Raw genomic sequence first — 287,576 nt, forward strand, 5'->3', positions numbered from 1 at the left:
CCCCCCACAGGTGAAGCCCATTACCTCCGGACACGTCTCTCCGGAGGGATCAAAACCTTCTCCTCACAAGGTTACCACATCCGAATGGAATATTCAAACTTGGAAACTTTCCATGGGAATTAACAGGAATTAACGGGAATATACGGAAATATACGGGAATTAAAGGGAATAAACTGGTAATGTTGTAGGTAATTTTTACTAACTGTATTTACCTTGTCATATACAGACATAAATATAAACATTTTGTTTTGTCATAGGCTGATTTGAGCCCTGAGGAAACTTTGGGCACTTGACTATATGCTTCTGCATCGTTGTGTCATTCTTAACATAGGTCTTTGCACAGTATTTTCAAATGTACACAGCCTTTCCTTCTACATTGGATGGGGTGAAATGTCTCCACACATGAGATAGGTCACGTGGCTTTGTTCTGTAGAAGAAGATGAGAAAAAAATTTGTAAAAAAACACTAATGCAATGCCAGAGATATAAATAGTTAGCCAAACAATTGGAATCGTATGTAAACATATTTTACAATTGATGGATAAATGAATGGAAATAGGCTAGATGAACAGGTGAACAATCCTCAATCAGCATGCTAATATATTTTCCCCAGTAATATCATCGTAACTTACCTGACTAGTCCTGCACACTACAGCAGGCCTCAATAGCCCTGCTGTAGAGTGAAGGATGCTGGGAATTATCTGTGCATGTGATGGAAGAATGCACAGTGGAGGGTTGAAATTCAACCTGCAGCGTGTGCTGCATTTCATACATCTTTACAATAGAGTTTTGAATGATGTTTTTATTGCTCAGCGTTTAATTTGCCTATTTTATTATTTTTTTTTCAAAATTCCCAAAATTCCCGAGCTTAACTTCCCATGGAAAGTTTCCGGAAAGTTTCTGGAAATTTACCTGGAAACTTTCCGCCCCTTTGCAACCCTAAACGTCATTAATGGAAACATTAGAACAGATCTCTTAGTTTTCTCGAAAAGGGATTGAGTCTCCCTCTGCAACTACAGGTTATTTATGAATAATCTTGGTATATAAAGGTAACAGTTTTCTGCAGAGGTGTAAGCATCTGTAGAGATGTTACTAGGTCAGAGTAAAGGATGGAGCACAACATGAATTAATGATTCCAGGTCCGCCTACGATAAAATCACATGAAATCATGCAGCCGCTGCCCGAGAACCCTCGAGCAAACTATATCACATCAATATTTTCTGCACCACTGACAATAATTCTCCGGAATCCAACAGACAGTGGAATGAAATGGCTGCAGGACATGTAGAGATTTGCAGATTCAAGACAAATATGGAGAGATCTTTTATTATTATTTATTGGCCTTTTTCTTATCTTCAACCTTGATATACGTTCAGTCCAGTTATTAGAACCAGTGCATTTGCACATCACCACACTGGACCGGATGATGGCGCCTTGTGTTTTAATCATTATTATATTTATGGCTTTATGAGCCTGCAGTCTAATTGCACATGGTGTGAACGTTGGATATCATTTTATCTAACTTTATAAAGTATCTCTGCATTTAATATCTAACGTCGGTTACAACATGTGACATCCTCTTTCTTTGTTGTTAAATGGTTTTGGTTAAGATGTGATCTGTACTCTATAATGCCAGTAGAATAGAGATGGATAAATTCCCTAGGAAACACCTGATTATATTCAAGACCAAAGTTTGAGAAGTGAAGAATTGCTGGAAAATACTAACTTTTAACAAAGGAATTATCCGTCACGTCTTTTTACATGAAGCATCAATTAAGGACTACATTTTTGAAAACTTCTTGAAAATACAAACTTTTGAAATACCAGAGTTTGGACCTGGAAAGTCATATCACACATCACGACTCAACAACTGAATAGAAATGTCTTTATTTTAAACATCGTGTAAATATATGACGTAATCTCTTTAGTTTTAAGCCTCTTCAGTTGGTGAGAAAGTTCTTGTGTTTCGAACCCTGTGAGTTCCACCAGTGAGAGGTGAAGTCAGAGATGACCTTTTGTGGATGTGCAGTGACCCGATCACTGGCAACTTTCTACGTTCCAGGACTCAGAGTGAGCACTATAGGCTCCATGGTGCTGGGATTATCACTGTCAGTCAATTCAATGCACCAGGACAAACTGGACCACAGGCAGTTAAACAGGAACTGGTTTCAAATGTTCTCATGAAGGTTCCTTGGCTAAGAAACCTCAGATCACTATGGGTGAACCACAACTGGGTAGCACACACACACACACACGAACACACACACTTAAATAATGTTCACGCTCTGCAGAATCTGAAGCTGTGAATGACAGTTTGTTCCTTGTCTGCTTTCTAGTTAAATGAATCTCTCCTCTTGTACAGTTCAAGCTGTAAATCATGTGTTGCGTCATCCTGGTTCTCAGTGTTTCACATTAATTTGTATTCAGAAGCTGTGAGATGCTGTTTGATGGTTTCTGGCAATGGCATCGTGGATTTTGAATTTCTCTTAAATCTTCCCCTCTCTCTGATATCTCACCATCTAACTCACCCGCCATGTCTGCACTGATGCAAACATTCCAAACTAACTTTGTCCTCTGTGGTTGAGCCGCTCGTCTTCACACAAACTACGTCACTAAAGTGAAGATTTTTAACAAACTCCTGTTTCTGTGTATTTGTGTGTCAACGGGAAACAATGACATTACAACTTCGCGGTGAACAATGGCGTCTATGAACCTGGATTCGCCTACGTTTGGTTCCCACTGTCTAATTACTGGTTTGCAGCTTAATTTAGCATAACTGCAACATTTTACCGGTGACCACAGGCATCTGCTCTGCCCGACTTTGAATCGGACCACCACGCTCTTCTCCGATATTTGCCAGATTGTTGATGTGGACTTTATCACAAACCTACGCTTGTTGTTGTTTTTGTGTTCTCGTCTGGTTCGAGGATTATAAAAAAATCTGCATCACTAATAACAAGGCCTCATTCTCTCTCAACTTTCTCAAGCAGATCATTCTCTCTTGTGTTTCTCTTAGTTTTTGCGCTACCTTTCTATTTTTTCCTCCCCATCTTTCTCACGGTGGGATGTGATTCTTTGATTCCGGGTGATATTCCTGTGGCTTATGCTGCTGACACCTCCTACGCTCCTTATGTATGCACAGACACACACACACACACACACATACATACAGACATGGATGAATACACAAATGCACTCATTCCTCTCTCCCCTACGCTAGAAACATAAACACTCAGCGCTCCCTGACCCTGCTGCGACCTTTCTTGTCGGCCTTAGACGCGCCGAACCGGCACTAATGCTCTAATTTAGCCTCAGATGTGAGATATCACCTATTCTACAGTACACGATCAACATTGTTTGCCAAGCGCAGCCGTAACCGTAGGTGCAAAGCCGGGGTGGTGGTGTACTGTGGGCGCGTGGGGGTCTGATCAGCCCTGACAGCGGGTGTGGAGGTGGTTCTGGGATGCCAGGAACTGTTGTTGTCTCCTGGAGGTGTCGTCGGCCTAATTCTATAAAATGTCTGCGGAGGGAAAAAGTGCAAGAAAAATCCACCCCCCCCCGAACCTCAAACCACCGACTAACAATCAGCTACGGTGATTTATTTTGTCATTTTGTTGTTCGGGGATGTTTTTTTGGTTTTTGTTTTATCCCCTGGGTGGTCGGAGAATGAGAAGATGAGGTGAAGTCAGTTTGAGTTATTCCAAGATCAGCTATGGGGATTGTTAAAATTAGAAGTAAACTCAGAAGGAAGGTTTGAATAGAAGCAAAGGTTTGGAATGTATAAGATATACATGATGCAGAGGATTTATCATGAAACCAAAACTGCAAAACACATTATCTCCACATATCAAAGAGTGATAAACTCAAAAAGAGTTTTTTAGTTATTTATCCAAAACCCGACTATATTTCTCATTTTGAAACATAGATTTGAGTTGAATCTTGTGACTTTTTCTTTCATGCCTCACATATTTGTATCCACATAATGTCCTCTCCAGGCGATATCATTTTAATTATTATTACTTTATCTTCATGCAGAACAATTATTGGTGGGACTGGTGTTGAAGCTAAATGCAAAAAATGAAGCCAAATCATCTTGATCGCCCCCTGGTGACTGGCTGCAGAATATAGGTCATGAACACTGCTTCCTCCATGTTGGTGAGTGGCCCTGGACCGAACTAAAGAGTACAACTTGATTAAATCTTGTCATTTTAGCAACTGATGTTTTTTCAAGTGTTGATGTCTCTGATAAGTTTGGTTTGAATCAGTTATTTGATGCTATGAAAACAGGGTGAAACCTCATAAATAACGGCTGAGACAGTTTTCGGCCTCGATTCACCAGGATCACGACTGCACAACTTTTTCTAACCATCAATTTTTTTCTTTAAAGTAGCTAAAATTTTTCCATCCAAGCATATTCTTCAAATGCTTTTTAATATTTGTGTTACCATTATTTCACAGAAAATCTAAATATCAGAAAACAGTTGCTGTTTTGCAGAAAATAGGTGAGGAAAAGATATTTCTCAAGCATCTCTCTTCACCTCTGATTCCCTCTGACGGCTCAGACTGTCTCTGGGGAGGAACAGGCCTGAAGACATGCTTGAACCTCCGCCCCCTGCTCCACCCACACATGCTCACACTGAACCCCCATTCCCAAAAATAATCAGCTTTGGGGCTTTGACCAGCTGGCCTCTGGTGCAGGGAACTTTGGGATTTTGCAGAATGCCACAGCAATATGTGGTGAGACATCGCTACACATTAGGGCCTCCGGAGCAACATCTCCAGTAATCCCTGTGTTTTAGATGTGCAATATTTGTATATTTGATATATTTCCTCCGCTGTTATACCCCCAGCAACATAAGGGGTTTGTCAATTTGTTGGACGTGAACATTTCTCCTCATGAAATTGTAAATATATTTGAACATTTACATTTTAAACTCAACTGGAAACAAGTAGCTTTATAGCTTTGCACCCAAATCGCAGATGTTCTGGTGGCAAAGAAAAAGAAAACCTTAACAAACCTAATATCCGGTTATCTCCATATAATGATGGACCCTTAACAGACATTTCCTTTAAGCAGGAGAAGCATACGTCTAATTGCTGAGCTGAATGATGGCTTCATTCCATTTAGATGTCCCAGTTCCAGGGCCCTGCTATTGTGCATGCTGGCTCTCTGGCAGTGGCTCGCTGGAGCACTTGAATGAAATAAAAGAGCCGTAACTGATGTTGTTGGTTGCACCTGCTTTTTCTGACGAGTATAAATATCCATCCTTCCATTATCTATATTCTGCTTATTCTTCCAGGGCCGTTGGAGCAGCTGACAGTGGACGAGAGGCAGGTTGGACAGGTCACCACCACATCACAGGGCTGACACATGGAGACAAACACCCATTCATGCTCATGTTCACACCTACAGGCAGTTTCGAGTCATTAATCAACCCGAGGCATCATGTCTTTGGACTGTGGGAGGAAGCTGGAGGATCCGCAGACACACGGAGAACATGCAAATTTACGTAGAAGAGTCTCGAACTCAGAACCCTCTGGCGACAGTAGTTCCTTCAGCAACATCATTGACAGACATGAGGAAAAATATCTCCAGCAATATTGTTTCATTGCCGTGTTCTCAGACAGAAAATCAGAAAGAGACAATCTATAATAAATCTGTCTGACTGTCTGTAGCTTTTTTTATCTCGAGAAACATTCATCTTATCAGCTTCACACTTGGCGTTTGTGTTGTTATGGGTCCAGAGAAAACCTGTGACGAATAAATTGCGATCTAGAGACGTGATACATTCAATATGAATAATTTTGAATAAACAGGTGCTGTGTTGAAAAGACAATGAAGGCTGGGTTCAGGGTTCTGCGTATTGAGTCGGCAGCAGCGGTGGTGCAGCTTCAGGTTCTGTGGACTGAGTCCTGCAGCAGGTCTTTAGAAGGTTTAGAACATCCACTGCACTCGTCATCCACATGTGACCGACTGGGATCCCTCTTCACTGAGGAGACGAGAGACGATCAAGATGGTGTGAACCACATCATCTGTGAAACTCCTTCTTGTCAGTGTGCACCTCTGCAGACTGACTCAGCAGCTTGGAGAGGTGTCAGCAGCGGGACTCTGACAGAACCATTCCGTGAAAAACGACACATCTTGCGTGTTTCTGCTGTTACGTGACCACGGACCACCACAAGCAGATCCCATGCAGCGGGAAGAGACAGATTAAACACGTCAGTCTTCCTCTCCGCCGCCACCGCCGTGGTCTTGCTCCACTTAAACTAACCTGCTTCCTCTTAGACGGTTTGCTAACTACTTGACAAGTTATCAAACAAAGTTCTGCTCCTCACATTCGCTGGCCTTTTTTTGACCCCGAAACATGGAGCTCTTGTTTTGGGCTTATAAAGAAAGGAAGCACACATAGGAACACACTCACACACTCACACGCTCACACTGACACGCACACATGCACACAACCCCCTGGGCATCGTTAAGCCCTGCTTAGCAGCTCAGTGAGGCTGGCAGGCAGCGCTGCTGATATTCTCTCTCTATTTTGGCTGCTCCCCTCTGCACGCTGCTCCAAATCCTACTGCTCTCTTTTCACACGTTTTATCTCCCTACTCAGGACCTACAGAATATATATACTTTATATGAAAAAAACAAACAGCGTGTAGGGGCTGAGGGATGAGTTACCCCGAGTGCAATCCTTGGAGAAGACAATGCCAGAGGGTTTGAGAAGAGCACAGCAGAGATACCCTGAAAAACAAAGTGCTTTGACTTGGATCCCGTCTTTTTGCAGCCACAGAAACACTTACTCTTTTCTCATGGTTATTGTATTGTTCCAAAAACGTCATGGGAAAGAAGACACAGTATCCATTCACTGATTAAGAATTAAGAAAAGGGAATTCAGTATCTCCACCATCAGTCCACTTATGAAATAACATTTAAAATCATTAGATCCAGATTCTTTATTTTGGATTTGCACTAAATTTCACACACCTGTAAATATCAGTCCCCGAAACATGCATCAAGATCATTGAATTATTCCCTTAGAATATCCCACTGAGTAAAGGAAAAATAAATCCTGGATCTGCCCTCTTATCAAGATCTGCTTCAAAATGTAATGGACTCTTCCCTGAACCGAACCGCATGATTCCACCAAGTTTCGTAGTAATAGGTCTATTAGTTTTTGCTTGATCCTGTTCATAAGCACACAAACAAGCTACAGGGGCACTCCGCAGCTCATACCTACGTAAATGTAGGAAAGAGTAAATAACATGAGGTTAAAGTGTTTGATTATCAAACACTAAAATCACAGAACATTAAATAAAGGGATGTGAGTGCAGCTCAAGCTGAACAACCACCTCTCAAACTCAAACCTTTCATAAAAAATTCAAAAGATAAGACTAAATATTGTTATTTCACATAAAAAAACTACAAAAAATCAACACAAAAACAAATCTCCTGAGCCGGATTCAAAAATGTAAAATAATTCCCTTCATTCCCTGACAGACAAGTGGGATCAAACTGCTGCTCCTGACCCGTCACCGCTCCATGTTTACCGGGGAAGAATTCCCTCGGCGCACCAATGTTGAATCAGCGCCGTGTTATTTTTAGGACATTTGGAGAAGCACGATCGTGGATTCATCCTCCAGGTTCGTGCGTCTCCATTCACAGGACTCGGTGTCCGTGGTTCGATTTCACAGACGTCAGCTGCAGCGCCGGAGACGAGGCTGCCACAGAGTTAACCTGAGTTCAGAGCAGCCATGTTGGAGTTATATAACCCTCCTCCTCCTCCTTTACCCCCAACACTTTGGCATCTTTCTCTATCGATTGCATCCATTTCCCAGAGGCATGCCCCCTCCCACTCCATCTCCCCCCTTTTTTTTATCTGTTTCATCCCTTTTTTGTCTCCTCCAGATTCCCCCCCTTCCCCTTCCCACATTCATCCCTGCACTTTTCTGTCACTTTTTCGTTTTCACTCCCTCAGCTTTTTTCTTCCACTAACAGATACAGTACAGCCTCTTTTCTCTCGCTCTGGTGCGAGGAGCATACATTCGTCTGTTCTCTCTCTCTCCTCTCTTCTCGAGCTTGCAGCCTCTTATAAGGATTTGTAAGCACGTCTGAGGTCATGAAACAGTTCAGTAGACCTGGTTCAGGACGAGCCGAGTTCGGTCCTGATGGTTTGTTCTGCTCCAAGCATTCTGCTGCACAGCTTCCTCTGCTGCTGCTAAACATCCACGTCTCTGCAATTAAAGTGTTTAGTACAGATTTTAATCATAAATCATACAATCTACGCCTGAAGCTATTAAAACAAGACCAACAGAGTATATGAAATTCCATTGAAGCTGAATCCAGAATAAAAGTGTTGAAGTCACAGGAAACCGATAGGACACGACACACACACACACACACACACACACACACACACACACACACACACACACACACACACACACACACACACCCTGGGGGTTCAGGACAATTCAATCAATTGTTTATGTAGTTCAATGGCGTTGACCAAAAAACGTTCTCTCTCTTTTCATCCCTCAGTTTCAGAGTTAGACAGAAAACATCACAGAACAGCTGTAGTATGTAGTAAACATGAAGGGGTAAGCAGGACACGAGTGACACAAACCATTCAACCAGCAACCTAAACTGTGATGAAACAACACCAAATACTGACTTAAAATTATTTTGTTTTCACAAAGCTTTGGTTGAGCAGCTTCAATTATCACTCAAATTCAGCAGGAGTATGTACTTAGAGAAAACAAGGGAAATCCAAAGAACTGCAGGTGATGTTACCATAGAGATGTTTGTTAGTAGCCTTCAAGAGCCAGAATAAAAACAATCTTTATATAACAGCAGCTTGGAAACAAAATTCCAGTTAATAATCTAATAACCAAAAATTATGTTATAGTAATTACAGTCATAATTCTGTTTTCTGTGCTCAGGGCCTACGATGGCAGAGCAACTGCCTGGAGTATTTTTTCCCATATTGAAACAGAAATAAATATTCTGATGAAGTGTAATAAGCAAAATCAATATATTCCAGCATGAAGTAATTGCTCACCAGCCTAAAGACTCTATCCTCATACATACTGTTTCTGTATTTATCTCCTCATAACATTTCCTCCCGCTGAGATGCCCACGAGCCTCCTGCCCACACGTGCACATGCTGCTTCATTTGAGTGTTATGTGAAAATAAATGGGTCCCTATAGAGCAATAACAGACGGGATGCTGTGTGTTCGGAAAGGATATAAAAGAGGGAGAGTATGGATGGAAGTTTCCTGGGGAATTAACATATATAGCAACTCTCACATTAAACAGAAAACAGCTATAGTCTCATTTATATATGTTTAAGAATCATGTCTTGGTCTAATTGAGACCACACACTCAAACATTTCATTTTACATTTAATACGTAAACCCTGATTATTCTCAACGAAAAGCCCCGACTTCCATCCCAACACAAACCTCACAACTTCTCCTAAATCATTTCACACTTTCATAATGTTATGCTAATGTAGTTCTAACGTCTTGTTTACTGCGTCGGCTGATTTGCAAAAAAACACCCAAACAAAACAAAAACACCTACTGATTGAATTTGATTTACATCACTCACATTTAATATTCATTTCCCCTGTTTAAACCAATAAAACACTTCACTGTTATTCTTTTTGTACATTTTAAAGAAAATGTAAGGACATATATTCGGGACACAGCACATTGGTGCAGTGGTTTTGCAGCAAAAGGGTTCAAGGTTCAAATCCCAATTTGTCCAGGGTTCTCTATGTGTGGAGTTTGTACTTTCTCCTTGTGTTTGTGGGGTGACATTAATAAAGTATATAAATAAGTCTATAAATAAGTCCATCTATCTCTACAGCTTCTCCTCTGGGGGACAGAAGGTCACCAAATCAAACCCTCACATCCACAACAGCAACCATAAATGGTGATGAAACATGTTACAGTGGCCATATTGGATTTTCTACATAAATACTCAATTAAATTATGACATCACATCACCCGTTTGTCCTTTAAAAATCGTAATAAATCGCATTAGGCGTCACACCTCGTCTTACTGAAAAATTGAATCGTGAAAGCCATGAAATTTCCCTTCACTGGTTGGACGTGCCGCTGGTGTCGTGCTGTGAAACCACCTGAGCACCAGGGACTGGGATTTGCCACAGTCCGGGATTTAACTGCGCTCTTATTCCTGCGATTGTCTGACGTATCCACGAGGGAGCCATATTTTTCCGTACCTTGCAAAATCGATTCATCGCGCTATTGTGTGGTAGAAAAATGAGCCGGTAATTAAGGCCGGTATAGCCGGGGTCAGGGGCTATCTTCCTCAGCAGATTTCATTCTTACACAGCTTTTGATTCACTTTCTTCTTTCGTGTATTATGTGATTGAAATCTTTGTGCTTTAGAGCCTCACTATTTCTATCTACCGCACATTGCCAGAAATAGGAATAACAAAGACGTGCAGCTTAGCGCTTCACCGCCGAGGTTAAACATTTAATTTGCCGTGGAGATACAGATGTAGGCTAGCCGTCTCCTCCTTGGAACTGCACACGAAGAAGCTCGGGGGCTGTGGAGGAGGCAGCGGTACGATGCCAGTTTAGACCAGCACATATATTCGGTGCCGGTGTCGCTGCCGGATGCCCACAGACGCAGATGGTTCTGTGGCAGCGCGCCGCCTGCCAGGAGCGAGCTGGCACAGCTGGTAGACCCTGCAGAAGCTCTTTAATAACAGCTTGTGTATGGGCTCCGCTGGATGCTCGCAGCGCATCACTGAAAAATTAAGCCTGATGTGCTCAATAGGTCATTCATTACTTTGCCATTTGCATCTCTCGACATTCGAGTGCTCCGCGGTGAGGTGAGGAAAGTGTCACATGTGTCGGAAAAAGAAATCTGTTTCCCCTTAAAGGTGCGAATAAGCAGCGAGATCCACCGAACTCAACCACATTTACAGGAGAGTCTCCTCTGTGGAAAAACAATGACAACCGCAACTGACTGCTTTAGTGATAACACCAAGGATTCCTGAAGGTCAACACGGTAGTAATTTTCATGTTTCGAACGCTGTCCATTAACCATATGCCATAACACATTACATCGCCCGTATTCTGTGTCAAATGTGGCTACTTGGGATGCAAAATAAATTTTTACTTAAAAAGCTCTACGCAATCTCGTCTCATCAGGCCTCGTCATTCAGCCGCCAGGGGAGCGGTGGCACAGCTGGCGGCGCTGCAGCGGTGCCGGAGAACAGCTTGCAGACAGACATATAGGACAGCGATGAGCAGGGACATAAAAAGGCCTTATGGCTTTATGTTTCTTTTATGTGCTCGGAGACTCGCGGCCAAAAAATGTCCAAACCACTCATTTTTGAAGGAGACCTGGTAGTTCCTCAAGGCCCAAGGCTCCTTGATTGATATTAGACTAAACACTGATAATGTTTTAAAGTAATTATGGATCTTATTCATCTAAGAAGAATGAAAACAATGAACAATAAATTTAAGCTGATCGACCTAAATCTGCTTTGTGGAAAAGGAGCTGAGAGGTTTTCTTTCCCTTGATCAATGTGCAGTGATGCAGTGACTGTAAAAAATATGATAATTTTTACCGTTAATATAACAAATGATGGATTGAATGACACCTCTTGAGGGATCTGTGTTATCTGCTTGTCTTCAACCAGTAGCAACATTCGAGTGAATTCATGCAAGCACTGGGCAGATGACAAAAAAAACCTTCGGAGCATGTCAGCACTCCATTATAGATCTTCACTTGTATAGAAATATGGAATTGAATTCTGCACTAAGTCCTTTCATCGCCACAGAAAGAGAGAAAAACGAGGATTAAACGCCTCATCAACAAATCACAACAGCTTGGACCCGGCTGATGTCGTCCTTTGTGACAAATGTGATCATCAAACTGGTCAATTATGCAGAAACAAATCTTCTGCGTTGTCCCGGCAGCACAAAGAGCTGATGGACAGTGGTGGGACCTTTAATCAAGATCACAAACCATGACAACCAATGTGGTGATGACAACACTCCCTCACTATACATCTCAATTCAAATCAGCTGGCTACAAAAGAATTCTTGTTATTGTGTTCCCTAAAGAGTAAAAGATATTTAAAAGGTGAAACTCACATTGAATTGAATTGAAATAAAATAGTTTGAAAAGATTGTGGATGATGTCAGTGCAGCATCATTGTTATTTAGCATATTCATATTTATATATATTTATATATTTATCTTGCTCATAGTGTATTCATCGTTCTTATATCATACAATATCTCTTAATACTGTAATATTCCATATATATTTATTATTGTACAGATCTTATTTATTTACATATTAACTTTAAATATGCACATACTCTGCACTTTTACTGCCTTTTTTGCACTTCTGGTTAGATGCTAAACTGCGTTTCGTTGTATTACTTGTACAATGACAATAAAGGTGAATCTAATATAATCAAATCTAATTCTTCATGATGCAGAATTGTCAAATAAGAAACAGAACAAAACACATTCAGTTCCATTACGAGTCCAACGCTGACCGAACCGGGATTCAAACCAGGAACCTTCCTGCAGGAAGGAATCTACAGCTGCCCATGCACATTCCAGCCATCACTTCCATGCTGCTGTCAGAAACAATAAATACCACAACACATTTTACATTTCCATCCATCAGCCTGATGATAACACTCTGTTACTATACATCTCAATTCAAATTGGTTGGTTACAAAATAAAATGTGGACAGAAGAATTCTTGTTATTGTGATCCTTAGAGGATAAAATATAGTTAAAAGGTGAAACTCACATTAAATTGAATGGAAAAAAAGAAATTGGACAGATTTTGGTGTTGGTGGATGATACCAGTGCAGCATCATTCTTCATGTTGCAGAATTGTCAAAATAAGAAACAGGTTCAAAACACATTCAGTCCCATTAAGAGTTAAGAGTTCAAACCAGCAACCTTCCTGCAGGGAGGTATCTACATCTGCCCATGCACATTCCAGCCATCACTTCCATGCCGCTGTCAGAAACAATAAATACCAGAACACGTCCATCCAGCAATAATCGGTTCCACTTGGCTGGAGCTGGTCCCATCTGGACACTGGACGAAGGGCATCCCCCCGTTTTATTATCTTTATTATTACATAAAATATGAGTATATATATATGGGCTCCAAATGAATTCCGGCACATTTGTTCTCATGCATTGTCAGTCAACCCCCCCCCCTCTCGCTTTCCCTCTCCCACAAACAGCGCACACATGAGGAGAGGCAAATTAAAGCTTCAAAGCTGTAAACGCAGGGAGAGATTGAAAAGGAGAGAGAGAACCCCCCCCCCCCCCCCCCCTTCAGCGGTGTAATGACCCCCTGGTGGCTGTCACAGCTAGTTAGCTGCGCCACCATGACAGCTTTGTTAGGTGTTCCATCTGTTTATGTGCAGGAATTTTTTTTTCCATATTAAACCGACGCCTTTTCATGTCTATTTCAGTGACTATTTCACAGTCTAATGAGTTTGTGCATGTTTTTGACTCGTACCTGCGCATGCACATCAATTCTGCTGCTTATTGCCGCGCGTGTGTGTAGATACATTTGCAGCAGGATAATAGCAGGTATCATGGGTCTGTGTGTGTGTGTGACAGCCACATGCTGGTTATCCTGGTGAGGCAGCTCCCTCCAGTTGGGGCCACTGAGACGTTCTTCACAGCCGGGCTCCGTCCCGGACAATACCCATTCTCATCCTCCCGTAATCCCTCCATTTCTAAAGGGAGGAGAGGGAAAAGGGGAGAGAGGAGTCAGGCAAAGGGAAAGAAAAGGAGAAAGAGAAGAAGATGGGAGAGAGAGCAGGAGGGTATAGAGGACGCTGGAAGTGAGATGATGAGGGGAAGTGAGGAGGGAGATTAAACAAAAGTGAGGGAATGAGATTAAGAGGAACAAAGTGGGAAGAAAGAGGGATAAGCAAGAGGAAAAAGAGGAAACAGGAAGGATGGATGTAAAGTGGGGAGGTAAAGAAGTGGAACAGACCATTCTTATGAAGGGCGCATGAAGAGAAGGGAAAGAGGGAATACGTGGATTTTACTATTCTAAAGAGATAAAGGAGGGAAACAAGATGGAGATGGAGAGAGGAATATCTCACTGGTTGTGGTGACAGCTCTGGGGCTTTGTGAGCTTGCACTCATCACCCTGCACACACACACACACACACACACACACACACACACACACACACACACACACACACACACACACACACACACACACACACACACACACACACACACACACAGGATACACACTGCCACACAGGGAATACTGCTGCACAGGAAGTGTGATGTCAGTTGACCCCAATATAAACAAAGACTCACAAACACACACACACACTTCTACACATACACACACACACACACACACACACAGACACACAGACACCCTGAGGGCACTTGGCAGAGCCCGTGCTTCCAATTGCAAACAGACTGATACAGGAAACAACTAAGTACGATTAGTGTGCTCCGACACACATGCATCAACACACCCGGTGACACATGCACGGTGCCGCTGCAGCACACAGACGACTGAGTCATCACTGGAAATGAGACATGAAGCTTTTCTCTGAGGGGATGTCAGCGCACCTCCAACACAGGGAGGAAAGAAGAAGAAGAAGAAGTGGGAACACAGAGAGAAAGAGACGACAGAGGAAGGTAAAGCGAGCAGATGAAGCAGCGAGGAGGAACTCCCGTCACCATGAATCCTGAAGCATCGCTGAGTAGCAGGAGGCACAAAGGTGAAAAAAGTGATTATTCAACTGTCCGAAGACGTGAAGAAGTTTGTTTATTTTTAAAAAGCACGGACATCTCGACACATCTGTTAACATCACTAATAACAAAGAAGACAGTTAAAGAAATTAACTTACAAATATACACATTTACATACAAATTAAGAAAAGTAATGATGGTAATGATAAATAAGTGATTAATGCAGTCCTGCCCAGGCATCACAATTGCAGCATCATCATCACTCTACCCTTTTATGTATATTACAGTTACAGAATATTAATTTGAAGGAGATGAAAAGACCTTCAATGATCACGTTTCATCAAAGTACATTTTCCTAAGATGCATCTTTCTCTGGCTGTTTGACTTTTTAAGAGCGTCTCATGAATTCTCTGTGAGATTCACACGTCTTATATTTGTACTTTTCTCACATATCGACAGCACGTTACCAGATACACTGTTGTAATGTAGTAATTAATGCAACACGTCTCTATTAAAAGTGGATTGTTATCTTGTCTTAGCAGTTCCTTTCTTTCCAGGACTAAGTCATCCATGTGTCCAGTTGAATAACAGGCAATAAATGCAGATATAAATATATTATGAGGACTGTCGCTGACATTTCACAGAGAAATGCTGAGCGAAGCAAGAAGCGAGAAATTTACAGCACAGAAAATGCAGCAGCCTGATCTGAACGTGCCTGTTCGCTTGGTATGGTTGCAACTTTCTTTTTCTCAAACTGTAAAAGGTACCTGCAGTAATTGAGCTGTGGTAAATGAAGACCGGCTGCTGGACTCCACAGAAACTTAAAGCTGCATCACCAAATTGTCATTGGGCTCTTAACGATATAAAAGTGTGAAGCTGATAAGATGAACGCTTCTCAAGATATGTAGACAGAGATTTCTGTACTCTTAAGGTAGAGAATAGATTTTGGCAAGAATCATAAAAAACTAAACAGGAATTGAGATGTATTTCCTTTGAATTGTCTTTAATGATGAAACCTTATTGCACTGGTATTGACAGCACATCCTCTAACAACCACGTTCTCCCCAAAATAATATGAAAATGTGAAAAATGAAGGTTTCCATGGGAAATATGTTTAGTGGGAGGTGTAATTGCTGGATCAGATTCAGAGACACCTCCTGGTGAACAAAGCCCACGAGTGTCTCACTGGAAGTTTGGTGACAAATCCACTGTGTCTCGCCTTGGGGAACAAAAGTGCTTCGGTAAAGGTTCTGGAAAGATTGTGGCTTTCGGTTGAATAAAAATAAACATGTTGTTCCCAAAGTCACTGTGAACTTTGTTTTATTTTTGTTTTGAACAATACCACAGTCCACCCCTCCCCAACAAAACAAAACCATTAAAAAGATGAATAATGCTGGAGTTGGCTTTGTTCTGCAAGATCAGATAGTTCTGTAGACAACAAATTTTGTCTGGGAACATTTAGTATCAGCATATTTTACGATCTGCCAAATAGGAGAATTAGCAACATTTCCTCATTATCGTAAAAGACAATGAACTCTGGTCGTGTTTGCTGTTTAGCTGTATAAATTCATATAAATGCTGTTTCCCGGGAAGCGTGTTGCTGCTCAAGTGACCTTTGACAATGTAAAGAAAGCTTATTTCTCATCGTCTATTGGGTATATGACCAAGCAGCAGAGGCTGGAGGAAGGCAGATTCTATTTTACAACTTGTAATTGACTGAATATCACATTCACAGTTCCTTTATTATTGACTGTAAACGTCTGAAGAGGCACCTGATGGATACGTATCCTTGGAAAACAGTCTATGATTCAGGCACTAATCTCAGACCATGAGAATTCCTATAAATTTGACATGTTGTCGTAAATATGTCATCGATAGGTTTCTGTAATTTTTTACCAACTGAAAACTAAGTTGTTTTTTTTCCTCTATTCTCTGCACATCCTGAGATAAATAAAAAACCAGGGAGTGGACAGTCCAACTTAAGAGACCTCGCCCAAACCCTTCCATTAAGCGCCACTATTGATCCTCAAAGGGGCAGCGTCGCCTGCTATCGATTCCAAACGGCCGTGCAAGTAGCCAGAGGATCCTCTTCAGTTTCAGCTGAGTGCAAATCTGAGGGTTTTAAGTAAAAGGTGGGAAGAAGCCGTGCTTCTAAAATGACACGAGGGGACTGGAGCGAAGGTCGGAGTTTTTACTCGTGACCTCGGCTGCCCCCTGTTTCGTTACAAGAACAAGTCACGAGTTACGATGACCCTGTCTGCCTCCCAGATAAAATACTACACGGCAAAATCGCAGCTCGATGCAAGAAAATCCTTCACGCTGGACCTTTAATAAATCAAACCGAGAAGGTCCTCCCATAAAAAAAATTCAAAAAACCTGCGTGCAGCTTATTACGACCCATAATTACATTTCATTGTTAGTTGACATCTAGAGGTCGTGTTGGACGGCATCAGTCTTTACATTGAAGTGACACACCTCTTCACTGGCTGCAGCTGGAATGACTGGAGCAAAGGAGGAAGTAAGGTGACATTGGACATTAGGTTTCAGTTTCTATATTAACCACGACCGCAAAAGTTCAGCAAATACGACGACAACGATGACAAATTACTTATTTCAACCGAAACTCTGCATTATTATTCGTATCGGAAGACAGAGAGAAGTGACCTGTGTGGTTGTTAGTGGCTGGAATGATAATGAGATTCTGAATTTATTGACAATAACATTAATTCACCTGTGTTTACTTGTGGAAAATGTGCTTTTTAGTGACACACACCCTATGATGGAGACGTTTTAATATTCTGTGATATTGTCGAAATGGTAATTTGTAAATACTGACTGGAAGAATGACCTCATCACAAATTATTTTCTAAGATGACATTCATTTTCAAAATAAAATGCAAAATTCCGATTTTCTTTATGCATTAAAGTAAAATGTCTAAATGACAGGCAGGCGAATTAATCACAACAATTCCTGTTTTCAGAGCTATAATGACATTGTCAACTATACTGTGAGAACTGCTCTGCACTGTTACCTGCTGTAATATGAGCAATACAAACTGACATGTCTGTAAGATATATAAAATATGATGTTAAATCATATCATATTAAACAGTTAGAGTGAAGAGAATGTTCAAATAGAAGTAAACACAGAGTCAATAACAACTGTACACAGACACACGGTTATGCAAAATGAGAAAGAGATGAGGAGAAAGACGAGATGTAAACCGATCAATAAGGAAGCTTTTGCAAACCACAGAATGAGCTCATGAGATTTTCAATGCGGCGTTCGCTTAGTAAGCAAATCTGGGTGAGATGAAAAAATAAAATAGCAAGAGCAATGATGTAATGTGTCTGAGTGAGGGGAAAAAACTAAATACAGAAGCCTGATGTCATTACTGAGCATTTAATAGCTGCTAATCAGAAAATCGTTAAGTTCACTGTAACACAATCAAGAAGAAATAAGTACATTTACACAAGATCTAAAGTTTAACCTCTGTTTTTACTTTTCGATATTCTCATGTCACACATGTTGTATTGATAAGTGATTTTAACGCATAATTTACTCTAAAATTATTCACATGTTTATTTATATCATTTTGTAATGTGTTCTTGGCTGTCAAGAAAAGCAACGTGAAATTAAATGTATTATTTATTATTTTTATTTAATAACTTAGTTTGACAAACTTTGAAAGATTGTTCAATAACTTTGACATCAAACCATCCGGAAAAATACCTGTAGATGTTTTATATATAGTTACATTTAAATGCCTTTATAATTTATTATCTTTTAGTATTATAACATCTATTTTTATTCATTTTAGTTCATTTCAATTAATAAATGTATTTCTCTATTTTCAAGTAACAGCAATTGATATAAGACATGTGATGTTTAGTGCCGTATATTGTTCAGAAAGAGAGAAATTTGGAATATAATAATCTTTGCAGCAACAAAAAGTTGTTCTCTTAATCCAATAGTTTTCTAGCGTATATCTGTATTTTAGTATGAATTGCCATGTAGTTTAAACCTGAAACAGTGTCTGTGTTCAGCACAGTGTCGCTCACAACACATGGAGGTGAAGTGTCAGATGTGAAAACAGACATTGAAGGACGTCTCCATCGGTGAAGTGTCTTCCTCACTCCTTTCGTTTTCCTCTGAACTGTCGGGACTCAGCTGAAGCAGGTGCCGAGATGCTGAGCCTCGTTCACACTCTATTTGTGGTCACCTTGTCCCGTCCTCCCGTGGTGTACAGTGTGTTTGTGCGTGCGGCCGGGTTGTGTGTCTTTGTCACAATTCAGCATTCTACTTTTTCTGCTATCAGCTCCCGGAGGAATACTGTCCCCCTTACGCCGAGTCCCACCCGTCCTCTCTCTCTCTCTCTCTCTCTCTCTCTCTCTCTCTCTCTCTCTCTCTCTCTCCCTCTCCCTCACACAGACACACAACACACACACAAACACACACACACTCTCTTTCCGAATCAAAAAGTCATTGGAATTCAGACCATGCTCTGTACTTGGGGGTCGTGACTTTCTGCTGTGTACATGGCCCAGAGCTATATAGCAGGGGAGAGAGTGCACAATCTCTCTCTCTCTCTCTCTCTCTCTCTCTCTCTCTCTCTCTCTCTCTCTCTCTCTCTCTCTCTTGCTCTCAAACACACTCACACAAATAGACAGACAGACACACACAGCTGTTTGAAATCCGGTCCAAACTTTCTTCTCCGTGTTTCACCTCTTCAACCTGAGAACTGCACTTCACATCAATCCCTTCTTGTTCTTTTCTCGCTTTATTTCGGTGCATCGGCAGCGTTAGTCACAGGCGGAGGAGTGAACTGTTTCTCACTCAACACATATTTCAAACGAGCGATGTGAGATGTGAAGAAAAATCCAAACACAATTGCTCTGAGGAGAATTTCCCCATAAAAGTTAAGAAATATGGTGAGAAAATAAACTTTAATTGGTCACAAATGTGTTTTAAATGATGCAAACGTGAAAAAGTAAGATTTACAAATGCGTGCAAATATTTGTGTTGTGTTTCTGTCATTTCTCTCTTCTCACACAACTAGAACACATTGAGTCTGAATCTACTTCTTCTCTCCAGTCGCCAAACTGGTTGTTCTTTGTGGGAGCTTTTGATTTTATCTATAATGTCCTAAGTTATGACCTCACTGTGTTAAGTGCCTTGAGATTTGACTTTATACATAAAAATTTGAGTTGAATTTGAACACATATTTGTTTTATACACATCTTATATATATATATATATATACGTCTTCTTTTTGACTTGCAGATCATGTAAATAATAATTTGTGACCCTTTTCTCCCACATAAGGCCATTTGCTAAGTGAACGTGTTCATCGCTGCTACATTTATAAGACGGATTATCTTTGTTATAATTATAAATAAAGAAAAAAACACACAGCGTGAGACATGAAACCATTTGTCTGCTCAGCAGGCAGGGCAGCTAAGCCTGAACAGATGTATTCTCCTCATGCTTCGGAGAAACAAAGGAGCAATGACAAACTTCCCTCTTTACTGCAGATCCCCCCCGACCACCATAACCACTGCCTGATAGAGATGTCTGTCACACTGGCTAGACACGCCCCCTTCCTCTGATTCCTCCTTCCTCTCCTCCATCTTTCTTGCTCCTTGTTCCCAGCATCTCTCTCTCTCTCTCTCTCTCTCTTTCTCCATCACAAGTTCTCATGCCTCTAATCTCCAAATTTACATCTTTTTGAATTTAATCAGACCACTCTGCAGCCTGAACCCCCCCACCCCATTCTACTGCATTTCTCTAAAGCCGCACATCCTGTTGCCTCCTCTCCTCTCCTCCTCTCCTCCTCTCTCACCTCCTCATCCCGATGTCTCTCAGCCCTCACTCTTTTTGTCACCCTGTTTCTCACTTCAGCCCTCTCATCCTTCCTCCCCCCCCCCCCCCTCTCTCTGCCTGTATCTCACTCTGTCCTAGTTTCCACAGCCCGCGTTATGAATTATGTGCAACTCGCTCGCCTCATGAAAGAATCATCTTGGCCGATGAATAATAGATGCTGAGGAGAATAGAAGTGTAGGTTACAAACTGTGTTTACCCTCACTGCCTCATCCGCTGCCTTATTAATTTCATCAGAGTTAAACAAATGACTGACTGATCTTATCAAGCTGGTTTAAAAAACGGCTGCGGTCTCGAATCCAGGGAGTGTACTGGGTCGCCGACTTGTGCTGCTTTATTGATTTCATCATCCAAAAGACTGACTTCATGAAGTTCACTCACAGTATCCCCTAAAAAAATCTGCAGAATTGTGTTTCCCTGTCCTCCCTCGCTATAAAACTGTGTTTTTTTAGATTTACCAGTAAATGATAGATTAAAGTGCTCAGGATTTAGAAATGTGTTTTACTCGCTTTGCTGCTCTTTTAAAGGGTCGGCTAACTGACTGCATGAACAAGTTGTTATCGATGCATAGTTGATGGAAAACGCTGAGTGAACCACTGGTGGTGAGAAGTTTCTGAGCAAGATATCGAAACCAGTGTGTTCCTGACGTTATGGCACCGTCTTAAAATAGCAGCTTTCTGGCAATCAAGGTTGAATAAGAAAAGAGTGATATATAAATGCAGTGCACTTACATGTCATTAAGTGACTTGTATTCTTGGTTACCGGCTTTTAGTCCATAACTTCTCAGCACTAATCCCAGTTCCTGACAGTGTTTTCAACCTTATATGGAAACTAGAATGTCACTCAGAGAAGCCTGTATATGAAACCAGATTGAAGATCTAATAGATAGAATCAGATTCTTAGTTGGAATTCCAATATTAAAAAAAAACTAACAAACAAATTTCGCAGCTGAAATCATAACCTCCTTGGTGAAGATTTAAAAAAAGAAAGAGCCTGAATGTTTTTCTTAGGAACCAATTGTTGCCTTTTCTCTTTCTTTTGTGTGTAACCTGACAAAAGTGTTAGTTTCACAATATAGCTTTAATATTTGAACAATGGCAGTTGTATGGTTGTTGTAACAGTTGTAATCATAGCAACAAAAAAACAAAAAACATAACTTTACTATATAACAGAGAGAGAGACTAGCGCTGGATGTGGATTGTGTGAAGCAGGATCATCACATTTGTGCTGCACTTAGTGACGTGACTGTACTTTTATGATATTATTCATGTGTAACAAAGTTGTAAAACATGTACGTACAGATTATTAGGCTGCAAACTTCTTGCTCCTGGAGTATTACACAAACTCAATGTTCACTGTCCTGAAAGACATCTGGGCTATAGCTAAAATGTACGTTTTCATATACAATGTTCCCGTCTGATTGTCTGTGTTCTTCAATGCTTCCTTGAATCCCCTTGAATCCTGTCGAAGTCGTGCTGTTTGACATCGTATCCCCACCGTGTTCTGGCTTATCCAATATAGGTCATACCATCATGCATTTGTCATACCGTGTGTGTTCGACATCCACCATTGAATATCTCAGTGATTCTCAGCCTTTCTTCACACAAACAGGACAAGGCTGTTATTAGGGGGGGAAAAATGGATCTATCCTATGTACGTTCGGAGACCGGCTGGCAAAAAGAGAGGAGGAAAAGAGCCAGGGGTAGAGAGAGTTGTGTGGTAATTATAGATCAAGAGGATGGTAATTCTACTGAGTCTCTATCCCTATAGGGTGCAGGGGCGAGAGAGAGAGAGAGAGAGAGAGAGAGAGAGAGAGAGGGGGGGGGGAGAGAGAAAGAGAGAGAGAGAGAAAGAGAGAGATGAGTGGGCTAAGACGAGGGAAGGCGAGAGGAAGAGACGCAGGAAGAGGAAGTGAATGGAACGAAGAGATTGAACATTGAGAGAAAGAAAAATAGTCATTTAGTGACATCTTCATCTTATACTACTTATTGAGGCATTGGCAAATAGGTCAGACTTAGTTTATCCTTTACATTAATCAATTTGCTGGGTGTGTCAGGGGTCAGGGGTTTGATCCCAGTCTATTCTGCATTCCTAAGTGCCCTTGGGCAAGAGACCGAAGGCCATGTGAAATAGAGAAAGTGCTGCACATTGATCCACCCAGTGAATGAACAGGTGTCCTGTAAATACAGAACATTTACCATGTATTTGTACAGGATGTATTTGGTTATAATGAGGAGAAATGATAGAAAAGACATATTCTAACTCTCTTTCTGCATTTCTTTTCTCATCCGACCGGGACTGAACTGTTAAAAACCTGGCAGCAGAAACCTTATCTGTGTCAACATTTACTTTTAAGACCAACTGATAGTGGCTCCACCAGGTTTCCAGGATATGATTCGCGTTCCAAGCTATAAAGTCATAAAGACTTTTCGCACAAGAACAATCCCCCAATAAAAATGAACCATTAATGTGCCAGAGGATCATAAGCCCAGCTTGTTCACTTGCAGGCTCATTAGGTCAAACTCCTTTTAAAAGATCACTTTTCACTAAACCAGCTTGTTCCTTCTCGGGCTGGACTCTGAAGTCTGTGAAGTCATATGCACATAATGAGGATTAAAAGCCAAGTAGAAGAAAAGCACATTTCAAATCATTAGCAGCACAGAGCACGACAAAGGAACATGCTGTGCTCTTCATGGTCACAGTACAAGTGCTGATAATGCAGCTGTATAAAGATTACTGGAACTTTATTGAAGCTGAATAACAAGACTGTTCCGGCCTTATGTGACTGTTAACTGTGGCTCCGCCCCTCTTCTCCACATGAGCCTCCTAACGCATCTCATTAATTCAATCCCTGCATGGGGCCTAATGTGCTACTTCCCAAGAATAACCCGGTCCTTTTTCTTCTCCGTCTCTGGTTTGTTCACTTTGCAGAGAACACAGGAAAACTCCAGCTTATGCCAGGAGTGTTTTAAGGGACTTTGGGGGTCCCCGGGCGAGAAGGAACCAAGCCAACCCCCTAAAGAAACAAATCAAGCATCATGTTATCAAGATGTTCAAAATGATTCTCATAGTTTCAAAAGTTTTGTCTTAAACCAATTAGTTGAGGCTTCATTAGTGTCTTGGTGTCGCAGTAGATCATATAATTTAAATGGGTTCTCAAAGAAATTGCTTCTGTGGACAATCAGCCGTTCTCAGCTCAGGGGCCCAGACATCTGCCTGCTTCGCCTAACCTGTTAGCAACGCCCCTTCACTCCCACCAACGAATTTGCCGGCGGACCCAGACATTCCTGGGATCATGAACGTGACTGACTGTGGGGTCCACATTGTCTCAGAGCCCATCACTGCTTTGTCACAGCAGGTGAGAGAAGGTTAAATAAAAACGCCATCTCTCTGCGCGGGCGCTTTGAGGTGGGACGACATTGTGTAGTCTGACCCTCGAGAAGATGATTGATGAGCATTGAGGTCCCACTCCACCTCTCCTGTGATGATGTGTAATTTACATTTCTCAAATTCAGGTGACAAGAAATCGTTTTCACTCACGAATGCGAGACCAAAACATCTAGAACCTCAAGAGTAAAGTAATAGATCATGTTTATACTTTAGCACTTTTCTGTTGTCTGATTTTAAAATTTGTGATTTATATTGTGTTTTTCTGATCCTGACAACCACTCAAAGCGTTTTAGAGGAGAGATTTGGGACTTTGCCGTTCATTGGGGTTAGCTTGGTGTTAGTTTGCCCAAGGCGACTACGGCATTCAGAATGATAGAGAATCAAACCGGCGACCTTCTCGTTGATGGGCCGCATCAGTAACTTTTAGCCAGCAGTGAGTTTTCTAACAGTTGTTTCACAGCTTGTATCACTGCTTTGAGACGATAGATCCATTACATGTCCTCAGCTTCACTGTTTCCCTGTTTTTGGGGCAACAGGAGGTTCAGACACCTGGTTGTGTCCTGGCTCAGTCCGTCCGAGCCAGGAAGTCCTGGGATAAAACGTCTTATTTCAGGATTTACAATGGCATTCAACTTGTGCTTTCCCTTTGTACAGGATAAAGGGAAATAACATAAAGGAAAAAGAGAAAGAAATGGCCAAGGGAGCACAAAGGAAATGGGGTTGGGTGTCCATCACGACAGAATTGAACGAAACAACCCTTAAATCATGAAGGGAGAGAGAAGGACAATAAAAAAAGACAGAGGTCCGGGTTTAAGGGATGGAAGTGTGAGTCGAGGGTGACACTTGTGAGAGAGATGGGAAAAGCAATAAGAGGGAAAGCAGCGATACCGAAATAAAGAGAAAGAAGTAAAGAAGAAACAAAATGGGAACACAAGAAAAAAAGACAACAAAAGTAATAGAGAAGGAGCAGAACAAACAAACAGAAAGAGATTGGTCTCCATCCTCTCTTGTCAGCTCAAGATATTGAGAGATGTCTCAATATTGACTCGGTGAGCTGCACACAGCCCGGTCTCCCTGGCTGGAGTCAGTAAAGCACAGACTGCATCCACACTTAAAAGCTCCAACACCTCATTGATGTCTCCATCCCTCCAAGGATCGACATCAGGACAACGCTTGAAGTTCGGCTCTTCTTCAAACTGAATAGCAGAAGTTTTTTTTACCTCAGGGTCCTGGGTATGAAGAGCAGATCTGTACTTCACCTCTCCTCCTCAGAACCAACCAGAGACACAGTGTTTTCATGCTGACATTTGACTCTCTTCACTTTAATGTTGGATACTGAATAGTAGCTTGAATGAATATATTGGTGAGATAATGCATTAAGAAAGGAAGATGTGATTTCAAACAAACGTGTCACATGTCCAAATCCTAAACAAATTCTACACTGCATTTCTTTGTGCCCTGAGAAATAAGTGTGAAGACGATAAGATGAACAGTTCTCAAGATATTTGAGCCACAGATAGACACAGACAGAAGTCAGGAGTTATTGGATAGATATGCAATTGTATCTATGTGTTAAGAGTATTTCAGATATACTGCAATTTATAGAAGTTATACATTTTAAAGTGTTTTTGGAGAAGTCTTTGCAAAAGAAAGACATGGACATCATTTAATCATTGACGCCTAAAATAAGGTAAGAAGTCAATATAAAGTTATATAATGTATCTGATCAATAATGTGCAGCTGATGGTCTCATCTTTATCTCTGTGAGAGCTGAAATCACTCAGAGGATCTGCATCCTTTTCATTTCTTTTCCCAAAACTCAAAAAAGCACAAACTGTCTACTTCAAAATAGTGTTTTTTCATTTTTCAGGAATGTTTTCAAATTCAGCTGCCTTACAGTTACGCACTTTGATGAGATTTGTCGATGAAAATCCCCCAAAATATGTATTCAACCTTGTCTACATGGTGTTATTGAATAAATTATAGATTTATCTACAGTTTTATATAGATTTCTTTTTTTCCGGCCACTAGCAACTGATGTTTTTCACCTCCTCCCTGCTCCCAGCGCCTCTCCTTCCTCTCTTCTCCCCTTTGACTGGTCAGCGCCTCAACTCTAATCCAATGGCTTCATTAAATGATAAAGAATGGCTTTAATGAGCATCCCTGTCCATTCACAGAGAGGTGGGGACAAAAATACAGACAGGGACCTAAAAAAGAGACAGAGGAGAGAAATGGAAAGAATAGGATGAAGGTTCAGAGAGTTACAGCTGTTACGAGAACAGTTAACGGAAGCAGTTCAGCAGTTGAACCCATTAAAACATAATTTCTCCATACATCAGTAAGTTGCCTTGATGACATAACAACGTTCAATATCTAAACTCGGTCTGTGCTGAATCGCTGCAGGTTAATTTGCGTCTGAGCATCCAGGTCATAAAGGTTTGCAATCGTCAATGCACGCTTGATGTCCCCCCAGCCAGACCATGAAATACCCCAACAGTCTGGATCTCAAATGATAACACACTCATTATTATAAATCCAATTCTCATTGTCAATACTAATTAGCAAAGTTTGACAGAACTGTTACAGGGCACAGAGCTTTAAACTTGAGGGAGGTGAAAGGGTTCCTGTGGCTCGAAGGGTCTAAAGTTTGTAGAGTAGGTTGTGTTGCCGATGTAATTTTTAATATTTATGAGGATACAGTATATACTGCACATGGGGGTCGACAGAGTTCATTCTACTGCTCACAGCTACTGTAAAGTGGGAGTTGAGACATAAATAAATATGAAACTTCACAGTTGCACAGTGTGAAGCGCACGCGATTCATGTGACTCAGCAGAACTGAATAAGATTGAAGAAGGTTGGTGTAAATGTGTAAATGTTTAGCTGGAACATTTCTGGTGTAAACAGGGTGATAACTGACATGAATATGTGGACAAGTTTAAAAAAGAAAGCAACACAAATCTTGTGTGGAGGAAGAGACACAAACATCTTCAGCAGCAGCATCTCCGACTGTGTCATGAGTTCCAACCATCGATGGATAAAGTGACAGCTCCTGAAACGTGAAGCCAAAACACTTTGATCACCCCCCTGGTGGCTGGCTGCAGTATAGATCATTAACCCTGACGCCTCCATGTTTGTGGATGGGACAAGGGTCAAACTAAAAAGACAAATTACATGATAAATTGGTTGTAGTCATTTTAGGTCGTTTTTATCACACTATTTGTCCAAGTGATATTTTTTCAGGTAAGTTTGGGATTCATTTGTTTATCATGTGCTTTTAAAACAGGAGGTCATGATTGACAGCTGAGACTGACTCGCAATTAGTCGAGCACGTGTATCGTCCAATCTTTGGAAAAGTACAAAAGGAGATTGTGAATCGAAAGTCGAAAATATTTTTTTAAAGTACCAAAAACTAAAAGTCTCTCAAAAGTTCAACATATAACCTGAATCATGTAACATGGCGTGATCTGTTTTTGTTCAAGAATAGGTTTTTTATAGAACTATCTAGAGTACTACAGGTAAAATAAAGCTTAAATAGTTAATATTGTATTCACAGTTTTTCTTTTTTGGGTCCACTTTAACCAGTTGGTATAGTTGTGCAGCCAGCGTGGGGCATCCATCCTCTCCATGCCTTTGTCAGTATACACTGTACACGAACATGCACTGTGTGTGAGTGTGTATGTGTGTGTCTGTGTGTGTCTGTGTGCGTATGATCGCGTGAGCCGCCTCTGATCCTCCTCGGTGCTGCGCTGCCCACTTAAAGCCTCTCAGCTTGAAGAACTCTCACATGAAGTTTGTTTCTGTCACTCGATGCACCAACAGACAAGCTTGCTGTACCAACAGTTCCCACGCCAGGCCGGCACGCACACATTCCCATGTGGGGACCACTCTCCTGTTCTCGCTCCCTTACACGTGTCACTCTTCCTCAATCCTCTCCCTTCCCTTCCTTTGTTGGGCGGGGGGGGTAGGAGTGACGGAGGGGCCTTCAAAGATCAGCCCGAGATATAAAAGGACAAACGGTGCTCATCATTTAAACATAACAGTCAAATCAGCATCGGTGAGGATGGGCCGGGTGAACGGGGGTGCGCCCGATTCGCTGGATGACAGAGCAGCTGGCCTGAGGTAACTCCCGTGGCCGCCATGTTTGCGTGCAAACTTCCACTTAGTGTTGATGTTCACAGCAGTGTAAACGCACAAGCCCAGGCCTCAGTATGTGTGTGTGTGTGTGTGCAAGCGTGCCGGATGCTGCGAGTGTTTGTTGGGCTGTGCGTTCGCCCGGGCTCATATTTTATTGACGTGTATTCCTCGGAGGGCGGCTAAAGCTGGCACTGTGTGTGCCTTCAGAGAGCTGTGTGTTTTGGCTGAGGGGAACTGTAGCAATCACACACAGATAAAAACATCACAATACAGAGAACAAGGATACCTCAACATAGCAACAGAGGGAGGGAGGGAGAGGGCTGGGAGGATGTGGTGAGGGTGCACGCACACACAACCACACACACAACCACACACACACACATACACAGACACACACACAGACACACACATGCTGGATCAGCAGACTTGTGTGCGGATACAGGATTTTGCAGTTACAGGAAGATGTACATGTGCATACTGTACTCACGCACACACATTTACATGCGCACACAATCACAGAAGCCAACACACGTGCACTTAGAGGAAGGAGGTTTTATTCTTAAAGAGATGCAAGTGCACGGACACTTTTTATATATGTGCACCAACACAATAAATTACATTCATATACCCGTACTTACTGAATATGACCTGTCTAACGAAAATAAATCTTTTGGCTGCATGAATGTGACGTTTCATGCATCTCTCCTCTTTTCTCCTCTCCTCTCTTCTCCCTCTAAGTCTTTATCTCCATCTTAGCTACTTTGTCCTCTCCTCTCCTTCTTCTTCTTCTTCTCCAGCCCGGCTCCATCTCCGCTTCATCTCCTCTCCATCTTCTTCCTCTCCTCTCCATCTCCTCTCTTGTCTTCTCCTCTCCTTTTTCCTCTACCTCTTCCTCTCCATCTCCTCCTCATCTCCTTTACTTCTCCTTAGTCCTCTCCTCTCTTTCTCCCTCTCCATCACTACTTTCCTCTCCTTTTACCTCTCCATCTCCATCTTTCCTCCTCTCTCCAGCTCGCCTCTTTCCTCTCCATCTCCTCTTCATCTCCTTCTCCATCTCCCCTCATTGCCTCAGCTCTCGTCTCCTCTCCTCCTTCCTCTCCATCTCCTTCTCATCTCCTCTCCATCTCCCTTAGTCCTCTCCTCTCCTTCTTCCTCCCCATCTCTCCTTTCCTCTCCTTTTACCTTTCCATCTCCATCTTTCCTCCTCTCCCCAGCTCTCCTCCTTCCTCTCCATCTCCTCTTCATCTCCTTCTCCATCTCCCCTCATTGCCTCAGCTCTCGTCTCGTCTCCTCCTTCCTCTCCATCTCCTCCTCATCTCCTCTACTTCTCCTTAGTCCTCTCCTCTCTTTCTTCCTTTCCATCACTACTTTCCTCTCCTTTTACCTCTCCATCTCAATCTTTCCTCCTCTCCCCAGCTCTCCTCCTTCCTCTCCATCTCCTCATCATCTCCTTCTCCATCTCCCCTCATTGCCTCAGCTCTCGTCTCGTCTCCTATCGTCCTTCCTCTCCTTCTCCTCTTCATCTCCTTCTCCATCTCCCCTCATTTCCTCTCCATCTCCTCTCACATCTGTGATAGCAGCTTGGTGCAGACTCCTTCCTGAAGCCTCATATAATCACAGCTAATAGCCTTATTCTTCACAGTATTTACACGCTGGCTGAAGAAGGAACCTGCTCCCGTCCTGAGCTGAAAACCACTACACACTCTTGTGTTTGCTTTACCTCTTTTGTCTCTATCTATACCTTTCATCTCTGTCCATCCTCAGTCCTCTCCTCTTTTATTCATCACCACTTTCTTCCTCTCACTCTTTGTGCATCACCATTAATTGAACTGGCCAACAAAAAGAGAACACATGAATTAATTAGATTTGATCAGTCATTAATGGCCGCTGTCCCCTTGTCGGTTTAAGGACGAGACACGTGCACTCGGACGTGTGTGCACGCTTGTGAGAGTTGTGCGGCTCTCAGCGGTGCTTTATAAAGCTGTCATCAGCAAGACACAAGCAGCAGGTAACCGGGGTTACACAGGACGGGAGGTGAACGTGCACATCTGTGTGTGTCCACGTGTGCATTGGTGCGTGTACGTGTGCACATGTGTCCTTGTCATCCTAACCGAGCTGTTGTTGTTGTCTCCAAACGGAATACACGCACAGCGCCAGAGATCACTTCATAGCCAAACTCTTAGAGGGAAACAGGTAAAGTTTTTGATGCTTAAAAATTAAAAAATTCATAATTAAACTTTCCCAGGCTTTGATGGAGGAACACACATCTTCTAATGGCCTGACGCTCAGTATTGACGGAGCTTTGATATATTATTTGTGCTTCCTTTGTGAATTCCTGATGTTGAAAAAAGCCTTCATATTTAAACAATGAAGAAAATGAATCAAAGCAGTTCTGTGACTCAATTTTCGACGACAGTGTCCTCCTTTAATAAGGTGCATTCTCAGAGGGGACAGATAAATACTGCACTGAACGCCGGGACGAACCCACCCTGGGAACCTGTGGCGACGTTGCTATTAAATATTATCTCATAAGCAGCTTTGTTTAAATGTTTCCCTAAAGTTGAAAGTCATTGGGTTTGTGTATGAATTGAGTTTTGACCCCTTTAAACAGTAAAGCTCATTATACAATAGTCAAGACGGTAATTTCTCATAACAATACAAACCTATTTGCAGATATTGGAGATTGTGATTCTAGAGATGTGAAGTAAACTGAAGTAATTCCGCTGTTATTGAATTTGACATCCTTAAAAAATAATATTAAAACATATTGTAGATTTATGCTAAACTGTGACAAGCCAGTTCAGAGACCCAACTGGGATGCTGGTCATAACCATCAATGATGTCATGGATCAGACATTTTCCTCTGGTACCCTGACTTCCTCCCACAGTTGAAGGACAAGCCTCCATCCATCCACGCTTTACATTTGAGGGCTGCACTGGGAGGTGGGAGCCAATCACCAGGAGACACTGGACGGGAGGCGGGGATGAACCCTTTGACAGATCGCCAGCGTATCGCAGGACTAACAACCTTTCACACCAACATTCACACCTACTCCACAAGCAGGAGCACCCAGAGAACATCCATGCAAACATGGGGAGAACACAAAGCTAAAGGTTAATTGGAGGCTCTGACATTAATTGCCCATGGGTGTGAATGTGAGTGTGAACGGTTGTTTGTCTCTATGTGTCAGCCCTGTGATATAATGGTGACCTGCACGTTGGTGAGTAACCGACCTGCTGCCCAATGTCAACTGGGATTGGCTCCAGCCCCCCCGACAACCCATTAACAGTGTAGATAATTGATGGATGCATATTCAAGAGAGCTGGCTACTTTGTCCTTTGTCTTTAAAGCCACCATTTAGTAAAACTAGATGCTGAATAACCGAGCATCATTTAGCGTTTCCAAAACAACCTCCGAGTTTGGAAACTTTTCTCACCCGGGCGCGAGAGTGAGATAAATTATGAAAAACATAACAATGGCAGCCATTGTTGGCAAAGCAGCTAGAGCCATCCCGGGTGTCAAACTATTCGCTATGATGAATAATATCTTCATTAATCACAGTAATGGCCTCAACACCACCTGAGACAAACAGGGCAGCTGGTAGGCCAGGAGCATCCAGCCTGACCAATAGGAGCTGAGTATACTGAGGAGGCCAGGGAGCAGCCAATCCTCAACTGTGATTATTCTCAATAGAAGTCTCATCTCTCAGCACAATGACCTGACCTCCATCCCGTTTGGGTGTGTGTGTGTGTGTGTGTGTGTGTGTGTGTGTGTGTGTGTGTGTGTGTGTGTGTGTGTCTGTCTGTATGGGACAGGGAGAGAAAGAGCGAGCCACACAGGAGAGGTACAGCACAAGAGATGGATTTGGAAGATGACGTGAATGGATGAGGCTTGAATGGAGGTCCCAGGGTGGGAGAGAGACATGACACCTCATTATTCAGATCTGGGCATGTGTGTGTTTGTGTGTGTTTGTGTGTGTGTGGCGACGGAGGGCAGGGGGTTCAGGGATGCCAGATGTCTCATGAATTCAACAGAAAGACACAAGCACAGCCTCGAACCCCCTGGCCGACGTGTTTGTTCACATACTGTTCGTGATTCTTAAATGTTGCTGCACGGTTCACACGATGTTCACAGCTGCTGAGCTTGGCATCGCACTTCTCCAGCCTATGGAAACATCTTGAAGAACAGGTCTCTCACCTCGTGCCTCGTGCACAGCTTATCTTGTATCATCATGCAACGGCATGTGATCAACCGTATTTCGACTGTACCACTTCACACCAAAGACAACCCTTTTTGTTTTTCGCGCTTGTTTACTTTTGAGATTACGCAGATATTAGAATGTGTTGTTGATGCAAATCTGTGGCACTGCTGGATAATACAAGCGGCTCTGCTCGCGGGGACAGGTGTGATACCATCTGGATTTGTCAAAAAATATCAGCTTAACTTCCGACAGTAAACACAGCTGCTCGGAATCTCAATAGCATCTCAGTAACTTCTGAACCAATCTAATAGAGGAGGACAGAGGTGGAAATTGTGTGATTTTCCAATGTTTTTTCAGCATATTTCCAGTATTGAGGCTTCACTGTCTGGCTGATGTGCAATTACACCGAGTCAGCACAAGCAGCGGCTATAAAGACTCATAGTTAACACTGTGATTTGCATGATCCTCCATCTGGTGTGGAGTGTCGTTAAAAAAGGCAGAGAGAGAGAGAGAGAGAGAGAGAGAGAGAGAGAGAGAGAGAGAGAGAGAGAGAGAGAGAGAGAGAGAGAGAGAGGGAGAGAGACAGAGAGAGAGATAGAGAGATAATACGGACGTTTGTTCTCTGCACTGTTTCTAGATAAACTTTTAAATCCAAGATTCATTTAAGACTTCAAAGTACACATTGAAGATATAAAATCATGTAATAAAATAATGTAGATATTGACTAGACGAAAATAAACTGACAAACAATCCAATAAAATCCGACAGAAAAAATAAGTGACAGTGAACCGCTCCCTCTTCATTTATTTGTATACATCATGACATAAACCTGGCTCTCAGGTTATGTGCGTTTGTATCCATATCCATAATCAATAACTGACTTTATCTCCTGGGCTATTTGACGCCACTTGACCTTTCACCTCAGCAGTTTTTCCACTCACGGAGAATGAGAGGTGTCAGAGCAGCTCATGCAGGAACCCCAACGTCACCATAAGTTAAAGTGCAGTCACGTAACGTTGCAAAAGCAGAAGAACGTAAATCTGATGGACACACAAAAAGTTACATTTACATTCAGTGTCTGTCATCACAAATGCTTTGTGTGTATCGTTGTGGTTTCCTTAAACTGTTGAATGCAACCCTACCTTTGTAAACACGTTGACACACATTAAGATCAATACATTATTTCCCTAGATAAAAACATAAAAACAGGGTGCCTTTAATATGCAGGGACCCATCTTTTGTATGGTCCCACATGTTGCTTATTATCCATTTATATTCCAAGCGGTAGGAAGCTATGCTATCTATATACGTTGGGGAGTCTGGATCTGGATGTATCTTGACTAACTGAAGTTATAGTAATTGAAGTGGAGTGATGCAAGATCCCACGTTGTGAATATTAAAACAGTTCAGACGTATATTAGTAGAAGCTCTCCGCCCACACCTGACCCTAATTGATCCGGTGTCAGCCAGGTAAACACGGTGTCTCCACCCGACCCGGGGTCTCGGGATCCGTTTCCAAACGGGGGGGGGGGGCGAAGCGGAGCACCTCAGGGCAAAGCAGACGAGCCAAGAGCACATGCATTATTAATGAGGGCGGCAGTCAGTCAGTGTTGGATCGATGTGAGGTTCTGTTTTTACAGTGCAGCAGGCAGTCGGCCGGCGCTGGTAAATACACCCCAGAGAGAGATTAAGAAACGGGTTTGATGGATGAGGAGAAACAAGAGAGACGCTGACAACACAGAGGAGATTTCAATTGTTGGGAATAAAACTTTTATAAGTACATTGTTAATTTGAGTTATAGAACAAAAGTTACAGTTTGCATTCATCCTTAAACACGTGAACTGAGACTTGAATGCGTTTGCTTGTGTATTTTTACACACAGATAATTGCAAATAAAAACCATTTCGCAGATTCTTTCTCAACATAAGTAAGGGAATTTAATTTTGAGCTTAAATTAACTGTGTTTTAAGTGTAGTATTTCATTGCCCTCTACAGGCTAATAAAACCACACATAGACCTGTAATGCAAAGGTAAAAAAGAACAGGGTGTAATTGAATGTATACTATGGGGCAGGATTTAAAAGATTAATTCTCACATTGTGTTGTTGTAGCTGATTTTTCCCTTTTCAATGGAGATCTTCATTAGTGATTAGGTAATGGAGAGTGACGACTCTCTGAGGGACGATCCCAATCTTCAACACACACACACACACACACACACACACACACACACAGACACACACAGAGCCCTTTTTTTCCTCTCCAAGTCCTATCAGCTTGCCAGCGATGTCTGATACACATCTCACCGTATGCTTCGCCATCTGGGGACGCTTTCCTCCTCCTTTTGTTTCATCCCTCGATCTGCTTTTTCCCTTTCATCCCAACCCCTCCTAACTTCCTCTCGGTGTCTCCCCCCGTTTTTCCCTCATTTCCTGTCCTCTGAGGGGAGTGTGAACTCTGAATTTCCCCCACCGAGCGCTGTGCACGGGTCTCAGGTGAGCGCTGGCTCCTCATGCCGGCTCGGCGACTGCCAACAAGCTCTCGCTTTTCTCTTTGTGAGGCCCTCTGTCTTTTTTTTCTTTCTGGGAACATGTTAATTGCTTCTGGACTCCGATCAGTGTTCATTAGATAGGCATGTATTCACCACAACAGATGCTCATTCACAGCGTCCCAATTGTCGGCTGTTTGCTTTCCCTGGCTCTTTGCTGTTTTATTCAAAGAATTCTATCAGTGGACGTCCACTTGTCTAATTGCTTCTCATTTATCGCCTGGTTTCTCACATTTATGTCACCAGACAAGCTAGTTATGTGAAGATAATGAAGCAATCGAAACAGTTTTCTCGTGATTATGTTCCGATCTAAACAAAATGAGCTTGATATGTTTGAAATATATCGTAAAAGACTCTGATTTTTTTCTTTATATGCATCAAAACACGTGGCATCAGCTTTTTCCTTGTTTGTCGTTATACAGGAAATATATGAGAAGCTTGATGTATATTTTCCTTCCGCACATTTCCACGACCAATCACCAGACTGTTGTGTTACGTTTGATAGCATCGAATTAACAGTGTGCATAATTGATGTCATGCTTCATCGTTGGGCTTTTTGTCTGGCGTCATTCCGCGACGACCCGAGATGCATTTCCTAGACGACAGCAGAGACTTGGATAACGATGACTGATGGTGTCACACTGTGGTGCGGTTGTCGGGGCGATGAGCGAAACCTTCTAATGAGGTCTGATGAAAGTCTACGGATCAAAATCCGGCGGATGGAACCAAACATCGCGTGTGTGTAGATACTGACCGAGGATAAATATGTGTGATAAGAATCATTGGGCGGCTTTGCATGACATTACAATCACACATACTGATACTGGAATCACTGGAAGTGTCATTTGTGTCGCTCGGGTTTAGCGCTCGACAGTGGCGATGTTTCTGTTGGACTAGCACAAGCCATGTATGTGGTGTAGATGGAGCTGCAGCACCCCTAATTGCAAGAGGCTGTAATAGCAAGGCAAAAAAAGCTATCGCAACAAACCCATTATTATTTGATTTCATTTAGAACATCCAATTGTTTCTCTGTTGCTTATCTGATGCAAAGATGAAGAATGTGACAAACTAGACAGATTGGTTGTTCTAAACTTGAATGGGCTGTTGTCCTGTGGTGATGTTGGTTGCAGCTTCCTCTCTGAAACTGTAAAAGTGACCTGAATAAGACCAGCTGCTTGATTCAGTCTACAGGCGGCTGAAGTTGCACTGTCGCTGCTGCACAAAGAGCAGGAATCAGAAAGTAAAGAGCTCAAACGGGAAAATCAGTCGTTGTTGCTATTGACGTGATTAGCTGCTGTTGAGATCGACCACATCTCGTTCATTAGTATAAGCTGCCAATGCTGTTTGCCTCTTTATTAAGTTCATTAATATTGAATGTATAGCTTGTTCAAATTGCACCAAATTGATACTGTACTTCCTTGGGCCCTTCATGGCAAGTGTGAAGAGGGTTAGAGCCACAAACAGATAGATATTTCTGGATTAGTAGATATTATTTAGATAGATCACTGATTCAACAACGAACACGTTGAATATAAACTCACAAGCTTCATCCAAAGCTGCTGATTTAGAATGTATGAAATACTTACACTTAAGTCAGTGGCTACAGGATCTCACATGCTTTACAAATGCCAGAACGAACACGAGGACCACAAGTGTGAAACTAAACTCCACTCGAGAAAACTTTATCCGTCCGCTCTTAATCGTATCCTACAAAGATTTCTTCATTTCTGGGTCAACTCCATTAAGAGTTGGCACCGACGGGCTCATCAGCTCTTGATGGGACCCACGTCTGATAAGTGCAGAAGTGTCCAGGTAGAATACAGTGAATTACATTAGAGTGATATGTGGCTCTGAGTGACCACAGTCATTAATGTCCCGATACCCACAAGGATTGGATTTCTCTTTCTGTGCCTCCCTTCCCGCTCCATCATCCACTGTGCTCCCAATCACATTGTCCATCAGTAAAGGCGTAATTATCTTCTAACCCCCCCAGGATGGTCCGACGGAGGAACAGGTAGAAACATATCATATTCAAGGTGTATTAATAGTTGGATATTATAACAGGTTTCCTTCATTTATCATGCATCAGTGTCTCCAGAGCTCACCTGGGTCTCGGTCCCATATTCCATGTCTCCAGGCTCGTGACGGATGCCCCGCTTTCTCTTTCTCTTTCTCTTCTTTTTCGACATGGATGGTGAGATCAATAAAAAAAAGAAAAGAGAGACACTGAGATGAGACGAGAAAAAGATGTAGAGTCCCATGAATGTCTCTTTGTTATGTCAATGTGTTTAAGACACATAGACGAGTGGGTAATCACTGGGCTGTTTAATTACATGTATCACACACACACACACACACACACACACACACACACACACACACACACACACACACACACACACACACACGCACACACACACACACACAAAGGAAAGGACACACTGGCTCATTTGTTATTCATCCAGATGGAGCTCTTCACTCGGCCTTTTAACTGTCATATGAAACCACAAACACATGGACACACTCAACTAAACACACAAACACACACACACACACACACACACACACACTGACTATTATTTGCTAGGTGTGTACTGGTTAAGAGTAAAAGACAAGCAAGAGCAAAGAGGTCAAGGTCAATAATTTAACTCTTAAACCAGCAATAAAACTTTGTAAAGTTCGACTTCAGAAAATCGATAGACCCATTTACATAAAGGTTCGCCCTCCAGTCACAGATTGAGATTTAGTGGTGGTGGTTTTTACAGAAACCACAAAGTAAAAGAAAAAGTAAATTATTCAGAGAATTTGAAGTAAAAAAGTTAAATTAATTCGACAGATGGTTCAACGTACAGATTTGTTAAATATATCAGACTTTAAAGTCTTGAGAATGAGTATAAAAATCACAGGAGCTGCACCTTCTGGGTTATGGTCGTATGTATAATTCATGAGGAGTTCTTCTGAAATTGAAATGCTAAGATACCATTACCCATTAGAACAGATCTCTGGAGGACGTTTAACACAGCGCCGATCATTGTCCGTGTCAGTTGTTCAGGAGATCAGCCGCTGACCCGCTTTCAACCGTAAAATACTAATTAGGGCCATTAATTAGTCCAGTCCAGTGAGATTCATGGCAACGCTCCGTCTAGAGTGTTGGTTATATGTGTCATATATGTCTCCTTTTAATGCACTGTGCATTACACTGGGACTATTTCCTTATATTCAAGGCTAATTAGTATGAGGCATGAAAGACAAGTCCAATTAATTAGTGAGTGTAATGCAACATGATATCATTTAGTAAGTCTATTTAAAACGTCTGCACACGTTATCTTCACTGTGTCTGAATTTACACACGGACACATGTCCATGATGGGAGTGTGTTCATCTGAAAACACTTTTTCTCTTCCTTCTCTTATTCGACTACTTTCAACAAAACAAACAAAGCAGACAAACTTCTTATTTTTTTCTCCATGAATTGATCAACACTGATGTTGATTGTAACATCTTTGCTTCACCTTCGTTTGATTCTAAATTCAGAATTTCCAGTGTTCACCGTTTTCCAAAGATTCATTAGTGAATAATTTTTTTGGAGATGTAAACCTGTTCTACACTAAATAAGCCTCATCATAAATCTGCAGATGATGGTTCCTGTTTGGAGACTGGGCTACTACAGCACATGCAGATAGTGCCCCCTTCTGGTGAAATGGCACATTGTGAGTTGGTTGTATTGCTGTGTCTCATGACATTTTTATTTATATCTGTCTGAAATGCTGTAATAGAACCATTCACTTTTACCAAAGATCAAAGTTGCATAATGCATTTTTTTTTATCAGACTAATTGAAAGCTGATATTCTAGAAGCTCTACTTTCTATAACCTCCTTCGAGCTTACACAGATTCACGACGTAGGACAGATGCTCTTTTACAGATTATACATTTTTCATACATTTTTCAAACTACAATACATCGTGCAATAAGATCTCAGTTCATCCTATGGCTTAATAACTGTTTATCACATCATTAACAACTGTTGATGTGCAGATAACGAGATAAAATGTCTCTGATCTATTCAGTCTTATGTATCTTTTTCCGTTTAACTCTCAATTTCCCGTTTCTATCTCATTTACACTGAAGCTCCCGTCCATGCTTCACATGTAATCACCTACATGTGGTTACACTGCTCCTTCTCTGCTGAGTCTGCACAATTATGTAAATACAATCAAAATGTATAAAAAGCAGAACAGTCAACCAGAGAAGATAGGAAATAATGAGCATGTACCTGCAACATATTGCGTGTCAGCTTCAGCATGTGGCAAGCGTCCATCATAACAAAAACATTGTCATGGGTTACTGGATGTGGGAAATGGGTCTTCAAGGGCTTACAGGGGTCTGCTTTTAGATCGCACCCAAGTTGGGAGAACATACTGACATTTGATGCATGACCATCCATTGTCATGCACACCACCCTTATCTGACGATGATGCAGCTCTTCTAATGCATGTTCTACTAACACTTTCTGTGATTCTGGTGTGAGGGACTTGGTCAAATAATATGCAATTGGAGCGTTCCAATAACCTTGAAGCCCAACCACCATAAACACAAGAGCCTCGGAAGCTATGTCAGTCTCATTCAATCGATCCCCCATGTCCACATAACCAAACATTGTTTGTGTCTGAGGATCATGTTGAACGTGTTTTTTGATGGACATGGCATCCAGCATCAGAGTGACTCATCCATATTTGACCTCATCTTCCTGACGCCGTCTTTCCAGCATGTCTAACATCATTTTATTGAAACCAGGTCTGGCATCAAGAGAGCTCAGCCACCTTGCAAAATTAAAAAGTAGCCATTTAACCACTAACCCAAGCATCCCTATATTGTCTGTAGTGCTTAATGTAATTCAGTGTAAAATTAGACATCACGAAGAATAGTTTTGTAATGAACTGGGATGTGGCAGGTGAATATGCAGAGTATCTCTCAGGTAGTGATATGCCTTTGGACCATGCAGATGGAGCGTTAGGGCAAAATCTCTCTGGGCCTTGGTGTACTCTACGCCCTGCCTCGACAGGAGATGAACCGGATGATCTGAAATTAAATTAGCAACAGTGATTCAGTAGGTCTCCTTTTAATAGTAACTAGGAAGCCAACAAAGAACATAAAATACACAAAATATTTGTTTTATTATTTTACCTGAGTAGCATTCAAGCTTGTCTTTCAGCTCTTCGTTGATGAGATTTTTCTCCTTCAGTTACTCCAGAAGAGCCTGCATGTTGTTTTTGGCCGTATTTTCTCTCCTAAAGGCATTAGTCTTCTCCCGCTGCAGTTTCCTCACTCTCGCTGAGGCTTCTTCAAGTTTGGCCTTTATAGCCTTAGGGGAAGCAGGCCATGCATAGAAGTGGTCAGTGGCCTGCCGCTTGCGCTCCAATCTCCTCTCTCCAGTGGCTCCCTGTTGTTTTGGCAAAATATACAAATATATAAATTATAGTAATACGGAAATGAATAACTTACTTTTTCAACAATTCAATCTTCACTTTTCAATTCTGTGAGCCTAAATACATTTTTAGGTTCTCAAATTCTCCTACAGAAAACACAACAGCATACTTTTAAGAAATTTGTATAGGCTCCTCCACTTATAAGGCAAAAATATGTTTTGTGGCTCTGGACAAAAATGTAAAGGTTGCCTACCCCTGGGTGTAGTTTCAATGTTCACGTTTGTTTATTCATTCCAGTGTATGAGTGACAGGGAAAGTGAGATAGCCAGTGGTTTTCAAACTTTTTACAATGAGTACCACCTCAAATAATATTGGGCTCTTAGACTACTAACACCATCATAGACCTTTCTGGGTACCACCAAGATAAAGGATTGAATATAACAAGCCATATGATGCTATCATTAGTTTGTGACATTCCACAGGCAAATACTCACAGCATCAGGCATCAAGTCCATTGGCAGGTTGTCATCGGCACTTCTAGAAGTGGTTGTGGTTCTTGTTGCTACCAACTAAAATAAACAGTAAAGAAGTTTTGAATGTCTAAAATGTGCTGTAATAAACAACACATTATATAACTTGCAGAAACAAAAAACTAAAATGTGACATTTAATCACATATTTATATTGATACATCAATCTTATACACCTTAAATTATTGTTGGTCAATGATACACATACCCTTTGAAGATGAACAGGGGTCTCATTTATAAAAGAGTGCGTAGGATTCATACTAAAAGTGTACGTACGTACAAAAGCCGGAAATGGCGTACGCAAAAGATAATTCCGATTTATAAAACCGTGCGCACGTACACCTGAACGCAATGTTCGCTTTATAAATCACAGTCCACCTGGAAACGTTCGTACGTGGATCTGCCTCCAAATTCGCCCTCCACACGCCCACTTTCCACCATAAATGGTCAATGCAAAGCACGGCGTGAATATTAAATGATGCTGCTGACCAATGGGTTTCCACCGTGAGTCCTGACGGAGTCACCACATCAAGCGATGTGAAGAGGAAGTGAAACTTTCTGACACTGACATCGATGTGTCTGTTAGTGAGGTGGAGGTGAAGAGCGACGTTATGGGACAGCAGTGACCCTACCTCAGATACAACAGGTCCTTCCAGAAAGCTTACCCGAGGCAAGATGGCCGCCTGTGAGACGTTCAAGACTCCGCCGGAAGCCATCTAGCCATGTATATGTCTATGAGGACAACGGTAGGAGGAGAGGCTTAGAGGAAGCTGCTCACGTGTACTGGCTCCGCGACTCCCGAGTTTCCCGCCCCAACAGAGGGCGTTGTCCCTCTCTTGCAAAAAACTGGGGATGTGTGTGTGTGTGTGTGTGTGCGCGTGTGTGTGCCTGTGTATGTAAGACAATGAGAGAGTCAGACAGACGGACAGACAGACAGTGTCTCGCCGTGCTCGGGAGGGAGGCTGAGTACAGGGACCTGGTTGACCGCTTTGTGAAGTGGTGTGGGGAGAACTGCATGCAGCTCAACGTGGCGTGTCTGCATCGGTGGGACGGATGTGGAGGTGGTAGCTGCATACAAGTACCTGGGGGTCACAATGGACAATAAACTGGACTGGTCCACCAACACAGAGGCCGTCTACAAGAAGGGCCTGAGCCAGCTTTACTTCCTGAGGAGGCTCAGGTCCTTCAATGTCTGCAACAAGATGCTGCAGATGTTCTACAAGTCTGTTGTGGCGAGCACCATCTTCTTTGCTGTGGTGTCCTGGCGTGCGGGCATCAATGCAAAGGACGCCAACAGACTGAAAAAAACTCATCAGGAAGGCAGAGTCTGTGGTTGGCTCTGAGCTTGTCACCCTGGAGAAGGTGGTGGAGGACAGGATGCTGGCAAAACTGCTGGCAATCATGGACAATCCCTCTCACCCCCTCCACAAAACACTGGACAAGCTAAGGAGCAGCTTCAGCCACAGACTCATTCAACCCCGCTGCTCGAAGGAATGATACAGGAAATCAGTCCTCCTAACCACAATAAGACTGTACAACTCCTCTACCTCTGTCAGAGCCTCCATCACAGAACTGTACTAAATATACCTGTCTCCTGCACTGTGTACCCTGTACAACACTCCGCTCCATATACTGGAACACTTACTTCACATCATATGTGATATGTGTTAAAATAAACCATATTGATATTATATATCATTCTATACAATAATATTGTCTTTTGCACACTCTGTCTACACATTCTTATACTCATAGTATATTATATTATCTATTGTATAGTCAAATACTTATATTTATACCTCTACTATATATCATATCATATTATATCATACTCTTTGTATATTCTTTGTATATATAAGTCTATATACACATATTTATACATGTGTACATGTTATTATTATTAGTATTATATTTACTATTATTATTATATATACTGTTGCTGCCATTATTACTATATACTGCTATTATATTGGTATAATTACTATCATATATAAATATATGTTATGTTATATTATATACTCTATATACTGTACTATTTTTATATACTGTCTAACAATAACATTGCCATCATATCATCAGTACTATTACCATCATCTTGCCACTGCAACTTTTCTACCTATTTATCTTGTGTTTCTGTTTTTATTCTTTCTACCTCAATGTTTTTTATTTTATTGTATTGTATTTTATTGTATTCAAATATACCGGCTGCTATGACAACTTAATTTCCCTTCGGGGATGAATAAAGTAATCTATCTATCTATCTATCTATCTATCTATCTATCTATCTATCTATCTATCTATCTATCTATCTATCTATCTATCTATCTATCTATCTATCTATCTATCTATCTATCTATCTATCTATCTATCTATCTATCTATCTATCTATCTATCTATCTATCTATCTATCTATCTCACATTCATATATTATTACAACATTTCAGTCCTGTGTGTTTAATTGTCTTCTTTTGCTCATATTTCCTGTGAGTAACTGAGGGTTTGTATGTACAGCAGCCATTTATACCCATTAACAGTTTGAAAGTGTTTTGTTTTTTAATCGTAAACAAGCAAAGCTCAGCAGTCAACCCTACACATGTATGCACCAATTATATACAGAAAGAATTGCAATCACTATCAGTGCATGGTTTCCACCCTATTTACAAATTTACAAGGCCCTCCTCTCCTAGATCTACTTCTGTCTGGTTGCTGACTACGATGGTCTGTGAGATACAATAAATCAAATAGCTGAGCCTGGGTGAACACCTTCTTGATCATGGTATCTACACTGCCAGGTAAATATGAGTTGTGCAGCCCTATGCGTTAATTAGTTATTAGCAACAAACCAGAATTTCACAGCAGACCTGAACTGCTCAATATCACTGCTGTGACAGAGGATGAGAGATGATCCGGTTCGTGGCGTCATGACAGAGAGGGATCAGAGCTGCTGGTGAACAGGATGAGGAGACTCATCTGGAGGAAGAACTGAGAGAGAAAGAGTGGAGAGAGTGAAAGAGAGAGAAAGAGGAGGGAGGGAGAGAGAGAAAGACAAGGGGGAGGGCAAGAGGAGCGAGAGATAGCCAGAGAGAGAGAAAGTTGGGGGAGAGAGAAAGAGGAGTGAGAGAAACATAGGGGGAGGGGAAGGTGACAGAGAAAGAGGAGGAAAAGAGAAAGTGGAGGGGAGAGAGACAGAATAGGAAAAGGGATGGAGAGAAGCAGAGAAAAGTGGGAGCGTGGGTCAGGGTGAGTCTCAGTCCGAGGTTTTACAACTTGGAGCAGCAGGAGTGAGCCTGATCTCTGGTGAGTAACCACATGTTGAATGTGCTTGCAGCTGTGGCACATGACAGTGACACACCCTCTTCTTACCTTATCTCTGTCTGTGTCTCTGTCTGTTTTCTATCTTAATGTCCTTCTGCAGGTTATGAATGTTGTGTCGTTGGTGTAACTCTGTTAACCTGAGAACATTTTGTCCTATTTGCACTTAAACTAGTTTCAAACATTTGTAGCTTTACTTCTTTTTGTGGTTTTTCCCTTTTTTGGCAAGTGAAAGAAAAAAATTGGAAGTAATTATATATTCTTGAAAAAGTCAACTACGTTTTTTCACATTAACATTTTCCTGCAGTGTGGGTAGCTTTGGGTTTGGACCCCCACTCATTCAAACACACAGCCCTGTACAGCGATCCCTATTAGGACTTGGCATTGTCTTCCATTCTTTGTCCACACCGTGACTAAACATTATCGTGAGCATTAACCATGACCAGTTAATGCCTCAACCTAACCTTAACCTAACCTCAATTCATGTATCACTAACCTTAACCAGGGCCTCAGAAGTGAAGAGCTGCCTCAGTAGGACCAGGCTTTGGTTCCCATTAGCTCTACTGCTCCTGACAAATAACTCACTCTAGAAGTCCATGGTTTTCATTATGGGGAACTACTTTTTGTCCCCAGTGACAACAGATTCATGTGCCCACAAAACCAGTAATAAATCTACTCACTCCCACACACGCACGCAAAATAATTTTGCCAATGTCTAGGAACTGTTTTTCATGTGTTCCTCTACAGCTTGTTGTCACATAATAAAAAAAAATTCCTGCAGCCATATTACCCAATGATACTTTTTTATAAGTCTACATTCATATAAATTTTTTTGGAACATTTATACGAATGTAATAAAATAATGTGAGAGTTCCTTCTACAAAATGTGCAAAGCATTGACAATGTGACTATAGGGGCCATGAGATTCGTGGTCATGATAGATGTGAGACAGAAACAATGTTTGGCTTGAGTGAATCATCAGTTGTTGGAAAGCAGGCAGGGGACACTACGCTGGAGCATGTCGGGCCCCGTGGATCTGAAGCTAAGCAGTTCCAGATGTGGCCGGCTGCTCTAAACAGCCACAAACAAACCAAACTGTTGAAGCTCAGAGTGAGTCAGCATTTTTCGGAGGGATGGAGGAGGAAATCAGAGGAGGTTGTTTACAGTTGGAGCAGCTGGGATGTGCTTTTGTCATTTCATTGTGTAAGCATATTCTTGCAGTTACGTAAAAGTTTAAACAATCCCGCTGGCAGTTGGATTCCATCTTGAAAGCACTGGCATCAGGAAGTGGTGAAAGGCTTTGGACTAAATGCGGCCACGTGTGTTGTCCAGTGTCTCCTGGCTCGGGGCCTCAGTCAGTTAACTGCAGGTTGTGTTGTTCTGGGTTGGGGGGTGGGGTTATAATGCACCTTGAGCTGATTGAACGAGCCTAACTTTTACTGCAGACATGAGCCGTTGTCATACATGAGAATGTTCGCTCGATTGGGTCCGGACATTCTCCAGAGTTTGCCTTTCACACATGGACAAGGCAGCATGAGAATCTCTTCTCAGAGGGTACAACTCACTTAAAACCTCACTTGACATGTTCTTGTGTGGAAAACATGTTCATTATATTGACATTTTTGCCTCTGTCGTGTGTTAGAAATGCCTTCAACACTTGCTGAGTTTTTACAAGGGGGCGGATTCTCATATATATATATATATATATATATTCGGAGAATGTCTGGAGATTATCCGGAGTTCGGTGCCACTTCCTGAGGTGGCTGGGGATATTCAGCATGTCGCCAAAGATCCTCAGCAACTTCTACAGCTGCATCATTGAGATCATCTTGGTGGTAAAGGCTGCTAAGAAGATCACCAGAACATCACTACCCTCTCTGAAGGTCCTGTGCCATCTACCGCAGAGTCCACAGAAGAGCCTGCTCCATTGTAAAGGCCTTTACCACTCAATGATGCAGCTGTAGATTTTGCTGAGGATCTTTGGTGACATAAAGAATTTCCCCAGCCACCTCAGGAAGTACAGCCGCTGTTGTGATTTCTTGGCCAGCTGGGTAGTAACTACTGTCCAGAATAAGGTGTAAGGAATCATATCAGACCGTGTATTTAGTATTTATGTTGTCAGTCATGTGATCCTTTGAGAGTCGCTTTTACAATCTCTTGTATGGAGAAGCAACCTGGTTTGATTTATTAATGACGCTGAGCCAAGTGCTTCTTAACAGTTAAGTCTGTAGTTAAGTCTGTACTCCAGAGACTTTTATGTGTCCTTCTTAGAAGTCTGATGAATTATGAGACCTGTCATCTGTCACTTTCAGCTGTGTTGGCAGATTCATTCTCCACTGAGGCCAGATCCTTCATTCATCCCACCAGACATTTGTGTTACTGTAACGCCAAGAAATATTTAATCTCTTGTTTGTCAAGTTAACCTCTCTCCATTTTGTGTGTGTGTGTGTGTTTGCAGATGCTGTTGGTGGCAAACATGAAACATGGCTCTCCTGAGAAAACGTAAATATAAACTGATTTATACTTTCATCAGTTTACATGAGACAAAAAAAGTGTCATGTGTGTGTATCCTGTTTCTGTCCACGAGCAGAGGCACTAACGAGGTCAGTTAGTCGACTACGGGGTGAGCTTTGTTGAAGTGATGTTTAGTTGGTGAAGCAGTAAAGGAACCCCTGACTTCTTTCTTGGCATGGCAACAGGAAAGTATCCAGCTTGCATGCATGTGCACCAAATGTGCACGTGTGTGCTGGGGGAGGGGGCATGATGAGGTGGCCAGATGACAGGCTGTCGGGAGTTATAGAGTTCATGATTCCATTCAAGGTTGGAACAGCTGGATTGAATGCAAATCTCTTGTTTAGAGTTTGTTTCCAAAATTAAACAATAACAAAAAATGCATGTTTTAAATTAGTGATATTAAACAGTTGTTTTTTTATAAAATAAAACAAGGGTTAATTTAATAGGTGGATTTCACCCAAATCCATCTGGTGCAACATTCAAGTTCAGGTTATAAAAATCTTAAACAATGTAAAAAGATTCTAATGTGTCTCAGAAAGCACATCTGTGCAGGTCTTTGTTTGGGTCAAATATTTCAGAGTGAAACTTCTTCGCAGATAGGATATTGTCCTGGGTAAGTTATGACACCTGGATCAGCAGCCAGAAAGGGCTTTTAAATTGTTTTCAGGGGGATGTTTGATCTTCTTTCCCTCTTGTCTGTCTGGCAGCTGGTGGACACACTCAAACACTGGATTGAAACACAATGTGCATCTCTGTGGCTCTGTAAGAAAAATAATGACAGCAAACACAGCAATTCAGCAGGGATTCAGTGATGCTCTTATTCTATCAAAAAAAATGATTGACATTATGTTTTTAGCTTTAAGTTTTAGAAGATGGAGTCTCATGTCTGTTAGTTTAACATGGAGCCAGAGCTGGGAGGCAGTTGGCTTAACCTTTTACAAAGGCTGGAATCAGTAGAAAAAACTACAAATACATCTAAAGTTAATCAACAAATTATATTTCATTTGTTTAATCTGCACTCTGAAGTAAAATCAGCACTCTGGTTGAGCTGCAACATGTTAATAAGTCAGGATCAGAGTTCCCGGTAGTTGTTTTTAAATTTGGAAGGAACTAAGCATAATGTTGCCCCTGCTCCAAATGTTCATGTTACACTAAACTAATATCCTCGTGGCCATAGCTCCATATTTAACATGAGCCGCTTTCAGGCATAACCTCCGCAGATGGCTGCATAAATGTGTCTTGTGGATGCGACTTCCAGTATCAGGAAAGTCTTGAGGGATTTCCATTACATCTGGCTCAAACTTCCTCTTGGATTTAAATACCTGAATAGAATTTGGTTGTCAAAGTTCACTGTGACCTCATAATAGTCGTCTTTGGCTGTAACTCATTACTAAAAATTTGGACGCCAATTGTGTCTACTACCATGAAATTATGTCGTGATGCCTTCCCAAACCTCCAAAGGTCAACGTCACTTTAACATAACACTGTTACTCTGTAACATAACAGTTACTCTGGTTGCCGATCAAGTCAATCATTTAGTGGAAAATTATTTGACTTTTTTGGATTCAAAGAATTTAAAATGTGCGACATTTGTTGATAATGACAACAGTCATTATAGATTGACCCACTGATGCTAATATTTAAAGGGGAATTTCTTTGAAGATGGTCGGGAATAGATATGAGAAATCTCCCACTGCACACTGAGAGAAACCTTAGAATCTGCTGTCCCTGTGTTTCAGTTAATCACGTCCTCCTGGTGCTGGTCGTACTGATGTTGTGTCTGCTCCTGCACAACACACTGTTCAGAGCCTCCACTCCGCCCAAGCTCCGAGGTACATCCACACAGTTTGTTATCCCATAATTTATCCTTCATTTTATGTATCGTGTAGTTGTTAAAGAAGAATTAAACAGAGAAACACAATCAGAGTAAGCGGGGTCCAATAGCATTTACAGGCAGGAGTGGCGATGCATGACACAAACGTTGACTTCCAACCTACGCTGTCTGCTTCCTCTCAGATCACTGGAGGGGCCGTGGAAGCGCAGCGCGAGTTCCTGCACTGAAAGTACCGGAGGCAGATAATGTCGTCCCTGTAGTCATCTGTGCATCAGAGGAGCGGATGGGTGGAACCATGGCTACCATCAACAGCGTCTACAGCAACACAGACGCCAGCGTTTTCTTCTATATTGTTACTTTCCGGGATGGTGTGAAACTGTCAAGGTCTGTTTTTAAAGGTGCAATGATGATTTTATATTTCAGGTGATATGGGATTTTAAACTGTAAATGTATTGGTCAACTTTAACTGTTTCAAAACATGAAGGGGACCTGATATCCCAGTGTTATTGCTTATCCACTTTTCACTGTGATACTCAACACCAATCCTTAAACCAGGAAGCACTCAGAAACACAACTGACAGCAAAAATCTTCTGTGTCATTGAAAACAGTCCCAGAAATATATTATTGCCTAAGAATAACCTTTGCTAAAAATTGCACATCATTCACAAAGTGACACATGTTGATTATTTTTTCTTTAACATTGTGAGATGTTTTCAACATTTTCCTTGATTTCTCAGAGAGTAATTAGAAAAATTTGCGATTCTAAATGTGGTTTCACAAGGGGGCTGCTGGGCCTTGGTGGAGGGAGGCAGTCTTCTGAGTGCCATTCTGGTTTTGTTATTAGATAAATATTTCATTTTGGCCTGGCAAGGTATTCTCGTTCCATCTGTACTGTAATAGAGCAAACTCTACTTATCACGCTGACCTTCATGTTTATCTACCTCTTCTTTCTTTCTTTGCCTCTCCGCAGGCAGTACATTGAGAAGACTAAACTGAAAGGCATCAGGTATAAGATACTGGAATTCAACCCCATGGTTCTAAGAGGAAAAGTGAAGCCAGATTCCTCTCGACCTGAACTGTTACATCCAGTGAGTTGTGGATTTACTTTTGTTCATGCAGCAGAACAATCATTACACAGTGCACGCTCATGTAAGTCCTCGGGAGCATGAAATAGTGACTTTGCTTTTATTTTGCAGCTCAACTTTGTGCGCTTTTACTTACCCCTGCTGGACATCAACCACAAAAGAGTGATCTACTTGGATGATGATGTCATTGTGCAGGGTACGTAATGGGATGAGCGAGTACAGCGTTATCTGTATCTGTATCTGTTAACCATATGAATTATCCGTATCCGTATCCGTACTCGGAGTGGGCAAGGCCTAACCCGGAAGTGGGTGTGATTTAACCCGGAAGTGGGCTGGTTCAACATAACTTTCTTTTTTAACTTTGAAATTTTTTTATGATTTTTTTATTTTTATTTTTTTTAAATTTATTTCCACACCAGGTGTGTGTGTGTGTGTGTGGGTGTGTGTGTGTGTGTGTGTGTGTGTGTGTGTGTGTGAGTGAGATGCGAGGGACGTTCACTGTCTCCCGGAGAAATTAACACTCTGCGCCCCCAGCACAGAAAGACGTGAACCACATTCGTCCACAAGTCACACAGACTGGTCCTGCCATTTTCACTCTACACTAACACTTAAATTTTAGTGCAGTGTAATTGTTTGCCGTGATAATTAAATGCCAGTGTGATAATAAATGACAATTTCAAACCATACAAACTGTCATGTTGTACTGTATTTAATAGAGGTTTACTTTACTGTAAAGTAAGTGTAAATGTAAAGTGAAAACAACAAAACCAGTCACCATGACCTGCGAACAAATACAATTCACGTCCTTCCACACTAAAAACACAGAGTGTCCATCTCTCCGGGAGACAGTGAACGTCCCTCGCATCTCCAGCACTCCTCTACTGAGCCAATGCAGGTCTCGTGAAAATTTTTCCAAAGACTCGTACCCGAAGACCCAGTCGGGAAATGAACGAATCATTTCTGCTTCCTTGACTGAGCCTATGGAACAGTCCCGATGCGCAGTGAACCTGAGTGACTGAGAGACAGAGAGGTGTTCTGTGAGTGAGTGAGCAGAGCCGTGTGTGACGGGAGGAGCGCTGTGACGCTGCGTGAGGATTTTCATTCAGTCCGAGCACAGATAATGACTCCGATTACTCCTATAATAATCGTACTCGGCAAAAGTGCTTTATCCGTACCGGATACTCGTTTCAGCCGAGTATCCGGCTCATCTCTAGTACGTATGCGTCATCATGCCTGAAGGAAATTCTTTAAAGTTAATACAGAACGATAGATCCTACTTCATTGAAAAATTCTGGGTACACTGCTGGTTCCAAGATGGTCCATCACACTTGTGTCAGCATGTTGTTATTATATACCAAGAAAGTTAAAACCATAGGCCACCGGGATGACAATTCATATATTATTTCATACATTCATTCACATTTATTTATTTTAGAATAGGACAAAATGGTTAATATCCCTTACGTATGTTTGAAGAACTCCGGCACTAGATTGATGATAACTACTGGCAAATGTTAGGGACAATCATCAGATGTGTCCCTTTGGGTCTTTGGGTGTTTCTTGCTTTTTATTACAAGACATCCACAGGATCATCAGACCTGGGTGTGCTTTTTAATGCAGATCCAAAAGTCGGTCGACGGATTAACATATTTCGATATTGTCTAATGCCCAATGACTGAAGATTCAGACTGAGATTAACATCTCTTTTAAGTAACTTTGATGTGACAGGTAGAGTGTATTTTTGTATGATGTATTCTGCCACCTATTTGTTTCTTCTTGCTTTCAAGGAGACATCAAGGATCTGTTCAACATCAAACTGAAGCCCGGACATGCTGCTGCTTTCGCCACCGACTGCGACCTGCCCTCCACGCATGAGATGGTGCGCAGCATCGGCATGCAGGTGGATCGTTATTCTTTTCTATCCGATCTCTTTGTACCTTTAACTGTCAGTGTGAGAGTTATACCCGAAAATCAAACCAGACAAAAACAATGTTTCTTAAGACTCATCATCTGAAAATCCATCCTCTCCTCTGAGCTCGTCTCCTAGACAACCTACATGGGCTTCCTGGACTACAGGAAACAGGAAGTCAAAGACCTGGCCATCAACCCCAGAGACTGCTCTTTCAACCCTGGTGTGTTCGTCGCAGACATTAGCGAGTGGAAGAAGCAAAAGATCACCAAACAGCTGGAGAGATGGATGGAAGAGAATTTCAGGTCAGATCTGGTGTGAATAATGACATCATTAGTATAACTGTAGCAGGCATCCACTTGGCAAATAACCCTTCATTACAACTTGAAGATCAGCAAGGAAACAATGTCAATCAATCAATTCTTATTTGTAAGGCCCATATTCACCGATCACAATTTATCTCATAGGGCTTAAAAAGGTGTGACATCCTCTGCCCTTACACCTCAATAAGAAACCTGTTTGTGATGACAAGAATATAGGTCTCACTGTACAGATGTACAGATGTGTGATATATAATAATAGGACTGGCATATACTACAGATATTTGTTTGTCTTCAGGTGTGTTCTGACTTGAGTCTTTATCAAAACCACATCCTGAAGCAAAGTATGCTCCAATCTTGCACCAATCTAAATGTATTTTTTAACGTGTGTCAGATAATTTTGTCTTTTATTCTTTACTTGTTTTCCATATATCAAGGTTTTGTATTACCAGGTATTATATAGTCTATATAAAATCTGTCTGATCAGAAACTCTTCCCTTTCTCGCCACCAGGCAGAACATATACAGCAGTGCCATGGCAGGAGGTGTGGCGACCCCACCCATGCTGATCGTTTTCCATGACAAATTCACCACACTGGATCCTCTGTGGCACGTCAGGCACCTCGGTGAGATCATGTCTTTTTTTTCATACATAGAAGAATCTCAATGTGAGTTCCTAAGGAGAAAACGTATACATGAAATCATACTTCTGAAAATATAAATAAGAAAACAATTCATCCTCTTGTGGGCATACAATGAGTGATATTTTATTATAAGTGTATATATATATAGTCACTGTATCTCTAACTACCAAATAGAAAACGGAACAAAATCAGCAGTCCCTAAAATTGGAAACATGTAAGGAAATGCATAGACAGTTCTGGATGGCCCCCTGGTGGCAGATTGCAGTATATTTCATATACTTCCACCTCTTCCATGTTATCAGACATGGACCAAACTAAAAAGTGCTTGATTAGTACACTTTCCACATGTATTTCAGGTAGTTCTCATTACGCTGATATATGTTTCTGATGAATTTGGTTTAACTTAGTTATTTGATGCCATAAAAACGTGCTGCGTTGTCATGATTGACAGCACCAAAGGAATTCAATATATAATTATATATATATATATATATATACAGTGTAGTGATTTAAAAAAATAAACATGTGTTAAATTACAGCCATGTAGCTCTTAATCTTTAATAACTATCCGAATTGCTCATTGTGTCATGACATTTAAATGCATCATTAAAATTCCATCACAGCACAGACAACAAGGTAAAGCTTATTAACCTTCCAATGTTGTCCAGCAGAGGGCAGCGTAGACTTGTAAAAATGAAATACAAACTTATATTTTTTTGCAGCGGTGCAGGACACATTTTTCTTTTGTGACATGAAAAATGAATGTTCATGGCAACATGACGCGATTAAAAAAACTTTCCAATAACAGCTTTGGAGTGGGAAAAGGGGTAGAGGTTAATTCACATTGACATGTTCACATTTATAAGACACTTGAAGCTAAGTAAGTTAATAATATAGAACGTTAATGAGACACAATGAGATCAGGTGATGAAGTGCGCAGTAAGAGCTAGTTACACATGTTAAAGGCTCATTAATGCAGCATTTAATATTAAAAAAGAGATACTTCCATTTCTAACAATGTAACCATCACTGTCCACAAACTTCTATTTCCTTTACATTGCTCAGCTATTGAGAAAAACATTCCTCTAGAGAGCAGCACAGTCGAGAGTCTCTGATAACAACCAACATGGCAAAAGCTGGGGTGATGTGAAAATGCTCTTAAGAAAGAGGTCTGCAGTTTCCTATCAACTCTAAAAGTCCCTCCTCCAAAAAATTCCGCCATTGTTGAAAAGTCTTCCTCGTGTCTCATGGTCTTCTTTCTTCTACTCACCACTATGTTGATGGAGATGAGGGTGAGTCTACAAAACACTGTTAGAGTTTCAGAGGTAAATAGCGTTGCACCCAAATCCAAGTCAATTGGAATAACGGGGTGACCTTGTGTTCAAATGTAAAAAAAAAACAAGAGAAAGAAACACATAACATGCCTCCATACTGCTCCTGTGGTGTGACCCAAGTGTCTGTAAGCCCCAACATTCAAATTCGACTTGAAACTGCATAATTTACTCCATGTTTAAACCCTAAATGTCCTCTCATATCTTCCCCTGGAGCCGCGTTCACGTTCGCAACCATGCGTGAATTTTCCTTTTCGGTGAATTATCCCTTTGTTTGTATGATTGTGTTCAAGTAATGGATGCAGACCCAGAAGATGCTCTGTCGGCAAACACCCTTCACTTGAAAATGCTCTTGACATGGCTGTAGGGCTGCTGACACAAACTGATGATAGCCATGACGGTTATTCATTTAAAGAAACAATCACAATCTGATACCAAATCTTCTTCTGCTGAGCCATTAAACGTATGTGCTGAGCTTGTATAGGCCAACGTTGTCCTGAACTGAACGTACTGTATCAGACTGACTGACTGAAGAGTCTGTCTCAGCACAGGACATCACAGCTGCATTGAATGCTGATTTGTTCTCTCTTGCACGGACCAAGGTGCCTTTGAACGGTGATGCGTTCATCTGCTGTTGTACATAGAGAAGCTGCTGTGATGTGTACAGAGGTCTGTTTGAAGTAATAGGGTCAGGGTAGCTTAGCTTAGTACTTCACTTTATCCGTGACTACGAATCCAGGCACAGAACTGAAGGAGATGATTCTAATTGATAGAATCAATGGATAATCTCATTATTATTACGTTCGAGTAATAATGTCAAGGGGTGATGAGGAGACTCATTATTTCAGCTACATATAGACAGAGAGAAACTTATTATATCGTAGGACTTCCCTCAGGTTAATTTTTTATAAAACATTCCTGTCTGTCCAGGCTGGAGTCCAGATGCCCGCTATTCCGAGAGCTTCCTACAGGAGGCACATCTGCTGCACTGGAATGGCCCTTTCAAACCATGGAAGTATCCCGCTGTTCACTTGGACCTGTGGGAGAGGTGGTTCATCCCCGACCCCTCCGGAAGATTCACCTTGGTACGACCTGATAGTGAGAGCTGAGGTCTGTGGAACATACCTTGTCTGAGCCACAGGGGTGCGGTGAATGATGCGTGGGAAGTTGACGGCTTCACTGCAGGGAGGTGAAGCGGTAATAGGAAACAGACAGTGAATGTAATGCAGAGGAATGCTCTTGAAAATATATTTGCTTGGTTGAACATTGTATGAGAAACAGTGTTAATCAACTAGGTGCCCCCTGTATTGCTAAAGGCAATGTGACTACTCTGGCTTTAATGGATATCAGATGCAGGAACGTGTTCAAAGTGAAAAGATTTTTATCTGTGTCAAATTGAGCTGCAGAAAATGTGTTTCCTTGATAAATTGAAATAAAATCTCAGAATTCTTACTTTTTCACATTTTCTCTTCTTTTATAGGTCATTAATACTTAAAGGAGACATATTATGAAAATTCCACTTTTGTAGTGCTTCTACACGTTAATATGGGTATCTGGCATGTCTACAGTCCCCAAAACTCTGGGAAAAAACTACTCCCACGATTTGTTATGGTTCCTCTATGTCAGAAACGATACGTTTGAGTGCGTCCAATGGGATTACGACCGAAAAGTGTTACGGTTTGGTAAAGGTTTGGACCCCAAAGCAGACACGGAAAGTAGATGGTAGTATATTAACGGTGTTTATTGGCTGGATAGGTGGAAGTAGGCTGGAGCGGCAGGAAGCTGGCAGGTAGCCAGCAGGTAGCAGGCAAGTAGCAGGCAGGTAGCAGGCAGGCCGCAAGCAGGTAGCAGGTGGCAGATAGCAAGCAGGAAGCAGGTAAAAGAGCCGAGCGGCGAGGCACACCAGGGTTCTAGGTAGAGGAAGACACAATGGTTAGAGGATAATCCACGAGGCATGAAAATAGCGAGTTAAGCTACACACTGATACCATAGAAGACGGAAGAATCTGGCCCCGAAGTGGTGAGACGACCAGATACTTATGGAGGAGATGATCAGATGAGATTGGGTGCAGGTGTGCCTCGTCCGCATCAGCAGGAGCCAGCCACGCCCCCTACCACACAACACATACAGGGCGCAACACAGAAAGGAGGGAGGAGACACAACACCACAACACCACACAACACCACAACCACAACACAATCCTCACAGTACCCCCCCCTCAAGGGACGCCACCTGGCGGCCGGCCCGGCCTTTCTGGGAAAAGAGTGTAAAAATCGTCCAAAATCGATCTGTCCAAGATGAGGGAACGGGAAACCCACTGTCTCTCCTCCGGCCCATAACCCTCCCAGTCCACAAGATATTGGAATCCTCGGCCTCGCCGACGTACATCCAGCACTCTGTTTACCGTGTAAGCAGGGTGGTCATCAATGTTCAGGGTGGGCGGAGGAGGCTCGGCAGGAGGGCTTAAGGGACTGGTGGACACTGGCTTGAGGAGAGAGACGTGGAACGTGGGGTGAATCTTGAGTGACAGGGGAAGCTTCAGTCTTACCGCACATGGATTGATGATCCGATCTACCTCAAACGGACCAATAAACCTCTGGGTCAGTTTCCTGGATTCGGTCTGGAGAGGCAGATCCCAGGATGACAGCCAGACCTTCTGTCCAGGCTGGTAGTCGGGAGCCGGGGTGCGGTGGTGGTTGGCCACCCGCTGATTGCGAGCAGCTGTGCGGACGAGAGCTGCCCGGGCCTCGCTCCAGACCCGATGAATCCGTCAAAGATGTTCCTGAACGGAAGGCACTGCCACGTCAGCCTCCTGGGATGGGAAGAGCTGAGGTTGGAAACCATTAGTGGCCATGAAAGGAGACATACCTGTGGCGGAGCAGACCAGGGAGTTGTGAGCGTATTCAATCCAGGGAAGGTGTGTGGCCCAGGACGCCGGATGTTGAGCAGAAACACAGCGCAGAGCCGCCCCAGATCCTGGTTAGCCCGTTCTGTCTGGCCGTTGGTCTGCGGATGATATCCTTAAGAAAGACTGGCCGACGCTCCCAACGCCAGGCAGAACACCTTCCATGTCCTGGCAGAGAACTGTGGACCCCTGTCTGAGACGATGTCCACCGGGATCCCATGCAACCGGAAAACGTGCATGACCAGAAGGTTCGCTGTCTCCAGGGCGGATGGAAGCTTGGATAGAGGGATGAAGTGTGCCGCTTTAGAGAAGCGGTCAACGATTGTAAGGACCACTGTATTGCCTTCAGAGGAAGGAAGGGCTGTGATGAAGTCCACCGCAATATGCGACCAGGGGCGGTGAGGGATGGGTAGAGGGCGCAGCAGTCCCGCAGGGGCCTGATGTGAAGCCTTGCTTTGGGCACAGACAGAACAGGCAGCGATGAATTCCCTGGTATCCGCCGCCATGGAGGGCCACCAGAACCGTTGTTGCAGCAGAGCCAGGGTCCCCCGGACACCAGGATGGCAGGCAATCCGGGAGGAGTGTCCCCACTGCAGAACTGGAGACTGGTGAGACGACCAGATACTTATGGAGGAGATGATTAGATGAGATTGGGTGCAGGTGTGCCTCGTCCGCATCAGCAGGAGCCAGCCACGCCCCCTACCACACACCACATGCAACACAGAAAGGAGGGAGGAGACAAAACCACACAACACCACAACCACAACACAATCCCAACAGAAAAGTATGTCATGGTCCAACCATGCCCATGTAGGGAGTCTCGCTACATGGCCTTGGACCGCCCCCCACCATCATCTCACTGGCTCCGGGGAGAGACGGTGGAGCTAGCATTAGCATTAGCATTGGCGCTGACGGAGCTCCATGGCTCCATCTGCCGGGGAGACGGCGCTCCAGCGGAGATACATAATTTATCTTCAATTTGACAAAATATTTCCGCCAGTTTGTGGTAAATACATGTTTGGGAATGGGGTTCCTATACATATAGTTCCAGTGTGTGCCTGGAAGGAGTATAATGCAAATCTTACGGTCCTATGACCCTTAGCTTGTCTATAACGCACCTTTAGGTGAACTGTATATTATTAAGCCGGAACAAATTAGCTTTGAGCTGAGGTTGTGGATGTCATAGAGTTTAACAGATGAACTAAAATGTCGTTGGGGTTCCTCTTTCCATAGCTGACAATTTGAAAAATATAGCATAGAGTCAGCCTCATCCTTTAAATGCGATTATTATAGAGTGAAAAGGGGACTTCCACCAAAACAGCTCCACACACAAGCTTGATGTTCTTCCATACATTTCCCCATCTAGTTGGCTATACATTATCATGGCTGCTTATTATCTCTCATGTCATAAAAATAGTTTTGCGGCCCTGCATACGACCTTTGAATGCTGCGATCCCTGTGACCCGGAAAACCTGCGTAACCTACAAGAAGTCTACATGTACACCACACTATTACTGTCATTCACTGTCCAGCTGCAGCTATGTGCTGATCGTCGTTGTAATGGAGGATCCTTTGTCGCGTTGGCATCGGATGATGAGGGACCACGACCGAGGCGGCAGCTGATAATGGATTCTAACTGGCGGCGGTGGACAATGACTGTGGATTATAGTGGATCCCATCCTGATGCTGGATCGTGGTCTTGCTGCTGGCCAGAGACTGTGATTGCAGCGGGACTGCCTGACACATAGTATTGAAAAATGTTTAGCCTAATGGATGCTGCTAAAAATCCTGATGATGTTTTCTTACACCTGACATCTATTGCACTTCTGTCCGTCCTGAGAGAGGGATCCCTCACATGTGGCTCTCTCTGAGGTTTCTACATATTTTTACCTGTGAAAAGGGTTTTTAGTAGTTTTTCCTTACTCTTGTTGAGGGTTAAGGACAGAGGATGTCACACAATGTTAAAGCCCCATGAGACGAATTGTTATTTGTGAATGTGGGCTATACAAATAAAACTTGATTGATTGATTGATTGATTGATGTGGAGCAGACACTTCCCCCTCACCTCCTGCTGACTGTGTTTGAGAGGACATGTGATTTCAGAGTCATGTCCCTAACACAAGTTGTATCAAATGTTCTCCCGGTGGTGGATAAGTGATGTGCATTCCATGTTTGCTTCCAACCACACATCCCATTTGAAAACAATCTGTTCTCTGTCTGTAAATTCAACACAAATCAAAAACAACAAGAATCCTTGTGCGTTAGTAGTCTCTGCACTACTTATCTTAAGCACTTTAGATACTTTTAAATGTTCTGTCAGATTTTCTCTCCAGGTGCATGAGGCTTTGCACGGATCAGTATAATTGTACTGTGGATTACCAGGGACTCTAGACTCCTTCTCTTTTCAAATGCCTTGCCTCGGCTATGACGCAGAGTTGCACCTCTTTGCACGAGCCAATGACTCACCACCATATTCCTGTCTCAGTGAGAAGCACCTGACACCAGATAACTGCACAACGTGACTCCTGAAAGCAGAATCAGAATTAAAGTAGGTCAAAGGGCAAATAGTCTCCCCGTGGATGATAAAAATAAATTACACTGAGGAGAGTTATAATGGTGACATCATCATGTTGTGTTTTAATGATATGCCAAAAATTGGTTTGTTGGGGATACAGAAATAAGTTATATTCTCTTTAGCAATTACTTGTGCACAATTTGAAAAAGAGTGGGATGTGTTGTATGTACAATAATATTAAGATATTCTAAAAGAAAAGATGTAAAAGACGTTTACCACTCAATTCTATGTGCTAAATTCTCATGGTATTTCAGAAGATAAATGGTATAGTCCACAAAAAGCTACGTCCCTCTGGAATACCTTCCACACTGCAATAGAGTTTGTTTACAGACATTATGCAGAGTTTAACTGGAAACACTATCTACCACTTTGGTTTGACTTGTCTCCAACATTCAGACGTCCACTGCAGAAAAGCTCGACTTTTACACCCACAGTGCCTGAAATCAACCAGAATGCAAAGCAGCTACAAAATGGATTTACTAATGTGCCTGTGACATTAAGTGTAGTTGTCTTTTCCTGTTTTAATACTTGTCGTCAAAACAATAAGGACGGCGTGGCTCTCTTCTTTATTTTAATGAATTGAAGGTATGGCATAATGATGTGTTTTATGTTTGTTAATGTTTTCTTAAACATTTTGATAAACTTGTTTAATAATTGTGTGACCTAATACAACATGTTTGTTTTATAAGGCTGCCTTTAGGCAGAATATTTCAGGTCACTGTTTTTCCCCACATTTAGATTATTTGACCTTGTTTAGATTTAGTTTCTTTCTGATTAATTAGTTTGATTACTGGTTACTTTGTTTTATTTTGTTCTGATTTTTGGTCTTTGGGCAATGTGCAATATGGTTGACGGGTACTGTGCAATCCTGGTTTAATGGCTTGAATATTGGGGAGTTATTGGCTCCATGAACTAGAAACCCTCTTCTGTTATTTCATTGTATAATATCGCTTGCAGTGATAATCCACTGGTGCAATCACACCAGTGTTGGGATTCTTAAAGTGTGCTGTGCTTGTTTAATGCATTATATTTTAGCTTTGTTAAATTGGGTCTGGAGCCTTTAACTTCTCTCTTTTGAATCTGTTATTTATATCAAGTACAGGCCAGTACTCCATCCTTTGCACATTATCCTGTGCTGTTTTATCAGCCTTTTTAAATCATTTGTACGAATTGAATAAATTGTATATTTCTGGAATCCTCAGCCTCCCGTCCCGTTTATTCTGGATATATGTGGTGAACCCGATTGGCATTCAACTGTCACCCTAAACTTTTGACCACTACATATACTTCCAGAAAATCTATATGTCCTCGTGCAAGTACATTTCTTTACAGATATGTTTTCTGTCTGTAGTGACGGCTGTTTATTATGTATATCTAGTCTGTATTTGTATTAAATTGCCTATTCTATACTCTTACATGTGATCTTAGTGTGTCCTAAAGTTGCGAACAGAAAAAGGCAGTGGCTCAGTAAGATTCTATTAATATTCCCTTTGAACTTTCAATAAATTGATAATAAAATATTTGTAAAGCACTTCTTATACAAATAAAGTAGCGTTAAATGATCTGATATACCGACCTATGCCCAACAGCTAATACATGTCATGTAATGACTTGAAATAAATCATTGTGCATCCCTGTGGATCGTTGCTTAGTTTTCAACAGAATTAGGGGGGTGCACCGTTCCTGGAGGTACTGCAATACCAGGTCGATGCGTGGAGTGGACGGAGCAAGCCCCTATTCCATCTCCCAGTTCCAAAAATCAATTTAATATATGGTCCCCGGGTAGGGGACGTATCAGATATTAAACTGATAAGAACAGATACTACACTTGATCTTAGCCAAAAGGCCGAGAAGCGATACTGAACAATTGCCTGAGGAATCAAACCGGTTCTCCTCCCAGTCCCCTTCACTCAGAGGTCTGAAAACACGTTCTTAACACAGTCCGTCAAACTGGAACAAAATAAGTCACTGAATCACTGGGAATACAACGATCTGACAAGTGAAACAAATACAGAAATAAGTGTTTCATACAAAGGGTGACAAAGATTGTTCACATTATTTCTTGTTGTAGATTTTCCATCATGCAAATCTGCATTTACATATGAAAGGCTGAACTAAAATCGTTTTTTAACTAATTTAACTCCGGAAAAAACACACAGCAGCTCAACGGTCAGTTCATGTGACTCAAAGCTGAATCAGACTGAAATAAAAGTGGCTTAACCCACATCTGGAATTCAAAAAAAATAACTAAAACCTTCAAACTACATGTTTCAGCTGCTGCCTGAGTTCTCCTTTCGACAGCTTCCCCAAAACTTCCGCCACAAAACCTTCCCAAAAAAGTTTTAATGCTTTACCTTAAATGTCCAACACGTTTTCACAAAAGTAATGCACTAAAGTATGTTATTAGGAAATTATACCCATTGATATATATATATTTTTTATATATAAATAACAATTGCCATTTTACTACTAACATTTTTATTGTATACCTCATCTTCCAGTATACTTCCAGAATATCTAAATGCCCTTGTGCAACTATCCTGTACGCACTTCCCTCTAGTACATCTCTTTACAGATATGTTTTCTGTCTGTAGTGACGGCTGTTTATTATGTATATCTAGTCAGTATTTGTATTATAATGCCTATTCTATACTCTTACATGTGATCTTAGTGTGTCCTAAAGTTGCAAACAGAAAAAGGCAGTGGCTCAGTAAGATTCTATTAATATTCCCTTTGAACTTTCAATATATTGATAATAAAATATTTTTAAAGCACTTTTTATACAAATAAAGTAGCGTAAAATGATATGATATACCAACCTATGTCCAACAGCTAATACATGTCATGTAAGTAGAAACTTGAAATAAATCATTGTGCATCCCTGTGGATCGTTGCTTAGTTTTCAACAGAATTAGGGGGGTGCACCGTTCCTGGAGGTACTGCAATACCAGGTCGATGCGTGGAGTGGACGGAGCAAGCCCCTATTCCATCTCCCAGTTTCAAAAATCAATTTAATATATGGTCCCCGGGTAGGGGACGTATCAGATATTAAACTGATAAGAACAGATACTACACTTGATCTTAGCCAAAAGGCCGAGAAGCGATACTGAACAATTGCCTGAGGAATCACACCGGTTCTCCTCCCAGTCCCCTTCACTCAGAGGTCTGAAAACACGTTCTTAACACAGTCCGTCAAACTGGAACAAAATAAGTCACTGAATCACTGGGAATACAACGATCTGACAAGTGAAACAAATACATAAATAAGTGTTTCATACAAAGGGTGACAAAGATTGTTCACATTATTTCTTGTTGTAGATTTCCCATCATGCAAATCTGCATTTACATATGAAAGGCTGAACTAAAATCGTCTTTTAACTAATTTAACTCCGGAAAAAACACACAGCAGCTCAACGGTCAGTTCATGTGACTCAAAGCTGAATCAGACTGAAATAAAAGTGGCTTAACTCACATCTGGAATTCAAAAAAAATAACTAAAACCTTCAAACTACATGTTTCAGCTGCTGCCTGAGTTCTCCTTTCGACAGCTTCCCCAAAACTTCCGCCACAAAACCTTCCCAAAAAAGTATTAATGCTTTACCTTAAATGTCCAACACGTTTTCAAAAAAGTAATGCACTAAAGTATGTTATTAGGAAATTATACCCATTGATATATACATTTTTTTTTTTTTATATATATATATAAATAAAAATTGCCATTTTACTACTAACATTTTTATTGTATACCTCATCTTCCAGTATACTTCCAGAATATCTAAATGCCCTTGTGCAACTATCCTGTACGCACTTCCCTCAAGTACATCTCTTTACAGATATGTTTTCTGTCTGTAGTGACGGCTGTTTATTATGTATATCTAGTCAGTATTTGTGTTATATTGCCTATTCTATACTCTTACATGTGATCTTAGTGTGTCCTAAAGTTGCAAACAGAAAAAGGCAGTGGCTCAGTAAGATTCTATTAATATTCCCTTTGAACTTTCAATATATTGATAATAAAATATTTTTAAAGCACTTTTTATACAAATAAAGTAGCGTAAAATGATATGATATACCAACCTATGTCCAACAGCTAATACATGTCATGTAAGTAGAAACTTGAAATAAATCATTGTGCATCCCTGTGGATCGTTGCTTAGTTTTCAACAGAATTAGGGGGGTGCACCGTTCCTGGAGGTACTGCAATACCAGGTCGATGCGTGGAGTGGACGGAGCAAGCCCCTATTCCATCTCCCAGTTCCAAAAATCAATTTAATATATGGTCCCCGGGTAGGGGACGTATCAGATATTAAACTGATAAGAACAGATACTACACTTGATCTTAGCCAAAAGGCCGAGAAGCGATACTGAACAATTGCCTGAGGAATCACACCGGTTCTCCTCCCAGTCCCCTTCACTCAGAGGTCTGAAAACACGTTCTTAACACAGTCCGTCAAACTGGAACAAAATAAGTCACTGAATCACTGGGAATACAACGATCTGACAAGTGAAACAAATACAGAAATAAGTGTTTCATACAAAGGGTGACAAAGATTGTTCACATTATTTCTTGTTGTAGATTTCCCATCATGCAAATCTGCATTTACATATGAAAGGCTGAACTAAAATCGTTTTTTAACTAATTTAACTCCGGAAAAAACACACAGCAGCTCAACGGTCAGTTCATGTGACTCAAAGCTGAATCAGACTGAAATAAAAGTGGCTTAACTCACATCTGGAATTCAAAAAAAATAACTAAAACCTTCAAACTACATGTTTCAGCTGCTGCCTGAGTTCTCCTTTCGACAGCTTCCCCAAAACTTCCGCCACAAAACCTTCCCAAAAAAGTATTAATGCTTTACCTTAAATGTCCAACACGTTTTCAAAAAAGTAATGCACTAAAGTATGTTATTAGGAAATTATACCCATTGATATATACATTTTTTTTTTTTTATATATATATATAAATAAAAATTGCCATTTTACTACTAACATTTTTATTGTATACCTCATCTTCCAGTATACTTCCAGAATATCTAAATGCCCTTGTGCAACTATCCTGTACGCACTCCTGTACCTCAAGTACATCTCTTTACAGATATGTTTTCTGTCTGTAGTGACGGCTGTTTATTATGTATATCTAGTCAGTATTTGTGTTATATTGCCTATTCTATACTCTTACATGTGATCTTAGTGTGTCCTAAAGTTGCAAACAGAAAAAGGCAGTGGCTCAGTAAGATTCTATTAATATTCCCTTTGAACTTTCAATATATTGATAATAAAATATTTTTAAAGCACTTTTTATACAAATAAAGTAGCGTAAAATGATCTGATATACCAACCTATGTCCAACAGCTAATACATGTCATGTAATGACTTGAAATAAATCATTGTGCATCCCTGTGGATCGTTGCTTAGTTTTCAACAGAATTAGGGGGGTGCACCGTTCCTGGAGGTACTGCAATACCAGGTCGATGCGTGGAGTGGACGGAGCAAGCCCCTATTCCATCTCCCAGTTCCAAAAATCAATTTAATATATGGTCCCCGGGTAGGGGACGTATCAGATATTAAACTGATAAGAACAGATACTACACTTGATCTTAGCCAAAAGGCCGAGAAGCGATACTGAACAATTGCCTGAGGAATCACACCGGTTCTCCTCCCAGTCCCCTTCACTCAGAGGTCTGAAAACACGTTCTTAACACAGTCCGTCAAACTGGAACAAAATAAGTCACTGAATCACTGGGAATACAACGATCTGACAAGTGAAACAAATACAGAAATAAGTGTTTCATACAAAGGGTGACAAAGATTGTTCACATTATTTCTTGTTGTAGATTTCCCATCATGCAAATCTGCATTTACATATGAAAGGCTGAACTAAAATCGTTTTTTAACTAATTTAACTCCGGAAAAAACACACAGCAGCTCAACGGTCAGTTCATGTGACTCAAAGCTGAATCAGACTGAAATAAAAGTGGCTTAACTCACATCTGGAATTCAAAAAAAATAACTAAAACCTTCAAACTACATGTTTCAGCTGCTGCCTGAGTTCTCCTTTCGACAGCTTCCCCAAAACTTCCGCCACAAAACCTTCCCAAAAAAGTATTAATGCTTTACCTTAAATGTCTAACACGTTTTCACAAAAGTAATGCACTATAGTATGCTATTAGGAAATTATACCTATTGATATATACATATTTTTTTTTTTATATATATATATATAAATAAAAATTGCCATTTTACTACTAACATTTTTATTGTATACCTCATCTTCCAGTATACTTCCAGAATATCTAAATGCCCTTGTGCAACTATCCTGTACGCACTTCCCTCTAGTACATCTCTTTACAGATATGTTTTCTGTCTGTAGTGACGGCTGTTTATTATGTATATCTAGTCAGTATTTGTGTTATATTGCCTATTCTATACTCTTACATGTGATCTTAGTGTGTCCTAAAGTTGCAAACAGAAAAAGGCAGTGGCTCAGTAAGATTCTATTAATATTCCCTTTGAACTTTCAATATATTGATAATAAAATATTTTTAAAGCACTTTTTATACAAATAAAGTAGCGTAAAATGATCTGATATACCAACCTATGTCCAACAGCTAATACATGTCATGTAATGACTTGAAATAAATCATTGTGCATCCCTGTGGATCGTTGCTTAGTTTTCAACAGAATTAGGGGGGTGCACCGTTCCTGGAGGTACTGCAATACCAGGTCAATGCGTGGAGTGGACGGAGCAAGCCCCTATTCCATCTCCCAGTTCCAAAAATCAATTTAATATATGGTCCCCGGGTAGGGGACGTATCAGATATTAAACTGATAAGAACAGATACTACACTTGATCTTAGCCAAAAGGCCGAGAAGCGATACTGAACAATTGCCTGAGGAATCACACCGGTTCTCCTCCCAGTCCCCTTCACTCAGAGGTCTGAAAACACGTTCTTAACACAGTCCGTCAAACTGGAACAAAATAAGTCACTGAATCACTGGGAATACAACGATCTGACAAGTGAAACAAATACAGAAATAAGTGTTTCATACAAAGGGTGACAAAGATTGTTCACATTATTTCTTGTTGTAGATTTTCCATCATGCAAATCTGCATTTACATATGAAAGGCTGAACTAAAATCGTTTTTTAACTAATTTAACTCCGGAAAAAACACACAGCAGCTCAACGGTCAGGTCATGTGACTCAAAGCTGAATCAGACTGAAATAAAAGTGGCTTAACTCACATCTGGAATTCAAAAAAAATAACTGAAACCTTCAAACTACATGTTTCAACTGCTGCCTGAGTTCTCCTTTCGACAGCTTCCCCAAAACTTCCGCCACAAAACCTTCCCAAAAAAGTATTAATGCTTTACCTTAAATGTCTAACACGTTTTCACAAAAGTAATGCACTATAGTATGCTATTAGGAAATTATACCTATTGATATATACATATTTTTTTTTTTATATATATATATATAAATAAAAATTGCCATTTTACTACTAACATTTTTATTGTATACCTCCTCTTCCAGTATACTTCCAGAATATCTAAATACCCTTGTGCAACTATCCTGTACGCACTTCCCTCTAGTACATCTCTTTACAGATATGTTTTCTGTCTGTAGTGACGGCTGTTTATTATGTATATCTAGTCAGTATTTGTGTTATATTGCCTATTCTATACTCTTACATGTGATAAGAGTATAGATTCTATACTCTTACATGTGATATCTAGTCAGTATTTGTATTATAATGCCTATTCTATACTCTTACATGTGATCTTCGTGTGTCCTAAAGTTGCAAACAGAAAAAGGCAGTGGCTCAGTAAGATTCTATTAATATTCCCTTTGAACTTTCAATATATTGATAATAAAATATTTTTAAAGCACTTTTTATACAAATAAAGTAGCGTAAAATGATCTGATATACCAACCTATGTCCAACAGCTAATACATGTCATGTAATGACTTGAAATAAATCATTGTGCATCCCTGTGGATCGTTGCTTAGTTTTCAACAGAATTAGGGGGGTGCACCGTTCCTGGAGGTACTGCAATACCAGGTCGATGCGTGGAGTGGACGGAGCAAGCCCCTATTCCATCTCCCAGTTTCAAAAATCAATTTAATATATGGTCCCCGGGTAGGGGACGTATCAGATATTAAACTGATAAGAACAGATACTACACTTGATCTTAGCCAAAAGGCCGAGAAGCGATACTGAACAATTGCCTGAGGAATCACACCGGTTCTCCTCCCAGTCCCCTTCACTCAGAGGTCTGAAAACACGTTCTTAACACAGTCCGTCAAACTGGAACAAAATAAGTCACTGAATCACTGGGAATACAACGATCTGACAAGTGAAACAAATACATAAATAAGTGTTTCATACAAAGGGTGACAAAGATTGTTCACATTATTTCTTGTTGTAGATTTCCCATCATGCAAATCTGCATTTACATATGAAAGGCTGAACTAAAATCGTCTTTTAACTAATTTAACTCCGGAAAAAACACACAGCAGCTCAACGGTCAGTTCATGTGACTCAAAGCTGAATCAGACTGAAATAAAAGTGGCTTAACTCACATCTGGAATTCAAAAAAAATAACTAAAACCTTCAAACTACATGTTTCAGCTGCTGCCTGAGTTCTCCTTTCGACAGCTTCCCCAAAACTTCCGCCACAAAACCTTCCCAAAAAAGTATTAATGCTTTACCTTAAATGTCCAACACGTTTTCAAAAAAGTAATGCACTAAAGTATGTTATTAGGAAATTATACCCATTGATATATACATTTTTTTTTTTTTATATATATATATAAATAAAAATTGCCATTTTACTACTAACATTTTTATTGTATACCTCATCTTCCAGTATACTTCCAGAATATCTAAATGCCCTTGTGCAACTATCCTGTACGCACTTCCCTCAAGTACATCTCTTTACAGATATGTTTTCTGTCTGTAGTGACGGCTGTTTATTATGTATATCTAGTCAGTATTTGTGTTATATTGCCTATTCTATACTCTTACATGTGATCTTAGTGTGTCCTAAAGTTGCAAACAGAAAAAGGCAGTGGCTCAGTAAGATTCTATTAATATTCCCTTTGAACTTTCAATATATTGATAATAAAATATTTTTAAAGCACTTTTTATACAAATAAAGTAGCGTAAAATGATATGATATACCAACCTATGTCCAACAGCTAATACATGTCATGTAAGTAGAAACTTGAAATAAATCATTGTGCATCCCTGTGGATCGTTGCTTAGTTTTCAACAGAATTAGGGGGGTGCACCGTTCCTGGAGGTACTGCAATACCAGGTCGATGCGTGGAGTGGACGGAGCAAGCCCCTATTCCATCTCCCAGTTCCAAAAATCAATTTAATATATGGTCCCCGGGTAGGGGACGTATCAGATATTAAACTGATAAGAACAGATACTACACTTGATCTTAGCCAAAAGGCCGAGAAGCGATACTGAACAATTGCCTGAGGAATCACACCGGTTCTCCTCCCAGTCCCCTTCACTCAGAGGTCTGAAAACACGTTCTTAACACAGTCCGTCAAACTGGAACAAAATAAGTCACTGAATCACTGGGAATACAACGATCTGACAAGTGAAACAAATACAGAAATAAGTGTTTCATACAAAGGGTGACAAAGATTGTTCACATTATTTCTTGTTGTAGATTTCCCATCATGCAAATCTGCATTTACATATGAAAGGCTGAACTAAAATCGTTTTTTAACTAATTTAACTCCGGAAAAAACACACAGCAGCTCAACGGTCAGTTCATGTGACTCAAGCTGAATCAGACTGAAATAAAAGTGGCTTAACTCACATCTGGAATTCAAAAAAAATAACTAAAACCTTCAAACTACATGTTTCAGCTGCTGCCTGAGTTCTCCTTTCGACAGCTTCCCCAAAACTTCCGCCACAAAACCTTCCCAAAAAAGTATTAATGCTTTACCTTAAATGTCCAACACGTTTTCAAAAAAGTAATGCACTAAAGTATGTTATTAGGAAATTATACCCATTGATATATACATTTTTTTTTTTTTATATATATATATAAATAAAAATTGCCATTTTACTACTAACATTTTTATTGTATACCTCATCTTCCAGTATACTTCCAGAATATCTAAATGCCCTTGTGCAACTATCCTGTACGCACTTCCCTCTAGTACATCTCTTTACAGATATGTTTTCTGTCTGTAGTGACGGCTGTTTATTATGTATATCTAGTCAGTATTTGTATTATAATGCCTATTCTATACTCTTACATGTGATCTTAGTGTGTCCTAAAGTTGCAAACAGAAAAAGGCAGTGGCTCAGTAAGATTCTATTAATATTCCCTTTGAACTTTCAATATATTGATAATAAAATATTTTTAAAGCACTTTTTATACAAATAAAGTAGCGTAAAATGATCTGATATACCAACCTGTGTCCAACAGCTAATACATGTCATGTAAGTAGAAACTTGAAATAAATCATTGTGCATCCCTGTGGATCGTTGCTTAGTTTTCAACAGAATTAGGGGGGTGCACCGTTCCTGGAGGTACTGCAATACCAGGTCGATGCGTGGAGTGGACGGAGCAAGCCCCTATTCCATCTCCCAGTTCCAAAAATCAATTTAATATATGGTCCCCGGGTAGGGGACGTATCAGATATTAAACTGATAAGAACAGATACTACACTTGATCTTAGCCAAAAGGCCGAGAAGCGATACTGAACAATTGCCTGAGGAATCACACCGGTTCTCCTCCCAGTCCCCTTCACTCAGAGGTCTGAAAACACGTTCTTAACACAGTCCGTCAAACTGGAACAAAATAAGTCACTGAATCACTGGGAATACAACGATCTGACAAGTGAAACAAATACAGAAATAAGTGTTTCATACAAAGGGTGACAAAGATTGTTCACATTATTTCTTGTTGTAGATTTCCCATCATGCAAATCTGCATTTACATATGAAAGGCTGAACTAAAATCGTTTTTTAACTAATTTAACTCCGGAAAAAACACACAGCAGCTCAACGGTAAGTTCATGTGACTCAAAGCTGAATCAGACTGAAATAAAAGTGGCTTAACTCACATCTGGAATTCAAAAAAAATAACTAAAACCTTCAAACTACATGTTTCAGCTGCTGCCTGAGTTCTCCTTTCGACAGCTTCCCCAAAACTTCCGCCACAAAACCTTCCCAAAAAAGTATTAATGCTTTACCTTAAATGTCCAACACGTTTTCACAAAAGTAATGCACTATAGTATGCTATTAGGAAATTATACCTATTGATATATACATATTTTTTTTTTTATATATATATATATAAATAAAAATTGCCATTTTACTACTAACATTTTTATTGTATAACTCATCTTCCAGTATACTTCCAGAATATCTAAATGCCCTTGTGCAACTATCCTGTACGCACTTCCCTCTAGTACATCTCTTTACAGATATGTTTTCTGTCTGTAGTGACGGCTGTTTATTATGTATATCTAGTCAGTATTTGTGTTATATTGCCTATTCTATACTCTTACATGTGATCTTAGTGTGTCCTAAAGTTGCAAACAGAAAAAGGCAGTGGCTCAGTAAGATTCTATTAATATTCCCTTTGAACTTTCAATATATTGATAATAAAATATTTTTAAAGCACTTTTTATACAAATAAAGTAGCGTAAAATGATCTGATATACCAACCTATGTCCAACAGCTAATACATGTCATGTAATGACTTGAAATAAATCATTGTGCATCCCTGTGGATCGTTGCTTAGTTTTCAACAGAATTAGGGGGGTGCACCGTTCCTGGAGATACTGCAATACCAGGTCGATGCGTGGAGTGGACGGAGCAAGCCCCTATTCCATCTCCCAGTTCCAAAAATCAATTTAATATATGGTCCCCGGGTAGGGGACGTATCAGATATTAAACTGATAAGAACAGATACTACACTTGATCTTAGCCAAAAGGCCGAGAAGCGATACTGAACAATTGCCTGAGGAATCACACCGGTTCTCCTCCCAGTCCCCTTCACTCAGAGGTCTGAAAACACGTTCTTAACACAGTCCGTCAAACTGGAACAAAATAAGTCACTGAATCACTGGGAATACAACGATCTGACAAGTGAAACAAATACAGAAATAAGTGTTTCATACAAAGCGTGACAAAGATTGTTCACAGTATTTCTTGTTGCAGATTTCCCATCATGCAATTCTGTATTTACATATGAAAGGCTGAACTAAAATCGTCTTTTAACTAATTTAACTCCGGAAAAAACACACAGCAGCTCAACGGTCAGTTCATGTGACTCAAAGCTGAATAAGACCGAAACAAATGTGGTTTGATCCAAATGTGAAATTCAGGGAAAACGACAAAAAGCAATCCCCGCATCCGCATTGAACCACTTCCGGTTTCTTGTGCTGCTAGTTTGTGGGTGCTTTACATCCTGACTGCTGCCACCTACTGTCCTGGAGTGTGAAGTACACGTTGACAATAACTCCTCAGTTCATTTGTCATTGCTGCTCCCCTCATCGTGATTGATTGACACATTGTCTTAATTTTCCAGTATGTTGCTCAAAACAGTAGGAAATAAATCAGATACAAACAGGAATTTAAGAGTGGTTAGATTTCCCATCATGCAATGCTGTGTTTCCTAATGAAAGGCTGGACTAAATTTGTCTGTTTTATCTAACTCCAAAAAACAGCTCAACTGTCAGTTCAAGTGACTCAAAGATTAATCAAACTGAAAAAAGTGTGGCTTGATACACATCTTAAATTAAAAAAATAAACAACCTCAAAGAACATTTCCCCCGATGCATGGGACCCCTTCCTGTTTCTTTCTTTACCCACTTCCTGATGTGTGTACAACACTTGCATCAATCTGTTTCTCTTACAGTATATCTGTATTTTTTTTGATCGATGAGGAAAAAACAAGGTGAAAAACAGCAACAGTAGATAATATGCAGAGTGGATTTTCTATTGAGGGAAGCATGTCTGACAATGTGTTTTGCTGCAGTGATGTCAAAGAGTGGACATGTTGTTAGTGCACCAGAGGTAAACGGCTTGTAGCAGCAGCAGAAGTTCTCTCTAACCAACCACTTCAACACCAGGCTTCCTTCAGCCCATCAGAACTGACCCCTGCATCTTTGGCAGGACTTTACATGGTAATTTGCATGGGGACGAGGCGGTGGATAGTGAAAGGGTTTCTAAGGGGGTCTGACCGTGGGGCCTCTCCCTAAAAGGCCCTCCCGGGGGTCAGTGAGGAAGCTTCACAGAATGCTGTGTGTCTTGGCAGGAATAAAGTATAGATCCAAGCAGTGGATGCAATGAGAATGATCTGACGGTGAGACAACTGAGTGAGACAGACAGACATCCCTCACATTCATATTATTACATTTCAGTCCTGTATGTTTAATTGTCATTTTCAATTAAACTTGTTTTGTTCATATTTCTTGTGAGTAACTGAAAGCCTCTTTTCATTGAACTTTCACTGTTTCAGACTGCAAACTCTTGTAACTCACAGCGCACCGTACAGTTTGTGCATATTTTCTGTTAGTGTTTTTTAAACCCAAAAAATGCCAAGTGAGGCAGGAGATGAAATACACTACCAGATTATTTTAGGTAAACACTTAGCATCTCATGTCAACTTTTCTTTTAAAGCAATTTCTATACTCTATAATTGTTTTGTTTTCAATATGTAACTGATTCATGTCTTCCTCTGTGTTGTCACATTATAATTGTGTCATTACTCAGGACTTAGTGGTGGAGATTTAGGAACAGACAAAAAACCCTATTTGGAACAGATGGCCTTGTTTTATTGTAAACAAGCAAAGCCGAACACTATACATTTATACACAAATTATTAACAGAAAGCCTTGTGATAACCATACGTGGTCTCCACTCCATTAACAAATTTACATGGGTCTCTTCGGACCATTCTCCTAGATCTACTTCCGTCCCTGCCGGCTCTCTGTCTGCCTGGGGGACTGAGGAGCAGGCTGCAGGACAGGGTGTTGGGCACGCTGAGGGGTGGCAGAGGCGGAGGCAGGGGAAGTTATTGTGGAGGAGGAGGTTGCCTGGGTGGCAATGATGTACAAGGTTGGCCTTAGTGTGTGGCAGCCTGATCAGAGGCCTCCTCAGGGAGAGGGACAGTGAGAGGCGGCCGAGGCTGAGGGATAAGCGGTGCTGAGCGGAGCAGACTTTTTAAATTGGTCAAAAGTTTGACCCCATGCAGCTCCTCCATGCACCATCCGGCATCGGGCAGCTGCTGCCTTTCTTCACGCTCATCTTTCCACTCCTCTTCAAGACTCTCTGTCCCATTGGAGGCATCGGGATCCCGGCCCACGTCTTGCGGCAGCACGGCACCTCTCTGCGAGTACAGGTACTCCAACCCAATGGGCTCCCCTGAACAGAGAGTCAAAAAAGAATTGTGGTTTCTACATGTGGCCTGGGACAGCCTGTGTGTGCCTGTATGCAATATGAGTTCTTAGGTTACCTGTGTACTCGCTCAGCTGTATGTAATTCTTAAGCAGCGTCCGACCCCAGAGCCTTTGGCTGAGCTGGTTGACTTGGTTCTCCAGCTGGGTACTGTTGCCACACAGCATCTTCTTTGGGTTTTCCTCCAGTGCTGCTCTGGCGCAGTTTTCATTCCACCTCACCAGGCCCTCCAGCAGGTACACCTGGACGTTGAGGGCGTGGGCAAACCTGCCTGTCACAGGACAGAGAGACGGAGAACATTAGTCTCTCACACACACACACACACACACACACACACACACACACACACACACACACACACACACACACACACACACACACACACACACACACACACACACACACACACACACACACACACACACACACACACACACACACACACACACACACACACACACACACACACACACACACCCACACCCACCCACCCACCCACCCTCGGGTGTACGCATTTCACACTCACGTGGAAAGAACCTGCACATGTGGCGGTGGAATGACTCCAGGGAGGTGGAGCCGCGGGCACAGCGGAAGATAGGGAGCATGACCCCCCCCATGGTCACCTCCCCTGTCTTTGCATACAGCTCCACTCCTGGTGGGTCCTGGATGCAGTGGAGATGACGACGCTGTGCGCTCCACACCTCCTCCATCTTGACATGGTCGATGAAGGGGATGCCCATACCGTCAGTCGCCACCCAGAAGTAGTGAAGCACTTCCTGAATGAGCCGCTCTGTCTCCAGCACACCCCTTGTGTGGCGGCGGCAGTGGGAGGCGAGCTCCTTGGACGTCAGCTGGACGTAAGCGTCTCTCCCCTCCTCAGACTGCTTGGCCTCCTCCAGGCGGCTCAGGTCGCTGCTGTCCCACTCAAAGATGGCAGTGGACAGATGCGTCATGAAGAGGCTGCACAGCTGGTGGTTGTCGGCGTTGAAGCCCGTTCTGAAGCGCTGCATGAAGTGCCAAACATCCAGCCGCAGGACCAGCTGCTCCCACTCGCCGAACAGGGCTGCGACCTTACAAAACGAGCAAAAATACATTTTGAGCTTTCTGCAGTCAGTCTAGGAATTAAAATGGGTGGCCGACTTTAGAGGTGGGCATCTTCACTAGCATCCCGATTGGATTCACATTCACTATTTCCTATTTTACAGCACAGGGCCGCTTTTTCCTCAACAATCAGTCAGACAAACATGAACTCTGTTTTTATTTAGAAAGTGCTTTAAAAAGTATTATAGACCGTTACAACAGTTGTGACTATTTCAGACTATAACAGTAAGTGAATGACGGTGGTCAGTGCTCTCCCCACTGATTTGACGTCCTCTCTGTTTACACTTGTGTGCTGCAACTAAGGTTTAAAAAGGACAAACTCCGATTTTAGCCTTTAATGTATTAAGGTGCCCCCCCCCACTGGCCACCCCTTGGCAGAAGCACAGCAATAAGGGACAGTACTCAGCAGGTCAACAAGTGACTCTGCTCCTCTGATATTTTCTTATCACTCACACTTAGAACTGATCCTCATAATTCATATATATGCTCCTGGATAAACACCACGTTATGCTGTAATCTGTGGAGTGTGTGTAAATGGTAAATGGATTTGTATTTTTATAGCGCTTTTCTAGTCTGATGATGACCACTCAAAGCGCTTTACAGTACAGTTTCACATTCACCCATTCACACACACATTCATACAGTGCATCTATTCACAGCACTTTGTTATTCTATGGGGGGTCATTCAGGGTTCAGCATCTTGCCCAAGGACACTTCGGCTGCAGATAGTTCAGACTGGGGATCGAACCGCCGACCTTCAGGTTGGAGGACGACCACTCTACCCCTCAGCCACAGCCGCCCACACTGTGTGTGTGTGTGTGTCTGCTCGACTCTGTCCCTCCTCACACACAAACTGATAATCACATGTATTTTCGCACATACGGTACCTTGGACTGTCCAACGGCTGCACAGCAGTCCCGGGTCACGTACAACACCCGAGGAGGGGCCTTTCCGGCGTCTTTGTAACGCTGCACAAGTCCAGTCGCCATGGGCAACAGTCCGTCCCCCTCTGAGTCAGTGAGAACTGACATGAGCACCTGCCTGTGCTCGTTGCCCACGTTAGTGAACCAGGCAGCATCTCCCGCAAGCTTCGTCATCTGAAAAGGAAAATAAAGAGACATGGCAATGTTACATCTCGTCATAACTCTTAAAAGTGGTATGTCCTGTGATCATGCATCTTATGTTTTACTATTATTCCTAATCATTCACAACATCCATAATAATCAAAAGCTTGCCTTCTTGGTGGAGTCCATCTTTAGGATGTCTCCGCAGATGGACGTGGCCCTGGCTTTAGTCTCCTCCAGTTGATTGAGGCCCTCCCTCACATAAAGTGAAATCAGACAGCGCACGCTGGGTAACGGGTGCATGGGGGGTAAAGACACCTGCTGCTGAGCCACACCCGGTACTTGAAGCCTGTCGAGCGTGCCAATGTAGATCACCGACTGCCGCTCCCACTCTCCAATGTGCTGAACCTCCAGAATGTGGTGGAGGCTAGACAAAGTGTAGCATTTCAGCATCCCAATCACTTTCTTGTCGCAAGACCACCTGTGGGGGGGGGGGGGGGGGGGGGCTACGGTCAGCTTCATTAAAAAACATAACACTGTGTGAGTGAAACTTTCCCTTAGTTTAAAGAGTGAGATGACAAGGTTTTCATATCTCTCCTTACTTGTACGTGAGAACAGCTGGAAAATGACTCCTGTTTGCCATCTCCACCTGTTCTAAGATGTCCTGCGCCCACGCCGCATACTTCCTCTCGCAAGACCCGCATTCCAGGTGCTCTGTGCCTATGAAGTACCAGCTGTCAAGATCCAGGACCCTCCGGACAGTCTTGTAAAGACCAGCGCAGGTAAGTCTGCACCCACAGTTGGGGCACGTGAGCTTGCAGGCCCACATCTGGTAGGGCGCCCACAGGAAGAACCTGCACTGGTAGAAGACATGGGCGGGGGGGGGCTCCGTGTAGATGTGCGGTTTTTCCGGGGGGTTCCACCAGAGGGCCAGCTCACTGGTGAGGACGGGCCGATTGTCCGCGTCCCTGGTGAAAAGAGCCTGGCCCACCCAGTCCTGCTGTCCCTCTGGCAGTGTCTGCCTCCAGCCCTCAGGCAGCAGCTTCAACAATAAGATCACATATCAAGATTAAAATCAAGCAGCCAGTATGGACAACTACTTACAAGTCTGCACACATGTAAACAATTCCCTTTTACCTGTGCGCCAGTGGACAGCGGTGGAGTGGGGGGCAGACCTGGTCCATGGTCTGCAGGGTGGAGGGAAGGCACGGGGGGGCGAGCAGCAGAGACTGGAAAACACAGACTCTCAGTTGTCACACGGTCACAGCTGCTATACCAACAGGGATGATTAAAGTCAAACACACACTCACGCTGAGCGTTGACCTCCACCGTGGCTGCGAGGAGCTCGTCATCCGACTCTTCTGAAGAAGGACCAGCAGATGCGGCGCCTGCGTCAGTGCAGAAGACCAATTAATGTGTGTATTAACATTTGAAAACACTACTCGTGAGCTGCATGCATGGTTCATGCACATTTTGACCAAATGGATTGACCCTTCAATAACTTTAAACCAAATTTCCATGACCAAACATTTTGTGAAATCCCGGTGTATACATGAAAGTGACAATTTAGTATTTAAGCTAATAATACATAAGCTAACAATGAGAATTCCAAAGCATACAGTATACCTTAAATGACACAAATGCTTGAGACAATAGTTTGATTTAGGTCTTTGTCTGTTGTAAATAGGGTTGCAAAATTCCGGGAATATTCAAAGTTGGAAACTTTCCATGGGAATTAACGGGAATATACGGGAATTAACGGGAATAAACAGGAAATGTTGTGGGTAATTTATACTAACTGTATTTACCTTGTCATATACAGACATAAATATAAACATTTTGTTTTGTCATAGGCTGATTTGAGCCCTGAGGAAACTTTGGGCACTTGACTATATGCTTCTGCATCGTTGTGGCATTCTTAACATAGGTCTTTGCACAGTATTTGCAAATGTACACAGCCTTTCCTTCTACATTGGATGGGGTGAAATGCCTCCACACATGAGATGGTGCACGTGGCATTGTTCTGTAGAATAAGATGAGAAAAAAGTTGGTAAAAAAAAGCTAATACAATGCCAGAGATATAAATAGTTAGCCAAACAATTGGAATCGTCTGTAAACATATTTTACAATTGATGGATAAATGAATGGAAATAGGCTAGATGAACATGTGAACAATCCTTAATCAGCATGCCAATAAATTTTCCCCAGTAATATCATTGAAACTTACCTGACTAGTCCTTCACACTACAGCAGGGCTATTACACTACAGCAGGCCTCAATAGCCCTGCTGTAGTGTAAAGGATGCTGGGAATTATCTGTGCATGTGATGGAAGAATGCTGCATTCAATACATCTTTAAAATAGAGTTTTGAATGATGTTTTTATTGCTCAGCATTTAATTTGCATTTTTTTTTTTTTTTTTTTCAAAATTCCCGAGCCAAACTTCCCATGGAAAGTTTCCGGAAATTTACCGGACACTTTCTGCCCCTTTGCAACCCTAGTTGTAAACCATGACATGTACTTTTCCATTAATAGCCAAGCATGGTTGAATCTACACTTCCCTGGCATAGTGCTTAATCCTGCCTGCTTCCCCCACAGAACTTTTCAATTCGGCAGAGTGAGGGCAGCCCCGGCTGTTCTCACCGGACCCTCGCGGGTCAGCTCGCGATTCTCCGCTTGTTGTTGTATGGAACCCGTTCAATGTCAGGGTTCGGGGGTAAATGATGATGGTCCTCATAGCCCCCCCCCCACCCCTCTTTCTCTCTCTCTCTCTCTCTGTGTGCTTGTAGTGGGGGGGGGGCAGATGGGGACATTTAATAATGAGAGGAAATTTCAAAGTTCTCAGTTACAAAGTGTTTTTATGGAGAGTGTTAATGTTGCCATCATTAAGGGTTTGAATAACAAGGCACCGATATCCTGCATGGTTTCACGGAGGAAAAAGACACGCAGACGTAATCGGTGTTTACCGGAACCGGAAGTGACTGGTACTTCCGGTTAGTCATTAAAAAAAATAAGGGCACATATTAATAATCGTTTGAATAATCGTGATTTCGTTTTTGTCCAAAATAATCGTGATTATGATTTTTTCCATAATCGACCAGCCCCAATTTTGAGCGTATTTCCTTTAAAAGCATATGAATTATTTAAAAGTAAGCGTAAATGAACGACTTGAAAATAGGAATATTACAAATTTCCATGACTTCTCCAAAACGTTGGGGATTTTTTTTTTTCAAGCACTTTTTCAGGCCTTGAAATATACATTTTACAATTCCATGACTTTTCCAGCTTTTTCATGACCGAAGGAACCCTGTACATGTGAACAGACCGACAGATCTTACTCGATGGAGGCTGTGGAGCCAGCTGCTGAGTGGGAGGAGCCACCGATGCTCCGGCTGGTGGCCCCTCCTCCGTGTCCCGGCCGAGCACGTACACCTGCAGGTTGTGCTTCGGGGTCCCCTCCTTGACATCCACTCTCCTCAGCCGCTTCAGGTAGCTGCAGACATGATAACAACCAAAGAAAACATTAGCGGACAAGTCCTCTCACATGGGGTCTCATTTATAAAACAGTGCGTAGGATTCATACTAAAAGTGTACGTAAGCACAAAAGCCGGAAATGGCGTACGCAAAAGAAAATCCCGACTTATAAAACGTGTGCGCGCACACCTGAACGCAATGTTGGCTTTATAAATCACAGTCCACCTGAAACCTTCGTACGTGGATCTGCCTCCAAATCCGCCCTCCACTAGGGCTGCAACTAACGACTATTCTGATAGTCGATTAGTCACCGATTATTGAAACGATTAATCGACTAATCGGATTATGAATGACACAAATTCTCAATTGCTCTTATTTAGCAAACAGCTTTTAAATTTAGCTTGAGGTTGTTCGAGGCATGTGATGACTGAAAATAAAGGCAATAAAGATTGATACTTCATTCAAAAAAAATGTCTTTTAATAAACTTTGTTGCATATAAGGGTACTGTTGACACAAAAGCAAAGACAAATCAAGTTTTTGTCCATTTAAAAGCAAGGACAGGCAAAGTGCTAATAAAACAAATAAATTAAAAATCAAGTATTCATTTTTCCTGTTAACAAAAATGACAGGGAAAGTAACAGCAATAAAAACATCAACAAACGAAACTACAGTCTTCTTCAGACTAAATTAATTGTGATTAAAAAAAGACGTTTGTCAGGCAATAGGATAACATTTCGCTTTTAAACTCGTTCAAAAAAAGTTTAAACCATATTTTTGTAATGGATGCTAGAATCCTGCGCGCAGGTATAAATGTTTAAATGTAACATCGCAACGAGGCGAGTCCGCATCGTCTCCGTTACGATGTCACGCGTGCCTCCTCCTCACATGCGCGTGTCCTGCTTCCATGGAGAGCAGGTCCGCCGCACAAATACTGCAGTTAGTTTTTTTTGGGCTGTTACGGGTGAAGTTCTCCCGAACTTTTTACTTTCTGGTGCGCGATGCTGCTGCAGCGGAGGACGCCATTGGTCCTTGTTTTGACGCTATTGCACATGCGCGACTTTCAGAGATAGGAAGGAAGCGAGATGGCTCACTCCTCAGCTGCTTTCATCAGCACCTCCGGTAAAACGACGTTTAGTTCAACTGCACGGCACGAGAAACACGCGCTATGACGTAACCAACGAATCATCGACGAGTAAATTCGTCGGCGACTATTCTTGTCATCGATTTTTGTCGACGACGTCGACTAATCGTTGCACCCCTACCCTCCACACGCCCACTTTCAACCATAAATGGTCAATGCAAAGCACGGCGTGAATATTAAATAATGCCGCTGACCAATGGGTTTCCGACATTAGTCCTGACGGAGTCACGGCATCAAGCGATGTGAAGAGGAAGTTAAACTTTCTGAGACTGACATCGAGGAGTCTGTTAGTGAGGTGGAGGTGAAGAGCGACTTTATGGGACAGCAGTGATGTCACTAATAAAGAAAATACACTGATACTCTGCCGCTGCTGCTGTGGATAACACACTGTGTGAGAGTGAAGACGATAGAAAGATCAGAGCCTGAAGTTAAAAAAAAGATCACAGATCAATAGAATCTATATCAGCTGGTCAGAGATTGCTGAACCCTCTCTTCCTCCTCGTCCTTCCATTCACATGCACACATTGAGCAGAAGCCCGCACCGGTGTCACAGCTGTATTTATCTATTTAGAGCATCGGACCGATTCCCTCACACCAGTGGATCCTCACTTCCTCTGGGATATTATTTGTAAAGTTTCTTCATTTCTTATAAGTAATCTCCAGTGCGCTCTGTGGCATGATGGCTCAGTCCCGTTCACTGCAGTGATCTGATGATACACGCAGTGTTTGAAGATATTATTAAAACCTATTAATGACCCGGCTCTGTAACTCCGCTGTTAAATGGAATCTAAACGTTATTTGCTGTAAGTTGTTTTATATATTATTTAATTAAAAGGTTTGTGTGGAACAGATATGTTGCGCGTGCAAAACTAAGCTGTTGGCTTTATTGTAAATGATGAATTGGATCAATATTCTGCTTCAGTTCACCACCTCACGTCTGCGTAGCCATGGGTCAGAGTTTGTGTGGATTTACGCACATTTTTCCGTCAAGTTTGTTTCTGTAAATCCCAAAGTTTGCGTGAGAAGTGACGTACGCACGTTTCAGACCCTCATTCCCTGCACAGGAAGTGACGACACTTACCGACGACACTCCCTGCTGGTCGACTCGTACAGGTCTCGGAATGTCAGCTCGGCGAACACTCCGAAGCCCACCAGCGTCTGGTCCTGGCCTCTCACGGACAAAGACCCCTCGGAATCCATTCTGTGAATAAAATTAGAAAAGAAGCAAAAGTATTGTTTTAACGAACCACTGGACAACCCTGGAAACCCGAAGTGATACCCTGCCATCGGAGTAGCATGTTTAACGGAGATGCTAATGCTACAGCCGACTGACGTTCACATCCTCCCGTTGAAAAGTTCGCAAAACACGATAAAACAACCATCGTTCCCAATAAATAACCAACAACTATGAGTTACATCGCCAAACCATGAAAACTACAAGTATGAAGGACACGGACGTTAACCGTTAGTTACTCACGTGTCGCACTTGGCCGCTTTTGGAAGTGAACTGCACGGAAGGAAGCTGCAGAGTAACCGGAACAGCCCAGGTAGCGGAGGGACAGCAGCCAGTCCGAGAGCGAGGATCTAATTCGGACCAAGCCAATCGAGGTTTGCCAGAATCTGGAGTCGTGCGATTCGCTGAGGGTCATGAGAGACGAGCCAACAGGAGAGATGTGGGCGTGACGACAAGAGCAGGACAACGGTAGGAGGAGGGGCTTAGAGGAAGCTGCTCACGTGTTCCGGCTCCGCGACTCCCGAGTGTCCCGCCCCGACAAGGGGGGGATGCAAGAGTCATAATTTAGATCCGATGGTGTCTGTTTTTGTGTGTCTGGTTGTGAGTGTGTGATTGTGTGAGTGTGTGTGTGTGTGTGTGTGTGTGTGTGTGTGTGTGTGTGTGTGTGTGTGTGTGTGTGTGTGTGTGTGTGTGTGTGTGTGTGTGTGTGTGTGTGTGTGTGTGTGTGTGTGTGTGTGTGTGTGTGTGTGTGTGTGTGTGTGTGTGTGTGCGTGCGTGCTGTGGGCGTGTGTGTGCGTGTGTATGTAAGACAATGAGTGAGAGACAGACAGACAGACAGACATCCCTCACATTCATATATTATTACAACATTTCAGTCCTGTGTGTTTAATTGTCTTCTTTTGCTCATATTTCCTGTGAGTAACTGAGGGAACAGCATTTTTTTATACCCACTAACTGTTTGAAAGTGTTTTGTTTTCAACAAAATATTTAAGTGATTCATGTCTTGCTCTTTGTTGTCAAATTATAATTGTGCCATTGCAGAGGACTTGGTTGTGGATAGACAAAATTCACAATTTGGCACACACAGCCTGGCTTAATTGTAAACAAGCAAAGCTCAGCAGTCAACACTATACATCTATGCACCAATTATATACAGAAAGCATTGCAATCACTATCAGTGCATGGTTTCCACCCTATTTACAAATTTACAAGGCCCTCCTCTCCTTCTTGATCTACTTCTGTCTGGTTGCTGACTACGATGGTCTGTGAGATACAATAAATCCAATGGCTGAGCCTGGGTGAACACCTTCTTGATCATGGTATCTCCACTGCCAGGTAAATATGAGTTGTGCAGCCCTATGCGTTAATTAGTTATCAGCAACAAACCATAATTTCACAGCAGACCTGAACTGCTCAGTATCACTGCTGTGACAGAGGATGAGAGATGATCCGGTTCGTGGCGTCATGACAGAGAGGGATCAGAGCTGCTGGTGAACAGGATGAGGCGACTCATCTGGAGGAAGAACTGAGAGAGAAAGAGTGGAGAGAGTGAAAGAGAGAGAAAGAGGAGGGAGGGAGAGAAAGAGGAGGGAGGGAGAGAAAGAGGAGGGGGAGATAGCTAGAGAGAGAGAGAGAGAGAGAGTTGGGGGAGAGAGAAAGAGGAGTGAGAAACATATAGGGGGAGGGGAGGGTGACAGAGAAAGTGGAGGAAAAGAGAAAGTCGAGGGGAGAGAGACAGAATAGCGAAAGGGAGAAAGAGGAGGGCGTGAGCGAAAGAGGGGGGAATGAGAAAGAGGAGGGGGAGAGAGAGAGAGCAAGAGGATGGAGAGAAGCAGAGAAAAGTGGGAGCGTAGGTCACAGTAAGTCTCAGTTTTACAACTTGGAGCAGCAGGAGTGAGCCTGATCTCTGGTGAGTAACCACATGTTGAATGTGCTTGCAGCTGTGGCACATGACAGTGACACACCCTCTTCTTACCTTATCTCTGTCTGTGTCTCTGTCTGTTCTCTAACTTCATGTCCTTCTGCAGGTTGTGAATGTTGTGGCGTTGGTGTAACTCTGTTAAACAGGAGAACATTTTGTCCTATTTGCACTTAAACTAGTTTCAAACATTTGAAAGACAAAAATTGGAAGTAATTATGTATTCTTGAAAAAGTCAACCACATTTTTTCACATTAACATTTTCCTGCAGTGTGGGTAGCTTTGGGTTTGGACACCCATCCCCCCACTCATTCAAACACACAGCCCTGTACAGCGATCCCTATTAGGACTTGGCATTGTCTTCCATTCTTTGTCCACACCGTGACTAAACATTATCCTGAGCATTAACCATGACCAGTTAATGCCTCAACCTTACATTAACCTAACCTCAATTCATGTATCACTAACCTTAACCAGGGCCTCAGAAGTGAAGAGCTGCCTCAGTAGGACCAGGCTTTGGTTCCCATTAGCTCTACTGCTCCTGACAAAAAATGACACACTTTAGAAGTCCATGGTTTTCATTATGGGAACAGATTCATGAGCCCACAAAACCAGTAATAGAACGTCTCACTCACACACAAATACACACACACACAAAATAATTTGCCACTGTCTAGGAACTGTTTATGTTTTCCACTACAGCTTGTTGTCACATAATAAAAAAGATTCCTGGAGCCATATTACCCAATGATATTTTGTTATAAGTTTCGGCATTCATATTCATTTTTGGAACATTTCTCAGAAATAGAGAATGTGCAAAGCATTGACAATGTGACTGTAGGGGCCATGAGATTCGTGGTCATGATAGATGTGAGACAGAAACAATGTTTGGCTTGAGTGAATCATCAGTTGTTGGAAAGCAGGCAGGGGACACTACGCTGGAGCATGTCAGGCCCCGTGGATCTGAAGCTAAGCAGTTCCAGATGTGGCCGGCTGCTCTAAACAGCCACAAACAAACCAAACTGTTGAAGCTCAGAGTGAGTCAGCATGTTTCGGAAGACACGGGGGAAGCAGACGGTCTGGGCGTCACCTTTAATCTGAGGTGTCACCACTTCACGCTTGATGCACAAACGATGAAGTTAATGAAACCCACAGTTTCACAGTGATCCTGTTAAATTAACATCGATCACAATGAGGCCTTTGAGATGGACCGGAGTATTCAGGTGAGAGGTGGTGTAGTGATTCATTCCGAATAACTAAAATCTCACTTGACATGTTCTTGTACGGCACAAATTTTCATTATATTTAAATCTTTGCGTTTGTCGCGTTTTTGTCTTCAACACTTGCTCGCGGTGAACGCTGAGGAGGATCTCCTGCAGTTTTCTCACATCGGCTCATTTGGACATTCTGCTGAGTTTTTACAAAGGGGCGGATTCTCATATAGAGCCCCTACGGAAAATGTCTGAAGATTATCCGGAGTTCAGTGCATATCTGAAAGCAGCTATGATCACTCCATCGTGAATATGGAGTACAATTAAATAATGTGTAATTTTTACACAGTATAGAGATTGCCGTAACTTTAAATAGGATAATAATATCTCATCTGGACACTAGTCACCACACAGCTAGTCAAGAAAGTTCAACTTCCTGAGGTGGCTGAGGAAACTCAGCATGTCACCACAGATCCTCAGCATCTTCTACAGCTGCATCATGAGAGCATCTTGGTGGTAAAGGCTGCTGGGAGGATCACCAGGACATCCCTACCCTCTCGGCAGGACATGTACCAGCTCAGAGTCCACAGAAGAGCCAGCTCTATTGTGAAGGACCCCACCCACCCCCAACATGGACTGTTCACACCTCTGCCCTCTTGGTAGAAGGTACAGAAGTGTGAAATGCAGGACGTCCAGACTGAGGAACAGCTTTTATCCAACTGTCATCAGACTGTTAAACACTCACTGGCCCTGACACCACCCTGGACTATCTCAACACACACATCCTTCAGTCTGCCCCGCAACACACACCCAGACAAACAGACTTATCCGATACCACAACCAAACTCTGTACAATGTGTGTTTTTGCACAGACTCAACAAGAGCGCATTCTACTGTCCAATGCACTGCATTACTGTCTATGGCACAGATGTTTCATTGCCCATGTTTATTTTTTCTTAAGTTGATATGTATGTATTTGTAGCAGAAGGCAAAGTAGGAATTTCATTGTACAATGCTGTATATATGACAGATAAACACATTTAGAGCTTTTGAACTTGGATAAGTAATGAGATCTCAACAGGGTGCAGAGGCAGTTGATGCTGGAGTATTGCAGTTATGTATCAAGATACGAAATACATGGACATCGCAGTTTCAATCTCTGTTTCAAAATTGTTACAATTTTAGACAATATAAACCACAAAAATGTATTTCTAGTCAAAATGATTTCTTTCAGTGTTCAGTTTCAGTGCGATCACAGGTTTTGGGTCATCCCAACCAACCCCTGAACACATGCTTGTTTAAGCAATAATCTGGACAGCCAATCACGTGGCAGCCGTGCAATGTATACAATCATGTCCTCCCAAATATTTAATTGTCTGCACTTTTCAGTATTGTAGTACATTTTCCTTATTTCTCTGCCATAACTTGTCAACCAACAGCTTTAAGTCTGAAAGTTATCTTTCCTTTTAAACCTTCCCATTCCCCAATATTAATCAGAGTTTTATGCAGATATTTTTTCCTAATTTCCCATGTTAAATATTCCTGGAGATTTAAAGATTTTACATAAATACATATTTGTTCTTGCAGAATAAAATCTCACTGAATAAAGTGTAAGGAATCATATCAGACAGTCAGTGTATTTTGTATTTATGTTGTCAGTCATGTGATCCTTTGAGAGTCGCTTTTTCAATCTCTTGTATGGAAGACTTGGATGGGGTCGAACCGCCCTCGTCATGTTGCAAGCATAACATGACGATCCTGGGTTGATTAATTAATGACGCTCAGCCAAGTGCTTCTTAACAGTTAAGTCTGTAGTTAAGTCTGTACTCCGGAGACTTTTATGTGTCATTCTTAGAAGTCTGATGAATTATGAGACCTGTCATCTGTCACTTTCAGCTGTGTTGGCAGATTCATTCTCCACTGAGGCCAGATCCTTCATTCATCCCACCAGACATTAGTGCTACTGTAACGCCAAGAAATATTTCATCTCCTGTTTGTCAAGTTAACCTCTCCCCATTGTGTGTGTGTGTGTGTTTGCAGATGCTGCTGGAAGCAAACATGAAACATGGCTCTCCTGAGAAAAAGTAAGTATGAACTGATTTATACTTTCATCAGTTTACATGAGACAAAAAAAAGTGTCATGTGTGTGTGTATCCTGTTTCTGTCCACGAGCAGAGGCACTAACGAGGTCAGTTAGTCGACTATAGTGTGAGCTTTGTTGAAGTGATGTTTAGTTGGTGAAGCAGTAAAGGAACCCCTGACTTTCTTGGCATGGCAACAGGAAAGTATCCAGCTTGCATGCATGTGCACCACATGTGCACGTGTGTGCTGGGGGAGGGGGCATGATGAGGTGGCCAGATGACAGGCTGTCGGGAGTTATTGAGTTCATGATTCCATTCAGGGTGGGAACAGCTGGATTGGAAACAACTCTCCTGTTTAGAGTTTGTTTCCAAAATTAAACAATAAAAAAGACGCATTTTCTAATGAGTGATATTATAGAAACAGTTGTTTTCATTAAATAAAAAAAGTGTTATTTTAATAGGTGGATGTCACCCAATTTCTAATTTGTCCTTGAACATATACCATCTTTTGTCTGGTGAAACATTCAAGATCAGGTTCAATTCAAAACTATGTAAAATGATTTTACAAAGCACATCTGTGCAGGTCTTGGTTTTGGTCAAGTATTTTTCAGAGTGAAACTTCTTCGCAGATAGGATATTGTCCTGGGTAAGTTATGGCACCTGGATCAGCAGCCAGAAAACGGGCTTTTAAATTGTTTTCAGGTGGATGTTTGATCTTCTTTCCCTCTTGAGGTGGACAAAATCAAACGCTGGATTGAAACACAATGTGCATCTCTGTGGCTCTGCAAGAAAAATAATGACAGCAAACACAGCAATTCAGCAGGGATTCAGTTATGCTCTTATTCTATCAAAAAAAATAATTGACATTATGTTTTTAGCTTTGAGTTTTAGAAGATGGAGTCTCATGTCTGTTAGTTTAACATGGAGCCAGAGCTGGGAGGCAGTTGGCTTGACCTTTTACAAAGGCTAGAATCAGTAGAAAAAACTACAAACACATCTAAAGTTAAGCAACAAATTATATTTCATTTGTTTAATCTGCACTCTGAAGTAAAATCAGCACTCTGGTTGAACTGAAACATGTTAATAAGTCAGGATCAGAGTTCCCGGTAGTTGTTTTTAAATTTGGAAGGAACTAAGCATAATGTTGCCCCTGCTCCAAATGTTCATGTTACACTAAACTTATAACCTCGTGGCCATAGCTCCATATTTAACATAAGCCGTTTTCAGGCATAACCTCCGCAGATGGCTGCATAAATGTGTCTTGTGGATGCGACTTCCAGTATCAGGAAAGTCTTGAGGGATTTCCATTACATCTGGCTCAAACGGTCTCTTGGATTAAAAGTCCTAAATAGAATTTGGTTGTCAAAGTTCACTGTGACCTCATAATAGTCGTCTTTGGCTGTAACCCACAACTAATAATTTGGAAGCCAATTGTGTGTACTACCATGAAGATATGAAGTGCTGCCAATGTATTCCCAAACATCCAACATAACAATGTTCTTCAAAAATGTTTTTCTGGCTATGGGTCAATAGCATGACTGCAACTTGAGTCGTTGCCGATCAAGTCAATCATTTAGTGGAAAATTATTTGACATTTTTGGATTGAAAGAATTTAAAATGTACGCATTTGTTGATAATGAAAACAGTCATTATAGATTGACCCACTGATGCTAATATTTAAAGGGGAATTTCTTTGAAGACGGTCGGGAATAAATGTGAGAAATCTCCTGATGCACGCTGAGACAAACCTTAGAACCCTGATTGGATGTAAGCTGCTGTACAGACGCTGTCCCTGTGTTTCAGTTAATCACGTCCTTCTGGTGCTGATCGTATTGATGTTGTGTCAGCTCCTGCACAACACACTGTTCAGAGCCTCCACTCCGCCCAAGCTCCCAGGTAAATCCACACAGTTTGTATTCACATCCTTTATCCTTTACTCCTGCCATTTACAGGCAGAAGTGGCCATGCATGACACAAACGTTGACTTCCAACCTACGCTGTCTGCTTCCTCTCAGATCACTGGAGGGGCCGTGGAAGCGCAGCGCGAGTTCCTGCACTGAAAGTACCAGAGGCAGATAATGTCGTCCCTGTAGTCATCTGTGCATCAGAGGAGCGGATGGGTGGAACCATGGCTACCATCAACAGCGTCTACAGCAACACAGACGCCAGCGTTTTCTTCTATATTGTTACTTTCCGGGATGGTTTGAAACTGTCAAGGTCTGTTTTTAAAGGTGCAATGATGATTTTATATTTCAGGTGATATGGGATTTTAAACTGTAAATGTATTGGTCAACTTTAACTGTTTCCAAATATGAAGGGGACCTGATATCCCAGTGTTATTGCTTATCCAAGTTTCACTGTGATACTCAACAAAAAATCCTTGAATCAGGAAGCACTCAGAAACACAAATGCAAGCAAAAATCTTCTGTGTCATTGAAAATAGTCCCAGAAATATTGCCTAAGAATAACCTTTGCTAAAAATTGCACATCATTCACAAAGTGACACTTATTTTTATTTCTTTAATATTGTGAGATTGGCAACTTTCAACATTTTCCTTGATTTCTCAGAGAGTAATTAGAAAAATTTGTGTCTAGTGATTCTAAATGTGGTTTCACAAGGGGGCTGCTGGGCCTTGGTGGAGGGAGGCAGTCTTCTGAGTGCCATTCTGGTTTTGTTATTAGATCAATATTTCATTTTGACCTGGCGGGAGGTTCTCGTTCCCTCTCTACTGTAATAGAGCAAACTCTACTTATCACGCTGACCTTCATGTTTATCTACCTCTTCTTTCTTTCTTTGCCTCTCCGCAGGCAGTACATTGAGAAGACTAAACTGAAAGGCATCAGGTATAAGATACTGGAATTCAACCCCATGGTTCTAAGAGGAAAAGTGAAGCCAGATTCCTCTCGACCTGAACTGTTACATCCAGTGAGTTGTGGATTTACTTTTGTTCATGCAGCAGAACAATCATTACACTTTGCACGCTCATGTAAGTCCTCGGGAGCATGAAATAGTGACTTTGCTTTTATTTTGCAGCTCAACTTTGTGCGGTTCTACTTACCCCTGCTGGACATCAACCACAAAAGAGTGATCTACTTGGATGATGATGTCATTGTGCAGGGTACGTAATGCATGATCATGCCTGAAGGAAATTCTTTAAAGTTAATACAGTTTAACCACAGAACGATAGCTCCTACTTCACTATAAAATATGTTTGCAGTCTGGGTACACTGCTGGTTCCAAGATGGCCCATCACACTTGTGTCAGCATGTTTTAATTATATAAGAAAGAAGAAAGTTAAAACCATAGGCCACCGGGATGACAATTCATATTACATAATACATTCAGTTACTGACCTATTTGTTTTAGAATAGGACAAGATGGTGAATATCCCTTACGTATGTTTGAAGAACTCCGGCACTAGATTGATGATAAGTTGCCAACTACTGGCAAATGTTCGGGACAATCATCAGCTGTTTACCTTAGGGTCTTTGGGTGTTTCTTGCTTTTTATTACAAGACATCCACAGGATCATCAGACCTGGGTGTGTCCCTAACATCTTGTGGCCCAGCTGGAGTCTTTCCTCCTGATCCAGAGCCATTTATCTCTTGCTACTCTACTTCTTATCTTGGGTTTTCATCACAAATACACTATAGATACTACATGTTACATGTTATTATAGTGAACTCTGGTTAGGGTGTAATGACATTTTTTGTGACTGTGAGGTTGCCCTATGTATGAAAACACATATAATGTCACTAACTTGAAACTTAACTTAAAAAGTGCTTTTTAAAGTGCTTTTTAATGCAGATCCTAAAGTCTTTCGAAGGATTACAATTTTTCAATATTGTCTAATGCCCAATGACGGAAGATTCAGACTTAGATGAACATCCCTTTTAAATCACAGTGATGTGACAGGTAGAGTGTATTTGTGTATCATGTATTTTGCCACCAATACATTTTTTTCTTGCTTTCAAGGAGACATCAAGGATCTGTTCAACATCAAACTGAAGCCCGGACATGCTGCTGCTTTCGCCACCGACTGTGACCTGCCCTCCACGCATGAGATGGTGCGGAGCATCGGCATGCAGGTGGATCTTTATTCTTTTCTATCAGATCTCTTTGTACCTTAAACTGCCAGTGTGCAAGTTCAGTTTTGTTAAACCTGAAAATAAAACCAGACAAAAACAATGTAATGGGTCTTATGCAAAAAATGGAATGTAAGTTGCCTTGCTTGTTGCGTTTAGCTATAAACAAAGTCGAAGTTTATAGATGTGTTTGCGTTTTTTATGGCAATCATTCAATTTAAGGTGCATTTGGAAGTTATGCTAATATAAATATAATTCATTGAAAACAACTTTTCTCTGTTGACCCCTGATAACCTTTTCTTAAGACTCATCATCTGAAAATCCGTCTTCTCCTCTGAGCTTGTCTCCTAGACAACCTACATGGGCTTCCTGGACTACAGGAAACAGGAAATCAAAGACCTAGCCATCAACCCTAGAGACTGCTCCTTCAACCCTGGAGTGTTCGTCGCAGACATTAGCGAGTGGAAGAAGCAAAAGATCACAAAACAGCTGGAGAGATGGATGGAAGAGAATTTCAGGTCAGATATGATGTATATCATGACTTCATTAGTACCAATGCAGCAGGCATCTACAAGAACCCTTCATTACAACTGGAAGATCAGCAAAAAAATAATTTCTTTTTTGTGATGATCAACTGTGATGACAAGACGATAGGTCTCACAGTACAGACGTACAGATAGATGATATATAATAATACATTCCAGATATTAATTTGTCTTCAGGCATGTGTGCTGACTTGAATTATGATCACAACCACACCCAAAAGCAAAGTATGCTCCTATACTTTCCAATCTTACATGAATTTAAATGTATTGTTTAACATGTGTCAGATAATTCTGTAATTTGTTTTTTCTTGTATTCCATGTATCCAGGTATTGTATTATCAGGTATTATATAATCTATATAAAAATCTTTCTGACCAGAGACTCTTCCCTTTCTCACCACCAGGCAGAACATATACAGCAGTGCCATGGCAGGAGGTGTGGCGACCCCACCCATGCTGATCGTTTTCCATGACAAATTCACGACACTGGATCCTCTGTGGCACGTCAGGCACCTCGGTGAGATCATGTCTTGTTTTTCATACATAGAAGAATCTCAATGTGAGTTCCTAAGGAGAAAACGTATACATGAAATCATACTTCCGAAAATATAAATAAGAAAACAATTCATCCTCTTGTGGGCATACAATGAAAATTCAGTGATATTTTATTATAAGTGTATATATATATAGTCACTGTATCTCTAACTACCAAATAGAAAACGGAATAAAATCAGCAGTCCCTAAAATTGGAATAATGTAAGGAAATGCATTGACAGTTCTGGATGGCCCCCTGGTGGCAGGTTGCAGTAAAGTTCATAAACCTCCACCTCCTCAATATTATGAGACATGGACCAAACTAAAAAGTGCTTGATAAATACACTTTCCACATGTATTTCACAGTATTTCAGGTAGTTCTCATCACACTGATATATGTTTCTGATGAATTTGGTTTAAATTAGTTATTTGATGCCATAAAATCGTGTTGCATTGTCATGATTGATAAGAAATACAACATATAAGTATATATATACACTGTGTAGTGATTTTAAATAATAAACACGTGTTAAATTACAACCATGTATCTCTTAATATTTAATAACTACCCGAATTGCTCATTGTGTCATGACATTTAAATGCATCATTAAAATGTCATCAGAGCATAGACAAGGCAAAGTGTATTTACCTTCCAGTGTTGTCCAGCAGAGGGCAGCGTAGACTTATCAAAATGAAATACAAATATAATCACAACTTCCACATGCATCTTAAAATTGAATGATTGCCATAAAAACAAACATGACTCCGTTAAATAAATTGTCCAATCACAGCTTTGGGGTGGGGAAAGGGTAGGGGCTAATTCACATTTAAATGTTCACATTTCACAGACACTTGAAGCTTGAAGTAACAAAGTAACTTAATAATATAGTATAATAATGAGACAAAATGAGATTAGGTGATGAAGTGCACAGTAAGAGATAGTTGCACATGTTAAAGGCTCATTTATACAGCATCTAATATTAAAAAAGAGATACTTCCATTTCTAACAATGTAACCGTCACTGTCCACAAACTTCTATGTCCTTTACATTGGCACAGCTATTGAGAAAAACATTCCCCTAGAGAGCAGCACAGAGTCGAGAGTCTCTGATAACAACCAACATGGCAAAACGGGGGGGATGTGAAAATGCTTTTAAGAAAGAGGTCTGTGGCTGGGGAGGGTGAGTCTACAAAACACTGTCAAAGTTTCAGGGGTAAATAGCGCTGCAGCCAAATCCAAGTCAATTGGAATAATGGGGCGACCTTGTGTTGGGCGGTGTGGCCTATGGGGTAGAGTGGTCGTTCTCCCACAAGAAGGTTGGCGGTTCAATCCCCACTCTTCCCATCTGAATGCCGAAGTGTCCTTGGCAAGATACTGAAATAGATACTGAGTAATGTGATGTGTTCAAATGTAAAAAAAACAATCGAAAGCAACACATAACATGCCTCCATCCTGCTCTTGTGGTGTCACCCAAGTGTCTGTAAGCCCCAACATTCAAATTCGACTTGAAACTGCATCATTTACTCCATGTTTAAAGCCTAAATGTCCTCTCATATCTTCCCCTGGAGCCGCGTTCACTAACCATGCGTGAATTTTCCTTTTTCGATGAACTATCCCTTTGTTTGTATGATTGTGTTCAAGTAATGGATGCAGACCCAGAAGATGCTCTGTCGGCAAACACCCTTCACTTGAAAATGCTCCTGACAGGGGAATAGGGCTGCTGACACAAACTGATGATAGCCACAATGGTTAGACTTTTAAAGAAACAATCACGATCTGATACCAAATCTTCTTTTGCTGAGGCATTAAACGTATGTGCTGAGCTTGTATAGGCCAACGTTGTCCTGAACTGAACGTACTGTATCAGACTGACTGACTGAAGAGTCTGTCTCAGCACAGGACATCACAGCTGCATTGAATGCTGATGTGTTCTCTCTTGCATGGACCAAGGTGCCTTTGAACAGGGATGCGTTCACCTGCTGTTGTACATAGAGAAGCTGCTGTGACAGCGTGTACAGAGGTCTGTTTGAAGTAATAGGGTCAGGGTAGCTTAGCTTAGTACTTCACTTTATCTGTGACTACGAATCCAGGCATAGAAACTGAAAGAGATGATTATAATCGATAGAATCAATAGATAATCTCATTATTATTACGTTTGAGTAGTAATGTCAAGAGGTGATGAGGGGACTCATTATTTATGTTTCATATAGACATAGAGAAACTTATTATATTGTAGCACTGCCCTCAGGTTAATTTTAAAAAACATTCCTGTCTGTCCAGGCTGGAGTCCAGATGCCCGCTATTCCGAGAGCTTCCTACAGGAGGCACATCTGCTGCACTGGAATGGCCCTTTCAAACCATGGAAGTATCCCGCTGTTCACTTGGACCTGTGGGAGAAGTGGTTCATCCCCGACCCCTCCGGAAGATTCACCTTGGTACGACCTGATAGTGAGAGCTAAGGTCTGTGGAACGTACCTTGTCTGAGCCACAGGGGTGCAGTGAATGATGCGTGGGAAGTTGACGGCTTCACTGCAGGGAGGTGAAGGGGTAATAGGAAACAGACAGTGAATATAATGCAGAGGAATGCTCTTGAAAATGAAATTTGCTTGGTTGAACATTGTATGAGAAACAGTGTTAATCAACCAGGTGCCCCCTGTATTCAATGTGACTACTCTGGCTTCAATGGATATCAGATGCAGGAACGTGTTCAAAGTAAAACATTTTTTATCTGTTTCAAATTGAGCTGCAGAAAATGTGCTTCCTTGATAACTTGAAATAAAATCTCAGAATTCTTACTTTTTCACATTTTCTCTTCTTTTATAGGTCATTAATATTTTACAATTATGGTATTGAAGTGTTGAAATAAGCATAATGTCCTGTTCCTACACAGAGACTAGGATAAATTGATGCTAAACTACTATAAAGAACAAATTTGTAAACTCTGTGACATTGTTGGAGCAGGAAATTAATTCAACTCAACCGTTATAGTCATGATGTCAAAGTTCAAATCTGTGTTGATTCATATTTCAGCATGGGTCTCTGGATGGCATTTATTGGTCAGTCTGTCGGTCCACCATTTTGTTCCATTATCTGAACAGTTGTTGAATGGATTTCAGAGACAATTGATAGTTGAGTATTATTTCCTTTAAAATAGTTCAGTTTGGTTGATGAATGAAAGGCTCTTTTGGCCTCTTTTAGTCTACTGGGTTTTGATTTTTGGCTCCTTCCATAAGAAGTCTCGCAATATCACTTTTGTGACCAGGTTACAAAAAACAGAATCATATTGATAAATCATTTCCCAACGAGTTAGTGCAATGTTAGTCTTTATCCACTTAGAGGCGCCAGAGAAAATATCAAGGTCGGCCCTGGAGCAAGTGGGTTTTCATTGTGGATGTCTCCGGGAGGGTTGATGGAAGTTACAGAATCAGTTCACCTTCCAAAGAATTAACATTTTTTTTACTTAAACTATATGAAATCAAAAAATCTGTTCAGAATTGGAAACTCTACATGAAAGTAAAATTTAATTCAGTAAATAAAGACGTGTTCATACTTACTCAACCTTCCTGTTCGCTATTTTATAAAGTTACTCATCATCAGAATTGTCGTTTGTGTAGCTTTTGAGAGGGAAACATTGTTGGCACAAAATGTATTATTTGTGATCAGCCAGGGGAGTCCTTTCTTTTGTTTATGCATTTCAGGAATGTTGTTAATGACGTTATTCAAGCTGTTTTGACCATTCACCCTACGTGTGTGTGTGTGTGTGAAAAGAGAATTATAAGTATCACTCCCCTTTACCCCCTCTTGGAATCTGTTGATGGATTTCTGGACTTTGGGCATGGCGTGCATCAGAGGTGGAGGTGTGTGTGCTTTCACTTCATCATGACGTCAGAGTTTTACACAACTTCGGGAGGATGCCAGAGCCTGAAAACTAAACAACCAGGTCTGTCCATATCTTAAGAGGGAGTATCTAAAGATTATACTCTTTATATATATTTTTCTCTCATATAGCAATCTAAGTGTATCTGCTGATTGAACTGATCAATACCACTAACTCTGATGCTAACTGGATTTCACCGGCTCCTGATTTTCAAAACCCGCCCTCTGATCCGCCCTCAGGTCAAGGCAAAACGTCTGCACACTGTGGCAATCAAATGAGCCTCTGTTGGTTCTAAAGCAATTATTGCACAGCTTAGGGAAACACACGTTTGATTTCTTGCCAAGGGTCAAAGGAGAAGATCGATTGCACACATGTTTGACGGACACATGAGGATACAGCCAGCAGCCGGCTTCGTGTGGAATCAAGAAGAATAAAGGCTGAAAACAAGAAGGAGCAAACAGCCCAGCTCTGTCCAAAAGTCACAAAAGCCAGTAAGCTGCAGGTTTCACAGGGAGTTATGAACCAGACTGTTTCTCTGCCAGGTGCAAAGTCCTATGGAGTCTTGATGTGATTATTATTGATTACAAAATGATTAAGTTATTTTGAGAACAAAACACATTTGGTCTGATCGGCTATTAGCACAAGATTTTTTTGCAAAGATGTCTGAACAAGAGGTGGAGAAGTACCACCATGTTTTATGATCTGCAAAAAAAATGTCATATTATGAGTCTATGTCTGTGCAACTGAATGTAATTTAAACATGACATCTTAATAAGACAACAAATGATCTGAGTTTTCGTAGCAGCCATCTATTACACCACTTACACTACTGTCAGGATTCAAAATGTTTATTAGGATGGCAACATCTATACTGGGAAATGAGGAATAAACGGCATTATTGTCAGTGTCAGAACGGCCAGTGAGCAGCAGACCTGTGTTGATGAGAGAGGTCAGAGGAGAATGGTCGGACTGGTTGGAGCAACACGTCTAACATTGAGGTGGATGGTTCTACATGAGCAGGGGCCACTTCAGGTTCCACTCCCGTCAGCTGGGAAGAGAAAAGAGAGGCTGCAGTGACACAGACTCACCAAGACTGCACAGATGAAGACAGAAAACGTAGCCAGGTCTGATGAATCACGATTTCTGCTGAGGCAGCAGATGGTAAAGTGAGTCACTCTCTGGATTCGGTACGAATCCCTGGAGCCAAACTGACTTGGTGGTGTTATGGTGTTTCTTGTATCTATTTATGGTCACACCCATATTTTAATGGCTAATTGTAGCAAAAAAAATGCCTCATGTTATACGACACTGTGGCTGTAGTTCTACATCCTGCAGCCCTGTGATGTCTGGCTTTTTGATGAGCTGGCAACATTGGCAGGTTTGCTTGGCGTCATCATGTGCACCCATCATTAGTGATGCGTGTAGTCAGAAGTGCTCGATGCTGTGCCAGTGAGCACACCTCAAACAGTGACGCATGTTCTAGTGAACACTCTATTTGGTTGATCGCCCTGCATTTACTGTGAGTGATGGACATTTTGATAAAACCAGTGCAGTGCCTATAGAGAGAAACCCAATTGCCCACAATGTAACTTATCACCATAGAGACAAACAGGGAATCCTTTCATCCAGGTCTGGTGTCAGTAACTAGTGTGAGAGCAAGGTTGTGGTCTGTGAGCTGTGAGGAGACTATGTGTGAAGCTGCACGTATGCTGTGTGTGTGTGTGTGTGAGAGGGAGAGAGAAGCATGGTGTGGAGTCACGTTTACCTTCGAGTTTCAGACTGCAGACATCACCGCCCTTCTCCACAACTTTCCCACAGATTAGTTTCCTGGCCAAACTGAAGCTTAGTGACAACACACACACACACACACACACACACACACACACACACACACACACACACACACACACACACACTCACACACTCACGCACGCACGCACGCACACACACACTCAAACAAATGCACACTCAGAGTCTGGCAATTTTTTTATTGTCTAAGGGCCAGTAAATCAAACCAACCTGCCTCTTCCTGCTGCATCACATCTCACCTGAACACTCTGGAGATTTCTGTTACTGTGAACATGCCTGAGCAGAGAATCTCCAGAAAAAGTCCGGACCGAATCAAGTTAATTTGTGAAAATGGCTTCGATAAATACTATGGGTAAAGATAATGGGAAAAAACAATAAATTAATGATCAATATGAGCATCACAAAAACTTTGGTTAAGATTTGGATAATTGTGGTGCTGGTTAGATGTTAAGAAAGTTAACACGTGTCTCCTGTTTCAGGTCATTTTTGATTTCGATTCCACATCAGTGGCTTGGAGAACTAATTCCTGTTTCTTCTCAACTCGCCTGGTGAATTTCAACCCACGTTTTTGTGTATGCTGGCCTTCTGGGAAGCAGGAACTCCAAAAGGAGGAAGCTATCATAGCTCGCTAGCTGTGTCACACCACACATTTATTATTAATCCTCTTTTGGCTACGACAGACTTTGGCCAGTGCCAGCATGAAATATAAAGCAGTCGGGGGGGAGGCATGTGCGTGATTATAAGTTATATGAGTTATGTTTGTAGCCACATGAGACTAGTCATGGGATATATGTAATTTATCTCCAATTTGACAAAATATTTCCGCCAATTTGTGGTAAATACATTTTTGGGAATGGGGTTACTATACATATAGTTCCAGTGTATGCCTGGAAGGAGTATAATGCAAATCTTACGGTACTAAGACCCTTAGCTTGTCTATAAGGGACCTTTAGGTGAACTATATATTATTAAGCAGGAACAAATTAGCTTTGAGCTGAGGTTGTGGATGTCATAGAGTTTAACAGATGAACTAAAATGTTGTTGGGGTTCCTCTTTCCATAGCTGACAATTTGAAAAATATAGCATAGAGTCAGCCTCATCCTTTAAATGCGATTATTATAGAGTGAAAAGGGGACTTCCACCAAAACAGCTCCACACACAAGCTTGATGTTCTTCCATACATGTCACCATCTAGTTGGCTATACATTCTCATGGCTGCTTATTATCTCTCATGTCATAAAAATAGTTTTGCGGCCCTGCATACAACCTTTGAATGCTGCGATCCCTGTGACCCGGAAAACCTGGGTAACCTACAGGAAGTCTACATGTACTCCACACTATTACTGTCATTCACTGTCCAGCTGCAGCTATGTGGAGCAGACACTTCCCCCTCACATCCTGCTGACTGTGTTTGAGAGGACATGTGATTTCAAAGTCGTGTCCCTAACACAAGTTGTATCAAATGTTCTCCCGGTGGTGGATAAGTGATGTGCATTCCATGTTTGCTTCCAACCACAAATCCCATTTGAAAACAATCTGTTCTCTGTTTGTTAATTCAACACAAATCAAAAACGACAACAGGAATCCTTGTGTTCCTCTTGAATGGTCTATATGCTGAGTCTCGGCACTGCCACTTATCACTTTAGATACTTTCAAATGTTCTGTAAGATTTTCTCTCCAGGTGCGTGAGGCTTTGCACGGATCAGTATAATTGTACTGTGGATTACCAGGGACTCTAGACTCCTTCTCTTTTCAAATGCCTTGCCTCGGCTATGACGCAGAGTTGCACCTCTTTGCACAAGCCAATGACTCACCACCATATTCCTGTCTCAGTGAGAAGCACCTGACACCAGATAACTGCACAACGTGACTCCTGAAAGCAGAATCAGAATTAGAGTAGGTCAAACGTCAAATATTATCCTCGTGGATGATAAAAAGAAATTACACTGAGGAGAGTTAAAATGTTGACATCATCATGTTGTGTTTCTAATGATATTTGGCGAATGGATTTGTTGGGGACACAGAAATAAGTTATATTCTCTATATCAAATACTTGTGCACAATTTGAAAAAGAGTGGGATGTGTTGTATGTACAATAATATTATGATATTATAAAAGGAAGAAGGTAAAAAAACATGGTTATCAATCTTTTTTGTAGAGATGTGAAGATGTTTACCACTCTACTCTGTGCGCTTAATACATACACGGCTTTCATGGTATTTCAGAAGATAAATGGTATAGTCCACACAAAGTGACGTCCCTCTGGAATACCTTCCACACTGCAATAGAGTTTGTCTAAAGACATGAGTTTGACTGGAAACACTGTCTACCACTTTGGTTTGACTCCAACATTCAGACATCCACTGCAGAAAAGCTTGACTTCTACACCCACAGTGCCTGAAATCAACCAGAATGCAAAGCAGCTACAAAATGTGATGGCTTTAAGATGAGGGGTGCATCACAAACCTTGAACTGCACTTATGTATGTATGGTAAACCTCTAATAACGGAGGTAGAAGCACATATAGGAAGTTTTAGAGAAGACAGATAGACCAAGATATAAGACTAGACCCTCATCTTAATAACTTGTAAGTTCCTGAGGCAGGAATTTAGAAATATTTCAATGACATTGGAGGTATAACCCGAGCAGCTAAACTTGGATTCAATAAATCACAAAGAAGAAGCTGAGAAGACGTAGTGTGATCCAAAAACCTTGAAACCTATCGCTCATTCCTCAGTTATCTTACTGCTACAGCCCAAACCCTTGTCAGCTGAAAGATAACCAGCGTGCACAATGTTCTGTGTGTCTCCAGTGAGCGAGTCAGCAGCTTTTGAGACAATGTATCACACCATAGCGTTTAGTCATAGAGTCAAAACAAGCAGGTGCATACTCTATCTCTTATCCAGGCTGGGCTGCTGATACAGAAGTTTCATTATGTATGTACAGCTAAGTTCCCATCGCACTTCATCTCAGAGCTCATGCATTTTAAGATGCAGCAAAAGGTTTTTAGCAAAAGGATTTTTTTTCTATCCATGCTGTGAAATGAGCTATGGCTCTTGAAGAGTTAAAATTATGTTAAATTATGGATTGTGGTGGTATTCAGGGCCAGTGGAATCTCAAAGCTGTTTCTTAAGACTACCACAACCAGGAACCACATGAAAACCTGCAAATAGGAGATGTGGAGTACCAAAGGCACTTCAGACTCCTGGAAGAAACTCAAAGTGTTTAATTTGGTTGTTCACATGGAAAGTTCCCAAACCTGCATCAAACGAAAATAAGGGTTAGAGTGATATTTAATATGTTTGGTGAGAAGCTTTTTAATGTATACATCAATCTGTTTTTATTATGTACAAGAAAACCTTTCTCCAACAGGGAATGTCTAATGAAAGAAGTCAATGACCTGAATTATATGACTTAGTGGTAGGAGCCAGCAAATGTGAACATCTCTTCTGCTGCTTCACTAATTCTGACCATTCGCCAGTACCCAGTTTTCATGGAATTGTAAAATTTCAACTTCAAGGACTTCTAGTCTGTCAGTTTGAAAGCGTTTTTAAAGGCACTTAAAAGTATGGCTACAAATCAACATTGACAAAAGCATAGGTATTGCTTTTGCCACTAGGAATACTCTTCCCAAAATATTGATAATCAATTACTCACCTTCTTTCCTTTTAAATGTGGCTCTTGAAAGTTTGAGGACTGCTCTTTTCCAAGACGACAGCTGTAGTCAGTATGGATTCATAGGGATAAATACTGGAATCTATTGACAACTTAAAGTCAAGGCAAAAAAGTGCTGACCTGCATGTTCAGTATATAATGATATAACACATTTTTAGGTACGGTATAGGTATGCTGTAAGGAGGCGATAGCACAGACGTTGTGTATTTAGCTTTGTATTTTATTGAAGTGTAGTGATTTAATCGCTCAGCAGGGGATAAATCCACGGAAGTGATAGTTTCTATGGGCATCTGCTTTTCATCAATTACATCTTGAGTGGAGAATCACTGAGTGTATGTATCCTGTAAGCCGTACTCTACCCAAGAGCGGCTAGCGACTCAGTCTGCCACTTTGCATCTTGCGAGACAATCTCCGTGTGAATTTTGTCTGAATTTCATCAAAGTCAGATGTGCATTGGAGGTTAACAAATGCCCCAGTCCAAAGTATGTGTCTGGGTGTGTGTTGGAGATACAGTAGCCTATATACAGTAAGTGTTGTAGTTACGTAAAGGTTAGCCCTGTGTCGTGTTGTGTGTTGGAATGTGAATGTTATGGCATTGGGAACAGGTGTATAAGGTAAAGACGGGGTCTGCTTTCTGTGTTTTAACTACACTCACATGGACGGACAGTGGCTCGTCTCAAATATTTTGCCGCCATCTTTTATAGTGGTCGTTCTCCAGCTTTCCTCTGATACAAAATACAAACAGCTCAGCAAGAGATCTTGCCCGTTTTTACTCTTCCTCTTCCCATATAATTTACCTGTGAGAAACATTAGTTACGTGATAATATCTGTATAGACTGTATTATTCTGTTTGGTAGTGACACATTTTGGGGGGCGGAAAAAAATCTTAAACCGTCTGAAAATAATGAAAAAAAAGGAGGATTAAGTGTACAATTGCTTGAAATGTATATCCTGAATATTAAACAGTATATACCCTGGAAATTTGTAAAAATCTATTGTGATTGTCGTACCATGATCTGCTCTGATTAAATAAGCTACTACTATACAACGTGAACCAGGTCTGGCCACATGTGAGGTTCCATCTCCAGTCACTCAAACGACTGATTTATTTCCACTTTGGGGTTACCAGTTTTGTCTTGTGGTCTAGACAATGACACACAAATTCTGCACTCTCTCATTATATGCGACTGTAAGACTGTGAAAGTCAACCAAACTGTAAATTTTAATGTGAGGAATGTGAGGAGGGAACATTCCCTGGTATGTGACACCGTTTCTGCTGGCTGACATACAGTAGATCAGCTGCAGGCAAGATGGTATGACATAACTAGTGCTGGTTGACATTTGGTATTTGTTGTTTACCTTGTGATAAAACATGAGCAAAGTGATAACGGAAAGGCAGGTGGACTTAACACAAACACAGAGAATGAATGGGTTTTTCTAATCATCAAACTTTGGAAGTTTTAAAAAGCTGTGAGGGACCTATTAAAACCACAGTAGTAGTAGGCAGCATTCTTCCCCTCAGTTTTGGGAACTCCAGTGATTTAGTATAGCACTTCCATAACGTTTGGGGACTCACCAGATAGATACACATTTTAAAAAGGGGTCAAGCTCCCAAAATGCCAGGCCCTTGCCCAGAATTTCCAACCCAGACTGCAACTGAAATGTTTTGGTCATGTCGGAAATGTTATATGATATTATGTTCACTGGAAAATACATGTTTATTTCTATATAAACCAGTATGTCAGCTAGTAAGTGGTTGAAGCTGTCCATGAAATTGTAGTTAACCCTAAAGTAGGGTGGCTGTGACCAAGGGGTAGAGCAGCCGTCCTCCAACCAGAAGGTCCGTGGCTGGAATCCCAGCCCCTGCCAAAGTGTTGCCCTTTCACGTCTCCTTTACCTTATGCTAAATGAGGCAATGACTTGTCCGCTGTTAACCAAATCGCCTGTCACTAATTAACTCTGGCCGACCATACGACCTTTACTGCTAACGTGGCGTCTGTGACATCACAGCCTGATCGTAGGTTTCTGGATGTTTGATTCACCTTGTGCCATGTTCCCCATTCGATTTGTTAGTCCTGTCATGTAATGATTCACTTCTTTGACTATTGTGTCACAGCAGTATGGCCAAGGACATAGTAACTGGAAGAGGGTGTAAAAACGATATAAATGTATTTATATATATATATATATATATATGTGTGTAATGCTGAATAAGAAAAAATGCTATGTATTAGCAAATTTGAGTTTTTAAGCCTTTTATGGTTATATATCTTTATTTCCTTAACAAGTGCATGCACACACACATACTCTTAAATCACAGTCTATACTCCATCACACTACAGTATAGGTCTTTATTTTACAGAGTGAAGACATCGTCAAACAGTAACATTTTAACTACAGTTAAGACTTCCTCTCCTACCATAAGGTCATGTTTAAGGAGCAGTGGAAAATAAGAGACAAATAGTCTTTGGTGACATACAGATATTAACTTAAAAAGATAACTTAAATACATAACTTTAAATAATTGGCTGAATATATATATATATATACACACACATATATAAATATATAGGTATATATATGTATACATATATAGATACAAACAAACATTCACAGGTTCACATGACAGTCACCCTTCACAGTCACCGTGATGACACATTAAGTGCACTGACATATTCAAACACATCTCAAATGCAACATTTACAATAGGAACCAACTTTCACAGTGAAATTCAAGCTGTGGGAAACTATCTGTGAACACATTGATGCATTAAAGTGCTTTCCTGTGACTCAAAAGCAGATCATGTGACTTTCAAAAGGCAACAAAAAGGAAAAAGTAGATCCACTGAGGTCTTCCTATATTGTACAACTCTAACAGAAACATGTGTTACATGCTGACACTGCCGTCATTTCTACTGTACGTCTTTGCAATACTGAGCTATGAAATCTGTACACATTTCTATGGGGAGGTATTAGCGGTCGTGCACAGTTTGCTCATACAACTAGACATGACGCAATGCCAGATGTCATAAAAACATACTGCGGGGAGGGAAAAAAAGAGTCTGGTGGCACAATGGTCCAGGGCACAGATCAAACACAGGAGATAAGTGTCCTGATAGGATGCATACCTCAGCTCAAACACATACAGACATGTGAAACAATACAGTTCAAAAAGAAGAGAGATCCACCAGGGGTTTTTCAGCGTTTGAAAAGCCTTTTAATGATTTGTCACGAGATAATGATTAGCTCCATTACAGCTAAGAGGATGGCATGTTTCACCTCAGCAAGCCTATGAACAGATTAGATTTAGGAACCAATGATGATTACCCTGTGACCTCCAGGCTTCAATGATTACAGATATAAGAGGGAAAGAGAGGCAGGACAGGGCTGAGAGACTTAATATAAAGAAGCTTTTGATTAAGGGAAATAGGGAAAATATCAAAGAAAACAAAAATCAGAAGAAACACAGATTAAGATGTAAAAGACACATTAATATATGACGTCAAGTATTGCCAGGTATTTGGTGAGTTTTAACTAATGGTCTCAAGAATACAGAAATGTTATGTTCTAACAAAAGCTCAAAAGTTTCTATGATCAAACAACTAGATAAGTGTGCACGTATATCCACTGCTTTTCTACTGAAATATGAAATATTCAACAGCTCTCTCTAAGTTAAGACTTGACTATAATAAAGTAAACTCATGGAACAGATGCTTGTAATAATGTAAGTAATATGTAATATAAGGGTTTTTATAGCTTTGGTTGCATTTTTGGGGGGAACTTTGACTTTTTTTTCAAATTTGAGCATGCACTTTGAGGAGAGCTTGACCTTGTTTAGTCTCAGTCCATCATCTGTCCACCGTTCTAAAGATGGACATAATTAAAGAACAAGAAAATGTCAGGGCGTGCATTTGTGATGGTGCTACGCTATTTTGTGTACTTATTTGAAATCGGGCTCACGTGCACCTAGCATTTTGGTCATTGTGGTCTCTCATTAGAAACCTGCATTGTAACAGTAGGACTTTAAGGGTGCCTGGTGCTGCCAACAAAATTTTGTAAATTGGTGCAAAGTGCTGTCAGGTTTTGCCAAGAGGAAACATAAGGAACAATTGACCTTTTGTCATATGTTCCGGGGGAAAAAAATCACTTTCGTCTGCCATATACCATATTGGTGGACTTGTCTGTTTTAGAACCTCATTTTAGGATTTTAGGTTTTTCTAATTCCTAGTAAATGATGCCCCAAAATATCTCATGGGCTAACATCATCCATTTGAACACTCGAGCATAGAAGGAAAAATGTACTAACTTGTAAGAACACTATGGGATGTACTTGAAAGTATTGCTCTATTCCCTCAGTCCACTGTGCTTAATTGGTCCCTTGTTGTAAAAAGTCAGCTCAGTGTATGTTTATGAAAAGTAAGTGGATTCTTTTATGTTTTGGCACATAGCCATTTCAAGGGCTTCTTCAACCTCATTAAAATACATTGTCTATACAAAGTTAGTCTGAATTTTACTTGACCTACACTAAGAACTCACATTACTTTAAAAAAAACAAATTGAAACGACCCTTTAAGGCTGCATGTGCAAATATGTGTGGAGGCCAAATGCTTTACTCTTTATATTTATGTGTAAGTGTTGAGTGTGCAGACCACTGGAGACTTAGGGCCCCCCCCTCCCCTGCTGTGTCGGTATATATGACTGAAGTGATTAAGCCAAGTATATTAAACTCCTGTCAACCCAAAGGCCTGACTTGGAGGGGGAACTTGTGAATCACGTGAAGGGGCTAATATTTCAGACTTGGCCTCTGACAGAGAAAATGCCAGCAGTGGTATAACTGAGTGCTGATCCATGGCTCCAGGCTTCACTACTGCGTCAGCTAACCAGCCACTATAATGCAACAAAGAAACTGATCCTTTGGGCGCTGACATTCCTCCCAAAGCAGTGGCTTCTGAACCTTCTTCTTTATCGTTGTCAACATGGATTTTATGCGGTTGAGACCTGACTCAGAGCGCTCCAAACTTGGGTATAACTGAAGTGCTGTGGCTGGTTTCAAATGTAAACCCTGGTTGTGAAACACACAGTCTTGCTGAGCGATGAATTCCCAGTTCAGCTGAAAGCTTTCCGACTGTTCCAGGGATGTCAGTGTTCCTATTCAATTACATGTGCAGTGTTGAAATGAGTGAAATAAGTTTCTAAAATTGACCAAAAAAGGAGGTAAAAGAGTTCAATGGGTCAAATTACCAGGTCTTTGGGAATACATTGGTTTGGACAGGGCTCCAGCTCAGAGTGCAGGTTGAAATCCACATTAGGGGCTTAAGTGTTTGATCAATGGGCCAAGGGATAACCACCACTGGGGAGGTCAGTTGGCAGACAGGGCCGAGCCACTGGATGGTGTTGAAGACAAGCCTTCATTCTTACATTAACAGGATTAAGACACCAAACGGAGGCCTCTTGGTTTCTTTTGAGCATTCAGGCGGGAGGATCGAAAGAACTTCAGTGTCTTTCAAATGTTCCCAGGATGGCGGGAGACCTCAAATTAGGGGGTTCGGATAAGGATTCAGACAGCTATGATCTTGAATTTGAATCTTCAAATCCATTAGTCAGCACAAAAAGTAGCGAGGCACGACATTCAGTCATTTGGCAGTATAATTCTCATTTTATGAGATGGATAAACACAAGTTAAGGACTACATCAAACGTTAATGCAAAAGACTACCAGTAATACATTAAGAGATAAATAAATGGAGATATAGATAGACTTGCTGTGGGTGTTTGGAGGTGTCTAACTCATCCATAACTATGAGGGCTTCTGGGATTAATGGGGGACGAGTCTTCTCTGCCACTCTGACCAATGAGCTGATAGAGCCGGTGGCTAAGGTTCTGCACTTGGCAGGTTCCCAGGACGCAGCCCACTCTCATCAGCTTGGCATTCTGAGGGTAGTGGTGACCCCCTCGCAAACCCGAGTGGGCGTGGCGGCGAACTCTCAGTGCCCTCGTCTTGAACTGCAAAGCTTGGGAAAGCCATGCCAGGTTTGGCGAGCCTATTCTCGCTCCTGAAGCCGGTGGGTGCCTGAGGAAACCAGGCAGCCATTTTGGGGATTGGCTGGGGGCTGAAGAAGGCATGGCGGTGTTTGGCTGGTTTCCTGACGCCAAGGCTTTATCCTCCCTCGGGCCGATGAGTTTGCTGAGGAGGTCTGACCTGAGGAGAAAATAAAAATCAGGTGAAAATCACAACAACTTGTCTGGGTGGGTGATTCTCATTCATTAACTGGAATGTAAACCACATGTCTGAAATGTGATTTGAGCTATTTTGCCTGCAACCATTTTCACAGACAATGTTAATATTTTGATGTTTAGCAAGTACTGTTTACCATGTTCAACATCGTACAATTCATCCAGCGAGTTCTCCGACTTAACAACCGTTTTGGTTGCTTCATGCGTCATGGAAATGTTCCTGCACGTATTGTTGATATAATGTTGCAAGGTGGGAATTGTGCAGAAATCCGATTAGCTGCACAAAGCAGCTTTGATAAACAAAACATTTTTGCCGCTTGTCTGAAGACAGACTGGCTCCCTGCGCAGTCGCCCAGTCACGTGGACCCCATGCTCATGTCTTAATGCCCAACATAAAGGTAAATGGTTTTTCACATAATGCCCAACGCGACATCATTCTATCAACTCCAGCACCTCCGTGCATTTTAATGCTCAGCTGAGTTTCAGCAAACAGTTTGGGGATCTTATGTATCTTATGATCCTATTTTCTCACTAACTCCTAGAAGTAAAGAGGGGTTTATGTATCCAGGTTTTCAAAATACTCAGAGAAATCCTGCACATATGATTACCTGTAAATAAGTAAAGTGAATCAATATGTCTTTGAAAGCCTATATAACTGATCTCAGAACAGCGGAAATCGAGGGGAGTCAAGCACACTTGTCTGTGGCTGGCTGGCTAGTCACTTCTCTCAGAATTATCCACAATGCCCATGCACAAACACCCAAAACCTGCTGGTTCCCCTCTGACTTTTGTCTTGTCAATGGACATGCCTACAAAAATGACAGATATTCTAGATACAACAGCTCACAGTCAATTCATAGACAACAGCAAATAGGTAAAATAATCTTTCAATTGTCAGGTTTCAGTGCTTCGAGTACCAATAACAAAATTCAGTTTACCTCAATTTAATCGGGGTGTAAAAGACTGACACAAAAAAAACTCTCACTTGAGTTACATAAGCAAGTGTTTTCTAGGTTGAGTAAACAGACTCATTGTGAAAAATGGGTTTTCTAAGAACACACATCGTACTTAATGACCTGTTAAAGATGGACATTTTCTGCAGGCCAGTGGACCAGCGGGTACCGGTCGTTCAGCAAACACAGCAGCCACTGACTCACCATCTGCTCATTGTTTGACAAAGACAGTCCCGTCTCACAACGTGACCCGGCAGCTCCTCACTGAACTGTCTCTGCAGTGTTTGTACAGCACATTGTGACTCTAGTCTCTGAGTGCTCACCCATCACCACTGCTGAGGAGGGTCCACAGAGCAATGAATAGAAAAGCAGTGTTGCACCTGGCAGCCAGTGGATTCAGAATGTCAAAAAGTTAACAATATCTTCTTGTTTTGCAAAGAGGTTTTAAAACAGCACCAGGGAAAAAATATCTGCCATGTTTGCCTTTCGGAGTCAAAGGGGGGGAAAAGAATCTCAGGTTTGGCACTTTTTTCCACATGTTCTTCGAGGCAAAGGCCACAGTTGATCTAATTATAAAAACTGTGTTTTATTTTTGAATTGCTGACTGGTGTTATTTCACTTTGAACGCTAAATCCTGACTCACGCTGAGGGGTTGAGATGTGAGACGTCGCAGCAGACAGCTCCTCTGTGAAATGAGAAGCTTTTGGTTTATTCAGCCACTTCAGCTGCAGGCTTGCTGCTGGCAGGTTTGGTAGCCTGCAGAGGACCTGCCGTCCAACAGTGGCAGTGGCTGAATGAACGGCTGTGTGACGCCAGGCCACAGACAGAGGCGAGCACTATTTCCAGGACAGTCTCAGTGTTCTGTGGTGCCACATCACCAAGTCACACCCACCTTGTCTGCAGAATTCTTTACTTGGGCGAGAAGGCACCAAACTGCACTATTTGTGCTCTGTATGAATGTAACACTACTGTCATGTATATCCTAGCCTCAGAATTTTCATTTGGTCCATATGTATATTTATAGTGGCTGCACAGCTTTTTCCCGGCTTTAAACTACTTAAAAACTGGGTGACACCAATGCTTTGATCTTTCTAGATCAGGTATTCAAGCCAATACCTGACCAGTAGGGTCTCAGTTTTCCTCTTGGAGATCATCAGCTCAGTCGAACAGCTGAACCTGATGCTCAGTCTCCGAAATAACTTTTCGACAATAACATACAGTAACACAAGCCCTCCAGCCTTCGCACAGGATTGGACTTTGCTGGTCTGCATGTTAATCAGCTTTAATTAAATCCAGAAACCAAAAGGCTAGTAAGGACGTCTGGCTGGCAGACAAGAACCTTGTGACTCTGATACAATTACAATGGAGACCACTTCCTGGAAAAGTCAATTAGCAGTCTAATCCCACAACTCAACAGTAACAGAGATCGCTATGATTGGCAGACAATCAAAGATTTCAAAGTTACTTTGTCTTTAGTTGTTCCTTCAGCCTGTTGATTGTTTTTTCTTCTGAATTGGCAGCCGGTTGGTTTACTTTTAAGGGTTGGAATGAAGTCTCCCCAGTTTGATGGCACGCTTTAACTACCATAGCCACCTTCTTACCCAGAGGGTAAGACCTCTCAAACCACCCTCAATAAAAAAACCTGCAGAGGGTAGACTGTACCCTCCATTCTGTCGATACACAACATGATTATCAGAGAGTTGGAAGCTTACCGAGGTCGGCCTTAATCAGCAGTAAATATGGTACATTCATTTGTAATCTTCCACCATGTAACAGTGGGGAGATTGTTGTTAGTGAAAAATAGCACGAAAATACAGGATTGGTGATTTATTTTCCATGAAACACCGGAACTAGCTGTTTAAGAGCAGCTCCGCTTTCACAACCTCCTCAGCGGGATGTGATTTACTCTATGCAAGCAACTGTGGACATTGAACATAAAACAGCCAGTATATTACATGGACACCCAGGGTGCCAAGTTAAAAACTATCATTGCGATGCAGAGTAGACACAGCAGGTTTCTTCTGCTCTCAGTTCCCTTCATCCATTTAATCTTCACTATACAGCGAGCTGCTCCTCTTATACAAACATATATATACATGCACGTTCATGCCTCCACAATGGTGTGGCTTTCTGTGCGCAGTGGAAACCAGCTCTGGTTGTGGAGGGTGGAATTTAGGTCTTAGCCATTAATCCACAGTGGAATTCTCTGCCTCTTTGGTCGCAGCTTTCAGCCTCTTCAGCTTCAGCCTGGGTTTTGGTCAAATTGACCCTGACAGAACCATACGACTGTTACATAATGTGAATAGCCAGAGCCAAATATAAGATATATGGGAAGAGCAGAGGCATCCGGCTTTCAATCATTCTGCCAGCATGTATACATGATAATGACAAACTAACATACTTGTTGTTCCTTGATAAGTTGTAAATATGTCAGCAGAGAGATGGCAAATCAAGAGGACGGACCCAAAGCCAACTGCGTGTGCAGAGTGGCTCGGAGAAACCATCTTGTGACACATGACTTCAGTCAATCTCAGGTAAATATTATGCTGAGAGAGTCGGCGTTGGACGTCTGAACCCCATGCTGTTCAAATCCACACATACAAGAGTGAGTTAATGATTTAACAAATCGTTTGAAGAAAAACAGGACTTTATTTGCCCTTGAAGAGTTAGAACATATTTTTGCCCATGACGCAAACCCACAGATTGATGTGTCATCATCATTATCATCACCATCCAGACGGAGAAAGATTGATCGCAAATCAGCTTAAAATCTCCTACATCTCAAAAGCAACAAGCCTTTTCCCATTTATGGAATCTGTATTCTAAAGCCTCTTTGCAGCTAAAGCCATATTTAACTTGTTGTTGACTACAGACCCTGGCTTTCTTCCCTTGCATAAAAAAACCCCTCCATCAACATGTTATGTAAATCGACACTGAAAGGTATGTGCTGCATGTGAAACATGGAACCATGAAATTTCTCCATGTTTGGAAAACGCCCATTGGCCATTGTTACAGTGTCTTGGTGTTTGTCGAGTCCTTAACGGGACATATGGGGACAGCGTGGACACAAACACAGAACAGGGGGGAAGGAATGACAGACATCACCAGCCCAGACACACTCAGCCTCCAAGGGGAGTGGAAATGTTTCGTGCTGTCAGTCCGTGATGGTAACAGAACAGTATGTTCTCCATGGCGTGAGAAGAGAGGGAGGATTTATTGTCCTTATTAAAGCCCAACGCTACATTTATGTGAGATGTGCTAAGTGGTAAATGTGGAGGCTTGGGAAGCAGAGGGATTTATCAGGGGAGGAAAATCATCCCCCATTGGTTGTCAGACTGAAATATAGTTGTAAAGACTGTGGTCAGCTTAGCTGCTTAAGGTCTTCATAAAAGAGACACTGCCCAATGGCAGACCTTCAATTTGAGTATTTGCATGCCCAAATGTCAGTTGGAAGACTCAGCTTCAGGCATAATGTGTTTTCTCTTATGATTAATTTGCCAAATTAAAGGTGGTCTGACCTATAAGAAAGGTGTCCAGTTGGTTTCAGAAAACGGATGGGGGCCCCAATGAGCACAATTTTGTTCACAGTGGGAAGCCAGTGAGGGATCATGATCTTGTTGCTGTTTAAGTGACTTCTACTGGGTGGTCATGGTATCTCCGGGGGGGTTGGTCCAGGTTTTATCCTTCCAGGTACCCCAGTTGATAGTGACAAGTACAGCAGGGAATGGGGCAATGGGGGGGAAATGATTATCTATAAATGAAATTATCCTACACTCATAATGATAACAAGGTAAACATGATCAGATTGTTGTTACAAAAAGGAGTGACCAACATATAAAATACAAAGGACCACAACAATATGAATGATGGTTTGGAAGCCAAAGTTTGGAGTCGGACATTACTGAATGTTACTGGTGAGACTCAGGGCAGTCGGGAAGCTAATTAGGAGTTAACCATAACCCCTAACTTATAAAGAACACACCTAAATCAAACCCTCTTTGACTGAGAGCAGAAATGCAGTGATGACGCAGATGCCACCGTCATACAGAGGTGAGAATGAAGGGTGATTATGGTGCTGGGCAGGTGTAGCGAATGAGGCCAGACCAACACAAACAGAGCGGGGAAACAGGCACCTCGATTCCCAGGGTAACGATTAGGTTTCAGCAGCAGGTGTTCGCTGCTGTTCTGAACACGTGAGTTTGGTCACACACACTTCCGAGAGGCGGTTGCAAATGCATGCAAGGAAATCTACACTCTGAGATATTCCACTATTATTAAATATTATCAGAATTAAATGTTTCTTGCTTTTCTTCCAGCCTGCTACACTCCTAGGGATTTAAAATGTACTAATTTCCCTTTATTATTGTGGTATCAAGCTTATTTAAATTTTAAAAAAGCACCAACAAGTGATGGCAAATTGCCAATGGCCCAGAGTACCACCTTGGTTGCTTTGACTTTAAAAGGTCACGACATCCACTGGACAAATTTCTAAATGGGACCAGTTTCCCTATTACCACTTTGAAAATTTCAGATAAATTTGAGTTGTCCTCTCGCATTCTTGGTCACAGTTGCTGGTTGGATTGCAGCTAGGATCCATTGCTGCATGAAACCCCCCCTTTTTAAATGAATGCAAAAATGCCCCAAAATTATGTATGAATGATTCAGCTATAAGTGCTAATGTGAGACAACATTTGTTTAAAATGAACTTATAGGAGTCAGGTTAGACCTTCATAGGCCCCATGCTTGCCTCTGACCACGGCCATCATGTCACATCACTGAGCCTGCCTCTGGTTTACATCAGTGCTGGTGCTGAGCCAGTGGCTGTGGGTCCAACATCCTCCAGAAGAGGGCATCCACACACCGACTCTTCCACATTCCCCACTGCTTCTCACCACTGCAGATTCACACGTGTATTGCATCGCTGGCAGGCCTCCCTCCCTCACACACCAAAGCCGGCAGACTGTACTGTACGTGGGTTGGTCTGTGAGGAATAACACTGGCTCTAGTGCTGTTGCCCCATGTCTTATTCAGGGCTATTCAAAGCGCCGTCACTTAAAGGGGTGGAAAAGTACAGGTGACACTCAGTCACGGGATCCTTTATGATAGTCCACTCTGGTATTTCTGGCTGGGCTGGAGACAAACTGGTTTTCCAAGCACGGACGTAACAGTTTTCCCATATAGAATTACAAGGAGATTATACCAAACAAAACCTTTATAAACAGTTACTCATGTGACAGCGGACTGAGAGGTGGAAGAAGAAGAGGAAAGGACAGTATTGTATTTAGCCAGCGATGTGATTTGGCGTATTGGTTGGCACAGTCAAATCTTGGCCCCATTCACTGCTGTGCTTTAAAATGCAGAGTTTTAAGTACATTTTTACAATTGAACTCTTCTCTCAAGCCATAATCACATAAAAACCTCCACAGAAAATAAAACTAAGTCACATTCAGGGCCCTGTAAATATGCTACTGATAACAAATACTGATAGGATAGCTTATTTAAAAAAAAAAGAATAAAATTGCCATTTGTCTGGGTGGGTCTTTAAAACTTTTCAACAGTTATAACTGAATATCAATGACGAACACCGTTACTCATTCCACAGCTGACATGCTTTTGAAAACAGGGATCATTTCCAGGAGAGAAAAAGTATTTTTTAATCTTTTTTGTATTCGGCAGGGCCTTTAACATTGCAACCTATAGTTCTGTCTATGTGCCAGACAACAACACAGCACTTTCACTTTTTGGTACAGTATCGCTGATGTGACTTCTTACACGTGCGCTTATGGCTTTGATTCCGCTCAAAGATCAAAGGTCAACTAAAATTGTAACGGTATTGTGTAAGAAGAAGAAGAAGAGGAAGAAGACACAGTAGATGGCGGTAATCCATCTTGATGTTTGTTGCCAACCGCCAATAAACTGTACAAAGATGAAGAAGAAGTCATGATCTCTCACTGGCTTCCCACTTTGAACATTTTCTGAGGGGCTCCTCTTGAGGCTGTAGCAGCCACATGCAAGCTTCAATTAACATGTTCACTGTGAAGCATTGTAGTGGGGGGCACACTTACACACTATACTGTTGGCTGCTGCTTTTCATTACATGTGTTATATCTCACAACGACATTACCCCAAAAAACAAGTAAATCAAAGTAACAACAAGAGAAATAGCAACGCAGTAATATTTGGATAAAGTTTACTGAGAGTAGCCCACAGTCCGGCCAATCAGAGGACAGCAGCGGGCCATGATCTTTCGCCTAATAAAGTAGTGTCCTGGTTGGGAATGGTCGCGGTGGGTGCGTGCGTGCGTGTGTGTGTGTGTGCGTGGGTTTTTACCTGGAGCCGCTGTCGGGACGCTCCTCCACCGGTGCAGCCTGCAGCTGCCGGAGGGAAACCAGGCTGATGCAATACACAGTGAGCGGGAGAAGGCACCGCATCTTGGGCCAACTTTAACCGTACACCCGCTGTGCAGGGGACGGGGCCAAGTTTAAATCCGGGGGTGGTGTGGAGTGGGGACGACGATAAGAATACAAAATAAACAATAATAATAATAAGGAAAACAAATATATAGAAATGTTCTCCAAAAAACCCCCTGATTTCTGGGTTCAAGTATCCAAGAGGAGAAGGAAACCTTTGAGGGGGAAAGAAAGGAGATTATAAGTAATCAATGATTAATTAACCTACTATACTTAATAATCAATAATAACAGAAAATGGATTATCTGAATGATTTTTCTAACTTTTCATTCATTTAAAAATATCACTACATGTGCAGCTTTTTACAACACACACACACACACACACACACAAAACAGACACATATCATCTATTATCAAACACTAACTATACACTTCTACTTCATAACACTCATTAAACTCATGCACCAGATGAAAACTTGACATCCCTCTAAAAATATATATTATGCAAATTAGTTCGTAAAAGTTCGCATTTCAATGAATAAAACATGATGTCATTATTCAAACCTCTTACCTTTGAGTCGTTCTCAGGTCGGGCTCTGTCCGTGAGTTTGTTTGTTTTCTCTCTTTCCCCGGGAAAACAAACGTGTCGGTCAAGATCAAGTTCTCCACTGAGAAGCTAAGTGACATCGTGGGTTTAAATAGGGAGTGGGCGGAGTTCACTGCTGCCTCATGTGCCGGTGCATGCAACTTTCAGAAGGAAAGGTGCAGTAGCCCTGCACGCACACACACAAGCACACGTTGTGTTTGAGGCAATATGTATATAAATATTATATATATCAGATTTCTGTGAATCAATATCATCTTTGATTTGAAATGATATGGTTTTAATCAGCTTCTTGTGTTGTGTTGCTTGGTTTGTGTGTACTTTTAATAAAGCACTTTGAAACGGCTATTAGGAAATATGCTATATTAACATTACTATCATTATTATTACTGTTACTATCATAATAACTACTATTCATAGGGTAGCATGTTGTTGCCTTGGAAGCTTAAAATCCCCCCAAAATCAGATTAAGTTAGGTCAAGCTTGCTATAAAACTGAATATTGAGCACCACAAACCCTTTAAAGCCCTAATCCTATAACAGTAATATTGTAGTGTCACCATTACTTAATAAGCAACATGACAGACTGTAACTGTCACTGTAAACTTAGTATTGAATAGTGCAGCATCTGAGGTCCTTGTAGTAATAACGTTAAGTCTGGTTTAGTATAGTTTGGTTTAGTTTAGTTTATGCCACAAAAATACAAAATATATAAATGAAATGAAAAGACACATGTGGGGTTTGGTACAAACCAATAATGACTTATATGAAACCTACACCAAAATACAACTAAAAAGATAATACTTAACAAACAAAAACTTATCATGCAATATACTAACATATTTCTGTTGTCTAATTTGTGAAGGGGCTCTATTTATGTATAAAATACAAAATTCAATGCGTGACTCTAGTCTAGTTTCAATCATACGCATATCACCAACGGCTTACAGGGAACCTCTAACTGTCAATTCAGTAATCATGAATTGACAGTTTCTTGATAAAGTCAAGAATACTTGGGAAAACAGAATTTTCATGAATTTCTCGAGCATTCTCTCTTCCGGAGCCAAACCCTCTTCATATCTCTTATCATCGCTGTCAGTCGGTGTGTTTAACATAGATAGAAAGTGACAGGGGAACCACAGACTCCTCAGAACTTTGCTGTCGAGTTACGTCTACTCTCTCATCGTGAGGCATCACGGATACGTTTCCTGTGCCCCCAGTTCCTCAGAAGCTCCTGGTGCTGGGGAGCTCATCGTGGCTAGTCAGGTCGCTGTAAAACAAAAAGTTGCAGAACTTGTCCTAAAAGGTGTTTCCTTTGCTTGATTGCCAAGCTTACGCAATCACTTTCAGATGTGTTGTAAATCTGTTATAACAGGCGAAGGGCAGATGTCACAAGTTTAAACAAGTATCTTACAACGCTGTGTAATGACTCAGAAGAATAAGCTGATTCCCTCCTATTAGTAAGAGTTTTTGTACTGAGTCCAAGTTTCCTTCCCCCCTTTCTTATTTAACCGACGGATGCAGGGGTACACCAGTAACACCTGCACCTGGTGTCAACTCTGATGCAGTTAAGCAACATTCATTTCCCTGAAAGCAGGCCAGATGGGTTGTCGAGTGGAAGAGTCCTTCCTGGTATTTGAAAGAGAAACAACAACAACAGAGCTAAACACAGTCTCCACATGAGAAATGTTAGGGATGTAATGTTTTTTATTTGTGTCTTTGCAGATGTAAAAATTCATCTCAGTCTGGTGACGTCTTCATCTAAATAAACATCAGTAGACAGAAAACTGCACATGTACGATATGTAAAGACATGATTTTGTTATTAAGATAGAAAAACAAAGTCGAAAGTGGCTTCTCGAGTCACAAAGCTAAGTTCCCAATTTTCTGAGAAATAGATGCATTTAGTCCTTAAGATATTTCTAGAAAGACTCTTCAAACATCTGGATACAAAAAATGTTGTTCTTAAAAAGCTGTTGAACTTTGCTCTTATAAACACAAGCAAAATATGCTTGTGATTTTTTTTATAGAAATATACAGTATTTAGAAAGTAAGACAAAAAAAACTAGTATCATTAATAAGTATAAGCTTTGCTCATGTTAGTGTCTAGCTACTATCATTGATTGTGAAAATACAGTGACCTTTTTATTAGTTGTATTGATATACGTTCTTCTTCCAAAAGGATACTTTTTCTATTTTCCATACAACTGAAAAATGGATAAAAGTAGTTTCTAGTTTAGTCATATCCAACTATATTGATTTTTCAGGAGGATGTATTGCTTAATTCTGTGATTCAAATGTCAAGATAATAGAAGAGATATAATCTAAGACTCAATCAAACTGAGAATTCGATACATGTGGCTTTAAGATATTTGAAAGAACTTCTGTTTGAAGAAGCTATTGTTCTTGTCAACCACCAAAGTCTTAATTGTTGTGTTATATTGAAAAATTACTATTATTATATAATATTGAAATCAGGAAAAGGCCCTTGGATGTAACCTATAAGCAGTAAGTATCATATTATCAGACAAAAAGTAAATGAGAAGAAATCCATCAAAGCAAAAGCCCGAAGCCCAGTTTCTTCACTACTGGTTGCGTGTCAAGCCAAAGAGGTAGATAAAAAAAAAAAAGTTTCAAATCAATGATAAGTAACAGTGAGAACATGCTAGAAGTAATTTGTACATCACAATTTGGGCTGCACAGTTACTGCCAACTCAGGACTTTAGCCCTAATGTGCTCTGTGATCCCGGCCTTTTGTTTAATGTGAAGCGCTGCGTGAGCGATATTCACTCAGACAGATTTGTTACCGACAGTTGCCAACTTCTCACCCTCACTGATATCGTCTTACAGCTCAGCTCCACTCGGGCCCTTCTTTGATCCTTCTATCAGCTTCAAATGTTATCATTCCATCAGAGTTAATGCTCCATCGTGACCTTGGAGAAAAACACCAATGCAGGTCTCCATGCGATAAAAAGATCCTCTAGTCTTTGGCTTAATAGAGAGAGAACCAATTCTCAGCTTTTATTTCTGTGTTCTTATAAATTAAACCTTCACAGCAGGATGTGGTTCTGACCTTTGACTTTCTCCATAGGTTTAGCATCGATTCAGTCATTTTGTATATTTTCATATTTATTCCTGACCCTAACCCACAATCTGTGATGGTACCTGTTGATTTGGCAGCGATGGCACAATGCAAACAGCTGATAAGAACTCATTTATCACTTAGACTGGGCCGTGGAAACAGGTCACCTTCTCACAGATTCTGACCCATTTATGTAAGAGTTCTCTTTGGCCTGTGACAGCATCCGGTGACTCTGGCTCCGAAACACAGGCTTCCCGACTGGTTTGATCTCTCAGTCGTGGACTGGCTTTACTTTTGTTGCAGCCGGCAATTAGCGAACACGAGTCCGTCCTCTGTGGCGCCGCGCAGGACGTCCTTAAAAATAACCACCGTCTGTCAGGCTTTGAAAGTCGTCCGCAAGGGAAAAGTTGGGACGTAGTCAACAGATCAAAGAGCAGAGGGACCTTTGCTTGATTGTGTGGTGTTCTCTGTCATGTTTTGAATGGGTGAAACTGGGCCACTGCCTTCTTTAAAGGTTGTGTAAATACAAATAACCAGTGTTGTCTTGGTGGGCGTGACAATAGGCAGACACTGACCTTAAGTAAACTGTCTCATGCATTTACGCTCACTTTAATCAAACATTCTGTCACATTTTGGTGTGGATGTAGCTCATCAAGTTCCCTCTCCTGAGTGATGAGCTGCCGGACTGGTGTGAACTTGTTATCAGCCATAGCAAGCCAGTTGCAAGAAGAAGACATTGTTCTTAATTTGTATTATTGTCAACACATCCCTGCTCGAGTAGTAGGTGGTTGGCAGAATTCAAAAAGAAGGGAAAGTAATAGAAACAAAACAGGAGTGAAAGTTGGTTTTACTTTCACATTCCACCACTCGAGGCAACTCTTGAGAAAAGAAAGAAGAAAGAAGATTGAAGCAGCACCTGTAACGTTTTTCTGATGAAACAGGTGTTAGTAGCAAAAACCCCTTCAACCAAAACAACTTAACCCCATGTCTACCTAACAGCCACTTAATAAATCAACAGTTTGCCTAAATGTAAGATCAAGTTAAAACCTTTTTTGTTTTTGTTTTTTACAATTTTAGGTGAACTAACCCTTTACCTTTGTAGTAAACACGTTGGTGAGTGATCACATCTGTGTTGGGGCATTGCTGTGAAAAGACCCATAAACAGCAGGTGATGCTGGTGGCTCTGACCCGAGCTGTCCTGGGATACAAAACAAATTAATCATATGATCTGAAGTGGCTGAGTTGGGGGATTTACTATACAAACACGCTACACGTGCAGGTTCGAAGCAGAACTTCTGTCTCCTCCGGGAGAAGGTCTGGTTCCTCCTGTTTGTGAGAAAATAGTCGCTCATAAACTGAAATATCAAAAAAACTGCTTGTGAGCATGTTTTGAACTTTCTAGCAGAACCTAATCTGGCTGAACTTGTAATATTTTCTACAATGGTTCATCCACTGTATCCTGCCCTTCTTAGTTTTCAACCAATATCATTCACTGTTTGTGTCATTGTTATTCCAAAACAGCCCACACCTTAGGAAACACCCATCTGCTTGCTCCTGCCTCCTTGTGCAAATAACAGCCAGAGATAACTGACGTACAATAGTGACTGTGATGTTTCTGTTAAAAGAGGTAGTGTGTTTTGATTTATGGGTATTTTTGAAGCAAACTAAAACCAACCTTTTTCCATCACTTTGTCAGTTTTAGTCCATCACCAGCCACAGTATGGTAGTCTAATGATTGCTGCCCCCTAGTGAACCTCATGACACATCAGCAGAATACACTACACACCAGCCGCTGCTTCGAGTGAATCTATCTTGATGCATCCCGTCAGTTTCAGTTAACCTCCCACGTGAAAATATATTTTACCAGTGTGTGTAAAACAAAAAAAGATCTTGGCCACTCTCTTCAATTTTAGAATAATTGTTGCTCAGCCATCCCCATGAATCCCTGTCACTTTGGAGACATTTTCTCACTGCAGTTTGTTGTTGTCTCCATCGGAGCGCTCTCAGTCAAGTTTGTTTGGAATGGCTGCTTACCAGTGCTGCACTGTGTGGGAGGAGGATGCTAACAGGACAGTGTCCTGCCAGTTCTGTGAAGAAGAGAGGGATTGGATTTCAGTGTGGGAAAGATGATGGGGAAGGACCGAGGTGGCTGATAACAGCAGGGCTCCAAGAAATCAAATCACATAATGAGGAAAAAAGACCAACAGGAATGAAAATATACACAGCTAAACAAAGTCAGGTCCATGAAGAAATGGTTTTCCCAGTTTGCTAAGGAAGAACTTGCCTGGCCTGCACATGGCTGTGACCTCAGTCCCACCCAACACCCTTTAGATGAACTGGAACATCGTCTGCTCGTCAGGATTTACTACAGCTGAATGTAGAAGCGGCAGCCAGGTTCCTGCTTTAATTGGATTTAATTTAATTAAATTTCCCTACCTACAGGAATTAATGTGTTGACATATCGTCAACACATTAATTCCTGTAGGTAGGGAAATTATTTGACGACCACCCGGTGTCATTGCAGGTGTCCAAACACTTTTGGCTATCTATTGGGATTCAGTGCTTTGCTTAAGGACAGTTCAGCAGAGTGGACGCATGTCAACACAGGGTTAAGACAAATAACACCAACTCAAGAATACAGATACCAGTGATTAACATATCATGTGTTCATCAGAGTGTGTATGTTAACATGGTTCATGCCCTGTGTTGCACCCAAGCATTATATCAGAAAAGGTGTCAGTTTGCACACCACCCCCACATCCCTCCTGTTTGTGCTCTGCATAGTGATTCCCGTGTAGGTCACATAGATCAATCGATACTTCTTTATTGTGGTTACAACATCTCACTGAGATGTTTCTAGATCAAATATTCTCATAAACCTGCTCGGTTTGCATGATTACATATCTGATGTAAACATGATTATACGTATATAACATATTCATGCAGTTTGATGGATGTTGAATCATACCCGCGTGGATTTGTCTGGAAAACCCTTTCCATTTATTTATTTACTTTTTACTCCAGTGGAGTTTGCGTGCTCTCCCCGTGTGTGTTTTTTCAGAGCTTCCTCCCACAGTCAAAAGAAATGCAGATTGGGGCTCAGGCTAATTGAAGACTCTAAATTGACCATAGGTAGGTGAATGGTTGAATGTCCCTGTATCTCGATCCTGCAATATGCTGGCTACCTGTCCAAGGTGTGCCCCGCCTCTCGCCCAAAATCCACCGGGATTGGCACCAGCCCTCTGCAACCCCTGAGAGGATATGTGGTATAGATAATGGATGGATGGGTTTTCATCTTACTGTAAAATAAACATTTTCTCAGTTGACACTTCAAGGTTTTGACGCTAAAGCCTGCATTTGTCGGCAGGTGGCATGATGTCCTGTTTGATGCCACTTCTTGTGGTTGTCACTACTATGTGATCCTTTTCTACATGTGCAGATGCTCTCCATGTTAGTCTTCTGGTTACACCAGTAAAGCAAATTAAATACATTTTAATGAGCCATACTAATTACCACTTGGGGCCACTATTCAGCAAATATTGCATACCCTCGCTTTACTGTAGATGCTTGTCCTGGTGTGTATGCCGGGGTGGACTATGCAGGGAGGTTGCAAAGATTAGTCATGATTGAGCTACACTATGGGGCGTGTCGTTTTTGGAGCTTCACCAACACAATAGCCTCAACTGCTTCAGTTTTGATCACCTCTCTTTAATCTGTCTGTCCTGAAAGTGAATCACTTCAGAGCTGGAGTACCCTGGACAAGTTTATTTTTTTCCGGCTTAAACTTGCATTGCAATAGACATGTTATGATTTCACGCCACAGGACACATAACAAATACTTTTGTTATCTGTGATCATCTTTCGCGATTGTTACCGGTAAAAACACAAGAGCTACAAGTCCAGATTTACAACTGTTTACTGTTCACACAGTCTTTAGCTACACTGTGTTTACTTGTGTGAAAACAGATGGGTTCCAATTACAGCAGAGGAGACAGTGTATTTGTCTATGATTTATCAGTCAGACTCATCACAAAAACACAGTTCAGCTACCTGCAGAAGAGAAACTCAGTGTAGTAACAATGTAAAGTGAAACATCTCTGAAGACATCTGCTTGTCTCAACTCAGGGGAATTTAAACTTATTGCTCCAATGAATGTTTAATGAAGCGTTTTCATGTGCCATGCTTCACCTGAGCTGAGGGGAAATGATCTGCTGCAATAGGCCAATGAAGAGCAATGATGTGCATGAGGCCTTCAAACCACTTCCTGTCTGTTGGTTAGTGTACAGGAAGTCACATGGTTGTTGCATCCTGCATTGACTGGCTTTGAGCTCTGATTAGACTAAACGAGTGAATTACAGAGAATCAGAGACAGGTGCATATCCTGCTCACTTCTGCTTCTTTGTTCATATCCAATGTGACAAAAATGAAAGATACATATGATGATGACGTAACATTAAAATAGCTAAACTGCAACATATTCCTAATATACTACCTATAAAAGTGAGTGTGGCTCTAAGGTCATCTTACAGACTTACCTCAAATCAAGTCAAGAGTCAAGTTTTTGTTTAAAGTACAATTAAAAAAACAAGTTATGGACACTCAAAATCATTTGAAAACTAAAGTTTAATCTTAAATATGTCTTTGCTGGTGAATACCTGGTGGACTGTTCCAAAGCTTGGAACATCTTCAGTGAATGCTTGAAGATTTATTACACTATTATATGAATAATCCAGCAAAATCATTCCTCTGGATTCTAGTGAGTTCAGAAGTTTTAATATATGAATATTGTCATTAACATTATTATTAGCCTGCATTGGTTTTCACTTTGCCTTTGTCCATCATCTGTGAATTGGAAAAATATAATTTACACAGTTATTTATATCTTTATATTTTACTTTGTATCATGCAGGGAGTCTAATACTCATATGTTTAAGTAATTCAAAATGTAAAAGAAAACATTTTACAACTCAACCTCAATCTAAATATATTACCTTTTTACCCAAACTTAAAGTTAGTTACACTCAATAGAGTGCATAGGCCCAACAGTCTCTTTTTATTTAATCCAAAATTCACACACTCATAGATATCAGGGGCTTAAATATGTCAATTTATTGGGTTCCTCCTTAGTGAAGCCTTAGTTTTTGCGCAGTCCTGCTTAGAGACAAACAGACACTACAGTGAAAATATGACCTCCTTGGCAGAGTTAGAATATTCAAAGTGTGTGTCCTGGTCATAGCTCAGCTGTTGCATTGTGGAGCATCTCTCCGGCCAAGCTTTGGCTCCGTCTGGCATTTGGTCTAAAGTTGTTTGGTGAGTTCATTGAAAGTCAACACAGGAGCTGAGGGTGTCAGATGAGTCAACAGACATGAGTCATGTGCAACTCTTCCTGAAGCTGTCCTCAGTTTCCACCACCAGCCTCTGCTTGCATCACAGTTTTATGGTTTGGTCTTATTTAAAACAGGACTGGGTGGTGAGTTGACCTCAGCGGACAGTCCAACATTCATGCCTTATGAGGACTCTTGTTATCTTATATATTATAGTGATGGGCTACCTGAAACCCTAGTTTCAGACGTTGTGCCTAACCTGTGTTGCTTCTGCTTTATATTAGCTGCTTTGCAGATATGAGAGTGGTGTTTATCTTTGTAACCCATTCTGAGTAAGAGAGTAAGCGTACTTCTCTTTCCCACGATACTGGCCTCTGTTTAAGCTAGCTGCACAAGATATGCTCTCTGAATGGTGTTGCATATCCTTCAGCATCTTAAAATAAATATGTAATAATTGCATTGTCTCATTTCTAAAAGAGGAACAGAAAAAACACACTAGACACAATGAATTACACATTTTCACTTCATTTTTTTGTTAAAGGGAAAGTCTTTGATGTCTGAGCACATGGACAGTTGAAGCATGTCTAGGAGAGACAGTTTTCTTACGGTGAGTATTCTTGTCCTGTGTGGAGCGTCTGCAGGAGACTGAGCTCCCCTTGTCTTTGTCTCACCTTCTTTCCAATCTGCTACGTATATCTGGCAAGCGTAGCTCAAGGTCAGGATGCAGTTAACATCAGCTGTGAGAACCAAAACCACCGGTGACCTCAGTACGACTTCCCCTGGAACGAGCGCTCAGGAACCGGCTTGAGAGTCGTGTTATCTCCTGTTAACAAAGCTGTGGTTGTCAGAACAGCCGCTGTTTACCAGAGAGCGGCCAGCGCTGTCCTGCAGCCACCCACCCTGGGTCTCAGAAAACTGTGGGAGAAAAGTGGGAGACAAGTTGTTTCTGAGTGTTGGCAAAACAAAGCCCTTGAAGAAAAATGTGACATCTCATGCTCGGGATTGCTTTCAACGGGGGAACGATAAGCACTTTGGGTCAAAGGTCACAGCACAGGAAGTGTCGGACTTCTCTCAAGGCTGTTACAGTGCTGACAGCCAAGGGCAGGCCGCATGGCTGTCGGCCCTCTGGCCTCTCTCACCTCCCTCTGACACGTTATCTGTACATTCAAATTGACACCGCAACAGCAAGACAACGTTTCTGCAGCTGAGGCCTAATCAAAGTAGTCCCACAGACAAAAGTTCAACATTCTTTATATTTATATTTATATTTTCCTCCCTGATACTGTTTGCTTTCAAGTAAAGGCTGCAGAAAATATGCGAGAAAAAAGAAATTAATGTTTTGGGAAACAGCTTGGTTGCAGATATGAGGATTAAAGCAATTAGAATAAAAGGGTTTGGTGAAATTGGTCTCGTTGACATTTTGTTCTTCTTGGTCTGGCAAGTAGGTGTAACTGTAACGGTACTACACAACCCAAGACTGACTCTGTTGACATGTGCATGTGCAGTGTTGTTTTAACACTGACTTGAAAAAAAGCAACATGTCCTTTAACATTAGCCCGTACACTTCATTGTTTTGGAAGCACAAACTTCAGATTGAGACAATGGAGCTTGTGCTTCATAGATGGTGGTCAGACTTATTATTGCCCATCTGATGGTTTGGCCCTTTGCACTGGACGATCCCAGATATGCAGCCCCTGCCTGGATGTGCCAAATAACGCATGAGGTTTAAACTGCACCTCAGCAAACTGCCAACTTCGGTAGTACCTGTAGGGGAGGAAGCTTTATAACACTGCTTTGTTAACAGGCCATGATCATAGGGGTTGCAAGGGTAATACGATATTTCTGCAATATGGCAATAGGACTTTTCTCTTATTTTGGCTTATTCAGTGTGATATATGTTGTAGTTTACCTTTAAGCATCTAAAACAATATTAAAAAAAAGCAATATGATCGAGGAGATCAGTCTTTGTTCGAACTCTGTGTATGCAACTTGTGACATGGGAAGGTAATTCTACATGTCACCAATTTAAAAAGGGCCATAAAGTAGTTAAGTATTATCCATGAACCTGTCCATAATCTTCTCAATTTCCTTAAGCCAAGGAGGACACTGTTTCAAATTCCTTCATTTGGCTATTCAGAATCATACATCCTGGGTTGACTAGGACGTCTAAGGTGAATATCATATATCCACAACATCCACAGATCGACTTCCTACCAGGGTATTCTTGCTGTCCATCACACACCTCTCTCTCTCTCTCTTTGACCTTGTTCCTGGACTGTATCTCCACAGCCACTGTCAATTACAAGCAAAAATGCTAGAACATGTCCAGTTTAGGATCGTGTAAAACAAGAAACTCTCACAATGGAAAAGCTGGAATCACTGAATGTTTGGCATATCTCTTTAAAAATGGAAATTAATTGTCAAGTAATTAATTTCTGTCACTTGACTAATGGTTTCAGCTCAAATATGTCAAATGTCCATTTTCATTTATCAGGTGAGTGGCTAGCTATGCAGTAGCTCAAAAATGTTACCACGATAAAAAATGTCACATCAGCCAATCCAACAATATCGCTATAAGGGTCAAATCATTAGTTCTTTTTTTAGATTTTTGCTCCTGAGTCAATACTGAAGAAGCCTGACAATTAACTGTGGTTTTATAACATTTCATAAATCTGAGGTAGAGCAAAACTAAGTATGTGTTATATGTCCTCAACAATATGTCCAATGTCTATTAAAATGTTGTTACATTGCTGTTGAAGAATAATTATATTGCAACAAGGATTGTTATCTTTTTATTGCCTAAACCCAGGTGAGATTTTGGACTTGTGCAGAAACAGTTAACTGTGCATTAATATTAAACATGTTTTGATAATCTGCAGCAGGCCCGTGTTCTCTGGTGATAATCTGGGGCAGAACAACTTCAAGTCATTCTGGGGCCCATGAATGAAAATCCCCATTTTAAAAAGAAGCATTTCCACTGGATGTTTATGGACTCCCTTCAGTTTAGGCCTGCTGGAATCACCACCGCCTTTCACCCCCTAATCACTGTTTTTTTATCCGGTTTCTGGTCAGACCTCTGGTCCCCGGGGCTACTCGGGCTCCTCGCATGGGACATTCCTGCCGAGCGGCCCCTCCCTAAAGTCCCTCAGTGCGCAGACTCCGACTCTGCGCTGTCAGGGCAAGGCAGTCTGACAGTATGGCGGCGGGGTGCAGCTGGAAGGATGCTACTGTCGCCTGTGATGCGTCGGTCGCCGGCAGGACGTGAATGGACTTTTGACGGCAGAGAGAGCAGAGGATCCAGCGCGAAAGGCCTGTCGCCGTGAGCTCCCAAGATGGCCAGGCTCGCCGACTACTTCTTAGTGGTCGGCTACGACCTCGACAAGCGAGGTGGGTGCTCTTGAGTTAGCCTGCCCTGCTAGCTCGTTAGCCTTAGCCGTGTGGAGCGGTGGAGGCGGGGCCGGTGGCCGCTCACCGCCCGCAGCTGACCCGCCGCCGGGACTCACTGTGGGCCGGGGACGCGCAGGGCCTCGCGGGATTAGTGCACTTTAATGCCCGCCTGTCAGCTGGTGTCCCGCATTTTCCGACGGGGGTGGGGGGGCGTGCTGAATGCTAAGGCTAACCGCAGCCCTCAGTGAGCAGACTCGTTTTAGCTTTAGCAAAACAAACAGTTTTGTGTTGACAGCAAAGTGGCTAGGAGCTAACGGGAGCCGGGCTCAGGGGGGAGGAGGGGGAGAGGAGGAGAGGGAGGGGAGGTGGGGTCTCCTGCTCGCGCCACTGTGACCTTAGCACGGATTTATTCACCCGTTTCAGTTGTGTCTCATTCACGAGTGTTACCGGTGTCTGCATGTGAAGCCACTGCTAGCTAGCGAGCTGTCTGCCTGGCGGCTGCAGGCTCCGGAGCTCTATCCCGGGGACAAGTCAGCACGATGCAGCCCTGCTCGGCTTCCTGCTCGGACGCGGGTTAAAGCCTTTCAGAAACTGCAAATCTTTGCTTCTCGGCGCAGTCGCGGATTGTTTTCTTTGTACGTGTTCTGTGTGGATTAACCCAGATGGCTTTGCCCCTCCCTGAACCCCCTTGGACCCGAGCTGCGTTCCCTTGTTGGGACGGGGCTGGGACCGTTATCTGAGCCCCCCCCTCCTCCTCCTCCCTTCAGCCTGAGCCTTGGCCTAGATCTTTGCAGTATAATGGCCCGTTTAATCATGAAATATTCACCCTGCCTATCCGAGGGGCTCATGCTGCTTGTAACGTGCTGCAGCCTTTTATCTAGAGTGGGGTTTTGCATATGACTTATTCAGAAGTGGCAAATTGTAACATGACAAGCTCTCTGTGCAGAAGAGTGGCCAGAGACCTGGCTTTTACCCTGATGATGCTGGTGCAGCCCACATCACTTTTCTGATTGCATGGAAGCACTTATTGCCTCTTGTATTTTTCTTCAGAAGGGGCTGCATACAGGATGTTATAACGTGGACACTGCAAACGCTGCAGAAACACTCCTTCCTGTTCTACCGTGGCTGAACGCAACGCAGAGAAGCACAGGCCTGTTAAAAGCATCTGGGAACCAGACAATAAAGCCACAATGGCTTTAATGGATCAAGGCTCCCATGCCTTGTAAAGCTAAACATTTAAGGGCGATGATGATTGCTAGCGTTGCCCGTCTACTGCTGCTGCCACACTGTTTGCAGCCACTTTATTCTGCACTTCTAGGTGGAGGCATTTTGTTGTGTTAAACGTCTCCAGTCACTGCTATGAGACAGCTCCCATCATTTCTGTCATTACCGTCATCATTTTATGCACTGACAATATTAACTTCATTACCAACACAAGCTCCTCCTCCTTGGTCAGATCAACATGATTCTGCTCAGTCTTTGCATTAGATGCTGTTTTTTGCTCCTGTAGTTTTGTGTGGTTCCTCACGCATCATTGCAAAGCTCCAAAATGAAATAGATAGCGATTGTAGTATTGCTTATGCAGACATGTTTCACCAATTATTAACCACTGTCTGCTACAGTATCAGTAGTGGATGTGAGGGGGGTGGGGCTGAATTTACAGTCTGACCCTGGTGATTTCCAAACTCTTGTTTCACACTTTCTTGGTCGTATTTTCACTTTTCCAGCTGCGGTTCTGCTGGCAAGGGGAAATGAGAAAACACTCTGCCACAATACTTGGCCGCGAATCAAGATCCTCAATCACAAGAATACCAGGAATTCTGCAGCACAGTGGAGTTTCCTCTTGTGTCTAAATATCTCAAGCATCCTGTCTACGTGTGTGTGTTTGTGTTCATGTGTGTGACGGTTGTTGCTACTCAGTCAGTGGAATGCTTTGCCAGCATGGGCACTGACAGGTTTTCAGAGCTAATGACATCCCTGCACATCTGCCTCTCAGAGTGGCGTCACCGAAAGACACCTCGTGGGTGTGGACAACACCTGCTTTTTTATGATTTTTAGATGGAGTTTTATCTCAGTTTTGTTTTTAAACAGCCACTGATGGAATCTAAAAGACACGTACCCGAGGGCAGAGCCTTGAATCTTCCATTCACCCTCTCCCATTGTCTGCTAAGGTTTCAGGTTGCTAACATTGTGCTTAACCTAGATGCTAAGTTGTACTATTAGTGGATCTTACTCGGAGCCAAAATGGCTGCTGGTGGGATGCAAAGAGTCCATAGTTGCTGGGGTGTGGTCCTTCTAGCCAGGGTCTCTTGAGAAACACAGCATGACCCCATGTTTTGACAGGAGTGCCTTCACTGCACCGCAGGTCAGGCAGCCAATTAGATACACAGTGTGAGGCTTAAACAGGAAATACTAGAGGAGGGGTCCTTAAAGAGACTTTTTGGACTGTTTAGTGCAAGAATCCAGTTTGCTCCCATGTGCGTGTGTGAAAACCCGGAAAGGGGCTTGTTTGGCTTTGTGTGTCTGTGCTAGGCGGGCTCATTCAAGACAGTGAAGAGACACACACAGACGCTTGCATACAGGCCCCATTGTAGCTCCATCTGTGAGCCTTTGGCGCTGCAGTTTGAGGGTGTTGGTCATCGCGGTGGCTGACTCTAAACAGAATGCAGGGCGGTTGTTTTCAGGCTGGAGTGACAGTTCTGGCATACGCAGCCTCCACCGAAGCCCGGCCTCCCCTACACACACAAAACACACACATACACCCCGACAGCTTGCAGTCAAGCAGGGACCATTCACAACATTAGAAGCCGGTGAGGAGACAAAGAAGTGCTCACAGGGCAGACAGAGCACGCCCGGAGGCTTTTGTGTTTACAAAACTCAGGTTGTCTGGTGCTGTTATAAAGTGTTGTCATGGTCGGAAAGTTGTTACATTGCGATTTGCTTATAATGTGTAAGCCTTAAGGGTGAAACGTAGAAATAAAGTTTGAAAGCAGTGGGACAGTGTAGTGATTGTGTTCTCAGTCGGGTTGTCAATTCAAAATGTCCCTTCTGGCACCGGTTTTATTGCCTGCGTCAGTTCGTGTGACAATATTCAACAGCATTTATCATTGGAAAGCTCTGACACCTCCAAAAATTACATTACTGTGAAGTAATCCATGTTTTGTCGAGGCTGGTTGGGGTTTTTCTGTTCAAATTTCTGTTTCACGTTCACGCTCTTCCATATGTGTTTGTTTGATTGTGTTGCCTTTTGCAAATTTCCTGCTTGAGTGTTTGCTGTGTTCAGTAACAAAGCTTTGTCCAAGTGATGAAAAATGTTGCTGTAAAGAGTGTTTTGCAGCACAATAAAATAAAGGAGAATACCAGGAAATTTGATGCAGTGTATATATATGTTGTCATTTACACAGTCCTATTCTGTACTGTTTAAGATGGGGATATTTGTTATCGTGGCCATGAGTAATTCATGTGGTGGTCACAGGTGCATTTCCTGCTGAGAGTGTGAATGCAAGGGAAGATCCCAAAGCAAGCTTCTGTACATAGAGCTCAGTGGGTTAATAGAGTCCTCTCGTGCTGAAAGCCAGATGAAGTAAGTGACTGAGCATGAGGAGAGAGGAGTGTGTGTGATGCTGCCAGCGGTGCCTGCCTGTGGGCAGCCACTTCCTCCATCCTTCCAGAGCTGGGCTGCAGTCTTTCAGGCCCTCCAGAAATAGCCCTCACAATCTGCCTTTCATAGAGGCACAGAGTGACGCTCGGTCATGGCAGTGCACTGACGCTTGTGTGTTGGCGTGACCCGCTCTCCCCCTGCCACTCAGATGGCTGCCTGAATGTTTGTGGCTGTCTCTCTCTGTTTGCCGCGTTACCACGGCAATGCCTAGCCCCCCTTCCCTCGTAGGCTGTGGGTTGTGATGAGAATACTGACCAGTACGCTCACACTTTTAGTTTTGGGCACAAATTAATATGCAATAGCTTAAAATGTTAGCTTTTTGAGTTGGCATTAGCAAGAAACCAGAACACTTCACTAATACAAGTTGAGGAAGTTATTTTAGAATTCATCTTATAATGCTATATTGCAGTAAAATAAAAAATAATTTCATAAATCATAATTCTGAAATCAACAAAAACAGAAAGCACATTTGCAGCTTTTGATTTTGAGCTGTGGTTGTGGTGTGGAGAAACCATCGCGTGTGCGTGCGTGCGTGCGTGCGTGCGTGCGTGCGTGCGTGCGTGCGTGCGTGCGTGTGTGTGTGTGTGTGTGTGTGTGTGTGTGTGTGTGTGTGTGTGTGTGTGTGTGTGTGTGTGTGTGTGTGTGTGTGTGTGTGTGTGTGTGTGTGTGTGTGTGTGTGTGTGTGTGTGTGTGTGTGTGTGTGTGTGTGTGTGTGTGTTACAGCATTCTGTCTGCTGTGCTGAATGCTTGTTATTCATGAGGGAGTTGATGGCCTCAGGGCCGCAAACTTGCCCTCATTCCCTCATTCATACTATGCAGATATAGGGGAGTGTGTGCGTGCGTGCGTGTGTCCACTCATAGGGTAGGGATGCACATGCTTCTACACACATGCTTCTTTTACACAGACTGGGCATGTACATTGCTTCTGTCATCAGCCACTTTTTCTGTAAGACAGCAAACAAACAACAGCAAATTGTAATCAGAGGTTGTGTAGGTCGACTTTTCATTTGTTTGTGTGTCGGTTGCTCAGTAAATGTGATCTGCACCCCGGGGGGTGGGGGGGTTGGGTTGGGCAGGCAACAAATGGTTTGGTCTTTTGCCCCAGATTCAATCAGTCTGCACATTTAAAGATTAATTACATTTAAATAATCATAGATGATCAACAAGGGTGTCTATCAATATCAGTTATTTTTGTGTTGAAGTTAAATAATGGAAACAACATTAAAAATATTCATGTAAGCGTGCATGTTTGTGTGTGTGAAGGGGGTGTTAGGGATGACCTCCTGCTTAGCGCTTTGATGGCTTCCCTGGAATTCAGAGAATTTCTCTGTCCCCTCTTGTGACAAAGGCTGAGTCAGTGCTGCTCTCAGTCAGCCCGTAGGTGCTCGAGAGAGCAATCATCCAAATCCCCGAGGGGTGATTCCAGCGTGTCCCGAATCGTTTAGATCTGAAGATAAGGGGTTGGCAGGATAGTTGTGAGGCTGGTTGGCTGCTGTGGTTACTAAGATAAGATAAGAAGTTCTTTATTAGTCCCAAATTGGGAAAATTTGCATCGTTGCAGCAGCAAGAGTCCAAAAGACATCAGCAATTATTAAATAACATGCAATACTTAAGCGTAAGGAAAGTAAAGAACATATGAATGTAACTAAACTAGTATGTACAGTGTAGAGACAGGAAGAACTATATGCAGTACTACATCCCTGGAACACCCTGTGTTTGCCATGCTAACTCTTAGGAAGGGGCTATGGGTGCACAGTTATATCAATTTAAGGGATTTATTTACCTGTCAAGTTTTTATGCGAGTTTCCATGTTTAAAACCTTTTTGCTTCACGTTCATCGAATCAGCATGGAAACATTGACCGACAATAGTCTTTCTTAGAGGATTCAAAGTCGTATTGCTACCAATTTTCGTTTCCGGTAATTTTCATGTTTGCAAAAAATATGCATCAGAAACACTGGGGGAGTGACTAGTGGTAGAAGATTAAGTCTCATCATTATTAAAATGGCTTCCAGGTCAAATCTTCCTGGAAAAAAAAAATCTGCCTCCCAGACGCCCACTGTGCCAGCTCTAATCTTATATGTAGCCTGTGATTGGGTTGAATACACAGATTAAAGGACTGTTACTGGTCCAGACCTAGCTTGATGTTTACACTGTATTTATGGTGCACGTTTGCTGCTCCCTCCTCCCCCCCAGAAATAGGTCTGTGTTATTTAATGGTTATTTAGATTATTGTCAAAGCCCAGGGATTTAAATTGGTGGCGCACTCATGGTCGTCAGTTCAACCAAAATATTATATCATGCTGTTAGTAACATGAAAGGCTCTCTGTAGAGTGTGTTAGTCCTTTCTGGGCTACTGTAGAAACATGGCCGTCTCTGTGAAAGAGGACCTGCTCCCCATACTGTATAAAGGGCTCATTCTACTATAATGAAAGCATGAGTCCTAGTTTCTGGTAATGATGCATGAATGTACTTTCAACACATGCCCCTAAATTCTACACACTAACCATTTAAATTCCATTTTCACAGCATGTTTCACATCTTTTGTACTGGTGTACAGAGGCAATAGTACAAAATAATGTGGTGCTGACGGTAAACCGGAGGTGTTTGGATTAATGTATTCTACTTGGCCAGTTACATAAGTGGTGTCATCGCTCTGAAACAGCAGGCCTACTCTTAACTTGTACAGATCAGACCTAGTTTTATTTCCGCTCTACGTGACGTATGCATGTACCCTATGGTGTGTGTATATATGGGCTTTGTGTGTGTGGTTTGGGTTGTGGTAGAATATAGGAGCATTGAGGGTTAATTTGCAACTTAAAATCAATCTGACACATGCATATAGTCGGAACTGAGGGCAGAGGAAAGACGAGTGTGTGTTTAACATGATTAGAGGGATGTGCAGTGCACTGCTGAGTGAAGACAAAGGTCTGCACGCCAGAAGATAAATTGTGATTGAGCACGCAGCTATCACGTTTCCTGTTGCTGTCTTTTGGTGTAGCGCACGGAAGTCTATGCTGCACTGTGCACTTGAGAAACTGCTTTCAGTTATACTGTGTTTCCTTCAATTTATTGTGTCGGTGGTGGATTACCATATTAATCCAGTTGTATCCTTCTGTTGCTGTTAGCGTCCTTCTCTTAATCCTCCTCAGATCTTGATGTTTAGGTAAAAACTGTGTCTGCTTTGCATTACAGTAAGGACAGGAGTAATTAATGATGCTGCTCTGCGACATTCTTATGCTACTGCTCCACAATTTAATATTTAATTTACCAACAAATATTTCACCATGCTGCTGACATCCTCCGTATCCCTTAGTCCACTTAAAGCTCCTGTAGAGCCCGAAGAATGCATCATATTACTATGAAGGTCGTATGTCTTCCTCCTCGTGTGATTTCCATCCACAGATGAGTCCTAGAGGCTGTCCTTGATTAATGTCTCTCGTACTGTCACTCTTTGATGTCATATCAGCCTCAGTGGCAGCTAAACATGCCTTTCACATTGTCAAACATGCACACTCCACGTACGATTGCTTACAAACGTTTCCTTTTCTAGACGTACAACACCTCCATAAATGTTGGATATATATTTTTCATTGATTAACACTACTATAGACTAAAAGTTCCAGGCAGTATTGCCTGGTGTTGAATTGAATTTGTTCTCATGGGACTATGTTAAAGCCATATTCTGAAAAACATTTTTTACACAGGATTTTGCTGTGGTTTGTTATGAAACACTTCTATAAAGAAAAAAGGGTGAGGGTTAAATGGTGTCTGGTCTGTTGCAGACTGACGCTGAGCTGGTGGTGGGATGGTCAGTTCTGTATAAAGTCACTGTGCTGTTCATTGTGACTCAAGTGGGGGATGGGCAGTGACAGTCAACTGGCATCAAGTCATGAGCTTCAAGTCTTGTTTCTGTTGCTAGATTAGCTGCAAAGACATGACATTACCTCACTGTTAACATCAGTGCAGTAGTATTGAAGAACCTTCCCCCGCTGACACTTAACTGTGTGAGGTGATAACAATTTAAAGTTTGTTCTAGCTACACATGACCGTTTGATCTCTTGATCACATCAATCTAAAACAGTGATCCTCCGAGTGACATGCAGCCTCTTGACCGGCTGGCTGTGATACTGCTTTAAGCCCAATTCATGCTTCTGTTGAAGAGCAATTGTTGCACGTCAGGGTACGGCTTAGGGTTCTGGGTAGGGTGCACGTCTATTGGTAGGCTACGCCAGAGCTACGGCGTAGATTCGACGCAGAACCCTAAGCCTTACCCTGACGTGCAACAATTGCTCTTCAACATCTGTCAGCTCCAACTCCAACATTATGACACTCGTCATTGTTTTGAAGTAAACGGAGATGCCAGAGAGTTTGCAAGTAAGCAGACCGGAAACCAGGTTAGGGTTAGACTAACCCGGTTTCCGGTTAGACACAGTGGCATAGAAACTCTACGGCCACTAGCTTTTCGGCTCCATGCCCACTAGCATTTCAGTGGTGTAATTGGAGAGCGACACAGGCACACACACACACACACACACACACACAGACACACCCTCTCAAAACTATGAATGCTCACAACGGCGTAGGCCCTGTGTGTTTTGCTAGTCTGTGTGTGTGTCATCAAGCAAATTTAGCTCCTGGAGACACTTACTGTCGTGGGAACTACAACAGAAGCAACCTGTTGCGTGTGTGTTTTTTAACCTAAACATCCTCCTACCTACGTATTATGGTGTTAAATGTGAGTTAAGATGTCAGTGTTTAGGTGGAGAAGTTAACATTGAACTGTGCTCATATCAGTGCATCGTTTTGTGATTTTCGTACGTACCCAGCATACAACTTAATATACAAAATGTATCCTTTTATTTGCATGTCAAGCATGTAGATTGCTCGATATGCAAATCAATCTCTCTGTGGCTGAGTTGGGTCGTGAACTTTCTGCCATCATTACCATATGGTTGTTGAATTTGCTTGTTTGAACTCGGCCTACATTTCATTCTCGATCAATGGAAGTGATGTTGTGTGACTCATGTCCATCATTCAGTGCAGCGGCCCAGGCCGAACCTGAGAGGCAGATATTAATTTAATTCAATTATATAACCAAATTTGGAATATTCGATGACAGCACAATTTGGGATTCCTGGACTAAATATCAGTACTGTCAAAATATCTTTTATTGGTCATTGTTGGGAATATGTTCACCTGGTGGAAGTTCACCTAAGTATTCCACTGAATGTAATCCACTGACTGATTCTATGAAAACAAATTTGATTTATCAAAACATGTTTATTTTTAAAGCTGCTGTTACTGGGCTACTCTTCTTCATCCTCTGACATATTTCAACAAAAATAATTTCTTTTTTTGGTTCTGGTTAATTTCATTACTTTCTAAAATACTTGGCATAGTTATATTTCAAAAATTACTAATGGCATTTTTTAATTTGACCTCCAGTGAGCTAGCGAAATAAATTGTCCAATTTAATTTACTGAAATGCTTTATATAACCATGATATGAATGGTGACAAAAGGTCTGTTCAGTGGAAGTTGAATCCTTGATGGACTTGATTCAGACTCGCTGCTCAGAGTGACTGGAATTTCTGGAAACGAACTGACCTGTGGTCGGTGTGCACTGGCAGGTCAGTCCAGTTTGTTCGGTGGCTCAGAATAAACCAGCAGACAACTGCTGAGGCTGAATCAAAGCTGTCGTCAATCATGAGTCTGCGGCATTTTGATGCAAATTACATCTGGAACAAACTACTCCTCAAAACCGAAATAATAGTCTCTCTGGCTATTGTGCAGCTCTCTGAGGCCGTTTCCGCTCCTGAAAAGCCTTTAATTTTTTTGTTGTGGGATTCAGCTGGTGGTGGAGGGCTTGTGTGGAGATTAGTTTTGCAGGAAGGATGTGAGTTTACTGAAGAGCTTTTGCCCAAAGAAAATGCCCCACATTGTCTCCCCGGTGATGACAGTTGCCAGATAACGTTTTTTTCACCCTCTGATCGGTTCCCTTAATGGGTTGGCTCAATTATGCAGGATAACCAGCCTTGCCGTCATCGTGCGTGCGTGCGTGCGTGCGTGCGTGCGTGCGTGCGTGCGTGCGTGCGTGCGTGCGTGCGTGTGCGCAAGCTGGGTGGACAGCAGAGAGACCACTGTCAGGGCGTGTGCAGTGGAGTTTAAATATGATGTCACAACCTTGTGTGTTTCAGCTCTGCGAGTGTCTGATTTGACCAGTGACGAGATTGTTGTTGTGAAAAGCAGTGCCTGTTCACACTCTGATCCCACTTAACCTGCAGAGCCCTCATGTTGCGTCACATTAAGAGATTAGTAGGGCTGCAGCTATTGAGTAATCAAGTATGCCATTGATTATTCCATCGATAAATTGAGTAATTACACCCACTAGGTTACCAGGTCCCTAGATTACATTACAGACAGCGACTAGATTAGAATAGATGAAATAGAGTACAGTCAATATAGACGTGCTATACCTAGAAGCTCAGCTTAATGTCCATGAGAACCATTTTCACCCAAACCAAACACAATTCCGACACCAAGCAACTAAATCAGCATGTCTAAACAAGCACACAAAGCCGGTACTGACTATCATGCTACTTCAGGCTAACAACACAAGCTATCAGATGAAAGCCGACACTCCACTGATTTCAACAAAATATAACTTATCTTTCTACAACCAAAACTCACTCAACCAGCAGCCGAAGAAACTAAATATAACAACAAAATATAGCGACATACTTAAATGATGTCCTATCTCTGATGTTTTTACATAAGTTTAGTTTTATTCCAACTTTACAGACCACGCACGATTTGGTGTCAAAAGACATTAAAAAAGTTCTGGAAGTTGTTAACTAGTCAACATAGACACAAAACAACACAACACCGACACAGATGTGTCAACGTGTCTGCAGGAGAGAGAGAGAGAAATTAAACGAAGCATCACTGCAAAGAATTGAGAAGTGATCGTAATCTAATTATCTGAGATACATGAGTTTTTGTTGCAGCCTTAGAGATAAATCTAATTATGTGGTGTAGTTGTATCATTAAATATAATCACACAATTGTAGTATTAAATGGCACCTTGGCATCTTGCTGATGGAAGATTTCCAATCAAAAAGGTCACGGAACTTGTGATGAGTAGAAAAAAATGTAATGACATCATTTGTTTGTAGCCGTGAGTGGACATCTACACACGATGCAGCGTCAATAGACTTTAAACCTCTTTTTGTACATTGATGTTAATCTGCACTTACATATGTGCACATAGACCTGCATAAAAACACACAAGGCTCAGAGCTCTTTTTTTACTGACTGCTACAGTCTCTGTTGTAACTGCCTGATGTCGTGTCAGTGTGGTTTGGAAGCCTGCGAACGAGAAGCTGCGGCTTGGTTCGAAAGCAAGAACACGATGCACACACACACAATCGCACACATACAGACTGAGCTGCACACAAATTTCCACTGTGACTGCCATCACTCAGTGTTCACATGACCATTTGGTCTCCTTCCATTCTGTGTCAGAGGGCATCACTGCTGCTAGTAGTCATCTGTGTGAGGAGTCATCAGGACACACATGCACACACACAGACACACAACCACTTGGCGCACATGGTCTTGAATGCTCCCAACTTTCATGCTCTTGTCCCGTCTCTTTTACATGTCAAGTTTATTTGTTGTAACCTTCATGTGACCATGTTTTTTTTTATAGTGTGTGAATGTCTGAGTAGGCGTCTGCTTCAGGTTCAGGCTGTGAGCTGCGACGGTAGTTGCTCTGTTGTTGTGGCTGTGTGAAGCTGTGAGGTATTTTGTACCTGATTGTATCCCTGGTATTGGTCTGCATCAAGATAGATCTTCTGAAAACAAAAACTGAAATTATTTTCTTGCCATCAGTGGCAGATTTCTGTGTGTGTATATGTTGTTTTGCCAACAGTCAGATTCGGGACTTGACACTGAAGTAGATTTTAAAACCAGAATCAAAATCAGTAAAATGATGCACAGTTAGAAATGTTACCAAATGCACAGAATAAATACAAATTGAAATGTGTACTTGCGATGCTGTACTAGCAGAAGCAGGTTAATAAAGGCTGCTATCCTAACTATTGGTGGTAGAAAGATTCTGTAACAATCCTGTTTGCCAGCCAGTTTTTTTCTACTCTATCAAAACAAAACTACATATATACGATCTGGAAACCTTGTTGTTTATTTTGAAGCAAGAGTCCGAATTGAAGAGTTATCTACTTCGCCAACTAGCCTCTAAAATATTTTGTTCTTAATCACATGCCGCAACAACCAGGAAGCATTCAACCCTGATTCATCGATGGGGAAAAAGCATGTTCAGTCTTCTCGTTGAGTCTTTGGTTGATCGGCATAGTAGGAGCTGAATGCACTAATTGTGATTTGCTTATTGTGTTGCTCACACTGGGACGACGCAGCTGCTGTTGCACCCCAGCCAAGTCACGGGATGGACAAACACTTGACAGTTGGAAGACAGCAAAATGTAGCCTGTTCTGATGAAGCAATTGAAGACACATCAGGTCACGCAGCTCAGTGATTTTGTGACATGCGTAGATGGGTAGTTCAGGTGAAATAAAGGCAAGGTGTACTGATTGAAAGCTACACAGTTTATGGGCAAAACCAGAGTTTGAGATGCAAGGAGGGGGAGAATACATGTGGAGGAAATCAAGAAGTGGATGAAAAGATAATCGGTTGCTAACAAAACATTGTGCAGGAACGTGGACTGGATTACATAAGACGCCACATTATCTTTGTCGAGATAATCATCAATATCTGGGACAAGCAGAAGTGTATAGGTTTCCTTCTAGTCACTAATTTGCTGCTGTTACACAACATGTTTGGCTGATAGCTGGATGTCCCTTCACTGAAAGGCAACTGTGCTCAGTTCACATTCCTGTCCCACCACAGACTCATCGTGAGCCTTTTGGAAACAGTGGTCTTACATCATTAGCAGCTCTGTCATGCCAACAGACGGCCCTGTACTGTCTAAACAGGCAGTGCTCCTTGCTGAGCTCTAACTTTATTCACTTGCTGCTCACACACGCACAGTGTGGACATCTGCCAAATCCCTTTGCTGTAATTACACTGGGTTGTGTCGTCGTGGTTAAAAGGTATTCGCTTTAATGTTATTCTTATTAGTTTTTTATATGTTTAGACAAACACACATTCTCTCTGCATTTTTGGCATCAAAGATCATAATCAGGTGTTCCACAGCAGCCGGTGGTCTAAGTGAAATTAAGTGTTTAGAGTTTAATGATTCATTATGGGACCTCAGAAAGAAGTACTTTATTTAACATGAGGTGTTTGCTGTGTTGAATAAACCAAAGGTCCACATTCCAACGTGCAGGAAATATTTGAACAACTGAAGGTGAAATCACAATCTCACAGTGTGATTGGATATGAATGATCTATCCTATGTGCATATGACCAAAATCACGATATTGGCCTTTTCATATGCTCCATATTATTTGCAGGTGTTGAATTGTAACAGCAGCTGTTATCTGCTCCAATCTTTGTGGCTCTTTGCCATGTGGTGTGTATTGTGGGCAAAGGTCTCTTGCAACATCTTAGCTTTTAGAGTCTTAGATGTTTGCATTGAACTGTGCTTTTCTGTCTCTATGCTGTTCAACATGATGCCTGAGTAGTTGGGGAAAGATGTTAGTGATGTTTTGAGTCTGTTTCGGGGACTGGTCTGCAGCATAATTTGCAAAGGACAGTTTTCTCCTCGGTGTCAAACTTTTTGGACTCAAACCATATTCATGTGACAGAAGTAGATTCTCTTTTAGGTGCAACCTCCTTGTTTTATCTGAGCTGGTTCGAGGCCTTTATCTGTTTAGAGTTAACTGGTTCTATGTCACTTTCATGTTCTGTGAAAGAACATAAAGCATTGTCCAAATCACAACAAATATATTGCTGTAATAAGTATGATTTTAAACACAGCAAAATAAATAGAAGAATATAATATGAAACAGTATTCGCTTTTCTGCCGTCGTGGTGCCTCCTTTGCACAGAGCCTGCTGGAGACTTACCAAGTCAGGTATTATTCAGCTGGGTCTTACTGGAAAGAACTAGGTGTGACATGGAGGAGACAAATATAAAATTAGATTTCGGTCTGAGTCAGCTGCTGGCATTGTGGTACGCATGTGTTAACAACAAGCCTAGCTCACAAAATTACATTTTTCTTGTTATGAAATTTGCTGTCTGGCTTTGCCGGGGCCTACAACAATGTAATCAGAGGTAATTACCAACTTAATGCGAAACAGACCAATTAACCAATGTAAAACAAATGTTTCCTCATTATTTTTACGTGAAACGGTATCATTTCCTTATACAGACATCCGCATTATTTCCAATCATATACTTCACATCCTTGACCTGTGACATTAATGTCTATAGTGTTCCGCAATTCTGTGAGTAGCTCCTACATGTGGGGAATAAAGCACTGTACCTCTTTTAAATGCAGTTTTTCTTTTGCTTTGTGATGTTGTAGAATCATAAATAAATATTTCCATCACAGACCTTTTCCGTTTCATGACTATTAGTCATCATGCATTATTTGTACACCCACTGTAGTTTCATTCAGTGCCACCTTTGTCTTTCCACCCATGCTGATGGGTGTGATTCTTCCTTTCACACAACATACGAGTTGCAGAACTTAAATTACAACATTCAAGTTTAATTTCACACGCCTGGAAGTCTCACAGGTTTTATTATGTATAATTAGGTTTCATAGCACAAATTCCTGTCCTATTTTCTATGCCCCAAGCAAATACTTGTTTTTTCAGGCTCATTTTTTGATACTAAGAATTAAACTCTAAAAAGTTTAGAAACAAATCATATAGTCACAGTTAAAAAAAAAATGATAACATAAAAATGATAACATAACATAACTACACAATGTAAATAAACAAGTTAGTGTTCGCACATGCATCACTTATCCACAACAGATTCCAAGTGACAGGTACACAGTTATGCGATGCAGCAATGGAGCCAAACACCAAGTTAGAGATCTCGAAAGTTATTATGAGAAGTGCAAAAAAATGATGTTTCATTATGAAACTGTGATCTCTCAAATTAGAATATGGGCTGGGTCTCCAATGTCTGAATAATTAATGGGAAGCTCTGCACACATAGATTTAATTGTGTTCTTATTTCTAATCTCTACATCTGTTCTTCGTATTTCAAATGGGTAAAATTCAATTTACGGCTTTGTTCAGCCTAATGATTTGCTCTGGCTCTGAACCAACTTGCTCTACTCTTGGTCAAACCAGCCTTATCTTTCTCTTTACTGCTCGGCTCTATGTACCTGTTATCTGGGGTGTACGTGAGAGTCTGCTGTCTGAGACGCTGGCACTGGGCTCACCAATCACAATGTGTAACCAGCCCTCAAAGACCTGACCCAAGCTGTTGAGGGTCGTAATTTGTTCGACACAATGTGTAGCAATGGAGCTGAATATTTCGTTTCGAGTTAATTATTCGTCACAAAGAACTTTGAATAGCTATATAGCACTTAATATGTGGTTTCACTGCCTCTGATATCAGTTCGGAGGTCCGGGTTATGTCTCGCATGCCGTCATTCAAGGTTAGTTCTGTTGAGTTGTTGCAAAAACCAGAGTAAAACTCGTTATGCAGTAGTATCACAGTTTGGTGTAGAGCCTGCTATGTATGGGAGCACCCTACTCTGCAAACAAACAGTGGATCAAGCCAGTGACACGCAGCAGTACTTCTGCAGGAACTGGAAAAAATTGGATTTAATAATGGGTCGTTTGATCCAAGCAAACCGAACGGCCAAAGATGCATTCCTGCTACAGCCCGTATCTGAATGGCTGAGCTCTTTTGTAGACCTTATTTTTGAGTCGGGTATTATTCGTTTGCCTGTGCACCAACATTTCAGAACAGTGAATAGCAGTTGTAACACTGGCAGGGATATGTGCGTTCAAGAAACCAAACAAAGGCTGACATGTTAGAACAAAGACAATGACCTCATACCGTCTTGGCTTTAATAACTGATGAATGTCCATGTTTTTTGTGAGAAAAAATTTGAGTTTCTGTCTGCCAGGTTTAGAGGCTCCCCCCTAAATCAACAGTACTCGTAATAAGTAGTTTTTGGCCATTTTCATTACATGTTACTCAGTCTTATTCCTGCTGGTAATAATTGTATTGTTACCATTATTTACATATTTGTTTTTATTGCAACACGTGAAACCTGACGGATATAGCCACGTGGCTTAAGTATGGAGATGATTTGTGTGCAGTGGCTGTGTTGAGACGGTTGTGGAACTCAGCGAAGATGATGCAAGGTCTTACTCGTACTTCTGTTGCTGTAGGAACCTGAGAAGTCCACTAATCTTGCTTACAGCAACCTGCTTTAAGACTTTGCTATCAGCCTGTTTGATCGAAACGCAAACTCTGAGCTATTGTCACAAGTAATGGCATGAAAGATATCCTCTTCCTTGTAGGGAACCATGACTTGCTTGCTAACATCCTATGTCTATCACCAAACTCGTCTATTTCAAAATCATCTTCTGTGGCTGCTTTACAAAAACTCCAAACCCACATGTAACTCTCTAAATTAAACACTTTTTCATAATAATTGTACATTGTGTTATAGCTGGGTTTCCATTATTGTTTAATTTCTTCAACTTTAAACAAGCATGCTACATTTTTCTCACAAATATTAAACTGTGTTTAGTGCACATTAAAATTTAAATTGTTGGCACATATTTTGTCTATAAACTGTTGATCAAGGATTCATTTACATTGGCTAATGCTAACTAAGTAAAACATGACACATCTACATGTGCAAAACAGTTTATATTATCAGTGATAAAACACATGGACTGCAGCAGCAGATGATTTAACTTACTACATCCATTTCGGTTTTAATTTCCAAGTTACAGGTGATTCATTTTATTTTGTATTATTAAATTGTTGAATAAATCCCAAAAAAGGAAACACTTAATACAGCTCACTTTGCAGCCTTGACCTTCCTCTCTCTCACAAACACCCGTCTTGTCATCGTCAAACTGGCCGTTGAGAGCAGTGGGAGACATTCCGCCTGAAAGGTGGTCTTATGGACCTCATTTATCAGTTCAATAAGGGGGACTAATGCATAACCAGCTGTTTGCACATAGGCTCAGTGACACTTCCAACCCTTGGAATTGTGCACATCTTTCCTGGTTGGACTGACCCTGGCTGCAACCACAGCTCACAGGAAGCAGCTGGTTTCTGACAGATTACAGTAAAAGAAAGAAACTACTAAATACTCCTGCTACAGTAAATAAAACATTCTGATTTTAACTTGATGGATATAGACCCACAATTGTGAAGATCTTTGTCTTTAGTTTACTTTCGTGTGGCAAAAATACTTTCAAAGTTGTGTTCAGTTCAAATGTTCAGTGTTTGTAATCTGTACCACAGCACAGCGCCTAGCTCGTGCTGCACCTTCTCATTTCTCTGTAATTGCTGCTTTTGTTAAGTTAATTGGAAATGTAAAAGTCTTGTTAACATTCCATAGTAACAACTGTATTTGTATACGTGCACATATTCGTGACATCATTGGATTAGAATAAAAATGACCTCCTGTGACAGGGAGACACTTTTTGTTGAGCGTTCCTCTCCCACAGAGAGCAGTGAGTTACAGCTGGGTTGAAGGCTTTCAAGGGGAAAAGTGTGAGTATGAGAGGGAGAGTGATATATGAGTGTGTGTGATGTGTGTGTGTGCGTGTCCCTCTCTCTAATGTCTTTGGTTCTGAGGCCTGCGTGTCACTCCCAACAGACTCTTTACTGGCTCATTCATACACTCCTCCCTCAGCTGCAGGATGTCCTGCTTTAACTTGCTTAAAAGTCCCCACCCTGCTTCACTATTGGCAGGGTGGGGACTATCTACACACGCCTTAATCTGGGCTGTCACACCGTTTTCAGGAGCTTTTTCATTGTTTGTGTGCCAGTTTACACACCTACATAAAATTAGGCTGTACCAGGTGACAAGTTCTCTCCTTTGTAACATCAGCGTACTTGAGCCAACTTGATGTCACCTCCCAAACGGCTGGTGTGTGCGTCGTCTCACATCCAGAAACCATGTGGATGTTTTATTTTTGTTCCTGTCTGAAGCTGTTTCAACACAAAATACAATCAACTGACTTAACTAACTTATTGTTATCGTGAAGCAGCAAACCTTAAACCATTGGTTCACTTAAAAGCAACTCGGGGCTGTAAAGTGAACCGCTTGACTTCTGACTGCAGAGCGCCACTCTCACAAGCATCCCCAGGTCGCCAGGGAGAGGGGTTGACTTTAGCATTTCCCTGCGTGCTATGGGAGCTGGCCTACTTTCTGTTTGTGTATTGTCTCTGTGTGCGTCTGGGCTTCTGTTTTAGTTCCCTTGGTAAAGGCACACAGGCTCTGTTGGTTTTCTCCGAGGCAAAATTTTGTAAGAAATATCCAGGTTTTGCTGGCGAGAATCTTTTCCTTAATTTAGCATAGGATTATGTTTAGCTCTGTACTGTTTTTATGCTAGAATGACATCATTTGTATTCACAGAGCAGATGAATGCTGCCTTGAAGCCAACGGCAGGTCCTGTGGTGGTTACATAAGTCAGTCTTTGTCGTTGTAATTGTGCTGCTAAGATGAGCCAACAGTGAAAATGGCCTCATTAACCAGCGAAATCAGCAAACGAGCATTTTAATGCATCCCACTACTGTTCAATGGATAGGAATGGAATAATTTTGAATTACTTACTCGGCAACATACTTATCTTAAAGAAAAACTACTGCATTTAATAGACATTTGTTATTCTTCTTCTTATATTATTGTTGTCATGGGTAGGATATTCATGACTCACGAGCCAACGTCATGACCCTGTGGCCAGTCTGCTCTTGTCATAGGCGGGCCTTTGATTACCTGTGCTTGTAGCTGTCAGTCTCACAAAGAAGTTGATGACTTGATCCAAATTATTTTTTTCATAATGATCATAGCAATTATGCGTGTATAGAACTGTGCTGTCGAAAGTGGTGATGCAATACATGTTATTATAGCATTGTAAACACAAGGGTTGCTGTTTACTAAACACTGCAGGCTAATATTAAACTTGTTATCCAGCCACCCCTTAAGATAGAAGTAGAATTATAGAAGAAAGAAAAGAAACAGGGTAAACGAGTGTTCTTAGTATAAGCTCCATCAAGAGTTGAAAGTGTTTGGTGGGCCATGCTCCAGATAGACTTCCTGTTTGTCTACTGTAATATTCATATTTGCTCCATCACTGCATGCAGTCATTCACAGTCACATTTCTTACCTGGAAAACCAAACTAAGGCCTTAAACGACACCAGCTCACAAAGCTAATAAAGGACATGTGTCTCCCAAATCAGCAAAGTTATGTTTGGTTTGGTGCCGCCAGACATACATTTACTTTTAAAATGATTATTTGAATTTAGACCTTATTTATTTTCCAACATGGAAATGATAAAACACAAAAAGAAGAATGCCACTGTGCTGTTTTGGTTTACAATCATAGAGTTTATCAGAATTAAACAGACAACAAACAATCTTGGGATGAACTGTATTTGTCTCTCTGTGTCTCTACAGTGGAGGGTGAAGGTCAAGGTCGCATTCTCCAGCGGTTTCCTGAGAAAGACTGGGAGGACAGCCCATTCCCACAAGGCATAGAGCTGGTAAGTCAACACACACAGACATGTTCCTGTGTAGCTTGGTGACCAGGACAAGACACATGAGCTTATTTCCTGGGCCAGCTCAGTCGTTGGGGCAAGAGACAACTGCCAGTATTACAAGATTTATTGTTGGGCACATTTCATCACACGCTGAACTAAAGGAGTATTTTATGTGGCAGGTATTTTCCAGTGACACTTGGTCAGTCTTTTATGTGGGACCACAGCAAGATGATTACAGCTCACAAACCTCCTGATCCACAGGGGCCACACTCCACATAGTTATTCTAACAGTTCTTACAGTTTCTACATTTTTGTGATTGGAGTTTGTTTTGAAGTTTTACATGAATCAAATGCAATTCATGACTTGTTAAACACTACTAGAGGAGCTGTCTTGCTCAACTAGTTAGGTATTGCCTAGAAAGAAAACATAGCTTGATCTGTTAGTTGAAGAGCTTCAAAGATTAGTTACTTGATCGAATTAGCACTCTGAAGAAAATTGATCAGCTAATTAATCTGCACTAAACATTTGTTTCAGTTAATTTAATGCACAGAGTTGCTTTTCTTAGTCTTAGATATATACAATAGTACATTTTAAGGATTTGCATTTGTACCCTTTTCTGCTTTTTTACACAACATAGACACAAGGATTATGATTTATTGAGAAAATGTGTTGAATGAGTTGACTGAGGATAAAAGAAATCAGCACATAGCACGTTTAACATTGCACAGAGATATAGGTGAGAAAAGGTCCAACTCTAGAGTCATCAAGTCAGTGAGGCAGCCTTGTGAATAATGACCATAGCATAAAAAATGATATATTGTAACATAGCTAATATTAACGTTTAATGATTGCTCAATTTAGTCAACACTGACCGTATTGTTTGCACCATTAACATTTCTTGATTACGTGTAAATATTTTAACATTTCATACTGTAACGGGTTTAATGTGTTTACAGCTGAAGACATACTATATTTACTGTTCTACTCACTCAATTTTAGTCAGCAGGCTGGTGTTGTTGTCATATTGTTAAAGCAGAAGGAAAATATTCAGGACCTGTTTTGTTGGGTTAATGATAGCTTGGCCCTGGATGAGTCACCCTGAGGTGCTGTAAGAATGTGACCCACAGTTTGATATGACACAAAGATTGCCACATTGGTATGTAAACTAATCTTTCCATCTGTCTCGTTTTTTTCCCCTTCCCTCCAATCTGATTCCAACTCCATGTCTGTGTTTCCTCTCTGTCTCCTCTCCCGCTATCACCTCAACCCCTGCCCACCTCTTCTATAGTTCTGTCAGCCCAGCGGTTGGCAGTTGGTTCCTGAGCGGCAGCCTGCCTCCTTCTTTGTAGCGGTTTTGACGGACATCAACTCGGAGCGTCACTACTGTGCCTGCTTCACCTTCTGGGAGTGCCTGGACAACCCGCAGGTGTGGCAGACGTCAGGGCACGAGTCCTCGGGACAATGTGTAGCTACCAGACTAGTTGTTAGTGCAGCAGCAATGACTGATTGACATGATCCCCCACTGGTTTCCTGTGATGGTCCCAGGAGTTACTGTTTTATTTTGGTTTAATAGTCTTGACACCTAGGGTCCATGAATACTTTTAACCATGAACACCCAATTGTAAAGAAATTACAAAGATAGTACACTCTAGGAGGTGTGGTATCTGCTGAATGAGCAGATTGTATTGGAATGATATTCTGTGCTTATTATATACATTCAGCACATTATTTAATGCCTCCTACTTGTACACATTTTACCTCATGCAAGAACCGTTTGTATGAACAGATTGACCAATGGGGCAGGAAGTGTAGTCTTATATGGTACTATTGGGGCGTTAATTATGCTAATTTGTTATCCTTGTGCATGTTAACTCGTATACACTCACATTCATATTGTTTACATTGGTAATTTACACACTTCTCTTACAATAGAAGTCTTTGTTGAATCTGTCGGGGCATGATTCTACAAACTCACCGTATGAATAAATACAGGAGAAATTTAGTTTAGGAATACAAATATGTTCTTGCATGAGGACCTTTGTCTGTTTACTTTGTTCACTTGTGACAAGGCAGCATATAGATTTATACTTGGGTCTCTGTTGTGGTGTCCATGTTCTTCTTTAATATTTTTTCAATTGGAAATCCCTTCAGGTTTATAATTTTATGTGTTTATCTCAGCCAGAGGCCAACGAGTTGGATGAGGTAGATGAAGATTTGGCCGTCGTCCAGGCAGCGAAGGTCTTTGCCCCGAAGAGCCTGGTGCTGGTGTCCCGGCTAGACTACACCGAGGTGTTCAGGGTACGGTGCACACAACCATTTGTTTACTCCACTACACTATTGTGTGATTAATTATTCACCTTTTCTGAATGAACACAAAAGGCAATTGAAATACAATTATAAAATAACATTTGTATTGAAGTTAATAAAGCAGTGAGACTTATTTACTTTTTTCCTCCCTCTCTAACAAACAGAACTGTCTGGGTCTGGTCTACACCATCTACGTTGATGGCCTGTCTGCTCCTTTGGAAACGGTGATCGGGAATCTCCTCACCTGTGTCATCCCCATTGCTGGTGGCTCCCAGGTACAAACTACTGCCTCTTTCTCTCACAAATGCCTGGAGAAAACAAACTACCTGTCATATAGACCAAAGTGAACATCTTCCAAAAGAGGAAGATAAACTGTGACACAGTTTCTCAGTCTAATTTTCTATTCTGTTCAGTTTTGCTGGGTGGTACACACTCCTTATGTCCCACAATGCCTTGCAGCAGGGCAGTTTAGTCACTGACATGCCACTGCAGGGAAGTAAAGCTTGGCGCCGTCGGCTAGCACAGCTTCCGTTTCGGCATGGACAGCCAGCACTAGCATTGCTAAACAGGCACTTATGTTTTGCTTGGTACTAAAGAAAATGTTTAGCTGTGGTTGTAGATTTTAAGACTCTGAACTACATCATGTGTATGCATATCAAAAACAGGAACTTGCATGCGTAAATGGATCACTATATTCAGAGTGTCACAAGGTTTAAAGTTCTAAAGATGCTTATCTTCATCATACAGCTGGTTTAACATCAGATCTCTGTCCCTGAGGGGCAGCGTGTATTGCTCAAATAGCCATCCTGGTAACACACTCAATTGTAAACATCATTAATATAGATCATTGTTTTGCTATGAGTGTACTGGGAGACATTAAGCCCAAAGTTCTGATCAGCCAATGTTCTCCTTTATGAATGATCAACACCACTTAACATAGGTAGACTACATCATCACGTTTTATTAATTAGCCATGAAGGAAGATCTCAACTCTTCCATTTATAGTATCTATACTGTATATAATAGGTGTTTTTTTCCGTGTCACAACAAATGTATGACACAAACCTTTCACCATTAAGCCTCTAGCTCATCACACTTAAACTCTCCACTGACTGAGGAAGTTTCTTGTTTTGGGCATTTTGTAGCACGTATGCACTGACATGTGAACATGCCCCAGCAGGTCCAACGTTGTGTGTTACTTGAGAACGCATTTGAGCTAATTCAAACATCAGATTGGTCACGTTTTAAAACATTTTATGATTTGTTTCATGTCATTTCCTTTTCTCCTCACTACCATTTACTTTCTTTATAAAATATATTTTGTAAGAATATATTTCAGTTAAGTTATTTCTCTTCCACACAATGTCAACTTTTTTTTTTTCTTTCTTTCTAAGTCATTAAAAGATCCCTATTACACTGTCTCACGCGGATGGTGCACAAACAGAAGGAAGTATTAAGTTTTTTTTCTGAAGGTACATCAGTTGAACCCTTCCACTGTGGTTAACAGTTGTTGTAACACATGTTTGTCACCTCTGTGCACCCTACTGTACGCTGGCTCCTCTGTGTTACAGATAGATGAGTCCCCAGTATGTAGTTTAGAAAAGGTTCCTCAGGCCCTGGCCTGTGACTGGCTGCTGGGTTGTCTCCAGGTAACTTTCCCGTCCTGCAAGCTTCCCCAATCAACAATCAGCTTAATGTTACAGATTCTGTTGATCAAGCAGTAAAAGAGTTGTCTTCTTTTCCCTGAGGAATGTGTTCCCTTTTGCTGTCATTTCAAATCATGTGTGATTGACGGCGCTTGTGCTATTTTTGATCTGTCTTGTTGTGTTTTGTGATCAAACAGCTTCCACAAGATCACGCTGTTAATCATTTGAAATATTTTATTTCAGTTTTTTTCTTCTGTCGCATTTGTCATGAACCTAAGTTGATGCATCTATTAATATGTATTTAAGAACACTGATTATTTTTAAGCTGTTTCCTCAGTCTGAAACACACACTACCTGACAAACACACAAGGGACACACACGCACACACACATGCACACACACCTTACTGAAGCTGTGCAGGTCTTAATTTATTTGTGTGGCCATATGGGACAGCAGATGGCTCCCTACTGGAAAGCACATCAGCTGAATGAGGGAATGAGATCTAATCAGTATTAACACACAAACAGTCTCAAACAGCAGAGGCTACAGCACAGCTCTCCTTACACACCAAGGCAAATCTGAAAACACAAACAGGCCAATGTAAAAGCTGGTTCCTGAATCATTCATCATACTGATATATCTCTATCTGCTACAGATGTTAATCAGTGGTTTCATTAACAAAGCTGTATGTTACCAATAATGTAATGCAATGTGAAACGTCAGACAGCCAGTTACAGTATATACAGTAAATGTACAGAGCTCCTTAAAGGGGTAGTTCACCTCATTATCTGCTCAGCACTATGCCGATGGAGGGGTGGGTGAAGTGTTAGTCCACAAAACACTTCTGGAGTCTCAGGGGTAAGCAGCGTTGCAGCAGGATCCAATACAATTGAAGTAAATGGTGACTTACACTTCAGACACAGACAAAACGTATCAAGCCTCCTTACTGCTAAAGTGGTGTCATCAAAGTGTCCGCAAGCCCCGACCTTCATATTTGACTCAAAACGTTGTCATTTACATCATGTTTTAAAGCCTAAATGTCCTGTGATAGTTGTGAGTAGATGATTGAATTTTCATTTTTCGGTGAACTATCCCTTTAAGCGTCCTGTTCCTGTCCAGCCAAAGGACAAACAGTTCTGTTCTTCCGACTCAAGAGCGGCACAGGCCACTTTAGAAAGAGCAACACACACTTACACACATTCCAGTAACTGTTAAATCACACAGGACTTTTCTCTCAGCCTTACTAAACGTCTGTCATTAACACAGAATGTGTCTGTTCAGCCTCTGAACAGGAACTCACAACAGACTCCAGCAACATGACACCGAAATGATTTTGGCTATTAGACATATTGTTGTGGCAACACTGTCACACACCAAACAGATGCAGGCACTAATAATGATCGGACCTTCTACTAAGAACACAGAGGGCTTCTTTTTGTATATGCCTGTAAATATGAGCTAGAAAGGGTGAAAATACTTTTGTTAACATTGCTTTAACCTTATTTAACTGTTGCTCGATAAAGCGCAAAGGTTTTTATTTGATCAAATAACTTTCTGCTGCAATACAGTGACTAAAATGTTTAATATAGCCTGAAATAAAATAATTTTATAAATAAATAAAATACCCAGACTTTTAGTCAACTAAAACAGGATGAGGATAACTAATTACGATACACATTAACAAGGACATTTAAAGCACGACTAAATTTATAAAAATTGACAATTTTAACACTAAAATGCGTTTTCCATTTTTATTAAATTGTATTTTTGTTTTACCCTCTTCTGAGGCATTTAGACAAGAAAAGTAATACACAAATAAAGTGTATTATAATTGTTATTATTATAATAATTAACCAGTCTGGTTATCCAAGATAGTGCTACGTTTGCCACACACATTGCTTAGACTTCATTACAATTGCCCCCTCTGGTTGAATAAATATGTCCGCATTAGTTTGGTAAAAATGTACGACCTCTGAAATTTAGAGCTAAATTTGAATCCTGGTGCAGGCTGTCGTATCAAAGCTGGTTAAATAACTAAAAGGTGTGAGAGGTGTTTAAACAGTGCAGCTTGTGAAATAACACGTTGTGACAGGATGTCACAGCACCAGTTATTTATCTGAGTAGTTTACACAACTCTAATTTGGACTGAACTCAAGGCTGTTGGCCTGATGTGAGAAATAGTGAATTGCAAAAGCAGTGCTGCAGGGTGACCAGCAGGATCATCCCTAACACAGAAAAATGACAAACCACTAAGTTCTTTTTTAAGCATCTTTCCTGGTAAAGTCATCTTGAACAACATCGTGATTCCCCACAGTGTGCACATGACCCTGACCTCTATAATGCGTGTTTGACTTCCTCATGGTGTGGGATGAGTTGTATTTAGTTTTCATCCTCCCTTCTTCTAGTGATGGGGTTGTTGTCTTTATAAGTAATTAGTGTGAAAGGTGAAATTCCAATCCCAATTTATGGACAGTGCCTGTCACGCTGCCAAGCGCCTTAAACCCATTTATTGTTTTGCTGGAAGTCGTGGCTACTTTCTGTCAGCTGATTGCGTGAGGAAACACATTATTTTCCTTCACCTTTTATTATTGCGGTGTGTCAATGAGGAACTCTGATTCTACCAAATTAGTTTTATTACCTGTTATTGTTCTATCAACCATCATGTGATGTTAAGATAAGTCAGACTGTGGGAAGAGGTTACATTTTTTTTTAAATAAAATGATCTCGGCTTCAAAAATTCCCAGTGTTACTGTTACAGTGAAATATCAGGATCATCAATGTAGGAGTTCATATAGTCAATGATAGATCCTCATTACAACAACAGACAAAAGTAAAAACATTGTAGGCGAATTGCCTGCAATGGACTGCACTTGGGAAAAAATAATGTCCCCTGCATTTCTCTTTTCCCCTCTCGTGCAATTATGTTATTGCTATTCTATGACAATTAGTGTACTGCAGTTTTTTGCTATTGTTGCTCTGTTTATTTTAGTTGGCAATAAAATGACACGATGATTGTTGGTGTCATCGCGCTGTTGAATCCCAAATGATGGCTTCACTTTGTTTTGCACGCGTCTCTCTCATGTCTACCGTTCCACTCATCCTTTATTTTTACACAGCCGTCATCTTGCAGTTCTTGTTTGTGACATCATTGTTTGTGCCGCTTCCTTGTTTTGCCATGCTGAAACATTATTGTCATATATTGTTGTCAAGTGTGGGCATCCTGTGCCCTTGCTCCTGTTGTGTCTAACTTGGGTCTTATTCTGCGGGTTGTGTGTGTGTGTCTGTGTGTGCGCGTGCGCGTGTGTTTGTGTGTCTGTCTGCGTGTGTGTGTGTCTGTCGGTTGCTTGTGCAGCCGGGCCAGGAGGAGAGAGAGGAGAGATTGGTACGCCAGCCCTACTTCATTCTCCTCTCACCACTTATCAGCTCTGAACTTCTTTTCCTCCACCCATTCCCCTCAGCCAATCCAAGCACACTTCCTGTGGCAGGAGAACCAATCAAAATGGGACCAACAACTGATCATTCTTTCTTTCTTTTTTTTTAACTGCCAACTGCATTTCTGATAGAAGCATGAGCCTCCAGATTGACTTTCATACCGATCATTTGTTATTTTTCCTTAATGTAACCATTTGCAAAGAACAACAAAAAGAAATCAAAACTACTCAATCAAAATCTATTTCCTGGACTAACACCATTAGAAAAAGTAATTTAGTAATTTATTACTATAATAACTACAGGATTCTAATGTTTCATCCTCATAACTGTCTTCAATGAATCCTTGAGTATGCAACATCTTGCATTTGTCAGAATTGTAAACAAACAAAAACGTTGGTTAAGACCATGTCAAAAAGTATCAAAAGATTTCTTACAGAAGTACTGTAAGATATTTTAGTGTGAAGGATATAAATATCAGTTGGTAAAACTAGTTGTATGCATCTATGAGGACATTCTAGGTTTATTCAGGTACAATATCAGGCAACGACTTTAACTTCTCCTCCTTGTGTTTGGATATATATTTATTCACTATCTGATTATTCCATTTGGTGCACTGGATGCACACAGGATTTACTATCGCAGCCTGCCACCTTCTAGTTAAGAGAAGACATTGAGTGTTGAAGATCCTACATTACTCTAGTGGTTATTTATTAAAATGATGCAGACAACATAAACAGTGTGAACACACCAGATGATCAGCTGTTGGGTCGCAGTATTGAAATGCTAACAGCTTGCTATGTTTGCTAACGCTTTCGCTGCTGTAGAGCGCATGAGATGATGATGCTGCACTCTTCCCTCCCAGCTCAGCCCAGTCCACACATACAGCCTCACAGGCTTGATTACTGTGATTAACAGCCTTTTCCGACGCTAACTGCATATCCAATCACAATCATAATTTTTTGTGAACCTTGAAAGCCCTCTGGCAGGATTAGAATGAACCTCACATGAGTGCTGTTGCTCCAAGGACTTGAAACTTTGTTTCTCTATTTTACCAGGACATAATATTTGATCACATTATCTGGAGTGTTAAATGAAAATGTGTCTTGCAGGCCTTAGATGAATAGAAACCTTGTCTGTGAAGTGTGCTGTGTTCTGTCGCCTCAGTCTGCTCATTTTATGCTGCAGAGCTCAATTCTGGATGATTGTAATTCTATCACATCGATTTGTTTCCTACAGTCTAAATCACCTCAATTTCCCGGATACAGTGGTTGTCCATGCAAAAATCAATACTTATCGGCTTTGTATTCTGTCTGGGGCTCAGAGCATTTCCAACTCCACATTTATTTGTAATGGAGGAGATAGTGATCGGACAGTGTCTGACTCTGAGGTCTTGAGTTTTATTTGTGTGCAAAGCAGCCGGAAGGTTATTTTCTATTTTATTTTAAAGACACGGCTATTTCAGCCTTTTTACAGATTGCAAGTCAGCTCAGTTCAGGATTTCTTCCGTCTCGGGAATCATCCGAACAGATACACCATGATCAATCTTACATGAGGCCACAGTGGAAAATCACCTGCGCATGACACCTGCCATGCTGGGATTCCCGTCTCCCACAAAGGCTCATTGATGTGGTGGTGTTGTGTTGCAGCACAGTTGTTGGCATGGAGTCCTGCCAAGCTCCACTCACACCCTGATCAGCTGGAATGGCTTGTTTCTGATTTGTCACGTACCTGCTAAGCTTCTGGGATTCTCTATCTCTCTGTCGCTAACTTATGCTGCTCTCACGCACAACTGTGATTAAACCAAGCTTCCAAACCCTGGATTACTCAGAAAAGGCCATTTATTCCATGACTACTAACCTCCCGACCTCTTTTCAATTTTTCCTCTCTCTCTCCAATCTATAGCGGACGATAACGTTAGGTGCTGGCGACCGGCAAGTTGTCCAGACTCCAATCAATGATGCGCTCCCTGTCAGCGGCAGCACCGTGGCCCAGCTCTTCAGACAGCTTGGTGAGAACTCGTATTATATTTAATGAATAAACCTACAATTTCTAAATAGTGTTCTCAGGTGTCCAAGTGAAGATTTGGTATATTATGATGCAAGTGATGACTTCTTTCTGGTGACAGCAAAGTTGAACCACTACCGAAACAAAAGCTCCACCATAAATTTCACCTTAAGGATGATTATAATGCTCTGCTTTACTGTTAGAAAATGTTTAATTCAACTGTATCTTAATGACTGAAACCATTGTGAGACATGGGGGCAGAATATGAGAATCACACTTAAAAAAATCTCAGTCATAAACATGCTGTTGAAGTAACATTAAAAGCTGAATTAAGGACATAAAGACAGAATTAAGGACATAACTGGAGTTTATTAGTATGTGTTTCTGTGTGGACTGACAGTGATGTCCGGTCTCTGCTCTCTTCTCCCTCAGGTATAGTCAACGTGTTGTATCTGTTATGCGCTGCCCTGACGGAACATAAGATCCTGTTCCTGTCCAACAGCTACCAGAGACTCACGGACGCCTGCCGCGGATTGTTGGCCATCATGTTCCCCCTCAAATACTGGTGTGTTTCCACCCACAGTCTCTGTCTCCACATCATTCTCGAGGTGTTTTTACAACATATCAAGTCAGATAACTAGTCGCTATTAAATACAACATGTGTATATAACTGTTGTTGACAACAATTGATGTGAAAAATCTCTTTGTGTGTTTGTGTCTTTCTCAGCTTCACCTACGTTCCCATCCTACCTGGAAAACTAATAGAGGTCCTAAGCACTCCCACTCCCTTCATCATCGGTGTCAATTCGTTCTTCCGCCCCGAAACACAAGAGCTGGTGAGTTCTTAATCAACATCACCATTTCCCATTCCTCCTATGGCAGTTCAAGGGCCTGGTTCTGAGCCAGCACCTAATCTTGGACCAGTTATTTTTGTTTAAAAGGCCAAAGAACCGACTTCGGCCAGAATAACTGGTTCAACTCTTGCACCCACACTTCATTGGTCTAAAGGAAAGAACTGTTTAAGTCAGAGGCTTGGGGTGGGATTAGCTTGACCAATAAGTCAACCAATACCTTATGACCACCTTTAAATTAAAAAAGAGCTTCAACAGGATAGCAGAAAACTACTCTTGATGAGCCTGTATTGTGTTTAAAAATATGTATTTCACACACATACAACTTCAATTATTGGGCAGTTATGCTCATCAAGCACTTTATTCACAAGGATGAAACCACTTTAACAAGAAAGTAATTCAGATGCAGTACAAAACAGCAGAAAATGTTGACAGCCAGTTAGAGGACAAAATAGCAGTATCTGTCTGACCTTGAAATCAGACAGAGGAGGTTAAGACTTTTTGACTGTACTTACACTCAGTCTGCCGTCTCCTGCTCTGCCATGGATGTGAGTTTTGATGACACTAGGGAGTATGTTGCATGTAACTCTTAGTGACCCATTAAGTAATGGTTCATCTGTCTTTCATTAAACTGTCCCCGCTGCTGTCTGCTTATTTGGTACCTGTACGCCTTCTAATACAGTTCCCTATACAAACCTTGCCAAGTTAAATTTCACCAATTTAAATGAAAATAATTAGAGTCTAGATCAGTGGCTCTCTCTTTTCAAGTCACGACCCCCCAGAATAATCAGGTGGGTAGAAACGTATGTGTATTCCCTGACTCTCAAGGACACACTTTTTGAACTGATATAATTATATAGAGGATATTATATTAAAACATTTCACCAGTTTTATTTCTTTTATTTTCCTCCACAACCCCCGCGTGAACCCTGGAATTGATATTGGTACACCCCAGGTTGAAAACCACTGGTCTACATCTGTTGATCAAAGGATTTAATTTGCTGCTCTCTTATTAAAGCCTGATGAGTTGTGTAATGGACCCTCCTTATTGAGATGTCTGACTACCCTCTGCCGCTCTGATGGAGCCATTGATTTCATATAACAATGAAATGCTATGTTTTGTACAGTAGTTATCAATGCACCAGCAGTCGTCAGGGTCAAGGGTCAGAGGTTATTGTCTGGGCAGCCCTTCCTGCTGTCTGCAGTGAATCTTTGTTTAGATGTTTGCTATCTGGTTCATGTAATGAGCAGCCGTTGACAGAGATGCCTTTTCTCTCTGTCTCTTAATCTTTCACTCACTGTAATCAGCTTGTGTATCACACTGATGTGCTTTTAATCAACGGAGATGAAAATTGTGTTTTACATGTGTGCGTTTTCTGCTCAGTTGGATGTGATCGTTGCCGACCTGGACGGTGGTACGGTGACTATTCCCGAGTGTGTGCACATCTCCCTGCTGCCTGAGCCGCTCCTTCAACAGACACAGACTGTGCTGGCAATGGTGAGAGCTGCAACCAAAACAATGAACACACACACACACACAAACACACACCTCCACTAGGTATAAAATGTTTTAATAAATTAATTCCCCAGTGCTGCTTAATGAGCTGAGATGCCATGAGGATCATTACAGTTTAATTTTGGATTTGCTATAGTGTATGGGTTTTTTATTTGTTTTTCAAGTATGAAGTAGTGAAACTTGTGCTAATAAAATAAGTTCAGTGTTTTAACAGAATCACAAATATTCTGTCACTTCAAATTAAATTGGGTTCTAACTTCAGATTAGATCACATTAGATTGTGTTATGCATTGTATAATGCAACATGTGTGTTTTATCGCCTGTGTGTCGCTTCACCATTAAGTTTGGGGCTAAATTTTAAATATTCAAGATTCACATGCTTTTGACTTTGTTTCAAATGTATTTTCATCCAATTTTCATTAAGAAACATTTAAAAATCTGGTTAATTGGTCAAAAAATGTTTGTTTCTTCTCGTTGCAACAGAATGTTTGAGTTTGAGATAAGTTTCCTGTGTATTTATTTTAGTGTTTTTTTTTTGTTTAGTTGATACTTGGTGCTTCAACAATTTTTGTTGGTGCCAACTCAGCTGTAGTTGTAACCATATCACCCACACTTAATGGAGAAGAATTTCCCATCACGTGCGTTTCTTGCTCTGCACTGATGTGTTCCTATCAAGCACTTCACTGCAGCTTCAGTCCCTTCCTCTATTCCAATCGCAGCCCATTCTGAGAAATGCTTATCTGTTCAAGTGTTTAAACACTTTTTTCTATTTCCTTATCATCTTATTTATTTAAGCATTATGCGCAAATCTCTTCCCTGCTGGGAAACCGTTGAATTTACGTCATAGTAAATAGGGAATGATATTTTTAAACAGTGTGATTTGTTGTTACTCAAATCATATATTAATCAGAGACTGATGATTAGTTGTTTGATCACATAAAGACTAGTCATTGTAAATTGAATGTTTTCAGAAACACCCATGATAATCTTATCTCTTTACCATCTTGGTGCTCTGCCAGCTCACGTGCTGCAGAGTTGATAGACTGCAAGACAAACTAGTAGGCATAACATTCAGTATACAGCATCCATAAAAATAACCCACTTTCCTGAACGGTTTATTGTTTTATTCATTCATTGCATTAAAAACACTGAACATAATGACCCTATTTTGATGTCATAGTGGCATAGTGGCAAAAACATTGTTATAAATGAGGCTTTTGCTTATAAACATAAGCCGTGTGATTGACCAGTGTCACATAAACTTAACTGATCCACAGAAATCATTTATTAAACACTAAAACTTAGAAGTGGATGTATATATTTTGTAAGCAGAAAGTGAAATCTGTTTAATTCTTCAAGTAGTGGTAGAATGTAACTTAATACATGTACTCATATAATGTTTTTAAGTACAATTTTGTTGATATTCCTTGTACTTTCATTTATTTTAAGAATAGGTCATACTTTTACAGCCATTTGTAGGAAAATCCTTTTAAATCATTCCTTCCTTGACAGTCAGCTCTGTTTCCTGCTCCTGTGATAGCTGTCACATGTAAATCATAATTATCAATTTGATTACTTTGTGAGTGAGTGTCTGGTGACAGATTGACAAGCTTTGTCACCAATCACAGGACAGTTTATCCTCTGCGGGGGAAGTCACTGAGTTCGAGGTTAGGACGTGTTTGTTTGAGAGCTGATGAGTTAGCATTCCCTTCTTTCTCAGATATGCCAAGTGTATTTGGACGCTGCCTAAATTTTGATATTGGAAATGCTCTTCCCACGAACTCTCACAATGTTTACAAGATTTGATCCTCATCATAAATGCATTGTGCTGATTACATTACTACGTCAGTTTATATGTTTACAGCTGTAAATCAACACAAATAGTTGGTTATACAATATATTAGTATGAGTAGAGTGTGCACTCCAATTAAAAGTTTCATATATAATACAAAACTACAGTGCTGATTTACATTTATGCATGTTTTAAAATAACACATTACTCAGGACGTCTGCAATGACCCCTGAAGACTTGTTTTGAAACTGCTGTTCACAGATGTAGAGAACGATATAGAAAAGGAGAGAACATGGCTGACAAGATCAGGAACATAAGACTGAGTGATTGTAATGGAAATAATTGCAAGTCGCATGTTAGAAATGCTTTTCCTGTAAAAATAAGTTTTGAGCAGTGATTTAAAGACCGGTAGTGAGTTGGCTAATCTCATCAGGCAGGGAGTTTCAGAGCACATGCACAACCCTGTAATATGCTTCTTCTATCTCTGCATTTAATTTACTTATTATTGTTTTAGTATCTTGAGTTTTTATCAATCCTGTGATCCTTTAAACCAATTCCACAGGTTTAACAAGGGGACTCAGAACAAGGATATAGACCATAGACTACTTTGTTGTATAATATTTTATAACTGTGTCATAGAGTTGTGGCAGTAAATAGACTGTAAACTCTTCTTGTGGCTGTTGTTCTGTGTTTTTAGGTTTCAATAATATCATAGCTGAATGTAAGCATTCCCTTCTAACCCTGAAGGAAGCCCCCAAATTATGATCTAAACACAGTTTTAGAATTGCTGTCCACTCAGGAGGGAGAACTGGTCATCTTCTAACCAGAAGGTTGGCGATTCGATCCTATTCTCTTCCAGTCCTTGTCGTGGGCTAGACACTGAACCCCAAATTTCCTGTGATGGCTGTGCAGCTAATGTGTGATAGATGTGTGACAGAGAAAATTCTGCACAGAGATCCACGTGTGAATGGCGGAAACGTGTTGTGTGGTAGAGACCATTTACCATTAATAATTTCACATCAAAACCTAATTAATCATCATGCACATGCACTGTGACTTACTTACTGGGGCATCTGCTCTATGTTTCCGACTACAAGGCTACAAAAAGTCTTATAAAGAAACACTTTATTGTGAAATTGTTTGTTATTGTTTTTGGGGACATTTCTCTCACTGGTTGCTCTGTGTGCTTTATGGTCTCTAACCTAGAGACTCCTGTGAGTTGTGGTCATTGCTCTGTGGAGATGGATTAAAAGCTGTCAATGAGTCAAAGAAAGGTTCACTGGGTTATGGGTCTGTGTGTTCAGCCAGCAGATCTCCGCTCTAACACAGATTTTTAACTGGAGGATTGTATCTCCTACAGCGCTGGTTTACCTCAGTGAAGGACTAATGATACAAACAGACTCCAAAGAAGCAGCCGGTCAGTGCTTGGACTCAGTTTGAGTCCCGCATAGGTCTATTGCTGCAAACCTCCACCTGCAAAGCTCAGACCTGTTGACCGCAATTATCTCCAAGTCAAATGAGGACCCTTATGACCTGCGACCTGACCGCTTACCTGTGAATAAAAACACATCCAGTAGGTTATGGCTTGGTTTTGTTCCTGGAAAAGCATCTGTGAATTGTAGCAGCACCGGTGCTCCTGTGTTTTCTCCGTGACGACAGATCCAATGACAACGTATTCACCACTGGCTATTATTGTCTTATGTGAGCCAGTTTGTTGTTCCAGTCAGTTTGATGTCGGCAGTGACAGTTATTTGAGCAGAAGTAAAGTTTGTGTCATAGGCTTTCACGATAACATATATCCTTGCAGCTGTCTAGGCTTCATATTGGCTCATTTAGATGTGTTACATCATACTCAGATTCATTTCTGATCCCTAAATATAGTTCCCACCCGCTGCCCGCCCATGTTTATTTAATTAATGCCTTTGGGTTATGAATATATTTTTTAGTTGTTTCACAACTCGGTTACCAGACCCGGGGCAGGACTTTGTTTTTTTTTGTCAGGTATGTCTCCTTTTTATGTGTGTGTGTGGCTTGTTGTCTGAGATTAATCAATGAAAAGTAGCAGGCACTCGATCTGACCTCCATCACTGAAACAAGACACAAGGATAGATAAACTGCGACATTGATAAGTGATCGTCAGGGTTTGGTTGAAGGTCGCAAAACGATGAGGATGTAGATTGTTGGGCAGCAACCATGAACCAGGGCTTAGCTTAGCTGCTCCGATCTGCTTACAGATCGCTGGGATATTCATGTATTAGCCAAAGGCTGTTTCCAAGGGATACAATTTGTTTTGTAGTTGTTTGGGCTGGAATATGTTGCTGCTGCAAATGTTTCTGTCTCATAAAGCCCTGAGTCTTTATTTTGTTTTCCTTAGAGCTGGACAAAGCAAAATCAGTTACTTAGAGGAACTATTTTAATGGGTTCAACTTCTCTTCTAAAAGTAGACATCAAAAGTGATGATGTCTTTGAGAAATGAGCGGCTGCTGCTAATATAAATGTTTTGTAAGCATATTTAAGTAACAGTATTTCGAAGAACAGGATATAGATCATTAGCTGCTATGATTAAAGCTGCAGGGGAAGAGTTATACCTTCAATAACATACGTGTAATTACCAACTTACTCTTCAAACCCTAAACAGTAAAACAAAGTTTCTGCTGGAACACTGTTTTCCAGGATTTAAGTGATGTTCACTGCTAATGACTCAGTTAAATGATGTTGACTGATGAGAGCAGAGACGAGCAACATTAGGGTTGGTAGATGTAGAAGCCAAGGTGGTAACTGATAGTGGTTTCATGTTCTTGTTTTTGCAGATTTTGGATCCAGAGCTGGAAATTGCTGATCATGCCTTTCCCCCAGTCTCTTCGCAACCCTCTGCACTTAAGATCCAGGTAAGAAACAAAAGTTAGTCAGCTGATAATCTGCTGTCTTCTCGTAACAAAGAGTCAGTAAAACCCTAACCCCACCTTACATGGTTCCTGTACCTTGGTTAACCCCGCGAGCAAGCACGTTTGGTGGTAAAACGATATCTCCAGAACGTGATTCAGACCCAGGTCATGGTTGAAACACAGTTCCTGCAAATGTTCCTAGTTCCTGGTCAAAGTTCCTGCAGTGAAAATGCAGCCCTTGTTTTCTCAAACAGCAAAAAGTCTCAACTTCATATTTGAGGGGAAGAAATGTTACCTACTCTTTGCTTTAATTCTTAGTGATAAATCCTGTATGTGTAGCACCTTTTCTGAATGTAGACAGAACAGTCGACACAGAAAACAATTCAGTAGGATGAAGTTACACACACAGAGACTAAAGTATTCATACAGCAAGATTGTAATCAAAACGGAATGCTGGTGAAAGAAGAAATGTTGACCAAAGAAAACAGCAGGTTCAGAATGGTTGAAGATGTCCTATTCATTCCAGTATTCCTTCAGTTTTGTTGTGTGTGTGTGTATTTGTGTGTTGGCATTGACTCATACATTGTCTGTGTGTTTTAGGATAAGGAGATCCGTGCAGTGTTCCTGTGGCTGTTCGCTCGGCTCTTCCAGGGCTACCGCTGGTGTCTACACATCATTCGCATTCACCCTGAACCAGTGATCCGATTCCATAAGGTACAGGAAGATAACTCCACAATAGAGCATCAGATCAGTCATACGTGTACTTTACATGAAGGAATATTCAGATCAGATCGCACGCACAAGCAGGAGATTGGTGCTAACGTGTGTCTCTGCAGGCGGCCTTCCTGGGTCAGAGATCGCTGACGGAGGACGACTTCCTGATGAAGGTGTTGGACGGCATGGCGTTTGCAGGTTTCGTGTCAGAGAGGGGGCCTCCTTACAGAGCCAATGACCTATTTGATGATGTGAGTCTGTTGGCACAATGTGCAGGAGAACTTCTGAATAATTTGTGGCTCACCGTCCCACCAACCATCATCTCATATTGTAACACGTCGTTTGTGAACCATGAAGACGATGTACAAGCATTTAGTTTTAACTGATATTCAGGTAAATCCTAAAATCTGAACAGAGGGAAAAGTATGAAGATCTGTAATATATATAAATATACAGTATTTTAAATAGATGTATATAAAAAACAATATAAAGAATGTCATTAAAAACTAAATAAAGTAATGTTTAAAACACATTGCATTAATTTACGGATATAAATGAGATTATTAGAAAAAGTTAGTCTGTGTCACTCTTAATCTGATGGGAATTCAATGTTTTTGCCCCAGATATAAACGATAAGGTGAAATTTAACGCTTACTTTCTCATGTTTTCACAGCTGGTAGCCAATGAGGTGGAGCGGATACGACAAGAGGAGACGTGTCCACACAAAGTCATGAACCACGTCAAGGAGCTCGCCGAGCAGCTCTTCAAAAACGTACTTAAACTTAGCATTGTTCTGGGTCCTCTGAGTCTTTTTCCTTTTTTCTCTCCCCGTCTTACTCACCCAATGTGACGAGACTAATCCCTATCTCTTCACTTGGTCCACCTTCTTCTTTGTTTTCCTTTATGTCACCAATACTCAAAATGTGCCCTCCTCTCTTCTGTTCCTTTAACAGTGATTCTCTGTGTTTTCCCTCTTCCAGGAGAATCCATACCCCGCAGTGGCAATGCGCAATATCCAGCGGCCGACAGAAAACAGACAGAATGAGCCACCGAATAAGCCTCTCTTTCCTGGGCTGGACGATGTTGCAGTGCAGCTCTTCATCGACCACGCTACTGCCAAACTAAAGAATGCCCCTCCCGTGGTCAAGGTGGAGATCAAGGCCATGGTGCCGTCCGGGCCCCCACTGGGTGAGCTGGGGAGGAGATTTGCGTGCCTGAAACTGTTTGTGTTGCTGTGTAAAATAGTATGGAAAATGATGGAGTGGTGTAGCTTTACATCAATGCATCTCACAAACTAGTTTACAACTTCCTTCAGACAATGCTGAGAGAATTGTGAACTGTGGTGTCAGAGCGGACTCTGCTGGAAAAATTGTATGATGACACCATTTCTAAATCGACCCAGAATATAGCACAACAGATACAAATATATCTCCCTTAGGTCAATTTATGATGTGCCAACCGCTATAATGACCAGACTATACATACAAATTATACTACTTTTAAGTCCTTAGAAATATGGTAACAAACTTTATTCAGTAAAAATGTGAAGAGAGGACAAAAGGATACAGTGATAAGACAAACAGATTTATTTTGTTGTAAGGTTGGGTTTGATAGTAAATATATGTAGTAATGTAGTAATCATCTGCCCTTGTACTTCAAACTTCCCGTGTAAACTTTACACTGAGACCATCTGTCTCACAGTGTGTGTTTCATGGGGTTTAGTTCAGTGCTGCAGTGATAAACAAGTGTCTGATCTCCCACCTCTGCAGGAGACACTGTGGATAGAAACGGAAGCGTGATGGCCAACAGCGCCCGCAGGCTGGAGGTGGTCAGGAACTGCATCACGTACATCTTTGAGAACAAGATGCTGGAGGCAAAGAAGGTGAGTGCGATGCGTCGCTGCTCAGTTTTCATACCAATGAATGAACTGCCACAAAATTCTGCTTACATATTTAAAAAAAAAAATTCTGAAATCTTATCTGTATTTCTCATTAATGATCCGGAAACAGACAATCCACTCTCCAGTGGTTGTACTGTCTTTTCCTCAAATACTTTTTTTTTAAATGTCTGTGTATATGTCCCAGATATTGTGTTGTGATTGTGTGTCATGTCTCCTCTGTTCAGCTGATGCCAGCTGTACTTCGGGCATTGAAGGGTCGGGCAGCCCGGATTTGTCTGACCCAGGAGCTCAATCAGCATGTCCTGCAGAACCGAGCTGTGCTGGATGACCAGCAGTTTGACTACATAGTCCGCATGTTGAACTGCACCTTACAGGTAAGCCTCGAAAGTGGTGGAACAGGGGAGCTGAATATTATAACAGTGCTGAAAATCAAGGGTTGTCCTTCATTTTGACAGATTCGATAATAGTTCACATGCTACATTGTCAATAACTAAATGTAAACCACTTGTAGCAGAGCCCTTAGTCCTGAACTGGAGCTGGTAATTCAAGTGTGGCAAGCAAGAGCCGTTTTAGCCTTTAGGAAAAAATAAAAATAGTCATGAGAAGTTGTTTCTCCAACGTAATGACAACCGCCTCTGCAACAGTCTCCTTTGGTATTCTTGATTATGTTCCAGCATGGGTCCGTTGTAAGTTTGTGAGAGAGAGAGAGGGTGAGAGTAGGGCAAAGAGGGGGTTCAGTGCATCAATGCATCAAAGAAGAAACAGCACAAAACACTATGTTATAGATCTTTTATGTCATTGAGAGAAGTGTAACAGAAATTGGGTTCATTATGAAACTGTGCAGACAAATTAGAACATGGCGCGCTGCCACAGTCTAGGTCATTAATGGAAAACACTGGGTCTCATTATGCTGCCTGTGCATTACAAATTTCACTTTGTATTTTCCTACAAAGACGGAGAGCTTAGATGCATTTAGCCAATTTATCTGGTTACTGTTTGATCATTGGTGTGATAACTCACAGGCTTTTTGATGCACCCGCAACAACTTGTTTCTTTCTTTTAATCGTAAAAATTACTTTTGTAAAATTCCAGCTGATATGAAATGATGCTAGAGGACAATTTAGCAGGTTGAACAAATATGCATCATGGTCTGTTCACATTACTTCTGTATAAAGTTAAATAATGGACAGAACATTAAGCACATGAAATGCAATGGATAGTTTAGATAATGAAATAATATATTTAAAATACTGTCCTGTTTTATGGCCCTCATCATGTGAGAGGTGCCTGCGGCCTGTTGTGATGTGCTGCTATTCTTTGTCTGTGCAGGACTGTTCACACATGGACGAACATGGCATCGCAGCTGCCCTGCTCCCATTGGTCACAGCCTTCTGCAGAGTAAGTTCATAACTAGCATCAACCAAAAAAGTAATCTCAGATCCACTAATTCAACTGTAATAGCCCAAAACCTCACATAGTCAGAACCTGTCCACATGGACTTTACAATTCAGTGAGTGAGAAGAGCTTTGGGTTAAATTGAGGTTGCTGGGATCGCCTTCATAATATTTCTCCTTTTAACAGAAACTCGGCGCAGGCATCACTCAGTTTGCCTACAGCTGTGTACAGGAGCACATGGTGTGGACCACCATGCAGTTCTGGGAGGCCATGTTCTACAGTGACGTCCAGAGCCACATCAGGGCTCTGTACCTGGAATCAGAGGATGGAGAGCAGCATAAGTCCCTGGTGAGTACTTACATGTCTATCTGATATCAAACTGCAGTGACCATAGAAAGGTGTTAATCCTGCTCATTATTTCAGTAAAATAAATGTTAGTCATTCATTTTTAGAAGACTCTTCTCACCACAGCTAATAGACGTGCAGCTTGTTCATGTCCGCTGTCTTCAGATGATTAGTCATTAATAGAACCTCCTTTTGTTTTGTTTTCAGGAGCAGCAGGACGGCTCGGGTAATGGCAGGGAAATCAGCGCCCTGGACCTGGCGTCGGAGCAGAACAGGCTGTGGCCAACACTTAGCAAGGAGATGCAGACGGAGCGAGTACAGAAGGAGGAGAGCACCGTGTTCAGCCAGGCCATCCACTACGCCAACAGGATGAGCTACCTGCTCCTGCCGCTGGACACCAGCAAGAACCGACTGCTGAGGAACACAGGCTTCGCAGACGTGGAGAGCGTCAGCAACAGCTACGTCACAAACAGGTATGGCGACTGTCGGCGTTCACCTGGGGGTCAGACTCACATTATGTAGGTGCAACAGTAATAAAACAATCATTGCAAAATGACAAATAGTGTAATAATAACTACACTAAAGTGTAACTTCTCTCCTAGCTCAGAGCCTCACTATTTACCCCACGTGTGTGTGAATTTGTTAGTTAATGTGATATTAAAACCAGCACTAATGTATCATCAAAAAAACTTTTAATTTAGTTTACAATTCAAACAGATTTAAGTGTAAAGTATCCCTTAAACTTATATTATTGATGCAATCATATTTGAACTGTCATTGTTCTAATAATAATTGATGGGCATTCGCCTGCTATACATTACTATCTCTGTCACTCTCTCTGTAACAGTTCACTGTGGCTTCCTCTTGTTCTCTGACATATTTCAAACTGATCCATTGTCAAGACATGACCTGAAAATTGCAGCAATATTTTTAATGCTAAGCTTATGTTGCCACAAACACTCAGTTCTTTATATTTCTGATTTGTTGATAATTACTCAACAGATGGTTATTTAATAGAAAATCTTTGTGATGACTTATTTAAGCTCTACTTGTGGCACCAGTGGGTGCTGATTTCATATGAAATGTTTTACAATTCATTAGCAAGGATTTAAATCCCAGCCACTGCCTTGTTTTCCCTTTCTAAAGCTGGTTGTTTTGTATTGTAGTATTGCGGGCAGCATGGCGGAGAGCTACGACACAGAGAGCGGCTTCGAAGACGCCGAGAGCTCAGACGTGGCCAACTCTGTGGTGCGCTTCATCAACCGCTTTGTCGACAAAGTGTGCAATGAGAGCGGCGTCACCAACGAGCACCTTAAGGCCCTCCACACCATGATACCAGGTACGGAAGCACCATGACATGCCACACTCTGGGATCTGGCTTCCTAGCATAGAGAGCATCACACAAAACTATCATCTGGATTCTAACATCTTCATCGTTCTGTCTTTGTCCCTGCAGATATTGTTCAGATGCACATTGAGACGTTGGACGCAGTCCACAGGGAGAGTAAGAGACTGCCTCCGATCCAAAAGGTAACCAATTCCTATTTTTACATGCCACTGGAGAAAGGCCACGCAGAACCCCAGCCTGCCCCGCCCACTCCCCTCTCCACCAATCCTTACAGCTCAGGCTCACAGTGCCACAGCAGGTACGTCTGTCTACCAGAGACAGAACCGTATGACTCACGGCACGCCTCACCAGTGCATGCGGGGTGATTGCTCCCCCTTGTTGTGCTGTTTGGTCTTTGAGCCTCAGTTGAGCTAAGCCTGGCTGCTGTAGCTCCCAGAGGTGCTGCAGACCTGGAGTGCCTTCAGTCTGAAGGGTGTGGTGTTCTCCAGAGGGGCTCGACTCCTCATGTTTTGTCATTTCACTAAAGACCTGTGACTGAACATGTAACCGCTCATCTTATTTCGTTGTGCCATTGTTAAGCAAAGTCAGCTCTGTTTGAAAATAAGAGTCCTTTCAATTCAGCTCTTGTCAAAAGAAATCTAGTTAAAGTTTTATAAGAAACAGACCGCATGAATAAAAACATCATCTGTCAATTCTTTGTTTGTGACATCATCTGTTCCAAGATCTCACCAGTCCAACTTGGCTGATGTTCTTATTATGCAACAGCGATACAGTCATTTCATCAGTTTTTCAATACGTAACTTCCCAAACACTGCTGGTAGTGGATTTTGAGTGCAGTGCTCATTCAAATATCTTAAGAAGATATTTGATTATATCAAATGTTACTAGAGTTCCTGCAGGATGTCACATTTACTCATGTTTCAGTTGAAAGTATGACAGTTTGAGTTACCACAGTTTCTATTGGCAACATGCCATTCCTTATATTATGTAGATAAATGATGGTGAAATATAATGCTAAAATCATGCAGGAAATTTTACACCAGTGCCAAAGCAGATTTTTCCACATTGACGTCTGTCTTCTTCCTGCTGTGACATCGTTAATAAGACTCCCTGTCGTCCTCTCTTTTGTGTTTTGTCTGTTCAGCCCAAGCTGCTGAGGCCGATTCTGTTGCCGGGTGAGGAGCTGGTGATGGAGGGAATGCGGGTCCACCTGATTCCCGACGGCCGCGAGGAGGCCACAGGGATGATGGGAGGTCCACCTCTGCTTCCTGCCGAGGGTGCCATCTTCCTCACCACCTACCGGCTCATCTTCAAGGGCACGCCTACAGACCCACTGGGTGAGACCTCTCACAGACACATCACACCGATAGATATGGGTCAGATCTACGAGTCCTCTAAACCCAGCTCTTTTTCTGCGTCTTCTCCCTGCAGTGGGTGAACAAGTGATCACTCGCTCGTTCCCCATCGCCTCTCTGACCAAGGAGAAGAGGATCTCAGTCACTATACCCATGGACCAGTTTGTCCAGGAGGGGCTGCAGCTACGCTCCTGCACCTTCCAGGTACTCATAAACAACAAGACCTGTTTATTTTGTATTCTCTGTGCATGCTTCTCTCTTCCCTGACTCCACTGTTCTCTGTGTACGACTGTAGCTAATGAAGATTGCGTTTGATGAAGAGGTTGCGTCAGACCTGGCGGAGGTTTTCAGGAAGCACATGCACAAGCTGCGGTATCCTCAGCACGTCCAGGGCACGTTTGCCTTCACTGTGGGTCAGAGTGGGAAAATGGTGGTGGAGCACAAGACCAAGGACAAGAACCAGTCGCTCAAGTAAGGAACCTGTGTAGAATGAATGAAGGCAGAAATTTGTTTGTGAAACTTGTTTTATTCAGGAGAAACTAAGGATGTTAGAACATTTAGTTTAGCTCCACAGAATTGTCAGCAGACAGAGCAGTAACAGACTGTTACATTATGCCGTACCTCTGACTCCATCACCTCCTGCAGGTCGGGCACAGAGCAGTCACTTCCTGTAGGGTTGCTTAGGTGATCCTTCACATCTGTAACATCAGTTTGAGTTACAGCTGGCTCCAGCTGGCAACCTCATATTTCCCTGTGAACCAAAGTCACTAATTAGCACCTCTCGCTCAAGAATTTGCCCCTTCATATTTCTCTAGGCCAAAGGTCATATGAGGTTACAGTATATTGTATGACCGAGGTGCTACAGCATTTCCCATCATGTATGTGTGGAGCTCTTTGAGACTTGATGGCACCAAATACCATCAATCACGTCTGAAAATATGAGGCTCTGAACTGGTACAGTTATGTTCCTGGAATATGGGCTATACAAATACAATTTGATTGATTGATATGTTTATTTGTGCACGCATCTGATTATGTAATGAGAGGAGCACTCAAGAACACTCAAATCAGCCTATTGTCAGCTGGACTTTCAGACGGCTTCAAATTTGAAAGACCCAGCAGGAAGTGGATGTGAGGCAACTTCCATTGAAACATGTTGTAAAAAACAATTAACTTCTCTTCCTCACTCTTTGTTTATTTCAGGACACTTTCCAAGAACCTGGTGAAAAGTGCCAAAAGGACCATAGGTCGGCAGTATGTGACCAGGAAGAAGTATTCTCCGCCCACCTGGGAGAACAGGAGCAGCTTCCAGTCAGAGCTGGATGAAGATGAAATCTCAGGTAAGCACAGTGTTTTCTATACTACAATGTTCAAAGCTATAGTGGATAGCTATACACACTACACACTACAAACAAATGATATTACAACTGCTTCCAGTGCACCCACTTTATATCACGCTCTATAAGTCAGAAAATGATCTGTTCTCTGTGACACATCAGTGAATTTACAAGAAACATACAGACATCTGGCAGAATATGTTTGAGAGTATGTTTTTTTATTTATTTATATTTCGTGATTTTGAAATGAGGGACATCCAGTGAGCTTTCCTGTGTGTCTCCACAGTCTCAGAGGATTTGGAACCGCAGAGCTCGCTCACCCTCTCCTCGACCATCCGCTCGTCCGACAGACAGACCATGAGCAACGTGGTGGAGCGAGCGTGTTGTCGCGACTACCAGCGCCTGGGTCTGGGAACGCTCAGCAACAGCCTGACACGTTCCAAGAACGAGCCCTTCAGGATTTCGACTGTTAACCGCATGTACACCGTCTGCAGGAGGTGAGAGAGTGCGCCATAGACGATGAAGGAGCAAGAGATTGTTAAAGTATATTTCACAGCATCTCCTTAGTGTTTAACACACAATACGTGTGTGTGTGTATCACAGCTACCCCGGCCTGCTGATAGTGCCTCAGAGTATCCCGGACACGACCATCCAGAGAATCTGCCGCTGCTATCGTCAGAACCGCTTCCCAGTGGTTTGCTGGAGGAATTCAAGAACCAAGGCCGTCCTGCTGCGCTCCGCAGGCCTCCACGCTAAGGGTGTGGCGGGCTTCTTCAAGTCCCCCAACACCCCCAGTACAGGTGAACAACAAAAAACTATTTAGGCATCTAGCTGATGCATGTAACCTATTATGTCCAGAACATGATGCTGACATGTTCCCTTATTTCTGAAGTTTTCAGTGTCCACGCATTTCCTCACTTGCAAAGTTCAGGAGTTCAGTGGTTATAAAGTGACACAAATGTCAAAAATGCACAGGATAAAGACACATGGCATGTACATGGCCTTGTCAAAAAAGTCTCTTTGCAGCTTATATGCCACTAAAATAGTATGTTCTTCATGTGTGTCGTCTCTCTGCAGCTCCCTCCCAGGTAGAGTCCACCAGTCTGGAGCAGGAGAAATACCTGCAGGCCATCATCAGCTCCATGCCTTCATACAGTGAGAACAGCGGCAGGAACACACTCAGCGGATTCACCTCCACACATATGAGCACATCAGGTGGGTGGATTGTCACACGGTTCACTTAGTGTCATCACCAGTATCCTGTAGTGTCTTAAACTGAAGTAACAGAGCTGGTGTGTTGTTTTCTGATGTAAACACAGACTCCTCAGATAAGCTGCGGCCGCCTAAGATCGGCGCTCTGATGAAACAGGTGATGGGAACCAAGGAGGATGTTCCTGGAACCTTCAGCAGAGGAGGTGAGACCCTCTTTTGTGCTTGTTGCCATCAGTCAGTTTGTCATGGTTCTAATTTCAAAATGAGTTGCGTGAATTATGTTTAAATCTGAAACCTGTCACTGAAACTGAGACTGGTCCAGGAGGATGATGAATGAGGCAGTCCATCCATCCATGAGTGTGAGCGTGTGTGTATGTGAAAAACCATCCTCCATTGTGTGGCTTTGTTGGTTAATGGGCCATCTCTGTCATTTGACCTCAGCTCTGGGTCAAAGGGCGAAAGTCATCTCCCTCTCTCAGCCCAAAGTGTCTGGCAAGGCCAGGAACCCTGCTAGAGGTATAGTAGGCTACCCCCCACTCCTTTCTAACCAATCAGATCTCTTTAACAGTAGCGTCAGTGTGTCTGCCATCATCCCCGGTAGTGTGCTGTCTTCTGCAGACTAATGGACTGTTGTGCCTGCTCTTGTTTGCCACAGAGCTGCTGTGTGTGGGTGTGTGTGTGCATGCAGCTCCTGGTGCTGCAGCAGCTCTATTGTCTGACGTTTGTCGTTTCCTGTTTGATTCTATTTCTCTGTTGAGTGTTAACAACAATCTGAGTGTCATCATAATGCAGCAGCTTGGTGTAGCAGACTGGACTGGGTAGCCGTCAATCACTTCTGCCTGTGTTTAGCAGCATGGCTGGTTAAGGCTTCGGATGTTCTACACATCTGTGTGTTTTAAAGGATAATTCCACCACTGAGGTCTAATAACATGGAATGATTCTTTCAAGCCCGTTTAACATGGTTATGACTTCTACACAAGGTTTGCTGATCAGTCATTTTCTGACCTTAGATTGAAAAGAACTTGAAGTAACTGTGTGTGAATTGCAGGTAAATGGGGCAGTATCCGAGGCAGCGGGCGTCTAAGTGCCTATAACCCAGACGTGGGGACGCGTCTGGCTGGGAAAGAGTCTCTGCAGGCCAATGGAGGCCCAAGCGAAGCGTTGTTCCTCCGCCAGCAGAAGGCCTACCTCTACATCATCGGAGACAAGGCCCAGCTCAAGGTGATGAAGGACACAGTAGTAGAACGGAGTGTGTTCCTTCTAGTGCAGAGTTTGTAAACCCTCACATGTAAAGGGCCTAAAGAATTGAACACTTTGGATTAACTGACTGCTGTCTTGCTCAGGGAGGGAAGCAGGACTCATTCCAGCAGTGGGAGGTGGTTCCCATCGAGGTGTGTGACGTGCGGCAGGTGAAGAACAGCTTTAAGAAGTTGATGAAGGCCTGCGTGCCGAGCTCCCTGACCTCTGACCCCAACATGAGCTTCCTGCGGTGCCTTGAGGAGTCCGAGTGGATGGCTCTGGTCAGTGCTCAATGGTTTTCATCCATCATTTTGTGTTTGTGTGTGTGTGTGTTCAGGATGGGGAAATGGCTTATTGTGTGACCCTGTAGGTTATGTGTTCTGACAGTGTGTGTCTTTGTGTGTCCAGTTACACAGGGTGCTGCAGGTGTCCGTCCTCGTGGTGGAACTCCTGGATTCGGGCTCATCGGTCATGGTCAGCCTGGAGGACGGCTGGGACGTAACCACACAGGTTTGACCGACACCATGAAACGTTTCTGCTGAGAACTGTTCTCCGAGTGGAGCTTAGTGTGACGTGCTGTCTGTCTGCAGGTGGTGTCCCTGGTGCAGCTGCTGTCCGATCCCTACTACAGAACCTTTGACGGCTTCCGGCTGCTGGTGGAGAAGGAGTGGCTCTCGTTCGGCCACAAGTTCAGCCAGCGTGGAGCTCAGACGCTGAGCAGCCAGAGCAGCGGCTTCACTCCCGTGTTCCTGCAGTTCCTGGACTGCGTGCACCAGGTGGGTCCACGGAGATGCACGTTTATTATTCAACCTGCAGTGTTGTGATACAAGTGAAGATCAGAATCAGGTTGAAAATAACAGTTTATTTAAATTCAGGAATTTCTAGAAATGTCAGATGCTTTAATTTGCCGAGAAATTTGTGCTCAACAAGAATCCTGCACAGTGACAAGAGACACTTTGTCCAGAGCCAAATGTAAAAGGAATTCAGTTCTCCTCCCTCTTGCTATATGTAGAGATGAATATAATCATTTATAACGTTGTCTGTGTGTTTACCTGTAAGTCTGACTTTATTTCCTGTTTTGCTGAGGTGTGACGTAGATTCTGTCGTTTTTATCACACGCAGGATGTGTTGTTTCAGGGATCTGACTATTCTCAAACTGTTCCTTCTGTTCCTACAGATGGATCTGTCCTAGTGGTTTCCTCAGTCTATTTCCTCTGTGCTTTATGACAATAGCACCTTTCTGAGCAGAAAGTACACACTAATAACAACTTGACATCTGCACTTAACATGTGTTCTATGAATATGTTTATTTTAGTTCACATACAAACTTTCAAGTACTAAAGCTGGCATTTAGTAGAACAAATCGTAAACTATAATGGCACCCAGTAGAGCTGATACCTCTGCCAAAGCCAAACAGTCCCCTTGAGAAACCACATTTAAATTCCCTAGAACTCGAAACTAAAATCTGTAATCAAGATGCATGAATTATTCTTTGACACTGCAAAATTAAAACGTTAAAGAAGGTAGGAAAAAAACGTATTCTCTTCCGCATAATTTAATGGAAATCGGTTGATTCGTTTATGCGTTATCCTGCAAAAGGACAGACTGACAAACAAAATGAAAACAAAACCTCCTTGGCGAAGTTAATAATTAATGTGCAGTAGATGAACTGATTCAGGGTTAATCCAACAAACCTGAAGATAAAAGTGAACTGTTTTAAAATGTAATCCTGAGTGATTCTCTGCCCCTCCCCCCTCAGATCCACCTCCAGTTCCCCATGGAGTTTGAGTTCAGTCAGTACTACCTGAAGTTCTTGGCCTACCACTACGTGTCCAACCGCTTCCGCACCTTCCTGCTCGACTCAGACTACGAGCGCATCGAGCTGGGTAACCACATTACTGAGCCTAAGGGCTGTCGACCTGAAAAGCTGCTGTTCTGCATAAAAGAGTCTTAGAAACAGTTTGAGTTGCCGTGTGTGTGTGTGTGTTTGCGCAGGAGTCCTTTATGAGGAGAAGGGTGGAGAGAGGAGAAGCCCTCAGGTGTGTAAATCTGTGTGGGACTACATCGACAGACTCAACAAGAAAACACCCGTCTTCTTCAACTACATGTTCTGTCCTGAGGACGACGAGGTGAGTCCCTGCAAAGACACACAGCAGCTGAGAGACAGAGACACTTTCTCATGTCTCGAATGAAGGCAACAGTCTGCAGCAGTTGAAAGAACAGACATTCTGAATGATCACTGAAGCATTAAAGCAACAAAGCAGACTCACAGTAACTGTTCGCTGCAGGTTCTGCGGCCGTACACCTTCATCTCCAACCTGAAGGTGTGGGACTTCTACATGGAGGAGACCCTGTCGGAGGGGCCGTCCTACGACTGGGAGGCGAGGATCCGGCAGGAGCGCGTGGCAGAGGAGACGCCGGAGAAGCCCGACACCAGCGGGCCCAAGTCGCAGCGGCACATCGTGTGGCCGTGTTACGACGGCCTGAGCAAGGTGGTGCCCGACGCCATCACCAAGCTGCTGCAGGACATGCAGAGTCTGGAGGCGGAGCTCGGTCAAACGTCAGATAAGTGGAAGGACACGTGGGATAAAATCAAGACCACACAGAGGGCGGAGACCAAACTGGAGAGCAAGGTAACACTGGCTCCATTTTACTCAGCTAAACATTTTTTTTGTGTTGTTACGGAACCACAGTTAATACAAAGTTAATACAGCCTGTTGGAAAAATCTCCTCACTAATCAGAAGGTAGGCGGTGAATGTAAAACTGAAGTCTTGGATTTCAGAGTTGACAAGATGTCACTTAATGACAAATGTTGTAGTGTGTCAGTATTTCAAATTTACCTCCGAAGACTTTAGCTGTCGCTACATGATAATTCATCAGTATCGAGCATGAGAGACTGACAGATTTATCAGGTGACTAATATAATTGTGCGATATGAGCCATTCACTGACATCTCTTATCGTTGTTTGTGTTTGCTGATTTGAAAACTTTTATTTTACGGGATAAGCAACGCAATGAAGATGCACATTGTAATAGTTTTTTACGTTCATTTTCGGCTGCGGTTGTGTTTTTCTTTTTTATTAATAGTTAAGTTTATGTTTAAACCTTAAAATATGAAGCCTCAATTCAATTTCTTTGTTGTGAGGTTTTGATAATGAGATCTTGAAATCAAACAAACATACATTTTTCTAAGTGCGTTATATTGAAGTATATATTGAATACAGTTACTTTCACTATTTTACAGGGATGTTACAATAAATGTCAAATCATTGATATTGTTTCTGCTATTATAATTTTTATTAATCTAATTAAAAGTAAAATATACACAGCTGGCCAACTCAGCGGCAGTTCATGATTTTCAGTTGTCGCTTCTTTAAACTCTGTGTAGCTTAGTTCAGTCTGATAAACACTAAGTAAAGCAGCTCTGCTCCAGTCAGACTCTACAGATCTGTTTTCAGTATCTGTGGATCAAGGACAAAACCAAAGTGAAATGACCTGTTAACAGATATATTACTGTTTAGTACCTAACTCTGAACTGTCATTCAGTGAACACTGAAATATTCAGGATGTTCCCTAAAATCAAGTGGCTGCTGCTTTACAGGTTAATCTGAATGAAAAGATGAAGATAATTAGCAGTTCATGTTATGTACTGACATCTTGTGGTGATGAGGTAGAATGCAGCTAAGGTCTGAAATGGTAAATGGACTCTAGTTCTACACATACATTCATACACTGCTTACTATGTGCAGCAATAATTTCAGTTTACTTGCCCAAGGACACTTTGGAATGCAGAGGGGATCGAACCACTGACCTTCTGGTGAGCGGATAACACACTCTACCTCCTGAGCCACAGCTGCCTCAGAATATCCCCATACTGTAGTTTTATTCAACAGCTGTGCCTCAGGAATTGGAGGGGGTGGTCCACTTATAAAAACGTTGGTGGTCCGATCCCCCTCTCCTCCATTCCCATGCCCATGGGGGCAAGACACTGAACAATAAATTGCTCCTTTAAAGAGATTTGAGTTGTCATCAAGACTAGAAAAGTTCTATATTAACACAAGCATTTAGTGACTGTTTTTAAATTGAAGTCATTGGTTTGTTTTTATTCACTTTCTCTAGTAAGTGAGCTGAAGTTTGCTCAGACAGGTTGAATGAACAGCGAACGTTGTGGCTGCTTCTGCTATCCAACAAGAGACCAGGTTCTCTTCGGTGAGGCTCTGAAAACTCCCGACTCACCCTCCTGTCCTCCCTCCTCTCCGCAGCCGTCGTTCTCCAGCTCCCTGCTCATGTCGTCCAACCTGAGCCACCAGCGGCGTTCTCAGGGCGTCTACCTGCAGGAGAGCGCGGGCTCTTCCATCAACCTGGCCATGGACTGCGAGGCCAGCGCCACCTCCACGCCTGTCGCCGGTCGGCCGAGCACCAGCACCCTCTACAGCCAGTTCCAGAGCACGGAGAGCGAGAACAGGTCTGTAGCCACCACCACTGACACGGAGTGAGATTTGTAGAGATGTCGAGTACATTCGTAAAAATGTCCAATGTCTTTTTATTCCCTCCCCTTTTCCCATCAGGAGTTATGAAGGCATTTTGTTCAAGAAAGGGGCATTATTGAAACCATGGAAACCACGGTGGTTCGTCCTGGACAAGACTAAACATCAGGTGAGAGGACTTGAAAATACATACATGAGAAAAGTTTGGAGCTTTGATTTGTCTGCACCTCTGTGTCTAACAACGCGTCTCTGTCCTCAGCTGAGATACTACGAGAGCAGGCAGGACAAGGAGTGCAAAGGCGTGATCGAGCTGGCGGAGGTGGAGTCTGTCATTCCCGGGACCCCCACCATGGGGGCGCCGAAAAACATCGACGAGAAGGCCTTCTTCGATGTGAGTCACCTTCACTGTTCACCTCATGTCAGAAGAATGAGTAGAGGAAAAAAAAAAACAACTTCTCCTTCATGTTTGGGAGGGTGAGGGGTATTAAGCTGCAACGTGAAACTTCACCACTAGATGTCACTAAATTCTACACACTGAACCTTTAAAGGGAGAGAAAGAAAGATCCTGGATGTACCCCTTGACACCAAAACATCCCTGACCCAAGTTTTGTGGAAATCTCTTAAATAGTTTTTTTGCGTGATCTTGCTCACAAACACATGAACAGGGGGGGGGAAATGTAAACTGATTGACGGAGATAATGTTTTCATTATTTTTGTTTGTTCTTGTTTTTCAGATCAAGACGACCAAACGAGTGTATAACTTCTGTGCCCAGGACAGCCTGAACGCACAGCTGTGGATGGACAGTGTTCAGAGTTGCTTGTCGGACGCCTAGAGCAGAGGCTGGACTCTTAAACCGAGCGACGCACCCGGGGAACGAATGAGCAGCGCTGCGGCGCCCGGCGGACGATCCCAGTGAAACAGGGGAGGGGGGGGGGGAAGGGGCCTTTCACCACTTAAGCTCTGTTCTGTTCGCTGGTGTTGAACTAATAACCTCGCGTCACAACGTTTCAGTGTTTTTGTTATAAAAAAAAAAATATAAGAAAAATGAAAAAAAACAAACATAAAACAACCCAGAAGAACCACTTGCTGTCGTCTCACCGAGCAGCTGCAGCCTCGCACCCCCCCGACCGTCTGACCACTATGTGCGCTGGATGTCTCTGTGCACAAAAAACACATATTCAAGCACGTTGTTGCATTTTCCGTGAGGCGGCCCCGCAGCTTGGAGCAGCATGATGATGTTTCCAGACCCTCCACCTTTAAACCACCACCTCTCCCTCCTACTAACCCTGCGCACCCTTTAAAAACACTCCGGGGGGGGGAATGACGGAGCAGCAGCAGCAGCAGCGGCGGCGGCGGTGGTGGTCGCCCATCACACGACCGGTGAGACCGCTCAGGAGAAGTGTGGAAGATTGACTGACGGGTTGACGGACCAAAAAGAACCCAGAGGAACAAACGCTCTTTTCTTCCGGTCCTCAGAGGCCTGTGCTCTCTCTCTCTCTCTCTCGGCCTCGCACTGCCTGATGTAGCCGATGTATTTACAAGTCCTAGAGAAGTGGACTGTGTCGACGCAGCTGCACAGGGTGGGGGGGGTGGGGGGGGAAAAGGAGGACACCTCAACGGATCATGAAGGATTTTCCTTTTTTTTTCTTTTCTTAATTTTTTCTTTTCTAAAATCCCAAATTTGTACCGGAGCGACGTGGATGCTCGTCCTCGGCACACGCCGGTGACGTTATACTGTGAAAGCCATGAATCAGTCGGAGAGAACAAAACCAGTGGAGCCAGCGGGAGATTAGAATCAGTCAGGTATCGGGTCGGTGAACTTTTCACTCAGAGTGTTTACAAAATCAACTTCCCATCACTCAGCTCTGCTCTTCACTCGTTTTCCCTTTTTTCTTCTTTTCGTCGATCACTAACAACATTCAGATTTTTAAGGGATGCAGAAGGAAACATTTATTTTGAAGTGATGTCTTTAAATGTGAGCGGGATCTGGAAGGAACTTAAGAACAGAGTGATATTATGGGATGCTCCACAGAGTTATGACAGATTTTGAAGATGGACACTGACTGTCCTTTTCTGAGAGGATGTTTGTTACAGGGAAATGGTGGAATTTTTTAAACCCGAGTCTTATTCTCATTATTTTGAAATGCTAAATGCTAACAGTTTGCAGATGTTTGAAAACGTCACAGCAAACAACAAAGTATTTTATAGTGACATTAAATACATTTTTATTAAAAAGCAGAAATCATTTCAAACACTGTCAAAACTTATTAGCCTGAGATTAGCAACTATAGCTAACTGCTTAGCTTTAATAGCCGGGACACACACCTGGCTTAATAAGCACTAGCTGTTTGGTTAGCTTGGTTAGCATGCTACCTGTTTATCTGGAGCAAGATTGTACTTCAACTAAAATTAATAAATATTACAAAAATTGTTCCTAAAGGATTTAATTGTTTTCTTGAATTTACTTAAAAGCAAATAAACCTTTTTTGCTAATTTAGCATGTACACACCCAATCAGTCATTTTAATATTAATGTTTGAATGAACAAGTAGCGAGTTTAGTCAGTCAGCGACCAAGGTAAATCCAGGAGGCTAACTTCAGTGTTTGCTTTTCTTTTGGAGACGAGCGTTTGAAATGATTTCTGTGAAATTCACATGGGGAAACTTTGGGAGACGTGCACAGTTTGTTCTGGATTCATCAGTCGGTCTAAATTTCCACTGTGTGAGGTGGTGAGTGCAAAGTTGAGCACACGAGTATGAGAAGAAGACCGAGGAGGAAAAATCCCCTCATTTCCCTTTAATGATGTTGAGAAGTGGAGAGTCGGGCTCCATCCCTGTCTGTGTGGCAAACATGGGTGTGACTCGGTTACATCATCGGTTCACCCGCGTGGACGCCAGGGTTTCACGTTAGCGCCTCCTACCTTCAGTGCTGGGACTTGTACATAGACGAGTTTACATCAGTTAGTATGTAGAGAAATTGAACGTTTAGCTGGAAGCTTCTGACATCAAGTCACTTATTTTCTATTTTTTACTTTGTCAGCCTGCCCCCCCTCCCCACCCCCTTACACCTTTATTCACCCTCCTCCTCCCACACACACACACACACACACCACTCACACCCACCGTTGTTAACACAAACCCTGCTCAGTAAAATATGGTTCTACTGCTGTCTTGTTGAACATAAAAATTGAAATTGTAGATTTTTTTTTTGTGTGTCTAATAACTCCTTTGTATATACTACTCCAGATTTGTATGTAACGTTTATGGTAGTAATTTATTTAACTTGTCTCGTCAGTAAGAAAGTTCCTGAAGCACCACTTTATTTTTAAATTAGGAATTCAATGTGCCATTTGTTTATTTCTGTATTAATGTGACTAATGTTTTTTTTTTTTTAGATAATGTACAAGTAAATCCTCATTGTATTATTTTTTTTTAAACACGGTTGTCCTTACTCAATACCAAGCGTCAGTGCAGGAGTGGAGATGGTGTGTGAGAGACAGTCTCTGGGGTGGTTTTTTTAAAGGCTGGTTGGATTTGACTGTGTTGCTCTCTCACAGCGATGGGAACTCTGGATGTGGATGACAGTCTGATACATCTGAACGGACTCACGTCTGACCCCTGCTGGACTCTGCAAAGTATAACACTGTTGAACAGGTCCGGCTGCTGAAATGATCTGTATGTCAGGTTGAAGTCAGAAACTATTCAAGATGTGAATCAAAGACTCCAAAAGTACAGATTTATTGATTAAATTTTGGAAGTTTCTGTCAATATGATCATTAAAAAGGTAGAAACATGTTTCACTGTCACCTGTGACCCCAACTAAAGCTGCAGCTAACATTTACTTTCTCAATCAAATGTCAGGATACCACCCAACCAACAGTCCACCATGTGCTCAAGTTTAACAAACTGTAACGGGATTATTTCTTGTCCTTTTTTGCTTGAAAATGACTCAAACGGTTTTAATCGCTAAGTTAAATGATCACGTTAAGTGAAGTTTCCCAAAAATGCTGCTAAACCTCCTCCTGTGAACAATTTATACATTTCATTTGCGTGTTTGTCAGGAATCTGACAGTAGTTTCACCGTGTTCTAACTCTTTACTGAATTTCTAATGTAAGCCAGTTTCATTTCTGAGAGAAATGGTTCATGTTCCAGTCACTATTTCCTAATCATACCCGTCCCATCTATTTTATTCATGAGCATGATGTTAAAAACCACATCTTTAGCTGAAGGATCTGTGTGGACTTCACATTCAGAGATGGACTCTTGACAGTCAGATGCAGCTTCATCTGATCATTAAACGATTTTGCAGATGTACCAGAGCAGCAGCCAGAACCAGTATGTGTGAAGACGTCACGTTCTGACTGTCGTCTACATCCAGTCTGACCCAGCTCATCGTGTTCACTCTCGTTTACTCATCTCTCCATGGTAACAAGTCAACAGCTAAATTAACCACAGCAATATGACATAATCCTTTTTATTTATTTTGGTTCTTTTTTTTTATTAGAAATGACATTCTGAGCCGGGTTAAGTTGTCAATCATGTCAATATAGTTTTTAGGATCCAAATAAAAACCGTGGGTTTAAATGTCCAACTGTGTTTTGTTTATGTTGATCAGTTTTGTATTTTTAGTTTTCTAATCTAGATGCTGTTTTGTCTGAAAATCTAAGAAAAGAAATACAGAAGAATGGTTTAATGTGTGTCTCAAGCTGCAGGATTCACACATTCATCAGCTGTTTGTGTACACTGTGTCATTACTTCCAATGTGTGTATCCTGCAAATTATGACTGCTCTTAATTAGGATTGTGTTATTCAGATCTATTTTATTCGGCTGTAAAACTAGATTTTCCGCCCTGTGGTTGTTTGTTTCTGCAAACCAGAACAGTTTCAGACTGCGTACATTTAGTCATGAGGTCACGTGACCTCTGACCACTGAAATCACAGCAGATAATCCGTGAGCTGAAGTTGTTTGTTGAAAAATGTAAATACGTTAAAGCAGTGCTGAAGACGACGTGTTTGAGGTAAGAGATTTAAGAGATAACTGACTATGACCTCCAAATTCGAATCACCATCTTTGATTGCAAGTTGAATGTTTGTACCAAATCTGAAGAAATTCCCTCAAGCCGTTCCTGAGATGCTGCAAAAACCTTGTTTCGTTAGGGCCACGGTGACCTTTGACCATCATATTCTAATCTTCATCTGTGATGTGAACGATGTACCCGATCTGAAGAAATTCCCTCGAGCTGACGTGTTCACTAGAATGAAATGGACTCTCACAGACATACAAACAATGGCAGCTTGAACTGGAATTGATACCTTATCAAGTTTTTCTTTTAATTTTGGCTGACATACACTGAAACTACCAGTTGCCTGGAACTTTGGGGATCAATACCACACCTGAGTAAATGTTTGGAAAATGATCAGTGATATAACTTGGTGAGCTTGTAGTTTGAGGGCTGATACATGGTTATTTAGCGCTGCCACTTAAACCGCCTTTTGCAGCTCGGTGACATCAGTTAGTGTGATGATACCTCTCTGACCTGCCAGCCTCTAGCTGACCTCTGACCTCACATGCTAATGTGCACAATGTCTGTGGAGGGAACAAACAACACCTGATCAACCAGAAGAAGTGACAACCCCACAGTTTAACGTCTCTTCAACGGGCGGCTACATGTTTGCAGAGGCGGAAAGACAACAACCAGACGGGTAACAGCCAAACCTTTGGTATTAATGTGGTCAACCAGACACTTTTAATTTCAATTGGTTTTCTTAACAATGACCGGAGAACCTGATCGCTGTCAAATGATTGAATTAAGTACACCAAAGAGGCCTGGGGCTCCACAGAACCCAGCAGACCCGCCCTCTTTCCAATCCTGCTGCTCAGAGAGAAATAAAATTAAACTTTAAAAAATAAAAGAAACCCATACAGCATCACTCTGATCAGATGCCGCTCTCGCTCTGTGAGTAAGTGCTCGGTGGAGAGAGACAACAAAAAAGAAAAAGGAACAGACAATAGTAATCTCAAGATTGCTTGTAAAATTACTTTTAAATGTAGATAATATTTGTATATAGGTAGATAATGTTTGGTTGATTTAAGGGGGATAGAAATAAGAACTTAAAGGTCAATACAATCAGAAGGTCTTAGCTCACTAGCTAGGTCAACAGAGAACCAGTTAAACATGCAACTACAAAGAAAAGAGCTACAGAAAAAGTAATTTAAAAAATCAGAGATTAAATCCAAATATTTGCTCAAAACTAAACCAAATGGGTCTTCAATGCTAAATCGATTCTTAAAAAAACAAAAACTGATTTCATTATTAAATAAAAATGGCTAATTGACATTATTGCACATGAGCAAAAGACAGTAATACTATTAGAACTCTGTTCATTGACCCGCCCCTCCTCCTCCTCGACGGACCCTCCTGAAGCACTTCAACACATCCAGACACCTGGTGATGTACGACGACGAGACATGGTCCATCATCCGCAACCAACGGGAGGGAGAAAAAAAAAGCTTGACGTGGGGGGGGGGGGCGGCAGGTAAAACAGCCAGCAGAGATGAGGGGAGAACACTTACATTGTGCTATCATGTACAGTAAACGGCTGCATAAGTGCTTTTTCTTAAGCTCGAAGGAGAAAAAAAAAAAGTTTTGAAAAACAGGTATTTATTGTTGAGGCATCGTTAAAAGTTAGCCTGTGCTATTCCGTTCCGGGGTGACCATGTAAAATCCCTAACGATGGGCGTCCAACAGGTAGGAAGAGAGAGAGAGAAATCTTTCAGGACATAAAAAAATAACGGTGACGATGTTACCCCTCGGATTCTGTCGTTTTCAAAGATCGCTGCTACATTTAAACCGCACGTAATCATGTGCAACATCAGAAAAAAGGCTTTGAAGATGATTCCTCTACGCTCCGTTCGGTCTGTTGGGGGGGTTGTTTTTGTTTCTTATTTTTCATACATATAGATTTTTTTTTTTTTTTTTACATGTTCCGCCGCCTCATTATTGGTGTTGATTGGCAGTGTCCAGGTCCAATAACGTGGCAGAGTGATTCAGTAAAAAACACCATAGTTGCAGTGAGGTTATTTAGGGGAGTCACTCTGGAGGAGGCCGACAGTCCGCGGCACCGTCACTGGGGGGGGGGGGGGGGGTTCTGCGTCGGGTGATGATCAGACGGGTCCGTTGACCGACACTTCCTGAGGAGGTGGCGTGTCCTCTCTGTTTGGACGACAGAGGAAACAGTCAAGACTCTAAACAGGGTGAAAGTCTAGGGTACGTGGGTTTATCTGCAGGGAAACTTTCACCTCAGATGAATCTTTAGAGAAATGCTATGATACATTTTTTAGAGCATAGATTTCTATTCCTCTTGTTGAGGGTTAAGGACAGAGGATGTCGCACCTTGTGAAGCCCTATGAAGCTCATTGTGATTTGTCAATATGGGCTATACAAATATAATTTGATTGATTGATATCTATCTTATTACAGGGTTTCTGCAGGTGTCAACTTACATCTAAGACTTGTTGAGACTTCTAAAGTACAACAGATATGAAGGAATATCAGATTCCAAGAATTACTTACAATACATCTGCTCAGTTCTGCATCATTGGGAAAGAACTACAATACACAGAGACATAATGAACTATGGATGCATGCAAATAAATTCTCTCTCAAAAAAAGATGTAGCCCTCAAAATTTCCTAAAGCTCAACGTGATTTCGTCAATGTGACCAATGCTCCAAAAGTGGAAAATCTAACGTCAAGTATTAAAGAAAGCAAAGTAAATAAGTTCACTTAGCATTACAGCCACAGAGCTGCTTTTACACAATTTTCAGAACAGTTATTGAACAAGTGAAGATCAGCAGCAGTTATTTGATATACTTACTTCCTGTCAGTCTGTGTGTTTGCAAGTGACTCGTCAGCAGGCTGCTGCTGCTCTGATGGTTTAGGAGGATCTGACAGAGAGAGTTTCTCCAGAGACACCGGGTTTTCCTCACTGCAACACACACACACACACACATTAAGACTTACTATTTATTTCACACCAGCACACTTTCAGAAAAAAAACTAAAATATCCAGCTTTTAAAACAAATGAATAAACACTGATTTGTTGACAGCCTCATTTTAAAAATAAACTAATATTATCTTTTATTCTTTGTTGACGCATTCTTTACACTCTATTTCCAATCAGGTAAATTGGTCAGTGTTTCCAATCGGATGGAGTTTTATCAGTAGAGCGAAATTATACGATATTTTCCAAATTCCATTAGTACTGTACAAAGTTAGAGGGGGGCTACTTGATAGATCCCCCCCCCCCCCTTGGTAAATAAACTTGGACTTTCCACGCTCCCAGTAAATACTGTGACCCAGTAGTTAACTACATCTTTCAAGTCACAGTTGTTTTACTATTTAACCTTCTGAGACTGTGAATGTGAGTTTGAGCTGGAAGTATCCGCAGAGAAGCTCTCAGGCTGTACTTTACTTAGAAAGTCCCAACTGAATGTATCCAGTAATTTTAAATCCCATTCAGTCTATAATTACCTCAGCGTGGTACAACACACACGCGCACAAACACGTGCACCAGAGTGGACTCAACACAGGAAGCTTTAGGCACTCAGTACCTGACCCTAAGGTTCTCAGCTATAAGATACAAACCTTTTGAGGTCAGCTGTCTGGTTGCCAGGGGCGCCTGCCTTTTCCGAAGTGGTGGTTGCAGCAGCGGCAGCATTTTTGTCATCCTCCTCGCTGTCAGATCCCCCGGAGGAGCTGCTGTCTGAGGCCACGAGAGGAGCCTTCCTCCCTTCTCCCGCTTCCCAAGCAGTAGGATCAACACTACCCTCCGCTGACACACAAACAGCAAACCAGGGAGCAAATGTTAGTTTGTTTTGTTCCATTTAATCTTTAACTGACTGTAACAGAGAAGTACACTGGTGGGATTGAGTGGATCGGCTAAGCTCTGAGAATGCAAACCCACTCACCGCTCTTCTCATGGTTCTGTTTGGCTTCTTTATCTGCATCCGAGTCCACAGGAGAGCTGCACCTTGGATTGGTTTCTTTGCTAGAAGAAACCAGAGGGGAACACCAAATTATGTTACTAGGCTGGAAAAAAAGTGTTCCAACGCAAATTGTTCAGTGTTCATTTGACGCTTTGTCACAAACACCAAGTGAATAATAACCAATAAAGAGGACAGGGCCAAGAGAAGATCTACAAGCAAAGTTCTGAAAGTATGAAATCTTTGACTTAGTTCCAGTCAGTTGGTCTTCCTCATCCAAGTTAGCCCTAGCATTAGCTGTCTTCAACAGTTAGTTCGTTGCACAGTGCTTCAAAGAGTACACAGCGACCATATGGTTTAGATTTGATCTGAACACAACATTAGAGGGAGTTCACATCTTGGTCACCTCCCTGACCAGCGACCTTCCTGACAGGTCAATCAGCTTGGATGGAGAGGGAACTCAGAAAAGTCCTGTTGGTTCCAAAGTTCTGCCATGTCACAATATTTTGGAGTAGATCACTGTACCTGAATATTAAATTGGCTTTGCCAAAAGGTGTTTGCCTCTCTGAACTATGTTCAATCAGTTCAGTTTGCCAAAGGTGGATTGAACCTGAACACAGTTATTGTCACAGCAAAGGGTCTGAGCACATTTGTAAAAACCTTTTTGATAAATTTCTAAAGGAATGTTTTCACTTTTCATTTTGTGATACTGATTGTAAATTAGCAAAATAACAATTGTTTACACTTAAAACTAATTCAACCGCACAACTAAGTGTAGATGAGTCTCAGTACTTTCTTCAGCCAGTGTATTTAGCAGACTTTGTTTTGTATCTAAAACTCTCGTACATATATCGTTTAAAACTACGACCTAATAGACCTTTTAAATATATAATTTGAGCTCAGACTTGCGCATGTGGGTCTATAGGTTTTCTTCTCACCCAGAGAAAGGCTGGAACTCAGTGAAGTTGGCCCACCCTGTTTCATGTGTCTCTGCTCCGGTCCGAGTTGAGCTGTCCCACGACTGTGGCGTCTGAGAGGCTGTCGTTCCTCCAGACTCCCTGAAATTCGCTGTCCAGCCTGGACCTGGAAACAAGACAAACCATGGACACAAAATAAGACAACAGCCCATCTTGAAGGGTTGCTTCTTCTGCTAACATGAAACAAGGTTGTGTTCTGTAAATGGCTGCTATCCTCTAATCTACCTGAATCTGATGTGTTTTGCTCGGAGTCTTCGTCCTCATCAGATTCAGATCCGCGGTCCTGCTCCCTGCCTCCATTCTCCAAGCTGCTCCGGGAGCTTCCCTCTGAGGTTTGAGAGACACCAAACCTGGAAGAGCAGGAGGAAAGACAAGGAAAGGATTAGAAGGTTAACAAAACCAAACTAAAAGCTAGAATTATATCACCAGGTTTACCTTGTTCTGGATTTAGCTTGTGTTGCATAGTTGATCTCCTTCTCCTCCCAAATGTCCTCTTCCTCTTCGGCATCGTCAAACTGGCGAATCCTTTCTTTACAGCAGGCTTCAAAGGCAGCCGCATTGGCCTGTGTACAAATAAACCATAGGAAAGTTTTTAAAAGTATGTTCATTAAAATTAAGAGGAAAAAAACAACACCCGCCCCACCCAATTGCATAGCGAATGCGAGGCAAACAGGAAACTACTCTAAATGCCAATGGTTTAGATTAGTTGTGAGAAATAGCAATCCTATAGCATAACATTGTGCAATCAACATTTACTTCATACTGATAAGTTAAAGCAGATATACACATCTGCAGCATTGATTATTATCTCACTAAGTAAAAAAAAAGAAACACTCAAATTATTGTATATGCTGGTTGAAGACGTTTCACAAGCGCATTAACGGAAACACAAAAGCCACAACACTAATGTGAAAGTGACACTACAAATAAGAAAGACACGCAACAGACACACAAACACAACAGAGGTGAGCTACAACTGACACCGGACAAGCAGGGTTTAAGTGGGTGCTCCGAACACCTGTACCGTAAGACCTCAAATAGACTAGCATCCCATTTTAACCTGTGTCTGGGTTTTCACAAATGACGGCTTGTTTCATTGACAACATCCATTGTTGCTCAGTTCCATTGTGGCTGTGTTTCTGTTGTGTGGCTTTTGTAGTTGTGTTGTCACTTTTGCATTCATGTTTTCCTTTAATGAGCTTGTGTGGGATGTCTCTGCCACCGTAATTATGAGACACAAAAACCCATATTTCTGTTTTTCACAACATTGCTGTTTGCACAGGAAGACTACAGCCGTGGTAGCAACATTTGCAGTAGTAGTTATATTATTAGTACCAATAATCAAACAGTTCTTCAGTAAGAGAATCAAAGACACAAATTGACTTACACTGTTATCATCAGCATCTAGATTGAAGTTTATTTCAGCGATTCTATCAAACGTGGCACTGAGGAAAGAGAACAAATGAATGTTCAACATATTCAGCAAGATCCAGCAATAAAGAGTAAAACACATTGAGTCAAATATTACAATTATACAGCAGACATAACCTAAATAGTGTTTGATGCCGAGCAGTCAACAACTTGTGTAAGACTTTAAGACTTACTTGATATTTTCATCGTGCTCATTGAACTCCTCATCATTGAACCCAAACTGATCCACAAAGTTGGCAGTCATCTGTTGGATCTGATAGTCGGAGAATGCCTGGGAAGGTTATAAAGGACACGTGTTAGGGTATTACCAATTGTGGACAGAAGAGGTTACTGCAGAGGGATATTGGTCTTGCTTTATTTAGGTCAAAGTGTCTTTCTGTTTCCTTGGCAGTGAGTGCATCCTACCTGCTGGAGAGACAGGTCGTTGGGGAAGGGGCTCTCCATGTCATCGTCCTCACTGGATGAGTGCATGTTGTGGGTGCTTACCTGTAAGACAAGTGTGGAGGTTTGGTTTTAGTGTCCTTACATGACATATTTGTAAATCACAGCAATTATGATAAGACACAACTGCTTAAAAATACTTTGAGCATAGAATTAGGGCAGCAACCACTAATCGATTTTAAAAATAGTCTTGACTAGTCTTGACCACTAGTAGTGCTACTGCATTGTTTTTCTACATGTAGGTCCCCTTGTGTTGCACCATGCACACATGTAGGCACAGGCCGGCTACAGCGTGGTAGTGGTAAGCAATGCTGCTACACAGTATCACAGACAAGGGAGAAGCAGGCTGCTAGCAAATAAACTTGGATGTCAACTGTGCAGTATAAAAAAAAAACCGTATACTTAAAAAATTGACTTTGAACTTAAACATTATTGTATAAGTTTACAAAAAAAACGTTCAAATCTATAAACAAAAATCAGGTCCACTACAGTTTATTCCCCACTAACAATTCTGACTTGATGTATACACTTAATATTTATTAAATGAAAGTTTTGTCAAGAATGTCTAATACTTTGAGTAACAGCTGCTCTGACTCTGTTCTGAACACAGGGATAATGCTATGCGGAGGTTCAAGGAATGTATTTTTTTAGAGAGAAAAAAAAGACATCTTAATGACATCTCACCAGCTCTACCGTGTTTCTCCTGTTTGTCTCTCGCAGGGTCTCGTCCACAAAGCTCTCCCAGCGACCTCTGCAGTCCTCTGGCAACTCTGCGAGAGTAAACCACAGGAGGGATATTAAATGTTACTGAGTTTTAACTTAAATAGCCAACTCATCTGGCATCGGGCCTACTGTAATATAAGATTACCTTTTATGAGGTCAGTGATCTGGACTTGAACGGATCCTTTCTCCAGGTTCTGGACCACCATGTTGGCAATTCTGGTCAGATGACCCATGTTGCCTCTCCTGCAGCCTCCCTCAGCCCTGAGATTCACAGATACAAATTAATGTTACAGACACAGGAAGACGGTATGTTTTTATTTTAATATTATATTATTTATGATGTTCTTTTAAATCAGCTTGAACAATACAAATCTTAGAACATCAAAATCCGACCCACAGAAATAATATAGTGGTGTGAAATTTGCTATTTTAATATCTATGTGTTAGAGCATATTGCTGGCCAAGCATGTAGAGTCTTACTGTATTCTATCATTCTCCTCCCAGGCATCAAGGATCCTCTGTACCAATCGACACTTCTGGAAGAGCTGAGGGTTCAGGAGAAACACGGAGTGAAGGTGAGTGGGGAAATATTTGAGAATGTAAATCTAGCAAGAAAAACATGAACAAACAAAGGAGTTGTGCTGCTCCACCTGTATCTACATCACAGTTAGCTTGGACATGGTTTATAAAGTTTACTTGTAAAGTTTCTTTATGACTGAAGGATAGATACACAGGCTTTTAGGGTGTAATGTGCCACTGTCAGGGTTCAAAGCTGCTTAATCCACCTACATGGGCCACAAGGGCATTGTGGATGGAGGTCTGTGGGTCAACGGGCCTGCCTGTCTCCCCGGCCTCCCCCTGCTCTTCAAGGTTAGACACGGCAGGGTTCCCATCGTGGTTCTGGAGACCTGGGACATGCCGCTCCTCTGAGGAAGGGTGGTTCAAGATCGCTGCCACGCACAGCTCCACTTGGAAGTGCAAAAAATTATTCCAGGAGTATTTGAAGAACAGATCCTATTCCGGGAAAGAGAAATCAAAGGTCAGTGACATGCTGCTGACGACTGCAAGAAAGACAGAACAACTGATGACACCAGCCATAAAAAACACTGTTGTAACAGAAGAGCGTTTGAATCCTGTCGGTACACAAAGCTTTATGGCCTAGGCCACACCTACTGCCCTTATTACTGAATGGGATAAGGTAATCAGTTGCTCCCTCCCTCATGACAAACCTTGTGCAAATCTTGTGCAACTTTTTCCAGATATACAAACAGAATCAGGCATAAAATGTCCCAAACACTGTGTGCAATGACAAGTCAAGTGCTGTCAAACGATTAAAAGATTTAATCGCGATTAATCGCATTTATGTCATAGTTAACTCGCGATTTATCAAAATTAATCGCAAATTTGTATCTATTCTAAATGTCCCTTCATTTATTTTTTTTCCATAATTTTTTTTTTCGTTTTAATGCTCTTATCAACATGGAAAAGTAGATTGGCTTGCTTTATGCAAATGTTTTATTTTATTAAAAAAACAACATAGCCAAACAGGGCGGTACAAAATAAAATTATAAAGTGCACATTTCAGGTAAACAAGGACTCATCCTATAGTGCAGTTAAACCACGGCTTAATATTTTATATTTTTCAAGTTTGCTGTGAACATAGAAGTTAGGCCTCTTATTTCAGAAACACTGAACCGTAACAGTCAGGTTACCAATAAAAGGTAAGCGTACTACTTCTTTGCTTTCAGCTAGCTACTCAAACGGACAAGCAACAAAATAACAAACAAACAACATACACAGGCAAGTGTCGACCTACTTTGAAATAAATTAAACACAGAACTTTGTAGAGCTATTTGAGTCCTCCCCATATTTGTGGAAATGTATGAAATAAGAAGTACCCTTTTTTGAAATTAAAAAAAACAAATAGCTGCAGCCTAATAGTGTAACGGACTGGGTTTATGTTTATGTTTGGTTTTGACGTATGCTCAGTAAAACACTGTGTTGAAGGAGCGTTCTGATATCCTGGGGTCAGTGAAGGGGTCGGGGTGGGACATGTGACTGTTTGGACCAATAGGATGGGGTTGATTGGGGATGTCAGGCCCTCATTGGCTGGTTTTGTTGGGGATCGGGGGTCAATGAGGAAGTGAAGGGTTGTTGATGTGTGTGAGTGATGGAGTAAGAGCGAGAAGTGCACATGTTCGTGTAGAGGATAATAAAAGTTACTAAACCACGAAGAAGTTCCCTGTCCTGTGTAAGCGGGGACGCTACAATAGCTTAAAAATATATATTTTAGTTGGCGAAATATTAAAACAAAAATATTCGACTGGAGGCGAACACAGATACTGAAGCTCTGCGCTAATCTCGCGAGAAAGAAATTAACGGCGTTAAAATAGGTTTGTGTTAACAGCGTTAATAACGCGTTTAACTGACAGCACTAGTAGAGTCAAGTTAAGATTTATCATACCAGTAGTAGGTCCATGGTGGTAAGATTGCACAGCTCCTGGCACATACTGGGGGAATTGGTCTGCAGGAGGGCGGCCACCAGCCGGGCCACATGAAGGCGGGCGTTCCCCAGCGGCTGCTCCAGAAGGCCAACGGTTGTCAATATTGCACTTTTCTGTTGATGAAATAAGAAATCAGTTAAAACGTTAAAACTGTGAATTCACCTTCAGCTACAGTACTATTTCAAAAGTATGCTTAAATGTGCTAGCTGAACATGCTTAGTTGTCAACCTGCAATAACTATTTATTACTTTCACAAAAATACAATTAATATTTCATTAGAATTTCTGAATAAGTTAGTTCAGAGTGAACTCTCTTCATCACTTGGTGCTGCTATGCAGCCTTACCTTGGGGGGATCCAGAAGAAGCTGCTGGAAGTCCTTTAAATGGGGCTCAATGGCGTTTAAAATACTGCTGTTGACAGTGTAAGACCTTTCATAACCCTGAGAATACAGATCCATCAGCCCTTCCAACCTGGGAGACACAAGCAGACAACATTAGACTCTTGCCCTATTCATATATACACTACTATATATATATAAGCAGAGTTTCAAGCATTTCCTGTATTCCTGATACAATACAGAAGAAAATGAAACAAGGCTCTAATGACTTCTGTCTAATTGTCTCATTGTTTAGCAGACCTGGGAGGACAAGGACCATGAAAAAACCAAAACCTCCCAACATTGACAGTTAAAATCTGACAGGAAACACTTGGACTCACCCTGACCTCCTGGTCTCCAGTAAGGTAAGTAGCACTTGAGTTCCATTAACGATGGAAGCCTCGCTCCTCTCCCCCTCAAATAAGTTCTTGAGGAGTCCCGCCACACTCTCCTGCCTGAAAAGTTCACAGGTTTATGCTGTAACCAATGTCAGCAAGTAGACGTTCAATGATGATGTTGATGACGACGACATGCTAATGAGGTGTTGAAGTAATCAAAACCAAGTGTCTAATTGATCTACCAAATCTTAGATGAGCCAAAGGTATGACTCGTTTGGCCACTAAACAAACTAAATCCGATGCCATTTTAAATTTCTGCCTCAAATTTGATGTTTCCATGTAATTGTTGGGTTTTTCAGGACACACTCATTCCTCACACTACAGGTAATGGTTCAATTCTATGTTACTAAAGTTATTTTTACTTTTGAAACTTTAACTATAAGGCCTTGGAAACTTACGACTCTAGTACAGCCAATAGTGGGTCAGTCTCCATGCCATCCTGCATCTGATTGGCCTGGTCTCGACTAAGGCGGATGATGTCACAAAGCGTTTGGGACGCATTCGATTGTCTCTGAAAGGTAAATTGTTGAGATATTAAATCTACATCAACAGACGCCTCCTCTAGATGAAGGGTTATAATATTCTTCACCTGACAAACACATTTACAGCATTGTAACAGGTGGACTCCCAGCATGCTTCACACTTACCTCCTCATCTTTACCAGTATGGATAAGCTCCGTCAGTCTCTGTACCAAATTCTCCTCATTCAGCCACTGGAATGGGGAAAAACAACATGAACTACATTAGATACGTCCAAGGTTCTTACAAAGGGGAGGTACACAAACATATTTAGATCACTTACATGAAGGACCTCCTGCCTCAAGGGGGCAGGCTCCACACAACTGATGAGGCGAAGCAGCAGGTCCATCATGGCAGAGGCATCAATATGTTTCAGCACCAGACCAATGAAGCCTTCTTTTTTTTTTAGAAAGGTAATCACCTGGAAAAATAAAAAAAATGTTTTTAATTCTACACAGTACTGTTTGCCAAGGGTTAATGTGGTACAAGTTAATTAATTTAGTTAAATTGAACATGCGAGTCATGATCTTTTTCCACTGTACCTGTTCGGTTTTCCTGGCAATGAGGTTGCCGATGGTTTTGCTGAAAAAGCTGGCGAGTAACGGGTTGAGGGGCGGATCCTGCTCCAAGAAGTGGTATAGTATCTCGAGGAGAGACTCCTCCCCGCCCAGCTTATCATTTATAATGGACACATCTGATGTCAGGAGCTCACAAGCAATGTTGGGAAATCTTAGAAAGAAAACACAGATTCAAATTGAGGAAGGGGGCTTGGTTTTTATACCTTTAAATCATATAAGATTTATGACTGATTACTGACTGAACTGGATGTGCAGGCACTCACTTAAAGCGGCTCCTTTCCTCCAGGTCAGCGGGCGGCTCTGTGGTGATGAGGCTGACCAGCTCCTGCATGCAGTGGTCCTGGCAGAGGAAGAGGAGCAATCTGCGGTTTTGGGCCTTGCACTCTTGCAGGACATCATCCTCCTCCATCAGCTCTCTCAGCGTCACGTCCTCCCTGTCCAGCAGCTGGTCAATGTGGGAGGTGGTGTGCAGGTCGAACTTCCAAAACATGGTGGCCGCTGGGACGGGGGACAGAGCCCTGGGTCATAGCAAAGTAGAGTGACAGATGGTTAAAAAACACGAATGTGTAGAAGATTGAAGGAACACAGGGAGACCTAGCAGTGTCAAGAAAGAAGGATGTACCATTGCGCATCAAACTTGTATTTTCTTTTTATATCACAGACTATGTTTAAATGCAGTATAATATTCTGCTGTTTTAACATCTGCTTAATATAGAGATTATTTGTGGTCAAAATAAGATGTGTAGAACTCAAACGGATGCAGCAGTAATGTGTGACACTAATGTCAGTTTCATTAAAATGAAACTTAATGATTTTGCAATAGGAACTACATCATCTCCATAATTCTTTGGAGATGATGCCATACCATTACAAGCTACATTTCTATCAACTGTAATTTTCCTGAACTGACAAATTTGGGTTTCTGACTGGCATTGCAACATGCAGAAGCACAGGCACCGTCTGGATTCATCATTACTGTGCATGGTGATTGGGGTGTTCTGGTTATTTTCTTCCAGTGCGACCTCCGTCATCTCACAATATGCAAATTTTAGTTTGGTGATTTCTGTCTGACAATTTAAGCCCGAACTAAATCCGTATAATGGAAATGTCATCAGTTTTTCCGAACTCCTTCTCTGTGTCCAGAGCTTGCAGCCATTTCTCCAGCCCCATTACACAGGCTGTCCAAGGCAGGAATGCTGCACCGCTATTCTGCCTCGCCGATCTGTGTTAAGGTAGTACAGAATGGGGGGCATTGTTGCCTCTGCCTTTAAGCCGTCAGTGGAGGTAGTCACAGAGCCAAATTGACGACTGTGTAAAAGAAAGAGCCAGCATGACGGGACAGACGCGGACATTGTTGTGTTACACGTCATGCCTCGGATTTCGTAACGCTGGCATGCTACCTAACATTCGAACTGGGATAGGCGACGTAGTTTATGCCTGTGTCGTTTCCAAACAAAGCAGAACAGGGTGTCGCATCTTCCCAACGATTCGCTCGTGCAAGCCGATGACGAAGCCTGCAGCAAATCTTCCTATTCTTTAGAAAAGACTCGGCACAGTTCGGAGCATTGCTGCCTCCCACTGGTGTAGTTACATCACTGCCATTTTAGTCCTGTGAGTGTTCCACCAGGGAGCATGGTATAGTCAAAATGCAGCGTAATACAAACTCATACCAGTGTACTTTTAATGTAGTTCACACCTATTTGAAATACGATTTAAAATTATCCCTATGATGTGCATTGAAATTCATTGACAAAGCTATTTTAAAAGTTCAAAAAAGGAACATACATGTATAGTATCTTTTGATGTCACAATATATATATATATATATATAAAGATATATATATATATATATATATCTCTTTATTTTGGTCAGACGTCCTTCGAGAAATTATTTAAATGCTGGGTTAGAAACTAATTCTTGCCCCAGTTGCCTGTATCCACAGGAATGTTTCACTATTTGCTCAGAAGGCTTTTGCTACTGGCTTGATGTTGTACACTACTACAGTAGATACCCAAAACTCCCTTCTGTCATAACAGGGGATCAGAACTAAACTGGGATTCATTCATTGTTATGGAGGCCTTGTTGATTTGCCATTTTAACTTTAAAAAAATATGGGAACCTTTACTTACACCATCCATTATCTAACAAGGTTGGACATTGAGGTAGATACAATTATATTCTGTAATCAAATTTTTTTTGTTGGTTATTACCTTTTTTTTCTGTAAAATATTATAATCCTTCTGACCAGCAGCAGTCTTCTTCCCATATAACTCCATGTGCATTTATTGTTGAAGAAGTTTTTCAATGTTGTGACATGTGGAGGTCTTAAGTCACGAATAAAGCTAAAGCATATACTGAGAATTGAACATCTCTAGGGAACTCATACCCATGGTCATCAAATATTATCATATTTATAATGATAACAACAGATGAACTACAGCTGTCCAAGTAAATGTTGTCATAATCTATACATTTCAAAAGGATGAAGCATGTTTATACATACCAGTGGATGAAATGTGGATAACTTTAATCAGACCTCCCCCACGGGCAGGCAGGCATTTGTGTTTGTGCAGACGACAGAGAGTGTGGCGAGGCCTGGCATTTATCAGCATGGGTCTCCTCTTAAAATGCAGGCCTCTTTAGGAGATGAGACACCGAGAGGCTCACCATAACCTGCACAACACAAAAAAAAAACGGGGATTTATTTAACAAGATTTTAGAAGAAACGACACTGTGTTATCATACCATTCAGACATGATATCAGATCTGGATAAATACTCTGTGTGAGTGTAGAGTTATGTCTGTCCTCCACCAAATATGAAGCTAGGCTGTCCTAATTAAATGTCCATTTAAACCCTGATATCAAAATATCAAAAAGTATGTGTATCTAAAAAGATTGGTGCAGCTTTGAAAGCAAAGGGTGATGAGCCCAAATATGTAATTTATTTTGCCTACTTTGTTTGTTTCCGAGCACCTTGTATGAAGTTAACTGATAAATGAAAACGAGTAATGTCATTAATATTGTAATAGGGCTCTGCAGAAATACATACATACATACCGGTTGTATCAGTGTTTAAGTCTGGAAACAACCATTAGAGGTTATGGCTTGTTCCCAGGCTGACAGTCAGAATTTTCATGTGTAATCAGCTCTGCAACCACAAAAGCTTTTAAAGACCAGATTATGGTAAATGAAGGATGCATTCTAAATGGTGCAGAACAAATATGTGATGCTCTTGTGACTAAGCAAGTATGTTTAAATAGTGTTTCCTCACATTGTGACTGTGGCAGCTAATCTAGTCAACCTAACACACCAGAAGTGACCAAAAACAAAAATAACTATTGCATCTGCTGGGTTTGTTTAACCTAACAAGATTCTCTGAGCAACATGCTATCAACTGTTGATCGTGGAAGTAAAGCTCAGGGAGGATATTAAAAGCGCTTCCTCCTTTTTCTTTTCCTTTTTTCCTGAGGACGACCGATCCTTGCACATGCAGCAACAGCGTCCATCTGGCATACATTTACAGAGTACACAAGTGCAGTAATAACCCGTTGAACGCTCCCTGTGGACACTGAGCAGGGAAGCAAATGCTTGACTTTACATCCAAAATAGAACCCGCCAGAGGCAATCCCAACAACAACAGTCTACTGGCACATATAACAGACAATGAAAAGAGGAACAATGGCACACATAAAGGGAAAACACGTACATGGTGCGAGTTAACAACAGCCTGTAATCAGGCAAATTAAAATGTGGTCCAAGGAATTTCCTCCTAGACTTTACACAAGTTCTGCTTTACATTCTAGATGCAAAAGTGACACCTGAATGTTTATCGCGTTCTTATACGTGCCCTAGCAAATGATCAACCAATCTGCAACAGTGGACTTCAGAGGACAAACAAAAGCTTCAGCTTTAGTCAGCCTGTTGCTGCTTACATGTACTTTGGTGCAGTGAAGTAAAATTAGATGAACAGACTTGCATCTAAAGCTCGATACACAGATGCTGGTGACAACATATTGATATTGAAATACCAGTGTTTTACATTGTGATTTGTTGTATTCATTCACAGATTTCCTGGAGTTTCAGTAAATCCCAGTACTGATTATCATTGGATTTTATTAACCTTCATGCCAAATGAGCTATGACCTCAAACTTTGAGAAACACTTGCCATACTTTCCTTATGATTTGAGTAAAGTAATATGCTTTTCAAAATTACAGCTTAATCAAAATTATACAAATTTAGCCACCCACTCCCATGTTTAGAGTATTTTAGCACAGAGGGGGGGTCCCCAGGATGTGTCTAACAATGAGAGGCACACTGGTATGTGGCTAAAGAAATGTAAACTGAGCTGCAGTAGCCTTGGCGTGAAGTGCACATCAACTGACTTGCGGCAGGAGCTCCGGTTTCTGTTTACTTCAACTCCAGTGAAGGCAGCACTATCAAAGATTAAAGATAAAAAAACAAACGACATAAATGAATGATCGGTGATTGAGGTCCTCGTGGTATTAACACTCCTCACGGTTGTCGTGAATACACAATGACCCTTTCTTGGTTTATCCACCGGTAACTAACGCATAATGACGGCGTGCGCCTGGTTAAAGTCAGTCAGGAGAGAGGCTCGCTGGCTGCTGGCCTCAGTCAAATCCCAATGGCTGCAGTGAACCACACTGCCTACATGGCTAGATTGTTAACTCCTCTACAATAACGACCATTTAAGGATATACGGAACAATAAAGAACACACGAATGGAGCAAACAAATGTCGTTGGTGTCGACAGCACTCAACCACAACTGGTTAACGTAACTTAGCGACTCTGTTTGGTTAAGTAGTGTTAAGTAGTCCAACAACTAAACCAGCTCATTTAGTGAATTTAGCCTTTTGGGACCATGACATTCTCGATCAACGTTATGTTTGCGCTTGTTCGGCAGCAACTTCTAAAAGCTAGCGACCTGTTCAAACTCCCTTCACGTTAGTTCCTCCTTTACTCTGATTAGCACGTAAGCTAATTAGCCAGGAATGGTGAACGTGTACAGAGCTGAGTTAGCGAACTTAAATAGCTCCCCAACTTAGGTTCAACTTTGTCGCTACAGCAGCAGAGGAACACGTTCGCTGCTCGCCCAAACTCATGGCGTTCTCCTTGTCCAAAACTTACCTTTGATTGAAAACCCGCGGCTAGTCCTCCTGCTTGTTAGTTCGTGGAGTTTCACGTCAAGCAACCAGCTATCAAGTCTCTGGCTACCCAGCTCACTGTTAGCTATCGGTGTTAGCTAACATACATTAGCCCGTGTGCGGATAGTGATTTGTTTTGGAGAAGGGGTCAGCCTGCGACAACACTGGCTACTGTTAGCTAGCTCAACTTAGCTAGCGTTAGCCGAATGTTGCTGTGAAGTCTGTCAAATGGACGAGTTCCCCGACGCCTGTGGCTACCCGGCACGAAAACGCGATGCCTGTTATTCCCGGTATGCGGTGTGTGGCTCGTACTCACGCACAAAGTGATTCAAACGCGAGGCTAACTTTAGCTTGCAAGGCAGGAAAAACTCAGTCATATTTTTGCGAATCAAAATGGCGACATGGTTACGAGAGCGCGCAGTGGAGCTCCAGGGGAACGTGCACCGACTTCAGACAGTGCACTGAAAGATGCGACATTAAGTCAAACACTAATAAAATACACATTATTTCGCAAGATACACATATAGGTGCCTGCCTGCATAGCTGTTATACTTAATGTCTAACCAAACAACAACTTTAGATATTTATCCATATTCTAAAGTGGGTTATGAGAACAGTTAAACATCAACTGTATTCAGTTTAATAACAGTATAGTACAATAAGATGCATTGGCATAAAACTATAAAATGTGAGAGATTCAAGTTGGAGGTTTGCTTTATTATATATATATATATATATATATATATATATATATATATTTTGGGTTCTACAAATATTTAAGGACGATCAGGCCCAGAGACTGAGAGAGGCTAATTTAAACCAGAGTGATTTCAAAATCTTTAAATGAATATATGTATATATTTATTTTCCTATTAAATCAAATTATGTAGAGTAAGGCATATATCGTTTTTTAATGGTAAATATAATAATATAGTAGTTACATATATAATATTCTTATTTAGACATATATATATATATATCGGCAACTATATTTCCAATGCCAGTGTAACAATTATTTTCCATCTTGGGATCAGTAAAGTACATCTATATATCTATCTATCTTGCTATCTATATATTGTTTTACCGTCGTAATAACGCACCTAACGTTGCATTTATTGCGAACCTCTTGTATTGAGATACATTTCTCTACATGTATGTAATAAATAGGCAACTGGACTATTGTATGTAAACAAAGAATAGTGTACATTATCTTTAAAATGGTGCAATTATTTGTTTTAAATATTATGTATTGAATAGTGTTTATGAATTGTACTCTTTCTTCAGCTTCTTTCTCTCATCTCCCTCGCTTCTCTCCTCACTCATTTCCCTTCCTCCTTCCCTTCTCCCTTCCTTCCTTTCCTCGCGCTTCGCCCTCCTCTCCTCGTCGCCCGTTCGCTCCCACAATGCACTGCGTTCACTCGTTGGATCATGGACCAAAGCGGTAAGCAAAATGTCCAGTTCAGGCCGATGGGAGCCAACGTATTTCCACTGGTCTATTCCTCCACGCAGCGATAGTTGCTGTTATAACAAGTCGTCGGATGAAGACGCCCCATCCTCGCTGTGTAGGGGTTTGCTACGGCACCGCTTTACCTCACAGAGCAGCGTTAAAGCTAGCATGGTCCGAGTTAGCTCAGAACTGGCTAGCAATGGAGTTGAGCTAAATTACTTGTGCTCACGAAAAGTTACCGTTGAGTCTTAAGTGAGCACGCAGAGCAGCACGCAGTGTAACTACGGAGTCTGCGCACTCCTCTTTTAAACGGTGGACAGCGTGTTGTCCACACATGAGTAAGGAGTAACCTCAAGCTAACACTGAGTTGGGGCGCGAATGCTACATAAACCAATGTTAGCATTAAGCTAGCTCAGATATTGGGCTGTCACAACTAATAACATGGTTTAAGAGTTTATCCTGTAATGTATGAGACGACTGTCTTTCTTAACACGTTCGTATCTGCAGGTTGGATTATTCTCTATTTAGTGATAGTCAATATCACCAAACTGGTTACTCAAAGTTAATAGTTACCTTGCTAACTTTAGATGTGTAAATCTTACTCTGTGCCACAGTTCTGTGTTTGAGGATGTGAATATTCTCCACAACGTGTCCACTCCGTGATATTCCCAGGAAAATGTTGAAGGATTAATCTGTCATTATAATTTCGGATATTGTTATTGTTATTCTTGTGGAGAGTAGGGTCAATGTCACCCAGTCTGTGTATTTTCACATCGATACTTCAAGCATCTCTTTCTGAAAGCCTTTTCTAAAACTATATCCATATGGGGTTTGATTTATTAGGTCACGAGCACTGACATCAAAGGTCAGGTGAGACCCTATTAAAATTGTAAGGATTATTATTATTCAGGCAAATGAATTGGCTTTTTGAGGGCTTTACCATGCTCAACTTCTTACCAAAATTTGCAGAAAGTTAGAAAGTGGTGAAAATTTACGTATCCTGAAGGAATTTTCAATGGGCGTCGCAAAATGGCTCAACGGTGCCCCCCGAGACCCCTGGAACGTGTTTACATTGACCGGTCTTCACAAAAATCGATATACAGGTGTATCATGACCAGACAAACAAAAAAGTCTTTAGGTGCAATTGGAAAAACACAACAGGAAGCCTGCTATTTTGCATTTAGTGGCCATTTTGGCCATATTCCACATTTTTACTTTGATGTACTTGTACCAGGGCTTTCATCGGATCAACTTCAAATTGAGATGAGTGTCATCACAACAAGATGGAGATAAAAACTGACTGACAGATTTTTTTTTCCGTCACACGGTGTGACGTCAAAGTTTGATTACACGCCATTAAAACACGATGTTCTGTAACGCGGACATACATGGACCATAAATCCTTTAATGCTGAGCCGTAAACAAACAACTCCACTCCTGCAGTGTCTGTATTCCTAGTTTTATATATAATTTAAACTGGACACTAATCATTCACTGCACAAACACCACACCAAATGTTGGTGTATCCTTTGAGTTAATATTGCTTAATTTTCTGCAATATTAATTATAATGTATAGCTACTGTGTGACTTCACCACAAGACTCCCATAAGCATGTGAAATTGATGAATATTGCTACTTTTATTTTTCCACAGACAATGATCTTCAAGGAAGCGACGGCTCTGGGAATTTGGGAGGCCCAGATGTTCGAAGACGAATCCCCATCAAACTCATATCCAAACAGCCCCTGAGGAGCAAACCTCCTCCACGAGCCCAGAGACCCAGCAGCAGGCCGACTAAAAGTGAGCCCGGAGAAAATGGTAGGATCATTTTGCAGTTCACCCTGCTTTGTGAACTTGAATTAAGACGATACACCTTTCTTCCTATAAAATGTCAACATAAATGCAGTCTTTTCTGCATGGGTTATACTGTAATGAAGTTTTCATATCAGCAAATATAAACACAGATGCACACTGAAGATTAAATTGTGCGAACATTGATGCCACGCCAAAGATTTGTGGTCGCCCCAGTGAAAGAGGACAAGGAGAGATCATTCATGTGAATGAGGCGGTTTATTGAATTAGTTTTAGAGGAGTGGCAACAAAAGTGTGAGTGCAGGGTTTCCAACAATGCTGCATGCAACACTGTAAATGATGAGCACCGCCGCTTCAGGATCAAAGCTAAAGCAGCGATTGATTTGTACCTTGTCTCCTGTCTGAGTGTCCACCCCCCACCTGCTGACCTGCACTCACTTTACACTTTAACAATAAACACAAGACTCTTATTTACATAAGTAGAAAAAGTTCAAAAATGTAGTATGCTCGCAATTCAACTGCTACACACAACACAAAATGTAACAGACATCAGGGTTAAACTGACAGGAATAATCCGGATTCATGATCCGACACCATCGACTAATAAGTAAATAAATGGAATGGCCAGGTTGTGTGTGAAGAGCGAAGAAGATGAGCAGGCACACACACACACACAATCCTAGAGGAAACACTGGAATGCTAACCTAATTCAATCATATCATCCCATCCTGTTTACTGAACTGGTAAAATATATCTTGTGTAAAATGTTAAATATTTATTCAATAGGCCATTTTTGTTAACAGAGCCAGACAGTCCATTTTATTTGTTGTTTTTGTTGTGTGTGGTTTTATTTATGTTTTCTTGACTGAGGGTATCATAATGTTTTTAATTCTAAGTCAAATGTCTGACTGAATGATCTTTAGAATTAAAACCTTTGCATTTTTATGCTTTAATGTCATATCAGTGCTATAAAATGGCGTAATTGTTCGGCAAAAATTCCTTCTTACAATCGCAGGCGGTGTTCCCTGCTGGAGGTCACTCGGTGCCGGTTATCTGCCCAAATAATCATGAAGTTCTGCGGCGTTTACAAAATAAACTTTATTCTACGGATTGGGTCGGAGCCTTCCCTCAGACATGTTTGATATTTACGATTTAAGAAATTGAGGATAATGAGCATAAAAATTGTTTAATTTCGCAAGATTTTTTGAGATTTCAAGTCTGTGAAATAGGCACGTGTGTGGTCTAACATTCAGGCCAAATCGTCCAGTGTGTATGTTCTGACAATTATATGATTTAAAGTCTGTTAAATCTCTCTATGTCTGTGGTCTCTCACGTATTTTAAATCAGTCAAGAGTTGAAAATCAGTTATTTACTGAACTTTGGACAAATGTAAATATTGATGTCACATAGTTACACTGGAAAATCCAACAGAAGAAGTAAATAAACCGGTTTAAGCAGTAGTGTTTTCTCTACCATTGTCTAAAAAGAAACCAAAGAAAAAAAACAAATTTCTGTTTACTGGTCTCATTTCAGCTCAGTGTCTCAGCTCAGTGTCTATTTCTTTATGTTGTCATTCAGTGTTGAATTTCCCTCTGCTGTGTGTGTGATTTTCAATCCTTAATTACCTTCATTTAGGATTGAAACGGTACAACTAACTGTCAGGAATTTTATCAGGGTATACCATGGAACCAGTTACCTTTTCATTCCTATTACAGCTATATGCAAAAGACTTGTATCAGCTAATTTTTATCGGCCAACAGATAAATAAGAAACAACAGGAAGTTCAGTGACTCGTATAGTTTCTGTTGACATTGGCAGAGGCCAAGATCAGCACTTTGAGTTACATTTGAGGCTGGAGCTGTGGTGGTGGTGGTGTTGTTAATGTTCCTTAGTTTGTGTGGATGAGAGTTTGAAGCTTTACCTCCTGCTCTTTGCCAATGCAGTGTTTCCTTTCTGCCATAAGTCATCATGGTACTGACACAGGCTCAATTCTTACATGCTGTGATTGCAAAATGCTGTGTGTTATAACAGAAGTTAATGCAACAAGGATAATTGTAGTACTCCTTGTTTTACTTGGGGTTCCCTCTCCTGGTGAACCATAGGTCTGTGACTGTATGTGAATTTAATTATAAAAAAAAGACAGTTGGATGAAACTATAAACAATTGGCGTTTTTTCTTTATGTGGTTTGCCAATTACCACCAGGGGCCATTTCTAAATTACCCATGGTGACTGCTGGCTGATATAAAGCACAGAGGATCTTACACCATATGATTCACTCTTCAGTTGTATTACTGTGCATTGAAAACAAAGAATGTTAAAGTAAATCATATAACATTGACTGGTTCTCATTGAATTAGGGAGAAACCAGGCAGTCTTGGTTTCTTATAACATAAGTTTAACCATGAACAACAGTCATGAGAGGTTCAATAGCATTGTTTTTTAACCCAGAGGAAAGTAAGATTAAGTTAATGTAAAATTGTTGGTTTTTATAGCAATGTTTAATTGCTTTTAAAACACCAAGTCAAACCAACTGACTTGGTGAAGAAGTGTGGCTTGCCTAAAATGTCTGTGACAATTAAGTCTAGTTTGAGGGCTCTCCAATTCTGTTTTAAAAGTTAGTCACCACCTACCTTATTGTTATTACTGTGAGTTGACCTTATATCCTAACCCTACAATAGATTTCGCCTAATAAATCTCCCGTTATTTTTTTAAGTTTAAATCATTAACACGTGTGTCTTTGTGTTTCACAGATAACTTTGGCTTCAAGCAAGAGGACAGGTTTGACTGCGGTGCTAAATCTGGAGATGTGTTTGCAAATCAGAGGAGATATCCCCAGCCACTGTTTTGGGACTATAAGGTACATCCCACAGAATGATCAGACTCAACACACCTTTTCAGACAGAGGTTAACCAACACACCTTTACATTACTATTCCACAGTAAGTAAACGGTGATGCACATCCAGACAATCACAACACATGTCCTTATACAAGTCTGGTTGTAGTAATCTTCCCATCAGCCTATGGTGTGGGAAATAAAACGACTCATAAATAATGAGCAGATAGAAAAGTGCATGGATTATATTTACATTATTTTAGGGTGCTCTAATGAAAAGTATATGTTAATCCATTTCTTGATCATTTTCCAACAGTTGCATTTGATTGGAGAAAGGGATGAAATACCGATCCACTTCTGTGACAAATGTGGTCTCCCTATCCAGCTGTATGGGCGGATGGTATGTACTTTGTTAATGTGACCATGTCTGCAGAATGTTTTTCTTAGAGAACTGCTGATGCTGAACCTGTTGAATTGTTAACTCCACAGATCCCCTGCAAACATGTTTTCTGCCATGACTGTGCTTTGCTTCATGAAAAGAAAGGAGACAAGATGTGTCCAGGGTGAGACATTTTACTACTTTGTTGTGTTTCTGTTGTGGTGAATAATGGAATTCATTATTACTCTTTATTTTGAAAAACATTTACGAAACCTGTTTTTGCAACATTTAACTTGAAGTAATGTGTAGCCTTTATGATTGTAGCTCTTCTGATGCGTCCGTGTAACTCCCGCTATTTGACACTAATGCGTTGTCCCTGTGTGTCCGCCAGCCTCACCCTCTACAGCTGCACAGACCCGGTGCAGCGCATCGAGCAGTGCCAGCGTGGTTCGCTCTACATGTGCAGTGTTGTGCCGGGATGTAAGCGCACCTACTTGTCCCAGCGTGACCTGCAGGCCCATGTTAACCACCGCCACCTGAGGGCAGCCAAGTCGTCCTCAGGCCGCCAGGAGCCCCTGCACCTCGGACTTTCATCTGACGTCCCTGAGCGTTTCCGTGTGCCTCCACCTCACTTATCCAAGAACCATGTTCATCTCCCCAACCCACTCCAGCATGGCGGTCATGACCCCTACAGCCAGCCACCGCCGCCCTCCGCTCACGATGCCCCGCCCCCAACTTCTGCTTTAGGTCCTGAGACATTCCGCATCGCTACGGTAACCACTCGGAAACACAGCAATCTCATCACTGTGCCCATCCAAGATGACTCCTCTTCCTCCCGTGAGCCCCACTCTGGTGGGCTAGGTCCCGGTCAGCCACCCCACCACCATCCTGGGGACTATCCCGGCCAGCCCCCTGTCGTGTCCCACTCCCACCACATGATGGCGCCACCGCAGCAGCACTTTGGCCCCCCGCCTCCCCCTCCTCCTCCCATCAGCCACCCAATGCAGCATCCGCCCCAAGCCTCTGGGACGCCACACATGGTGTACAACCAGGCCCCTCCTCCCCCCATGTCTTCAGCTCCACCACCAATCACGCCCCCACCAGGGCACATTATGCCCCCTTATATGAACCACCCGCCCCCAGGACCTCCACCACAACACAGTGGCCCTCCCGTCAACGCCCCTCCACCTCATCATTACAACCCCAACTCAATGCAGCAGTTCCCTGAAGACCAGGGCACCCTCAGTCCCCCGTTCAGCCAACCAGGAGGGCTCAGCCCTGGGATGTGGCCTGCTCCGAGAGGACCCCCACCTCCACGGATGCAGGGTCCTCCTCCCCAGGGCCAGATGCCTGGTCCACATCACCCAGATCAGAGCCGCTACCGGCCGTACTATCAGTAAACTGCCAACTGAATGAATAGGCAACAGTCTGTGTCATTCTGTTCCACACCACTTGTCTGAATAATGTGATAGTAAACCTCAGGGTTACAGGACGTAGAAGCTTCGTTTTGATAATACTGCCCAGAAGCAAATGTGTATGCTGTGCACATTTTAGTTAACTGTACTGAACCTCCCACTGAGCATACTGCAGACTTGGAAGAGCAAGAATGTCCCCTTTTTAATAGCTTATATGTCTGTATATATGTCAGCTGAGTTCATGCATATGTACTGTTCATGAAAGATGTTAAATATGTCTCAATAAATTTTTAACTGCAGATTTCAATCTCATCTTTGCTCTATTGACACAAATAGTTATATTGACTAACAGTTAATAGTTCATGTATAAAGTTAAGATGATTATATGATATTTGAAGGATATGAGAAGCAATACATGGAGTTCACATCTTGTGAAAACTAGTATTACCTAGTTGGTCAACTGTATGTAACCCTCCAGACATTCTGTCCTGTGGCTACATCTGGTGGTCGTCTTTATCTGTGGTTTCCAACAATTTTGGACTGTGACCCCATATAATGGCTTGTAACTTCATATCAAAGGATGGTATTTAAATGTCTGCACCACCCAAACCAAAGTGACAATTTATTCTCAGATTGTTATTTGATGATGGACCAGATGAGGTTTTTTAAGTTATTTACAAAATAAAAGATCATTCAGGAACTCCGAAAAAATAAAATTGATTTTGTGCAGCTCAGTTGTCTTCTCTGCTTTGCTACCATGAAAGGGAAATATTGTTATAAAGGTTAATCGGCTATGAAATGAAGTGTCTGGTGCTGTACAAACTACAAAACAAGATTATTTCCTCTCATTTTATCAGAGATTGATTAACATTAAAGCAGGTGTTTACAGTTCTTTTTATCTTGACTTATAGATTTAGCTTGTGTTCAGAGGAATTTCAAATCCTAAGGACAGTGTTAAATCCCTCCGGATGTCCAATGTAACACATCTGAAGTACGCAAGATGTATTCTTTGACCAGTATTTACACAGGGTTGGTTGGTTGATACCATGATATCAGAAACATAGATACAAATATTTAAAGTAAACCGTAACAAGTCCCATTACAACAAAGTCTGCATGAATCACAGAACATTTTCAATAGACCTATACTAAACATATAAAACATTGCATTGAGGTGATAAAGTGAGTTATGACAGTAGATTAAAGTGGGACAGTAGTAAACAGAATTTTGTTGTGATTTGTTGATGATGAATATTCTTCATGAGTGGATGTTCCTGGAGACAGCTGCTCTTCTACATTTTGGTTTCTGATATCTATATTCAAAAAAATAAAACAGAATTATTTGTGAAGCATTATACCTGCTTTGACTAAATGGGTAACTCTTATTTTAATGCTGCAACAGAAACTATTCATATTTATTTATTTATTTATTTATTTATATGTTGCATGAAACTGTAATTCCCCCTTTATGTGCATCAACCCCAACACGCCCCAACCAAATCACCCACACCCTTAGCCTCACAACATTATTAAGTTAATTATAATGAGAAATAAAGTGCTTCATAGTTTCTGCTCTGTTATAATTGTGGGTTCAGGGATTAATCTGACAAATTCATAGAAAAGGATGTAAAATCCATGAAGAGACTCTTTTATTTACCGCCCAGCCTTTACTCTGGTCCTCCTTGTGTTTTTCAAGCACGTGCAGCATGGCGTCATGAAGGGTCGGGAAGAACATGGAGGTCCGAATCTCATCGTCAAAGAACATGCACATGTGTAGTTTCTCCAGGATGTACACTGTGGACACAGGCGAGAGGTCAGTGAAAGGGGGAACTTCAACATGTGTGTATGATGCATCAGGGCTCTGCTACTGACCCACAGCTGCCTGAGAGGTGGATTATGGGTACCTGTATGTACCGGCAACATTCACCTCATGCTGTTGGTGTCCTCACTGATTTGATCATTTAAGAAGCAGTGCTTGTAATGCACTTCAATAAACTCACCGTCACATGACACGATGTAAACATCCACATCGATTCGGATGAACTCTTTGAGACCCTGCAGGTGATAACAGGGATAAATAGAAGGTTGTAAAAACGTGGGTATCACTGGAACAATACAACCGCTATCACTCATTATTTTATTATGTTCATTATAATCAATTCAATTTGACTTGTATGGTGCCAAATCCCAACATACATTATCTCAAGGCACTTTATATATAAAAACAGGCAAGAGTTCCCACAACAAACAACGAGAATTCCATTCTTAGTTCGTCAGATACAGTATCTAACCCTCTTTACCGATCTACTCTCTTTAGCAGAACTACAGCAATGGAAAGTAACTGAGTACAGTTACTCAAGTACTGTGAGTACTATTTACTCAAGCACTGTTAAGTTACTTTGTACTTTGTACTCTTTAAGAGACCCAAAGATTTAAAATAAGCTAATAAAAAGCATCAGATCAGTAAAAGCAGATCCGAGAAAAGTTAAAAAAGAGTATTACTTTGTATTGTACATTTTTTTTTAAACTTTTTCATTTTTAAAAAACAGTTTTTGATCATTTCATAATGCATCGGAAGGGGGCCTGGGGACTGCACTAACAAATGTTACTCTGTAATATATCTAAAATAATGAAAAGTTTCTCCGCCTCATTTGAAATGTAAGATTCAATACATCTGCTATATAAGGAACATTCTTTCTTACATTGTATTTTTCTGATCATGCTCCGAATTTTTAATGTAGGACTTTGACAAGTAGTGGAGCAATTCAACATTAATATGGATTGCAATTATTATTTGATCTTTTCAACATTAGCCAATATTCACTATGACTAGAGACATTTCTGTCATATCCACACAGCAACATAAAGACGTCTTTCAGGACTTATTAACAAGAGTGCAGCTGCCACATTATCAGTGTTTTTCCCTCTTTACCACTTTGAGTCCTTTCAGAGCAGAGATGTCCAGGAAGGAGACAGCGGAGAAGTCCAGGATCAGGCTGTGGAGGTCCACTCTGGGAACTCTGATGTTGTTGGGAAGCTCGGCATTCCAGTCCATCCGGAATGGAAGGCCCTCGAGGTCAAAGGGCTGATCCATCTCCTCCTTGTTAACGCAAGACTCATCAGTTGCTTTGCTAAATAAACCCCTCAAACCTGTCTGTTAGACAAATATATGAACGTAAGCCTTGAGCTTTTTGAGGAAACAATTTATCTACAATAATAATTTACTTTTTTTCAGCACGCTTGAGTTTTAGGCCTCACCTCCCTTCTGTGATTATCATTTTCCTGCAACAGTTTCTTGATCTTCCTGAGTGCCTTGTTCCTCTTCCTCAGAACTCTCAAGGGGTTGAATCCAACCTGGAACAGCAGTACAGTTCAGTGCAGTGAAAGGCTTAGAGTATACTCTCTCAGAAATACTTAAACAGAGCGAGACAAATAGTACATACAGCTTCTTGGAGCTTTTCCTTGAAGAACTCTATGTTGGCAAAGAAGATGGGAGAGGGTATCCTGAAGATTTTTACTCCCCTTGGTTCGAATATCTGAGAAGAAAAGCAGTATGATTTTAATTCAGTTGACAATAATGACATTAAATGAAAACAAAAAAAGCAACTCTTGCAACTTACATGCAGGTAGTCTTTGCGATCCCTGTAGAGGTCAGTGCCAGAGATGTTCGCCAAGACAGAACAGCGGGGACTAGAGACACATGAAGACATTAACATAGTTTTTTGTGGGTCATGATGTGGAATCCATGAAGACACAGTAACCTTAAAAAAAGTGAACGGATTTTTATTAAAGCTAATGACTCTTTTTTTTCTCTTGGCAGGTGTGGTTTGACCCAAAGCTCTTAGGTTGTGTCGTCATCACACCCTGATTCACCAGTCGCTATATGATACAGTCTCAGTCATGTTTCTAACAGTCTTTTTTGTTGTAAGCACCAGCATGATGATAACTAGATGGCGGCTAGACATAGGAGAAACTCCGCAGAAAGTCCGGAGCATCCGGGGTTAGTGCATGTCTGCAAGCAGCTGAAGTGTACAGGAGAACCTATGGTGGATTAAAGGTAATGGGACAACGCAAAAGGCCCTCTCTTGAGTCAGTGTTTGGTTTGTCCATTCTGGGCTACTATAGAAACAACACAGTACAACATGGAGGATCCTGTAGAGGAGGATCTGCTCCTGATTAAGATATAAAAGGCTAATTTTAAGGTTTAAACGAGGAAAACCTAATTAAGAATATGATATTAAATTTCCACCAATAGATCCCCCTAAATACAACACACTGGTCCTTTAAATCTAGTGTAAGGTCTCGACCTCACAATGTTAAGTGCCTTGAAATAATGTATTTTGTGTTTTGAGGCTATACAAATAACATAAATCTGAATTGAATTGAATTAAAGTGACCACATAGAGATTTTTCGTCAACTATAATACATTCAAGATTTTCTCATTATTTCCTCCGTATCGTCAGTTTGCATATTAACAAACTGACGTCAGATTCCATGAAATGTGTTATTACAACTGAGTCCTGAAGACAACGGTGATCAGCTCCACCCCCAGGCCCACCGCCAGACCAAGATCCAGGCCGAGCAGGATGGCACCCAGGCACGTCCCCACCCACACCAACTGCAGGGGAAAAAAACTGAAGTCAAACACCAACACAGAGCAGACTATACGAAAATAAACAAATAAATGAAACGTTGCACTCTATAAATAAATGTATATTTTGGAATTAACCTCCGACATTTACTGAATGCCTACAAATTCTGGTTTGTCCCTCCTCCACAGGTACGGGATTTCTCTGAACTGCATCAGCATGCCCTTCAAGTTCACGATCACCAAGGCACCCAGGACAGACTGCAGTCAAACAGAATATTAAAGGTGTGTATAGGGAGACAAATCTATACTACATTACACTTATAGATACATAATCACAAGAAAATCTTATCCCCTATAGGAATCAGTGAGACAGAAAAAAAAACCTAACTGAAATTTTTGACCATTGAAGTCAAACACAATGAGTCTATCACTCTGAAACTTTGGTTTGTCATTCTAGTTATTGGAACAGATTTGATTCGCTGCGTTTTACGCATCAGTCAAATGTTTTCCAGAGAGTTGAATTCTGTTCTGGATCAATTGGATCACAGAAATCTGTTTTGCTCTTTTTAAAATGTGGTCTCAGTGCTGATAGTGAATCAAACTGGACCACAAACATCCTGAAATAAACTTTGAAGACATCAGGATAATTTCGCAGCTCCTTGATCAGAAGATAAAATTCCACTTTTTCCTGAAGGCTTCTTGGGACTGGATGGACCCAATGTTTTATTTTTTAAAGAAGTGAGAGGGCCAGAAAACCATCCTTAAAAAAAACATTTTATCTCCTACAGAAAATAAAATATATCGGACTCTTTGTGAAAGGTTTATCTGTGTCACTATTTTCATTGTGTGACAGATTCAAAGAAATTAATACTTAAGACGGGCTTGGTGTGTGACCTTGACTCTCACCTTGGGAAGTGGCTCTAACAGGAACCCAAGTTTCAAAGTTACAATCATTGCCATCATGGCCGAGATCAACCCTGCAATCTGCATTTGTAAAAAAAAAAAGAAGTTAATATTTCATTTTAAGATAGCTGTGAAAGTTGAGAATTGGATATAAACCAGACTGTAAAGTGACAGTTATGATCAAATGTTTTGGAGACAGAAAAACATTTTGAAGGTGGCGGTATCGTAAAAGCTGAAGCCAGGAGAGAGAAGCTGTAAATGGTGAAGTTTGTTTTCTGACCTGTGTTTTGCCTCCTGAGCTCTCCTGTATGGCCGTCCTGGAGAGGGCTGTGCTCGCCGCAAACGACCTGAAGCTTGCGCCGAATATGTTGCTAACCCCGAAAGCAATGAGCTCCTGGGATGGAACAATTGGAACTGATTGAAATGATTTTTACATGTAACTCGTGAAAACCCAACCTTGTCTATAAAAGCCTATCCACGTAATTTTACATCTTCATAACCAAAATTACGAGTCTTATGCTTGTCGCCACATTGTATTAGTAACCAATTAAAACTATATCCTTGATGGACAGGGATTTTATATATTACTCACCTGGTTCCCGTCTATGGTGTAATCATGTTTGATAGAGTAGACTTTGGCCACAGAGAAGGAAACAGCAAACCCAACTATGGCTATAGGGAAGGCTTCCACAGCACTTGTCTTGAAGACCTCTATATTGGGAGCAATTGGAGTCTCATACCTGAAAGATAGTCTTGCATTTAAATGACCGGGATTATCTGATGGAACAGCAGCAAGTTTGTGTCGAGAACTTGAAACTTACCCACTAACCATTACGCCAACAACATCAACATTGTATCTCTCCTGAAAGTTGAAGGCAAACGATATTCCACAAGCTATGACTGTCTGTGGGAATAGAAAACGACACCGGAGAGTTGGGTAGACACATTGACCACTGGCAGCTATTGCCATTCATTCATTCATTTTGGGGGGGAAATCTACTTGTGGAGACATGGAACTTTCTTGAAAGTAGTTTATTTAGCAAACACTTGGAATTTTCAGAATCTTGATTGAAACTTGTGTGATCGATATTTAGGGGTTTGGTTGATGATGCATGAACTGAAACCTACGATTGAGTATTAGGGCTAATCTAAAGAATTTGAGAATAACTTTATTATGTTACGAGAATAAAGTTGTAATTGAGAAAAAAGTTGGAATATTTAAAGAATAAAGTCATAATATTAAGAGAATAAAGTAAAAACGAATTTGTAAAGGTGAGCCCATGCTTGCCGGAGTTTCCGTCCTGGATCCAAAACTATTCATCTCTTTATTTCTAGAGAAAGTAAAGAAACCCCTTTGAATAACATGCAGTTTGCAGTTGACCACTGTCAAACATTTTCCACCTCCGACATGGATAGCCTGACCACAGTGCAAAAGAGGCCAAGTCCGGTCTGTGTACTTGTTTCTTTGGAATAGACACTGTTTCTTGCACAATTTTCTGATTTGAGACCTATACTAAAGTATAACTTAACAAGATGCTCCAAATGTCCTGTAAAATACACACAAATTATCCCAATCCTAACGTGTATCGAAAAGACAACTTCAAACTGAATGTTATTATTATTATACTGGTGCGGTGACAATAAAGTCATTTGATGTTATCTTATCCCGACTTGTGCTCGTATAATCCAACCCTAGAGTCGGAAAAGGTGTGTTGTGGTTTTGAGATTTAAAGTCTTATAAAGTGTACTTGAATGCTTCCCTCACCACAATGACCTCTATGGGGATAGGCACTGGCAGTTTGGCTTTGTATTTGTCATTCAGCTCCTTCACAATGAACACGATCACCATGATCACTATGGTCATAACCAGGTCACAGATGTTGGTTGAGGTTATCTGGTCAAAGATATGCTCCAGGGTCTGTACAAAAGTAATAACCACGATTAGTTCAGCTGGAGAATGAAAACACTCATCAACACGTGGTTATGCACTCAGCAGCAGTTTTGCAGATTTTTCCTAAGGAGAGAAATCATTGGCTCCTAAACCACTGAGATTCAGGATGATAGAAACAACAGTTTGCATATTAAATCATTAAATTCATTCTCTTCTCTTGCTCTGCCGTACGTTGAGTCAATGGCACACAGGTCTTACACTACAAGATGTTTATTAGCAAGTTTAGATTAAAGTTCTTGTTACTGTTGTACGGAGCCATTCTCTCTGTTTCCGCCTGTTTCCAGTCTTTTTGCTTGGCCAGGCTATCTTCATATTTAATGGTCAGACATGAGTGGCGGCCATATTCTCCTCTAGCCTTTGACAACAATAGCATATTCCCGATATCATCAAACCAATCCTCTCTGACTCTGAAATAAGCTCACCCCTTTATGTTTTTATGATAAGATAAGATAAGATAAAACTGGATAGTTAGTTGTTCATTAAAGTTGTGGTCATTCTAGCCACTAAACTAAATTGCAAAAGAACTCCTCATTGGTTCCTCTCCCTGAAATCTCTGCTGTTTTTTCTTCAGCCAATAACCTTTCTTCATAAGAACTGCTTGCACATCTAATGCTTTAATCTGTCCTCTTTCACCTATACAGCCTGAATGATGAAAACATTAGTGGTCAACCTCCACTGCTTTCAACTGGACTTGCTGACTCACATATATGATGGAGAGTGGCCCGTTCAGGCCTGGCACGATCAACCCCAACACAAACTTGAGCTGTGAAACCAGGATGTGGACAGCAGCTGCTGTGGTGAAGCCGGACACCAGAGTGTCTGACAGGTACACAACAATGAAGCCCACCTGCAGAACCCCCATGGCAAGCTGCATGAGACAGAAACATGGAGAGAACAGAGGCTTGGTTTGAGGCCATGCGGATTTACTGCCATGTTCTTCAGGAATCACAGAGACGAGTCTATACCTGGAAGATACCCACGAGGAAGGTGACAGAGGAGGCCACCAGGACCCTTTGCTGATCCTGGGTCAGATTTGCAAAGCCTGTGATATTTGCTGATGGTCCATCTTCCGGTACCAGACGGATCACCACAGCGCCTATCATTAGGCTCAGGACTGGAAAGGAGCCTGCAGGAGAAAAGGGTGTGGACGAGTATGAAGACATTTTTGCATATCACGGTCAAAAAGGATATGATAAAACTCCACATTAGTTTTTGGAAAATGTCTAACTTTAATTTCTATCAGTTCAGATCAATTAGAAAACTACATTGGCACTCATACCTTCACCAAGAAGTCACCTTATCAAACCACATATAAATTCACTAGACCTGGATTTTTATTTGGATCTGCACCAAAATTGCACACACTCATTAATATCATCCCTCTAAACATTTATCAAGCTCCACGAATTATTATCTGAAAAATCAATGAAAATATTGACAAACGCCCCATCTCACAATTTAAAAGAGGGTGATAAACATCTTCAAAATCAGAATCACCAATATCTTCTTTCTATAATGACATTTCTCATAATTTCAGACCAAAATGAAAAACAAACAGATCCATCTCTGATATGGCATTTCATATTAGTCAAAAACTTAAAAAAAAAAAAAAAAAATGTTGGTAATTTATTATCATCAAGCAACCCCTCTATGGTAACTGAGCACTAAGTGACATACCTACAGAAATGTGTCTTGAGGTACCAAGGAAAAAGTATATGAGCATGGGGAAGAAAGCTGTGTAGAGTCCGTAGCTTGCAGGCAGCGACGCCAGCAGAGAGAAAGCAAGTCCTGAGTAAGAATAACAATGAAGGCTGAATGAGGTTTGTCATAATATTTAGGCAAAATAACATTAAAAATAGACAAATAATAAAGGTTGAAAATAAAATAAAACTTCCAGATTGAACTCTTTAAGGCTGTTAGAGAACAGTTATTTCATATAGTATGTTTCAAAAGCTATACTACCAGCTGTCCCACAGAATAATGAATCTTGTATTAAATTGCTTCTCACCTTGCATGATCGCCACCAGTCCAGTGCTGACCCCCGACACCACATCACCCAGCAGCCACTCTCTAAATCTGTAGATCCTCATCCAGCCAATGATGGGCAGGAGAGAGAGGACGACATTCTTGGCCCGTTTTAAATCACAACTGCTCAAAAACACAAGAGTTGAAGATGTGAAATCAGAGACAATGACTCTGATGTCTGTGTGACCACGGCTCACTTACGTCAGATACTCTTTGACATGGTCCAGGATGGTTTTGTGCACCCTGTGGAGCTCCACATGATCTTCAGCAAGGCTGTCCTCAGAGTACACACATCTGTCCACCAGGTACTGTTTCCTCAAAGTTGCCATCCTCACATCTGAGAATCCGGCACAAAATAAAAGATCGTGGAGATAGATCCTGAAAGGAAACCTTGGCCGTTGCTGCCCGTACAGTGTCAATCTAATCTGTCAACTGAGATCAATTTCATCCTTTTGTCAGTTTTGTCTGGAGTGTTCAATCATTAACATCTTTGATTCATTGAGTTGTTACGTCAGACAGTTTTTTATGGTCTTTTTCTTTTATTGTGGGTGATAATGATCGAAGCTCTGATTGGTTAGAGAGCTGCACCTCACACCCTGAGAGCTGGTTACACCCCTTTGATCATTTGCATAGTTTCCCAAGTGCGAGGTCGTAAGTGTCATGTGAAGGCTACACAGACACAAGAATCTAAATAACTTAACCAATCGAAAACTCATTAGAAAAGGAAGAGCAACAAGGAAATGGGAAGACATTTTTTCTGATTAATATCTGTTTTCTTAATTCAATTGGTGAGTCCACTTATTTGTTTCTCCTCTGAAACTGCATTTTCCGATTGATTTTTAACTGTCATGATTATTCAAAGTATCTTTTAAATTATATAATGAATGGCTTTTATTTTATTTCATTAAATCCCTATCTACTGATTAATTGGTGTTTGTCACTTTTTTTTATATCCATTAAAATGTCAAACAAGTGGTCTAACTATTCAATATGTTATAGATTTAGAAAATACTTTTTAAACAAATGTATTAATGTATATTATATTTGTTGGGTTGATAACCCTTTACCACACAACTTTTTGATGTTCTCATGACATCAAGGTCAGCCACAATGTCTTAGTTTAGGCAAGCAGGCCAAGATTCATTCAGTTACCAAAGGTTACATTGTATTAGATTCAACATGATCAAACATAGGGGAAATTACCATAAATACATTGTGTATGATCAAAAGGTTAAAAGTCTCTTAAAGGCTCCAGCCTTGCGACCCTTAAAAACATTTCTCTTAGATATGTAAAGTTTTTCGTCAGTGTGTAGGCCGTTTCTCGTGAATGGGACTGTGGATTTTGGATGCACGTGTCTAAAGCAATCTTTGAAAACCCTGGATTCAAGAGCGCAATGACCAAGGGTCAAGGGCGTATCACAGCAGGAGAGACAGCCCTCACTGTGTAACAGGAAATAAAGTACAAGTGAATAATTGTGGTTGGACGTCAGTTTGACCTCAGGTCGGGTCAACATGCATATTTGGTGTTGATGTTTGAGGTGAAGGGCGACTCTCCTTATGTGCTAAATACCTATAAGAGCTTGATTAACAACTGCTATAATACTACACCCCATGAAAGAATTATCACCAAATTTCCAGTATTAATAATGAAAGTATTATTTTCGGGATTTTGAGTTGATTATTTTGTCTTAAGAACTTGTAAATTGTCATTAAATCTAAATATTTAGGGATCACATATTTCAATGTTCCAAAACCTTCCATTTGTTTTATATTATTCACGTTGCTTTTCCCCCTCAAACAGAAAACAGTACTTTGAGAACATTTAGTCAAAAAAGATAATTTATTCTCATTATTATGAAAACATACCAATACAGAATGTAAATATATACTGCATCTAAAAATCCCAACAAATTCAACATGTACAATGTAAAAAACAATAATATAGTATTAATTTGTTTCCTTTACATCACAGTAACTACAATATACTAGGTTAACGCTGATTGTCAGATAAATAAAGCCAAGTGCGGTATTTCATTATTCATTGCATTAGTATATTTTACAGCATGATGTATAAAACAGTCGCTCTTTTTGTCTTTGGTCATTTTAATGGAATTGGTCATCTTCTCATCCAGATGTTAGAACCTGGTTTCTCGATCCGATACCTGCCAGGGAAAAAGGTATCTTTTAAAAGTATTTTTTACATTTGAAATGTCGAACTGCAAAAGCTGTATCTTTGGCTTTTTCAAAAGGATAGATTAAACATGAAAGGGGGAGGAGAGAGGGGAAGTGCTCTATACAAATTAAAGCTTCTGGCATCTTATTTAGATGCCTCAGTATGGTGAATTTCATATGATTATTGTTATTATTATTAATAATATTTATAATATTTATAATAATGATAAGTTTCATTTTATATTTTATTTCAGTGCCTTTCATGACACACAAGTACACCTTACCAAATATCGTAAATCAGCTCATGAATAATTAAGAATAAGAATAAGAATAAACCATAAATTAAATAAGTGAAACCGATATAATATAATATAATATAATACATTTTCCTGGAAAAAAAATCCTAACAGTTATTTAAAAATGGATACGTACTTTTTTATCTCGGCTCCTCAAACCGCCTCCAGGGTAGTGAACCGTGACTGACGTCATAATCTGCAGGGCAACATGAAGAGTAAGGTTTTCAGAACATATTTACAGCATATGCAATATATGGACTTTATTCAGATTGAAGCCTCTCCTTCAAATGTTGTGTATTTCGCTAAACTGTCCCGTCATCTTCACCTTGTCGTAGTCGGATTTCTTCTCTGCGGCCTCTGGATGTTTCTCGAGGATGTGCAGCATGGCGTCGTGCAGGGTCAGGAAAAAAATGGATGGCTGAACTTCATCATCGAAAAAGCAACAATCGTGCAGTTTCTCCAGGATGTAAGCTGCAGGTGGGGAAACAAACACAGAATCAAATTAAGATGCTCATGGCGGCTGTATTTAAAAATGTTAATGTGTGTATAATATGTTGAGTAATTGGGCAGAAAGGATTTAGTTTAGCAAGTTGTTTTGTAAAAACCAGTGAGACTTGTGATAGTGATGGTCTTGGCACAGATCTGTGTGGATTGAGTCCGTCTTGAAAGTGCTGGTTTCATACTTACGATCACAAGCCACAATGAAGACCTCAACTTCAACCCGGATCAGCTCTTTTAGCAACTGCAAAAAAACAGTGTAAGATGATTAAAGGAAAGTAGCCTGTCTGAAATAATCGCTCGCTTTGATGCTGTGATTTCGAAACTCACCGTTTTGAGCCCCTTCAGAGCAGAGATGTCCAGGAAGGAAACCGCAGCAAAGTCCAGGATGAGGCTGTGGACGTCCACTCTCGGAACAATTATGTTGGCTGGAAGCTCAGCGTTCCAGTCGATCCGAGCAGGAAGGTCCTTGAAGTCAGTCGGCTGGTCCAGCTCCTCCATGGTGCTCTCATCCTCTGATTCCTTGATCGGTCCACAAGAGCTATTCAAGAAGCCTTTCTGTAAGGGAAGATATAATTAGATACATATATATAGCCACATGGTGGGTCCTCCAGAGAGCAAGTGTGCATAATTTTAAAACAACATTTCTGAATGTTCAAACAGAAATGAATGTAACTAAGTGCCTGAAAATAAAATCAAAAATAAGGACAAAAACTTTACGGATCTATGTTGAGTAATAGGGAGACTGTAACTATCCTTGTATTAACGGTAAATGATAAAATGTCTGTTTTTAAATATACATATCTATGTATTCAAGCTTTTATTGTCTTCATGACCACTCAAAACACTTTACAAATTCAGTGTCTTGCCCAAGGACACTTCCAATGGAGGAGGAGCTGGGGATTGAACCACTGACCCTCTGGTTAATGGACAGCCCACCTCCTGAGCCACAGCTGCCCAGAGTGAAATAAATAGAAATGTGGAGCCTTATTGGAGAATAAGCATGACCAACTCTTAATGCCAATGAACTTGCTCTTCATTTTTGTATAAGTGAATGGATTTGCATTTTTTCGGGATGTTATGTTAACATTTGCTCTGCATTTAAATGAAACCTGATCTTTAGCTAATGAGGCTTCATCATCATCATAGTACGGATCATGTCCTTGTTGCAGAATAGGACAAGTGTGTCTCCACTGTCTTCATTTGTTTCATCCTCTCAAGTTTCCAGGACAATGATATTCCTAATAGTTTCTAATAATTAATAGTTTACATCTTTAGATTTGTACTTAGAACAACTGATTGCATGTATTTCAAAAAAACAAACAAACAGAGCAAACCCTCAGCTTCTCCACACATCACAGGCCTGGTCCTATCATGTTCCTATAATAACCTCTTCGTAAGCTCAGTGGAGGTGAACTTTGTACCATCTGCTGAACAAATCCCATCACGCACCAGACTCTTGTGCGGCTACTCTAAGACTCACGATTAGTGTATTTAAAAACTAAAATATTCTACTGAATTTATTAGTTTTCATTAATTGTAATCTTGTGATATTGACAAGTCTTTTGTGTTGTTTATGGAGTTTACCTGTTTACTGCTGACCTGAATAGAGTTTACAGAGAAAAAAAGGAAACAATAACAATGACTGTATAAAAATGGAATAACTGAAACTTTGAGTGAAAGTGATGCCAAAGAGAAAGTGTGTCATGTTCTTTACAGTAGACACATTTACATGGACACTAAAGCTTTCTATATTGACAGGATTAGACAACATTCTGAATAAGACACTGTCATATAAACAACATTTCCTGATCACCTTAACCAGTATAAGGTCATACTTGGAATAATCTATAAACTGATAAGACATGTGGAGTATTCTGACCTTGGTAACATTATGAAGACACGTACTCATCTTAATTGCATTATAATGTCCTTTTGAACTTTTCACAGCATGTTGACATACATTGACATATGGCGGTGATCAACTGCTTGATGATGCATGCCTTAGGTTTGAGTGTAAACAAGCTAGAGAAATAGAATTGAAGCTTTGACAAAATTATAATGAAAAACACTAAAAAAATGTATAGAGCAGCATTATGCATTTATTTCAGGTTGGGGTTTTAAAACTCATGCGATATATGATGTAATGGATGTAATGTTAACAGGAGTCTTAATCAGATTATGCTCTGTAAAATGTAAACAGGAATGTGAATTACTTACTGCTGTCCACTGCAGGTCACCTGTCTTTAAAAGTCTCCGGATCATCCTGAGGGCTTTATTTCTCTTTCTCAGCACCCTCAGTGGGTTAAATCCAACCTGAGGTGAGATTTGTGTGACGTAAATCAAGACACAGAATCATGTCAAAGATACAATATGTTAAGTTCTCTAGCCTTTGGTTATTTTTTACAGCATCCTCTATGTAATTTTCCATTGATTGAGAGGCTGTATTAGAAACGGAATTGGTCAAAATAAGGATTTTAGATATGAATTACTATATTTCTATGAATATGTGACTTAAACAATGAAAACAAATGCAACACACTCTATAGCCATGCAAGACTTACAGCTTCCACCAGCTTGTTCCGGAAGAATTCAATGTTGGCAAAGAAAATTGGTGACGGTATCCTGAAGATCTTCACTCCCTCTGGCTCATATATCTGGGGAGAGTAATTTGCATTATAACCACATTTTGGCCAAAATCAGGGTAAAATATATAAAACCTCTTTGAATAAAAATTTGAAAATGAAACAGAGAAGGTAGACCGAAACCGGGATGATTACTTTCACCTCTCTGGTTCTCATAAAGACACAACGTCTACTTTAAACTTTAAGGACTTTCCTGTCTCTGCTGCTGCTCCTGATTAATGAAATAATAGTTATATCAAACTAGTTCTGATGTCACATCTAGCAAATGGATGGAGGCAGAACACATAAAGGCTTTAAAGGAATACTGTCGTTGAATTTTGATCCTCACATAACCTCTTTCAGCTAGTCTCGAATACCTCTTTGGTACAAATTGTTCATTCCAGTAAACTCTTATCTGGTGTTCCTTCCCTCCCTATGACATGAAGTGAAGCCACCTCCTTCACCCAGAGTACTTTGACATTGAGGAGCTCATTTGCTGAGAGGCAAAGCCTTAGATGAGATTGTACCACTTATGTTGAAACTTGTACCTGGTGCCGGCAGGGGGAGCTTATAGTAACTAAAACTTCAGAAGCCACTAACCTACACTTAATTAACATGTCATATGTTGTTTTTTCTTTTTAACTAAAATGCAAAACTGACAATTTTACATGATTTTTGTGTCGGACCATTTGTATATATTGATCAAGAACCTTTAGAGATGCTCATAGGGGTTTGGTCACCTTTGGACAGAGCCGGCTTGCTTGTATCCCGTGGTTCCAGCGTTTATGCTAACCTTAGCTAACTAGCTAGATTTTGGCCTTATTTTAATGCACGGGTATCAGTAATATCTCTCCAAAACTATATCTTTAACGTAAACTACGGAAGACACATGAGAAAACCCAAACCAACTTACATCGATGTAGTCCTTTCTGTCTTTGTAGATATCTGTTCCTCTGATGTTGGCGAGCTGACTGCAGCGAGGGCTGAAAGACAAAAAATGTAAATAACCAAAGTTTGTCTGCACCTAAAGTTAACAAGACTAAGAAGCCACAGTTATGGTAAATTGGAAGATTTAGATTGTTGAGATATTCCGTGGTGGACGGACCAACATTACCAGGTCTATGGCCATTCTGTTGACATGTCTAAAACTGGTAGGCCTACGGACTACCACAGTTCAGGAAGCAGCTCGAGCTGTATACTATGAAGACTTTGAAGAAACAAAATAGATAGATACGTTTTGAGTCAAGAATAATGGTTTGTGGGAAAATACTAACAATTGAGTCCTGAGAACCACACTGATCAGCTCCACACCGAGGCCTGCAGCCAATCCAAGATCCAGCCCCAGTAAGATGGAGGCAATACAGGTACACAACCACACCACCTGGACATGGACGAAGGTGAGAAACATAAGGAGCCATATGTCTACTTCCAGAGAGCGCAAAATGACCACAGTACATTTTTGAATGAATTGTTAACTATTTAACTATTCTCAGATTATATATGAACTTACACAGTCTGGTTTGTCCCTTCTCCACAGGTATGGGATTTCTCTGACCTGCATCAGCATGCCCTTCAGATTGACGATAACCACAGCACCTAGCACAGACTGTTCAAGCAATGGGTCAAAGGTCAGATCTCAGCCAGTCCAGTTACTTCATCTGCATGTTGGGAGAGTACGAGGTAGTTTTGAGGTTTACCTTAGGGAGTGGCTCTAGTAGGAATCCAATGGCCAAGGTGACGATCATCACTATGACAGCTGACAGTAAACCAGCTATCTGAATAGGACAGAAGAGGAGTGTGTATGTTGAGAGTTTGTTAAAATGTAGTGAGGACTCTATTAATGCCACATATATATTATTGTTTTGATGGTTGTTTCATCTTCAAATAATAAGTTTCAGGGATTTGAACTTTAGTCACCTTTGTGCTCTATCATCCTCACACCGCCCTCATTAGTCACTGTGATTAGATTGTGAGGGGCTGTGGCTCAGGAAGTAGTACCAGATGATCGGCAATTAATGCTGAGTACTTGTGCCCACAATCCCACCTCTGTTATTGTTGCCTGACTTAATTTCCAATTATATAAAAAAAAATATTATTTGTGTTTTTGGCTGTCTAAAGATGCTTAATTAAGTGGAGATTGTTAATTTCAATATATCATATACAAAAGATATAAATGTAGGTATGAGGCAAATTAGCGACATTAGGCATAATGGGGCATAACCTTAATTTAAGACATTAAGACCGGAATGGGGTTTGAGGTGAATTCACGACATTCGTGTACAAGGGGTTAATGTCCTCTTCTTGACTCTGCCATAACTAAACCTGCATCCAGCTCTGAGAAGATCTTCCCTCTACTTGATGAGTGTTAGGGTTAGAGTTGTTGTTTGGGTCAACTTTGACTCCAGCGCTATGAGGAATAATAGCAGGTCAGACGGGTTGGTTTACCTGAGTCTTGCCTCCTGTGCTCTCCTGCACTGCGCTCCTGGACAGAGCTGTACTCGCAGCAAAAGACTTGAAGGAAGCTCCGAAGATGTTGCCAACTCCAAAGGCTATGAGCTCCTATAGCAAAATCAAAGAAAAAACATGATTTGTTATCACTATCGCAGACTTCTACCTCAGTTTGTTACATTTGTTTAAGCATTGGTACAAACCTGATTTCCATCTATGGTGTAATCATGTTTTACAGAGTAGACTTTTGCCACTGAGAAGGCCACAGCAAAACCCACTATGGCCATAGGAAACGCTTCAACTGCTGTGTCCTGGAAGATCTGCAGGTTTGGAGCCATCGGAGCCTCATACCTGAAACAAGTGAGTAGTGTCACGCTGATGACTTCTTAATCTTTGATTGATGGGTGTGGCCTCACAGATACATATATACTCATTGTCTTGAAACTGTTAGTGACCTCTGGTGCATTCATTACTCTGCTCTGACAGATAGTGACTGGAAAGAGATAAATCAGTGCTTTCACTATTCCAGTAGTTAACGGTGCCTCCTACAAAGGCTATCTCTGTTCATCAAAGATAGTTTGTGATACATGGATTTACTGAAAATGAAAGTAATTATCTCCACCAAGAAGGTTGTGGTTAATCAAAAACAACAGGACTGATCTCCGTAAAACTTAGTTTTGACTCTGGTCACCTAACAAATATCAGTCCAATATTCGCTCCTCTTTAGCTTTAATAAGCTTATTAACAAACTCATCTCACTCTTTATGTGCTGAATGCTCCACTAGGTTCTCCAGCTAACTTTGCCTAGATGCTATTTCATCTAGATGTTGTTTCCTATGATCTATAATCTCAGCTTCGCTCATCTCAGTTTTCTGCAGTATAAGTTATTTACATTTTGATGGTTCACAGAGTCAGAGAAAACAGCAAGTGGAGTTCAATTTTCACTGATGCCACTAGAGCGGTGTAAGAACTGTATCTATATAGCACTTTTCCAGTCTTATCAATCACTCAAAGTATTTTACAGCACAATTCCCTTTCACCCAGTCACACATAAATTCATACAACTCTAGTATCACTTTGTCTTTTTCTATCACACCGTCAGGGAATTTGTAGATCAGTATCTTGACCAAGGACACTTCGGAATACAAACAGAGGTGCGGGGGATCAAACCATCATCCTTCTGTGTAGCCGATGGCCCTCTTTACTTCCTGAGTCACAGCCACCCACATATCATCACATCCAATTTCTTGACTTCAGCCAATGTGCAAACACTCACCCTTTTGGAATATGGCCAACAACATCAACGCCGAATCGCGTCTTGAAGTCGAAGGCATATGAAACTCCACATACGATAACGGTCTGCGGACGAGATGGTACAAATCATGACATCATGTCTGAAAATACTTGGCCCTGTCTCACAGGCACAGTATCAAAATGGCCTTGATTACAGATTGTGAGCTCTTTCTTTGAACCAACACATATGCTCATTATTGAATGCTTTAATGATGTCATAAATCTGATTATTGGCTATGGACGGCACACTCCTGCCCACCAAAGTCATAAAAAGTCAAAGCCAAAATGAGTGTTATGACATCATGTCTGAAAATACTTGGCCCTGTCTCACAGGGACAGTATCAAAATGGTCTTGATTACAGATTGTGAGCTCTTTCCATGACCCAACACATATGCCTTCTCAGAAATGATTTGATGATCTCATAAATCTGATTATTGATTATGGATGGCACACTTTGTCATAATAAGTCAAAGCCAAAATGAGTGTAATCATGCTGTTTATATGACCAACAAGCCTTTTACACCTCACTCTTGTTGTATAATGTGGCTCACCATAATAACCTCAATGGGGATGGGCACCGGCAGCTTGGATTTGAATCTGTCATTTAGCTCCTTTACGATGAAGACCACCACCATGATGACCAAGGAGATCACCACGTCACAGACATTGGTGGAGGTGATCTTTGTAAAGATGATCTCCAGGGTCTGAAACGATGAAGACAAATGAGACACACTCCCTCGACTGTGAAACACGTCAGAAAGCTTTAAGCTTTTCTCTACTCACGTATATGATGGAGAGTGGTCCACTCAAGCCTGGGACCTGCAGCCCAAGCACAAACTTGAGCTGGGACACCAGGATGTGGATGGCAGCTGCTGTGGTGAAGCCGGACACCAGAGTGTCTGACAGGTACATGACTACGAAGCCTACCTGCATAATGCCCATCGCCAGCTGAAAGTGACAAAGACTGTTAGACCTCACCAGCTTCTAACTGTTTTCCCACTTTTACACGACTTGTGCTAAGCTAGGTTAACTATCATCTGGATATAGCACTGCATTAAAGACATGAGAGTTGCAGTCACCTTCTTGTGTAAGTTTTAGTAAAAAAGTAAATAAAACTATACTTTTTGTGAGATCAAGCAAAATTCACTGTTGAATATCACTACAGGATCCAAAGATTAAGAGACTTTCTGACCTTTGACATGGGTATCATCACTTTTCTTGTGTTTTATACTAAACCAAAGCAAATACTAAGTGTCTAAGGTTTTGAGGCGTGGTCCTGTTGTGGGAGGGTTTATTGCACATATTGGAATAAACCCATCACACCATAAGTTTAGTGAACGGCTAACCTGCATGATGCCGACGAGGAAGGTCACAGAAGAAGCCACCAGCACTCGCTGATCATCCATCGTCAGGCCTTCAAAAGCGGTGATGTTGAAGGCCGGACCCTCGTCTGGGACCAGCCTGGTGACCACTGAGCCGATCATCAGACACAAGACTGGGAACGGACCTGCAAGGTGAGACAGAGAAAATGCTGGTTACAGTAGTCGTGTATTGAAAAGAGATTCACATCCACCACTCACACATACACACACACACACACACACACGCCTGCCTTACCCACTGAGATGTGCCTGGAAGTGCCCAGGAAGAAGTAGATGATGACAGGGAAGAAGGCAGAGAAGAGTCCATACCAGGGTGGCAGGGAGGCCAGCAGACAGTAGGCGAGACCTGCAGAGCAAAAACATGCACATTACATTTACACAGAAGAATTTGCTTGTTTATATAAAATTATTTTTATTTAACAACATTTTTACACACCAAACCAAACCTGATCATGATCAGACAGTAATGGTTAACATATAACTGACATGAAATAAAAATAATTACTAAAAATCTTAAAGTTGTTACAATTTATTTGATTGTATCATCTTCTTTTCTTTTCCATTTTGCTCCCTATTCATCTATATTTGTATTTTTTATTTTTTCATACCCTCTGCCCTCCACACATCTCACACGCAATTATGCACTCACACCTTATGAGTGATATTCTCCCCCTGTGTTATGTCACACAGTGTATCAAGGCCTTTCTTGTCAGTAAATAAAAAATATTTATAATATATGTATATAAATATATATATTTATGGTTGCATTTAGTATAAATTAAGCCCATTTGACTAATCTGTTGTGAGGAATGTGTGCTGTACTCTGTTCCATGTTTGTTTTTTTACGTGAATTTTTGTGATATTTATATTATTTACTGATATTTTATACTGACATATGTTCAGGTTGGGGAAGGTTCATGTATGTATGTAAATTGATGTATAAAAATGTATAAAACCAATAAATATATGTTCAAAAAAAAAATTAAGCCCATTTTCTGAAATCTTTTTATATTTATATAATATACATTAAATGACCACTGATTCCATAAATGCTTAATAAACTTAATATGAATTAAAAAGCCCCACTGAGGACAGCATATATCTAAAAAAATCATGTATAAAGAGTTTGAGCTGCTGCTGGAGAGAAACAGTTTATACTGAGCAGCCCAGACACCAGGGGAAGAGCTGATTGCAAGTTAATCTAATGTTATCAGAATAGACTCAAGTTGCACAAGTGTCCCAGATAAAATTAAAATATTAAGAACAGGACACCTGTAATAATCAGCACAATCTACTAGGGGGAGTCAGATCTTCACCTGTCAATCAGACTCCATTAACTCGCTTATTATATTCACCTTGCAGGACGGCGACCAGTCCAGTGCTGACCCCGGACACGATGTCACTGAGTAGCCATTCTTTGATCTGATACATTTTCATCCAGCCAATTACCGGCAGGAGAGAGAGCGCCGCATTCTTGGCCCGCTTGGCGTCACATCTGCAATGATGAACAGACACAAAAATAAAGTACATAAAGAATAGATGGATCAGTCATTAGATTTGTACAGTGCACATGATGATTGGTTTCAGACTGTGTTCATGCTCATATAAGTCCTGAAATTGAGTCCAGCTTTGAGGTATAGTTTTACTTTACTCCAATATATATAAATTCCTCATGAAAATGGCTAATTCTGATAAGTAAGTGTTTGATTACAGTATATATTTGTAACATTGCTTTATTTATGTGAATACAGATTATTTCTTCCTCCATGGTCTTTATATATTCATGTCTACATTACTTAGATAACTGAGAGTGAATCACACTTGCAGTAGCAAATGGATTAGTGGTTTATTTAATATGATAAAAACCACCAGGAATGACAGGATACAATTTTTTTTCCCATAAATTGACATTAGTGTCATAATAAAGTCAGATAGAATACTCTGAGCATGAAAGAAGAAAACTCAATTTTTATGTACTTTTTCCATTTTTACCTGATGAAAGTCTGACGATGACAAAAATAAAGTGGTGTGTGTGTGTGTGGAACCTTTTGGTCCTTAAATTCTTGTTAAAACAAATTTCTTTCTTTCATATATACAAGCTTTAATTTACAAAACTTAACCTTAACAATTATATTTGTAAAATGTAAAAACAATTAAATTAAAATATTTTCTGTGTATACAAACTTGACTTTATAATGTAGTTTAAATTAAAAAGTTTTCTGTGGTCAGTGCAGTTTTAAAAGTTCAGCTGAAGGAATAAAGAGAAACTCGTTTTACCCAGAGGCCAAACTTTTCCCCCCTCGTCTCTTGAAATCCCAACATTCATGCAGGACAGAAAACTTCACAGGAAACCATCGGATCAAAAACCAAAAGCTTTGCTTGTTCCTCACGTGAAGTACTGCTTGAGGTGGTTCAGCATGGTCTTGCGCTGACGGTGGACCCTCTCATGCTCCCCGGTGAAGGAGTCCTCCGAGTAGAGAGGCCTGGCCACCACATACTGCTTGGCTCCTGGTCGCATCATTTCGCCTCTGCCGCCTGGGTGACCGCTGCTCTCTCTCCTCTACTGTATGTGACTCTGAGATCCAGTAATCACATTAGGGTTAGGAAGAGGATTCTGTCCTGACTTTGAACATCAGTAATCAAAAGAACACGGACAGGCAGACAACAAAAGGTCCAGACCCCTCCAACACGGGCAGAACACATGTGCCAGGTCAGGACCTGCTCAGATCTGTGGATGAGCATTGTCAGGCTTCATTAGAGCTCTAGAAACAGATTTACACCAGTGAGGCTTGTTTTGAATTTTAACACTGAAATGTCTCAGCTCCCTGACTTTTCCCAGAGATCATCTTTTAATTTTTATGATATGAATCACTCAAGGGAATATTTTGCCTCCTTCACCTGGTGCTGAAAATACATCAGCAGCTCTGGAGTTTTGAAGATCCCTAAAAGATTTCACGTTGAGGAGCTCCCAGTCTTCCCACTAGCACTCATATCCCATTGTGCAGCAGCGTATTCCACATACCTTAAAGTGTTTCTAAATCCAAAGCGTCTGCTCTCTCTTCCAACTCCCCCGGCTCCTCTGGATCAACTGAGACCCGAGACAGTTTTGCCATCAATAAATGCCACGTCTTTTTCTTATCACAACTGTAATTATTGACAGCAATTATGATGAGGTCCCTGTTTCGCACAACTGCTGGATGCTTAACTTATCCTTGACCATTGTTCTTACTGATATCTGCAACTTTCAGTAGAGGTTTTCCGCCCCAGAGGAGAAGTCAAAAGGTATTGTAGCGATGGGCAGGATAAGGAGGATGTGGACAGGACAGACAGGACAGGACAGATCAGGTCATTGTTATGAAGTGGAAATCAAGTTACTTTCCAGGAGGGGGAAACGCCGCTGAGGGTTGGCTGCAGACCTCCACACACAGTGCACTACAGGAGTAACAATAGTTTATGTGCCGCAGGAACTGAGATTGTTTGTGGAAACACTGCTGAATGCAAGGGTGCAAAATTTATTTATCCAGCGGCGTGTGATAAGACACCCCCTGGTGCTCTGATAATAAGAGTTCTGGCATGAAAATGTTAAACACATTACAAGTTATAATTCATGAGTCGTCGTAAAACTGAACTGACCTTCTATGTTCTTCCTCTCGCAAAAAGTGGACAAAAGAGAGGGAGAGAGAGAGAGAGCCAACGGGAAAAAGACGCCGTCCTTCATATTTAAAGTAACACCAACCAAACTGATAAGACCCGAAAGTGCTGAAGTATGAAGTGTATTTGGGTGTGTGTGTATTGTGCGATTGTGGTTGTGGGTTGTTAGTCACTGGTTTCAGTACATGCAGGTGGAATGCAAACATCACTGGAAAGTGTGTGAATGACCTTAACGAAGTGTCCTCTCAGAATTAAGTGGAGGTAATGTCTGCCCCCCACTGTTTGTCAAGGTTCATGGGAAAAGTGTGTGTATTTGCTGTGTGTGTGTGTGTGTGTGTGTGTGTGTGTAAACCCAGAAGCATTAATGGACAGTTTGTCCTTGTGAAAACAAAAGCTTCAGTTTTGGAATTTCATGGAATGTTTTCACCTGACAGTCAGAGTTAATAACAGAAGATGCACATGTAAAAATGTTTTAATATGTGTTTTGTATGTGAATTTCTATGTTGTTTTAGCTCCAGTCTCCCTCCCACTCCCTGGGTAAAATCCCCATCTCCTATAAATCAGTATAATAAATAGGTGTAATTGGATCGTCCGGCCATGCAGCCTTTGTTCTGTCACACCGTGGCGAGTGATAAGCAGCAGTGTAAAAGTTAATATCTGATAATCTGGAACAATTATCAATTAACCCAAGGTCAACAACTTTCCACTCGGTTTGCATTTATTTGTTTCCATTAATACAAGTTAAAAAACATGACGCGTGTTCATGAGCATGTGTAGAGCGTTCGTCCTCCAACCTGAAGGTCGGTAGTTCGATCCCCAGTCTTCCCCATCTGCATGCCGAAGTGTCCTTGGGCAAGATGCTGAACCTCGAATTGCCCCTCATAGAACAACAAAGTGCTGCTAATAGATGCACTGTATGAATGTGTGTGTGAATGGGTGAATGTAAAACTGTACTGTAAAGAGCTTTGAGTGGTGATCATCAGACTAGAAAAGCGCTATACAAATACAAAACCATTTACGTGTGTATATTTTAAGGACAAGATTTTAAGTAACACATCAAAACACAATCCAGACCATTGAAAATAAATAAGATGTACTGAACTGTACTTCTTTTCTAGTTTATTGAAAATAAATTATCTTCTTAATTGTCAAATCATTATCTGTAAGTTGAAATTTACCCTTCGCTAAAGCCCCTCCCCTAATTAGTAATTGTCCAATCATTGCTTAGCAACCATAATTACAAGCTTTTGTATACCTGCACACAGGGAAACAGTGCACACTCTTTCTTTGAGGTATTCCAGAAATAGTTTGAGGTGTTCAGAACCAACATTCGCAACTAGAACATCCACTGTGTATACCCTTAACCACCCAATGTAACTTAAAGTGAGAGTGCAGGACTTTTACCTATTGCCTATAACATTCAAGTCCCTGCTAAACAAGGTCACACAATGCAAATTGAGCCTATGAGCACCAGGTTAATTCTCTCTGCAAAGGCCTTTTTTCACTGCAGATATTTTAACAAGTCACATTTAGCTGCTTCAGATCTCCTGGTGTTATTCATGCTGGCTCACTCTCACATCTTAACTTCATCACAAACACCTGTTCTCCTATTCCTCCTGTGGGGGCCATTGTAGTTTGTATCAAATACCATAGTTATTCATCAGATAGTTGTTGGGCAACACTTAAACTTAAATTAAAACAGGGAGAGACTGTTTGATTGAGGAATTGTACCTAAGATATCCAGATGTCCTTCGAATAAATCTATAAATATCTGTCTGTCTTTCTATCAGTTTATTGACATTTCTTTTCCAATCCAAAACAGATACTATACAGCAGAATAAAGTCCCAGCTTCATTACGACATTTTAATGAATATTCACAAAGTACTCATTACCTTATAATTATCTTACTATTACCCACATCAGCTATGGAAAATCCATCCTGAATTGTCCAATTGCATTTTATATTTCCTTCTTAGTGCATCTGAACCTGTACAGGTATCACCACCCAACTCCACACAATCCACACACACTGTAGAAACACTTTTCCCTGTCATGTCTCATAGTGTTGTGCAAAATCAGATTAAACAGCTATCAGTTGGCAATGTTGTATATACACAGATATGGAACTGTAAAAATCAATATATGTATGTATAAAATCTGATTCTCCCTTCTTATTGGTGCACTCAAAGACATATGCAATGTGCAATGACTGTAACTGCTAGTTGACTTTGCCATAGTATTTTATTGACGAATTGTTTTATACCTTGTATTACTGTGTATATATATATGCATATTTATTTCATTCCTATTTATTCAATGTATTAACTTTTAATGTATCAACTTTTTTATTGTACCCTCGGCACCATTGAAAATGAGGATCTTATCCCTCAATGTGTCTTCCGAGGCTTAAATAAATATTCAATCAATCAATATGAGACTGGAGAGGCCATACTGTCACAGCACATAAATAGTAATAGTGACAGAATCAGTGTCAGTGAGTACATGTCTTGTCAGCCAGTATTTCTAACTCTTTTGTTATTTAACTTAACAATGGTTTGTAGAGAAAGAAGGACTGAGAGAAAAAATAATCAATGCTTGGTCTGGTTTTTGTTGATGTGGTGACACAGGACGTGGAGTTAGGGGAAATAAGGTTGGAGTCTTCATGTTGCAACACTGTAAAACCTCTTCTCTCATGACTGCGCATTTTCAAGCCTGCCTCCGGGGGGTATTTCCATCCATGGGCCTTTTTTCACGGCAAACATTTTGACTCATCATGGCAAGAAAGGTCCAGGTGTTGGTGATGAGTACCCAAAATAAATATCATTATAGTTACTGTGATGAAAATTGCTGCAATGGCTTCTGTTAGCAAAACACAGTTCATCTAAAGTTAGGGTTACGTTAATCTTAAATAATTAATCCAAAAAGACGAATAGAATAGTTCCCTTGATGACAGATTCAAGATTTTGATCTTAAATCAAATCGACATTTTTTTAAAAACTTTTTGATCAATATATTGATTTCAGGCATATTGGCACATTATCACTTTTCCAACGTTTGGTTGTTCAGTGTTTATTGAAATGTCACTGATATCCATTTCAAATTGTACTTAGCAAGTTAGAATTATGTTGATGTTTTGATCAGTCAAAGGTTTACGTACAGTTTGTCTTCCGCTTATTTATATGATCATAAAACAATATCTACATCATTGTTATCGTGTTTTTATGGTTGTGTCACTGCAATAACAGCACTTGGTTGATATGAGTAAGAGCTTGTGGTCTGTTGATTTAATAAAGAACAAATGAACAATGTTAACACAACATGTGGATTTGCATTTAACAAAAACAACAAAGTTTCCTTGTGTTCAACCAAAGTGCTGTTGTTCCCTAAACCGAACCACAGACGACACTATGAATATCAACCACTCCAACTGTCCTCTGGTACATTTAGCTTGATGAATTAATTAAAGAATTCTTTCTTTTTTTTTCCTCTAGTCGACAGAGTTGTGAGTTTGTAAGACTGAGGAATACATACACTTTCTATGATAGAAAAATGTAAATGTAAATGTAAATGTTAAATCTTTAGTGGCTCTGGAGGTTCTATAAAATGTGAGCAAAATGTCCTGATAATATTATCCGATTTATGTGGACTTCGATCTTATCTATTTTAGGAGATAATAATAAACTGAGAAATAACGTTTGAAAGATATGAACATGCAGGGGACACATAATGAAAGAAGTTTTTGATCGGTGCCATGAGGCTTTTTAGAGTTGTGAGTTAGTTGGGATGCCTCAGCATGTCCTGCATTATATTTAACTGTTGTTTAAAATGTTTTTCTTACAAGTCTCAGTGGATGAGAGTATCTGCACAAAAGTTGATGCTCCCACAAACTTAAATATTTTACCTCCCGGCCATGTAATGTTCCAGGCACAGGTCTGAAGAAGGGCCTCTGTTGGGAGTATCAACAGTGTGTGTCAAAAATTGTTTTTGTTGAAATAAGAACATTTTATTTTTTACTGTAAAATGAAAAACGTAAAGTAATTTTTCAGTGAGACACTTTTTAATGAAAAGCAGCTTTGTCTTGTCATTTATTGAACATTATTTGCAACAAGCCTGCATCCTTTCTGAGGAGCTGCATGATTAACAATGTGGTTAACATGATCTCTGCTTGAAATGCACCACACTTGAACTTCATTGTAGTTAATTATTGTGATAGCAAGTAACTGTTAACTCACTGGCGGCCAACTCAAACTTGATACAGGACAAATGTTGGATTTGTACCCTGACTCCACGCAGCCCCGTGCAAAAGAGACATGTTGGCCCTATATCAAACCTTTGCTGTGGACTAACACCTTTTTTGAACCAAAATCAGCGGGTACAGTATATGCAGGTTTTTTAAATGTGAGTAAACTCTATAAAAAAGACATGTAACTCCTTTCCCATTGCCAGCAGAAGAGTTTGCCTCTATGTTTTCCCCCCCACTGTGCATGTGTCATGGCCGCGGCCACGAACGCATTGAAAGTTGAGAAGTCCTCTCCCATCGCTGTCTTGTAAATTTTGCACATTCATACTCCATACTGTGTAACCTCATCACATGTTTCTAGATTGTACTATTGAGTAGATTACATTTAGGATCAATGTGTTGAAATACATTAAGGATCCTGTAAAACATAGTCAAGCCAGATTAGAGTACAATGGTATGAGTACAATCCATTGTATGCCGTACTCTCAAATGTAAGAAACCCATTAAAATGACTGCTCCCTCTAGTGGTTTTCCAGTAAAGATATTTGTGTACACTAGACATACAACATCTGAGGCTTATAACATAAAATATGCTTTTATTACATAGACTTTAAACCCAGCAGGGGCAATAAATAGCAACAACAACCCCCGCTCCTCCATGGAGATAATGCCGGTGGACACCAGAACTATTATGTGATCTCAGATCTAAGATTCTGCTTACCAAAATAACACATATTAATTATCAAGTATTTATGACAAATGGCTCATAAGGAAGATCACCCCAAGTAAATAATAGTAAGGCTAAAAATTCCAAATGTCTTCAACCATAATGTCCTGATTGAACAGGTTTACTGTCAGGTGTTGATCAAGAGAAAGTGTAAGTAAGTGATAAATGTCACTAACTGAAGTAGACAGGTCACTGAACTACTCTGATCAGGCCTCAACATATCTTTATAGTCGGGATTCATGTTTATCCATCTCTTTGCTCTATACTTTTACCAATTCACCAGAGGCTGGAAAAAGCTTTTACACCAAATATTGGCTGAATAAACTGTGGTGTAGGTCAGTTTGCTTCTATGGCTGTTAGCAGCCATGCAGTGTTGATGTCGCAGCAGTAGAGGGTAGAGTTAAACTATGGAGTCTAATACCAAGGAACATCAATAAGGGGTACAAAGTTTACACGTTCATGCAGGGAAGAAAAATCCATAATAATAATAAAATAAGTTGAAATGTAACAACAAACAAACTGAGTCATATTTCAAATGATGTCAAGTTGCATTACAGAGCAGTGTGTATAAAAAGATGTAGAGGGGGTACGGAATCTTTATGTAGTCAGTAAAGCATCATCACATGTGATCAGACACAAGAGTGACTTCATCTGGTTATAATCCTTGTTATTTTAATGTTATTATAACCCTTATTATCATTATTATTATTATTAATTATTGATATGCAAATGTATTCAATATGTGGACACGCAATTATACCATACAAATACAAATACAAAGAAATTCTAAAAATACATAAATGAATAATGCCTGCTTCATAACTGGAGTCTATTTGCATCTAATCACTTCAGTTCCAGAAAACGTCTTTAGAAATTATGGAACTACAAAACCAAACCATGTTCCTGGAATTTTCCATGGAATTTCACTATACAGGTGAAAGGTGAGTTAAAAAAAAACAAATTCATACAATCAGCTTAAGACTTCTGTAGAATACTATCAAGATGCCAACATAGCCAAGAGTCATACAAGACTAAATAAAGTAAAGCAATAATAATTAATTAATAAAGCAATTAAAATCCCAGAGCAAGGGTGTGTTTTATTACAAATCATGGAAACTCAATGTGTTACAGTGTGTCCAAAGGTTATCCAACCTACTAACAGATGGATACCAGTACCTTCAGAAAGCGCCAGGCAGCCGTTTCCCTGTTTCCAGTCTCCACAATGTTGACTCGTTGTTTTTTTTCAGTCCTGTGAATTATTTTTAAAGCCAAAAGTATCTGAGCTCTTTAGCTACAAAGATCCGACACTTCCCCATTAAGGATAAAGATAACCTCTAATCCACACCCAAAAATAGATGCTGTATCAATGAGTCCAAATGTTGTTTTTACAATTTAACTCTTTTTATTTTAAGTTTTAAACAAAACATGACATGGGTGTGAATCCCCTCTCGCTCTCTCTCTGTAATCCTGTATCAGCAGAGTGTGACAAAATGAGGTGAAAATAACACACACTTGTGTAGGACCTTCGTTGTGATCAGTTCAATCTCACTCTGGAGGCTGAGGATAAATGATAGCACTGCTGTGGGTCCCGATTAAAGGAAGGTTCTTATGACATTGACATTGAACGACAAGGTTACCAGAGAATTGAGACGATAAAAGAAGAAATAACAAGAAAGATGATTCTGATCAATTGAACACAAAACCACTGTGGCTGTGGCTGAGGGGTAGAGTGGTCGTCCTGCAACCTGAAGGTTGGCGGTTTGATCCCCAGTCTGACCCATCTGCATGCAGAAGTGTCCTTGGGCAAGATGCTGAACCCTGAATTGCCCCCCATAGAATAACAAAGTTATTGAATGGGTGAATGTAAAACTGTACTGTAAAGCACTTTGAGTGGTCATCAAGACTAGAAAAGCGCTATATAAATACAAACCCATTTACAACTAACATGACTTTAGTGATCCAAACTGGGTCACGACAACAAGGAAATTCCCCCACTTCTAATCTCAGTTTTATGGGGTTTCATCTATACTTCCTTTCAAAATGTGTCACTCTGATTCAGCTTTTTCTTTACCACATCACGATGGCATCATGTCTTTGCCTGCCACTAGGGGCTCTCTCGATCAGAACAATAACAAATTATCTGACTATCACTTATAAAAGACTATCACTGGATTATTTTGATGCCGATGTGATTTTTTACACAGTTTAGCAAAGTGGCTTAAATGTGAAAGTCAGCACCACAGTTACTTGTAACTGTATGGTAGAAATTAGAAAATCAGGATGTTGCAATGAGGATGTCTTATGACAAAAAGCCATAAACCACTGAAAGAACATCCCTTTTAAACTAACTGGCCAAAATGAAAGCAGCAGAGTAGCAGATGTTTTTTCACATATGCAGAAACAAGAGGAAATGAGACTACTTTCACAACTTGAATGAATAAGTCTCTCACGTTTCTTCAATTTCCTGTATTGGTGGACTGAGACTGTCTTTGTCTATTGTTCCTCAATGCAACTCTCCTTCCCCTGCTTAATAAATGACTCATGACTGTGAGACACAGAATTCATCCTGGAACAGACATTATACACATACAAAAATGTGTATTAAACAAACTAAATATATGAAAAGACAATTTATTGAAAATGTTTGACACTAAAGACCAAATGCTGTTTAGGTTTTAAAATATGCAGCACATTTTATTACCTTTGATAAGATGCCCAAATGCCATTTGTTATGATTAAACTCTCCAGAGTCTGTCCCCCAATAAAGATGATTAGCTCTCTGACTGTTATTGCCCCCTAATGGAAACAAGATGTTAATACAGAAAGACAGATGCAGACACTGCTTCTTATTCTGTCCGCATGATGTTACTCAATACAATAAATGTAATGATTAAAACTGTATATAAACAGACTGTTGTATTTTTCTTTTTTCTGTAAATAATAAACAATTACAAATTATGATATTATGGTACTTAATCATGTATTTAGTAGTACACTTGCACATGATGATAACTTTTGATATCAACAACTAGCACCCAATATCTAAGATTTTAAGCCTTGGAATCACCTGAAATCATTGGTTATTAATTGGTATGAATGTATGTACGATTCATAGTGTTGAATCTTAGGTATTTGGCTTGTCGGGGGACTTTCATTCAAGACTCTAAAAAACCTTTGATTTCGCAAATTAAATATGGAACGTGGCCTCTGGTACAGAATTAAAGGATGTTGTGTTTATGTTATGGACTTTTTGGAGTTATTTCTCTTTTCTATTACTCTATATGTGTCACAACTTCAGTCAGCTCTTAACATTTTCATTGTCTCATCTTATTTTTTGCATGTACTAATTCTCATGTCATTTCAGAATTCAGCCACTCCCCCCTGCTCTGCATCACCTCGTCTCACAGATCCCATTACAGTCCTACAAGGGCCCCAGACACAGGTAGAGACAAATCATATAAAAGGTTGATTCAGAAACAACTTCCCAACCCTGCCTTTTAGAAAGCTTTAGCAGAAAGCTACCGGCATGGAGCCTTGTAATGGGCTTTCTACTGTGTAATTCCAGTCTCATGTACATAGATAGTCATAGAAGTTAAGGGGGTTCTTATAATTGTTGTAGTTGTGGACTAATCAACCTCAGGGGTCCCCTCTCAGCTCGAGTCCCAGGCAGTTGTATGCTTTGCTTACCCTTTTGAAACACCCCTGGCCGTATTTAGCAACTAGTTCATAACTAGTCTTTTGTATTCACCACATCTCTGCGAGACCATTCTTCACCTTCTTCCCCGGAAACCTATCATGTCTGCTTTTCCATCTGTTTTACCACCTAACGGCCTGATATGAACCTGTCTCTCTGGTTTTATAGGTTCTGCACTAGTGTCCCTGTCTCAACTATGCCTCCTACATCCGGGAAAAACCTGCAACTTCTCGAAACTCCAGTTCAATTGTTGATTGCACTACACTTACATACCTGGTGCTTCTTCTATACTGTCCTGCTTATATCTAGAAACAGGTCTGTCTTGTGGTGTAATACTATTGTGCAGTTCACCTGACTCTGGAGGTGTTCTGTGTTGTCATGCTGCAGCTCTACACAACGATTCAGCCCCTTGAACCTGTGTATTACACTCTATCTATTGATATAATGACAACATCGGACCTCCCTACAGTCCAAAACAAAGAATTTGTCAGGCATCTTATTCATTAGGTCCTTGTATTGTGATTTTTTGGTTTTCTCTTTTTCTCATGACTCTCTTGAAAACAAGTTTTTCATCTTATTCAGATTTACAGATTACATCAAGATTAAATTTTAAAAAAAATCATGGAATTTCATCATTGTGTGTGTGGAAACGGAAAGCTCTTAGCATTTGCTCTTTTTGTACAGTGTGAGAAGTAATTGCAGGGCACAGGAGAAAGCTCGTGACTGCTACATGTGAAGGCTTGACTGCTCTGGATCTTGTTCTGCTTTCATCATCCAGCACCCTGCCCCCTAACACACAGAGAGCCACAGGAAGGGAAGAGCTCTCACTCTGATAGTAGCTTCAAGACATTGCTGCTCTCGTTGTGGGCCTGCAGCATCGATTTCATGTTTTCACAGAATTCCTCTAAATAAAAGTTCTTAAGAGCTAATAACCACCAGAATTAAGGTGGAAGTGTGTATAACCCACTGCCTCACCCTTCTGATGTACTGTTTTGTATTTGTATACCTCCCTTTACTACACTATCCATCTACCTATCTAGGAATATTTTTGTTGGTAGTCTGTAATCATTTTTCACAGCAGACGTTTTGACATGAAATAGGATGAAACTACAGGATTTTAATTAAAGCTCTGTGCCTAAACAGAGCAGAAGCTTAATCAATGTGATGATAAGATGTGAATTCATGTCAAAATGGCTGCCTTGAAATAGGTGTATTATACAAGGTGGCTTAGAGAGGTCGTTGCATTTCAAATTAAGATAACTTCATCTGTTTGAAAAAGAAAAGTCACAACACATGCAAATACAGAAAGGTGCTGCAGATTGTGAAAAACGACACCAGAAATGTTTCCAGGAGACCAACAAAGGTGATGAACCTGGCTGTAGTTCAATGCTTGGTGACATTAATTATGTCTGCTACTTGTCAGTGGTGATGGAACTTCATGCACGTGTTGTGAGTTTTTGCAGTGCATGTGTCGTCAAATTGATAAAGTTGTTTTTTCTTAATTTGCAGTGTGTTTATCTCTCTCAGCCGGCGTAAGTTCAGGGCAAAGTATAAGTAATGATTCAGCTGACTAAATTAAATATACAAGCTTATGGTGCTTTTAATTGGGCTGGGCAACAAATTATTATCATCACTGAATGAATATGTTAAACTAAAAGCTCTGGGACGACCATAGACTGGTGGATATAAAGATGTGACGTCAGGGCGCAGGAAATCCGCCGGCTTTAAAGATCAAAGCGCTTCCAAACTTCAGGACTACAAATGGGCTGACTGCAAGCGGACTGCGCATGCGTGAGGATCCGCGCTCAGGGCGGAAAGTGGAGACGGATTTCACAGCGGAGTCGTTCATCCTGTCGACACAGACCATCTGTGCTGTGTGGCAGAACTTGTGTGTGTGTGTGTGTGTGTGTTTTCGGTTAAAGGTCGATTCCTCTGTCCCAGCCTCCGCCACAGACTGAGACTAATAAATGTCCCGGAGCTGCAGCATCCTCACGGCGGCCGGAGGAGGACGGAGGTAAGAGCCTGTCTTCCATTAGCATCTTCGTGTTAGCTTCAGTGTGGAAGCGGAGGGAGCTCGAAAACCAGCGCACAGGGAGGATGGTGAGGCTGAACACCGGCTAACAGAGCTGAAACTTTCATATCAGTGTTATTTATGAAGAGATTAACTCGTATGTGGCAGCTAGCTGTGGCACTTCCGGTGACCCCCTCTCCTGACCGTGGACATCGGCGTGGAGAGGTTACCCTGTCGGGCTACACCTCCAACACTCAAAATACCAATACTCTGAATTTAATACTAAAAGAATAATATTTGCTCCTCAATTTGGTTGACAGTAGGATCCTTGAAACAACGTGGATGATTTCGTCATATTTTAGTATTGGGTGTGTTCCTCTTCTGCTGGTGCCGAGTCCACAAGTTGTTTCAAGTTGCATCATCAACAAACAGCATGGCGTGGAGATCACAACATTAGATGCCATCTAGCGATCAAGGCAAATTGGATAGCTTAAATTCAAGAGATAATAAGACATTGATATGTAACAGTAAAAACAAATGATGAGAAAAGTAATTAAATACATTGATTAAAAGAAACAATATTCCACAAGGTTGTGCAAGAAGAATGAATCATCTTGACATGAGTTGTCTTTGGCAGGACGTCTTGAATTCAATGCTGAAATGAACAATAAGATTTTCCATATTTAGCACCAAACAATCTAAAGAAAACAGTGTTGTGAGTTATTGTGGTGGCATTTGAACATATTTACAGCAAAATTTGTAAACTTGGTCAGTGTATGAAATGTTAGTCTTAAAACTAAATATTCAATGTAAATATCAAATCTTAATGTTAAATCTAAATCTGATTGTTAAATCTTTAATATTCGTTTTATTTGTAAATTGACAGTGATGTCAGTGGAAGTACCGACATTAAAGTTGTATTCGGCATTATCTCCCTGGGAGACAAAGGGTTGTCTTTGAAAGCCTTTTGGAAAATTACAGCAGTCTCATAATAACATAGAGTAACCATCCAGGTAAAAGCTGCAATTTCCTATTGGATAAAATTACTGTTTGTGTTCATTTGCCACCACAAACATTGGCCCTGGTGCCACAGCTTCATTTAGCTGACGCTTTTATCCAAAGCGACTTACAATAAGTGCAGGGTACAAACCCAGAACAACAAGAATCAGAATGATGAGCGAAATCATAAAAAAACACCAGAATGTGCCTTGTTAAGTGCATCTTTCTCAGTTTAAAATTTCTAAAAGGTAAATGTCTGCTCAGTGGCACCATCATTAGTCATTTTATTTCTCCCACACAAACCTCGACGCCATACAAGTTTGTAGAGCAAACTCTTTCCTAATAATAGATCACATATTATACAAAGGATATATTTGCATTAGCTTGCCAAAGATCCAATATTTATTGATAATCAGATAATATATTTACTAAAGGAGAAGGCCTTGCAAATCCTACTGTATTCTCTCGCTATCAGTGCAAAAGTGTACACAACTCAGAGGCCTGGTTGGTTATCATCTAGCTATCATTTAATAGTAGTGAAGCAAAAGGCAAAGCAGTCCTTATTGTAATGATAACCGCTGTATCTTGTCTGTTCTTGCCCCGGGAGCAGAAAACATAAAGTGCAGACAGATTAAAGTCGGAGCCATTAAAGGAATCAACAAGACACTGTCCAGGACAATGACGGAGACGAGCGAGTGGGGGACATAATAAACACTGGAAAGACAAAAGCTCTGATTCAACACCATGAGCCTGCCTGTGGACATGGAGCAAGATGGAGCTGTAGCCAGGGAGGATGCAGACTCGACGCTGATGTACAGGATAGAACGTCCAGTCTATAATGAAACCTCCATCCGGTCGCAGCTTCTCAGCCGCAAAACAAACTCCACCACCTGCAGGGAGCGGCTGGCAAATCACTTCAGGTAAGATTAAGCTGACAAATGTACTGTAGGATTTGTTCTGTGATGACAATCTTGCTATCTAAATGAGTCATATAACTTGTCAGAATTGTTTGTACAGAATTGTTTGTACATCTATAAAAGTAACATTAATATTGTCCTATTCTGATGTGATTGATCCGACTTAAAGATGTATTTCTCAAGTATCGTTCCTTGGGAAGCATAAGCATCATATACATTGTGATTGCCTGTTTTTGGCAGGATGTAGTGAAACAAGTCCTATTTGTTAGAATTAATAAACTTTTATATTTGACCCGAAGTTAAATAGGCAGGTAAGTTTTAGGCAAATTGTATTGCAATTATAAACGGGACAAAACACAAATCTAATGAAAGGGTGTGCTGTGTGTCCATGTTCATTATTTATTCATATATGAATCATTCATATCATTCTGCCAATTTGTGAAAAGGGTGGTACATCTAGAAATCTGTCTTATGTCTTGTCAGTGTTCATACCTAAACATTTGCAACCTGGGCTCAGGTGTCAGATAAGTGAAGATATCCCAAGAGACACTCTGTGTGGTTAAATAGATAAATACATTCTGGGATGTGTGTGAACAGATTGAATATATTTTTCTTAAATCACGAACTGATGCAGTGCTGAATCTTCTGTCGTATTCTGTAGGTGTTCTTCAGCGAGGGCCAAGGCAGTGGCTCTGAGCTCCATGCCCATCCTGACATGGCTGCCGTCCTATCCAGTCAAGCAGTACTTATTCTCAGATGTGGTCTCAGGTCTCAGCACGGGAATTGTGCAGCTCCCTCAAGGTCAGTGTCCCGCAGCTCCAGCTATGCTATGACACAAGGGTTAAACAGCGTGAAGGAGCAGCTGCTGACTCCCGAGCGGCTGCTGTTGGCCTCATACTGTCTTTGTTTTGGTTTATCCGCTGCTCTGAGGTTTTGATGCAATCACTTGGTCACTGGAACTGTTTATTTACAGCTCTCTCTCTCTCTCTCCCCGACCCACAGGTCTAGCCTATGCTATGCTGGCAGCTGTGCCCCCAGTTTATGGTCTGTACTCCTCCTTCTACCCTGTTCTGCTCTACACCTTCTTTGGCACGTCCAGACACATATCAGTAGGTGAGAAATTGACCAAAGGTTCTCATACAGACATAAATCTCCTCCTGCTGTGTTTGGTGCCAGTATGGAGATTTTTTGGTGTTACATCATGTCCTCATATGTGTTGTCCTGTAAAGATAATATTTAATTTTCAATGTGGGTTGTCAAAACAATAGGTTTTGCAGATGCATTTTGCAGATGGTCCCAGCCCCAGCTTCCTTAGTCACTGTTGCTTAGTTACTGTTGCTGTGCCTGCTTTTTGTTCCTGCACAGCTCACATTGCACTGATGTCTGATTTCGAACTTCTTGATGCTACAAAATGTATTTAAAAATGTTTTTAAGTAGTGGCATCATCTTGCTGATTTAAAGTAGAACTGTTGCAGGCAAATTTCATGAAGTAGTTGTACCTGGTGATTTATTTTGAAAATAGAATCATGCAAACAGGTTTTAGAACGCCACTTGATGGATATATACTGAACGTGACACTGTGCTATCGTGAAGCAAAGGCGGAATCAACATGTGAATTGGTTGCCATGGCGCTGCCAAAAGAGCACATTTTATGCAGCTGAAACTCAATTACAGCTGCCATTGTCTCCCGGAGCCTGACAGGTTCAGTACCCAGCATGAGGTGATAAAATGCAGCACGTTTGTTTTCATTGAATCATGGCTGCACAGCAACACTCTGGACACGGCCATCGAGCTGCAAGGTCCAACTCTGAGGTGTTTCTCAAATTCTGTGTTTGTGTCCAAAGTGCTAACTTTAAAAGACTCCTTCCCTGTTTGGGTCCTGGAGACACGCACTCAAGTGACACTTAAGCCTTATCGTTGAATAGCGATGGGGTGACCTTCAATGGAACACCAACAGAGAGGAAGTTGTCGTGACATCACTGCACAAGCTCCATTCTGCCTCAGACTGGATTTGTATGATGAGCGTCACAACGTAAATTCATCCCAAGTACAATATTTGGCAGTAGCGCCCCTTAAAAATGTTCACTGAGGGTCTTCCTATTCCTTCACTTCCCCAGTTTCCCGTCCCAGCTCATTATTGCTTGAAAATCCAGTCAGATTCTGTGTTTCTGGGGCAAAGTTCAGGAACTTCTGCAATAACCATGTCCTCAGCTGACTCAGGGAGTGGGATGGTGAAACTCACTCCACACCCTGACATCTTTGTGACTGTTCCAGGCCAGCTCATATGTCAGCTCTAACCTATGACTCCCTCTGACCAGTATATAATAAACTAAACCTGCTTCAACTTTTTAAAGTAACGACCTGATCTGAACAGTGTAGGGAATGCACAACAGAAAGCAGGTGGTTGCCCTATGAAATGGCCTTTTCTCAAAATGTAATCCAATCACAAGATAATGTGGAAATGATCCCTTAACTTCTGACTGAGAGTGCGTCGGAATAACTGGGCTGCTCTTCAAGTGCTGGGAAGTGCATGACCCCACAGTTCCCTGGAAATCCTGACAGTTCTCAGCACCAAGCCTGGATATAGAGCTAAGTTTAATTCAGACACAATGTTTGACAAAGGATGGTGATGTTTGATTGTGTTGTTAATCGGCTGCGTTTTCCTGAAGGCCATAAAAGATCACAATGACGTCCGATTAAGATTAGACAATTGGCTTAATGTTGCAAGGATTTTACAGTTTGATTGTACTTGATCCTTTGACAAAGTTCTTCTAATTCTTTCTTATGCCTCATGACACAGATGCAGCTGTTTTTAGCTGCAATTGTACTGTACTGCATAATATTATCAGGTGTTTCTGATGTTTGGTCAGTTATTTGAATTGTTGACTTTATGCTTTGACATTACACTCTGGTGGAAGGTTATTTGCAGGACTGTTGGATTCGATAGCATTCATCTTAGCTAGGTGTTCCTAATAAACCGACAGCTGAGTGTTTGTCACTGTGCAAAAAAATTGTTTTTATTTCTCAAAGGCCAAAAAATAGGGGAACAACACGTGTCTCGTAAGAAATGTTGTTGTTTGCAGGATTAACTAAACTCACAGAATATTTGAAAACTGTGCATTAAAAGGGCATTGGATAGACATAAGGGCAATAATAGACAATTACATAAAGCTATTAATTAGGTGTGATCAGTAACTTGTGTCCTGTACCTACTATGTCAACTGTGACAGAAGTCTGTTTAGATAGAGCCGGCTGTCTACACTCTCTGCCCCAGTATGTCAGCCAGAAGGTTTGGCAGCAGCCACAGTTTAGAGGTTTCATTGTACCATCAACATTTGCCCTTTTAGTTTAAGGAAATAACATATTTGTGCCATTTTAATAATAGCAATAATAAAACTTTTTTCAGTTCAGTTCAATTTTAAGGGTCAAATCATAACATAATAAGGTCAAGACCTTAAATTTATAGAGAAATCCCACAGTTCCCACAATTCCATTCCTATGCTGTAAGGTTAGTCAATGTTGATCCTGATCTACAAGTGCTCTCCATGTGCTCAGCTGACATGAGCAGCAGGATTATGATATTTCACTCACATGGCTACTTTGTTCTCAACAGTTTCGTCATTTTAAATGTCAGCTCTGACCTAATGGGTATAATTGCGGTTAGTGCCGGGATACATAACCTGTTACTTCGAAGACATACTACCCATGATGGTATTCTGGGCTAAGAAGAAGTTCTTCTATGACACAATATGTTTTTGTGTGTGTGTGTTCTTTAGGAACCTTTGCAGTTATAAGTCTGATGATCGGGGGGGTTGCCGTGAGGGAGGCCCCAGACTCGATGTTTCCACTCCTGACTGCGAATGGATCCAACATGTCTGCCGTCGTTGACACGGATGCTCGTGATGCCAGGAGGGTTCAGGTGGCCGTGATGCTCACCACCCTGGTGGGAATCATCCAGGTCAGCGTCCATCAACCCGCACACTCAATGAGCTGCCTTCATTCCCCACAGGGTGTTTGCTATTTGGTTAGGACATCAAATCATTATTTACTCAAAGCAGCAGGATGTCGGAATCACCAATGAAGTATTCACACTCATATGATTTCATGTTTTTATTTGAAACAAAGCTAAATAGATAGTCCTTATCCCCTTACCTCTTTCTTTATTTTGGTTTCCTTTTTTTTCCAGTTCGTCTTCGGTCTTCTCAGGTTTGGCTTCGTGGCGATCTACCTCACAGAGCCTCTGGTGCGAGGCTTCACTACAGCAGCAGCTGTGCATGTTTTCATCTCCCAGATCAAGTACCTGCTGGGGGTGAAGACACAGCGTTTCAGCGGACCCCTCTCTGTTATTTATGTGAGTTTGATTTCTTCTAGAGGGATTTTTGGTTGTTTTTTATCTGGGAGTGGAGAATATTATATTCTCTTTAAACGGAATTTAGCATGAATGTGCAGGTTTTTAAACATGGGTAAACCAGCAAAAAGGCAATTGTCTCTCCCATAGGACTGAGCATGTTTATATCTGTGTAGGAAAAGGGATTTCTATATTATTTTCAATGTTTCAAATGCACCAAAAAGGGTTTATAGCAGTATGTAGGCCAGTTATTTTTGTTTTGTTGAGGAGTTGAGATTTACAATCATGGCAAAGGAAGGCAACACAAGCATGGCTAAAATATAAGATGCACAGTATTAGAAATACAATCTTTAGAAAAGAAAACCAGTAAAAGGAATAGAAGTTAGTTACATATTTTACTTCAGTCTCTCCAAATGGAATGCCTCCTGAATGAGGTTTCAACAATTCTCAAACGATCCTTGAACAGGGATGAAGGTGATCTGTGGTTGAAATGCTAAAAAAACTGTTCAGACCTGGTTTTAACATCCGAGTGATACCATCATAAGTGATCAGCGTCCTGAGATCTGATCACTGAGGCATGTTTTTTTTTTGTTTACTTAAAAATGTATCATAATTGGTTACACTTTCCTCTCTCTCATACTTCAGAGCGCCAAGGCGGTATTCTCAGACATCGCCAGCACCAACGTCGCCACTCTCGTCCTGGGCCTTGCGTGTGTCATCCTCCTGTACTTTGTCAAAGACATGAATGATCGCTTCAAAAAGAAACTGCCTATCCCCATTCCTGGAGAGATTATCATTGTCATAGTGTCAACCGGCGTCTCGTACGGCCTGTCGCTATCAGCAGACTACAAGGTGGATATTGTTGGGAACATACCCACAGGGTAGGTTGTTAGTTTTTCATCGTCATGGGAATGTTTAGGATCTTAATGAATTTATTATTTTTAGTACAAGGAGATTATATTGAACTTGAGTTTTATATCTTCGTTGTAATTTTGTTGTTCTATTCCTCAAGCTGTTAAGTGAGACCTCATCTCAGCTGAAACATATTCTCACATGGGGATGGATGTATTACACATGTTTTTTTATGTGTCCTCAGGCTTCTCCCCCCTGCTGCCCCAGATTTCTCTCTGTTACCCAATCTGATCACAGACTCCTTTGCTTTAGCAATTGTGGGATTCTCAATGGACATCTCTCTGGCTAAGACCTTTGCCCTGAAGCATGGGTACAGTGTGGACGGCAACCAGGTGAGTGCAGACGTTTGAGAGGCCCCGGAAAATCCACATGTTCCGGCACATTGAACTCTGTCATGGATCAGCATGTTTGCACACAATTATGTAACCAGGTACCGTCTGCCTTTTCTGATAAACAGATTTTTTTAAAGATCGAGGTTAAGGATAAACCTGAAAGCGATTTTTTTTGCTATGTATACAGATTACCATGTTACTACTCACATTTTTTAGTGTAAACATGAAACAAAGACATGAAACAGGTCAAATGTTGCTGGTACAAGACAGTGGAGGTATAAGGGATGTGTTGCTGGTTAGTTGCAGGTCACTACTGTCCATGTCCCCACATTCTCTGGTTGACCGTGTAACCAGGTGTTTTCAGACGGGTGTTGGCCTCTGAGTAGAGCAATATGTTTACCGTACGTCGACACCAGCCTCGGCCCTTATCACCCAAGGCTCTTGAGTCTCTTTGTCTTTCCAAGTTGAGGTCATTGTCAGTGTCTCTGTTTTATCCTTAGATATTTGTATAATTCCAGTTTTGCATTCAGCACATTCCTCACTAGCTTGTTAGCAGACATTTTCCTTCTCTATTCTCAATTGGGCTCACTCGGACATTCTCTTGAATGTTCTGGAGAAATTGACTAGAAAATCTGGAAAACGTTTGGGCTTCAGTGCAGGTCCGATAGCAGCTCTAGATTCTCTCAGTAACCAGTAAATTATTGTACTAAGTTATGTTTTGTCTGTTTGAAGCCACAGTGGAAACAAAGACCTTGTTTTTTTTTGTTTATGCTTTGTTTTTGGTTCACGTTGCTCAATGACAGAGAAACTAGACAAAATAAACATAGGTCACCCTAACCTCATTGCAGAGTTTATACGTTGATGATTGGTTTATTTGAATGACTTGCTCTACCCTCAGGAGCTGATTGCCCTAGGTCTGTGTAACTTCATCAGCTCTTTCTTCCAAACCTTCGTCGTCTCTTGTTCCATGTCAAGAAGCCTGGTGCAGGAGAGCACAGGAGGGAAAACACAGGTGACACACACACACACAATTTGGATTGTTAATCTTTGATTAGGCGAAGAGATGATGTTGATCATTTTGTGTGTGTGTGTGTGCTCAGATCGCGGGGCTGCTGGCGTCTCTCGTGGTTCTGGTGGTGGTTGTGGCCATTGGTTTTGTGTTCCAGCCACTCCCTCAGGTGGGTGCCACTGTGGAGCTGATGGAGCAGAGGTTCCAGCTTCCTGTGTGGCAGCTCGCCATCACAGGTGGAGCTGCACGCATTTTTCATTTTCTTATCAGTCTGTTGAACAAAGGCTGACAGCTGCACCGATACAGCCTCCAAGTCACTAAAACTAGTAAAACTGCATGTGTTACCTGATGAGATCAGAAGACTGTCAGACTTTTTAAATGTGTTCTTACATTGCTCTGTTCACTATTGTCTTTCTGTGTTTCTCAGACTGCGCTGGCTGCCATCATCATGGTCAACTTGTTGGGGATGTTCAAACAGTTTAGAGACATTCCTAATCTGTGGAGGACCACTAAGATCGAACTGGTCAGTGTGTTGAAATTAAACCTAACATCAGAAATGTCCCTGTGTAGTCGAGCCCCTCAGGCAGCAGCCAATGAAAACCTGAAGATGCAAAACAAACTGATCCAGGTCTTGTATGTTTTTTTTTACGCTGTGGTTCTGGATGGATGTGATTTAAACTGTGATGAGTCTCTTCACTCAAAATAGCCCTCGTTACCATGAGCAACACATACTGTGACTTCAGCAGCTGTTGTTTACTGCCACTGTACTTTATCATTTTGTTTATGTACGCTCTGTAACAGAGTTTACTTGTGACGCAAGACACATTTCGGAAGGGACATTGACAGTAAAGCACGATCTAATCCAATCATTGTTTAGCCTGGGAAAAAAACATGCCAAGTTAAACATGAAGTGATTCATATAACCTCCATTCTCTAAGCTGATTTGTACAGCTGATGGTTATAAATTTAGATTTTCAAGGTACTTAATGTCTCACTGTGAGCCTTGGTTACATGCTGGTGTGTACCAGTTTGTTCCCTCTCATAGGAGGAAGAGAGGATGAAGCTGTTTCTACTTTCTCTATAATAATAATAATAATCTCATTGTTATAGCACTTTTCAATAAAAGTAAGAAAACAATTTTAAATATACAAATTGTAAAAGTCATAGATGTCATGCAATAAAAGCTTAGCTTGTTTGTTTATTTCTGTTTCTTCCCTTTTTTCTCTCAGTTCATCTGGCTGGTAGCTTTCGTAGCGTCTGTGCTGCTGGGCCTGGATTTTGGACTCCTAGTGGCCATTGTGTTTGCCATACTAACAGTCATCTACAGAACACAGAGGTACTGATGACAGGTGTCTTTATTCCCCTTATTTGCTGCATACACCTAATGTCATGTTTCATAAGATGTGCAGAAGATTCAGGCTGGAAAATGCTCTGAGCATGCTCGCTGAAGATTTGAGTTCAAAAGGGAAATTTCAACCTCTGACATTTCTTGTCTTTCAGCTCCAAAAGTGCCGTTTTGGGTTATGTTCCTGGTACTGGGCTGTACTGTGATGTGGATGAGTATGAGGAGGTGAGTCTGTGGGATATGAAAAAAATAAACAACACTTCAGTCTTAACGCAGGATAAAAAATTTTCCAACAGGTGATTTTGTTATGTGTTTTGTTCCCAGGCAGTTGAATATGAGGGGATTAAGATTTTCCACTGCAACTCTTCCATCTACTTTGCCAACAGTGACCTTTATGTGAATTCCCTCAAGGAGAAGGTAATCCTATCCACTTTGTGAGTGTGTGTGTGTGTGTATAGCCTATTTACATCTAGAATTGAACAATGTTGTGTCCATATTGAGGTGTTGATTCTGCTGTTTTGAAGGATGTAGTCTGTGATGCTGTTGCTGCTGAACTCTATTGTGTTGTACAATCTACCCAATTCCACAAACGTCTGTATGTGAAACGCAAATCTTTGAACCTTTCATCTGATCAGCTTCACACTTGGTATGTGTATTGTTGAACGCCCACGGACGTGAAGTGTCAGAATTTGTGCCTTTTGCACTGACTATACACTTAATATTAAAACAAAGTTAATAAACAGGTGACCAATGCTCTTCAGAAGTCAGTGGGTGTTGGTCAGTGGGTCTTCCTCTACATCCTAAATAATAATAAATAAATCATAGGCTACATCCTCCCAAATGATCTGACGGTTGGATCCACTCATTTCCAAAATTAACTTAATAGAAACTGAACATTAGAACATACATCAAAGGAGGATTTGTGTTGCTATTGGACTGTTTTAGTTTCAGCTACGTGTTCCTAGTTATTCTATTGTTTTGATCTGTATAATTGTGCACATAGCATCTGTCATGATCTAACTGTATTCACTCCTTAGAACCATGTAGTTTAATAATAATGTGAAACACAATAATCCCTGAAGACACATTAAATACTCATCTTAGCTGTGAAACTTTAAGTAGAACATCCTGTGTGCAATACTCTCCGTTAACAGGATGATATAAGCCTGATGACAGCATGTACTTACAGTTTGTGGTAAACAAACTGAAGTGAACCTGTCTAATTTAAAGGAACAATTGCACATTTTAGGAAATATACATTTAATCAATCAATCAATCAAATTGTATTTGTAAAACCCATATTCATATATTTACAGTGTGTGTCTTAGTCTGCTGAACAGGGTGTAAGACCCCCAACGAAAAAGAAGAAAAACTGTGTTTTAATTCCTTTCTGGTCAATGGGATTTTGTCCTCTTTGTACAAATGATTCCCTTGTATTATGCTGCGTATTTCATACGGCAGAAAGATCAAGTTTAAAACTGCCTCTGGATTTTGAATGCACATTTCTAAAAGTACAACATCAAGCTATTTTCACTTTTGAAAAGTTTCCTCTCGTTCACCGTGATGTCGATGTCTTCACAGACGGGAGTGATCCCTGAAAACCTACAAGCTGCAAAAAAAAAAGCCAGGAAAAAACAGGAGAAGGCAAACGGCAACCACAACGCACAACTGAGTATCTGTGTCAAGGTGAGTCAATATGTGCTCTGTCAGCTTTGTGGACTGTGTAAACATGACTGGTGCTTCAAGTTCAAATTGTTCACTCAGGGGATTGTGTAGATCCTGTTTCCCAAGTTCTACATTTAGAAAAAACAACAACAGCAGGTTTTTTACAGACCATGTTTCCTTGAAAGGTAGTGATTGAATTACAGGGATTGTTTGTGCACAGCTTTTGTGACGAGATGGAAATCAATCTATGTAGAACATTTAATTAATCCAACCCATGATCACCAGTGTTCACTTGCAGTAATAGTGAAGGGGGAAAGACACGCCTGTTGAGCTTAACAAAGCTTCCACATACTTAAAGCACCATGTCTAGAATGTGGACATTCCTAAATCTGATTTCCCCAGTTTTAGCAACGTGGTTGTATTCCTCCGCCAACCAGTGCAGTTTCAGTCTACATGAACCGACTCAAGGAAGACTTTAAATATCATGTTCAAAAGGACAAAAAACATGATATACTCGGCAGCTCTGCCCTTGACATTTTGAACCCCAAATTCTAATGAATTTATCCTCGTGTCCAAATTAACATTTGTGCCAAATTTCAATAAATACCTTCAAGGCATTTTTAATCATATTGTTCAAAAGAATGAGACGGATTCGCAACCCAAAAAACATAAAGCCATTGAAAATACACACAACTAACACAACACATAACTAACCTGAGATTCCTTGACTTGTTGAAATCCTTTCATAAAAATTCAGTTTCTTTGGTTGTAGTACAAAAATCAGGAAGTGTCTGAGGTTTTGTCCAATAACCACTTGTTGGAGGAGCACAGGAACGGTGCTTCAGGGGACCGCAGCGCCGAATCCAACACAGAAGAGGTGGTTCACCTCAGACCTCCCAGCACCGTCCACTCCATCGTCCTGGACTGGACGCCTGTCACCTTTGTCGACTCTGTGGGAGCCAAAGCCATCAAACAGGTACCTTTCTCTTTTTTTTAACCCTGTTGTCAGTGTCATAATATTAGGAGGAAATGTTTTGTGTAAGTTTCACTCCTCTGCTGTTTCATTGGAGGAATTTGTCGTATATTTTTTCTTCAGAACTTGAATGTCTAAACAACCTTTCCTGTCACTTGAAGTCACTAAGTGTGTGGTGTGTGTCTGCAGGTCATCAAGCAATACGCAGATGTGGATGTGCAGGTGGTGATAGCAGCCTGCAGCCGTAAGTCATCATGATATTTCTCCACATTTCTAGACAATCACAGGAACTGTTACTATGATTTTTATCAGTCACTCAGGACAGACAGGAAAAGTTTGATGACTCCCAGTTTGAAGTTTATAGTGATGTGGGAACTTCTCACTTTCGATTCACTCGTGCTGCGCCTGAACTCTTGACCCTTGTTTATGCTCTGGAGCTACTAAACGAGTTCTCCTCATACAGTTCTGCAATATACTGTCACTTTTTATTGTTTGTGTTCTGGAGGTTTTTATTAACAGTCAATGGTGCAGAGTGAAGTTGGAAAGCTTGGTGTTCATCCTACCTGGTTTATCTGCAGTGAAGATTTTATAATCAGTGTTTTTTTCATCAAATTATACAGAATTAGTGTAGTTACTGTTTATGTGTGATTTATATACATGTTTGAATTATTTACTCAGCGTCTGTTACTGCTGCATACACTTGTAAGTCAGCTATTTTAGAGGTATGGCAAGAAACACACTCTTCGGACCTAAGTTCACAACTTAAAAAAATAAAAGCTCTGTAATTCAGCTTAATAGAAGGCATTGCAGCAACAAAGCAAACGTTGCGCTTTTACTTTGAAGAGAAACTGCCAAACAGGAAAGGGTTCATGAATGTTGTTGCCATGCCACAGATCAGAAAAGGGGTTAATTAAAAACCGATCATAAGGATTTACTGCAGAACTATTGTGATAAGGCCACAAGTAGCAGGTTTTACCTCAGTGAACTGGCAACATTTGATTGTAAAGACCCTCTAAGGTCTCAGCAGCAGTATTATTACAGAGAGTAATAAACTATGTGAGGGTGGCGTCACACTGAAGCTCTTTCACAGTTTTTGCCGGAGGCCTGCGATTACATTCCTTCGTTAAAAACGGGTTAACATAAATACTCTTGTATGAACATAGCTTGTCTGACTGTCTTTTCAATCTGTGCTTTATTCTGAAAGGAGTTGTGTTGGCTGACCTGGACACCTTACAGTTCTTCACCGGGGTCATGACCACAGACATGGTGTTCCCCACAGTCCACGACGCCGTGCTGCACTGCACTAGTCCCCGTCCCGCAGCTGCTCCGGCCAATGAGCTGACCTGATAGCAGGCGACACCTGCGGCCGAGAACAGATCAGCAGTTCTGACTTTGACTGAAAATGTTGGTGGTGCCACAACCGGGAGATGGATGGACGTCACAGTAGAGATGAACTTAATCAATGTGTGATGGTGCTGCAGGTTTTCCATCATGTGGTGCACTCCTGATTCTGACAGGATACAGTGTAAGTGCCCTAAGCAGCGAGATAGCTAAGTGCCATGAGGTTTTTATCCACTCACACATTCGGGATCAAGTTTCAAGCCTCATTTTGTTCATCTTCTCTCCAGAGGGAATTATTTAGACTTTAATATATTTGTAGTTCTATTGAAGTTGTCACTGCTCTGCTGGAAGGACTAAGTCTTTAGTAAGCTGCTGCTGTATGAGTGACATTGTCAGTGTCTTCTGTAAGAGTCCAGTCTGCTGTTTTCAAATGTGCTAGTTGAAGAAGTTGGGTTCTGATGCTAAATGTTTGTCTAAGATTTTCTGCTGTATTTCTGTGTAATTGTGTATTTAAACAAGCAAAACTGAAAATGAGTCAATTTGCAGTATTATGTTTGTTATAGTACATTTGCATTACAGTCAACGCTAATGTTAAACATTGTGATGGTCATATTTTAGAACAAAGTGTTTTCTTAAAGTTGTTACTGTAAAACACAGGATGCCTTGAGGTCATTTGACAATATTGAACAAAGAATTGAGACTTAACTCTGGAATAAACTTTATTTTTAACCGACAACAAAAGAACAATATTTTTCGCAGTTTGTTTTGCTTCTTTGATGGTGGAACGCAAACGTTGAAAGTCACGCACTCGCACTCAGTTGTAGGTCATGTATCTGGGGGTGGCGCTGAACTTGGCGTAGGACTTGATGACCTTGTTGACGGCCTCCAGGAAGTCCTTCTCTGTGGCGATCTTCCTGCGAGCACGGATGGCGAACATGCCTGCCTCTGTGCACACACTGCGGATCTCGGCGCCTGTCAGGAAACACCCATTAAATTTGTCTTTGAGGACGAACAGGAAGTTCAGAAGTTCACGCAGCAAACCCCTCAGATTGGAGGTTCCAGAGTTTTGGATCAGATACTTCTGGGGCTATTTTTTTAACAAGACGGTATCAATCTTTTAATGCAGGTCTACATCTGCCCCAGATTTTAGCTTGTAATAGAAAAAAACCCTGAAAACAAACTTTAGAGCCTGTGTCTTCATAATATGAAGAAAAGCTGTTTCTCAAAAAAAAACATTTATAAAGATAAGGGTTCTAATGAAATTTAACATATACAAATAGAGAATGAATTTCACTGAAACACTTAAACCTTAGGTTAATCAGAGAAAGTCAGACCCATGTCATTTGGAGATACATGGTATTGACTTGAACGTGAAAGAACGATGTTACAGTGCACCCGTGTGGTCATAAATGAGTCCTGCAGAGTGTACTAGACTAGATTTTAACTCCTGTAAAACTGACAATTAACAAATTAAATGTGTTTTTTATGAGGAAAAAAAACTCTGCTTTTTTACTCCTTAAATGCTCATCAATGCTCCTGAGACTCTGGAATGAACATTTTAAAACAGGAAGAAAGGGGGACAATAGATAAAATGGAGCTACAGACGTTGATAGCGTATTGACATAAGGAAATGGAGGGAGAAGATGTTGAGGAGTGGAAACACAGTGAGAATTTTAGTCTAATTAAGACAGATGATGGCGCGATTGATGCCAGTCTTACCAGTGCTGTTTGGACAGAGGCGGGCCAGCAGCTCAAAACGAATATCTCTCTCCACACTCATAGAGCGGGCATGGATCTTGAAGATGTGTGTGCGACCCTTAAAAAACACAAATTGTAAAGTGGTAAGGTCGAGACGTTCATTAAAGAAAAAGTAAATATGTCTGCGTATCTTGATAACACCTAGAGCTCACCTCAAGGTCGGGCAGGCTGAACTCGATCTTCCTGTCTAGACGCCCAGGTCTCATCAGGGCCGGGTCCAGGGTGTCAGGCCTGTTGGTGGCCATTAGAACTTTGATGTTGCCACGCGGGTCGAAGCCGTCCAGTTGGTTGATGAGCTCCAACATGGTCCTCTGCACCTCGTTGTCTCCTCCGGCACCATCGTCAAAACGAGCACCTGTGGAGTTCAAGCACAAAGGACAAGTATTATACAACTATATTCACTTCATTACAATGATGTTGTTTTTTTTACACTTGTTCCTAAAATGGCTATCAGTATTTTTAAGAAAAAGTGGCGCAACTAATATTTTCACACATTAGATAATAGGGCATTGTGGGTAAGAATCACCTCCAATAGCATCAATTTCATCAAAGAAGATCAGGCAGGCCTTCTTAGTGCGGGCCATCTCAAACAGCTCACGCACCATCCTGGCTCCCTACAGACAAACAAAGGGAAACAAAGGGAGTGAGTCTTTAAATCAGTCCACATTTACAATCTAAACAACAGCAACACTTTGACTGCCAAGCTCCTCTTACCTCTCCCACATACTTCTGCACCAGCTCAGAGCCGATGACTCTGATGAAGCAGGCGTCGGTCCTGTTGGCCACAGCACGGGCGCACAGGGTCTTTCCTGTTCCGGGGGGCCCAAAGAGCAGGACACCTTTCGGTGGCTCAATACCCAGATTGACAAACCTTTCAGGCTGTTTAGAAGAAAAACAAACAATGCGCATGTTTGTGTGTGTGTGTATTTAGTCTCTTCCACAAGGAAAAGAAGCAGTTGAGAGAAGAGACAGAATTGCCATAGATCGATGACAAGCATTTGTAAACACTTACATGCAGCAGGGGGGTCTCAACAACTTCTCTCAGCTTCTCAATCTGCTCCTTACATCCACCAACATCACTGTACGTCACATCAGGCTTCTCCTCCACCTACAGTGCAACATTTGGACAAAGAGTGTTGTTGAAAAGTTGAAAAGGGCAACATTTACCAGGGCAATTCAGAGTTTTCCCACCGAAAAACGTCAAAACTAAAATGTTTATACATGTCCGGCAGTGGATCCATACCTGCATCATGGTGACAGTGGGGTCAATCTTGGGAGGCAGAGGAATATGGATTTGATACTTGTTTCTGTCAACACTGCATAAGCAAAAGAGACGTGATGGTTAGCGGATTGTATTACCACACACCTCAAATAGATAAATGTGATGATGATATTTGATACTATATTAAATACACTAATACTCATGTCTCACCCGACTCTCATGCCCTCCTCAATGTCAGTTGGAGCCACCTGGTCGCTCAGGTCCACCACAAACTTGGCAAACTGTTTGACATTGATGATGTATTTTGGGTCCTCCGAGTCGGCGTTGATGATCTTTGTGCATCTGTGAGGTGGAAATAAATTCAGGAAAGGTAATGTTAACACTTATTTTTAATGCAGGTATCCAGTTGATTTAACAATCATTAACGCAGGACATACACAAAACGCAAGAAAAGTCTAGAAATATTTTTGAATGATCTTGTTTTTTTCTAATTTGGACCAAGTATGGTGTACCTTGCCACCTGCAGAGGCTGTTCACTCTGCAGAGTCTGTTTGTCAGCAGCCAGATCCCAGAGTGCAGGTGGAGCCAGGCCGGTGTCTGACTCCTTAATACCTGGCAAAGCAAATAATAGTAAAATCAAAAAACCCATCACACATTAAATGCATAATGACACAAAAAAGAAAATGGCCCCATGTGTGTCACTGTCAGGACACTGTCAGCTCTGGTGTCATTTAAAGTGAGTTGATGGATTCCCCCCCCACCTGTCAGCTCGTTGATCTTCTTGAGCAGCTGCTGGATGTCATCTTCCACTTGTTTGATCTGTCTGGAGTAGGTGCTTTGACCCTGGAGAGAAAACAGCAAAACACAACTTAGTGCTACTTAGAAATTTAAAGATACTGCGAGTGTGACCAATTTCAAAAGTCAAGATCCCAACAGATACAAAGTCCGAACTTACATATGTTTTCAGCAGCGCGATGTCCCCTTCATCTAAAGCTGTGAGTAGAAAAACAACATCAGTGAAGGGTCACTCTGTCAGCAGGCCGCGAGCACTGAACTGAGACGTGACGTTAAATTTATACAAGACAAATTACTATATATAAGCTATTCAGTTGTTTTAGCATCGGGCATCTTGAAACATTACGTTTATTGAACAACAGTTTAACCTTAACCAGTAGTAAACCAGCGGGTTGTTTGTCGAGCTGAGCTAACGTTAGCAATAAAGCTAATGTCGGCGTCAAAGAACCTTTTACTCTTTCTAGAAACTAACGTGTAAATGTTTAAACGTACATCTGATAGGACCCTCATCCTTTTCCTCCTTTTCCTTGGTTTTCCTCTGGTCGTCTCCCAGATAATCCGGCATTTTCCCTCTGAATCAACTGCTTCCACAAAGAGACGACGCTGCTCCTGCAGCTAAACTGAACAATTACACAGCAGCTTTGGGTTTCCGCTTCTGTGCTCCACTCACCGGAAGTACGGGACGGACTTTTATTTACGGAGTACCAACAATAAAAAGAAAAATGTCGTCATAAATAAAATATTCTTATAAACACTCCGATCATAGATGTTATAAAATTATTATATTAATATGTGAGAGTGTCCAGTAGACACGGGTGAAGGAAAACGCCTACTGCGGAACCTGAGTGGAGAGGAACCAAAGTCCCGACACGGACCGTTCGGCGGTGTTACAGCGGAGCTCGTTCCCGGTCAGGCACTTGAGAGTGGAGGCCCATGTGGTTTGTCAATGAGCGGCCATCAAACCCCGGCACTTTAGGAACCTTCCACATTTCAGCAGCCGAGTATTCCAGTAATTTGTTTCCAAGATGCTGCTCGAAGCCCTGGACAGTGATGAGACGTTTGTGTTCGCAACCGCTGCCGGTAAGAAAGAAGGAGGCCACAGGAGGAGAGCTAGCTAAACCAGCAGCGTTGTAGGCGTTAGCATGCAGCTAAAACGCACACAGCAAGGACTGAGCTACTGTTGTCAGTGCTAGCAAGCTAATTTAGTCTGTGTCATTCTGTGTGAACGTGTCATGTCCTGTTCATTACCTGCTTTTCTTAGCTGAACTCTCACAGGTAGACTGCGCCTGTTAGCTAGTTACATAATATGTGACGTTAACTGTTGTAACCCATGACAGTCAGACCTGTTAAAATGTCACAAAATACACCTCCACGGGATCTGAGGGGTTTGTGACCACAGGCAGTAAGTTCATGCAAAAGGATGTTAAATTCCATAGAGCATGATTGTCATCATGGCTCCTGGATCTAATGTGTTAGCGTCACACGAGGTGTAAAGATTCATGGTTCAGTTTAGATCTTTATATTTAGCTTTGTTTCAGTTCGTATCCGAATGTTCCAGCACTGATTTGATGAAAAGGCTCATGCGGTTAAACCTGATCTGTAATATTGTCAGTTAACATAGTAAATTAAGGAGAGCTCAACAGGATGAACCTGCAGTAGGTTGTTGTATTGCTGTTTCATTGATTTTATTGCAGTACGTGAACACAGACATCATTGGCTTGCTTTTAGAAGGACACACACATGTATATACTCTAGCGGTGTAATGATTCAAAAATAGATACTGCAACCCCAACCCAAGGCATCCTTTGCAGTTGGTGCACACACAGAGTCGAGTCTCTATGACTTGCATCGATTTTCTACGAGACGTACTCTTACCTAACCCATAATATCTAGTTACTAAACTCAGCATAACCAGGTCTTCACCCTAAATATTCAATGATTTACATTATGTCCCCATAAGGACAAGACCCCATAATCTGACTGTGTGAACAGAATGATATAGGTTCCCACAACTTGAGTTGTACCGGGACCACACACACACACACACACACACACTAAATATAACGTACTGCTTCTAAACTGATCAATCATCAGAAGCTGCTCAACAGAAATGACAGATTTATTAGAGCTAACTTAGACAGTGACAGTGTCTTCATCACATAATTTATCCACAATAGAGCAATGATAGGTGTGAAACTCCCCACTCAGTTCATATTACTCTCTCTACTCATACATTTCTGTCTAAATGTGACTAGGAGCTGTCTGTATGTTTGTTTGTTTTGGTGCTTTTATTTCACCTCCTCTCTCCCTCCTCAGCCTCTGTGCAGGTCCAGGTGGAACCTGTGGGGCGGTGGCTGGAGGCCTTCCTGAAAAGGAGGAGCAGGAATACATCAGCCTCCTTCCAGGAGCTGGAGGAAGAGGAGGTGTCATCTGAGGAGTCAGAGGATGAGGAGTTTCAACTGGAGGAGTATCCCATGCTCCGAACTCTCGACCCCAAAGACTGGAAGGTATTGGTCCAGTAACAACTAACATGTAGTGATGTTTCGTTAATAAATTGTCCATATATAATGAATTCATGCAGGGAGTCATTGAACCTCTTTGTCTTGTGTCTGGCTTGTCAGAATCAAGATCATTATAGTGTCCTCGGCCTCCCACACTTGAGGTACAAAGCCACACAGAAACAGATCAGAGCTGCTCGTGAGTACCCTTCCTCCTCCCGCTCTTATGTAGTTGTATCTGTAGTTGGTGATTAGAAATAATTAAAGCCACATTCTGCTGTTACTCGACAGACAAATCCATTGTGTTGAAGCATCATCCTGACAAAAGGAAAGCTGCCGGGGAGCAGATTGTAGAAGGAGACAACGACTACTTTACCTGTATAACTAAAGGTATGTAACTGCTGCTATATGTCACCAGCACTAACATTATGTTTGGGCTCTTAAACTGATCCTGCTCTTTGTCAATGTCTGACCCTCAGCTATAGAAATCCTGTCAGATCCTGTGAAGAGAAGAGCTTTTGACAGTGTAGATCCAACCTTTGACAATGCTGTGCCTTCAAAGAATGAAGGCAAAGACAACTTTTTTGATGCGTATGCTCCCATTTTTGAGAGGAACGCTAGATGGTCTTCCAAAAAGCACGTTCCCAAAATCGGAACCATGGAGTCTTCATTTGAAGATGTGGATAATTTTTACACTTTTTGGTAAGTGGTGTTTTTTTGGGTCACTATTAAGCAAGATGCTGATATCAAATTCACAATCTCTTATTTTCTTCTTTTAAAGGTACAACTTTGACTCGTGGAGAGAATTTTCATACTTGGATGAAGAGGAGAAGGAAAAGGCTGAGTGGTAAGCTAGCGTTCATCACAGCCATCCAAGCAACTGAGCCAAATATGAGGTTGTGTGTCATAACTTCTCTTGTCTGACTGACATGTTTCTGTTTTGTGCTGCAGTCGAGATGAGAGGAGGTGGATTGAAAAGCAGAATCGAGCTGCCAGAGCTCAGAGGAAGAAGGAGGAGATGAACAGATTACGAACACTAGTTGGTACAGTCCCGTAGAGCCAGCACACACTCAGAGATTTCATGATGCACAATGTAACTTAACAGCCAAAATATCACAAAGCTGCACAACTCGACCAATGTAGAAATGGTCTTTAATTTTCTCGGCTCAAAATCATTGATATTGATCCGTGTTATTGCTTCTCTGCAGATACTGCCTACAGCTGGGACCCTAGAATAAAGAAATTCAAAGATGACGAAAAAGCCCGCAAGGAATCTGAGAAGAAGGCGAAAGCTGATGCTAAGAAAAGAGAGCAGGAGGAGAAGGACCGAGTAAGTTTCATTCATTACATCACTGCACATGCATCGAGTTTATTGGGTGCATCTAAAAGCATCATTCGTGCTTTTCAGGCTTATCTTGAAACAAATAAAGCCCATAATTCATGCAACCTTTATTTTAACTCTGGGATACACAAGTCATTGCATTGATTTTGTCCATATTTCAAAGAGATTTGTGCAGGAAAAGTAATGTGTACCCAGAGTCCAAAGCCATCAATGGAAATAAAAGGTGTCAGAAGCAAATGTCAATGAAACCAGATTGAAAAACATTCTTAAGTTTGTTGTTCACAAGATGCATCTGCTGTTATGAAACAGGCCTCAGGAGAGTCTCTCTACCGTCTGTCTATAAATGGAGATGGTTTAGTTCTCTGGCTACGTTCACTAGAAGTGGCTGCCAAGCTAAGACGACTCCAAAGGCACAGAGCAGAATTTTCTTTTAAGCTGCTTACAGACATGCACTCAAATCCGGAGATGTGTATGTGAGAGGCCCTGGACTTTCTCTAGTTTCTTCAGCCTGAAAAATGTCAGTCAGTCAGTTTGAGGTCACAGCAGGAGATCCTCAATAGAATTCACTTGTGGGCAAGTTGATACAAACCTTCCACCACCAGCTGCTCCGCTCCTCACTTGAACAAGCCAGAGATTTTCCTGTTGCTGTGAATTTGTCTCTACTGGAGAAACTCCTGCTGCATTATTCATATGTGAAAGACAAACTCCGGAGTTCATGTCTGAAACCCCTCAATATACTCAGATCATTGAGCAAGGTGTCCATGGCAGGATGATCATCAGTATTTGAATACACACTTTTTAAAATTTAATAAATACAAAATATTGCTAGACATCCTCTTAATCAAGGAAATAGTTTGACTGACTATTATTTACTTCCTGACGGATGTTCAAGTTTTAGGTTTGTTTTTTTAAAAGTTTGCTTTGAAAATGATATCATTTGCTCATTGGTGTGTTTCTCTGTGAACCCGACAGGCCCGGCAGGCGGAGCTGGAGACTGCTCGTTTGGCAAAGGAGAAGGAGGACGAGGAGGCCAAGCAGGTGGCGCAGCTGGCAAAAAAAGAGAAGGAGATCCAGAAAAAGGCCATCAAGAAGGAGAGACAGAAACTCAGGACGACCTGCAAGGTGAATTTTCATGGTTTCGAGTCTCAAATCAGAAGAGTCGTGCAACGTAGTCTTATTGTCTCTATTGTCAACTATCTCCATATCTTTCCTCACCCACAGACCTGGAATTACTTTGCTGACGATGAGTCTGACAGTGTGAAGATGATGGAAGAAGTGGAGAAGCTCTGTGATAGGCTGGAGCTAATGAGGTATTGTCACCTACATCAATTGGAGGAATTTAAATGCCTTAAAAAAAGTGGACTCATTTGAGCACACTGCGGCCCTAATGCGTCTTGAATCTGAGATGATCTTTTATGTTATGTTGCTTGTGTGTTTGTAGTCTTCAGGCCCTGAATGAAATCCTGGCCTCTGGATCAAAAGAAGACAGCAAGGCAGCTGTGGAGAAGCAGGTAACATTTTTTTTTAAATGTTTGTTTAATTTATTTAGCAGGTGACAGAGGAATGAGCACCACCTTCATGGGGATGTTTACCATGGTATTAAAGGGACTCTTACCTTTGTTGCATTTTTACACTTTTTGTGGATAAGGTTAAATTGGTATTAATAAGGTAATGACACTCTAAAATGCAAGACAGACCCACCAGGAGTTAAAGCAAACAATTATTTCACTCTCGTAATATTTAGTGAAAACTTCAACCAATAAAATTCTTCGGACCGAAGGACCTTATTGGCCGACAGACCTGTCTGTTTGCTGCATGGAAACAGACAGGAAGCCCGTCTGCTTCTTGTGGCGCATTCGGGCCCGCGTCATCAAGGCGCGTCCTCAACTATAGGGTTTGTTTTGATTCCACGGCAGACAGTAGCGACCGTATCGACCGTAGCGACTGACGATGGCAGACCAAAGTGGTCCACGGCGTACTGAAACAGCCGCTCCCAGGGGGAAAAACAAAAGAAACACAGCGGATGGGAACGAGGGGGTGGGGCATTGGAGGAAGGCGGGATGATTCGAATGTGCTGTAATTCTCAAATGCAACAAAGGTAAGAGTCCCTTTAAGTGCACTCAAGTTTAAAAACATGTTGGCGTGTCTTTTTTCAGGTGCAGGAGGTGAACAACCAACTGCAGAGGGAGAAGGAGGCTGAGGTTCAGGCGAGGCAGACAGCTCGCAGTGCGGACCAGGCCAGCGGCGGAGGAGGCAGCTCAGGGAAGGGCTGGAACGAGGACGACCTCCAGCTGCTCATCAAGTCTGTCAATCTGTTCCCTGCTGGAACCAACGCCAGGTAAACCGATAGAGCAGCAAGTTATGAATGGCAGAATAAAAGACTCAGGTTAATAGTGCAGCCCTGGTTTGCCGTGTATTCCAAATGTAAACTGACAAAGAAAATTAACTCTATCTTTCCTCCTCCTTCCAGGTGGGAAGTTATTGCCAATAATATGAACTTGCACTCCACCAGCGGCATGAAGAGGACGGCCAAAGATGTCATTAACAAAGCCAAGAACATGCAACGACTCGGTGAGCTTCACAACTGACAGTAGCGCATTAATGGGCTTTAGGAAGCCAAAACAAAGTGCAAGTTATTTCTGCTGAGCTCATGGTACAGTAGGGCATACAAATGTCATAGTACAGTAAGGTGTTAAAAAAGGCCATAATATATTAAGGCATTAAAACGTCATAGTACAGTAAGTTGGCGGATTGGTAGGCCTCAGACGAGCCAGGAGTCCCTGTACATCAGACAATGATTAGGCAGCTCCATTATGAATGATGACGCACATTCTCTGCATGGGGAATTTTCCAAGGGGTAAAACAAGCCGCTGCAGAAATAGTTTTGTTCCAGCCGCAATTGTTCACTTGGCCTTATCCAATTTACTGTAGATAGCGAAAGCATTTTTGCGGTCTTTTCTGTCAGTGTGTTATAATTTTGATGGATGCCTCCTCTTTATTTTGCTGCAAAACAAATCTACCTTAGGGTACAAATAAAGTAACATAACGTATAAAAATGTCATAGTACAGTAGGGTTATAATGCCCTAGTATAGTTATGTATAAAAATATTATAGAATAGTAACGTGTTTTTAAAAAAACAGTCTTGTAAGGCATAAAAAGTCATAAGGTAATACAAATTATTTTATTTCACATTACATTGACATAGTTTTGACTTAAAAATATTCTCTCTGATCATTCTTAAAAAGATAATGTGTATTTTAAGAACACGTGCTGGAGATCACTGGTGTATATACAGAAGAGTAAGTAAATTAAAGGGTAATTCGTACAGAAGAGAAATTCTGCGGCCTTTGCAACCTCATTTTAAATATTCATAATACATCAGTGTCAAAGACTCCTGTGGTAATCATGGAAATGAATTCCATGAGCTCAAAGTGTACATGTCGTCTCTTCAGATCCGCTACAGAAAGATGATGTCAACAAAAAAGCCTTTGAGAAGTTCAAGAAGGAACACTCGTATGTGGCGCCCACCATAGACAACGCTGTGCCCTCAGAGAGATTTGAAGGTGAGTACATCTATACAGCTGCTTAGTGTCTGCGACACGTGATAAACAGACTGAAACCACAAGTGGAGAGAATAATTGGTGAGGAAAGTGACCCAAAATGTCAAGTACTTTGGGAGTGTGCCACCAAGTAGAATCAATAATTGTCTTTCTATTTGCAGTGAAAGCTGTACATGAAGTAAAACAAATATAGTACTTGTGCTGCACAAGGAATGTATTATTTTGTCACCTTTACTGTTAGACCAGTGTTTTCACGGAGAACAGTTTGTAGCATCATGTTGCAGCAATGAAGGAGCTTATCAGTGCTACTTCAACAGTCAAGTTGCTGTAGTTTGTTGATGCTGATCATTTCTACCAGACAAACCAATGTCTCAGTTTTTTCCTCTCAGGCGGTAACACTGCATCCTGGACCACAGATGAGCAGAAGCTTCTGGAACAGGCCCTGAAGACGTACCCAGTCACCACAGCCGAGAGGTGGGAGAAAATCGCTGCTGCTGTCCCAGGACGGAACAAGAAAGACTGTATGAAGCGGTACAAGGTAAGATGGTCTCTTAACTTATCATGTGTATGAGGTTAGATTAAAGTTACATGTCTGTATAATACAAATTCACAAGCATCAATAACTACATGGTTCTAATCTGTTTCTCTGACAGGAACTGGTGGAGATGGTTAAAGCCAAGAAAGCTGCTCAGGACCACGCAGCACCCAAGAGCAAAAAATGACGAGAACCACAAAAGACAATAGTATCCGTGTTATTTTAACATTATTGTGTTGGTCTTTATTTTATAATAAAAAATTAAAGGACGAAAAGGACAAGACTTAAATACGGTTTCTCTTTATATGTTTATGCTGTACAGTTAAAAAGGTGATCAGGTTCTCATCCAGTACATTCCACTGCGGATCTGGTTGTAGTCTGGAAGCTGTTCGATGGGACCTGAGACAGAAACAAAACAATGTGGTTGTATTTCTGTAGCTCTGGCATCAGCTCTACAAATAGTAACATTGTACACACAAAGTTACAGGTAACAAGCGGACATATAATCAGATGGTTTAAATTTAACCTACCAAGTGTTTATTTGACCCCTTAGTATTGAAAAATTAAGTCACAATAAAGAAATGTTTACATCTTAATCCAACTTCAAACCACAGCTACTGTTCATTATTATAACATGAGTCTAGGGGATCAGGTCACTTTTTAATTAAAGTCTCAGACTTTTGGATTCGCTGTCCTTATTCAGTAAAACTCTAATCAAGGGTCCACTTTTAAATGATGCTGAGCTCCAGGCATTGATTTAAGACCCATGTATATCGCTCTGCTTGTGTGGCAGAAGAAATCAAAAAAATTCAACTGTTTGAGACAGTTAGCAGAACCTGGATAACACCTAAATCTGAGCATCTTGTCTCAGAGACATGGATGACCAGATTCTTTGTTGACAAGTGGGGTAGACATTGCCAGCACAGACAATTTAAGCTATTATACAAAGCACCTCAAACCTTCATGACTTCAGGAGCAGTCTTCAATGTGTCAATTTGCATGGAACAGTACAAAATTTGCCACATACCAACTGCGGCGATAGCAGGAGCCTTGTTGAAGATGTATTTGGTGCACACGTCCTTTACGGTGTCAGCATCAATGGCCTATTGAGAAGTGACAAAAATAAATACAGTAAGATACTGCAAACATTTCCCACAACTCCTTTTAAAAAGGTCAAGGAGTAAAACATCAAGGACCTCATAAGACCACATGATGTGTTTACCAGTGAAACAGGATGTTGGTATGAGACATAAAACTGAAAGTTATTCTATACCAGTGAGATATAAAAGCTGTTGAACTTAAAGCAACCCTCCTGTAGTGATGGTTTTCATTTAAAGAATTAAAAATAGAAAAGCATTTCACTATGTTGACGGGAGCTCTGACAGTGTAGTCCCACTCACTGAACTGTGGATATTACCCATGTAAAATAGCCTGACATTGTCATACCCGTGATTCTAGTCAGAATATGAGTCTGAGACCGCTCCATTGGGCTGTGATTATGGGGCGTGTTTCAACCGCACCAGGAAAAAAAATGCCTCTTTGCTTAATTGGATAGACCTACAATCAATCAGAGCAACGTAGTATGTGATGTAGGAAGGACGGCAAAAACATCTTTTCGATCTACAAATGCCTTTATTGCGTTTCTCTGTTAATCTTTCAAAATGTATGCGCTGTCGATGTCGCCTTAAACAGACTCAATGGCAGCATCTACACATCTCAGCTCACCAGAGGCAGGCACTCTTTGATGACTTCGTTGATTACGTAACTGTTGATCATCGGTCCATCATCGTATAAAGCCCGCCCTGACAATTTGATTGGTCCGAACAGCTTCTGTTCGGAGATAATTTCTCGCCAACGGAGCGACTCCAGACCGAACTTCCCGACCAAAAAATGGTGTGGGCGGGGCTAAGTTCGTCTGGCACCCAGGCTACATGTAAAAAGCTTCCATTCTGAATATTTTGTAGGTAATATCAGCATTGCTTGCTGGGCCTGGTAATAGCAATTTAAGTCTGTTATCATATACTCACTTAGGTTAAATTGAGCAAGGAGAGGTTCAGAGTCATGAGTTGGAAATCACCTGGTACAGTGTCCCTACTGACTCCCTTAGTAATTACGGATAGTAAAAGCCCAGAAAATTGATTTTACACAATATTGGCCGTTTAAGGTACCTAGAAACATTGTGATAGTTTTATTTGTTGAACTTAACTGTTCTGGCAAAACTATTAGCCTCAACAAATTCATCAATGTTCACTTTCTCCTTGAAAGTATATGAAGTGACAACTACTCCTCTATGGTAAGTAAATTTGACTGCTGTCCTAAATGTTTTCATACAATAAAAGAAGTAATTGAAAAGCTTTGAAATCGATTCTGAGAAACCCTAGTGTCCGATTTGATTTTTAACCTTAGAATCGATAAAACAGTTTCCACTCACATCAATTCTGGCCTCCAGCTCATGCAGAGGCATCCTGCGGCTGTAGCACAACATCTGTCTGCCGATGTCCTCACAGATAGGGGTGGATCCTGGAGATGGCAGACAGTGGGATATTAAAACCCACGTGACGCTACAGTTCTCTTATCAACACCGACTCTGTGACCGCGTCTTACCATCGAGATGCAGCAGCATGTTGGTCTTGAGCAGATTCTTCGCCCGAGCCACCTCACTCTCCGTCACGCTCGTACAAAGAGACATCCTGACAGGAAGCAAACCGACAACTCTTATCTTTTACACTTGCATTTTACAGTTAGACAACACAGCATTTATGGTTCCTACCCTTTCAACCGCGTCTGTTCTTACCATTCCATCTGAGTGAAGTGCATCATGTCGTTGATGGTGCCGGGCTCACACACCATGTAGAGCCCCCACAGGCCTGTGTCTGTGTAGCAAGTGTTGAAGGACTGGAAACTGTGGCACAGGTTTCCCTGACAGGCCATCTGAGCCAGTTTACTGGACAGATTCTGGATTCACACAGGACAAAAACCCAACAGGGTTGTGTGAGAACACTGAAGCATTTAATATGTGCATTTAATGTGGCAGATTTTACAGTAAAGTATGAAATAAACTAATTCAGCAGGACTGTGGAATAGCTCCTTATCAATCCTGGTACAATTACACACAACAGATAAAGAGCAGAATTAGATTAAACCACCTTGTTCGTGCCGACACACAACAAAACACTGTGACATAGGGTCAAAAACATAGTTTGTTTTTTGTGAACACAAATGACCGAGTGTGTATTTGCCAATAGCACAGGGGAGTGAGATCGGATCAAAAGGTGGTCACAGGAGACAACATTGCCAGGTGTGTGAACACAGAACCCTTATCCCTGACCACTGGTGATCAGATCTCTCAAGACGGATACTATTACCAGATCGCCTCTTTGAGCATTTCTGGCAGGTTTCAATGATGTGGTCTTTCTGTTCAAACAAAAGTACCCACCACTCCGCCACCGAAAGAGCGGTCCCAGTTTCCGATGAGTGTGTTTGCCACCATGAGGGGGATGGTGTCGGGGTGAGACCAGCCCACTGCCTCCACAGCGATGGCAATATGAGCCAGGGGCATCTTGTCATCACGCACACGGATCTGAAGCAACAGTAGGACACACTGATTCTTCACCAAAATAAATCCAAGTTCATCATGTTATCTATTAATGATTTTGTCTTGTTTTCTTTAAATGTGCACCAATCAAAGTAAATAATACATTTGAAAAAAGAAGCCTGGAACACCTTAACAATCAATGCAGACATAACCTTACCTCACTTCCTGTGAAGAGGCAGGGAGGAACTGGCGGAGCATCACCTTGATATCGACCAGGAAGTTTTCCAAAGTGATATTTGGCCAAATCAATGAGCTCATCATGTGAAACACCTGAACAAATACACACGGTCAGATTAACCCTGGGGTTACAATTCACTGGAGTATGAAATCATAACTGGTTTACCGTGATTTCAAGAAGAATCAAGTGTAATGGTAATTTATTCACCCTAAGACCAAGGCCTCTGTCTCCTCCATTTACATATATTCTTATTGTTTAATAGGCTCATACTAAACAAACATATTTAGCCAATTTGAATGCAAAACAAGGAGAGAAAGAGCTCTGACCTCCGGCAGCAGCCAGCACTATTCTGGGGCCTTTGTAGTGAGTGGTGATGTATTCCACCAGGTCTCCTCTGTTGATGGTCCTGCATCACAGACAAATATACAACTGAGTCAAAGATCTGTCATTTTTTGTGTACACAACAACACATCTCAGCCTGTGCTCATCACCTCACACTATAGCAGCAGATTATTACAAATGAAGGGTCAGACTCACTTGATGTTCTCAGAGGGACCCAGAATGGTCCTGCCCAGAGCTGTGGTCTGATAGGCTGTGGCGTGCAGGTAGTCAAAGACCACTTCCTGCAGGTTGGTCTCCACTTCCTGCATCTCTCGGAGGATGACCCCTCGCTCCCTCTCAATCTCCGCTTCGCCCAGCGTACTGTTCTGGATGATGTCAGCCAGAATCTCCACAGCTTGAGAGAAGGAAACAGGAAAAACTTACACTGGATATACGAGTCATTATTCAATCATATCTGTTTAGGATGTTTAGTACATTCAGGTTGTTATTTAAAAGAGGATGCAATAAACTTCATTCAACATTCATCAACATCAGTCTGTGACTAACTAGAATTTACAGGATTTTTCTATAAATGGTGAATCCATCAGTCGTTGATTATCAATTCTAATATGCAATTCTTTGAAACCAGACATGGATGTTACTATCTTTGTCATTGAGGTCACTTTGACATCTCAGTGAGGCCTTAGTGTCCCTCTGACATTGAGGTACCCTGCCCTGCTGTATCGTACCTCGTGGAAGATCCTTGGAGAAAGCTTTGGCGTAGTACACAGTCTGCTCCCGGGACGTGTAGGCGTTCAGGTGAGCCCCCATGTTCTCGATCTCCAGCTCTAGATCCAACTGAGACCGTTTCCTTGTGCCCTGACATACACGTATACACAATGAACAAAACTCTTAAAATACTTGAAATATTAAAGACAAGGCCCATTATTTCATTTTCTGAGTCACTAATATTAGATTTAAGTAATCTCTTTTGGATTTTGACAACCAAAAAAATGTCACTGTACCTATGCCCTGTTCAGATCTAGCAGTAGCGTCTTGGGCACTGTAATGCTGATGGCAGTTAGATTGTCCCTGTTTTGTCTGTATAACTGGTATCTTTCCCTTTTACTCAATAGCTCTTTATTACTACAATAACCTGTTTTCTTTATAATTGTGGCATATAATGTAAATAAGAACCAATTAAATACAAACCACTGAGTCTAGTTTACAGTAGTACAAATATTTCTGCACTACTCCCATCTCACCTTAAACGCCATATGTTCCAGGAAATGTGCTGTGCCATTATTTCTCTGGTTCTCATAGCGACTGCCGGCGTCTATCCAGAGGCCCACCTGAAATAGGTCAGTGAATTAGATTTACATATTATATCCACACACTGGAAACTGCTACTGTACCACAACTTCCGCCATAAACATGAAGTGAGCTCAACTTCTACATTGAGGGAGATAAACTTCGGAAGTAAATGTTTTGGGAACTGAAATAATCCCTCAGTGTGTAGATGCTTGGAGCAACCTGAATCTATCTGCTATCAAGTATTCTGAAAAGCTGTGCAAAAGTTTACAGAGTAGAAATACTGCTGTTTTTAAATGCAAATGGTGATATTGAATACATTTATGATTCAGCTGTTTGAAGTATAATTGTAGTTTCCCAGAGTTTCACACTGGGAATTGTACTACAGTAATGTCTCAGTTCTACCTAACATGTTGCCTAAGATTGTGAATTTCATTATTTCATGATGGAAATTAAGTGTTTGTTTAGAAATAATCCAAACATTACATCACAAAGTGTAAGTGAATTAAATATGTATAACAAAAGCAGTCATGGTGATCACAGTACGTTATGTTAAACCAAAACTTACTGTGCATGTGGTGAGTCCCGCGTCCTCCGAGGCGACCCGGAGCCCGTTCTCCAGCGTGCTCACCTTGGTTTCAGGTACATTTAGCGCCACCTGCTGGGCAGCCTGTGTGGCCAGCAGTCTGTGTGATCCGGCTGAGAGCTGCAGGGGCAAATCCAGCAACAGTCAGGATGACGCTTCACTTTCTAGACACTGACGTAACAGCGGATGTAACTATGGCATCGATGGGTTTGACAGAAGCACACAAGCCAAACTTAAACTCTACTATCTGTAAGAGTCCATCTTGGAAACTCCGGGCATGTCACAGCTGTTAGCTAACGTTAGCAGACACGTTAGCAAACACTCGAACTGACGGACCACGCCGAGAGCGCCTCCTCCGTGAGACTGTACAACGACACCCGTCAATAAACCACACAGGGAGAACATAACACAAACATGGCCGCTGACACGCTCCTCTTACCCTGTTTAGAGAGTTTGTCTTCAGTCTTTGGAGGAGAATCCTCCCAGAAGACGTGAAACGCTGCACGGACGCCGCCATGTTGTTTATCTGTCAGATTGCGCGTGTGCGGTTTTCATTCCAACGCAATATCCGCCGGAAATTTCGAGATGATTTCGTTTCTTAAATAACATTTTTGAGATGAAAAAAATGAATACAAGTCACGCAAAAATCGCAATTCAAAAAATATATATCACGTTTCAACCTTGCACATTTTATTATATTCTTACAACTACAGGTTACAAAAATACAAGATGTTGGTGCCAACTTCAAATACGACGCACTGAAATGTAGATAAAGTTTATTTTCAACTGATATTGTGATAGTGACAAATTATTAAATTGTCCTAAAAAGTGCAACACAATTAAAATAAATTTCCAAATGACTCAAAATGTCAATGACATTATCTACTGTATGGTTCTACGATATGACGAATAAAGCATTATTTGTCTTAGTTAGAAAATTAGTTGTCTTAGTCGTTTATTTACAACTTTTTCGATTTTATATATTTGTATTCTTTGTTGATGTTTAAGTTTGCATATCCGACATTTTTTTGTAATCACTGTTCTTCTTCCTGGTTCACGTTTATTTTGAAAGGGTGTGACGTTTGTAAGGCGGAAGCGGGTCTTTAGCTTAGCGCGAAATGTCTTGAATGAGTCTTTCAAGTTTGCATGTAGATCGTGAACCTGATCTCCGCAGCTCTCTGAAGGGAAGAGACTAAAATACAAGCCGACGGAGAATCAGCTGCTGTGTTCCTCTTCTGACGGAGTTTCCTGTTGAACCCAGTCTTGTGTGAGTCTCCGTCAGGTTGGATATTAACTTCTGAGGTTAGCTGCTAGTGGACAGTGCAGTTAGCTGTTGTTGCTAACTAGCGGCCTTGACTGGAGCTGATGCATTAAAACAACAGTCAGCTCCTTGTCTTTGCTGTGACTTCCGGACCAGAAATGGCGGATAGTGGGGATGCAATGGCCGGTGATCTGGAAGATGGCGAGATCTCCGGGTCCGGCTCGGACACAGACATGGGGGCCACGGCGGCAGCAGCACTGAGTCGACCCCGGGTTCCTCCGGCTTTCAGCGGCCAGTCCTTCCAGAACAGAGCCGCTGCCCAGCCCCCTGCCGCCGCCTACCGCAGCGCCGGGAAGACGGCGGAGTCCAGCGACAGCGACCAGGCCTCGTCGGATGAGGAGGCGTCTGTTTGGCGCAAAAAGCGACAGAAAGTGTCCCAAGCTCCACAGCCTCCTGCCTCCGCCACCGTCCGACCTGCGCCGACCCGCCTGTCCGCCCCCAGCGAGTCAGGAGGCCGCAAGGTGAACAACATCTGGGGCTCCGTGGTCCAGGAGCAGTGCCAGGACGCCATCACCGCAGAGCTGGGCATATTCGGCATGGAGGGTGAAGTCAGCATGTCCAGCAGGAATGTGGAGACCTATAACTTCGTCCTGGCTCGTAAGATGATGGAGAAGGAGAGGGAGAAGGAGATGCAGGCACAGGACGATGGAGAGGTGAGCATGCTGGACACCCAGCTGGACGAGTACATGAAGGGCCGGGGGTCAGAGGACAGGTCGGGTGAAGATGCCAAGAGGAAGAGGTCAGCTAAAGACAGACTGGGCCCCAGAGCCGAGATGGACATCAAGGGCAGGTATGAGATCACAGAGGATGACCCTGAGGAGAAAGTGGCAAATGAGATAGCACACAGGCTGCAAGAGCCCAAAACAGACCTGATAGAGCGTATCGTTGATGTCGTGGGGGTGAAAAAAGCCATCGAGCTGCTCGGAGAGACGGCCACACTGGAGGACAGAGGAGGGGTGTACACCATGGACGGCACCCGGCGTCGGACACCCGGCGGGGTGTATCTCAACCTGCTGAAGAACACGCCCAGCATCACCAAGGCCCAGATCAGGAAGATCTTCCTTGACGAGAACCAGAAGGACAACAAGAGCAAGAAAGCTGCTCAGAAGAGGAGGAGGTACATGGTGGCCAAGAAGATGAAGCAGGCCATCGGGACGCTGAACCTGCAGGAGCATGACGACGGGTCCAGGGAGACTTTCGCCAGTGACACCAACGAGGCCTTGGAGTCACTGGAGGAGGCTGCAGAGGAGGTGGAGGGTGAGGAAGAGGAGGGTGAGGGAGAAGCTGCTGTGGGGATAGAGGAGACGGCTGTGGTGTACAACTCTGCAGACCTGGAGGTCTTCTGAATGCTTCCTGCTGTTTGAACTCTTAAGAGGTCGGAAAAAGGACAACTTGGATCTTAAAATTCAAATCAAACACTGAAAGCACTAAGTGAAGATTACAGAATCACACTTGTCCTTTTTCTTACCTTAGCACAGAAAGGGGAGTTAAGTCTCGTTTGGAACTGCATGGATTTCTACATTTCAGCACATGTTAACAGAGTAAAACTTAAGTTAGTTTGATTTGTGTTACAAATGTTGTTTGCCTTTAAATCAGATTCCGGATCATCAAGTGGTTTCAGGATACTGTGTATGTTGTTGATTTCTTAATATAATTTCTTTTTACTCTAATTTTTGTTATGAGATAATGAGTTCTTGAGTTGATACGTTTGTTTGTTGGTTTACCTATCTGGATTATAAATAAAGTTGACTCTGGGTATATTATAAAAAAAATGGTTTGTCTGTACAGTTTCCCTTCTTCCGCTATCGGTGTTTCAATTCAATTATTCAATAAAGTTATGAATACTGGAGTTAGAACTTGAACTGCTATAGTAGTGCAGAGGTTTGTCCACTAGATGGCAGACACACTTTCCCACAAGGTCTAGGTAGGACAAGATAAAAGTATTGATTACACACAGGAAATAAAAGCACAAACAAAAAGGTGGCTGAATAATACATGTTAGAAAAATGCACTTAAAAGACTGGACTAGGACGATGGAATTAAGTGTCTATATATAGCAGCACTTAACAGTTAGACTGCACTTGAATATGCATGATATCAACTTGAGTGGTTATAAAAAAGATGTCTGCACAATACATGGCCTCACTAGTGACAGCAGATATATCAGGTACTAACTCGACGTCTGGCTCACTGCATAATCCACAGACCAAGCAGCAAGTGCCTGTGAAGACTGTTGACGATGTTAATGGGTCATAAGTGCAGCATTGATTCTGGAAAGAGAAGCTGCAAATCAAAAGTCTTTGCTAAAGAGACAAATTGGTGTGCATGTAAAAATGGCCTCAAAAACCCTCATGTACTTCACATATATGTGGAGTCATTATTCAACTAGTGCCTGGACTCACTTATCTGCCCATCCACATCTTTTACACATACTGTGATCAAATGCCTCAGTTCCTACAGTGGAGTTTGGTTTCTGGTACAGCCACAGTCACACAGATCAACATCTGCACAGGCTTGTTGTCTCCATCTTTCGGTCGTGCATTTACAGCACGCAGCACATAGATGGCAGCAAAGCTTTGATTATGGCCAAAAATAATAAAACAATGGTAAAAACTTTTCAGAAACGGTTATTCATGATAATGCCGTTATGGTGCTGAGTTTATGCCACGATACAAACTCAAAAAATGATTTGTCAGCCACCTATATATCAGACAGAATTATTCATAATGCTTTAGTTCATGAGCCTGTATATTTTCACTTATCATTTGTCTAAAGTTTACTGGCATTATCCGTGTAATTTGAGGGTAATTATTAGGAAAATGAAGACAAAATTCAAAGAGATTGTTTAAGTTGAGTTAATTCTGTGAATGTTTTATAAGTTTAATAAGCTACTATGGGTCTCCAATTGAATTTCCTTTAACAAAAAAAATGATTGAGGTTATAAAGAATTTTTCATGTATTATTGGTAACTATATATCTTATTTATGTTGAATTGTATTACTCACTGCAGATTATTGTTGCTGCCCACTGACTAAAATAAATAAAGTAGGTAATGCAAGTGTAGTATTTGATTATTAACTATGCACTTGTTGAGGGTGAAGGACTGGGGATGTTGACCTATGAGACAAATTGTGATTTGTGAATATAGGCTACACAAATACAATTTGATTGATTGAGAAGAAATATACAATTGAATCAATGATTGACTCTTACATCTAATTATATTCCAGCTACACTCTAACTTGCTTGGACTTAAGTGTCACGGAATACTAAAACCTTTTTATTTAAAGCTGCATCAACTAATTGTTTCGCAGAGTAAGTCCAAAACTCGCTCTGCTTTGTGCTCAGTTTTCATCTCAACCATCTCCTTTGAAAATTCAGAGAAACTTTAGCTGCTTCATGCTCCATCTTTTTCCACCAGCTCGCAGCAGCTGAATCTGCCTGTCTCTTGTTTGATGCCAGGCAGCGAGCGCACAGTGGGCTCATTAGAAGTTCGTCTGCCGAGAAAAAGAAAACATGGGCAGTCTGACGGATCAGAAAACGTGGTTAAGGAAAGACGATTTTATTGTTTCCAACCAAAACAATGAGCTATAAGAGGCTAAAAATATCCACAGAGATAAAGTAAACTCAAGTAACAGATGATGGTTATGATTGTATGACAGTTTCATCACTGACACATTTGTCAGTGTAAGAAATCTGATTAGTGCAGCTAATGTTCCATGTACAACTGGCTTACAGTTCGCCAACCAGTATTTGCTTTACAAATTAGAGTTTTTACTTGTGCTTAACATAAACAAATGACCCCCCCCCCCCCCTTACTAAATCGGCTGCATCTAGATCAAAATAAAAGTATGCAGTCGCCTCACACAGCTCCCGGGAGATTGAAAGCCTTTAATGGTGGCAGTGGATTTGTCAGCTGAAGCGCCTTGGAAATGATCATTATCTCTGGTCGTGGCTGCCACATGAAAGGCCCAGCGTTCTGGCAGAAACACATTTGATAATCCCACCACTTACGGCTGTTTGCGTATTTGCTGGCCGATGTGTTGTTTCTGATAAGCCGTCACTGTGCACGTCCTGGCTCCACGTGGCGGTTAAGCAGAGCTGATTAAGGTTTCGCGAAAGGTGCAGGGATCAACTTCCTGCGGTTGACTTTCACTGCCGTCCCTTCATCTGCACATGTGCTGGGTTTATTGCCATGAAGAAGAACATACGATGGCAAACAGACCTGCATTGTTTGCTTTAATGGCGAAGGCGATCAAAGCAGGATTATCAAAGAAACGTGTGAGATGCAGGAGGGAAATGATGCTGTGCCTCGTCTTATTCATGTGGAATTGTTACACGTAGTCTCTGGTCTCAGGACTTCTTTATCTGTCACCTGGCAACAAACTTGTTGCCTGGATACAACACCCTGTTTCTTATTTCCATCGGATCAAACAGGACCACTGGTTAAAAGACTTGTATCTTTGGACAGGAGGGGAGGCATCAGCAGGATGTCAGATCCAGAGAGGTTCGCTGCAGCAAACAAAATGTGTATTGCTCACGTCTTTGTCACCTCAGGTCTGTGAGCATCTGCTCTTTGAGGTTTTGTCAACAATCATAGAGCTATGTCCTGGATGAACAGCTCGTGTCACAAATTTGGAAATTTCGAGGAGGCTGTTCACAGACGTCCTTTTTCCCGTCTAATGTTTACAAAAGCAGACGCTAAGAGCAATCAGAGTTGATCGGTGCAGCCTTTTCTGACCCAGGGAGCCGCTGACAGAGGCAAGAACGTCACCACAGTTAGACGTCAGATCCCTGGGAGAGGATGCAACATGTTCAGTGCGTCCCGTCCTGTGTTACCTGGGCTGCTGCAAGTAGCCAGATGAACCGCAGTAAAAGTGAGTTAGATAACATCATCCGAACCCCATTGAGAGCAGTCGGTGACTCATCACTTTCACCAAAAACAAAGGTGACTCAGTTGGGAGGAGAAAAGAGACGATGGATCACGTTCATAAAGTGTGTTTGGCCTCTGGGGATGATGTCACTTCAGCTTTTGTTATTGTGCTCAGGAAAATTTCTCACGTGGCTAATACAGAGTTTTCCCTTAGCGGCAATGGCGGCTCGAGAATGAAATGAATGTACTTTTCATTGTCAGACCAAAACAGCGAGGAGGAAGGGAAAGCAGGATGCAAGTTGCACAAAGCAGTGATCTAATGGTATCACAGTTCTAGGGTTAGTGTCAGAGTAACCCCCTACACCTGTTGTACAATACGTGTTTAATATAAATTAAATGTTTCTATTGAATCAGTGTCAGTTGAGGCTGAAGGCTGGAAACTGTAACTACATTTCAGACTGAGCACTGAGCTGCATGTAAGAATCTTAAGGTGCGTTCGAATAGTCCATTTTGCTTAGGAACCTTCCTAGAAATTACCCAGAAATATTTCAGCGGCTACCATAATAAGAGCTGTTTGAATTCTCTAAAGTCTATATTATTAAGAAAGGAGCTTCAATGCTTCCTGACTTATCTCCTTTAGCATAGGATACATTGGACAATCCTTTATGAAAGAAAAGGAGAAAATGATGCCCCACAATTCTTTGCAGCAGCAACAAAAAAGTGGCACAACCTCAAAGTTGCACCTGGACACACCCACATACATATAAAACACAGAACAGCTGTTTTATTCTCATGACATGATCCAGAACTGATTTGTCTGAGCTCCGGATTTCTTCTCTGTCACATCTGTCCGGTCAGGAGTCACAGTGAACAACAAGCTGATTGAACACACAGTTCACAATATCATTATTAGAACCAAACACAAATATATAAGTTATTTCAACCCCCTGATTGTGGAATTGTCAAACAATCGTTTATTTCTCCACTTATATAAGGTTTTCTCCATGTATATTCTTTACATTGTTATAGTGAGAGGACGTGAAAGTGGTACAGGTCACTTACCCTGACTGTCAGATGGCACAACCCATAGACCTTCATCACCTGTGCAATGTCAAGATCTTACAGCGGACCAGAACAATCCTCCACCACCAGTAGAACACAAAGCTTCTTAATAGAAATGACCGGGATCCTTGTACATACAAGATGAATGAAATGCTCTATATAAAGTATTCCTACTTTGCATTGTAGCGATGAAGCGGACCAAATGATGTGACAATGCAATCAAATGAAGCATGAAATTGATCGTAGGCTGACAAGAGATCCTCACAGTCGCTTCAAATGAATTGACATCCTTTCAAACCAAGTATGAAATTGACGGTGGTGGCCAGAAATAAGAGGAAGGGGGAAATAATAATGTAAAGCTGATGACTTCCCTTTTGACAGCAGCAGAGCTGAAATCATGACTTAAAACAAAAAAAACAATGCTAACAGTCCATGTCTTTTTTATTCCATGTCATAAAACAGGTTCAGAAATAATTCTCTGTGGATCTGAAACCCTTTCACAGTCAATTGGCCTATTGCAAATAGAGTAAAATACTGCCATGTGCAGCCTAAACATGAAGTATGTCACTATCTTATTTTATTTTTATTGTTAATAAAAATACATCCGCAAGCATCAGTGACAATTTGGACCGTAACAAACTCTTTGGTGTCGCCTTGGGTTGTTATCCTGGCTCAGGTCAGTCTAGTGACCACACGGTTCCTGGTTCGATCCCCAACTCCTCCAGTGTGTGTGTCTCGAGTGTCCTTGAGCAAGTCACTGAACCCCTAACTGAGACGTACGTTGAAAAGTAGTTGACAGAGCAGAACAGTGCGTTCAACAAGATGTGGGTTTCTTTTCCTCAAAGAAATGGCAGCTTGTTGCTTAGGTACAGCTACAGCCTTCATGTCTCCCTCCCTGCTTTGTACTTGGAGCTGTTCTCCTGCAGCTTGTTTCTACTATGTCACAGTGAGCTTCCAACTTCTTTGCGTGTCTTAGCTATAAGCTTGAAATGAAATGACTGGAGGATAAGAAGTGCCTGATGGTTGTCATGTACCTTTTATCCGTGTGAGGGAAATATCCCAGGGTGGCAATAAAGGATGGATCAGGGAGACTTGGCAGATGAGCTGTGCTGACATTAAATTACATTTTTTCAATCAAGAGAGAATTACTGAGAAATAAATGAGTAAATTATAATGAAATTAAATTGATTGTGAACAGAGGAATTGACTTTGATGCTTAGACGTAGGAAGCCGGAAGCAGTTCTGAGGAATACGGAGCTTTGGATATGAATAGAGACTTCCTCCTGGAGCCAAGACACTGGTGGTGATGAGGAATAAAGCATGAGGCTGGAACTATGGATGTGTATCTAGAACCGCTACTAAATTGGACCTGGATCCTCAGTACCAAAATATTGATGCGCGTCTGAAGGAATACTGCTTCTTCTTCTATTCACGTTATGTTTAGGCCCCTGCAAAATTAGGACGACTGCTGCTTCAGGATTTCCGCTCCCTCGCTGGCCTGCGCTCACTTTGCGCTTTACCAATAAACACAGACTCTAATCAGAAGTAATTAGGACCTGTAGAGTACTGGAAATTTATTTTGTGCTTGTTTATAAAGAGCAATGTAGTATCAATAAATTCCTTACTCTGAACTGGCAGCAGAACAAAGGCGGGGATAGAACATTTTAAACTTAAAGATTAGGGGCGGTGTGGCCTAGGGGGTGGAGTGGGCGTTCTTCAACAAGAAGGTTGCCAGTTCAATCCCCACTCTTCCCCATCTGCATGCCGAAGTGTCCTTAGCAAGATACTGAACCCTGTTGAAATGTTGAGTTTACTAAAAATGTAAGTCGCTTTCGACAAAAGCGTCAGCTAAATGACATGTAATGTAATGTAATGTGATTGGCTCAGACTTAGATGTGGAGTTTCTCTATTGCACAAGCCTACACATTACACATGTCTTTTCAGTCTGTCTTCCAAGAACATCAGTGGGGATTCTCACAGAGACATTTGAACCTTCCTCGAGTTGCCATCTATTTGCCTGCCTAACTCAACCCTGAGCCCTGCTGATACTTTAAAAGAGAAAAGGGGACTAAAACACATTAAAACACAAATATGTGGTGAATTTGGATAATATTTTCTAGCTGTACTGTGTCATTCTGGGTAAGAGAGGCCTAAAAATTTACTGGGAGAGAATAACAAATTCATAAAAAACACAAAAAATATCTTTAATAATCCATATTTGATAGTTTTTAATGAGAAAAATGGGTTTTGGTTTGTCTTTGTTTAAGCAGGAATCAATATCGACTCAAAATTGGAACGTGACTCTGCCATGTTCTGGTTTCAACCTTGGAATTGGAAGTTGAATTATGACTGGATACAAAATGGAGCACCGGTGTTTTTGGCTTTCTTTTTTAACTCTGTCTTCAATGAATGATAACTAGTATTTCTTGATGCTTTCCCTTCTCAGGCATCATCCTGATTTGTCTCTGTGGGTGTTTTTTGTTTAGCTGTGAAGGAGCAGCCAAATAAACCAGTGCTATTCGTGACTATATCCTCACAAAGCTTCAAGCCTGCGTGACTTATCTCCAGTCAAAAGCTCACCCTGGATATTCACACTTGCTGTGACGTGGGACACCCTTAATTAGAATTTCATAGACACAGATATCTCTAAAAATATGACAAACCAAATGTGAGTGGGTTGTTTCCGGAAGGTGTATTTCAATCGGGAGAGACTTACAGAGAAATGAGTGAATTAGAATGAAATTAAATTATTGTGAAGAGAGGAAGCGACCGAGACGGTTTGAAGCGCTGGGTGAAGTTATGAGCCATTTTCAATCTATTAATATAGATTTCTGTAAAATCAATTTGGTAATGAATGTGATATTAAAACCGGCATTAATGTATTTCATCAAAGAAAAGTCATATAATCTAGTATTCAGGTCAAAAGGCAGTGAAGTTCCTCAATATGATCATGGAGTCAAACCCCATTTGATTAATTTTTCTGTTCTAACTATTCAATATAGTAATGTGTCATTACTGTATATATTATTTTTCAGTGAAAGTGGTGGATTCAGACATTCCTGCACTGGATTCAGATTGCCTACTGCACAAGGAATTCATTTTTAGAACTGTGCCTTCGGCAGAGGGTTTTAGATTTTTGAACAAAAAGAGACATTGCTTGAGTTTGCTGTGAATAAACACACCATGTTGTGATTCTGACAAACTATCTTCTCAAGGAATATCAAGTTAAATCAAATCAAATACCAAATCCACCAGAGCTAAGACCACAAGGATTACAACCTAAACTAGATTAAACTGCTGAATTTACAAAAAACAAAGTCAAAGGATTAGACAGCAAATTACTATTAATGTCCTTACATAAATTAGTTGTCAATATAAAATTGTCAATTTTCAAGTGGAGATTGGGTGTTGAGCGTGATGACAGATCATGATGGTTCCCAGTTTCCCTCTCGCAGTTGCTTTTTTCTTTAATCTCTCCTGGAGCTCAGTTTCATGAGGCCTCTGACCTCAGTGACTCTGCTTTGTTCGGCTTTGACCACGGAAGCCTCCTCAGCAGGTTTTAAACTGTAGTTGGTCAGAAGACGTCAGCTGAGTATGTGGTCCTTCTTCATATGAAACCTCATTTGTGTTCACACAGTTAAAACAATGTGGCCACGTAGATCCCAGACCAACACTGAATGCGTTTCTGAGTGATCGGATCTCAAATGTGTCCTGAATGCGTCTTGGGTGCATTCACACCTGAATTTAGAGCTGTCAGCATGTGATCGCATCACCTGACCTCGACCTAACCCTTTGAACAGGGCCTCAATCTTGTGGCGTCCAGTTGACCAAAGCTGACTCAGTCACGGACATTCGTGCTTACAGAGTTGTCACAGTCACGCTAAAGTCAGAAGCCCTCTTGGTGTAAAGTAGTTGAAACCTGATATTAACTCAATGTGACTCAGGAGGTAGAGTGGGTCATCCAGTAACTAGAAGGGTGGCAGTTCGATCCCAGTCTCCCCCATTCTGTGTACCGAAGTGTCCTTGGGCAAGATTGATGTACTGTATAAATGTGTGTTAATGGCAAAACTGAACTGTAAAGCAGGTTGAGTGTTATATAATACAGACCATTTAAAACCTCTGTAAGGGGTCAAAATACAATAATCTGCTGTTCTGTAGCAGGGCGGTTGTAACATATAGTTTTTCACCATGCTCTTATGTGAGAGTAGAGTTGTTGGAGCGTGTGTGTAAATGGTAAATGGATTTGTATTTATATAGCGTTTTTCTAGTCTGATGATGACCACTCAAAGCGCTTTACAGTACAGTTTCACATTCACCCATTCATACACACAGTCATACAGTGCATCTATTCGCAGCACTTAGTTATTCTACGGGGGGCCATTCAGGGTTCAGCGTCTTGCCCAAGGACCCTTCGGCATGCAGATGGTTCAGACTGGGGATCGAACCGCCGACCTTTAGGTTGGAGGACGACCACTCTACCCCTCAGCCACAGCCGCCCTATGGATACGTATTTGTTACCTATAAAGACCACTCAGAGCGATCAGAGCTACAAACGCACACATTAGCGCTTCGCTGTGAAAGACACATGGCGATGGGACAGTCAAACACATGTCACGCTGAGAAAGCTTTGTCAAGTGCACAGAATGACAGATCGCCCCGAGACCACCATTTACTGCCCCGGTCGGAGACGAATGAGGGATCATTTGCATTGAAATAGTGTGCCTACTGTATATGAAACAGTGATGAACGAGCACATGAGTACAGACTCAATCACTGTTTCCTCTTCTTTTCTGCATGAAGGACACGGTGCCAGGGGGGTCACATGACAGAAAAGTCCATGGGAATTGGTAGATTGATTTCTCTGAAGCTGAATTATATCAGCGTTTGAGGTATATCTCACATCACATTACTTTTATTTATGTCTCTATTCTGACCGCAGCTTCTTTTCCTTCTTTATTAATTATCTTAAGTTTTTTATAATGTCCACAATCCTATATTTTGTACATTATTTGTTCAAAAGGTTAAATCACAGGTTAAATGTATTTCATAAACTTAAAAGTAAATTTAAATCTGAAAGCCAATTGAAGTGACCAGAATAAATTGCTTTGTCTCCCTCGGAGCAGGAGCTGAGTAAATGTATAAAGTAACATACATTTCAAATAATCAGGCAAAGTAACAGTAAACAGTACTTTTACTACTACTTAATTGGAAATAACTTTTTCCAAACTTTAACCAACTTTTAACTATTTTAGTTATAAGCAGCATAGGCACATATATGTACATATGCAGACACTTGATTTATTACTCTCAAATAATGCATTGCTCACTATACTGTTGATGTACACAGCTATAAGGACATTTTACATGTATATTTATGTATATTAAAGTCAGCAATTTTACAATTATATCTCAAATTCTGGAGTTTCTGGAGGTCTAATTTAACCTCATTAATATATGGTCCTTCCATTAAAGTCATATATATGTACATATGACTGGGCTATGTCCAAACACAAAGTGTTCGTATCAGTCAATATGGATAAATATTATGATAATGTCAAATAATTATTTAATTTAAGTTTAAAATTTGTTTTTGCTCCAGAGTAAAGTTTGTGGTTTTAAACTCAACCAATGATACTTTATAAGCACAAACCATGTTAAAATCAGACAAAGATCAAATATTTGTTGT

The 287,576-nt window shown here is 41.3% G+C and overlaps 13 protein-coding genes and 9 non-coding genes across 28 annotated transcripts; 7 read left to right on the forward strand and 15 right to left on the reverse strand.

The window, feature by feature from the left end:
- The first annotated feature begins 46,664 nt into the window (after positions 1-46,664).
- Positions 46,665-54,927, forward strand: LOC133013106 (glycosyltransferase 8 domain-containing protein 2-like). Its single transcript, XM_061080370.1, has 9 exons — positions 46,665-46,683; positions 48,435-48,527; positions 48,712-48,913; positions 49,501-49,618; positions 49,727-49,811; positions 51,403-51,515; positions 51,663-51,829; positions 52,357-52,469; positions 54,749-54,927. Exons 1-9 carry the CDS (start codon positions 46,665-46,667, stop codon positions 54,925-54,927), a joined length of 1,089 nt encoding a protein of 362 aa, XP_060936353.1.
- A 6,038-nt stretch (positions 54,928-60,965) lies between these two features.
- Positions 60,966-61,156, reverse strand: LOC133014653 (U2 spliceosomal RNA). The gene has a single exon (XR_009681466.1). It is a non-coding gene; the product is annotated as a U2 spliceosomal RNA (small nuclear RNA).
- A 1,056-nt stretch (positions 61,157-62,212) lies between these two features.
- Positions 62,213-62,403, reverse strand: LOC133014689 (U2 spliceosomal RNA). The gene has a single exon (XR_009681474.1). It is a non-coding gene; the product is annotated as a U2 spliceosomal RNA (small nuclear RNA).
- Positions 62,404-63,470: 1,067 nt separating this feature from the next.
- On the reverse strand, positions 63,471-63,661 carry LOC133014731 (U2 spliceosomal RNA). The gene has a single exon (XR_009681483.1). It is a non-coding gene; the product is annotated as a U2 spliceosomal RNA (small nuclear RNA).
- A 1,067-nt stretch (positions 63,662-64,728) lies between these two features.
- On the reverse strand, positions 64,729-64,919 carry LOC133014804 (U2 spliceosomal RNA). Its single transcript, XR_009681491.1, has one exon. It is a non-coding gene; the product is annotated as a U2 spliceosomal RNA (small nuclear RNA).
- A 1,065-nt stretch (positions 64,920-65,984) lies between these two features.
- LOC133014703 (U2 spliceosomal RNA) lies at positions 65,985-66,175 on the reverse strand. The gene has a single exon (XR_009681479.1). It is a non-coding gene; the product is annotated as a U2 spliceosomal RNA (small nuclear RNA).
- A 1,148-nt stretch (positions 66,176-67,323) lies between these two features.
- Positions 67,324-67,514, reverse strand: LOC133014695 (U2 spliceosomal RNA). The gene has a single exon (XR_009681476.1). It is a non-coding gene; the product is annotated as a U2 spliceosomal RNA (small nuclear RNA).
- Positions 67,515-68,581: 1,067 nt separating this feature from the next.
- LOC133014898 (U2 spliceosomal RNA) lies at positions 68,582-68,772 on the reverse strand. Its single transcript, XR_009681511.1, has one exon. It is a non-coding gene; the product is annotated as a U2 spliceosomal RNA (small nuclear RNA).
- Positions 68,773-69,838: 1,066 nt separating this feature from the next.
- Positions 69,839-70,029, reverse strand: LOC133014925 (U2 spliceosomal RNA). Its single transcript, XR_009681515.1, has one exon. It is a non-coding gene; the product is annotated as a U2 spliceosomal RNA (small nuclear RNA).
- A 1,065-nt stretch (positions 70,030-71,094) lies between these two features.
- LOC133014682 (U2 spliceosomal RNA) lies at positions 71,095-71,285 on the reverse strand. Its single transcript, XR_009681472.1, has one exon. It is a non-coding gene; the product is annotated as a U2 spliceosomal RNA (small nuclear RNA).
- A 15,662-nt stretch (positions 71,286-86,947) lies between these two features.
- LOC133013090 (glycosyltransferase 8 domain-containing protein 2-like) lies at positions 86,948-94,586 on the forward strand. Its single transcript, XM_061080369.1, has 9 exons — positions 86,948-86,966; positions 88,767-88,859; positions 88,979-89,180; positions 89,772-89,889; positions 89,998-90,082; positions 90,940-91,052; positions 91,401-91,567; positions 91,998-92,110; positions 94,408-94,586. The coding sequence occupies exons 1-9, from the start codon at positions 86,948-86,950 to the stop codon at positions 94,584-94,586; spliced, it is 1,089 nt and encodes a 362-aa protein (XP_060936352.1).
- A 9,140-nt stretch (positions 94,587-103,726) lies between these two features.
- adm2a (adrenomedullin 2a) lies at positions 103,727-115,741 on the reverse strand. The gene is made up of 3 exons (XM_061068596.1): positions 115,657-115,741; positions 115,004-115,298; positions 103,727-107,685 (listed from the first exon to the last, which is right to left on the reverse strand). The coding sequence occupies exons 2-3, from the start codon at positions 115,102-115,104 to the stop codon at positions 107,274-107,276; spliced, it is 513 nt and encodes a 170-aa protein (XP_060924579.1). The 5' UTR covers positions 115,105-115,298; positions 115,657-115,741; the 3' UTR covers positions 103,727-107,273.
- An 11,556-nt stretch (positions 115,742-127,297) lies between these two features.
- On the forward strand, positions 127,298-180,158 carry sbf1 (SET binding factor 1). Of its 4 annotated transcripts, XM_061068476.1 has the most exons (43): positions 127,298-127,480; positions 146,742-146,827; positions 148,114-148,251; positions 149,004-149,123; positions 149,297-149,407; positions 150,704-150,781; positions 154,131-154,160; positions 156,113-156,218; positions 156,647-156,779; positions 156,942-157,050; positions 158,450-158,563; positions 163,184-163,261; positions 163,859-163,972; positions 164,095-164,223; positions 164,646-164,744; positions 164,953-165,160; positions 165,742-165,854; positions 166,097-166,246; positions 167,202-167,270; positions 167,454-167,615; positions 167,820-168,085; positions 168,779-168,951; positions 169,069-169,142; positions 170,105-170,297; positions 170,392-170,519; positions 170,611-170,786; positions 171,519-171,655; positions 171,939-172,149; positions 172,256-172,452; positions 172,730-172,867; positions 172,972-173,067; positions 173,306-173,380; positions 173,913-174,085; positions 174,208-174,384; positions 174,512-174,613; positions 174,694-174,879; positions 175,863-175,989; positions 176,099-176,232; positions 176,392-176,736; positions 178,367-178,569; positions 178,673-178,760; positions 178,851-178,982; positions 179,326-180,158. In XM_061068476.1, exons 1-43 carry the CDS (start codon positions 127,426-127,428, stop codon positions 179,422-179,424), a joined length of 5,832 nt encoding a protein of 1,943 aa, XP_060924459.1. In that variant the 5' UTR covers positions 127,298-127,425; the 3' UTR covers positions 179,425-180,158. The 4 variants fall into 4 exon arrangements, with proteins under 4 accessions (XP_060924459.1, XP_060924466.1, XP_060924473.1 ...); XM_061068483.1 differs by lacking the exon at positions 154,131-154,160; XM_061068490.1 differs by lacking the exon at positions 150,704-150,781.
- A 5,576-nt stretch (positions 180,159-185,734) lies between these two features.
- Positions 185,735-201,129, reverse strand: ppp6r2a (protein phosphatase 6, regulatory subunit 2a). Of its 3 annotated transcripts, none has more exons than XM_061068523.1 (24): positions 200,679-201,129; positions 198,030-198,199; positions 195,789-196,043; positions 195,490-195,676; positions 195,231-195,368; positions 195,076-195,141; positions 194,827-194,939; positions 194,372-194,485; positions 193,998-194,124; positions 193,614-193,766; positions 191,939-192,163; positions 191,630-191,694; positions 191,295-191,410; positions 191,111-191,196; positions 190,391-190,471; positions 190,159-190,256; positions 189,942-189,999; positions 188,990-189,117; positions 188,780-188,904; positions 188,552-188,660; positions 187,563-187,642; positions 187,240-187,426; positions 186,469-186,579; positions 185,735-185,805 (listed from the first exon to the last, which is right to left on the reverse strand). In XM_061068523.1, exons 3-24 carry the CDS (start codon positions 196,013-196,015, stop codon positions 185,757-185,759), a joined length of 2,643 nt encoding a protein of 880 aa, XP_060924506.1. In that variant the 5' UTR covers positions 196,016-196,043; positions 198,030-198,199; positions 200,679-201,129; the 3' UTR covers positions 185,735-185,756. The 3 variants fall into 3 exon arrangements, with proteins under 3 accessions (XP_060924506.1, XP_060924499.1, XP_060924492.1); XM_061068516.1 differs by having other exon boundaries at positions 188,516-188,660; positions 191,120-191,196; positions 200,679-201,128; XM_061068509.1 differs by having other exon boundaries at positions 188,516-188,660; positions 200,679-201,128.
- A 942-nt stretch (positions 201,130-202,071) lies between these two features.
- Positions 202,072-208,882, forward strand: cbll1 (Cbl proto-oncogene-like 1, E3 ubiquitin protein ligase). Its single transcript, XM_061072422.1, has 6 exons — positions 202,072-202,136; positions 203,796-203,960; positions 206,706-206,812; positions 207,106-207,189; positions 207,279-207,352; positions 207,560-208,882. The coding sequence occupies exons 1-6, from the start codon at positions 202,124-202,126 to the stop codon at positions 208,566-208,568; spliced, it is 1,452 nt and encodes a 483-aa protein (XP_060928405.1). The 5' UTR covers positions 202,072-202,123; the 3' UTR covers positions 208,569-208,882.
- Positions 208,883-209,314: 432 nt separating this feature from the next.
- Positions 209,315-218,382, reverse strand: LOC133012036 (chloride anion exchanger-like). Its single transcript, XM_061080005.1, has 19 exons — positions 218,255-218,382; positions 218,037-218,176; positions 217,706-217,816; positions 216,994-217,154; positions 216,732-216,896; positions 215,843-215,995; positions 214,899-214,981; positions 214,670-214,817; positions 214,358-214,471; positions 214,081-214,158; positions 213,337-213,432; positions 213,095-213,201; positions 212,203-212,272; positions 212,026-212,118; positions 211,841-211,936; positions 211,515-211,736; positions 210,583-210,637; positions 210,240-210,376; positions 209,315-209,335 (listed from the first exon to the last, which is right to left on the reverse strand). The coding sequence occupies exons 1-19, from the start codon at positions 218,380-218,382 to the stop codon at positions 209,315-209,317; spliced, it is 2,178 nt and encodes a 725-aa protein (XP_060935988.1).
- A 1,790-nt stretch (positions 218,383-220,172) lies between these two features.
- On the reverse strand, positions 220,173-231,288 carry LOC133005819 (chloride anion exchanger-like). The gene is made up of 20 exons (XM_061075615.1): positions 231,158-231,288; positions 230,123-230,262; positions 229,003-229,113; positions 228,732-228,892; positions 228,169-228,333; positions 227,937-228,089; positions 227,368-227,450; positions 226,295-226,442; positions 226,089-226,202; positions 225,341-225,418; positions 225,154-225,249; positions 224,918-225,024; positions 224,557-224,626; positions 223,584-223,676; positions 223,240-223,335; positions 221,350-221,577; positions 221,209-221,263; positions 220,847-220,992; positions 220,658-220,717; positions 220,173-220,215 (listed from the first exon to the last, which is right to left on the reverse strand). Exons 1-20 carry the CDS (start codon positions 231,286-231,288, stop codon positions 220,189-220,191), a joined length of 2,262 nt encoding a protein of 753 aa, XP_060931598.1. The 3' UTR covers positions 220,173-220,188.
- An 11,657-nt stretch (positions 231,289-242,945) lies between these two features.
- slc26a5 (solute carrier family 26 member 5) lies at positions 242,946-257,679 on the forward strand. 2 transcript variants are annotated; one of them, XM_061078285.1, is made up of 18 exons: positions 242,946-243,094; positions 244,701-245,010; positions 245,669-245,808; positions 246,010-246,120; positions 248,784-248,965; positions 249,194-249,358; positions 250,001-250,236; positions 250,452-250,599; positions 251,498-251,611; positions 251,700-251,777; positions 252,036-252,131; positions 252,838-252,944; positions 253,109-253,178; positions 253,278-253,370; positions 254,535-254,639; positions 255,391-255,594; positions 255,781-255,835; positions 256,796-257,679. In XM_061078285.1, exons 2-18 carry the CDS (start codon positions 244,835-244,837, stop codon positions 256,936-256,938), a joined length of 2,223 nt encoding a protein of 740 aa, XP_060934268.1. In that variant the 5' UTR covers positions 242,946-243,094; positions 244,701-244,834; the 3' UTR covers positions 256,939-257,679. The 2 variants fall into 2 exon arrangements, with proteins under 2 accessions (XP_060934268.1, XP_060934275.1); XM_061078292.1 differs by lacking the exon at positions 242,946-243,094 and adding an exon at positions 243,103-243,180.
- psmc2 (proteasome 26S subunit, ATPase 2) lies at positions 257,639-261,357 on the reverse strand. Its single transcript, XM_061078303.1, has 12 exons — positions 261,200-261,357; positions 260,868-260,905; positions 260,674-260,755; positions 260,425-260,524; positions 260,123-260,254; positions 259,934-260,006; positions 259,703-259,798; positions 259,405-259,569; positions 259,217-259,304; positions 258,843-259,045; positions 258,652-258,748; positions 257,639-257,904 (listed from the first exon to the last, which is right to left on the reverse strand). Exons 1-12 carry the CDS (start codon positions 261,270-261,272, stop codon positions 257,747-257,749), a joined length of 1,305 nt encoding a protein of 434 aa, XP_060934286.1. The 5' UTR covers positions 261,273-261,357; the 3' UTR covers positions 257,639-257,746.
- Positions 261,358-261,614: 257 nt separating this feature from the next.
- On the forward strand, positions 261,615-269,422 carry dnajc2 (DnaJ (Hsp40) homolog, subfamily C, member 2). Its single transcript, XM_061073058.1, has 16 exons — positions 261,615-261,787; positions 263,024-263,214; positions 263,329-263,404; positions 263,497-263,595; positions 263,685-263,907; positions 263,987-264,052; positions 264,157-264,248; positions 264,414-264,535; positions 265,520-265,669; positions 265,769-265,857; positions 265,989-266,058; positions 266,704-266,885; positions 267,018-267,118; positions 268,001-268,111; positions 268,498-268,646; positions 268,762-269,422. The coding sequence occupies exons 1-16, from the start codon at positions 261,733-261,735 to the stop codon at positions 268,828-268,830; spliced, it is 1,845 nt and encodes a 614-aa protein (XP_060929041.1). The 5' UTR covers positions 261,615-261,732; the 3' UTR covers positions 268,831-269,422.
- On the reverse strand, positions 268,861-275,166 carry pmpcb (peptidase, mitochondrial processing subunit beta). Its single transcript, XM_061073070.1, has 13 exons — positions 275,074-275,166; positions 274,617-274,754; positions 274,003-274,089; positions 273,487-273,616; positions 272,954-273,152; positions 272,743-272,822; positions 272,396-272,508; positions 272,080-272,223; positions 271,438-271,598; positions 271,248-271,333; positions 271,075-271,163; positions 269,671-269,746; positions 268,861-269,042 (listed from the first exon to the last, which is right to left on the reverse strand). Exons 1-13 carry the CDS (start codon positions 275,149-275,151, stop codon positions 268,978-268,980), a joined length of 1,446 nt encoding a protein of 481 aa, XP_060929053.1. The 5' UTR covers positions 275,152-275,166; the 3' UTR covers positions 268,861-268,977.
- A 553-nt stretch (positions 275,167-275,719) lies between these two features.
- phax (phosphorylated adaptor for RNA export) lies at positions 275,720-277,705 on the forward strand. The gene has a single exon (XM_061073642.1). It carries the CDS (start codon positions 276,054-276,056, stop codon positions 277,299-277,301), a length of 1,248 nt encoding a protein of 415 aa, XP_060929625.1. The 5' UTR covers positions 275,720-276,053; the 3' UTR covers positions 277,302-277,705.
- The last annotated feature ends 9,871 nt before the right edge of the window (positions 277,706-287,576 follow it).

The sequence above is a fragment of the Limanda limanda genome, chromosome 1, assembly GCF_963576545.1.
Source record: "Limanda limanda chromosome 1, fLimLim1.1, whole genome shotgun sequence".
Lineage (NCBI taxonomy): Eukaryota > Metazoa > Chordata > Actinopteri > Pleuronectiformes > Pleuronectidae > Limanda > Limanda limanda.

Excerpts from the sequence above, each read along its gene's own strand:
- LOC133005819 (XM_061075615.1), bottom strand. The coding sequence starts at position 231,288 with ATGATGCGACCAGGAGCCAAGCAGTATGTGGTGGCCAGGCCTCTCTAC. Across the intron at positions 227,451-227,936 it reads TCCCCATTGAGGTTATTATG|ACCGTTATCGTATGTGGAGT; the intron begins GTGAGCCACATT and ends TCTCGTCCGCAG. Across the intron at positions 221,264-221,349 it reads CTCTGAAGGGGCTCAAAACG|TTGCTAAAAGAGCTGATCCG; the intron begins GTGAGTTTCGAA and ends GTTTTTTTGCAG.
- cbll1 (XM_061072422.1), top strand. Across the intron at positions 206,813-207,105 it reads CACTGTTTTGGGACTATAAG|TTGCATTTGATTGGAGAAAG; the intron begins GTACATCCCACA and ends ATTTTCCAACAG. Across the intron at positions 207,190-207,278 it reads TCCAGCTGTATGGGCGGATG|ATCCCCTGCAAACATGTTTT; the intron begins GTATGTACTTTG and ends TTAACTCCACAG.
- pmpcb (XM_061073070.1), bottom strand. The coding sequence starts at position 275,151 with ATGGCGGCGTCCGTGCAGCGTTTCACGTCTTCTGGGAGGATTCTCCTC. Across the intron at positions 273,617-274,002 it reads TGGAACATATGGCGTTTAAG|GGCACAAGGAAACGGTCTCA; the intron begins GTGAGATGGGAG and ends CGTGTATGTCAG. Across the intron at positions 272,509-272,742 it reads AGTGCTGGCTGCTGCCGGAG|GTGTTTCACATGATGAGCTC; the intron begins GTCAGAGCTCTT and ends GTATTTGTTCAG.
- dnajc2 (XM_061073058.1), top strand. The coding sequence starts at position 261,733 with ATGCTGCTCGAAGCCCTGGACAGTGATGAGACGTTTGTGTTCGCAACC. Across the intron at positions 264,249-264,413 it reads CAGATTACGAACACTAGTTG|ATACTGCCTACAGCTGGGAC; the intron begins GTACAGTCCCGT and ends GCTTCTCTGCAG. Across the intron at positions 266,059-266,703 it reads AGGCAGCTGTGGAGAAGCAG|GTGCAGGAGGTGAACAACCA; the intron begins GTAACATTTTTT and ends GTCTTTTTTCAG.
- LOC133013090 (XM_061080369.1), top strand. Across the intron at positions 90,083-90,939 it reads TGATGATGTCATTGTGCAGG|GAGACATCAAGGATCTGTTC; the intron begins GTACGTAATGCA and ends CTTGCTTTCAAG. Across the intron at positions 92,111-94,407 it reads GTGGCACGTCAGGCACCTCG|GCTGGAGTCCAGATGCCCGC; the intron begins GTGAGATCATGT and ends CTGTCTGTCCAG.
- slc26a5 (XM_061078285.1), top strand. The coding sequence starts at position 244,835 with ATGAGCCTGCCTGTGGACATGGAGCAAGATGGAGCTGTAGCCAGGGAG. Across the intron at positions 250,600-251,497 it reads ACAGTGTGGACGGCAACCAG|GAGCTGATTGCCCTAGGTCT; the intron begins GTGAGTGCAGAC and ends CTCTACCCTCAG. Across the intron at positions 252,945-253,108 it reads GTCATCTACAGAACACAGAG|CTCCAAAAGTGCCGTTTTGG; the intron begins GTACTGATGACA and ends CTTGTCTTTCAG.
- LOC133013106 (XM_061080370.1), top strand. Across the intron at positions 49,619-49,726 it reads GACCTGAACTGTTACATCCA|CTCAACTTTGTGCGCTTTTA; the intron begins GTGAGTTGTGGA and ends TTTATTTTGCAG. Across the intron at positions 52,470-54,748 it reads GTGGCACGTCAGGCACCTCG|GCTGGAGTCCAGATGCCCGC; the intron begins GTGAGATCATGT and ends CTGTCTGTCCAG.
- sbf1 (XM_061068476.1), top strand. The coding sequence starts at position 127,426 with ATGGCCAGGCTCGCCGACTACTTCTTAGTGGTCGGCTACGACCTCGAC. Across the intron at positions 149,408-150,703 it reads CCATTGCTGGTGGCTCCCAG|ATAGATGAGTCCCCAGTATG; the intron begins GTACAAACTACT and ends TCTGTGTTACAG. Across the intron at positions 170,520-170,610 it reads TACGCTCCTGCACCTTCCAG|CTAATGAAGATTGCGTTTGA; the intron begins GTACTCATAAAC and ends GTACGACTGTAG.
- ppp6r2a (XM_061068509.1), bottom strand. The coding sequence starts at position 196,015 with ATGTTTTGGAAGTTCGACCTGCACACCACCTCCCACATTGACCAGCTG. Across the intron at positions 195,142-195,230 it reads TGAGGCAGGAGGTCCTTCAT|TGGCTGAATGAGGAGAATTT; the intron begins GTAAGTGATCTA and ends TCCCCATTCCAG. Across the intron at positions 194,940-195,075 it reads ATACTGGTAAAGATGAGGAG|AGACAATCGAATGCGTCCCA; the intron begins GTAAGTGTGAAG and ends TTTACCTTTCAG.
- adm2a (XM_061068596.1), bottom strand. The coding sequence starts at position 115,104 with ATGCGGTGCCTTCTCCCGCTCACTGTGTATTGCATCAGCCTGGTTTCC. Across the intron at positions 107,686-115,003 it reads CGTCCCGACAGCGGCTCCAG|GTCAGACCTCCTCAGCAAAC; the intron begins GTAAAAACCCAC and ends TTTTCTCCTCAG.
- psmc2 (XM_061078303.1), bottom strand. The coding sequence starts at position 261,272 with ATGCCGGATTATCTGGGAGACGACCAGAGGAAAACCAAGGAAAAGGAG. Across the intron at positions 260,525-260,673 it reads GAAGATCAACGAGCTGACAG|GTATTAAGGAGTCAGACACC; the intron begins GTGGGGGGGGAA and ends TTGCTTTGCCAG. Across the intron at positions 258,749-258,842 it reads TCAGCCTGCCCGACCTTGAG|GGTCGCACACACATCTTCAA; the intron begins GTGAGCTCTAGG and ends GTGTTTTTTAAG.
- LOC133012036 (XM_061080005.1), bottom strand. The coding sequence starts at position 218,382 with ATGGCAACTTTGAGGAAACAGTACCTGGTGGACAGATGTGTGTACTCT. Across the intron at positions 217,155-217,705 it reads CTCAAGACACATTTCTGTAG|GCTCCTTTCCAGTCCTGAGC; the intron begins GTATGTCACTTA and ends TTTCTCCTGCAG. Across the intron at positions 209,336-210,239 it reads ACCAGAGTAAAGGCTGGGCG|CAAAGCAGAGAAGACAACTG; the intron begins GTAAATAAAAGA and ends CTTTCATGGTAG.
- phax (XM_061073642.1), top strand. The coding sequence starts at position 276,054 with ATGGCGGATAGTGGGGATGCAATGGCCGGTGATCTGGAAGATGGCGAG.